This window comes from Astyanax mexicanus, chromosome 14, assembly GCF_023375975.1.
Source record: "Astyanax mexicanus isolate ESR-SI-001 chromosome 14, AstMex3_surface, whole genome shotgun sequence".
Lineage (NCBI taxonomy): Eukaryota > Metazoa > Chordata > Actinopteri > Characiformes > Acestrorhamphidae > Astyanax > Astyanax mexicanus.
In genome coordinates, this window is record NC_064421.1 from 23119051 (window position 1) to 23341246 (window position 222196).

Consider the following 222196-nt stretch of genomic DNA (forward strand, 5'->3'; position numbering starts at 1 on the left):
TACAAAAACAATATAATGTGCAAGAATATGGGTCCTCAGTGACAGAGGAATCACTGGTATATCACAATGACGTTTGTCAATGAACAATAAATACATAAATAAATAGCACTGATTTATGACCAGGCTACTAGCGGTGGTGTGTAGGTGACCCTGCTGGGCTGATGTGATGATAGCAGTGGAGCGCTAAAGTTCAGTAGCCTAGCTGCTGGTTAACTAGTTAACTTTAGGGCATTGTATGTGTACAGAAAGGGGGCAGGAGGTGCAGAAATTAATTAATATTGTCCATTCCTTAATTCCTCTGTGATGTGGAGCTGAAATTAGCTCTGATTATTTTTTATTTGATTTATTTTTTCCGTTCCGCCTTAAATGCGGTAGCGCCTGCCGTCTGTTGCACCATTTAAGGTGGAACGGGAAAGTTAGCTAGCTAGCTAGCTACCGAAACGAACTACTAGCGAACTTTTTATGCTTGTTACAAAGAATTCAGCCATAAAACATCAAAACTACACAATAAACTAAGGTAATACAGTGCTAATCGTAATTTTTAACATGGAAAATACTTTCTTTGGCCGCTTGTTCCGCCATCTTGCCAGTCATTCTCATACCCCTCGGTACGAAGTGTGGGTCTGGAAAATCTCCGTTTGAAGGGCTAACTAGCCCTACCCCTTACCCCTACCACTTCATCCTAACAGGAATCGGGACACCACTACCCCTTGACGTGCACGCGCAAAACAGAGGGGTAGGGGTAAGGGGTAGGGCCAAGGGGAGAAATGGGATTCACCCTCTCACCTTTCTCATTGGCTCCTGGAAACTTTTATTCGCATGTTTGGCATGTCCTTCCATGTGTGTGTGTGTGTGTGTGTGTGTTGTAAAATTGTTATCTGCTTGGCCTTGGTGTTGGAAACCATAAAAACAAGTTGGTAAGTTCTGTATTATGGTTCCAGCTGATCATGTCTGAGTTATTGCAAGCTTATATGATTGTCAGGAAGGCTGAGAATGGTCATATGTTTTGGCTTTAAAGGGTTGTTAGCCGAACTAAGACTAAACTAGAAATAAGTGAATTGTTAAGTTGATGAGACTTAGTATTTTAAGTTTTAATACATATAAAAAAATAATTACCTGAACTATTGCTAGTTGGCAGCTGGTGGTTGATTTCTTCAAAACTTTAAAGCTTGAATTAGCGTCAAAACTCAAAACCTAGTGCAGTGAGTTGCCTTGAAATTTTGAGGGAAATCTGAGGGAACTGTGTGAATACTAAAGACGCATGTGATGCATTATTGCAGGACACCATTAGGAACCTCTACAACTCCGTGCCGAGATACCTGGCATGTGTAGCTTAATAAATGTGACCAAGAGTTGCCCATGTCATTATTTATTTGCATAATGGGCATGTCCCTCAACCCAAACTCACCATCAGTTTGTAGTCTTGCCCAGCTGGATATTAAGTTTCATTTTTTTTTTTTTTTTTGTAATATCTGACTGTACTGACTGCCTGTTCTCAACGTTGTGGGCCATATACGGAGATCCATGTAAACACAACAGCGAGTGGAAATGGAGGAGCTACTGAACCAGTTCCTCAGTGTAGGAAAGACAAATTTATTTCCAGATAGTTGATAATAAGAGTCAGTGTCTCTTACTGACTGATATCACGTGACAATGCAATGCAATGAAAAACTGCAAAAAAACTCACTGGTCCTCTTGTTTTTTTTTATTGCAGTCCAGATGCAAGAGTTTTATCACTGAGTAGAAGTGTGAAATATTTTGCACAGACAGATGTCCTCCTGAGAAACGAATCCCGTCCAGATAGGGCTTAAGGACGAAAGTCCAAATCATGACAAAAATCATGATCAACCTGTTCTAAGATCATGTAATGATGATCATTTACCTCTATCTATGTTTTTCATTTAATACCTTCTTCTAATATCTTCTTTATTGTCATTCTCATTTCTCATCCATTCACTGTGATACATTTGATCAGTGCAGGCATCCATATCTGCATCTTTATGGACACATGCACATGATGTAGGTGAGATGGTAGCTGGTAGCGGGTTTATTAGCTTCCAGGTGTTTCTTTGGTGTGTCTGGTAGCACTGACTATTCACAAGTAAGCAGTCTCGCTTTTGATCTTCCCTTTGGTGTCGGCCTTTGAAGTCAGGGTTCCTAAATCAACATGAAGAGTACAGATTGCTATGTCAAAAGAAAAGCAAGCAATACGAATGCTAAAATAAAAGAAACAACACTAGCTCTGAAACGTAGCACGACAAAAGCACATACTGGGACTCGCAGTGTTGATTTCTGAAAGGAAGAAAATGTCTTGTGCACTTGCTCACCATCAATGTGCGGTCCTGCCAACCAGAGCTACCTTCCCTTGAGTTTCCTGTTGTTATTGCTGAATTATAAAGAGTTTTTTTTTTTTTTTTTTTTTTTTAAAAGAAAGGTCAGATAACTTGAGTCTCGTTCTACTCGGCATGCATTTCTCCAAAACATGGGTTCTGTGGTCTTGTTGAGGATGTGTCTTCAGCACCCTGGAGAGCAGCCAGTGGTTCCAAGATAACGTTTAATATGACTGGAGAGTGTAGTCCAAAATAAATCTCTCGTAAATGGAGAAATGCATTGAAGGAACTATATTCATAAGATTGATAACTAACTAGAGGTTTTATGATGTTTTCCCAACACCGGTAGATTGATTAAGTTCTGCCAGTATGATGTTTTTGTAGACCATGGATGTCTGATCTTATCAGTAAAGAATTGGTTTGTTGAATCAATTGGCCAGTCTTTAAACAACTGGACCTTTGACCATAAGCAACAATCAACAATCAACAATCTATAAAAGCTGTATTTAGGGTGTTTAATGGTGTATCGTTGGTATCACGAGGGCACAAAAAATATATATTGTGCAGCTCAAAATGCGCAAAAGGCATGAACTTAATTCTCTTAATTAATAATGGCTGTGTCTTTGGCATAATGTAAAATAAACCAATCAGTATATCACTTGCCATCCCCTTTAAGAGGCACGTGCACTCTGACTTTGGTGCATTGATATTTTAGCAGAGGAAACTGAGCTGTGTTAATTTTTATTCTATTATTCTTTATTCTGTTTATTGTTAAGGTAAAAGTCAGGTTTAAATAAAAACAGGTGAACATAGTAGCTTTGTAATAAGTCTTCCTTTTTTGGTAAAACATACACTTAAAATACTAATGGTACACTACACCACAAAAAAGCTTGCTAGAGCAATCAATATGAAACAAAAAGCCAATAGCACAGAAAAAAAATGCTTGCTCTTACAGCCTACAACACAGAGGCTTTGCAGACACACTTGAGCAGTTTACCTAAGGTAGTTTGTAAGTATTCACTGCACATTGATGGCGAAAAGAAAAGAAGCAGTTAATAGTAAAAAACTAAACTCATTTAGTCAGTTAATTCAGCTCAAATATGTACGTTTGAATGTATGTGGGCACAAACGTTCACCTACTAAACTTCAAAGTGGTTGAATTATGTGTGTAAATAGACAAGTTTACATAAAACTGACTTAATTCTTGGGGGGTTCAGAACAGTTGTGGGTTTATAGTGTGATTTATTTTTATCTTTGCTGCAAATCTCACGGGCAATGAATTCAGTAAATGCACTCAGCTGCAACCTAAACAAAACTTGACCCACAAGTTTACCTAGGGTAGTTTGTGGGTTATCACTACACACTGATGGTGAGTGTCAGAAACTGGGGGATACGCCCAGTATGCAAATATGACCAATCACCAGCATGACTAATCACCAGCATCCACCAGTCTTTAAGAGACCTCTAAACACATTTTGTAGTATAGTCTATAGCGCACTGGTCTGAAAATATGCTTTGCGTGGCTCAAAACGTCAGTGTTTCACTCGCCATTACCTTTAAGAAGCAGATATAGTCTGACTTTGGCACGTCTGTATCTTAACAGCAAGGTGCTCTGTGCATCTCTACACCGAAAAAAAACAAATCTGAGCGTTAGTAAATGTAACGTAATTAAACCTGTGTTATTAACAACAAAAAAATATGTTTCTACCTTTACATGAATATATCTAGTTTTTAATTACTCCACATTTGTTCAAAATACAAGACATTGTGTATTTTTTCCTTAATATAATTTATTAATGTAATCCCGACAAATCTTTTTAGGTACACCTGCACAACAAACTAAAGTCTTGTTATATTTACTAGGGTTTTAGTCACTACCTGTGTCAATGCTCTTTCTACAGTGTTGGTTCATGCAGCTTTCCTATAGGCTCCTGGTACCATATATTTGCATATTGGGTGTGGCCTCTCCCTTACTTACCATCTTTGTGTTGTCTGATGCCCAAAGCTACCTTATCCTGGGTGTGCAGTAATTATAATATACATGTTGATTGGTAGGTCTCAGTGTTGTAGAGCTGTAAGAGCATATTAACTTTATTCTGTGTTCCTACTGATCACAGTATGCTGACTTCACTTTTTACTGAGTTTACTCCTGTATTGCTCTGTTATTATTCTGTCAATAATAATATACAAAATATTTTGAGAATATCCATGGTTAACTTAAAATTATAAGTTATGTGAATATTACTAATATAAAGTACTATTACTGAAATAAAGATGAATTGTTAGTTTATTTGATTAATTTTTAAAAAGGACAAATTAAACACTTAAGTTGAGTTAACTCAGCTTTTTAAGTCAGCAGTCCACAAGAGAAAATTAAGTTGACAATACTTAAATTTCCCATGTAGTGTCAAAGGACTCTTTTAAGCCCTACTTGAGAAAATTAAGTAGTAAATACAATGACTACTCTTGCTTGGTCTACCTAATTATCTGATGCAAAAAGTTTTTATGTAGATCAAGCACACTATTTTTTTCAGTGTGCAGGGGATACTGATTTGCACTTTCATCCTGTGAAGGTATGCTCATTTATTTTATTTTTTTTATATAGAATACTTGCATATATGTGTGTGTCAGCTGTACTATCAAAAAAAAATCTACATTAATTAAGGGGAAAATGTGTTGCTTTAGAAGTATACCTGCTGTCTTTGAATGATGGTCAGCTAATACACTTTATTTGTTGAAGGCATTTCAGAAGGCCAGCTTTTCAAATGTGCAGTTTCTCAACCAGTAAATGTTTTTTTTTCTTTTTAGCTTATTGTCTCTTATTTGTGATGCAATGCTATAGGCATGCTTAATGCTAGCTATAGTTGGTATAGGAGTCACTATCAGTACTCAGTATCAGAAGGAAAAAAGTGTTATCAGTGTTTTGGCCATAAGTCTTATGCTGTTTTTATAGCAAAAAAACATTTACTGAAGATAAGTAGCTTTAAAAATGTGTGTGTGTGAGTATGTGTGTGGTGTGTGTAATCTAGCCAGTGAAACTCTGTAGGGCTCTTATGAGCTGAAGCACTAATGAAGACATCCATTGACAGTGACAATTAGATGGGAGATGTGACATCATTAAATAAAAATCAAGGCATCATTAGAGCCGAGCCAACACATCCCTTCCACATCCAAATTTCATCGCTTTCAGCGCTTACGTTTTATAGTGGAAATCAAAGTTCCACCATTCAGCATTTTTACTCTAAATCAAACCCTGTTTCCTGCAAACTGCGATCAGAGCAGCAGTGTGGTTTGGGAGGGCACATCTTGCACTTAGTTACTTTTTATTGCGTTCACATTTATTCCCATTATTTAATGTGTATCTCAGCCGCGATGAGAAATGTAGCTTAATAACGCAGCATTAATGGATCATGCTCTGCCCTGTGCATCAAGAGCTTTTAACACTTTTATTACAGTCATCAGATCTCTTGTATTATGAAGGCAGTTAGGATTATTTGCAAAGATTGCTTGAGTCACAGTGAGACAGTGAGACGAGTGCTCCGAGAGTGGAGCTGTCTGTAGTGTAAAATGGTAAGAAAGTACGGCAGCAGGAGAAGCTATAAGGATGATGAACTGAAACTGCTAGAGGCTCTCACATTTTCTCTTCTATCTCGGCAGCAGCGCGGGAATGTAATCCGTCTGAATTATTTTCCGATAATGACGTCTGTAAAGCACATGCATTATGTGATAACGATGTGGAATAAGTCCTCCGGCCACGCGATAGGGCAGTGTTATATTCATGAGCCCGGTCTCCAAATGTGCTGCAAGGTCAGACACACTGTTAGGAACTTAGTGCTCATTCGTTATATATGCCCCATGCCCTGTCAGTGTCCACAGCCCACACAAAACACACCAGCTACAGCCTCCTCGCTCCATACCCAGACTAGCACAACTCAGATTTAACCACTAACAGAGAGAGAGTGAAAGAGAGAGAGAGTATCAGGTGTATTAAAGAGCTTATAGCCAGCGGTTTCTTATATGCTATACCAGATACATTATTATTGAGCAGATCAGCCACTGACTGCAACATGAATGAGAGTTCTTCTCACTAATCATGAGGCCTGCCCTTCAAAAAAAGGGAAAAAAAGAGTCACTCAGCTTGCTGGTTGTGTTGTGAGGAGAGGATCAGTGTCAGTGGATCAATGTGATAATGGTGAAGCTCCTCCCCTCATTGTGGAGATCTGCGAAAGTGCAGCAGCCACACTGAAAAAAATAACTTATTCTCAGTCAAGTCAACATTTTGCTTTGAGTCAGTTCATTTGTAAATACATATAATTCTAAGTTTTTTCAACTTGACTGAGTCAAAGCAAGATGATAGCTTGATTCAGCTTAGTTTATTCAACTATATATATATATATATATATATATATATATATATATATATATAGGCATTCTTATCATATTAAGCATATTCCTAAAGAACTGCCTATGCTGCAACAGCACAAGAGTGAACACAGAATAAAGGTAACTTGCTCTTACAGCCTACAACACTAAGGCCTGACAATCAACACATTCTCTATAACGCTGCATGCTCAGGATAAGGTAGCTTTGGGCAACAGACAACACAAAGATGGTAAGTAAGGGAGAGGCCACGCCCAATATGCAAATATATGGTGCCAGGAGCATTATGGGAAAGCTGTATAAACCAACACTGCCGAAAAAATCATTGACAAGTGTAGTAAATAAAAGTTGGTTAAAATCACAATTGTCGGGTTGAAGTTCTCTCAACTTGATAATATTAGCTCTTCTGACTAAAACACAAAATCACCTTTAAATAGAGTGCATGACAACCTGAAAAATCATGTTTTTTGTGCATTGTTAAGTAAAAACTCTACAAACAATTCATTAGGGTTTTATCAATGATTTAAAATATGTTTCTAAAACAGTAATCTGACCTCTTAGTCTTTTGTCACAAAAAAATATGAAATTATGATGAAACTGACCACTCACAGAAAAGGAAGAACGTTGTTGCATGGGATAAGTTAATCAGAGTTACCAGCCTCAGAAACTGCAAGTTAACAGCAGCCCACACTCTAAAAATAAAGCTTTGGGTTTATCAAGGTAATGGTTTGCAATAGACTTTTTTGAGTTGTGTCAACTTTTTGTAGAATTATATTGATCCAAAAAATATGGTAAGTATGGCTAATTAGTTTTTTAGTTATAATAGAAAGCATTTTCAAATAGCGTGAACTTAAAAGTACAATCTGTAGGACCTGAGAGCGAACGTGTGAAATGGCTACAGCAGTCCAATTTCAAAACACCACAGAGAGCAGTCTGCCCTGCCCACCCCTCCGCTGCCACGAAACTTCCTCAGGTTGCCAAATTCAGCAGGCTGAATCTACACACTCTATACAAAGTTTAGACTAGTAGGAGAGGCAGAGAACTTAGATTACAAGCGAGAGGAGAGGAGAAATACAGCAATTCTAAACTCTTCTATCACCCGTATTTAGCGTTATATTGACTGTATTTTACACGAGGGAGCGCCGCGGTCGGCGGGACTGTGCCCCTCAGCATGTTTCCTTAACATCTGATGATACATCCTGATCATTTTATCATTTACTACTGAAAATTAGTTACATATTGGTCCTTTAATAAGTGTCACCATCAACAGATGTTTCTGCGTTAACTGCATAAAAAATATCAGTTTACATAAATCAAACTCACATAATGAGCTCCACATTTTTTGTGTTTATTTAAGTATTGGCTAAAGGCCATCAGTATTAGTTTTTAGAGTGCAGATAAGAGCCACCTAAATGCTTTACAGAGTATTTTGCTTTGGGCTGCTACTGTATATGGATACACAGTATATATACACACACAATATTATAGTGATTAAACTTCTGAACAGTTTGATTAGAGGGATGCACAAACTTCTAGCACAAAACTGTATTTTACAGGCCCCTTTGAAACAGTGAGTAAAATTTGGCTTCCTGTTAGAATGGGCCATTTTTCTGTGCATAATTTTTGCATTAGAACCCGACCATTACTGTTGATAGGCGTGGATTTGGTTAGCTAAAGGTCATTTGCTGTCACTAATGGTTGGATATGAACATGGATCTCTCTCTCTCTCTCTCTCTCTCTCTCTCTCTAATACACACATTCTAACACACATTCACAAACAGCAACACATGGATGCAGAGGTCCAGATTTCTTGCTCATCATCAGCATTAATTAGAGTGTGTGTGTGTGTGTGTGCGAGTGTGTGTCAGGGGAACTGTGTCTGGTACATAGTCGGGCTGTTGGAGCTCATGCTGAGCATGGCGAGGCGCACATGAAGGTCGGGTCACCTGGTCCTGTGGGAGCGTCCATCAGCCAGCAGCTCTGCAGCCCTGCTCTAATAATGCTCAGCACACACACACACTCACACACACTCAGCCGGCCAGCATTACCCACAGACGCAGCGGTAAGCAGGCATTAGAATGGGCGAAGTCGGCTTCTGCGCGAGGTTTGGAGCATATATTCCTGTCACTGAGGAAGACAGGCGCCTCCCTGAGCTGAGAAATATAAGCTGTGCACAGAATCTGAATTCAGGAAAGCTGCTGACATTTCACAATACTGTACCTCAAGATCCTCTTCCTCGTTCAGTGCAGCCGCCGGAAAGACTGAGGATCCTGCAGAGCGACAAAGCTTAAAATGACCAGTAACAGAAGTAAAAATATATATCAGTCTGAACACGAAGCAAATCTAATGAGCTAACTCATTTTCAACCATTAAAATAAAATAAATAGGCTGCAGTTATAACAGCTTATCATCAAAAAGCATCAATTATTTCATTTGTGGAAACCAATTGCCTTAAATGATTTAAGTTACATTAACTCAAATCAAACACTTAAAACAAACACTAGAATGTGCTCAGTGTCCTCATGCTATTAGCATAGCCGCCATTTAGCTATTTTTATTAATTTTTTGCTAATTCTATGATAAAAACTCATTCCTGTTACTTTAATTCTTGTTATTCAAAACAAAAAAAGTAACAGAAGTGAGTGCCAGTAACAGGAGTGAGTTCCAGTAACAGGATTTTTTTTGTCGTTGTTGGGAAAATCAGCACTACCCTCAACTGCTCCAGTGCGTTCCCCTTGATTCTTTTGATGGAAGCCCGAAGTAGAGTTGATAGAGAGACAGGATACTTAGATCTTCAGCAAATTAGCAATTTATTACAACAGAGCTCTGGGAACCCCTTCCACTCAGACAGAGTTTCAGTAGAAGAAGTTCAATGATCCTTACATTTGCAAGACCTTATATCCCCAAAATCCCACCCATACATACTGTGCAAAGGTCAGTTAAACGGTTCCTCAGCAACTGTTTCTAACTGATTAAGTTAAATCATTTATTGATTACTACTGTTTTCTATGTGTCCTCCGGCCTCATCTCTGCTGCTTAGGCGCTGACTTCTGCATTACATGCTACATACTGGACATTCAGTTTTAGGGTGTCAGCCTAACTGTCCTTTGCACACTCACCCACATACACAGTTCAGGTCAAATATCCAGAAACAACTCACTAGTTTCAGACACTTGAGTCAGCCCAAACAAGATCACTCACATGACACTTCATTCTCTTAATCATAATCAGGTTTTTGGATTAAATGTCATTTTGTCTGATCAGCTGAAAAATACCTTTAATATTAATATTTACTGTTTCTTAACAATCCCCCTTTTCAGGTGGGACATTTCCCACCTGAACTAAATCTGTTTTACCCTCACATTTTAATCATTGCTGTAGTTAACCTCACAATTAGAGCTCCAATATATGGCATTAGAGACATTATCAAGATCTTCCATTGCCCAAACACGTTCACCATCCAGTGTTCTAAGTGATTATCAGTGCCTGAGTGTTACTTTTATAAATGTTGGATGCCTGTCCGGGTTTGTTCAATGGATCAGAGCTGGTTAGTGAACATTTAGTGAAAAAGATAGACACTATTATATTTGAGACCATTCCTAGTACCAACCTATTGGACCATTTACCCTCGGCAAAATGGACCCATATTGTTAACCTATGGTTGATACCTAATTCCAGAGATGTTTAAATTTTGGCCATACCTGTGGAGGAAATGTTTCTCTTACCCAAATGTGCCACTAAGTTAATGGATGCTGTATGTAAGCTGGAAAAATATAAAATGTATTTCATACTTGAACATGAATTAGCAGCTAAACCATTTCTGTGTGGACCTTTTCTCAACTAAGGCTAAGTAGAACCTCTCCCAGCCCTACTGTTTTAATCCCTCCGGTCATCACACTTTTTCTGCATTGATTGACTATAAATTATAAATATCAATTAATAACTAGAAAGGGAAAAGTTTGTGAATGAACTTTAAGTTGGAGCTTATAACATTGGAAAAATGATTGCTAAGTGGTTTCTATCTGAAGAGTGTAAAGAGTTGTTGTTGCTATGCTGCCTTTCAGCTAAATGCTAAAATTCAAAAAGTTTTGCCTAAATTGATGAAATACCAATGCATTTGCAGGTGTTGTTTAGCGGTTGCTAGGTGGTTGCTAAGGTGTTGCTCTGGCATCTGGGTTGGTAGCTATGTAGTTTCTAAGTGGTTACAAGGTGGTTGCTGAAGTGTTGTTAGGTGGTAAATAAGGTGTTGCTATGTTGTCTGTGGTTGTTGCTATGGTGTCTGTGTTGGCTGCTAAGGTGTTGGAAAGGTGTTGCTAGGAGGTTGCCAAGGTGTCGTTATGGTGTCTGTCTTGGCTGCTAAGGTGTTGCTGTGGTGTGTGTGGTGTGTGTGGTGTGTTTTGGTGTGTGTGTAGTGTATGTGTGGTGTGTGTAGTGTGTGGTACATGTAGTGTGGTGTGGTGTGTTTTGGTGTGTGTGTAGTGTATGTGTGTGGTGTGGTGTGTTTTGGTGTGTGTGTAGTATATGTGTGGTGTGCGTGTGTAGTGTGTGGTACGTGTAGTGTGGTGTGTTTTGGTGTCTGTGTAGTGTGTGTGTGGTGTGTTTTGGTGTGTGTGTAGTGTATGTGTGGTGTGTGTAGTGTGTGGAACGTCTGAAATGTAAGAATCTGTTCTACGTGTTTGTCAATTTTCATGGTTCTACACTGTAAACCCATACGTTGTTTGAACTCAAATAAATTAAATCTGTTTTACTTAAAATTGGAGATTTCTAAACAATACTCAACTATTTTGCGTTAGCTGAACATTTGTGGGAACATATACACTGAGTTTTTTGAGTTGAATCAACTTATAATAACTGGGCTTAGTCTGTTGCCATTAACAACTTCTTTTCCATTGGCTTCCGTCACAATCTATTTGCATACTGGGTGTGTCCAACAGTTTCTGACACTCACCATCAGTGTTTAGTGATTCACCCGGGGCTACCTTAGGTAAACTTGTAGATCACCTATTATGATTAAATGCTTGGTCTCTGTGTTGTAGCTGTAGAACAGCATCATTTACTGAGCTGCAGTAACTCTGTGTTCTCACTGTGCTCTCAGTACTTTTCATTCTTTACTGTTTTCTTTCATCTACTTTTCTATGAGTATTTAAAAAAACAGTTGAATGAAACCAGAAAGAAGACTAAATACAAGTTCAGGGAAATATTAATTTTAAATATATGTATATGTATTTGTTAAATTCACTGTACTTAAAAATTATATTACATGAACTTAAATTTTTATTAGGTAATCGGTTACAACAAAAGTTTTGAGTTTAGTCAACTTATCGGGTTTTACAGTGTATATAAAAAACTGTAGGAGGAGTAGCGTTGAGAAATATAAACGTAGAATAATAATAATAATAATAATAATAATAAGAAGAAGAAGAAGAAGAAGAAGAAGAACAGTAAGTTGGCTTTTCCAGCTGAACGCTCTGTATTTTTGACTTTCCTGTTCTTAGGTTGAGTGGAACCCCCTTTCTACTCCTACTGATTTATTCACTTTAAGACATCGAGTTTCCACTAAAACTATTAGAATAAATACTGCCAGCCATAAAAATTATAACAATAAACCAAAAGAAAATCAAACAATACAGTTGTCCAGAACACATTTCGTCTGCTTCTTTTCTTCTTTCTTCTGTTCTTCAGAGCATGGGAGTAGACTGTCCCAGCTCTATTGCACGTAAGAGGGTTTATTCTGCCTCTGTTTATCAGTGTAGGTGAATTGTTTTGTGAGGTGAGACTATGTGAATGTGTTAGTGAGATGTGTAATGTCTCTGTGTGTGCTGGGTTTTGACGCAACAAATTACTGCTGTGTGTAGTGAGTTCTCTCACTCACTCGCTGTGAGTGAGACCCCTGTGCTGTGGGGAAAGGGTCCCCTTCTTGCTGGTGTTGCTGCTGCTGTGAGGCCCCTGCTGCGGGGGACGTCACCCCTCCCTCCTGCTGCCGGCCTTAAGATGGGTCAGACGCCTTTGCTGCTCTTGCGTCTCTCTCTGCCTCTGACTGTGATCTCTCAGGTGGTGCTGCTGATGTGGTGAACTGGCTCCACTGGTACCAGGTGGACCCTCTGCCCTTCATCCGGACTGTGTGCATTGTTTTCTCTGTCATCCGGAATGGCCAAATCCAGCGAGGCTCATTCCCTTTTCTCTTGTAGTGGCGAAATAAGACCCCCTTTGCTACTGGAATGGTCCAAGCCGTCACCTCCTCAGCTTTTTCTCCCACCTGTTGTGTAAAATCTGAAACGAGACTTATTTATATTCATTGAACACATGTTGTTGGGTGTTTCAGGGTTTCTATTCCATTTGAAAGTCTTTTATGTGGTCCTTCATGTCTCCTTCCTGCAAATTAAGTTGGTTAATGGACATTTATCATAATAGACTGGAGCTCCAATTTAACTTTCTAAGGGAAGTAGCTCTAAATTTTGTCTGTGCACAGATTTTAGCCCAATTGTTGTTTTCTTACCTCCTTCAAGTGTCCTGATTCTCAGTTTACTGTCACAGGTGCTTTCAGATTCCTAACATTTTGCTGTTTCTTTCCATTTAATTGCTACCTCTAATTATCCAAATTATCAATTATTATCCTCCTTTGGCTCACACGCCTTCCCCTGCACACAGTCCCTTTCTTCTAACTACTCCCCATGACTCCAACTAATCACATAGACAGTTATATTTTACATTTTCCTGCTTCTGTCCGCATGTCCTGTATCTTGTTCCCACTTTTTCCTCAGTGTGCTATTTACTTGTCTTATGTTATTTTGTCAGAGATTTTATGAAAACCTGATTTCCAGATCTAGTTTGTTTTATTTAGTGTTTTAAGGTTTTTTTTTCTGTGATAAATAACTACTCTTCATACTCATTTACTCTACTGACACTTACTTAAACAATTTATTAAACCCACACATTTCCTAAATTTGTAACTCTCTTTATTTCTTATTTTAAAATCAGGATTGAGCATGTCATGTACTGTTTATATTTTGTATTTAAAATTATGATTGGGTGTGTCTTAAAAGTTTAGTTAAAGTTAGTTTTTTTTTTTTTTTTTTTTTTTTTTTTTTTTACCTTTACTGAAAGCAATTGCCCATCTGCATAGTGGTGGTTTCATCAGCCAAAAAGTTTAAAAACTGATAACCTAAAATTTTTCAAAGCTGAAAAAAGCAAAAAGTTTTTGAATTGCCCAAAAAATAATGGTTAAACTAATGGTGGTAAAGGTAACAATGGATCTATTTATATTTCCCCCTTTTTCTGAAACAGAACTTCGTTCTGTTGCAGAAATTTACCACAAATTTGCTCCAATTGTCCTTTGGGCCAGGCCACCACGCCCAGACTTTCACGGAGACACACCCCTTTGCCTGCGCCTCCCTTTTCTCCCCCTGCATTGTCAACTCCTCTTCCCTTCTTGGAACACTTCAGAGATATTTCTCCGTGGTCTGTTGAATTGCATGTGGTGGTCAGATCGAGACTGTGCCTGCCTTAGGTTGTCCCTTTGTCATATGTTGGGATCTTACCCGTCTTTGGCTAACCAGCCTATCCCACTGAACCACACACAGCGTAGCAGCACAGTTTTATCAACATTTAGTGCTGTAGTGTTCCTGCAGGGCACAGTTAGGGAGCGCAAACCCAGGTACGTCGTACTGTCATAAATGCACTAGCTGGTGTTGCCCGTGAAAGCCTGTGCAAGGCCCCACGTACCCATAGTTTATTAATTATGTACATATTTTATTTATTACCATCACTATTACCTTTACTCCCATACCTCTTTTAAAGAATTTAGAAATGATTGGCTTTGATAAAACTGCTCTGGAGTGGACCCAAAACTAAAACAATGCATGTCATTGAATAATTATAAATCAGATTTAGCATCTGTATCTTAAATGTGTACCACAAGGTTAAATCTTTGGTCCGGTTTTGTTTAATATATTCCTAAATTATATTGCTGGCTCTGCTTCTACCTCAGACTGCAAAATTCACTATTATGCAGATTACACAATTGTATATTGCTCAGCTGATTCTGTTTGTGCTGCAGCAAGAAAACTATAGAGCTCATTAAATGTTTTACATGTGACATTGTATAAGCCCAATCTAGTTTTAAATGCCATGAAAACTCATGCTCATGATCTTATATTATAATATTGATTTAGAACTTTATTTTATTACCCTAGCAGTATCCCCCATTCAGAGTCTAAAAAAAAGAATATAAATAATTTGGCATATCGCTGAATGATAAACTCAGTTTACACTTAAATACAATATGCAATACAATAGGAAATGCGGACAGTAGCTGGATTTTTTATTTTTTTTATAGGCACAAGTGCTTTGTATTCTGAACTTCCATATTTTTAGCTAGAATACTAGCCTTCTCTAGTTGCTTCTGGGCCCTATCCTGTTCTGCTTTTGCCCTTCTCCACTGATCCCATATTAAGGCCAATTTAACCCCTCATGTGTCTGGTTTGTACCCTTACTCCTCCAGAATTAAGCTAATTCTTGTCCTCAATTCTGCCTCCCCCTTTTTAGTTGCTTTGTCTTGCTTACCACCCCATTTTTATTAAATTTTCTATCTGCTTGTTCATGGATCCCCACGTATAAGATTCTCCCTCCTGTTTACCTCTATCCCCCATCTTTACTGTGTATTGCCCTCTCTTTTCCTCCTGAACTGATCCTTTTTCTATTTTTATAATGTGTTTTCCTAGAATGTTAATGTACAAAAGGAAACCTTTCCCAATTCTGTGAATTGGCCCAACTTTAACCACCTACTCTGCCTTGGACTCCTCCCCTGCAGTGGGACTCGTCCGTACTTCTTATTTTCTCTCACACACCACTCTGTACATTCATCCACTCATACCTCTCACCGGAGCCCGACGGAGCTCCACACATGCTTACACACACTCTCACTGCAATATACACACTCTCACACACACTCTCATTGCAATATACACACTCTCACACACTCCATCACATGCACATGCTCACACACTCTCACTGCAATGTACACACACTCTCAAACCCTCTGTCACATGCACACGCTCACACACACTCACTGCAATATACACACACTCACACAATCCGTCACATACACACGCTCACACCCTCTTACTGCAATATTCACCTACTCTCACACACTCTGTCACATACACACTTTCTCATCCACTGTCACACACTCTCTCTGCCCCACACACAAACACACACACTGCCCCACCCAATCACTCTCTCACTCACTGCCACACACAATCACTCTCTCACTCACTGCCACACACAATCACTCTCTCACTCACTGCCACACACAATCACTCTCTCACTCACTGCCACACACAATCACTTAGCTTAATTTTACAAATTTTACAGGCACTATAATTTACAATTTTAATTTCACCCCGCAGACACAGACAACATTAAGCAAAGCACATTGCTAGAGGACTCAAACCCCTTTTCTTTTAATGCTCAAATGTACAGCAATACTCTGTGTATGACAAGATCATCCTAAACGCACTAGGACAACTCTTGTGTGTTTTCTTTTACACAACGCTAGGTACTCCTGGTCCCTGACCAGCCGGCCGAGCCGTGCTTACTTCTATCCTCAAATAGCCGTCCCTGACGGAAGCAAATACCTGTAACTGCCTCCCCAATCACACTCAAGCCCTCTCGGCTTGCACACCCATTCACACAGTTAAAACTAGTATGCAGCAACTTCACAACTACGCACCAGTGTGCACGCAGCCGATTGCGCTATACAATATTTTAAACCACATTCACACAGTTAAAACTAGTATGCAGCAACTTCACAACTACGCACCAGTGTGCACGCAGCCGATTGCGCTATACAATATTTTAAACCACATTCACACAGTTAAAACTAGTATGCAGCAACTTCACAACTACGCACCAGTGTGCACGCAGCCGATTGCGCTATACAATATTTTAAACTAAACATACAGACAGATTACTTGTCTCTGACAAAACGCCATACACAGAATCGCTCTATAACCCAGTCATAGAACTTCGGTATTTCTAGGACCACCAACCCCGAGGAACCGCCAAAACCTAGCTTTACTGGCCCGCGTCCGAATCCAGGTGGGGTTGCCACGTCCGTGGTTTCGTGGGAGTACTGCCCACTTTTCCCTAAGGACCCCCGTTCACACTTTTTAAACTACTCTTTAAATTAAACTAGACACTCATACTCTAAAAGTACTTCACCCCTTATATGGTCCCATTCATCCCTCAAGCGAGCAAGCCACAAACAAAACGATAGACCTACATACAATGCCCCAAATTTCACCCCAATTTAGATATTTACAATGTGCCCAGATCCAATCTCTCTATTGTTTTAGATGGAGGCAATCAAATGAGACCACTGTGTCCAAAATTTAGCTTAGACCAATCTGCAGATTTCGATTAAACAGGCTCTGCTTACCTGATTTTATTGCTGCAGCTGGACTAGTGGTTCACAGGATCGTCTCTGAGGTCCGAATTCACTCTAACTCCAAACCTCCATCCCAGCGGTGCCTCCAAATTGTTGGGAAAATCAGCACTACCCTCAACTGCTCCAGTGCGTTCCCCTTGATTCTTTTGATGGAAGCCCGAAGTAGAGTTGATAGAGAGACAGGATACTTAGATCTTCAGCAAATTAGCAATTTATTACAACAGAGCTCTGGGAACCCCTTCCACTCAGACAGAGTTTCAGTAGAAGAAGTTCAATGATCCTTACATTTGCAAGACCTTATATCCCCAAAATCCCACCCATACATACTGTGCAAAGGTCAGTTAAACGGTTCCTCAGCAACTGTTTCTAACTGATTAAGTTAAATCATTTATTGATTACTACTGTTTTCTATGTGTCCTCCGGCCTCATCTCTGCTGCTTAGGCGCTGACTTCTGCATTACATGCTACATACTGGACATTCAGTTTTAGGGTGTCAGCCTAACTGTCCTTTGCACACTCACCCACATACACAGTTCAGGTCAAATATCCAGAAACAACTCACTAGTTTCAGACACTTGAGTCAGCCCAAACAAGATCACTCACATGACACTTCATTCTCTTAATCATAATCAGGTTTTTGGATTAAATGTCATTTTGTCTGATCAGCTGAAAAATACCTTTAATATTAATATTTACTGTTTCTTAACATCGTAAATATCAATTATTTGAACATGCAGTCAAACATTTCTTTAAAATAAAGACTTCCTTGAGAGAAAATCAAAGGAATTAGTGGACTTGCTTTTAAACATGCTTTTAAAATGTCATATGAGTTTTGTAACATCGGATTAGAAACCTTGTAAATAAATTAAGTAAAGCTGACTGAGATTGAAAAAAAATGTATATATATATATATATATATATATATATATATATATATATATATATATATATATATATATATATATATATATATTTCCACCAGCATGGTGCCGGTGCTGGTGCCAAGTTCCCGGACAGTTCTTTGCGTTTCCACCCCAAAATCACAGGTTCTGGGCCAGAAAAGCCGGTTCAGTTCTGGCCCCACAGTCTTGCTGGTCTGGAACCAGCGAACCTGTGACGCGAGCGGCCAAAGGGCGGGGCGTTCGGGGCAAAGTTGTTTACAAACCTCACCTCCATTCAGTGCTAAGAGCAGCAGAAGCAGCTAAATGAATGAAAATGAATCAACAGTGATCCACTGAGGACAGCAGCACAAGTTTCAAGAGGAGCATTGGTTCCGCCGTGTTGTTTTCAAATCTGTCTACGCCCACATTCACATACGTAGTGAGTGACTCCTTAGAGCAGTGGAAACATGGGCCGGTTCTTAAAAGGTTCGCCGGTTCACAGGAGCCGGCACCGGCTCCGGCACTGGCACTTTGTTGGTACTAGTATATTTAAGAAAAAAATAGTAAAATCATAGTCTACTAAATCAAGTCATGCTGAAGTTTCATGATTTTTTTGAGGACTCTGAAGTAATTTTGTAATGAGGTCAGATCATATTCCCCCGCAAAGCAAAACCTGCCTCTAGTTTCCTTCTAGCTTGTGGAGAATCACTTGTGTGACAAACGGCATCGAGATGTTGTGCTGGGGACAGTCATCTAAAGGTCATTTTAAGGTCTGCTGGGGATCTTCATTAGTGTTGAATTTACGCAACACTGATTTTATCCACTACACAGCGCACACAGCACACACAGCACACACACAGCACACACACACAGCACACACAGGGCACCGGGGTCGCATGTCCAGAAGCAGCGGTTAAGAATGTAGATGTAATGTTGCATTAAAGGCGTCGTCTCTTCTGGTGCCTTATGTTCCGCACTGTTACCTCTGAGGCCTATTATCTAGGAAACAGTGTACCGAGTCTCTAGTGCTGATCCTGTAGCAGAGTCACCGCATATCACCGTCCAGCCCTGAACCATCTACAGCTCTATAGAACCAGAGCTATATCCGTCACGTCCATCCGTCACGAGAACCGGGGGGAAATCACGCTGTTTCTCGCAGCGAGATGCATTTCATTCACAGGGAGCCGTGTGAGCTGCAGCCAAAGCCGGCGTACCATTTTCAGAGAGGCTTTCAGAAAAGCAGGGAAGACAGATGGGATGGAGAGAGGAAGACGGATGAGAAATAAATGACTGTGAGCAAATGATGGCTTAAACAGGGACGCGGTGTGGGTGCGTATACGGGGGGTGCCTGCTCCAGCTGGCTAAAGGCTGCTAAAAGAATACTGATTGTGTGCCCTCCTGCCACCGCAACGTTTACTCTGCAGAGAGGTAAACGCAGAATCATACGCTCACCTGAGATAACCCGCCTGCGTCCGTTCGACAAAAGCAAATAGGAACATTGTAGGCAAATTCAGCCTGTTGACAAATGGCTTGAGATAAAAGGCTAAAACCAACAGACAAAATATAGCTACATGGTCACAATGGTCGCCATGGCAACTGGATCCGCCACAATAGATCATGAAGGTCACGGGGTCGTTCGGCACCTACATCACCTGCACATGAGTTCCTGTATGATGACGATTAGCACCTCACGCCCTAAAAACAGGAATGTTTGAGATAAACGTTTATCACAGAGTTTGTGAATTTTTTTTTTTTTTAAATAACACGCTTTAAAAGAGTTTCCTGTACATTTTACAGTAAGTTAGCAGCAAAAAAGTTGCCAATAAAGGAGTGTAAATCTACAGTAATAATCTGTAGAGAAAGATCTATTAAAAATATCCTATTACTGTATAATAAGAACAGTTTGTTCTTATTACAGCTTTGTAAGAGTAAATTTTGGCATAAATAAATACTATTATACCACAGTTACTTCTGACTCTGCAATGTGATTGGCTGAGAGGCGTTCTGTGAGTGCATTTACCAGCAGGTAATGCACTGTAACCGAAGCTCTCCATGTATTACTCCACCACATATAGGCAACAATGCAGCGAAACAGTGCAGCTACAAACAGAGCAGCAATGGAACTATTTTAACTCACAGAGTTTTTATAACCAAACAGATCGAATTTTCTTCTCCTCAAAATCTTTCAATATCCAGTAAAAACACTTGAGGTTCGTGCTATAATGTGTAATATTGGCACTGCTGTACCAATGTTATAACACTCCCTCTCGTGTATTATTGCTTAATTATAATGTGGTAATTATTGTTTATAAGCACCATATATGTACTATGAAGGTCTGGGGTCTGGCAATAAAGTACTGTAAAATAATATCTAGCCATAAACTGTAAAGTATTTCACAGCAAATGAGGAGTAAAATAATAGAGACACTGTAAAATTACTGCACTGCAGTTCTCAGCCAGCACAAAGTCCTGCTTTGTATTAAAGTAAATTGCAACTTACACTTATGGCCTACAACACTGTGGCCAGGCAGTCATTATATAACCATTATATATAATATAACTACATACCAAGGCAATGCAAGTTTATTTGAATAGCATCGTTCATACACAGAGGCAATTAAAGTGTTTTACAGAGAGATTTAGGACATTTAAAAGAATGTTATGTATGTTAAATTATGTTAAATTATAATTTGAAAAAATAAGAAGCAATGCAAACTAAGTACAAAAGAAATCTAATTACAAAATATGACATTCACAAACAATTTGAATGAACACAATTTAAATATAAAAAATAAATATAAGACATAATACAAAACAATGTTATAAGAATAAGAATGAATGCAAACTAAGTACAACATAAATCTAGTTGCAAAATGACATCTACAAAGAATTTAAATTAATAAAATGAAAATATAAGAAATAGATTTACGACATAATACAGAACAATGTTAAAAGAAAGTTACAAGACATTGTATTTAAAAAATAAAAACTAATAAAGATTAATAACAAAAAGAAACAAGAAAGAAGTAAAATAAAATAATAATCAACATGAAATTATTAACATTTGAATTAAATTAAAATAAAATAACACATTTAATACAAGAAAGAAAGTACTAAAAGGGTGAAAAGAAAGAACAGGTAAACATATAAGTTTTCAGCTTGCTATTAAAAAAGGTAATACATCTGAGCACATCTCACATTTTATCTTAAAATTGAAGGTAGCCCAAGTAAGCAAGGCTTTACACTGATGTTAAGTTAAGAAAGGGGCACACCCACTATGCAAATACAGGATGTCAGAGGCCAATAAGAAAAAAATAACTTTTGTGTAACATACTAAAAAATGTTAGATTTTATAGTGGGTCTTAGTTGTTCAATTTAGGTCATATTTACTCAAATTATGGGATGAGCTATACTTGAAATAAGTGAGAGCAAATTGTTGCTTCACATTTATTGATTAGATACTATATGTTAATTTTTACAGTCTATAATTGGGTTTTAGGAAGATTTAGGAAGCTTCTAATTATGGTAGATGTATCTGTTTTACCTGGTTTATAGTCTCAAAACATACACAGCACAACATAACACCTGTTTTTTCCCTCAAATGTTACTGTCATGTATACAGATGGCAGCTGTTTTCATATGGCATCCCAAGATGCAGTGCCTTCTACAGTTTTACAATGGAACAGTTTATTAACTGTATGAATTTACTGTACAATATATATATATATTAGGGGTGTCACGATTCTCTAAATCCTCGATTCGATTTCATTTTCGATTTGAGGGTCACGATTCGATTCTCGATTTTCTTGTTTTTTTTTTCTTGTTATTATTTTATGCCTCATAAAATTTAAATAATATATTTATTATTATTATTATTATAAATATTATAAATATTATTATTATTTATTAAGATATATATGGTAATGCCATCTAGTGACTTATTTTGGTAGCAACAGTGTGCACTATTAAAACAAGCAGTTTATCAGAGCTGTGTGTGGATGGCTGGTGAAACTGCTCATTACATGAAGCTGCAGTTCTTCATCCAACCACTAGCAGCAGCAGCACAAGCCCCGCTCTCTTCACTCAGTCACTACTTCAGTACAGCCCAGCCACGGGCTACAGAGCTCAGCCAGTCCGTTTTTACTGTTTCTGTAAACAAATAAAGGTTTTAACCCCACTAACCGGATAATACAGCTCACTACAGTTTATCTTTCAGCCCAAGCAGCTAACAGCAGCAGGTTAGAACAGCCGACACGGAGGCACTGCTCGGATTACATTATAAACAGGTCAGTTAGCGCGCTGCTAACCTCAGGATGTTTATAACTACGGAGTTTAGTGGACACACCACGGCCGCCAGGTAAGTCTTTTAAAGGCTACTGAAGACTATTAAAGGCTATTAGAGGTTATTGAAAGCATTATTGGGGGGCAGAAATCAGTACAGGCTGGTTAGATAAGTGATGTGGTGAAACTGTGACTAGCGCTGCCACAGTGATGTTTATTAACGTCATTAAAACAGATTTTGTCAGGTATTGTCTTATAAATATTTACACATAACTTATATCTCTCCTGAAAAGCTTTTATTTTAGTCAGAAACACGCTTGTGTTTACTTTATCTGAGAGAAAGATGTTTTTTTAATTCAATGGAAAGCAACAGGTGTAGTCAATTATAATTTTAAGATTTTTAATCCACCTCACTGTGATCTATAGTCAGTGTTCTCAAGTCACACTGACACACGCATTTCAGCGAGTTCACATGCTCTCACCTGCGCGCACCCACCCCTCCGTCAGATACAGATACAAAACCTGCGCGCCCAACCCCCGCCCCCCCTCCCCCGTTGGACAGATAAAAAACAGTGATCACACTCCCGCTGACACTCAAAACTTGAGAGCCCTGTCTATATTTCTATAAATCCATTTTCAGTTTCTCCTCCGTGGTTGAAAGGCAGCTGTCTCTCACACAGCAGAACTGAGGGCGGGGCTGCGCTCATGCAGCGGCTCTCTCTATTTAAATGAATAGGATGCGCTGTGTTGGTGCCGCGCCATTTGCGTAGCGCGCTGCGCTATTTGCGTAGCGCGCGCGGGAGGGATCGTCGATCCTCTTTTTGACTTCGATACTCGAGACCATGACCTCATTTCGATTCGATTTCGATATAATATCGAGATCGTGACACCCCTAATATATATATATATATACAGCAGCTGGTTACAGTGCAGATAATCAAATCTCATCTGCCATCATGTGAAGTTACAGCTCATAACAGTTCACATGTGGATTTGTTTGGTGGTCTCCACCAAGACAAAAAAAACAAATGGCAAGGGGTCATCTTCAGTCATGAGAACTACTTTTGTCTTGGTGAAGACGACCATCAAATCTTTGTGTACAAACACACTCTAGTGCACAACTTCTCAAGAGCTTACCTTGTGGATGAATTACATATTCTATGCAACAGTATACAGTATAAGGTGCATGGGATGGATTATTGTGTGACACCATTAGGAACCTCTACAATTCCATGCCGAGAAATCTGGCACGTGTTCCACACTACTTATGTCTGTGTAGCTCAGTAAAAACATCCATAACCTTTATCTTCCTCCTGAATAGCATTGCAATCCGACACTTTCTTTTTCTGCGTGCATCTCTTTTTATTTTGATGACGTGTGTTTATATGATCCTACAAACAGTTCGCTATATCCAAAACTAGTGACCCTTTCTTGTCCATTACTGCTTCTGTGCCGGGGAGAAGCTTCATTGTACTTTTCGCATGGGTCAAAAAAAAAAAAAAGTAAGCGAGAGAAAGAGAGAGATAGAGAGAGAGAGAGAGAAACTGAAAGAAGAAAGCAGTGACAAAAGCTGTTCACTGGAGCCTGGTATGAAAGCCCACAACACATTAGCAGATTATAGGTTTGAGCCTGGCTGCCATTGTTCATTAAGTGTCGGGAGAAGGATAAGCCCTTGTGATTTCTCTAATGGCGACTCATCCTCCCCTGTTCCGCCGTTCCCGAACACTGCACTTCATCCGAGCGAACGCCCTGTGCCTCAGCTTGTTTTGATCTTCTTCGCTGCAGCATAGCAGGCCTCTTACTGACCTTAACACTGCAAAACATTATATCCTGGCAATGTACTTTTCTCATTTTTATGTTGCTGAAAGTTTACTGTAAGATTAGGGTCCTTATTTTAGCAAAATATAGGTGAGTTTTAATTGCGTTTAAAGCATGATTTAGGGCATGTCAGTGTGTCTTTGCTATCGTAAAGACGGGAAAAGTACACTTTGCACGGCTTAAAAAGTGCAAAAAAGCATGTACTAATTCTATTAATTAATCATGGGTGTGCATCAATCAGCATGCCACTTGCCATTCCCTTTAAGAGATAGGTGAGCTCTGACTTTGGCGGATTGGTACTTTAACAGTGCAGTGCTTCTGCACTTCTAAGCAGAGGAAACTGTACGCTGTAAAGGTGCGTAGGCAGGTCATTTATGTGAACAGCAATGTTAGGTATTCTAAAAATTGGGTTTGTGCACTACTCTGCGTCCTTATGTGTATAATGAGTGGGGGTGTCCGTGTGTTGAGCGTGCACGGTGTACTTGTATTGCCAATAGGGCTGTCCCTAACGATTATTTTTTAAACGATTATTCTAACGATTATTTTTTTCGATTAGTCGACTAATCTATTCATTGAGAAACATATTTAAATAATTATTTTACGTTTTAAAGCAAACGATAAATTACTATATTTATATATAATAACAACAACAACAACAACAACAACAACACAAGCCTACTAAACCAAACCCCACACTTATAATCACTTACATGTACAGCACGTTGTTTAGATCTATAACGCTAAAAATGGATAAGCTCCCATACACCACAACCGTGTGTTGCACTGTTTTCTGTGACCGCTAGATTTTGTGACCACTGGCAAGTAGTTCTCAGCAGACCGGTGCACTGGCCGATTCGAAACGTGTTAGTTTCTAATGTTTACCCCGACTGGCCAAAACGGTTCAGTTTAGGGCTGAGGGTAAGGTGTAGGTATAGAAAGCTTCCGTTTTGCCAATGAACGCTCATAACCGTGAGCACTGGTCACAAAATTCCGACGGTGACAGAATACGGTGTGACACCGCAGCGCCGACGGCGCTAGCTAAAATAACTTAAGGCAGCTAGCTTAGCTAAACACCTGAACTTATGAATAATGCTACTGTTTCTGGAAACTGCGAAATGCCATGCACAAATATAAACCAAAAATGTATAATTTCTGCCTGTGGCAGGTTTAAAACCTTTGGTAGACAGCCTTAAGTCTTTATAAGGACACCCGCGGAGACCCTGATGTAAACGGTAACTTACTGTGTGACCCTGTTGACATAGTGCTCCTGGATGTTTGCGCTTCAAGTGCTCCTTTTGCACGTATGGCAGAGGACCACACTGTTGCCCTTTTGCGTGAAATGCTCCCAAACTTTAGATGCCCGCTGGCGTTTTTTTGTAGCTGGAGATTGCTCTCCGGAGTCCAAGCTCTCTAGAGCTTAGATTCTCTGCCCGAACCCGACATGACCCGAGGCCCGCCCGTAAATCCGACCCGGGCTCCAGAAAATAGTCCGAGATGTAGGCGTCTGTTTTTTAATTATATTTTTATTTAAAAAAAAAATAACGAAAACTGAAAGTGAAACTAAACTAATTTATTTATAAGCGCTGTTTTCACTACCGCAGTTCTACAGCGGGGGTGTTGTGCCGATTCTGTCCGCGAAGCGGGAGTCAGATTCAGCAGAGAGTCGGATTCGGCACAAACGCGGCGGCACCTCGCGGTCCGCGGTGTCAGTTGTAAGCGCTCGCGCTAGCCGCAAAATACGGCAGAAAACACTGAGGGAGCTGCAGAATTATGAATGGGACTAGAATATGAGCACGAGGAGATCAAAGAGAACCTTCACCTGTGAGTAGCTCTCACCAGAACACGCAAATCTCTCTCTCTCTCTCTCTCTCTCTCTGTCTCTCTCTCTCTCTCTCTGTGTCTCTCTCTCTCTCTCTCTGTGTCTCTCGCACGTGAACTCCTCCGCTTTGACTTGCAGAACTGTGTTTAGCTGTTCTTAAAAATCATTTTAATTAAATAATAGTTCTATGCTTCTATGTTACCGTGTTAATTAACATAATTCTGATCATATTTCGCTCATTAAAACAGCCCGAAAACAGCCAGTTGGAATTTTTGGGCCCGATCTAACCTCTAATGCTCTCCACAGGCGCCGCCGTGTTTACGACGTGCCGACGCACGTTATGCAAATCGATGTATTTTTGTAATCGATGACGTCGATTATGTCGACGCGTCGCCCCAGCCCTAATTGCCAAGATAGCAATGGACGCCTGACTAATAACTGTTATCTATGATTTTTTCAGTCAGTGGTGCATCTGTGTTTTCTATTGTGAAGATAGCAATACACCAGAAATCTACCTGAACACACCTCACTGACTGATTAGGCAGCAAGCTGAGACCAGTATAAAGACCCTGCTGAGGCAACACAGAAACAATAACTTTAGAGTAAAGTGACTAGTGCCACACTGGGCCATTGATGTGTTTATTTAAGTTTGTTTTGGGTGTGATGGATGGCTTTTTGCCAAATTAAGTTATCCTTTTGAGTTCGTTCACTTCATGTGTCTGTGTCTCTCTGTGCCTCAGGACTATCGGGTCATAGTGGCCATGCCCCTGTCCTCACAGTGGACATAGTGTTTAAAAACTCCAGCAGCACTGCTGTGTCTGATCCGTTCGTACACTACTCATACTGCACTACATTAGTGTCACTGCAGTGCTGGGAATGATCTGATCCACCACCCAAAAAAACACAACCAATGTCTTGTGATAGTCCTGAACATTGAGGAACAGAGCAATAAAAGAATTTTCAAGCATGCAGAGGAACAGTCTCTAATCCTCTAAAAACACAGAAAAAAAGGTTAATGTTATGGCTTACTGGTGTGCATGTATGTTCATACAGCTCTGGGACAAATTAAGAGACCACTTCAGTGTCTGAATCAGTTTCTCTGATTTTGCTATTTATAGGTATATGTTTCAGTAAAATGAACATTGTTGTTTTATTCTATAAACTACGGACAACATTTCTCCAAAAAAAAACAAATAAAAATATTGTTCTTTAGAGCATTAATTTGCAGACAATTAGAAATGGCTGAAATAATAAAAAAGATGCAGATCTTTCAGACCTCAAATAATGCAAAAAAAAACAAGTATTTGGTGGAATAACCCTGTTTTTCATGCATCTTTGCATGTTCTCCTCCATCAGTCTTACACACTGCTTTTGGATCACTTTATGCCACTTCTGGTGCAAAAATCCAAGCAGTTCAGTTTGGTTTGATGGCTTGTGATCATCCATCTTCCTCTTGATTATATTCCAGAGGTTTTCAATTTGGTAAAATCAAAGAAACTCATCATCAGTGGTCTCTTATTGTTTTCTCCAGAGCTGTATATAAGGAAGGATGATAATATTGAAAAGATGCCAAAACAGTTGCGACCAGAGAAGCAGTGATAAACAAGCATGACTAGCAAATTCTCTACGTCTCTGACTAAGAAACACCTGAAGCTAAAAACTTTGTAATGATGACTTTGCACCTGGGACCCTCGGATGAGCATGTGAGCACAGCACGAATGCCCAGACTGGGTGGAGGAGATAGCAGAAAGATAGTCTTTCTTTCTTTCTTGTTTAGTGCAGGTGTTTTTTTTGTTGTTTGGCTGCTGTGCTTGGAGGCTTCTTCTAGGCAGCTGTGTGTGGAGTACTCCAGGAGATTTGATGAAGGGAACAGAAGGAATCAAGTTCAAAAGCAGATGGAGCTTGGCTACAGCGATCACACAGACAATTCATCACACAGACAGACATTACATTTGCATAGGTGATAGCCAGCCGTTAACTCTGCCGGGCCCTTTCTCACTGCGAGGGTACGTGGGTTACCGCGGGTTCGGTGTTGTCTTGTTTTTGCAATTCAAATGCAATCGAGCAATTAATATGTTTTAAAAGGGGGCCCAGTGGTGAACCTTGAAGGACTATTGCGATTAAATGAAAGCACACTTTGCTGGATATCCTCTGCATGAGGTGAATTTGAGACGATGGGATAATGGCGAGGATGTGATTGGAATTCTATCTACGAAGGAAGTCAAATTCAATTTAATCTCCTTTTCAGACCAAGTTTGAATGAAGTCTAAGCCATGCCTATTACTGAGCAGCAAGAGCGTTAGAGCCAGAGGGTGTCAGAAAGGATCCGCACACGGGAAAATGACTTAAATTTCCAAAATGGAACGTTTTGTGTGGGTTCATCTATAGGAATGTGAGTTCATTACCATCCTAATAGAGGCTCTCTTATTGAATTTCGCATTAATAATAGATCATTTAGAGCTAATGATTATAAATGACATATAATACAGTATAATATTACATTTGCTGTTGGGCTGTGACTCTTTGGCCTGCAAGTGTGAGGCCTGTAGCACAAGGCCCGATGGGAATCGCTTTGCTAAGAGCACTTTGGATGGAAGGGTGATGTTCAGTACTACGTTCAGGCTCAGGTGAGGTTAATCCACTGCATTTACCAGAGACTGGCGGCTTATGACTACTATGAATGTCTCTTATTCAGGCTTTAATTTACCTCTACATTTAGCCTGAGCTGGACAAGCTCAGATTGACTATAAAATATCCCTTATGGTGACCTAACACTACTGCACTACTGCACTACCTTCTGTCTGTCAACCTCCTGCTTCTCCTCTAACTCTCTCTGCCTCTTGTTCTTCCATGTTCTCTCTCTCTCTCTCTCTTAGGTTTTTATTTCTTTTTCCACATATATAATGCTGTGATTGCTTTTGTTTTTTGGTCACACTTCCATTTTTCAAACCATCAAACAAACTTTAATATCAGAGAAAGATGACCTGACTAAATAGAAAAAGTTTTTTTTTTAATGATAATTTGTTTCATTGAGGGACCTGCCAGATTGTTGCGCCAAAGTCCTGGGAATCATCAAGATATTTTTTGAGAAATGTAAGATGGGCCTTTGTGTTATTTTTGGCCAGCAGTGTTTTTCCCTCCTTTTTCTTATTATTTAATCATTAACACTGACCTTAACTGAGGTGGATGAGACCTGCAGTTCTTTAAATGTTGTTCTGGGTTCTTTTGTGACCTCTTGGATGAGTTGTCCATGCCTTTTTTTGAGTAATTTCGGTAGGCCAGTCACTCCTGGGGAGGTTCACCACTTTCCATTTGAATAATAGCTCTCACTGTGAAGGCCATAACTTTAGAAATGACTTTGTTACTTTTTTCAGACTGATAAATATCAATGACAATGACTGTTTTCTCATTTGATTTTGAAGTTCTTCAGATCGAGGAAATCTTTTATCTGCTTCATGTTGTCAGACAGGTTCTATTTAAGTGATTTCTTGATTCTAAAGGTCTGGCAGTAATCAGGCCTGGTTGTGACCAATGAAATTCAACTCAACTTTCCAGAAAATGTAGTAAATCACAGTTTATTTATGAGGGGGCATTTCTTTCACACAGGGCCAGGTGTGTTTAGATAGCCTTTTTTCATTTAAAAACTGCTTTTTGCATTCACTCAGATTATCTTTGTCTGATATTACTGTAAAGTTTGTTTGATAATCTGGAAAATGTAAGTATGACAAAAAAGTGAAAACAAAAGAAATCTGCATGGGGCAAATACTTTATGACAGCACTGTTTATACACATAATATGTCTCTCTTTATCTCTGTTCTTAGTTTTTTTTTTCTTTTAGTCTTTCTTTATCTCTTTTCAGCTTTTGTCTTTATCTCTGTCTCTCTTTCTCTCTCTCTCTCTCTGTCTCTTTTTCTTTATCTCTGTTTGGCCTCTGACTTTATCTCTGCATGTCTCTCTCTCTCTCTCTCTCTCTGGGGAGTGAGAGAGAGAGAAGATTATGTTTGCTGGTCAGGCTGTATTATGCACTTCTTTATATGGAAAAAAGCCGTAATTTCCCCAAACACAGTAAAGAGAGTCCAGACTGCAGAGCCAGCCCACCCCCTCCACCCCCCTCCCCCCCCACTCCACCCCCACCCACTCCCAGTTCTCACAGGCTGGTGCTACTGGAAACACTGCTGGCGCGCCGCTCACTGGCATTCCGTGCATTCTTTCGTCATGTGCTCATGAAAAAGAACAAGCTGAAAAAAAAGAGGGCGAGAGACACAGGGAAAAAAATTACAGTTGCTGTACGTGGAAAAGAGCTCCTTCAAGTCGCTGTTGGACCTTCGGAAGAGGTGCTGCATTTAAATCCAGGTTACTAACAGAAAACACAGGAAAAACTGCCTTGTGATTTCAAGGTCAAGTATGATAAATGATGATAAAAAGATACCTGCTATAATATCTGTGTCATGCTCACATTGCCTTTCTGGCAAGTAAATCATTCCCACGTGTTTGTATGAAAGTGTATGTTTGTTTATGGCGCCGCAGAGAGATGTATAGATTATATTTGAAAAAGAATAATGATCAAAAATGTATTTGCCCTTGAGGTAGCCCTATGATAGAATAGCTTAGCAGTGCAGAGCTAAGCCCTACAGTCCCAGCTGTCCAGAATGTGTTACTAAAGGGGTTTAGGATGTAAGGTCTTGGATGGAAGCTATGAAATGGAAGCATGCAAACCCATTTTGCCTTCCCAAATGATTACTGAGGATCCTCTGCAGTCTGCACAGCACAGCATGTAGCCGTTGCGCAAGATATGAAAAAAAAAAAAAATCTGATTGCATCAAGGGTGGATAACCTTTTCATTCCAGACAGAGCCATTCCATAATATGCTGAAAAAATAGCACTTTGATTAGTTATGAAATAAATATGATTTAAAGGTGGCAAGTGTTTGCAAATAAATAAAAATAAATAAAAATAAATCAGTTTTTCATCCTGTTATATTACTCCACCGCTACAGGCCACATGCTTCTCACACTTTCTGTGCTGGTTTCTTGCCTCTTAGCTTGTAAAATGCATGTAGACCATTAGGTGGAGCTCGAAGCGTGATCTGTACTTAAGTGAAATACACTCCCTGACAATAGGGGGAGCCCAGGAGCAAACAACACAAAATTTCATGTAGTTCTGTTTTAAACTGTAGTTTTTAAGGTGACCCTGTGTATGAAAATAGAGAAACAGTATAATAACCTGATGCTGTGCTGCCCACAGACTCTCACATACAATCTTCTATTTCAATAGAGAGAAAGACACCACATGTATAATGGGTTGCGTTGCGCTGAATGCAGCCTCACGGTGCGACAAAAACACTAAGCAGAACTTTATTTTAATGAATATAGCCACCATGCTGCATCTAAGTTACCTAAAATAGGAAAGAGTACACACTTTTCAAACAAGGAAGAGAAGCTGAAAACAAGAGAATATGGATTTCCAGAAGAAGAATTAGGTTAATTCAGAGACTGTAAAAAAAAGATGGACGCCGCGTGGCCGTTCCCATTCATTCAATGAAAATGAAGCCAAAATCTTTCGCCATGTTGGCGATCCTGAAACCCGAGTCTGCTCAGTAGAGACCAGAGGAGGGAGAAAGACTGTGGAGAGACAGCCTACTCATTTGAATAACCCCGCCCCTGAGGGCTGCCTCGAGGTCACAGGCTGCAGAGCAGAGCGGAGCGGAGCTGACGGTCTGTTATTGGTCCCGCCCATAACCAGCCCTTTTACAATAACCACACCTTTTTGAATAGAGCTGAATAACGTTTTAAAAAACGAATTCTGTGGGGATATAAACATTTGACAATATAAGCAGAGGTTACACTAGCTGTTGCATTTAAATAATGCAGGTAGAATTACAGTATATTAGAAAAAAACGTGATTGAAAGTTGTCTGTTTTGCCATTGAAACCTATGGGATGGGTGGGGTTACGCAGCTTTCTGAAACCGAACAGCAGGGGGCGCCTGACCTGTGGTGGCTTCACTTTTGAGAGACGACGCTCTGTCCAGCTATACACAGTCTATGGGTTAATTAAATTATGATTGCTTTTCTGCAGGTATGTAACACTATGTTCACATGCTATGTGAACTTTTTGTTATCTGACGTCATGAACAACATTCAATCTTAAATTAATGTCTATTGACGTTTCTGTTTTTTGTTGTCTTATTTTAATTCAAAAACGTCAAATAAAAGCCCACATGGCGAGCTAAGAGAGCCAGCATGCTGGAATACATTGAAGAAAAGTGCTAGTGAACTTGTACTACTTGTACTATTGGAAAGCAGTGTAATAATAAAGATATCTGTTTAGCATTTAGCTGTGTTGTCATAAGCTGTTAGCATTTTTACCCAGTGGAAATATTAAGGCTACACTGCTAAACTCCATGGGTACATGTTTCCACACAGGAAGGTTATACATATGCTACGGTGTGGGTTTGACGCAGAAGTATAAATTGGCTTTAAGCAGCCTACTGCCCTGCTCAACAGAACAGAAAATAATGAGCTAGCCTCCCGTCGTAGAGTATGTTTTTTCTGGATGACCAGCTGGTCTCAAGTTGGATTTTTTAGCTGGGTGGTCACACAAACAGGACAGTCCAATGAGGCTGTATGGTGTCATCACCAGAATTGTTTTGAATCATTCACTGGGGTTAAAAATAAATAAGAATTAAATAAAAGGTGTGCTAGTTTGGTTAGCATTTTCTAGGGTAGCTAGCCAGTATGGTAAAAAGCTACATAATACATACTTACTACATACATATAATTTTTTAAAGTACAGTCTATGAATAAATTATTTAATGAATCCAATAACATTACAAGGTAACAGAAATAAAACAAAACGTACATTTAAAAGCAATTTAGTTTGGAGACTTGTGTGCAGAGAATTGTGAGAAACAGAGGTTCTGTAATCTGAAAACTAAAAAAGCTAGAAAAACATGCAGCCATTTTAAACCTTACAGTAATTTATCCAGCAACAATAGCTTTTTCCTGTTTTTAGGTTCTATTTTCTGCCATTTTTTTAACTAAATCTGGTTGAGATTGGATTACCTAATTAAAATCAAATTAAAATTGACCCAAAGTTACTACAGTAACAACCACTGTGAGTGCTGGTGGACAAATTAGTTCAATCAGTCAATCTGGTGAATCATGTAAACACTGTGAGCATTTGCTAAAGTATAGCATTTGGCTAAGAAGCTATTGTATCTAAGCAACTTTAGCATGTGCAGTTTAAGCTAGACTGCTGCACTATTATAAAGCAGGCATTGCAGACACTTTATTTTTTTATGATAGAATACATGTTTTTAATAGTTTTTTTAAACATGGCTAAATAGCTATGATATTCAAGCAGCATTAGCATATATGCAAGCAAATGTAGCATGTTTTCTCATTGGTATGCAGTCTGGTACAACTAAAGAGGCTTTGTTTTTGACAGGCAGGGCTGTGGAAAAGAGCTGCTGATGAAAAACCTGCCATAATTCTGACTAGAGATCTGCTTTCTGAGCCAAGTCTGACAAGGTCAGGTTCAGGACGTTTTTTTTTGTTTTTTTTTCGTACAACATTGGGCTCAGGTTTGTTTTCTAAGCAGTGTTTTATTTAAATTTCACAAACTCATGAATTCTTTCTCTCTCTTGTGCACATATTCCTCTCTTTCTCTCTCAGGGAAAGCTCTCATCTATAGTTGAATTTAGAGCAGTTTTTAGGTTTGAGGACTGGGTAAATATGAACCTCAGAGTGTTGAGTTTGTGGGAAGTTTGGAGCATTCAGGCCTGGTTGGCTCTGGTCTTAAACCAGATTGCAGATTGAGATTGCTGGATGTCAGCCTTTTTTTAATGTAGTCCCATATACAGTACATGCCAAAAGTTTGGACACACCTTCTCATTCAATGCGTTTTCTTTATTTTCATGACTATTTACATTGTAGATTCTCACTGAAGGCATCAAAACTATGAATGAACACGTGGAGTTTATGTACTTAACAAAAAATGAGCTGTCCTCCACAGTCACCGGACCTTAACCCAATTCAGATGGTTTGGGGGGTGAGCTGGAGCGCAGAGTGAAGGCAAAGGGACCAACAAGTGCTAATAAACACCTCTGGGAACTCCTTCCTTCAAGACTGCTGGAAAACCATTTCAGGTGACCACCTCTTCAAGCTCATTGAGAGAATGATGCCAAGAGTGTGCAAAGCAGTAATCAGAGCAAAGGGTGGCTATTTTGTAGAAACTAGAATATAAAACATGTTTTCAGTTATTTCACCTTTTTTGTTAAGTACATAACTCTAACTAATGTGTTCATTCATAGTTTTGATGCCTTCAGTGAGAATATACAATGTAAATAGTCATGCAAATAAATAAAATGCATTGAAAAAGAGAAGGTGTGCCCAAACTTTTGTTTAATTGTTTAAATTTGTTTGTTTAAATTTAATTTAATTTGTTTATAAGAATCCCGAATAAAACATTGTGACTGGAACGGACCATTTATTGAGATCAAAATGACACAAATCTCAGAATGATCAAAATGACCAGCTTTGTTGTTTATTTGACAGTAAACAGTACATTCACGCTGGACCCTGCAGCTGAATACATGTGCAGACTAACAAAATAATTTGACAGCCCCTCACAAAGGCTGAAAATCATTTAGAATTATGCCGGGAGGAAGATCAGAATGCGCCTGATAAGGCTTTAGAAGAAAATGAGATGTGCTGTGTGTTTTGCCGTCCAAAAAGCCTGCGCAGTTATGCTATTAATTATCATCCTCATACTACTTGCATTCCAGGACAGAAACTTCAGTGAGCTGTGGAATTGTTGAGATGTTTGGAATGCTCTGATGAGTGCGGATGAATGCTGGCTGTCAGTCGAATGAAAGCCATTAGCCCTGGCTCTGTGTGCCTCGCGGACAATAAGCCGCAAACTCAATTATGAGGTAATTGTTCTGTCAACACAAAACATTTATTCAGCGTGGATTCTTTCAACGTCAAAGAGCTCGGGTTATTCCCAGAGGATTGGCTCATGGTTCACATACTTTGGCCATGCAGAGGAGAGTCTGGAAACATCCACAGCAAGACATTAACATTAGCAGCTTGCTGCAACCAACCATATGGGGGCCTGTGCTGGCAAAGACCCCTGTCTCTAACAGTCCAATTATATTGTCAGGAAGCAAAAATGGCTCCGTGTTGGCTCTTCTAATTAAGCGACTCCTAAAATGAAGCCTGTTAAAGTGCATCAGTTAAAAGGCACATTTATAGTCAAAACAGGCGAAAGGGAACGAGGCTAGTGGCAGTATATCAGTCTGTGTACGGAGCTATAACTCAGGAACGATCAAATTGTAAAAGAGAAGTGGTGAATTGATAGCGCCAACAAAAAAGAGAGAGGTAGGGGCTTACAAAAGCCCCCCTAAAGTCCTTACTTGGTTTTCACAGCGCTCTCGGATAAACGGGTAGCTTTTTCGCCAGTGCGCATCGAGGGGGGTGATGTGCAGGCCTGCGTGGATGATTAATGGTGCAGTTAGACCACTGCCTGCAGTGCCGATGCTCCAGTCACAATGACTTTACTGGCCGTCATGAGCGCTCCACCATCTCCGCGCTCCACCACTCCTCCCTGGCCTGGCGTTTATGGTGCCCGCTCCTTCCACAGGACTGGGGAATAAAATTGCCTCATGAATCTCAGCCGCCACTCCTTGCGTGGACATTAATTATTTGCTTTTTTGTTCTTTTTTTTCGCTCCCTGGTTTTCGCTCCCCTACCTTTTGTTGAGAGTGAAGTCTATTGGCTCTGGCTTTTGTTATTTAATTTAAGATATACCATTAATCTAAGCAATTGTTTCAGAGCACCCGGGAACAAAAGAGGAGCAGCAAATGCCAAAGCAAGACTCCAGAGTGCAAAAGGAGCTGTGGAATGAAATGAATTGATACAGAACAACAATTGCCATTAGAGCTGCTGGCCTCTAATCAACCCTATAGCAGCCGGCGCATGTGTGTAAGCGCGAAGGTGCCAAACAAGGCTTAGCACAAATGGCATAATTGAGTAGACTGTGAGGGAGCGAGAGCGAGAGAATTTTGAAACAGTGCTGATGGTAATGGCAGTGGATTCAAGCACGGATCACACATACTGTACAGAAATGGTGGAATATTCACAAATCAAGCATTTGCCTCAAACACAGTCTTCTGGCTGACCTCCATGAAGTGCTGCCACTGTATTGCCGCTGCTGCAAAACAATATCAAATTGCCCTGCTTAAGTACAGCAGCGCCCACAAAAGGAGATGCCACAGAGATTAGCATCCCCATAGGGCACAATACAACCCGGGATCACCTCTCACAGATAAAAGAATACGCTGTCTAGGACATTGTCTGTTCCACAATGGCCAGCTGTCAGTCAGCGCCTGCGAAAACATGATGACACAGAAAAGTGAGGCAACAGCGCTTAATGATTACTGAAAGCCAGTGAGTAAGCGACAAGTCCACATGTAAGCGTCTGCTGGGAAGAGCTACGCATTCTTGATGTTTGGATGAAAGGAAAAAAAACAGCAGATGAGAGATGTCTGAATCACAGCAGGCGCACTTTCGCTTATTGTCGCCGAGCGATGGCACTCAGCCGCGTTTGATTTTACGGCGACAGGTCGGACTGGTAAACGTGTCAGCAGCTCCGCACCGCGCCATCACAACATAATAGGAAGGAACCAGGATGAGGGCCCTGACCGTGGAGTAGTGCACTGGGATTTGGGCTTTGCTGGCAAGGCTTAGCATAAAATCTAATCTCGCTCCTCAGCAGGGGGGCTAAAACTCTGCATGTTTGAGAGTGCGATGGCTTTAGTTTTAACAGGTTTGACCTGAACGAGATGGCTACTTTAAAGACCTAAAGACAACCTGAGGACTATTCAAAACGTCTCCTGAGACATTAGACGAAGTGTACCTCCATTAGAGCATGACGCATGAGGGCTGACGGGTAAGGCTGCCGTGATTGCACAAGAAGCTGTCAGCTGAAGAAACATTCCTCCTGTCCTTTTGGCGTTCATAATGTTTTTCTGTTTCAAGAGAGGACTTGCAGGGGTCGTATTCCTGCTGCAGTCAGATGGCTGATAAGACCTGCATCGTCAGAGCTAATCCAATAGGGTGCAGGAGCACCTGTGGCTTTCTCCCCAGTAACTATCACAACAAACACAGTGGTGCTGGAACAGTGGGTGTTCAATTAGCCAGTGCCTAACATCGTTATGCAATTAGACACATCCAAATTAAAGTGACACAGAACATCGCTCCGGTTAACTCCCATCGACAAAGTCAGGGCCTTTGCCTTTGGGAGGCCTCTGGGGAAAAAGCATGTGCCTGTATTACAGGAATGTATCTCTGAATATAATCATCATAAAGAAACAAACTTCATTGTGGGAGGTTTTTGGGGAAAAAAAACAATTGCTTTGGTTTGTAGACCTGCAGTAATCTGTAATAAAAGTAGCCACTTAACCTACTTGCACCTGTTTGTGTGTCCATATGTTTATTCCAAACTCCTAAAAATTACAAACTAAACAATTACACCGTTTTTTGCATCACGTTTGAAAGTTTTTAACATTTTTGGACAAACATATACTCTTACTGCACATCCTCCACAGCGTTTCACTATTAAATCTGTCAGTTTCTACAGGACTGGTATGGTTTTTGGTCTTGCTTTCTGGTGAACAGTTATAGGTGGTCTATCTGTTAAGGAGACAGATAACTGTGGGTGGTGGACGACTCCCAATAACAGAACCCCCCACCCCCACCCCCCCCCTTAAAAAACGAGCAACACCATTCAGGTGTACTGTACATTCTCATCACTTTACCACAACACACACTATTACATACACTATATATCAGTGTCACTGCTGTGTTGAGCCCTTTTAAGGCCTATCACCAAACAGTGTCTGGTTTGATGAGTAGTTGTTCTCTGGTGTTCTCTTCTTAGAATGCGGATGTACAAAGAGTAACAAGGAATAAATTAAAACATCATGCTGCTATTACCACTGGTTTGCACTATAATGAATAAATGAATAACATGGCACTTACTGTAAAGACTAAATACAAATCTGCTTCAGTATTAGCCCTGGTATTAGAGCTCAGACATATTTACTGGATTTCACTGTATCTAAATGCTCTAAGCTATTTGCCATCAGTGCAGGGAGGCAAAAAAAATCCTCTCCAACTTATCTGTGATGAGATCTCCAACGCCTGTCAAATAAGGAAGAAAAAAAACATGTCGAAAACGAATTTGGAGGTGGAGGCAACCAAGATTGTGCTTTATTGATCCATAGAACTGCATCTCCACATCAATCGCAATGCTCTCGTTCCTTTCGATTCTTGGGGACAAGCGTGTCCTGTGTGGACAGAATGATTATGGGTCCCAAACAATGCCGCCCTGCCAGCTATCACACGCCAACGAGCCGAGCCAAGAACAATGCCCCGGCCCCGACCACAGCAACCGAGACCGCATCTGACACTGGCACACACACACGGCCAGCTAGTTCAAAGGCCAGCGCTGTCTGGCTTCCTGCCAGGAGCAAGACACCGTGGCAGTCAGCAGAAGAGGGGAAGAAAGTACGGCGCATACAATCCAAAGGTATCTGATTTCTCCAGAGATGTCTGTGCTAATGGTTTCTTAAGGCAACAAGAGGTCTGTGTTTTTGGATCACGCCCCTGTGTATCACTCAACACCTGCAGGATTATTACATCTGATAGCGCTTCAGGGGGTAACTGAGAGGAGCCGAGTGGGGAGGAGAGATCAATGAGACCATGCACGAACCCAATATCATATGGAATCCCTTAACACCGCCTGGCCTAATGCGCTGTATTGAGTTTTGCCCGAACTCTCATGGGTAATTGTGTTTCTTTCCCCTCTTCTTCCAGGCTATAAAATATCTGAAACACTATGTCCTCATGTCAGACATTCTGTAATAGGCTTGCTGCTCAGCATGCTTCGGTCTTTGATTGAAAACCAATACATATACAGTATACATCAACTTCAGTTATTCAAGGCTCCATTCACATTTCACATGCCTCCATATATACAGTACACCAAGGCAGTAATATTAGTGGTGTAGCAATTCATAAAAGTCATCATAGACCTAGTTGTGCATCATTTTGTAGTTAGTGTTGCGCTCTTATTAGGAGCTGCAAGTCTAAGCTGGTTTGCTGTGACAGAAATGAATGGGATTTTACTGTGTTAGTTTTTCCCCCAAATGTCACTGGATTCTCTGAATTGTAAGGCTGTTAGGAGTCGAAATATGACAAATGCTACATTCGTGTTAGCATTTAGCCTCAACGTCATACTGCGAAAAAGTTAAACAGAGTTAAACTTTATGCAAATGTGTATGACTTCCAAGTTGCATCCAGCTAATCATGGAAGAGTAGGCTGGTATGTCACACACAGAACATATGCCTTCAAACAAGGAAAAGAAGAAGCTGAACCTGGCTTTAAAGAACTACATGATGTTCATTAAAAATAAAAAAATCTAAAAATTATTGAAAGCCTACTTGAATATCTCTAAGAAAAGTGCTAGTGGACTATAAGGTTATATTCACACAGCAAAAAGTAAAAGTGGTTTAAATCCTTGGTTAAAATTTTTAAAGGAATGTTGTGTTGTTATTGGTGCATCTGATACAAAGGCCTTTAAGCATGGGTAGACATTTTTTTTTATATTTTTAGAGATGTCATTTCGCAAAAAAACTTTTAGAACTTGCTCTTTTTTAAATAGAATAGGTCACTCCGAATTGCATGTGCAAGCTGCATGTGAAACTGTTCTTCTACCCCCATTCCCTGAATTAGCCAGTAAAAGAAAATAGACAGTAAATTGAGGAAAATGAATCAGGAAAAGCCCACCTTGGCTTGCAACCAGAAGCATCACAGTAATGTTAGCTAATCAGTGGTGAGACATTTGCATATCATGAATATTCATGTAAGAGCCAAAATCCTGTTCTTCCCCGCTTACTCTTTCACCGAACTAAAACAGCCTGAAACAGGATCACTGGAGCACTTTTTCACAAAGACCTGCTCACAGGGTTTTCATTCATATTAGATACCACTGCAGAATTATTGAAAAAAAAAACACGAATGAGAGCTTTAAATAAATAAAGAAGCTGTATTTTGGTACATAGTGAGTGCTGAATCATATTTTATGAGTAATCACCTTTGATTTTTGGTTGCACCTCAACAAACACAGTTAGCTAAAGCACCTTTTTCCTTGTGCAAAACAGTTTTCATCATATGTGGCACAATAGTGTTATTTGTGTGGCAGTGTGAATGAAAAAAAAAAAACATTGAATTTGACATTTTAAATTCTGATTTGGGCCATATGATACATATTTGATAAACAGCAATGTGATTCCATGGACAATTTAAATTATTTTAGATCAGTAAACATTTACAATCACTGAGGAGAAATTGACCAAATAGAAGAGAGTAGTAAAGAATAGTCCAGCTGTCAACCACTGAAGTGGCTTGATAGTTCCTCTGATGCTGAAAAAGATAAAACATTGCGCACATCATTTTAGTAGTGAATGACTGAATGAGACACTGTGAACAACCTGAAATAGCAATAAACTTCAACACTACTGTAGAAATACAATTCATGTACTTAACTAACCTTATTGAACAAAGCTTGCTGATTTATTTAGGCATGTTTTGTTGGGATTACCAGCAAGGCCATCTGTGGCTCTGAGACCATTAGAGTATTGGCTTTGTTCTCTTTGCATGGGTAGAATTGTCCGCCCTGTCTTCTCATCTCTCTGCATGATGCTAGTCAGTCTAGTCATCTGTTAGCTGATGTAACAGAATTGGCAGTAATGTTCTCCACCAAGCATGTTGAGCTGTATATTAAGTGTGTCATCAATGGTTTAAGAAGAAGCAATTGACTGGCTTCATGCTAGCCTTCATCTTCACAGGGTTAATGATTTCATGTGATGGCTGGTGTCAGAAAGAGGTTGCCAGAGTGTGTAGTGGTTTAAGCTAGTCAGATTTGCCACGGTGTGCAGTAGCAGCAATTAACAATAATTCCAGTCATTTCTATTATTCAGCTAGGAGCTTTATTATGGGCATGGCGCTGATTATAGAATGACAACATAATTTTGGTGATTGATACGATAACTTGGTATTTTGATTTATGCCTTTATCTATACAGAGAAAATAAGAGGTTCTTGAAAATATGTTGTATGTTAACATCCTTATGTGAGTATTATCCCCTTACACATATGAGAAGTGAGCTTTTTTCATCCTTGCTGTTGATTTTGACGTAAAAAGGAAGCTATTTGAACTGGCCCAATCATCATTAACATGAGTAGTAGAGCCAAACACGGGACAATAAAACATACAATACAAACGGATACAATAAAAATGGTTTATTAAATCAGATAAGAGTAGTTAAAGGCAGGCAGAGGAAAGAGCAAAATAGCAGCATAAATACACAACATACCAGAGTGATACAGGCAGGTAACAGGTAATCCAAAACAGAGCAAAAGGGCAAGGCAAAGGGATGGTCTATACACAAAAATGGGTCAGAACCGAAAGAAGCTAATAAACAGGACTAAAGACTAAGCTAATGAGTGGTCAAAAAGGCAAAAAGGGTTGGCAACAAAAGGGTCAAAACAAAAGGAGTAGGAGTGAGAATTATTTATAGTGCTGAGTCCAGGTGTGTGCAATCAGTAAGATGGCGAACCGGAAACACTGATAAGTCATGTGATCGGCATGTCTGGAGAGTTAAGTGCAGGTGTATCATGGGAAATGGAGCCTTAGAATCTGTGGTAGGCAGACAGACGGTGACAGGACTGACCCCTAATTTATTTGCTTCAGATGCTTGAATGAACTGTTTCTATTGAACTGAGAGGCTATAGTCTTGAGTGGTAGCCTGTTGTTACACTGTTATTAGATGAGTACAGAAAGCCAGTGAGTAAGCCACATTAAATTTAATTTACTTTACTAACAACATTGAGGCTCTCAGAAAGTTTTTTTTTTTTTAACTTATGCAATTATACTGTGTTGCTTTAACTTGAGAATAAGTAAATGTTTTTGGGTGGTCTTACATGTATCCTTTTGTGATCCTGATCTTAACATAGAAATCTGGATTTTTTTGTGAGTATAGCCCTATTTCGGACAGGATTAGTTTCTCAGGGGACGTCTGTGAAAAATATTTTACACTGGAGGATCAGTGAGATTTTTGGCTTTCTTGATCACGTGACACATGTTCAGTAGCTCTTCCATTTCCACTGGCGCCCAAAGTGTAATTAAGGTGCGTGGCAGTGGACAAATAGCTATTTTATTAAACGCAAGGTGACGAAACTCAGAGATGTGCATCCGGACTCGACTAAAATTACCGGAGGACCACGAAGTTCTGCAAAAACAGTAGGTAATTCAGCCTGTAATTTTTTGTAACTGAGGACGTTTGAGAAAAACACATACATGGTCGTTCCGGACGAAAATAAAATCACAGAGGACACCCCCATAAAAAAAAGAGAAAATTACCCCAGAACCCCCTGAGAAACTAATCCCATCCGATAGGACTTATGAACTCAAAGAAGAAACATGCTTTTTGTAAGTTTTATGGGGGTGCTTATAGGACAATAACGTAATTCATATTATTCATATTATTCAAGACTTTGCACCGGCAGCCACATGCCCTTATTTGTCCACAAAGTTTTTTTTCTAACTGCACAAATATGTTTTACTGTACAGAGAGCGAGAGAGAGAGAGAGAGAGAGAGAGGGGGCAAATGTGATTGTTTGGGAGCTGCGCGGGGCCCCTTCCCCTTCATTCCCCACCCGCACCGGGCTTCGACCACGCGGCGTGCTGAGCCCTCCCTTCCCGGTCCTCAGCGCGGCTAGACGCTTCCTGTGCTCCATATCTGGCCTGAACGGAGCGAAAGCAAGATGGGAGTGGCTCCGTCCTGAGGTCACGGAGAGAGAGAGAGAGAGAGAGAGCGCGAGAGAGCCTGACAGAAAGAGTGCGCGCGAGAGTGAGAGAGCGAGCCTGAGAGAGAGAGTGAGAGAGCGAGACTGAGAGAGAGACTGAGAGAAAGAGAGTGAGAGAGAGCGCGAGAGAGCCTGACAGGAAGAGAGCGCGCGAGAGTGAGAGAGCGAGCCTGAGAGAGAGAGAGTGAGAGAGCGAGACTGAGAGAGAGACTGAGAGAGAGAGAGAGAAAGAGAGAGAGAGGAGCTCGAGCTCAATCGGCAGCACGAGACACGGAGGGGAGCGGAGAGTAGCGCGCGCTGTGCTGCTGCTTGTTCGTCGTCGTCAGTCGCGCGCTGAGCTCAATGTTTACAGACCGCTCCACTCGCTCCTCGCTGTTGGAACCGTCGCGATTTTTTTCGGGTTTTTTTTTCTGTGTTAAAGCGCTTAACCGGGAGAAATAAGCTCACAGTTAGCTTTCTCTTTCTTTCTACACTTGCTGAAAACAACAACAGCGAAAGTGGGAAGAAAGCGGAGAGAGGACTCGGAGAGAGAGAGAGAGAGAGAGAGAGAGAGAGAGAGAGAGAGAGAGAGGGGGGAGAGAGAGAGAGCTGGAGGCGCATGAGGGCTCAGAGGAAAGTTTTCCTGGAGGAGCTGGTGGTGTTGGAGCAGCGCTGAGAGCAGCCCGTGGCCATGCCCGCCGCGAGCAGCGTGGGCTAGAGAGCCAGCCGCTTTGTGTCCGGAGGTCCGGAGCGCGTCTTTCTTTCGTTTAACAGAAGAAGCAGAAGCTGAAGGAAAAGTTACACGCTCGTTTAGAGCTATATTGTTGACTGCTTTTTTTGTTGGTCGCATTACGTTTTACCATTTTTTTATTGGACGTATTTTTTAAACGCAAAAGAAGAGGAGGGGACTCTTGCTGGTGCTGGTGGATTTGGATATACTGTTTGAATATTCCTTTATTTATTTTTTGGCTACTTTTCCACGTCTTTCCCCGTGTCCCCCCTTCTCCCACTTCCAGGATGCACCCCCTGGTGAACCGCGTGCTGTTCCCGCAGCTGGCCGTGCTGCTGCTGCTGGTGCTGCGCGGCGGCGCGGCGCTGCTCTGCCTGCCCTGCGACGAGTCCAAGTGCGAGGAGCCCAAGCAGTGCACGGGCGCCGTGGTGCTGGGCATCTGCGGCTGCTGCTCCGTGTGCGCCAAGCAGAAGAACGAGAGCTGCGGCGGCGTGTACGGGCTGTACGGGACGTGCGACGTGGGGCTGCGCTGCGTCATCCGCCCTCCGCTCGACGGAGCCTCGATCACCCAGTACGAGGTCGGAGTTTGCGAAGGTGCGTGGTGTGTGTGTGAATACGAAAAAAGCTTCACCTTAGGCTACATATCTCAACATTTCAACAACGTGTTTTTTGCCTCCAGTAGAACAAAACACACCCACTTAAGCTGGAGAACCTGGTTTGTTGTGATCTGGCATATATATATATATATATATATATATATATATATATATATATATATATATATATATATATATATATATATATGCAGGGCAAGATAGTTAGTTAGCCTACTAATTAGGTTTTAAGATGCAGATCTGTCAAGTGGTTGGTTGCAGGCAGATGTCTAAAACTACCTTAGCCAATTCTCTTAGTTTAGCCCTGTGTTTTTTGTTTTAACCCTGGTCTTGGAGGCCCACTGCCCTCCACTTTTAATAGTAGTATTTTCCGTAATCACAACACACCTGATCCAGCTAGCTTAGCTAGCTTCTCAGCTTATAAACAGCAGCCATTATTTGGGTTAAAGTGTATATACAGCTCTGAAAAAAATACAAATATATAAGACCACTTTAAAATGATGAGTTTCTTTGATTTTTCCAAATTGAAAACCTATGGAATATAATCAAGAGGAAGATGGATGATCACAAGCCATCAAACCAAGCTGAACTGCATGATTTTTTTGAACCAGGAGTTGCATAAAGTTATCCAAAAGCATTGTGTAAGATTGGTGGAGGAAGACATGCCGATATGCATTAAAAACTGTGATCAAAAACTAGGGTTATTCCAGCAAATATTGATTTCTAAACTCATAAAACTTTATGAATATGAGCTTGTTTTTGTGCATTATTTGAGGTGTTTTTATTTGGAATTTGGGAGAAATGTTGTCTGTAGTTCATAGACTAAAACAACAATATTCACTATTATTTACTCAAACACATACCTATAAGTAGCAAAATCAGAGAAACTGATTTAGAAAATGAAGTGGTCTCTTAATTTTTTCCAGAGCTGTATTAAAACAGGAAAGTGTGTATACTAAAACGTATTAGGTTATAACTAGAACTTTGGTGAACAGTATCCAGCGAACTTGCCAGTTCTATTTAAATCCATTTAGTGTTAAATTAAAATCAGTTCACACAGAGAGTGGATTTAACATTAGCACATTTGCTATACACGACTGAGGTAGCGTTAAGTGCCATAGCTTGTTACAACACGGCAAATCCACTATGTACACTCGTGGCAACTGTCGTAAGGTTGTAACAATGTTGTGACAATGTCACAGTTGGTTTAGTATGGGCAAATTTGCTATATATAGTCGTGGCAACTGCCTTAAGGTTGTAATGATGTGTCAATGTCACAGCTGGTTTAACGGAGGCAAATCCACTCTGTACAGTTGAGGTAACTGTCTTAGGTTGTAACAACGCTGTCTCAATGTCACAGTTGCTTTGACACTGGGAAATTTGCTATATACAGTCGTGGCAACTGCCTTAGGTTGTAACAAAGTTGTGACAATGTTGTGTATCGGTCTGGTGCCCCCAACATTTAAATGCACACTATTCTAAAGCTAAAACGTTTGATGTGTTGTTTTATTGTCAGAGAATGGCTAGTGGAACATGACTGGGATTTTGGAATGTGTCAAATGGTCTCCGGCTCATATGATCAAGAGGCAGTGTTACTTAATGATAAGGTTGTGACAACACTGTGACAATGTTATTGAGAGAATGCAAACAATGCAACCTTTGGGAAACATTGTAACAATGTTGTCAGAAAGTAGACAATGCTGTGGCAACAATGTGTGTTTGCTGGGTGAAGGGGACTCCAACTGTTTATTGTTTGTAGTGTAAAGTATTATTAGATACAAAATGTGAAATTTAGCAGGAGTTTATAAAAGTGTTTCTAAAGTCTGAACTGAAGTATAATGTTGATTTAATTTTTAGCTTGAACTTTGCTTGAATCCTTTTTAAATGTAAACACTTTTAAACACATGTTTAGACTTTTGTCAGGAGCACTATGCTAACAGCCCTTTTTGCTGAGCAGAATTACTCAAAGTTAGGGTTTTGACTTGATCTGTGGTAAACTTTACACAGCAAAGTTGTCAGTGTTGAACAAACACTGTTTGGGTTGGATTAGATTTAATATTTTTTTCAATAGTGAAAGTTCTGTATAGTACAAAACTAGGCTTATGTCCCTGTACATGAAACCAAACCTATAGTGTTAAATAAACAGTTTTGTTAGACAGTTATAGAGTAATTTTTGCTGAGTTTTAAAGGTAATTAATACAGCCTGCTTTGATTTAATACAGGGAAATCTGCTGTATACAGCTTCTGAAGGGGTTCCCAACTGTTAATTGTTTTTATTACAAATTGCCACTATATACAGAGCATTTTAAAGTGTAGCGAAGTAAAGTGATGATTTTGTTGATCCAAACTAAAATTGGCTTTGTCTTTGTGTATTAAAACTTGTGAAATGGATTTTTACCTCAGTAACAACATTTTTAGCCTGAACTTTCAAACCGTTGTTAGTGTAAACAGACTTTCAGCAGCGTCATGCTGACTGAAGTTGTTGCCCTCTTTGCTGAGGAAGGTTAGCTCTGGCTTAAGCATTTTTTGGCCTTGACGCATTTACAGTAGACTGCAGTGTGTGTGAGGGAGAGAAAGTAGGAGAGGAGGTGAGATGGAGCAAGCAGGCTAGCTAGTTAATGTGTTTGCAGCATGTCGGTTTTCCATTTCTTTGGGGTATTGCTAACGGATTCCGTGCTGTTTTTGGACGTGGTGCCAGCCCCAAGTCTTTCCACCGAGGCTTGTTGGTTTTTCTCTGGAATGTCTGCTATGCACCTCAGCTTGCGCGGCAGTCCGTACTTTTTTTTTCCCAGAAGGGACTTCAGCCTCGAGTCACAAGTGTGTCTTACCCTCGCCAGGGTGCCACTCAACACACTTCGCCTCATCCCAGTTAATGTGATCTGGCCTCGTAGGTATAAGAGCGTTCAAGAGTTCAACTCACCACCTGAAGAAGCGTCTGATGAACTTCAGGAGGAATTTATCCAGATGGCATTTCACCTGTTGAGCTATACCCCAGTTAACTCCACTCAGATCGCACAGCAGGGGGGCTGTGAACTTGAGCATGCTAAGCCACGTGGGTTAGCTTGGACTTGCTTGGAGTGGAGAACAAAAGAGACTCCTTATTTGCAGCAGCAACCCAAGAGATTTGTAATATAACTCAGATTGTTCTCAACACAGTGCCACACCTCAGAACCATGAGTAAGAGAGACTGTACTGTGAACCAAGAGAGAGGCATGTAAGAGGCAGGCTGTTTCTTTTTTTTTTTTTTTTTTTTGGCTTATTTTCACAGCCCAGTCTGAGTTTGAACAGAGGCTTGGTCAGAGAGGACGTGGCTCAGATTTCAACATGGCTGGTTATGAAAACATGCTGATGGCTTCTTAACCCTTCAGCTTGCTCAGTCTCTCAGGTGACAACGAGTGTAGTTCAGCCAAGAAACAGAGTAGCGCAAAGTGTCAAAGCCGAGCCTGTCGCAGGAATGAGCGAGATCAAAGTGAGAACCGAGTGAGAGGCGTTTTGCCAGCTTATCCCTTGCCATGTTAGCACCAATCCTATCCTCATACCTGCTGGATATCTAGTTTAAAGGCTCTAAAACCTGTGATGGACATGCTTTTATACAATGTGCCAAGTGTTCTGACTGCCTCTGGACATCTTATGAGTATTCTACACAGGGAAACCCAACTCCAGTGCTGGAGGCTCCAGTTTAGCACAGTGGGGATTCCCCTGCTCATAACACATCTTTCAAAACTAGTCAATGGCAGATCATCTCATTCTGGTTTGTTCGGCCAGGAAAACCATCAAGCTGTACTGGACTGCCCTCCAGGAACAATTAAACACCTCTCTTATCCTTTAAGACATTGAATTTGTGGAGTTCTCAAGGATTCATATTGTACACCATGATACAGTCAATGTATTTACCAAGTAGGTCCACCACTAGATCTACGTCCAAACCTGTAACTTTCAAAAGCATGAGACAGCTCTAGACAGGCTGCTGACATCCAGAAACACCCTGAGAGCACCTGGGGAGGCCTGTGTTACCCATCGTTCTTCCCTAGCAGGCACTGTCAGAACCCCCTTGGTGAGCTGTGCTTTGGGAGCTGAATGGTGATGTTCCAAGCCCTCTGTTAACAGGATCGCTCGAGGGCTCCCCCGGGACACTCACTGCCTTCACTCTAACAGAGGACTTCCATTAGTTTCTACCTCTGTGATAACCAATCACCAAAAGCCATCCAGCAGCATCACAGTCCACCGCCCAGCACACTAAAAACATGCAGCCTGTTCCGGCCCCTGCAGGCTACGCTCGCCTGAATCTTTCCCAGTCAACATATGTATTGCTGTCAATCATGATGATGCTCACTGGTCTGTGCCAAATTGAGCATTTCGCAAGAGACAGCTGTTAGGTCAGTTAATGTAATCTAAGGAGAGACGAGTATGAATCTATAATCAAGCTCTGTTTATGCAATAATTTCCCAGGTGTTTACCATGCATTTGCTCATGGCTAATGGATGCGCAGCTGCGTATAGTTAGTCTTCATGAGTTCAGTCAAAATAAATCTACACCCTGCCATAGAACCCCTTTTGGTTCCGTTAAGAACACAGTGTTTGCACGTTTAGGGAGTTTTCACCCATGCAGTTTTGTGATTCGTTTTTGCAGGTGTGAACACAGAATCTCTGGAGCAGTTTGTTTGTGGTGAGAACTTGACCTGACCTTAATCTGACCTGATATATTACCTGTGCAGCGTGGTGTCCTCTATTTTTGGCCATTTCAGTCACAGTATTGGAAATCTAAGCTTACTATTCATAAACAGTTTTTAGGAGAGAAATATGTGTAGATTAAAGTCCAGCACTCATTTGACTTTGAAAGAAAAAGTTTTTTGTAAGAATTAAAGTATTATTTACTTCGGCCCCCCCCCCCCCCCCCTAAGCGATAAGACCTGCAGAATTACAAGGGTCCCCTAATTTTGGCCACTTTAAATTCATCTTAAAATACCCTATATTAACTAAAAAATATATACACTTAAATTTAATGTTAATAATAACAGCTCTTAACCTGATATTGGTGGCTGATAATGTGTGTAATATTGCATATTTTCGAATCGCTGGGCTTATTTGTGGGACCGCGTCTTTGTCTGCGCCGCCTATAGGAGACTTTTCTGCCGTTTCTGCACTGTGTCTATAGGATCCAGTGAATCCCAGTGGTGAATAATGACATTGCGTTTATCCTGTGTGTGCATACAAGCTCTGATTACATTAGTAAAACATGATGACATCCTTGTTCACTTAGAATTAGGCTCCTTAAGTAGTGTACAACATAAAAAATCTGGAAAAATTTAGCCGTTGTGCTATAGAAAAGCGGTGCATGCTCCACACAGTTTTTTTATGCATAGAATTACAACATTGTTAGCAATACTAAAATGTTTAAAATGTTTTATGACGGGATTTTTTGTAAGAATAAAGTTTAAGTGTTTGTCTAAGGTGGGAGGTGACGTTTTTTGAATTTCTTTAATGCGATTGGTACACAGGAAAAGGAAACTATGTAATAGGTGGAACTGGCCGAAAATAGGGGGCGACCGAAAACAGGGGACAACACATTAATTACTACAGGTATGAACAAATGCCATCTCTACTGCTGCTCCATGTTAAACTGCACAGAAATAGGCACATGTCCAAATCACAAGCTGTCACATCCCTTTCCTGTATTTACTTTCTCACCCCTGTAAAGAATAGCTCTGTAGAACTCTATGAAGCAGTAAAAAAAAGTAGAGAATGTTCTTATCTAGTTTTGATGTAAAATATTTTAATGCGTTTGGAGTTTTTACACTTGAAGTTTGCAAACACATTAACTTAATCAGTATTAAGCATCATAATTATCTGTGACCTCAATGTCACCTGTCGTCAATATTCTTTGTTAATTTGATATTGGCATTGGATGGTGCGCTGACATTAAATTCTCGCTACCAGTTTTTTTTTTTTACCATATAACTATGTCTCTAGACAGTGTTGAGGCAGATGGGTCAGTGTCCTGTCTGGACACTGGGAGTGATTTGGCTCTATTTTAGGACTTAGCAGAATGATGCTTAAAGAGAATGGTGCTTTGGAGGCTTGTTCTCGTAACTGCGGAACAGATTTGACAAAGCGAGTTGGCATTTTCACTTAACCACTTAAGATGAAGGGTATGAAAGTAAGACTAAAGAATAAAGCATTTGGGAATTTAATTATTCTGCATTCAAAGTGTTCCTTTCATGTGGACAGCTCAAAGAATTACTCTGTGTGCATGAGCGTGGTTCTTTTTGTGTGTGTGTGTTTTCCCATATCGAAACGTACACTCACGAATGCGATCAAAGGGATGTTTACACAGGATCCAATCTGAAGGAATATTTTCCAGCAGTGCTGAGCAAATTTGCACACTTTCAAACATGTCTTATTATTGCAAAGAATCCGCTTGGCCCAAACAAATCAAAGATTGCATTGTGCGGTAGGAAGGCTCCAGAGAGTCGGTTCCTAGAACTGCCTGTCCCTTTAAGAGCCATTGACATTAGTCTTGTTGATCATGTGTTCCTACATATTTTAAAATAATTACAACCAGCATCAAAAAGAGACTGTCCACAGATGGCTTCGCTTGTTCCTGAGTGCAGCTGGAGGGTGCAGCGGAGGCCGGCCCAGCAGCGCAGAGCCAGGAAGGAGCAGAAAGAGTGAGCTCGCTCAAAACACATCCTCTTCCCCTTGTTTTTGCAGTTTACCAGAGGAATGTGCGCGCTCGGCCTGTAGAAGCCTATCTGAGCATTCAGCCCTCTGGCTGCGTGTCAGGCCGACTGACTGATGCCAAACAATTTAGGGCCTTAAAAACAACGTGTAATAATCCAGCCTGGAAAGCGCACATACTGTACAGAGCAGTAGCTCAGGGAAGTGTGTGTATAGTTCAAAGTCTGTAAGATATCATATTTTTATCATTATCACAATATGAGTTTTCACAACAAACACATAAAAAAGTTACAATACCATTGTGAACAACAGTGAACTCATTGCATTAAAACCTTAAAGAATCTAACACTAAATTAAAGCCTTACTTTTACCATCGATATTAGAATATGCATCAGTATTATCTTTTTTTGTTTTGTTTTATTTTTGTTGTTTAAAACAAAGAAAACAAAGAAAACTACTAATTTTCCATATGTACGTAGATCTGGCCAGTATATTTTATTTACTACAAATTCAGGTACACAGAGATCATTATTAATTTTATGAGATGGATTACGTTGGATAACTGTCCTCTAGGGAATAAATATAGTGAATAAGAATATTTATGAATAGTATAAATTTATAAATAGTGCAAGAGTGTCTAGATGTGCAGTACACTGTCCAGATGTGTGAGTAACTAAATTCAACACCATGCACCTGCATTTGAGATGCCGTGAACCTGAATGTGTTGGCACCATAAACATGAACCTGCTGGCACCATGCCTAATGCCAGGTGTGGACTAAAAAGGTACAAAGACCCCCAGCTTTAATCTGTGGAGCAGTAGAACTGTGTTCTCTGGAGCGATGATGAATGGTGCTTTATCTAATACTTTTATACTTTTTCTTTTGTTTTGTCCATATAAGGAGCTTTTAATTCATTTATGTAAACATTTAAACTGTTCTTTACACACACATACAGCTCTGAAAAAAAATTAAGAGACCACTTAAAATAATGAGTTTGTTTGATTTTACCAAACTGAAAACTTTGGAATATAATCAAGATTAAGATGGAGGATCCCAAGCCGTCCAACCAAGCTGAACTGCTTGAATGTTGGCACCAGGAGTGGCATAGAGTTATCCAAAAAGCAGTGTGTAAAACTGGTGGAGGAGAACATGCCAAGATGCATAACTGTGATTAAAATCAGGGTTAATCCACCAAATATTGATTTCTGAACCTATTTTCACTGCATTATGTGAGGTCTGAAAGATCTGCATCTTTTTTGTTTTTTCAAAAAAGATTTTTCATTTTCTGCAAATAAATGCTCTAAATGTCTATATTTGTATTTGGAATTTGGGAGAAATGTTGTTTGTAGTTTATAGAATAAAACAACAAACTTCATTGTACTCAAACATAGACTTATAAAAAGCAAACTCAGAGAAACTGATTTGGAAACTGAAGTGGTCTCTTAATTTTTTCTTGAGCTGTATATATCTCTTTTACCAAATTAATAAAAATCTTCTATGGCATTACTCAAAGAACCCTTTGTTACAGCTTGCAACATTTTTAGGAGGAACTCATCTGGAATGAGCCGAACAGAACAGAGGCTCCTCTACCAGAAGGTGCTTGTTAGCATCCTGGACCTGCTTGTATAACCTGCCTTCAACCCCCTGCACCAAATAACCCAGGTCACTGCTGCCAGTACTGCAGTGGCTTTGCGCTAAAATCATAACGTCTGTCCGGGAGAGTGATCAGTGGTCTTTATCTGTTAAATGATTTGAGCGTAGGGGAGAACGGGATGCGGATTATGTGCAATCTGTTCAGAGAGAACACCTGGAGAATGCAGGCATGTCTGTCCTCATTAATGTCATCCGCACATACACAGGCCTCTGTCTGCTAACAAAGGAGCTCCACATTGCTCTTAATCAATGTCAGGCTGGCCTTTTTTCGTATGGAATTCCTGTGCCAAAATGCTAAATGACCCATCAAAACAAGGGTTAGGTGAACACTGTAGAGCCATCATAGATAGAAGTGAACTCTATTGGAAGCAGATTACTCTGGCAGTTTCGAAAATCTCTTTTTTCGGAGCCGGCACTTTTATAACTATATATTTTTTTCCATTATCAGTCTGCTGCTGTTGGGTGTTGCTCTAGAGCTCATACTTCTATGATTTCGCTGTGATTTTAGCAGATATGACAAGTTCATGATCAGGTCATAAAAAAATCTTGCTGTGGACCAAAGCCCTTAACTTTCCTTTCTTTAAAAAAAAGTGAATGTCACTGCCAGCCACTGCGGATGTCTGCCCTTTTGCCTTTTTTTTTATTCCTCACTCTCCCATCCGCGAAAAAAGAGGACACTGAATGCCAGATTCATTTTCTTGTTTGTTGGTGAAAGCGAGTTGTCCTGTGCAGTTAGAGAAGATGAGCACAAATGCTTCTCTCCCCGTTAGTCCCTCTCTCTATCTACTCCGAGGCTCTGAAGTTCCTCTCTGCTCTCTGAAGTCGTGAGTGTCCTCATGCTGCATGGGCGACAGTGGGGGGAAAATCAGGACTTTGCAGGGGTTATCGCTCCAAAACCTGCAGGCTAGAAAAGCAAAGCTGTGACGGAAAACCTCCCTTGTTTGAATTAAGGGACAGGGATGTAGCTCCTGGGCAGAAATGCTTCTCAGCATGGCCTGAAATACCCACAGCTTCCTCAAGGCAAAAACCACAACCAAAATGGATTTTGCCCATTTTTGTTAGTAATCTGCATATTCATCCCCACATCTCCCTCACTCCTGCTGTTGTTTTTGTACGGCGTATAATAGTCTCCATGTTAAAAATCCATTCTGTTCACAAGAAATGTATTAATATCGTCCCTCAGTCTCCTCAGATGCACATGAACAAAGGCTTTGTGCTTTAGGACAGTTGATCTCCAGCCCATTAGAGATCAAGCAGGTGCACAGCAGCTAAGAGGTAGTAATAGTAGTGGGTTCTTGTAGTGATTAATAGTGGAAAAGCTGTAATATGATGCCATGCCAAGATATTGTATTGTGAAAAACCTGATACAGAAGCACTCTTTTTTTAACTTGTGCCTGAATTGCACTGATTTTCCACCCCTACAGACATATATATATATATATATAGTTTCAGCATCTTTATCGTAATGTGTACTAGGGCTGTACAGTAAATAGTATATTATTTACTGTTACTATGTTCACTCTACGATTTAATTGTATACAAACCTGTAGCTGAGTGAGCTAGTGACATTTGTTTGGAGATATTTTAGTCTATAATCAAAACATCTGAAGACTAAAGGAATTCTAGTGAATTAGCTCACATTCATGATACTCGAAGACCAACCAAATACTGGTGGGATTATTTGACTGTTGATTCATTTACAGTCCAAGTATCAGTCCACTAGCAGGTATCTGTTATAAAAAAAGTAATTGGCAATGCATTTAAATATAGGGTGTTTGTGTATATTTTTTCCTTTTCTAATAAGATGTAATATGTGCTCAGTTTTGTCCTTATGGTGTGACAATTAAGCACAACACCAACAATAAGAGTGATAATATTAATATTAAAAGTAATGATGTTAAATAAGTAAAAACAAGTCAAAATAGATTGGAATGGACAGTGATGATTGGCAATTGCTAGTTTTTTTGATTATCATTCTATTTATCTTGCGCATGGACTCGAATATGTTCTCCTGTGTGTTTTTGTGAGAAATTGTTTTTGTAGCGCAGACAGACGCATTGCAAGGAGTTCCTCCTGGTGAAAGATCTTGTAATTTGTGGCTCGTGTTGCCGATCATTTACATTGTATTCAAACCACAACCACTAAAAGATTCCTGTTTACCAGAAAAGATATTGTACTATAAAGCATACAGCAATGCTGAAAGTCAAGTACTGTGTACCTTGCATTAGGTGTTATTTATATCTTTTTTAAGGAAATGCTCAAGCTGGCTGTTTGCTTATTGGTCGATCTGTTTCAGGCCATGTATGTGAGAGCCTGCATTTTTCCTTATTATTTATCTGTCTGAGGCAAGGTAGTGGTAAACATTCCAGCCCTTGGTGGAATGCAAAAGTGTTGTTTTTTTTTAAGAGAGACGCCGTGCAGTATCTCCATGTAGAGCCTTAATAGAAGTGCAGGTTTCTTGTTTGTATGTAGGTTTAATAAAACTGTCACCTTATCCGTGAACCTGCTAATGGATCTGTCATACTTTCCGGAGCAACTCAGCAGAATGTGCTTTTCGTTAACTGGCCGTTTTGTCGGTGTGTATGTTCGTAGTGAGCTTGGCTTCAGGAGTGGTGTCAAAACAGAACCACGCTTTTAAAAGATGTTCTGTCCTTGGACTCTGGGAATGGAAATCTAATCTTAGCAGCTATATACGACTTCTTCTGGAGCCTACCGTGGCTCAGGGATTTGAAGCGGCACCCTTTATCCAAGACGTCTCTTCGCGTGGAAGCGTTGAGGAGGTGAGGGACCACAGTAAAACGTCTCTGTCAGGGAGGCTGGTTGCCAGCTCATGGCTCTGTGTGTGGCTCAGACCACCAGGGGTATGTTTATCATACGAGGCTTATGCCAGGCTACTGGCAGACATGTTTGGCCGGAACTGCACTGGCTCGAACCTCCTCACCTCGCTAAGTGACCCAGGGCCAGTCTGGAGAGCCTGGCTTAGTTACTGAAGGATCGGCTGTTGACAGCAGCTATTCGTGGCCCTCGCCCTCCCATGGTGGAGGTGAAAAAGACAAGGACGTGTCGCCTAAACATCTGCCTGCAACCTTGGACTCTCGCTCTTTCTCACACACACACACAAGCTCATGATCATTTTCCATGAGGGTGTAAATCATCTCGATTTGATTCGGATTCTGCCATTTGTCCAATCATTTTGAAGAAAAACAGGCAAAATAAAAATTGCCATAGTTACACCAACAGCAGAAAAGGGTTAAACAGGAGATCTTGAATTGTAGCAATAGTAGAACATGTTTTGGTGATATAGCAAGATATTTTTTTTCTGAGTGGTCCATTGGAATAAGGCGCTGTCACTATAACCCAAGGTTCCCCGATTCAATTTCCAGATCATGCTGCTTGCAATCAGCAGCCACAGTATGTTCTCTCTCTGGGGTGGGTATATGACGCTCTCTCCCCACATCCCTCCCCCCCCCTCAGTGTGTTTCTGGTCAGCACAGGTGTCTGTTAGCTATTATATTGGAGCTGGGTAGCTACACTACAGCGCTTATATAGAAACCCAAGGACGCTTTACAATTTACACGTTTTACACACAACCATTCATACTCCGCATTCATCCATACACTGGTGAAAAGTGGCAGCCAGTAGCACACAGTATACTCTCAACCGGAAACAACCGACCACCTGGAGGACTGCATCGGGCACTACAGCATTTACCCAGGACACAGTGCCAATCCATATCTGGGCACAGTCATACACATATTTAACACACACAAACTTACATACATACCACACACTTACACACCGAACCAATTTAGGGAATTAAATTTTTCTGGGCAATTTGGAGTATCCAATTTTACCAGATCCGTTTAGAGTAGTCAATATTTCTGTGCAATTTAGAGTATCCAATTTACCTAATCTCCATGTTTTTGGACTGTGGGAGGAAACCAGAGCCCCCAGAGGAAACCTACGCAGACACAGGAAGAACATGGAAACTCCACCCAGATCGGGACTTGAACCCAAGACCCCAGTGCTGGGAGGTGAACGTGCTAACCACTAAGCCACCGTGACTATGTTGAAAACCATGTTGGGTAAATGGTCTTCTACATTGGGGAGAAAATGGGGTAAAATAAGAAATACATTTGAAAAAGGGTTTATCTGAACAGCATATCCATCTTCAGAATCAGTGGTTCTTGCTTAAACTCACGTGGGTTTCTATAAGATACACTGTATTTAGAGGGCACTTCTTTCAGTTCGCTGCATTCAAGCCGAGCAGAAAGGGCAGAACACTAGAGGCTTCCATAGACAGGCAACATCAGTGCAGTGGCTTTTAAAATGTTTAAATTAATACCGAAATTATATTGTATCAACCAAAATGAAAAAATATATTGTGATATAAATTTTGCCTGTATAGTTCAGCACTATTTTATAGAAAGAAAAGTGTGTAAAAACATTTTCAAATATTTTATTTCAACTATTACTACATAAAACTTGAAGGACCCCTGGTTGAAGGGTGAAGCATGCTTCTTATCCCAGTGCCTCTGACATATATTCCTTCTGACTGCTGCCATATGGTAATCCGAACATTTTGTGTTTGAAAATGGCCTCAGAATTGGCCACAAAATGATGTCGCACTTTACTGAGTATTACTATAATCAATTCTAACATACAAAAATCGGTGCACTTGAATCCCATCTTTGAATTGATTTGTAACAATGCATCAGCACATTTTAACAGCCCTAACACTTGCACACCCAAAGCTGTAGCCGAGCAGCACTCCCACGTTTGGTCAGCGCTGGCGTACGATGCAGGTCCTGTATCCACAGCAGTGCACACTGTCGGCGTTGTTCTGTGCAGCTGTGATCACACCCAGCACATCTCATCCCAAAGGCTGAATCTCTGTCCTGCCTTTGGGAACCATGTGCTGCACTCCCACCAGTAGCGATACACACACCCGAACAATGGCACACCAACATCATCCAAGCAGTTTCCCACTGTGTTGTTGTTCCTTGCACAAAGCACTAACAGGGATCGGCCCAGTCCAGAGGGTGCAGGTGCTTCTGGATAAGTTCTGGACAAAGGCAGTAAGCAGTGTGTGTACCAATCAAGAATAACGATCAAGAAACTTCTTGTCTCTACACCCATTATAGTATTTTTCTCACTTTAAGGCACACTATTAATAAACTCTAAGGTGGATTTTAGGAGACACTATAAAGAACTTTGCTAATACAGACCTCTGAACCATGATAGAGCTAGGGCAATTAGTAGGTAATGCTAATGCTGCTACAGCAGTGCTTGCTGGGGTTAGCAGCAGGCTACAGAGCGATAATACACATCTCTGAACTATGAAAGAGCCAACGCGATTAGTAGGTAATGCTAATGCTGCTCCAGCAGTGCAAGCTGGGGTTAGCAGCAGGCTACAGGGCGATAATACACACCTCTGAACCATGAAAAAGCTAGCGCGATTAGTAGGTAATACTAATGCTGCTCCAGCAGTGCTTGCCGGGGTTAGCAGCAGGCTACAGGGCGATAATACTCAACTCTGAACGGAGAAATACTCATTAGCGGCTAATGCTATTGCTACTCCAGCCCTGGAGCTGGAGAACTAAACTAAAACCCATGTATAACGCTGTACTTCAGTGGAGTGGCTTTACTGCTCCTTACAACCTGACTGGTAAATTTTTTTCATAATGTTCACTTATAATTTTCAGGAAAATTTAAGGATTTTAAGTGCGCCTTACAGTACAAAAAAATACAGAATTATCAGCACTACACAACACCCCCATAATATCAGTGTCACTGCAGTGCAAACAATGACCACACATGTTATGCTCATGATTGGTGTATCTGATGTAACCATGGCTGGTCAGCTGCAAGATTAATGTTGGTTATGGTTCAATGGTTGAGAAAAATCATGAACAAGGCAATTTATTGTTCAGTCACTGAGCACTGAGATACTGTCCTGTTGCTCAGCGTGTTATATAGCTATTGTTGGGTAAGAAGAATTTCACTAGGCAACCCGATGACCTTCATGAAGCAGGAAGTGTCCATTGAAATCTATGGGCCTTTATTTACTGGAGAGCTGGCTGCATTCAGAGGCAGATTCTAGGAAAGATACACATTACCCACCAGCAGCTCTGTGCATTCACAGGCACTTAGAGAATGTTCATATACAGCTGAGTGTATTCCTCTGAACACACACGCACACACGCACACTGATAAGGTGGGCACACAGTAAGCTGAAACACCAGGTCCCGTATCAATAATGTGTGTTTGCACTGTAAATAACACTTCATAATGTTGCTGGGAGATTGCAGCTTCGCAAGGTTCAGGGTCATTTTTGTTTTTAAAATTGCTGCTCTATGTTGAAATGTCACAATACTGTATTTTACGCTGAGAAAGACATATTAGATACAGGGAGCATTATACGCTCTGAGTAATTGGATTGTACTGTATTTTCTCTTTTCTATTCCTGAGACTTCTAGGCACTGTTTGTCACTCAGAGTCGCTTATAATTGGCCTTGGAAAAAAAGTTCCTCTACCTGGTATTTTCTTCCCTCATTACCTCAGGAGCACAGCTGTAGCTTAATGTACAGTGACCTCGGTTCAGCTGGTTTCCTCCCTTTCAGCTGTGTAGAGAACTATAGGCAACGTTTCAATCCCCTGAAGTTCCATTGTACAAATCTGGCTTGGACAGGTTTCAGCGTCCTAAATATTTGTTTCTCTCTGATCCTTTCTCAGATGAAAACTGGGATGACGACCAGCTCTTGGGATTTGAGCCGTGCAATGAGAACCTGGTTACGGGCTGCAACATCATCGATGGGAAGTGTGAATGTGACAGCGTACGGACGTGCAACAACCCATTTGAGTTTGCCAGCCAGGAAGCCTGTCAGACAGCCCTGAGGAAGATCGAAGGTACACTCACTCCCTTTTTCTCTCCCTCGCTGCGTGTATAACTAACTCAGAAGCTCCTGCATGCATGGTCATGTTCTAATATAGCGTTCAGAACACGGCGTTGTGCAACGTCAAACTCCATTGATGCGTGTCAGGCTTAAACCGTTCATTTGGACACCCCCTGGCTACTCGATTCAGTGAGCTTACCCAAATAAACATTACAGAGCTGATTAATGGTCATGGAGGGAGGCTATTTTTCATCTCCTGTCTTTGCCCGAGTGCTGAGCATTTCTTTTCATGAAGCCTTCCCTCCGTTTAGAAGACTGGGCATAATACACACTTCTGCTTTGCTAAATTATGTGTGATTAACTTGGTAATTGACATGGGCGTCCTTGTTAGTTCCAAGACGATCAAGAATGAGTCAAATGAGAAATAAACTCCTGGCAGCATTTTGGGAATGATTTCAACTGTAATCTACTTGGGGGAATTAGTCTGATGGGCGGGAATCAGATTTAGGTAGATGGAAATGTCATATTCTGTAACGGTGCCTAGATTTGTTCTATTTTCTGTTTGTCATCTTGCATCCATTTGTCCTATTTGTCTCGTCTTTTCCGCTGGAATTATATTAATTTGGATCTGCTGAACTGTTTATTAACAAATTACTCTCAGTTTGTCAGCTAGTGGCACCCAAAGCACGTTTACCTGACAGTGTTTCTCTAATGCATTTTTGCTGTTGCTCAACCACTGGATAATGACTCCCTGGAAATCCCTGGGGCCAGACATTTTTTTATCTCATTTTGATAGGGCCTTTTCTTCTTCTTCTTCTTTTTTCTTTTGCCTTTGCAAGAGGCGTGGCGGGAAGAGCCAATGTTTTTCTTTCCTCTTTTTTTTCGGGTCCATGTTGTTTACATGACAAGTTTCTTCAGACGTCTGTGATTAAACTAACAAATGGCTTTATTTACCCAAAGCTGATAAGTCCCCTTTTAGGGCTATCAGAATGCAAATGTTGCGTTGAAGAATGCGCTCCCCGATGGATACACACTGCATTCCCTGCATGCACCTGTGTGTTCAGCCTGGACTGGCAGCACACTGGCAATTAAACTGAAAAATATATGCTTGTTATCGCAACGGTCCTAGCAACAGGTGATGGCCCTTGTTGTTTTATTGTGGCAGGTGTTCTTTCGTCAGCCCTGCGGCAGACTGTGTTTTTTTTCAAGGCTTTCCCTCCAGTGTTTTGTCTTAATAATAGGTAGCTGTTATGTTGTTTTGACTGATTTGGGTTTGAAGTCATTGTCGGCCACACGATTGTCACTTGTTTATTGTGATGTTGTGTCTAGGTTGGGCCTCTGTTTTGTGGGTGGGTTTGCAATGAGATCACGTGTTAAGTAGATTATGTCTGCTTCGTTTTATTGTTGGCAGCTCTGTGTTGCTGTAGCGTGCCTGCTGGCTTCTTTTCTCTTCTTTTTCTTTTCTGTAGAGAATAGAGAAAAGTTTTTATCAGTGGGATTACAGGTCCTTGTATGATGTTTTTTGTATGTTGAAGTATCTGATTTCAATGTTAGTTTTACACTGGCACTGTGCCACTCATGGTGTGCTGTCTTGCTGCACTATTAAAGCCATACTGCTCACATTCTTGCTTTTCTGTAATGAGGCATGTGAAAAGCCTACTGTCTACCTTTACCAGCGACTCCAGAACCTAATAGGCTTTTCCCTGCAGCAGAAAAGGTGTTTCTTTTTTTTGGCAGATGCGTAAAAAAAGCAAACTTGTTTTTCTTCCAATATCTTCATGCATCTGTTTGTGTTCAGTTTGGCGAGGGCTGGGGGTGGGGGCACATATTTTACGCTGTCGTAATGGTATTCGCTCTGTGGTTATCATTTACATAAGAAAAACATTACTGTCATGATGCATCAGCTTAGCCCATCATTTTGCACTTGGAGTCTGAAGACGTAGTGAGATCTTATTGATTTTGCATTAAACAATTGCTTCTGTCACACAGAACTGGAACCTTCTCCATAATGCGATTAAACTCCATCTCGCACTCCCACGTCCACTCCTCGTCGCGTTGCCGACAGCAGAAGGGGCGGAAAGAGACAGAACTGCATTTAAACGACTGCACGTGGAACCGAATGAGAATGACCTGCAAAAAAAACGGGCTCGTCCTTAAAGGTCATCTCATCGGAGGAAAGTTCCGTCCTAGCAGAGGAATGTAATGTATTTACAGGGATCCTGCATGCATAAGGGCGTGTGCCGAAGACGAGAGCGATAATATCGGCAGTGAATCAGTGCGTGCCGTGTTTTCAAGAGCTGCTCTGACCTACGGCGTCTTTGCAGCCTGTAATAATTCTAAAAGCAGAGAAGAGGAAAGACACCTGAAAGGGCAGAAGGAGACTGATAATGATGTTCCTCAGCTTTCCTCAATGCCCCCTAATGACAGCTGTTTTCCTCTGGACCATTCCTACTACAGGAAATCAATCCTCAATAAAACTGGAATAATATGTTGACCTTTGATGGCTAACAAGATTTTCTCAAGGTGTGAAAAAATGTCAGAGCAGTAAATCATAGTCAGGCTGTGGACGGTAAAGATTGACCTTAAGAGTTAAGTCTTAATTCTGGTGCGGAGCTATAGATGGAGGCCCGGCAGAGATGCTAATCAAGTTTATATATTTTCCGATTGAGCAAAGTTTTCAGAGTGCATTGAGAGCTAACATTAACCATATGCCATAATGCATCGGCATTACTCACCCAGGCATGACCGCCAACTTACTGATGAGGAAAAACAGTTTCACTATTGTGTGCACAGATTTGAATAAATGTAAGATATAAATGGTTTACTTTGTTCTTTTGTTACTTTGTGACTTTGAATATTTAACTACAATATATATTCTACCTTTTTTCTACACATCCACACTGTTAAGCCTGTAGATAAACAGTTCTAGGATCCATGGCGATGAGGTTGAGTTCTTGCTGTCACTGAGAACTGTAAGAGTACTAGGGTAAAGAGAGGGCCATGGGAAACCACTCTGGTGAGACGGTGGAAAGAGAGAGAGACAGGGTCTGTATTTGAAATTAACATGGAGGTAAATGCTAGTCTTCCAGTGACCCAGTTTAGCCCCCTGACCCGTAGGTTGGGGTAATTCTGTAAGCTACCAAGCCTACTTTTAGAAAGCGACTGCTGATAGGGGCTGATTGAGGGACTGAACACACTATTTGCTTTTTGATATTAGGTCACAGTAAGTCTCTCTGAAGGAGTTTTAGATAAAAACCCTCTAAATAGACACTGACGCAGCACATCGGTGTGTATGACTGAGTGTGTATGTGTGAATGTGAATGTGGGTGTGTGTGAGAAAGAAACTACCTTTTAAAAGGCAGACTGTGGAAAAGAGCTGCAGATAAGAAGAGAGAGAGTCTAGGGGGATTGAAATATGAGGCGAGAGTGAGAGTCCTTTTTTAGGGGAGAGCAGAGAGGCAGGAAGTTTTGTTCTCTGCTGCGCAGCGAGCGTTGGTTCCTCTGACCCAGCTAGGCCAAAGCACATTAAAGGAAATGCCTAGCATTCCTGTTGCAGAGCCGTGTCTCTGACGCTCTGGCAGGATTACAGTGGAGAATATTTGTTCTGGGGAGCGGGCCATGCTAATTGCAGGCCCTGTTGTGTGCAGGGAGAGAGCAGGCGCTCAAGCCAAAAGCAACATGTTTCTGTTCGGCTCAACAATGTCCTGTTTTCAAGGAGAGAGAATGAGTGGGGAGGAGGGGGGTTGGGCGAGCAACGGAATGTATAAAGTACTGTACTTTTCATTTCGCTTGCGTCCTGCGAAGCAGAGCACGCAGCGCATATTTGGAAAGGGCTGAACCGCGCTGATGTGGACCATTCCCAGAGACCTCCAGGCTACAGTGGGACATGAAGAAACAGTTAAAAGGTTCATTAAAGTTTAAAGATGGCCATTCCTGTTCATTGGTGTGTACATTAATTGATTATTTGCGGCGGCAGAGTGTAATTAATCTTGGTGGCTATTGAAAGCTCTGTAAACAGATCCTCAGCATTCCTGCTGTGTGTTATTTTCTCCTCCCCTGACTTTGGCGGATGAGAATGTTTGGGGACATCTGTCTATTCAGCGTGAGCGCGGTCCACCTCCTCCTCCTCACCGGGGCCAAGATTTAGAGCCACTGCGGCTCCCTGAACTTGCTCACATCAATCTGTCTGGGCAGCATGACACGCTAGACTTTTGGTAACTGGAACGCCTACGCTCAGGAAACAAGTGATAATGAGACTTGCTTCTGTCACATTTACAGGGATGGCTCGACCCCTGAAAGGCCACGGCTTCGGTAGAGATTTCTTCTGCTCTCCTGAGTTATTAAACTGACATTGATTCTACCTGCCTGGCTTGTTGAAGTCTGGGCCAAAGAGGTGTAACCTATTAGCAGAAGAAAGAAGAAAATGTACTCGGGTTCACATTCAGTCTAAAAGACAGAACAGTCTAAGGGCATTTTCACACTTGAGTCCACACCAATGAATGATCCTGGGCTTGTTTGGGTAGAGCTGCTCCATATTTCTGGGTTGCTTTTGCATTTAAGAACTTCATCCAAACCTTGGACCGATTGCACAGTTCCGTGTGTCACTTTTCTGCATGTATGTTAGCAAATGCAATTTAACCATGTATGGAGCCATTCTTATATGAGAAGATTTGTATCCAGATTTGCAGGCCAGCACAAGATGAGTGTATTTACTATGCTGTCAGTACCTGCACTCACTGTAGAGAGTTGAGCATATTACAGTAACTTTGCACTTTTATTAGGAATGTACTGATGGAAAGGGCAGGTAATGTGAAAGTCGTAACAAGTAGTCCGTGACAAAATTATCCAATCAGGGAACCCCACACTAGAACATGGGAGCAGATAGCTTCCAAACCTGCAGTGGACTGTGCCAGAGTCAGCCATATGTGAACACCATCTATTTCTGGAGGACCAGAGATGACTTTTACAGCTGACCAAACAGAACCATACTAACTTACCAAGCAAATGCTCCCGGTTCCAGAAAACTGCTAGTCTGAAGACACCCTAACAGTATGGAATGAAAAAATCCGGTAGTGGCAGAAAAAAGCAGCAATCCTTATTATTGTGAAGTCTTTATTTTCAGCAATTTGCACCGACACATCCTAATCTGAGAAGAATAGAAGCTGTCCACTTAGCTCATTTCAGTGCACTCACCAAACAGATTGCATGCCTGTTCCTTCCATTATCGGCATCATCACTGTTCTTCTACAAATTGTTACACAGTCTGATGGCAAGCCAGGAAATTTTCCATTATGTAAAACAGGACTTTCTTCCGGAATTTTACTCCAGAACTTAAGGCGGGTGATAAACAACAGAACAGAAACAAACAGAGGTTTTCCCAGTAGTGTGTGCGTGGTTTTCCTGGACGACCTAGTCAAGACTATGCTAAATCCCAGTGGCTATCTTTCTACCCTGCCTGCTTCCACACAGCAAAAAGGGGCACTGTGTCCTTTGTATATGAAGCAAAGTCAATCAAATCAAATTATCGGAAGTCTCCAATTGCAGCATGGCCGTTTGCCAATAAGTAGCATTCCCTCACACCCTCACAGCCAGACCCCGGGGGTCATTATTCTATTTGCTGTGATAATGCTATTGGCAGCTCCCCTGGAGTGGAAGTGTACAGGCCACAGGCCGACACATGCCAGCCGAGATTCTGAGACGGTCGCTTCAATCTGGAGTGCGGTAATCCAGAACAGCGATTATTCAGTACCATTCATGCAAAATATATGCTTTTGTCAGTGAGATGACAGAATGTCTGTAACATAGTGTGCCAAAATGCAATGATCAGAGGATTATTAATGAAGCATGACCTTTACTTAAGTTTAGGTACAGATTACGTTTCGGATCTTGACAGAATGTCAACAATGGTGCTTTTCCAATGCATGGTACCTATACTACTGAACTAGACTAAACACTACTTACCCTTTTTGTCTTAACATAAATTTGATATCTGGTAACTGGAATGGAAGCATGTTTTTAGTAGTTCTCGTGTTATAAACTCGAGTTGAGTTCTGTAGGTACTATGGAGTTCAACAGTGTCATAAATGATTCTGCACCAGAGTGTGCAGAGAGCTTTGAGTTATAAAAAGTTCAGAAAGGCCTGGTTGTCACAGGTGCTAAAATGACGCACAACATTGTTGTTTAGGAGTGTGACACAAAACTAAGGGGTGGTTACTTAAAATGGGGGCCTTGAAAGGTTGACATTTAGACCAGTGATTGCCCATAACGATTGCCTTCTCGGCAGAAAGTCACTTTGTCACTTCCTTTCATTTCCGTCCGTTCCCTATGATTGCTACAAAACTGCTGTGTTTGTGATAAGCTCATTTTTCCCCCCTGGTTCTACCTTCAGGCCAGAGATTACCGAGCAGAGGCGTTTGAGCAAATGGTTTCGGACACAAAATGGCAAATCTGCTGATATTCCGGGGGGCTGAGATGTTTTGTTTGTATTCCAGGCAGCTGTTGACATTCTGGGGTCCCTCGGAGAGTCCGTCAGTGATGGCTGGTTCTGAAGGTGCGGTGCGACGCACTGATAAAGATGAATCACACAGGGGAGCGTTCAAGCGTGCCACTCGTTTGTCCTTCAATTGGAAAAGAGGAGAAAGCCTTTTAGACGGAACTGTCCTCCCGACTGAACTGAAGTGTAGCCTGATCTGCAAGTTGTTTTCTAGTCTAAGACAGGGGCGTTCCCAGACCTGTGTGCGTTTTTTTTTTTTTTTTCAATTGATTTTGCTTGTGAGGAAAACTCATTGCTGTTTTGTCACTAATGATATGTAAAATCAAGGCCCTATGTTTATTAATGGCTTTTTACATCCGTTCTGTCAAGGTCCTTTGCGAGGATTGTATTTGACTTTCTTTGAGTTGTCAAGGCTGTAAAAGGCATTGTAAGGAATCTGCATCTCTGAGCAAATCGTGACACAAATAAAGCAGCTTTCGAGTTAATGAAAATGTCTTGTACGAGCGACAGCATTCATTTAGACCTTTACACACGAATGCATTCACTGTATGAATCACTCTGCAGAACAGGGCGGAGGTTTGCACATCGATTGTTGGCTATTATTGCCAGCTTACTAGTGAGGAACCAGATGCATCATCTCTCTCAAAGCCAAACAGAGATAAAAGCTCATGCAGAGAAGGCTCTGCAAATCTCTAGTGGCCTAACGTAGTTGATCCCATTTAGCTAAAACCTCCGCTGTAGGGTTGGCATTTAGCGCTTTTACCGGGGTCGACCCGCAAAGTTTTTAGGCCTTTTTTTAATGGCAACCTCTCGAGAGGCAAGGTGATGGATGGATTGCGTACTGTTAAGAGCTGCTAGCGTGCAATCTTCTGTCAACCCACAACAGCTCTGCGGAGGTCAGCCCGGCCTGTTTACTCTGTACATATGGCAGGGTGAGGCCGCAAGCCTGTTCGCGTTTGTTTTGACGAAAGCACGCGTGTGGGTTATAAGCGTCTGTGTGGGTTTGAATTGATGAGAGAAAAGCAGGAGCGTTTTTTCCCTCTCTCTCTCTCTCTCTCTCTCTCTCTCTCTTTCTCTTTCACTCAGAGAGCTCAATTCAACAGCCAAAGCACTAAGCAAGTCTAAGCATAAAGCTTATTGTTTGTTGACTGTGGAGGACCCCAGAGGGTCATGTGGTGTTTTGACTGGCAATTGCACTGCAAGAGAAAAGAAAGAGAATGAAAGAGGGGAGAAAAACACTTGTCTTGTTGCAAAAATTTGCACCGCTAGAAGAAAATGAAAGACACAAATTTATGTGCGTCTGCTCATGAATGTGCTCATTCTCGAGATGAGGAAGCAAGACGGAACACAGAGGAACACAGCGCTTCTGATTCCAAGACAGAAAAAGGAACTTTGTGTCTCAGTGACGCTACAAATAGACGACAGACCACACATTTAGAGACGATTCTGCTTAGCTGGAGACATGGAGCAGCTTCTGCAGAAATATAATCAAAATCCAGAAATCCTGTATTTGCATTAACTGTTTATATTAATGCAAAATACTGGAATATAATTAAGTGCGATAGAAAATAGTGGGATCTCAGAACCGTTCAGAGGGGCTTCAGTGTTTCTCTCCTTGGGTCCCTATACACGAGACCTGTCCTTGAGCTGGAGGACAAGAGAGCAGTCCTGCAATGACATGATGCTCGTAATTGTTTCTTGTTCCAAGTCAAGAAAGCCTTTCATCCCTGCTTTCCCAAAAACATGATCGCATCAACAGGCTAATGGTTACGTGCATTACGTAAGCGAATATTTGTCGCGGATCTCTCCAGCAGAGCGTGTTTGGGCTTATCGTCTGGAATGTATGGCATTGCAAAGCTCCTTCAGCCGAGCTCCTTTTCTCTTTCAAAGAGGGAGTTATTTATTTCTGCTTTTCACCTTTGTCCTTGTACCTTGTGTTATGTTTGCTCTTTTTTCCATCACTGTCTGCCGCCTCATTTGCGTATATATAATGTATACATATACATACAGCTCTGGAAAAAAATAAGAGACCAACTAAAAATGATGAGTTTCTTTAATTAAAAAAAATAATAAAACCTTTGGAATATAATCAAGAGGAAGATGGATGATCACAAGCCATCAAACCAAGCTGAACTGCTTGAATGTTTGCACCAGGAAAGGCATAAAGTTATCCAAAAGCAGTGTGTAAGACTGGTGGAGGAGAACATGCCAAGATACATGAAAACTGTGATTAAAAACCAGTTCATTTTATTCAAACATATACCTATAAATAGCAAAATCAGAGAAACTGATTCAGAAACTAAAGTGGTCTCTTAAATTTTTTTTCAGAGCTGTATATATAACAGGCGTGGGACAAATATGAGACAAGTATTGTCTCAATTCCAGTAAAGTATAGGCTACACATGAAACTACTTAACAACTCATGCATGGCATGGTTTGAGGCAATGTACGCTGAAATGCTATATATCATAGGATATTATGGAACAGGAACTAGTATCGGGTCCCATGACATTTGGCATGGTCCATGCAAGCTAAAGAGCGGTGTAGCTGTACTATAATGTAGTTTATGTGTGAGGGGATTCCTGCTTTGAATGTGAATGTGGGTTCTGTCAGAGTTGCTTGTCTGTTCACATGGACAATTCTAGCCAGAAGCCGCTGGTAACGATCCTTACCACCCAATACAGTGTCCACTATAGGTGCTAATAATGCCTTCTATGATGCATATGATGCCCACACTTAACCAACTGATACTAACTAAAACTGTATTTGTTTTTACTATACTTTGTATTTACACTGCATTTTGGACTGAAGTTTTTTTGTCACTTGGATTTCTGGAGCACACGTGACACTGCGAATCGAGGAATGTTAAATTCCTACAACAAAACTTCAGACGTGGAATGTCTGAATGTCAAGGCATCAATCAGATAATTAGATCATTTATGCCGGTTTGCCGTGAGTTTGCTTGGTCATGTTCAACCTCACTCACAATATAACACCTCAAAACGTATAGGAGTATAGGTTCTAGCAAGCTGTTCCCTGATCTAACACTTCAGTATCATTATGATCAATTTACATACTACTATATCATGACCTTTAGTCATTTATTTCAACAGATCAAATAGATTACCTGCTGAGACGTTCACACTGATCTTATACTACGTGTGTAGAAACAGCCTAGTTAAGCCATTAGATGGGCATCAGTGTAGGAGTTATCTTTTCCCCCAAAAATGTCAAATGTCTGGAGGAATAAAGAGACGAGCTCAATACAAAAAATCCTTCCCATTATCAATACTGTAGAGCACTCTGTTAAATTCAATATTATATGGAACAGGGAGAGCGATTGACTGGCATATTGAATTTAAGATCTCTCCAGAGTCTATAAAGGAGGCACTCATTTCTTGCAGCCCTACCGCACCACTGCACTCTCCACAGCTTCTATGCCCTGAGGGAGTGGACGCTCCCCTGTCCCTTTCCATATTTCACTGCCCCCCCTTCCTTCCCTGTGTTTTTTGGCGAATGTTGCTTTCAATATGCCGGCCATCCTAAAGGTCAACCATATTGATTCACTGAGGTTGACAGACAGACAGAAACAAATGCAGCAAATGCCAGATAGCCAGCGAAGGAGCATCCGTCTTTATAGAGCGTTCACGTTATGCACTGGATTGCAGAGAAACTCTTGAATGAACTGACATCTCATCTAATTGAAAGAGGAAAAAATATACGAGAAAAAATGAAACGACGACTCTGAGAGACTTTTATTATTCCAGCGCTGGTTTTCTTTTGATTTATGGAAAGATAAAATTCTCCTCCATCCCCCACTTAATGGTCGGCCTCCTGGGGTTAGATAAAATGGGCTACCATTTACGTTCTGTTGATTCAACTACATAAAAGAAGGAAACGCATTAAAAAAAACTCAGAGTCAGACGGTTATTGTTTTTTTTCCCATGTTATTGTGAATCTTTCCTGATGAAAAGACACAAAAGGAAAAGAAGGAAGTTAAGGGTCTCTGACGTTAGCTCACAAATATCTTTTTTAATGTACTGTGTAACCTAATTTGCTAATTGCAGGGAACTCGAGCGAGACGAGTGACTAAACAAATCGGGGTCTTCAGCTTTTAAATTCGTATTGTAACTCTTTGTCCTTAAACACAAAGCACTATTCAAATCCTACTGTGAGATGTGAGTTCACTCCAGACTAGTTCATATGTTACATTAGCCTGTATTTTGTGCATGTTCTAGTTTTATTAAAACAAAGTATATGCTTTATCCAGGTTCCAAACAGTCCAAGACTGAAGGCTGCTTAATAGTCAGAACCATAACTTGGGCTGTGGGGTCCAGAAATGCTGGAGAAGAATAACAAACTGTGAAGGAACAACAGCACAGAAATTTGAGATTCTTGCAAAAGAACAAGTGTATATAAAATTGTATAAATTGAAATAAGCAATTTTCTGAATAGCAAACATTTGAAGTGTGAGGATGGTGAGGTAGGTGGGGTATGAAGGTCCAGCAGATGGTAGGCTGATGATGTTCTGATGAGTTCTGATAAGCCTGTTGAGGTGAGATGGGGCATCTTTCTGACTTTTTAGTTTGGCCTAAACCAAAATAGCAGGTGTAAAATGGACCTAGAACCTAGAAGGTTAATTTCAATTGAGGTGTACCAAACACTTTTGGGTGGTTCGGACATTTGGACCAAGGCTACGGTCAGACATTAAACAGTAGAAGATGAGAGAGAACTGGTGTTGTGACACAAACTGACTCTCTTTCACATACATTCATTCACTGTAGATTAACCATTATTTCAAATCAGAAATAAAAGTAAATCATCCCATGTACATGATGATGACAGAACATAGCAAAACACTGCTTGCTAAACTGTAGTGTAAAATGAAACTAAACAGACAAACTGTATACACAATGTAACAAACGCATCATTTGATGCATGATTTGGTTTGAATTTTCAGGTGTAAAAAACTCCTAATCTTGGATAGGTATGCACCGCTAATGCTTTTTATTCTTTATTTAACCAAGCAAGACATTAAGTCTTTCTTGTTTACACTTTCTTGTTTACAAAGGCAGCCTGGCAATTTCTGGAGTTTCTGCTGGTCATTCCTCCCCTTCAAATACTGGTGTTACTGATTTTGCAAAAACATAACCTTCTGCTAGATTTAGCGAGAAATAAGGCATCTTCAATGGGCATCAGTAACTGATTCGCGATACCAGTATAATGTAACGCCACAGACGGGAGTCAGACGCTCGCGGTAAAAACAAAACGAGGCTTTATTATAAAGCACGTAAGCTGATAACAGGCGTGGGTCAAAGCCAGAAAAACAACCAACCAAAACATCAGAGCCGAATCACAAACCGAAAACGAAACCATAAAACAGAAGCAGAGTTCAATAAACCAGAAAATCACAAAACAAACAGAACAAAAGGGTAAGGCAGAAACGTAGTCGAAAAAGAACAAAACAAAGGTCATACACGGGTAATATAGACGGAAGAAGAACGCTCAGTATATCGCTGGAAATACAGGGAAAATACCTCGCGACACGCGAGACAAACAGACTGATATTTATACTAAAACTAAATTACAAACACCTGAACACAGTCTAAAATTCCGGTGACGTAGAACGCCCGAGTGAGCCGCGGTTGGCTGAGTCCGAGCGCGTGGTGTTGACAGGGGCATGCTGGGAGGTGTAGTTCCGGACTGGGGATTGTCCATAGACGGGAACGGCAGAGAAAGGAACTACAGAGTCTGTGGCAGGCGTGACATATAACACTAATCTTGGACATCTGGTTGGTCTTTATTCATGCATAATAGTATTCCAATGTCTGAAACAGTGATAAAATGTTGTAAACCATTTTTATTATTTTTTTTATGTTACATGAGTGTATAATTGATAAAGTATAAACATACTAGGTCCAACATACTAGGTCCAACTTAAAGAGAACACCAAAACAACTACTAATAAGCATAAATGATTTCCTGAAATGGTGGCTCCACTGGCATAGACTCTTACCCACCCTTCACCCCAAACTCACGAGAATAAATAAAGCTCCACCAGTGGAATTGCCAAAATACAAAATAAAACCACACATAATGACGCGTAACCAAAAAAAAAAAAATAAAATAATCACAACCAAAGAAAAATGACAACAGCAAAGTATGCTGGGAGTTCCCTTGTAAGCTCTAAAGTCCTCCCACACACACTGGTAAATTTACCAGTGACCACTGCCCACACAAATACAACTAACTGGTAATTATGATTTTTTTTGACTGATTCCCAACTTCTTACATTACTGAAAACCGTCTAATTTCACCCGCTACAAACATCCTGGGAAGGTGTGCACAAGTGTCCCACCTTTCCAATGAAGCCCCCTAGTGGAGGGGGGATAAAGATGTGTGATAGATAGACCTGTCGAAGTGGTGCTTATCTTCTTGTCAGCTCCAGCTCTATGCCGTGTCGCTTGCCATTGATCTATTCATGCTGTGGGGCTGCCGGGTTTGGCCAGCTGTGTCCCGGCACTGCACGCTCTCTCTCGCTCGGCCCGTGCCAAAACGCCCGCGCTCCTCATGCCCACATCCATCACTGCCCCTCCAGCCCAAAAAACCCTGGAGCAGAAAACTCTTATGCTCTTGTACGCACGCCCTCCATTTTCAGCAAGCGGCGTGGGGGTGAGGACAATTGATGTGCTGCAGTGGGAGCTGCCAGGGCTGAAGGCATATGTCCAGACTAGAGCCGGCAGTGCAGACCCAGATCAAAGCCAAACAGTTAGGCCTGGATGATGAAATTATAAGAATAATTATACCAACGTCAAGTTATCAGTGCCAGGCTTTTCAGATCAATTCATTAAAATTATTATTTCATTATTTCCTCAATCGGATATTGGCAAGGGGGAGTTGAGGTTTGAATTCTTGGATGGTGGGAGATAAGACATACATATAATGTCATTGTAATGCATGGCAAACTGGTCAGATGCTTTCAGAGAATAAAGAATAGAGTTCTCTTTCCTGTTAAACCAGATTTCATAGAACAGAGAGTAAGAGTACTAGTATCAAGGCAACCAAAACTAAAAAGGCAGAAAAAAATCTAATCAGAACTAATCAGAGCTGAATAATTAGAAGTTCAAACATCAGGCAACCAATCTTAAAAGGGCAAAACAAGCGAGACTACACAGAAAAAAAAACGACAACGAAAATATTGATAACTGGTTACGTCAGAAAAAGGAACGCTCTGTATGCAATGACAGGACTGTTGGCAATACTTTGCAAAGAACAGAACAAACTAAACAGGCCATTTGCGTATCCATTTTGCTTCCCAGCAGTGTTTCCCAGTCATGTCTCTGGAGGCACCCTGGACCACACATTTTAGTGTAAGAGAAGCAGGCAAAGCACTAAAATGTGTAGTGTAGGGTAGGGCTGAATGATTAATCGATTTTTAATTGAAATTGCGTATTGAATGAAAGCGAATGTTAAATTGCAGGAGCTGCGATTTAAATTAGCCAATAGTCTACAAGTATGTGTGTGTGAAGATGCAGCCTGATCTTCAATAGAGGCATCATGATGTCACTGCGTTTGTAGTCCATAGAGTGCTGGGGATTGTAGTCTTTAGGCTTATAGTCACTCCCATGCTCAGCGGGAATTATTATTATTATTTTTTTGTGTTCTTTGAAATTTAAAAATAAAACAGACAACTACCATCTGAGACCCATGGGAATATTTGATGTGGAAAGAAGTTTATAATTATTTTTGATATATATGTTAACCACTAATACAGGTTAAGGATTTATTGGATTAAAAATAATCAGAATTTAAATCGCAATCACAGTATTCTGTGGGAAATGCGCAATTACATGTTTTGCCCAAATCGTGCAGCCCTAGTGTAGGGTGCTTCCAGAATCAGGGCTGGGGAAGATTGGCTTATTGGATCAAATAAAATGATGAAAGTCTGTTGTTCTGAGTATATTAATGATGGATTTTGAACTGATTATTCTTCTATTCTCAAATTCAATACAGGATGCAAATGTTTACTACTAAGACAAGCATCATCATACTGAATTAAAAGGTATTTAAATTTCAGACATTTATATTTTATCAGTAGGCCTTTTATAATTATGCTGCTGAATAGTATATGATGGTCTATTGTGTACTCAGGTTGTTCTGCAGCACTTTAAATCTTTTGTGTTGGTCTGCTTATAACATGAGATATTTAAAAAAGGCCAGTATGCGCACCTCTTTGTTGTGCTGCGAAGCTCAGGAAGCTCCAGCTGAGGCTTCCTGCTGCTTTAGGTGGGCGATCCTGTCCAACAGCGCGAGGGAGGCACCGGGCAGGGCCGCTGGCAAAGCCGCGCACATCCCCTCTCATTAATACCCACTAATACCCGCCATCGTATTCGCCCTCCCGATAAGCAGCCGGCGCAGGCCGTCCCACGCCACTTCTCTCCAGGCCACACATAGCCTGCAGAAACTCCCTGCAAATTGCCTCTGCGGGATCCTCCCTGTTTATAATGCCCGCTGAGCCCAACAGATAAATTCTGTGGAAAATATTAAACACCAGCATAGAGCTGGCCCTGCCAAACAGTCTAAAGCCTCAGCCGCTCAGACCCGGGCTCTGCTGATTTGCACTGGAAGCCCGGCGCTGAGGGAACCCGTTCTTATTTGTAGTGACATCTGTCTGTCTTTATTTGAGGCTGTGTTCAATTCGGAGGGTGAATTCCTTTGAACAAGCGGAGCATCTCAGAAATATAGGACATTAAAGAAGAATGTGGCCACTGCCAGAAGCACAATGAATTCCCACTGCGCCTCGCTCTGTCGTCATGTGTGACCGATTTGCTCTTGACAGGAAGGCTTTTGACAGGAGAAAGCTGCAGCAGATTTTAATGTGGAAGATTAGAGCCCAGATGAAGCTGTGTGTCATGCTTATGGGGTGTTTTGTGTGTGCTTGTAAAGTTTAGTGAATTGGGTATTCATGGAGTGAATTTAGTAAGGTTTTACGTAAAAAAATAAAATCTGCAATCTGTTTAAACATCACAAGGAAAAATTGTATGTTGCAAATTCAAAAGAGAAAAAAAAATATAGCAAATATATAATTTTAAATATACTTGGGTACTTTATTATTCTTTGCAGTTATTTAAAAAAAATTTAGTTGGGATTTTGCCAGTCTTTGATTTTATTTGTGTTTTTTTTTTTTTGAGACTTTTGCTTCTGGAATCGCTCGTTTACTTCTGCTTCAGTGTTTTGCTTCTGTGTTTTGGCACACTTTTCACGGGTGGGCGTTCCTCTTGAATCTCCACTGGTCAGCTGGTTTTGGACTGACGGGTACCCTGAACCCGCGTCTGAGACTGACCACGCCCACCCCTCCAGTTTCAAGCGTTCTTCCGAACACGGGAAAACTGTGAAAACTGTGCCAAAACTCAGAAGCAAAAAAAATGAAGAGAAGCAAAGAAAGATTCCATAAGCAAAAGTCTTTAGCAGAAAAATCCCAAACAATCCACAGAAAATTCACAAAAATAAAAGCAATGACTGACAAAATCCAAACTAAAATATTTTTTTAAATAACTGCAAAGGATTATAAAGTAACCAACTATATTTAAAAATATATATTTGCTATATATTTTTTCTCTTTTGAATTCTTAAAGCTCACCTTCCGTCGTTTTTTCTTTCATTTTAAAATGTCTAGTTGTGGTCTCTAGTATGAATGAATGACATGTGAGCCGTTTTTGTAAAAAAAAAAAAGTGCTCAGGTGTCTCTGTATAGCTCTTTTTTAATGGACTGTTTCAGGGGTGTGTCCAAAATGACCGGATTCCAGCTTTGCTCATGAATATTCATACATGCAAACAGCATGCAAATATCTCTCCTCTGATTGGCTAGGAGCACTGCGACGCCCCTCCACACCTCTGCCGCTCACTGCCTCCCACCTCCTAACTGATGAGCGGTGATGTTGCGTCGCTTCAGCTCCGCGTCTGGGAGTTTCTCGAGCCAAGGTGGGCTGGTCTGTGAGTTTCTGCCTACGTAGGCAGAAAGATAATTCAAAATTCACCCGTTTTTCAGAGGGGGGGAGGGGGGATTTCTTTGCTTAGCTCCTGCAGACAATGGGGGCTGCAAAACAGTTTAATGTGCAGGTGTACACATTCAACTCGGAGAGACCTACTGTATTCCACAAAAAAACAAGAAAAATCGGATTTTCGCGGCAGGTGACCTTTAACATACAATTTTTCCATTTGATTGTTAAAAATTTAATTGCAGATTTTATTTTTTTGTGTAAAACTTTTGGCACATAATTCACTCTATAGGTATTGCCTATTTTTGGGGGGGGTCTGGCAGTTTTGCTCCTTTGTTTTTACCGCTCTAGAAGAACACCCTGTGGTGTCCTCTAGGCATCAATACAGTTCTCAGTTCTCAAAAAAATAACAAAACGTACTTCAAAGTCTGCAGTGTTGAACTATTTTACAGCTGAACACAAAAACCTAAAATATAATATCTGTGGTTCTGCTGCTTTGACTGTGTTTAAGCCACTTTTCCTCCTTTTTTTCTTTTTCTCCTGCCACCAAACCTTTTCAGACCAAGAACAATTTTACTTCGGATGAAAAAGAAACAGATACAGACTTCTTACGCTCTGTATCAGTTTAATAAATTTCTACCTGTCTGTTTTCACGCTGAAAAATACAATTCTAGCAGCTCAATTCTAGCAAAGCTAACTTTAGCATCGCACCTTTTGTTTCTCTGTGTAAGTTTCACTTACTGGGGCAATCTGTCTAAAATATAACTAAAAGGGCACTGCTAAAGTACATTTATGATTAGAATAGCATTACTGAAGTAAAATGCTAAAAAAGCTAAATGTGTGACTAGAATGGCCCTGTTTATAAATACTGCTGAAGTACAGTAAATGTAGCATGTCGCAATGCTTTTTGCTATCTTACACCCCGTCAGCAGTCCATTTTTCATGTCTTGCGTCTGCTCCGTTAAAATAGTGGCAGAGTTAAGGAATAAATCTACTTTGATGAGTGTGGTGGTCTGGAAGTGAGTTCCCAGGTGGCAGGGCCCTATCATTGGGTTGATAATTGCTAGTTCCCTGGTGATGCCACAGCATTTCACAGCCCAGAGAGTAAAACGTTGGGTGGTTAGACTGACCCTCCTTAACGTAAAAGAATTGGTATTCAGCAGGAATGCACCAAAATGAAACTTTTCAATCGCTACTTCAGTAGTGCTAATCTAATCACTTTAGCAGTGCCTTTTTAGTCATTTTTTAGATAGATTGCCCCAGCAGTGCTACTTGAGCCACATGTGAGTGAAACTTACACAGAGAAACAAACAGATGCGATGCTAAAGTTAGCTCAGCTCGAATTGAGCAGCTCGTATTTTTCAAGGTGAAAACAGACAGGTAGACGTTTATTAAACTCATACAGAGCGTGAGAAGTGCTGCTGAATTCTTTGTTAAGTTTGATTTATGAGAGTAGAGAGTAAAAAAAGGAACTTAGACATTCTGTTGTTAGCTGTTTGTCGGAGTCCTAATATCATTGTAAATCATTTCATAGGAACACTAACCGAATATTATTTTGAGGTCAAAGTATTTGGATAAAAATGTGAAAAAAGCACTTTCTATGCTTTTGGTGATTTTTTTTTGTTGCAAAATATTCAGTACATTCCTAGTACCTAACAATCTTCTCTAAACTATAGACCTATAGAACTGAGGAGAAAGAAATGGTGTTTTCACATGATATTTTGACACAGAGACAAAGAGTCTGATGCCATTCAAAACTGATCAAACACTCCTCCAGTATTATCACTTTTATTCAATTCAAAATCTGCAGCACTACATTCAGATCTGGTTATACTCTTTATAAGGAAACTGGCAGTTGATCAGTGTGTGCTGACAAGTGCTGACAATATCCACAGCATGCTCGGAATATGATATCTTCATACAATATTTATTACAGTAACAATCAAAGCTAGTAAAGAGTGTCAGCTTGTCCATCTCTAGCTGTGATGCTCGGAATGATGTAAAGAGATAAAGGACCAAACAGAAAAAAAGGAATTAAATATGTGTATGTTTAAATCTGGTAATGATAAATTTGTGTATTTGTGTATGTGGGTTAATTAGAAAACAAGAACTGAAGAAGAATTGTTCACATACAAATGTGCCTAAAGTCATTTGAAGAAATGGGCAAAATGATCCGCTTTTTAATATCTCTCAGGGAGTCTAGCAATAATGGAAAATTGCAGCAATTACGCATTATTGGTCACAATATTTTTCTGTCACTATAATTAAATAGGACAAAAAGACGGCAGCTGAGTGCAAGGGACGCTGGAGTGATGGACTTCACTAAAGCTGGAACTAAAAGCTAGTGTAAGGCACAAGCAAGGCAATTTCTCCTTATAAATATCCCATATTCCTTCATTACTAAATAGTTATAATCGTCCAGAACCGTCCCGAAGCTTCCAAACTGTTAAAAACTTCAGTCTCAAAATACATATTTGTGCATTTTTTTTTACCAATACTCTTGTATATATTCGTTTTTTTTTTTTTTTTGTCATAATGTCACCAGTTGTTTTTTACTATATGACTAAACCCAGCAAGCTGATTGGCTTAATGTTGAAAGAAGACCCCACTAAGCATTAGGAAAGCTCCCAGTCACATTTCAATCTGTAAGCAGTCTCCTCAAAACTGCTTGTAACTGTTTTTTACTGCACACAGAATATCCTTCCTGAAAGCATCCCAAAAGATCTTTAATCTCATTGCATTGTGACAGTGGGAGCACTGATTACACGTTCTAACCTTGATATCTGTATATGTTTTTACTGATATTCACTCAGTGTTCCAGGTGTTAGTGTACTACTGCAGCTTGATCTTTCTCTCTGGACTTCCCCCTGTGAAGCGCTGCTCAGAGCTAATGCACCGTGAAAGACCGTGGAGGCGTCGACCTGAATGGGAAAAAATTCCACCTGCAAGTTTAGAAAATAAAATGGCGTACCTCCATGAAAAGACATCTAAGCATCCTCATTCGGCGCGAGCTGCCTGATAAATGCAGACTTGGTTGAGTGCTGGAGATCACATGCGTAATCAGGGGTCAACATCCGGCGCAGCAGCGGCCAGCGCACAGAGGACTTTGAGATCATCTTGTCGTGAGGGAGGAGAGAGACGGCGCTCCTGCCGTAGGACTCGCTATCTTTTCTAAGCTAGTGGGCTGCCTGCAGGCTCTTATCTTTCCTCTATCCTTTCGGAGAAATCCTCTTCTGATCCCACGCTCAGACTCCATCGAGACAGTGATTTAGAGGCTCTTTGACACAGGCTGTCATAAAACGAGAGGTTGTGGCGAAAAAGATGAATGGAGGCTTGTAATGTGCATTTGACTACCGGAGATTAATGGTTTATGAAGATATTTACTGATTAACTCTGGCAGGAGGTATTTTTAGAGATAGCTGTAGGAGATTTTGCATGTGAAGCGTGATGAGCTTTAGAGGCGCACTGGTATGGATGCTAATACAAAGCTTGATCATTTTTACTATGAGCTATCTGGGTTTGAAGTATCTCTTACTTTTTTATTATTTTTTGTGAATAAATAAAAAATATATATAAATATATACAGAGACCACTTCAGTTTTTCTGATTTTGCTATTTATAGGTATATGTTTGAGTAAAATGAACACTGTTGTTTTATTCTATAAACTACAAACAACATTTCTCCCAATTCCAAATAAAAATATTGTCATTTAGAGCATTTATTTGCAGAAAATGAGAAATGGCTGAAATAACAAAAAAAGATGCAGAGCTTTCAGACCTCAAATAATGCAAAGAAAACAAGTTCATAATCATCAAGTTTTAAGAGTTCAGAAATCAATATTTGGTGGAATAACCCTGGTTTTTAGTCACAGTTTTCACGCATCTCGGCATGTTCTCCTCCACCAGTCTTACACACTGCTTTTGTATAACTTTAGATAGCCAGACAAGCTAAGGCGACAGCTTCCACACCATAGGATTAGATTTATTGCAGCAGTTGACACAATGTTTGATTCTTTTCACTAATCACAATTACACTGTGGGGACAAACGTATTGGGACACATCTCTTAATCATTGAATTCAGGTGTTTCATTCAGTCTCATATTCCCAGGGGTAGAGTGTGGGTAACTGTAATAAGATGCCAGTCAGTTTATAAAATTCTGCCCCTCCAAGAAGTTCACAACCAACTTTGAGTGCTTTTATTAAAAAGTGAAAGCATTTAGCAACCAAAGCAGTTCACGTGAAGTTACAGAATTGGGTCCCCGAGTGCTGAAATGCATAGTCCCTAAAAGTCATTGATACATACAATTGAGAGTTTTAAACCTGTTGTTAAAGCTGCAAAGAAGGACCAACTTCATATTAATTGGTGTATTGATGCTCAAGTGACCAACAGTGACAGCTTTATGAATCCACAACCCTGTGATCAGTAACCTAGCTACTGCTTCCCTACATAAAAGCTATTCTCCTTGAGTATCAGTCGTGCTACGACACCCGTAGAGCAGAGAAAGAGGGTTAAGTGCCTTGTGTAAGGACCCACCATTGGTTATTGAACGCACAACCATGTGATGTGATTGTGCAGTTCAAAAACATACATATGTTTGTGTGGCTATTACAAATAGGATCTCACAGAGCTTTTTACATCTTTTCTGTTCGGTCTGGAATTTCAGATATTCATTTCTGTATTAACGCACAAGTGACCAACAGTGATGGTCACTTGTGAACATGGGTATTGAACTCACAACCCTGTGGTTAATATCCTAGCTACTCTTTGACTATTGACCATGCTATGACAACCATAGAGCAGAGATAGATGGTGCCTTACTCGAAACCTCAACATTGGTTATTGAACCCACAGCTTGCACAAACCATGGTCTGTCTGGACCAAAGGACCTACATTTTGTCGTACCAAAAAAAAAGATGGTCTCGGTCCTGATCAATCCAGATTCAGAATTGGTTCAGAATTTTGGACCAATTACAGAAAGTTGAGACAGGCTATCTTTACCCAGAGAAAAAAAGGCGTGCATATGTGTCACACAGACACATGGCTACAAACGCTTATTCTGGTGCTTCCTGTATCTGCTGTAACTGTAGATTAACCCTTGTTTATAAGCAGAAAATTGGTCACACTCGTTTTTCTGTGTGAAACACATCGAATTCTGGCAGAGGTAGAATTCAGTGTGACACCTGGAAAGCCAAATTTGCAGAAATGACAATATTCTACATACTAACTAATATAAAGTATATAGAGTTGTAGCAAACCTAGATGATGAAAACATGACATAGGAGTATAAGTTCTTTAGTTTCTTCACGAAACTGCTGTGTAAAACCAAAATTAAATGTAACTAATGCACAAAATGTAACAAACACACAGGTGTGAAAACATCCTCAGTCTGTTATAGTAAAATCTGTATGCAGTGTTAGTTGTAACATTTGCACCAAATGTACACTACTTTCTCAGCAGAGGCATGACAGGAGAGATAGATGATAGATGTTTCTGTAATGTCATCGATTTTAAATCTTTATTAGATGTATTATGTATTATCATTGGCAGAAAGTGCAGCACTGGACCGATTAGACAAAAGAGACAGAGATCTGTACTGAATATTGAATTTCAGTTTGAATGTGTGTGTGTGTGTCTGTCTGTGTGTGTGTGTGCTTACCGTATATAATGTTGGACCTCTTTGAAAGGATTTCAGTTTATCATAAAGCACCTGAAGGTATGATGAGTCATCAGTGAGGACGGAATATGTAATAACTTCAGTATGAACTGACCGAAGCTCATGAAAGATTCAGATCATGAAAGACACAGTTCCCGATTACATCACATTACTGATTGAGATGTGATGTGTTAGTGGATGAGACTAAGTCATTATTAAATGATGGGTTAAGTTTTTTTTTTTTTTTTTTGGGTGCACAGTTATATTTAATAGAGTGATATTAGTCAGACAGACAGTCTATGTGAGTGCTGGTCCTATGGGGAGTGGTACAGGATCTGTGGAGATCTATTAATGCAATGTTTTATTTAACAGATTCAGGTAGAACACTGGAGAGATTAAAACGGGGGAGGCCTGCCAAAAATGAAGTGCATGCAGAGCGAGAGAAAAGAGAAAGAGAGAGAGGGAAGAAGTTTGGCGTTCTGCAGGTAGTACTTTCACTGGCAATCAACTGATCCATCTCCGTCAAACCACTTGCTGGGGTTTTATTGATATGATTAATTTACCCAGTGAGCTTGTGTGTTTTTTTCTCAGCGGCTGCTGAAGGTGAGATGTGTGTGTGTGTGTGTGTGTGTGTAAGTGTGGGAATGCAGTACTGCTGAGGAATGATTTCGAGGGATTTGTTCCATGCAGCAGCCCGCTCCCCTGTAAGTGAGGGTTGAAAAGCGACTGATAAATGGATGAACGTGGGAGCAATTCAGGCTTAACATAGATCAAACATTTGAATAAAGTCAGCCGTGTGATTCTGACAAGGCTTTTCTCCTTCCACCATCCGAATGGCCCGCAATAACTTGGTTGGGCAGTACTTAGTGTTTTCCAGCCGGCGTTCCTGACGATCCCTCATTGGGAGCTAGGTGCTGTTGACTTGTGAATGCCAGGGTGTTGCGTGTTCTCTGAGCGAATTCCACTCACGCTCTTAAACTGCTACCACAAATGTAATGCCGTGAGCAGGAAATAGGCTAACATTCTTGGCTATTCCAGGCACAGCGCAGTCACCGTGCTGATGTAACATTGTTAAGAAGGACAGCAGTGGGATTGGGTTTCGCGGGTTTATGATGTAACAGGAGATGCAGATGCTCTTGGCTGCAGTCATTGGAAAGCTAATAATCGTAATCAAAGAAATATGGGTCCTGCACAGCATGCTAACAATGGAGAACAGGATGAAACCTTACTGACCAAAAGATCTTTGTTCCCTGTGAAAAATTCCAACCATAACAAATCAAAGAGGAATTCCATTGTTGTTTTGCTAGATTTTTTGCATAATTAAATAGGTTTAAAAGGGAAAAATGGAATTAAGAGTGGTTTGGTGTGAAATTCTGTGTTCTGAAGAGGCTGACTCTGTTTTAAAGACTGGTTTAAAGGGGGGCTGTTATGGTCCAGCTGTCTGAAAAGCTCAGCTTTTAATGAAATGTGAAGAAAGATACAGTACATGAAATGGATATAAATATGCAGTTTGGCTTCCAAGACTCTTCTAATGGTGGAGAGGTACGGGTGCATCTCAAAAGAATTGAATATCATTGAAACATTACTTTATTAAAATATGAAACACATATATTATATAGCTGTATTTAACACAGAGTGCTCTATTTTAAGCTTTTAATTCTCTTTTATTGCTGATGATTATGGCTTACAGTTGATGAAAACCCCAAAACCATGTCTTAGAAAATTTGAATATTATATTAGTACTTTTGACAGTGTGAGCAGTGTGCCATGTCCTGCTGGAAAATGAAATCCGCATCTCCATAAAAGTTGTCAGCAGAGGGAAGCATGAAGTGCTTTAAGATTTTCCTGGGAAAACACTGCACTGTCTTTAGACTTGATAATAAAACACAGTGGATCAACACCAGCAGATGACATGGCTCTCCAAACCATCACTGATTGAGGAAACTTCACACTAGACCTCAAGCAGCTTGGACGGTGTGTCTCTCCACTCTTCCACCAGACTCTGGTTACTTGATTTCCAAATGAAATGCAAAAATGACTGATGGTCAGTCATCAAGCTGCTTGAGGTCTAGTGTGTCTAGTTTCCACAATCAGTGATGGTTTGGAGAGACATGTCATCTGCTGGTGTTGGTCCACTGTGGTATTTCAAGTCAGCACAGTGTTTTCTCGGAAAATCATGCTCACCTCTGCTTAAAACATTTATGGAGATGCAGATTTCATTTTCCAGCAGGACTTAGCACGCTGCCCAGTCTTTTGAAGGTTTTATCTCAAGATAAATAGAGCAGTCATAAAGTTGCTTTTGGTACAAGCAAACATAAATAGATCCTGAATAGATCATTACTCTGATTAAAGAAACCAGTAATGAGTACTAACTACGCTGAACACCACTCTAAATGAGCTCACACACTCTTAATGCTTCCAGCAATAACAGACGCCCTTGATAAAGTGCTAGAAAACACGTTCGTACACAGAGAGATCTAACTGTACACGCTGATCTTTCTTACTGTCGCCAAAATAACCACATGCACATTTTTACTCTTATCAATTGTGATGCGAAATGTAATTGAGTAAAAGGGGCCTAAAGTTATGGGGGTTAAACTGACCTGCACCTCATCTCACATTCCAACAGCTATAGATATGAAATATGAAATATGATTTAACTGCATAAAACCATACTTTAATCCACAGCTTCAGTAACAGCATCAATGTATGACTGCTCCAGTAATCACAGAGCTGTAAGTGGAGTAAATTAGTACCTAGACCTCTTTGACCTGAAAGATAGGCGGCAATATGCAGAGTCATATGGGTAAAATGTACTAGAGCTGCAGTTCTGCCATTTAGCTTCCTGTAACAGCAGTAATACTTGTGAAATGCGATAATAGCTAAGCTGTAATAATATTTTGGGTGGGTGGGCTGGTCACAAGAGGGGTGCTCTTTTCCTTCCTCAGCCTTGACTCTGTAAATATGTGCACACAGGGCCGCTCCTAAACCCATTTATCTTCTTATTGCCACATAGTGTTCAGAAAGACGGAAAAATGCAAAAAGGCAGCTGGTGAATATTGGTCACATGGATGCACACACACGCTTTCTCTCCCTCGCTTTGTGTGTGTGTGTGTTGCTTTCTTTGTGGGATGTTTCTTACAATTCCTACAATTCTTTGTATTTCTGAAGCTAAATGCTTAATGCCTGATCTTCCTACTCTACCCAAACAAAAATGGGTTTTTAAACACAGAAAAGGATGCCTTCTGGTTCTTTGACCTTCCAGTTTTCACCTTTTTCAGTGTAGAACTGACTGCTCACATGATGCCTATTATCCACCCCTTGACCGACACAACTGTAGATGAAGAGAATCATCATGTTTTTCACTTCACTTTTCACACAGCTAACAGAGAATATTATAAGAATGTTTAGCGAAGTTAGCTAGGCCAATGGTCCCGCTCATTCAGCTGCTGCTCAGCTGTATATCCACTATCACAAGTGATGTTACAACACAAGGAGGGTGAAGACTAGCACATGCCTCCTCCAACACATGTTGATTTACTGCCACTGGCTCTTTTTAATCTGCTGCTGATGCAGCATTGCTGAGTAGCATCACAGCACGTTTGTAGGAAAGCGCAGCCACTCGGTTCCGATACATCAGCTCACAGACGCCCTGTGCTGATCAGCATCACCCTAGGAGTGATGTGAGGAAAGAGCCCAATCTACTCACCCAGAAAGAGCAAGGCCAATTGTGCTCTCTCAGGGCTCAGGCAGCTGATGGCAAGGTGCATGATCAGGATTCGAAACCAGCAATCTCCCGATTCTCCAGAAATTAAAACATTGACTGAAGTGATGTTGCAGAAACATTACAGTTAACAGCTATATTTTAAATATTCTAAGAACATCCATAAAACTTTTAACTGAATTTTTAACTGTAACATTTAGAAAATGTTCTACTAACCAAACATTGTTATTGTTATGTTATGGCTGAGGATTACTGTATTGTTCGCTCTGTGTGCAAAGGCCGATCATCACTCTCTGCCACAATTATTAAGTAATTTATTTATATAGTTATATATGAGAGTTTATTAATACTCTGTGGAGTGTGGATTGTGGGTCGTGCACTGTTCTGCCTGGTTGCACATGCAGCACCGGAGGAGCGCAGGTAGCGCCACTCGAGGGCCTCAAGGACGAGCAGAAGAACGGACAGAGACATGGAGGAGAGCCTGAGGGTGAGACAGGGAGAACGAGAGAGTGAGAGAGAGAGAACAAGGACACACGCAACAACAGGACCATTGGAACAGGCAGAACATGCCGTTTGTATGAATGGAGGTAGTCTTAGCCTGCGCTGCTGCCTTCATATTTAATAATTTCGTAATTAATCAGCTATTAAAGATGGGTTGTACAAGCCGTGGTTTCTGTAGCTGCTTAGTTTAGTCTTTTTTTATCAGAGCTGAACAGTTTTTGATGTGTGAAACATTGTGCCATAGACAGCGTGTCTACTTGCATCACTGAGCCGTTTTAACCAGCGCAACTCAGCAACCCTGCTATGGTTTAAATAAAATGGTTCACTGCCCAGTTATCATGATTAATTGTTTAAAAGTTTTTACTGTCACTGGGGACTGTTAATGTGATAATTTACTCAACCATAATTGTATTATAAATACAATATTTTGGAAAATCACTAGACTGTGCTCAGTGTCCGCCATTTAGCTATTTTGCTTGTTTTTGCTAATTCTATTCTAAAAACTCATTCCTGTTATTTTCATTCATGTTACTCAAAACATAAGAAGTAACAGGAATGAGTGTTATTAACAGGACTGATCTTTTTAATCATAAATATCAATTATTTGAACATGTACTCAACCATTTCTTTAAAATAAAGACTTTCTAGAGAGGAAATCAAAGGAATTAGTGGACTTGCTTTTAAACATGCTTTTTAAAGCTCCACTAGGTAGGATTGAGATTTTGTGCTCGTTGGCTCCCCCTACCATTGTAGAGTGTAATAAATGTTTCAGGCTGATTAGTTTCTCTTTCTTGTTTTCTGGCTTTCACAGACATATTCGGTCTCTTTCTAGCTTCTGCCAGACTATCTGTATGTTAGTTTGTAAAGAATGAACCAGTAGTCCTTGTAGAACTGTTAGAACTAAAGGTCGGAAAGCAGGTCGCAGTTCTCGCGAGCGTTGGTCGCGACCGCCTCGGAAAACTTACAGCGTCTGGTTTGAGCTCAGAGGAGCTCCGGCTCAGACACGAGAGCCCCGCTATTCCTCCTATTACACCTCAATGGAGCGCTGCAGTGAGTTTCAAGCTGTAATTTTACTTCTTTAAAAATCAAGGAAATCCTACCTAGTGCTGCTTTAAATGTTACATGAGTTCTGCAACCATCTTGGGCTTAGAAACCTTGTAAAATAGCTAAAATGGCTAAAAGTAAAGCTGCCTGAGTTTGACCAGTACATGTTTTGAATAGTGTGTTAAAAGACTGAAAAAAGTTGAAAAAAGATTTAAAAAATGATTTAAGTTTAATTTGGATGATTTACAACAAGCAAATGGCAGCTATTGGATGGAATGGCCCAAATGTAAATGTGAGAAACACTGTATAAGGTTGTATAAGGTTGAATAACGCGTGTGTGTGTGTGTGTAAAGTATGTGTATGCAGTGTGTTAGGAGTGTGGACAGCAGGACCTTATCAGGCTCACGTGTTCCTGAAAGCTATGTTTCTGTGTAAGGTTGCTGAACGCAGCTCTTATCAGCATCTAATGATGTGCAGATGAGATGTCTGCCACCGCCCTTTCTCCTGTCACAGTGATAATGAACCACGCTGCGTTCGTCACGACTTCCCCCGGTCATCTCGCCCGCCGACTTTGTTCTTAGCGTCGTCCTCATCATCTGCCAAGTCATTTTTGGAATGCTTCTGGTAATGTATGGGGCGCGCTGATCCGCAGTGCGGCCGGCGAGCGGCGGGCCTGTCGGAGTGAGAACCAGGCTGACGCTCCCTCTCCGTGAAGTTAAAGCGGAGCAGTTATGCATATTGCTGTTATGAGCCTTCCTTAGGGAATTTGGGCCTTGGCTGCCTGAACATGGAGATGAGGTCATTATCCCTGAGCTTCTTTTCGTGCCCTCCACCCCCCTTTCGTCATCCCCCCACCTTTTTCATGTTAGAAACACACTAATCTCTCAAGTCATTTCTCTATACCGGGTGGCAATTTCATCTGGACTACATCCTTGTTATTTATTTCACTCGCTTGGATGAGCACTTTCATTTGCCATTCCATCTGAAGCACTCATCTTACCAGCTCATTTCAGCTGAGCCGGGCTCGGCTACAATCTGACTCACACACACACTCTGACTCACACACACACTCACACCCTCATACACTCTCTCTTTTTCTCTTTTTCTCAAGCAGTTTTTCTTCTGAAACTGCTCCTATAAGCTTACCAGGACTCAGGCAAACCAGGATGAGAGATGAGCAGGAGAGAAAGTGAGAGTGTGTAAGTGTGTGTATGTAAGTGTGTGTGTGTGTGTGTGTGTGTGTGTGTGTAAGTGTAAGTGGGTGTTAGCCTGGCCTAAATGGCCAAAATGTGGCCATTCCCACCAAGCGTGGGTGGAGCGCATAGTTGAGGACAGAGTCACTCTGAAAGCATTCCTCCTTTCCTTCCGTTCCCCCATTCCCTCCTTTTTCTATGTGGGAAGAAGGGATGCAGAGCAGAGATGTACATCCTGACTCATTTTGTTATTCAAGCATCCGAATTATAATGTTTTCGGTTTTCAGCAATGATGCTTATAAAAAGCAAAAGAATACAGTTTTTAAAGTTTAAAAATAGCAGAAGGAAATGTATAGATATTGGCTGTGTTGGAGCAGCAATATACTGTATATATAGCTCTGGACAAAAACAAGAGACCACTTAAAAATGATAAGTTTCTTTGATTTTACCAAATTAAAAACCTCTGGAATATAATCAAGAGGAAGATCACAAGCCATCAATTTGTGCACTAGGAGTGGCATAAAGTTATCCAAAAGCAGTGTGTGAGACTGGTGAAGGAGAACCAGCCATAATGCATGAAAACTGTGGTTAAAAACCAGGGTTATTCCTCCAAATATTGATTTCTGAACTGAGGTCTGAAAGCTCTGCATCTTTTTGTTTTTTAGCCGTTTCTCATTTTCTGCAAATAAATGCTCTAAATGACAATATTATTATTTGTAATTCGTAGAAATGTTGTTTGTAGTTTTTAGAATAAAACAACAATGTTTATTTTACTCAAACATATACCTGTAAATAGCAAAATCAGAGAAACTGATTCAAAAACGGAAACCCTCATTTTTAATCACAGTTTTCATGCATTTTGGCATGTTTCCTCCACCAGTCTTACACACTGCTTTCGGATAACTTTATGCCACTCCTGGAGCAGAAATTCAAGCAGTTCAGCTTGGTTTGATGGCTTGTGATCATCCATCTTCCTCTTGATTATATTCCAGAGGTTTTAAATTTGGTCAAATCAAAGAAACTCGTCATTTTTAAGTGGTCTCTTGTTTTTTTTTCCACAGTTGTATTTTAGCGTCTTTTTTTTTTTAGAACATAAAATCACTGTTTTGCTTGTGCATTTTCAGAATTTTTCAAAACATCGATTTCAGTATTCATATTCTGCCACCTCCAGTGGTGTACTGAGTTGGCTGCTTGAGTATCTTAAGTCTTAAGTGAGGTGGTGTGAAATTTGTGGAAGTATCCCAGGCCTTAGAAAGGGCATCAGAAAAGTGGTCCAGCCTCCAATTAGCATCCTTCTGCTGTTAGCAGGCTAATCCTAATCCATCTAACGACCCCACAGTGGCCCTAGCCAACCAGAACATGGAGGGGAAAACAACATGAGAGTGCACTTCCCCATTTAGTTTTCCATTGGGGTTTGTGTGCTCGTGAGAAACCCTGTGGAGAAAGAAGATGCGTTTACAGTAGAGATAACAGCGGTATAGCTTGCGTTCGGGACCAATGCGTCTGTAGGGCGGAGATTTCCATCGGCTTGTAGTTGTTGGCTGTACGAGATAGTCGACTCACTGCACTTTTGCCCGAGCTTTGCTGACCCTGAAGCTGTGATCAATGCATAGGTGCACTTTATAGGCGGGGAAAAATCCAGGGAAAATCAATGGTGTTTATTAAGACAAGCCGCGATACAGTCCGAAGGAGGCACTGCAGACAGAATGATGAAGTGCAGGGGCTTGGCTTTTGTCTTAAAATGGCTCCTCACTGCAGGGTTTTGGAGAGTGCAGGAACCAAGCCCAGCTTTCTCACCTTTTTCTTTTCTTTTCTTTTTTTCAGATGCACATAATCCTCTTAGGAATGTGTTTTTGAAACCACACTGATCTAAATATCTAGATTTGAGAAATAGGATAAAAACACCATTCAAACATTCAGACAGGACTCCAACCTTACATGCAAAACACAATCAGAAATTTGTAGATGCTGTTGGATTGTTCCAGGCTTATTTTTTCCCTCTTTTCTCTTTGAGCATCTCACAATTAGCTGTAGTTATGCTGAGGGATGTCTCTTTTAACAAAAGTGCTCTCCGCTGCACCGCGGGTCTCTGTGTTTGTGTGATGATAAATTGCGGGTGTTTTTTTTTTTTCTTTTCATTGAACAGATGAATGTTTAAAAAACAGCTTGGGGATGTAGTTTTGGCTGGTGATGAAATTGCTCGCTTTGCACCTCCAGCCTAATCCGGCACTTCGTTATAAGACACACGGCGTGCGATTTTGCAGAAGCTGGAGTTTTCTAATAAGATAGAAACTCGCTAATCCGGCTGACTCCTGATGAGCCCCACCTGTACACACTTGTATAAACACACACACAAACACACACACGTACACATTCACACACCTTCAGCAAGGTCACAATAAATAACTCAGAGGCAGTATCCTGGTGTTGAAAGTGTTGCTTGGTTGGAAGAGAACGAGAGATAGAAAAAGAGAGATAGAGAGAGAGGGAAGGAGTCAGACACAGACTCTCAGGTGTTGCTTTCACTCTTTATCGCCTTCCCAAGCCCTTAACAGTAATGCAGCCTGACAGACACGCCTGCACTTTTCTGCTCTCTGCTGAGTTTATTAAGCTATAACCCCTATAGGCCATATAGGCCATGTGACTTGCTCTATGTGACTTTCATTAAGAAGTATAAGTATAGAAAAAATGGAAAACACCATTATCTTCTTTTTTAAAAAGGGAAAATAAAAGTACACTGTACTGTTAAAACAGTGGTAAATGTTCAAAATATGCAATTCACTTTGTGGTTCATATATATGGAAACCAAGGTAAAAGGAAAACAGCCTCTTTTGAATCCATTATTTATGTGAAATAATAGTAAGGGAGTAGGCACTATTTCAGTCACAGTCAATGTGTTGCTATTTGTGACGGAGTAGGGACTATTTCAGACACAGCTAATGTGTTGGTATCTGCAACGTCACAAAAACCAACACATTGGAAATAGAACCTACTCCCTCTGTAGTAATGCACTATATAGGGAGACACATTTACTAATTTTTATTAATTTTGCCTTTGAAAAATTTGAATTATCTTGATGTAGTTTTGTCTTGCTTTTTTAAGAAAACTACAAAACTACAATTAAAAAATATGTAATTAACACTAATGTTTTTAAAATACCAGCAGACAGGCCAACAAAAAAAAACAACAACACTCCAGCCAGTAGTTTGGTAAACAAGCAAACGCTAGCTAAGGCTTGGTTACCTCAGTTAGCTCGGTTAGCTAGCTAATAGCCTAGCCCTGTACAGCTCAACATTTTTCAGCTGAAAAATAGCATGTTTTTTTGATGAGGTAGAAAATTAAGCTTTATTTCATTTCATTTATGAGAGAAGAGTTTAAAAATGATCTTAAATCTGCCGTTTATTGGCTGTTTGTCGGCTGCCTGACAGTTCCAAAAAATATAAATAAGGGTCCGTTTCTGTTACAGCCATTAACTTCAAGGCTCTACAGTGGTTTAGCTCTGCCCACTCGTGTTGAATCATCTTCCAGTCTGGACTACTTTCTGAATAGTCTGTAATACATGGCTGAACACACAGTCAGCACCAAGTTATCTACATGTATCAGGTTTAAAGGCACAGTAACATAAAACAGACCTTTTTTATTCTAGACACTAATAAGAACTCTTATTAAAATGAATACTGACTGTGTTTGGAAAACACACACACACGCACAGTGACATTTTAGTTTGCTAAGTGAATCATTTACCGAATTGCAATTGCATCACATTTCTTTAGAAATACAGAGATGTGTAAATCTCAGTATACAGCATAAATACAGCTGAGCTGAAGTTGAATATCTATCAAACCACTCTGTTATTTTACACTGACAGAGTGAGCCGCTTCAATTTCCAGCCACTTCATTACGATAGCACTGACAGTTGGCTGTGGAGTATTTAGTGGTGAGGAAGTTCTACGATTGGACTTAGGCGACCCATTCTTTCACCTATTCATTCTGAACACATTTTTTTCACAGGTTTTCATTCATTTTTACACTTTTTCACCATCATATATATATTCAGCATAGCCTACATGTATTTCATCTTGCTTTTCAAAGAAAAAACTATTAATAACAACAACTACAAACTAAAAAATATTTGTTAAAATAACCAATTTTACATACCAATACCATACCAATAAAGCACAGTATATTTAGTCTTTTCACTGAATGCTGAAAGTGCTTATTTTTTGCCCTTTTTGGGTGAATCATTTTGACTGCTGAATTGTGCATTTTGTGCATCCCATCTTATTGCATTGTGTGTGAGAGTTGGCAGCCCTGCTGTATAGATAACAGCTTGTGGCACAGAATGAACAAAATCAAAAAGCCAAAACAAGTGGGATGGAGATGAACAACTCCATACAGTTTGAGTCAGCATGTCTTAGCTAACCGATTACATATGCACTACTCTTGTAAACAGAAGTGTTTGTGGTGTAAGTATAGCACGCGTAACAGTAGCTGAGGGGTAGATCTCCTCCTTTTTTTTCCAGCTTGCTGAGTAATGTGTTAATGAGGTGCGGTGGTCTGGGTGAGAGTTCCCTGTTCCTGAGCTCGTTCTCTTCAACACGGGAATTGTTGGGACTCGTGTTTTCTCGTACGTTTCAGACATTCATCAAGAGAGCAGAGGAGTTTCTTTTGTATCTCAGCCACACACACACACCACACCGGCTCCCTGCTCCATTTATTTAATCAGCACTCCACACACACATCCACTCAGCAGTCAGGAAATTAGCATGATTTTGTGTGCCGCCGGAGCGGCCGCCGCTCAAGTAAAGCAAATAAACACACAAATAAGCGCGTGGTGTGTCTGAGCGCGCCTCAGCCAGGCTCTGTATGCAGATCCTAAACAGAACAAAGGCTGAGAACCAGGGCGCATTCTTCATGCAAAAACTCCTGCGCCCGACTGCCAGAGCCCACCGCACATTGATCCTCACCCCGCCTAGCTACGGGTCAGGAAGCTGCGCATCGCTCTCCACTCTTTTCCTCTCTTTTGCTCTTCTCTCACCTCGCTCTGTCTGTTTTTATTTCTGTACCTCTTTTTTTTTTTTGCTCTCTCTTTCACTCTTTCTCTATGTGTCTATTTTCTGCTCGGCTTTGCTTTTTACAACTCCCCTGACTTCCACCTCTCCACGCGTTTGGCTCTTTTCCCATTTTATCTTGTCTGAAGCTCTCTGTCGTTCTTACATTTTCTTTTGTTTTTTCTCACAGACTCTGCACTAGACGCACTCTGTTATAATACGCATTTTTATTTCCATTCATTTTTATAGACACAATGTCAATTAATAGCTTCCAGTTAGACCTTATTCTACCAAACAAACACATGTATTAAATAGGAGTGTGCCATAAACCATATTGTACTCAATAATATCACCAATATTGTGTTTGATATTATACGCTGAAACATTGTGCGATATCACCTACCCCTGTTTATCACATCAGGGTGCAACTTCTTTTTTTTTAGCAAAAGAAAAATTCACACTGTTCTCATTTCCACTGTTTTCCATTATACATCTACTAGAGACAGATTATATCCGCCCAGAATTAAATAATTTGACTTTTAATCCTGGATATATGGAGATATTTGGAGTGCATTATTAGTTGACCATTGACTTTTATTTTCATATCTCAGTTAGGGGTGTGCCATATTATATTGTATGCATTTTTTTTTTCTTTTCATTTTGTCATATCGCCAAGAGTATCATTACCACGAACATACCATGAAATATTGTGATATTATTTAAGGGGCATATTGCCCACCCCTACTATCAAATGTATGAAATTGCACATAGTGATGTTGATGTTGATGATGGTTTCCGCACACTCTAAAATCATGAATTCTCAGGTCCTACTGGGACCAGAAATTACACATTGATTAATTTCAATTAATAGAACTACTGTATGTTAAATAATAATAAAAAAAAAACACACAACCCCTCTTCTCTACCTCTACTAGAGCAGGTCAGTATTAAGCTCAGTACATCTGCCAACTGAATCATGTGTGCATGTCAGCTTGATTAAGGGCGTGTGAGTGTGTGTTTGATATTGTAACAACAAGAAAAACATGACTACTGACAGACCAAAAACACTATCTGTAAAATTAATAGCGGTATTCCAATAAATTCTGTATTTTATAAGGATTATATTGCATTTCATTGTGTAGTGTTTTACTGATTTGTTTTTTGGCTGCAAACATGAGGTCATTTGTCTCAGGTCTATTTCACTCATTTTCAGATTTTTGGGTTCCACTTTAAATAATACTTTTGCTCTCTTATGGAAAACTCAAACAATGTAAATCAAGTACACTTAAACTTATACTATCATACAAACAAATGTGTGAAATTACACAAACTGTCTCTAACCAGTAATGCTCAGGACCTTCTAGTTCTAAATTATAAGATCTTTCTTAGAAAGATCTATGTCTGATGTTATCCACAGACTAGTTGTGTGTGCTGTTATTGACAAATCATACAAATATTCTTATTAATTATGTATTTTACAAGGATTGTTATATATTGCATTCATTTGCTTGTTTGAGGGCCTTCCCTAGACAGGAGAGACAGGTACTCTAGCAAAAGCTCCAGCATAAACTCTTTTTTAATACCTTAAATCTTCATATAGTGTTTTTCTATATATATATCTCAAATTTACTGGCTACTAATGTTGCCATTTCTTTTTAATTTATCTTCTGATAAAGTATCATATCATGGTGCAAAAACATGTTTTTACACTCTTACTCATTCTACCTGTGCTACCCATCTCAGGTGTGTAAGACAGACAGACAGACAGACAGTGGTTCACCTGTCAGCCGGATGACAGCATTAGCCTGAGGAGATGGAGCTGTGTCTTCACCTGTGGTGGCAAGCAGATGCACCCCTCCAAATGTTCCAGAGCGCGGGCCGTCCAGCTCTGACGCTGCTGTCACTGAATCGACCGAGAGGCCTTCTTGTGAGCGTCCTCCAGTCACGCCTATTTGTACTTTTTTAAGTGAATCGGTATTCTTACCACACATTCATCCTTGACACCTGCTCCTATATTCTACAGACAGACGGAACGTGTGGAGAAAAGATTGACCCGTTCGAGATTCCAGCTGTCAGCCTGGTGCCTTTGGTGTCAAATCCAATGCACCTACACCAGTAACTGTCAGTTAGCGGCAGAGTTAGCGCTCAGTGGCGGCCTCACTGGTGCTTCTTTCTGAGGTACTGTTCTCAGAGCAGTTAGCCTGGTTAAAACATGTGTTTGTTCCTGATCTCCACATGATATCAACAGCACAGATCTTCAGCTTAAGTCCTGGAAGCCCTGTGTCAACTTAGACACAATGTCTACATGGCAGCTAGTTGAGAACAGTACTTGACTGTCTGCTTTGTGCCAAAGTTTAAAGTTTGGTGGAGGGGGGATTATGATGTGGGGTTGTTTTTCAAAAGCTGTGACAGCTACCTGCAAAGGGTGACGACATCATATGAAATATTAAACCCTATGGAATAAGAATAGGATCTCACTTCAGTTATATATTGGTGCAAAGGCAGACAAATATTTTTTATTTTTTTTGCAATATACACCACCTGGCCAAAAAAAGTCACACATTCTAATATTTTGTTGGAACGTGTTTTGTCTTTGATGATGGGAGATTTGGAGCATTGGCCAAAGTGTTCTCCAGCACATCACAAAGATTCTCAATGGGGTGGCGGCTAATCCATGTATGAAAATGAGAATTATGTCTCATTCTCCCTGAATCCTGTACTCTTTCACAATCTTAAGCCAATACATCCTGCCATTGTCATCTTGGAATATGGCTGTGCCATCAGCAAAGAAAAAATCCATCGTTGGAGTAACCTGGAGGTTCATTATGTTCAGGTAATTAGCTGACCTCTTTCTATGGGAAAATAACATTGCACAACTCCAGATCATAGCACTGCTCCCACAGGCTTGTACTGCCGGCACTAAACATGATGGTGCACTCTGATGGGTAAATCTGGACTCATCGGACCACATGACCTTCTTCCATTGCTTTAGAGTTCAATCTTTATGCTCCCTAGCAAATTGAAGCTGTTGTTGCTGGTTAGCTTCATTATTAAGCGGTTTTCTTAAGGCTAAACAGTTGTTTAGTCAGGATCCCTTGAGATTCCTTCGCATTGTGCATGTGGAAAGCTCTTACTTTCACTATTAAACATATCCCAGAGTTCTAGTGTTGTTTTTCTATGATTTGATTTCACCAATCATGATTATTTAAGTTTGGATTTTTTTTTACTGCATTCCCTCTTAAAAGACAGTGTTAGCTGATGCAGTGAGTAGCTCAGTCTTCCAATTGATTACCTATTTTTGGTTCGGCAGTGTATAAATATAAATCCAAAATCCAGCTCTGGAAAATAATGAGACGATTTAAAAATGATGAGTTTCCTTGATTTTACCAAATTGAAAACCTCTGGAATATAATCAAGAGTAAGATGGATGGTCACAAGCCATCAAACCAAGCTGAACTGCTTGAAGTTATCCAAAAGCAGTGTGTAAGACTAGTGGAGGAGAACATGCCAATATACATGAAAACTTTAAAACCCATACATTAAAAACAAGGGTTATTCCAACAAATATTGATTTCTGAACTCTTAAAACTTTATGAATATGAACTTGTTTTCTTTGCATTATTTAAGGTTTGAAAGCACTATTTTGACCATATCTGGTTTTCTGAAAATAAATGCTCTAAATGACAACATTTTTATTTGGAATTTGAGAGAAATGTTGTTTGTGGTTTATAGAATAAAACAACAATATTCATTTAGCTCAATCATATACCTATAAATAGCAAAATCATAGAAACTGATTCAGAAACTGAAGAGGTCTTTTAATTTTTTCCAGAGCTGTATATGGTGACCTCCTGATAATACAGACGTTACGTCATGCGGATTTCTTTTCCCCTTTCTCGTCAAACCGCTGTGTCTTTGCTGTCAGGCTAACAGCATCGACGGTACAGCAGAGGCCTGCGCCAGCATGGAGGCCCAGTAATGAACAAACAGAGCAGCCTTTCTGCAGCTAATAAAGCACTTCTCTACAGAGAGCGGGAGAGCAGTGCTGATGGAGCTAATGAGAAGCTGACAGTGACAGACAGACGCACTCCTGTTCAGCATGTTCCCTGCACTGGCCGCTGTGACTAGGCTGTGTCTGGGGTTGGACCTCATTTGCAGTGACATGGTGGAGAGCAGGTCTCAGAGCTGCAGAGCCGAGTGTAAGACAGTGGAGAAAGGTGATGAATGCCACTCAGGAGATGTGTTCTCCAGCTCATTCATGTGTGGACTGCTCTTTGCTTGTGCTGTCTTCTATTTTTGTTCTGGAGTGTTTGTTCACTGAAAACTGGAGTCTAGACATAAGCTATGAAGCTAAAGTAGCTAACAACTCTTTTTTTTTTTTAGATTTTTTACAGTCAGAATCCATATACACAAGTCTAGATGAGACATTTAGCAGCTGGCTTAAGAAACGTGTATGAGGAATTCAGTGTAATGCCAACACGTGGAGATGGTACAGTGTCTCATTTATATTTTTTCAGTAATGAAACTTAGTTATAGCATAGAGTAAAGCATTATATATTTATTAAAGTTGATGTCCAGAAGTGGGATTTAGGGCCCTTTCTGGTGAGAATGGGTAATTGCACAGAGCATGTGATGCAGTCATATTTCAGAGCGGATGAATCAGATTCCAGGTTATGTTAGGTTAAAGAAAGAGAGAGAGAGAGAGAACGCTTAGTCAGAAACTTCACTTCAACTACACACTTTGTTTTTACTTTGGGTGAATGAGCTACTGAGCTCTGAGTTTCGCCTTCTGAAGTCTCCATTGCTCCACCAGCCGCTCGCGTTCAGTAAAACTGAGCTGGCTCCTCTTTTAGAGGCTGTACGTGTGACGTAAGTACGTAAAGATTCGTGACGAGGCCAGAAGAACTTCCACAAAAAGTGACCCGACACCCCAGTTATTAGAATGAATGCATTTGTATTAGTATTAGGCTTAGCAGGGATGGTGGTTCCAGCACACTGGTACCATTAAACACAATATTTCGTCCCTTGTTCACTTAGAAGTGCCTCTGCTTTCAGTTTAGAAACAAAATAATACAGCCACTTGAATACAGTGAATACAAGTGTCTACATGTTCAGAGCCCAAATGTTCAGCATTATTTCCAAAGGTTGGCATCAAAAAAGAAAGGCTTGAGTGCTGCCAGCATTGCTGCAGAGGTTGAAAAAAGGTGGCGATCAGTCTGATGATGCTCAGACCACCAGCTGCTAAAAAACTTGGTCTACATCATTCCAGAGAAGCAACACACAGATTGCTTTCGCATTTATGAAAAGCTCCCTTTCTTTAGTGACCAAAAACGAATACAACTGGAGGCCACAATGCAAAATATGAGGATGTTTTGAAACGGACGAAAGCATTGGTCCGTCAGGTTTGGACTAGGTTGGATTAGGTTTGGAAATCACTGTTCTGAATAATAGCTCAGCCCACCCTATTCCTATGACCTGCTGTTCAAGGCCACTCATCTGAGCGCATGTAAAGATGGTGAGAAAGTCATCGGTGACTTACTGCTGATGCATACGTTAAATCAGCTGCAGCTCATGTAGTGGATGTGTGTTTGAATGAGCTATGAAGGGGCAGTCCATCATTGTCTAATGATTCTGTGTTCAGTACTCTCTCTCTCTCTCTCTCTCTCTCTCTGTATAGGTCTCTCTCTCTCTATGTCTCTCTCTCTCTCCTCATCTTTCTCTTTGCCCCTTTCACTAAACCGGTACTCCAGACAGTCTGGAGAAATCCAGTGGAGGACTGTTACAGGAGTTCCCCACTTCAGGGGTGAGCAGGCGCACTCCAAATTGGTTGCCAGAGAAACAAGTGATGAGGATAAAAAGGTTGCCTTAGTGACAAGAGGTCAGAACGAAAGCTCGGTAATCATGAGCTTTCTTAGAGAGCGTGGAGAGCCTTGTTCATACTCAGTGTGGCGTCCGTCACGGTGCAGGCTCATCAGTGCATTCCTCTTTGCATGTTTCAGTAATGGTAGTGTGTGGATGCACCAATCCAGGCTTTCCTTTACGATATCTAAATTCCGATATGTCACGCTTCCGTGCTTGGCCCTAACCTCCGTGTTCCACTCTAGAGACTACATCTCCCACAATCCACCTCCCTTAGTTCCGCCAGTGACATGTGTTCAGCCCCAGCCTATCAGAGACAGCTCCCATCTTCACAAGTACCTGACCCTGATCCTCCACAGCTGTTAACCCTTTAGCCTCATTAGGCCTTATTGGTGTATTTAATCCTCGGCTACGTCCAGAAACTTTTGCTACTCCTCCTCTTCTCCCTCTGTTTTAATACTGCAGGAGGAATAGAGAGAAGGAGCAGTGACTGGGAATTTGGACAGCTGATCCCTTTTCAATATGATGCTGACTGAAGATGAACTGAGCCAATCACAACTCTCGCTTTCAGCCCTCTTCTAATCCAGCAGAGCGTTATATTTTCTTTTTTTTTTTTACAGTAAAACATATTATAAAAAGTCTGGTTAGTAACCAAAGAAAAAAGTAACTTAATCCCAGCTGTCATCAGGCATAAGGCAGGATATACCCCAGCTAGGCCACCAATCCACTGCAGGGTGAATTGATTTAAAATATGGCAAAAAAAAATTGAGGATCAGAGAGGAGGATTAGAAGGAAAAAGCAGTCATTTTTAGGGTTTCTGGATGCAGCCATTGCAAAGTATTGCCTATTAGTTAGTTTACCCACTATTACCAGTATCTGTCTGTGTATTTACTCACCTGTTTATTGACTCCTGGCTTTCTGTCTGTTTGCCCTTTTAGAGTATTCGCCTCTTTTCAGACTCCCTGCTCCATTATGGTTCACATTTATATGTTTTTTTTTTATGGACACGATAAAAACATGATGGACAACAATAAACACCACAGCTAGCAGCTAATATGTATCAAAAGCGTTGTTTCTTTTTTTTATTTTATTTTTTTTTTACATTTTTTACATTTTTTTTATTTTTTACTATACATTTAATATCAAATATATTAAAGCTATAGAGGAACTCATGTAGAATTATTTTGTAAACAAAAGTGTTCTACTGTTCTACTTAGTAGCCACATTTAGCTTTGAGGACAGATCTGCCCACTATTGATATGTTAATCTCAGGGTCTTCATGAGGGATTCATGCGTCATTTAGAATAGTTTTCTTAGCGTCTTATAGGAGTTCCTGGAGGTGCTGAACAAAAGTTGCTGCTTTTCCTTCACGCTGTGAAGCTCCAGCTCATCCCACATCACCTTAAATCACATCTCAGTTGATCTAACATAATATAATGTGAAATAATATAATATACAAAGATATATGCAAAGACCATATGCTTTTATTATGTGGTTTGGTGTTGCCCCTTTGAAATGAGTTTTACAAGATTATGGTTTGAAGAGAATGGAACCATGAGACATTTGGAGGCTTTGGAGGTCTGGTTCCTATGACAACTGTTGTGATTGTGAGTTTCACTTTTCACCTTGGAATGACTTTGTTCAAATCATAAAATCTCAGTTATGCATGGTGTTTTATTGGTGAGATCTGTGGAATTCTACTTTTTAACAGGCATCAGTGCCTCTGTTCTGTTCAATCCAATACTGGAATCAGTGTTTCAATAATAAAAGTCCTTGCAGGCCTTTGGGAAATCAACGCTATAAACTCTGATTTGTTGAGTTCATTCAAGTGGTTCGTAAGAGATGATAGCCTTGAACCAGCTGAGTGGTCGTAATTTAATTTACACATAATCTCTGCTTTTTATTGCTAGTTTTCCTCAATTAAGTTAAGGCAAGTCAAGTGTATTAAGGCAGGCTTTCAGGAAGACCATAGCTGCGGTATAAAACCTGATTTGTTGAGTTCATTCCAATGTTTTATGTAAAAGGAAGGCCTTGAGGCATCTGAGTTATCTTGATTTAATGCATGTGTATACTGTACTCATTAGTGCCAGTTTTACACAATTACATAAGCAAGCCAGATGCATTAAGGCTGTCGTTTTCCATAAAGCATTAGAATGACCTCAATAAATCAGGCTGTTGTGGTGTGTATTTACACTCATTGCAGAATTGTAATTCTTGGAAAGTTCAATGAACGCCACGCTCTGGTCACAGATGCTGTCAGTGGTTTTACTATTAATGCGGCTGTAATTCGTATGTGTATATATGTTAGCTGAAAACATGTGTATGTGTGTGTATATATGTAAAAGTGTGTGTATGTATGTATGTGTTGGTGTGTATTACTGTGTGCTGTAGCGTGCGCTCGCTCTCTCTCTGACAGACTAGATTAAGCATGGCTGTTAATAAGTCAATGAAGGGCTGTATCGATGCAGGCCCATTTTAATCTCATCTCTCTCCATGGATACCCTCCACTGCCTCCATCTGCATGGCACGTCCACCGCTGGCTGAAATACGAGGCGAGGGATGGGAGAGGAGAGGCGATTCATTTCGGCAGCTTAGCGCTGCGCAGCTCTGGCGCTTTCAGACTCGTGTTTCACAGCAGCGTACCGAGCGCAAGCTGGCCACACTTCACTCGCTGTGTAGCTCATTAGTGCAAGAAATACGCAAGTGTAGCCTACTTCAAATCACACAGGTACACATGATTCCCGGAGTCCTGGAGTCTACAAGGTCATTTATAGCAGCTGCTAATTTGCAGATTCAGGTCATTCAGCCTTCGCTCGTGGTGAAATTGAATTATTGTGCGAACTTTTGTTACTCAAACAGAATTAAAAGACTATTAGTTGATTTTCGCCACCTTTATTACTTAGTCCGAATAAAATATGTAAAATGTGTACAATATCCTTATGTAATCTAGCAGTTGCTTCTTGTATTGTGCCAAGAATTCAATTGAAACTGAACTGAAATCCATTTAAAGTTTAAAAAGATGCCATTTTTGAGATATTTATTCTTCACCTTAATCAATCATGAAGAAACCCAAAGTTCCCCATATGGCCTTGTGCTCAAAAACTTCACCCCAAAAAACATGCTAAACATCCGTTAACACTAAAAGTGCATTTCCAAAATGGAGAGAACTTGCAACATTACAGGTCTGTAAATGCTGTAAAAAAAATGTGCTGATAGTAAAAAGTTTGCAAAGATCAAGTTGAGGGGAAACATATTTAACACTTTTAAAACTGAGTATAGTAAAGCTTTGGGTGAACCCCCTTCAGAGAAATACATGCAATATAATCTAATGTAATACATGCTGACCCATCTAACACAGGTAGTGACTGATCAACACTTGATTATTCTCACAGTAGCAAATAGTTATAAGCTAAATTTCAAGTGTTGCTATTACTTTCTGAAAAGGGACTATAGAGGCATCCTTTTTTTCTTGATAATGACCAAGATTTAAAGTTGTATCTAAAGGTAAAATAGTTCCAGTGTTGTTGGTGTTATGTTTTTCATGTCTCAACTGCTGGAGGTCATGTTTTCCTTAAATCCTGACTGATGCTTTTTCAACTTCTTATACTGAAGTTATTAAATGGAGATCCTTGTGCGACCTTTTGTTGGTGCGAACACGTATTAAACTGCATAGTTCAGTTTGAACTCTTCAGCTGTATAAGAAAGAATATCAGAGATACATAAGAGGAAATCTACAAAGCAGAGTCTTTCAGAGCAGCCCAAAGGATGGCGAAGAATGACAAGGGTGACTGAACTGTAATGACATTTCTGTCATTTTATCCTGTGATCTTATTGCTCCTTTCATTTCGCGGATGTATCGGTTGAATATTTAATGAATAATCGATAAATATATGATGAATAATCTCATTTGATTGTTTCCTCGTGTATTGAGGCATTGATGCCTGAGACAGAGAGAGACAGATGGCTGAGATCGCAGACCGTGTGTTGATAAATGTTTGATTGGCACATTGTAAATTAATTTTCCTGGGATAAAATAAGCCCTCTTTATGGATTCTGACTGCTGTGGGCTTTTTTCGGAATTTGAATCTGCAAATATAGAAGCCAGTTGGATGGCAGGAACAGTGTTTGTGTGTTTTTCTGGAATTATCCCATGGGGCTCTCTCTCCCTTTGTTTCTCTCGCTGTCTCTCCCTCTCTCGCTCTGTGTTTCTCTCTTTCTTTCTCTATCTGTTTCCCCAGGTAGGATTCTTGAGGCTGCACCGGCGCTGTGGAATATCAAATAATGACTTTATTGTGCCAAGCTAACCTGCCGCTCCCAGCCAGAACCCTGTCTCTATCAATGATCGCCGCTGGGATGATGCATGCGGGGACTTAGCTTTGTGAGGGTCGATTCTGCGAGCGCTGGATGGCTCAATTGGCCAACATCAAGCAACTGCTCCAGTGTTACTCTTGGCAGGCCCTGTCTACGTTACAGGGTTTAGGTGACACAAATCACATTTTTTTTTAGCCAAAATCTGATATATTTCAATCAGATTTGAACCACTTCCATATACAATTCCCAAATCAGATCCTTATGTGTTATGCAGGCAGTTGAACATAATTAGAACAGTCAGACCACAGTCAGAACATAGCTGGTACTTATTGCATCCCACTTCACTGTGTATTCACCTGTAAATTTTCAATTTTGACGATTTGAGTTCTATGTGGTTCTGTAAATCTTAACAATGTTCTGAACTGAGTGTCAGTTTCGAGGTGTTATCTTGTGAATGAAGCTGAACGCTGTCCAGCATGCTCATGGCAAGGCCATGTGAATTATTTTGCAAATAATTAGTTTTAGTGAGGTTTGATGCCAGATGGATGGGCCAGTCCTTTTTTTTTCGAAGTTGTTTAGGCACTTAACATTACTTAATCAAGCCCTCAGTGTCACATGTGTGCAGTGCACCGAAATATTTCATCGAAGGCATTACCACCCGCAGTGGACAGGGCAGCAGGTGGTAATGATTGCGACTGGTTGTGTCTGGCTAGAATTGTCCATGCAGGCAAACAGTGTCTGTCAAGACTCTCCCAGAAATCACATTCATATTTAATGCAGGTCACTTCAGTGTTCTTTAGATTTCACTGGATATGTGACAAAAATCATGGGACAGGGACTAGTCATTGTAATATACCACAATCATAAACAAAAACGATAAACAGAGCTCTGGAAAAAAATGAGAACCCACTAAAAAGTGATGAGTTTCTTTCTGATTTACCAAATTGAAAACCTCTGGAATATAATAAAGAGGAAGATGGATGATCACAAGCCATCAAACCAAGCTGAACTGCTTGAATTTTTGCACCAGGAGTGAAATAAAGTTCCATCCAAAAGCAGTGTGTAAGACTGGTGGAGGAGAACATGCCAAGAAGCATGAAAACGTTTATTAAAAAGCAGAGTTATTCCACCAAATGTTGATTTCTGAACTCTTAAAACTTTATAACTATGAATTTGTTTTCTTTGCATTATTTGAGGTCAGAAATCTCTGCATCTTTTTTTGTTATTTCAGCCATTTCTCATTTTCTGCAAATAAATGCTCTAAATTATTTTTTTTTTTGGAATTTGGGAGAAATGTTGTCTGTAGTTTATAGAATAAAACAACATCTTCATTTTACTCAAACATATACCTATAATTAGCAAAATCAGAGAAACTGATTCAGAAACTGAAGTGGTCTCTTCATTTTTTAACAGAGTTGTATATTGCCCCATTCTATGTAAAAATATCAGCTGCTCTGCAACCCTCTGCTATCTTCACATGCTTTATAAGTATTTGCATAGCTCTGTCTAATTCTAATATGAATTCCTAATATGAGCATCCGCTGTGCTTGGCATCCGTTAACACAGTACAAAAATGTCCATATAATGCAGCCAATACACCCTCTTAAACCCGTCAAACTGATACTGAACTGCACTTATACGGATGTGTAATTTCCTTAGGGATCAATAAAGCGCTTCTGTCTGTCTATCTCTCGATCTGTGCATGGATAGACAATCAGAATGGAACTGATAAAATCACGATAGCTGCTTGTGCGAGCTTAGCTCAGATATCAAACATTCCAAGTGCAGATGGAATGTCTGAAGCTTTAATGAGCAGAGGCTCAAGAGATCAAAACGCCTGCTAGAATTAAAAAACATATAAAATCAGATCAGTGCCATTGCTGGTGCATTTGTCAAAGCATGCCTGGTATAGTGTTGTGAGGAATTTCACGTTAGAGCAGCACAATATAGGTGAATATATGCTGGATTTTTGTGGTTTACTTGTTAAAGGCAGAGAGAATGCGAACAAACGAATTGGGTGCCCTTGCAAATATTTTGAGTGAGTTGAAAAAATGCAGATTCCTAGAGGGACTAATAAACCAAGCATATAGTAGATCAGATGCCAGATTTATTTTTTTAATTAAATTATACAGGCAAAACTGCCAACACTTGTGAATATTTTGTAGGGGTGTCACAATTCTCTCAATCCGCGATTGGATTTTATTTCCGATTTTAGAGTCACGATTCGATTCGATTCGTTTTTTGATTTTCTTTTTCTTTTTTTTTTTTACAGCAGAGAGGCCTATGCCAGTTTTAGATTAGTCTATGGTCAGTCATTGGTTTAATTCATCAAATTTACAATATCTTATTTCAAAAGGTGGGCTTGATATAAAGTGATACAAAGTGATACAAGTGATCTGTAATACACCACATTAGGCACTAATGGTCAAATTTAAATAATTTAATTAAGATATATATGTAGTGCCATCTAGTGTTTTTTGGTAGCAGCAGTGTGCACTATTAAAACAGCAATCTTAAGGTACCAAAACTATTAACATATTTGAGACTAGAAAAAAACAACTGTTATTTTTATATTTTCATGTTTTGATCGATTTTAATTGAATATCGAAATCGTGACACCCCTAATATTTTGAGAGCTTGTGGTGTTTGATGTGAATTTTCCATCGAAAATTCTACCGGAGAGAGAGGTTTGAGATAAGGAACTTGAGTCTGGAATTGACATGCATGTTTACGTTCGTGTTCACGTCTGTGTTCTGTTTTGTTATTGGTGATTAGAGGTAAGCTGCTCAGTGGGCTCAGCTTTAAGCCACATTGATTATGGATCTGTGAACGGAGCATTGCTATGTACTCGTGCAGGTCAGGCACTGGCCTCGGGGGCAGCTAGCTGTGTGTTGTGTGCCCGCAGTGTGCCCGCAGTGTGCCCGGTCTGTCTGGGCTTCATTACAGTGCTGTGCAGGTTTCCTCTCCTGGCCGAAGGTGAGGTGTGTCAGTGACAGGAGCCTCTGAGGGGGTGCATGGCTGCTCCTGGATTGAAGTTGCGTGTAACAAGCTGCTTCCAGGGCTGCGGCAGATGCCTGGCAACAGTGTGCATGCGATCGGTGGCGAACAGCTGTCATTATCGAAAAAAAACACCAGAGAAAAATGGCTGTGAAATGAAAAAAAAAGGCTTTCAAGCAATACCTCTCACTGCAGACGGGCTGTTAGGTGAGACGCAGTGTTATCTTCTACCGCCACTTTCTCACCGATACGCCATTAACGGCTCTAATTTACGCCCGACCACCCTGCACCAAAAATGATCCGGGCAGGGCCATTTCTGCATCATAATGGATCCATCCGTACTGGGGTTTCCATATTCCTGCTGTTCGTGGAACCCATATTTCACTTGTGAAACAAATAAACACGAGGACGATGGGGAATTAGCACTCCACAGTGCTACATAGAATCCCGCAGTAAACAGGCTCAGATAGAGACGTCGTGTATATAATACGCTGAAAGGCTCCTGGGGGTCAGTGCCTGGTCCTGCCGCTGACGTTGCTCGTACAGGAACCAAATTGGTCAAATTGATTAAAAGTCCGACCAGGGCCACACACATCAGCAAAGAAATGGAACATAAGGAGAGTGGGCATACGTCTCGTGTGCTGATGCTTCGAGTTTCAGCTTTTGCGGAGATGGGTTTTGGAAAAAGCAGTTTGAAAAAAAAAAAAAAGGCAGTAAGAGCTCTGAGCAAGATAGATTGGGGTTTTAGAAAAGACTTTTCCGGCATTAACAAGATGCTTATTTTATTCAGCAAATAAGCCACTTCAAACATACCCCCCCATTTCATCCTGCAAACACAGAGAAAGGCTTTCTGAGTGCCAAATGGTGGACGTGATTTTTCTTTCCTGCCCGGGATGATGCGCTCTCTGGCTGACGACTTGGTATCAGAGCGTTCGTACGCTTTCCTTTCAGCTGCTGCTTCATCCAAGTTCTAAAAGCTCCAAAAAGTTGTGACTCACGTTGAAGAGTGTACTGGCAAAACCCCAAAAACCTACGTGGCTTGTCCTCCAATACTTGACACTAGATGTGGGACAAAATATTAATATCACAATATATATCTTATTGTTTTTTTGTGATATATTATGGATACGTAGCTTCAAATATCAGCTTTTTTACTTAAAGAAAGGTACTTTAAACTCCCTAAGACTTACTCCTCAGTTTGACTTACTAAGGTAACTGCTTCTTTACTTTAAGGGTTGGCGCTAATCAAATGAATATGGTTAACCTGCAGTGAAGAATATTGATTAAGTGTAATGGGATGGAGTGCTACAGACTAGGAGCTCTCCAGCCCACAGGGTTTTTTGAACCCAATTGCAGGTAAACCCAAGAAAAAAAGGAATCGTCTTCAGGGTTGCTTTCCAATACACTACCACTGCCCTGGCTAGTGAATTAGGACACGGCCGAGGAAAATAAAACGCCCTCATAAGCAGATAGGGTGCCTATGAACAGGCGGAAAAATGAGGACAGGTTTAAGCGCAACAGAGAGACAGGGGAGGCATGTAAACAAAAGAGAAGCATTTTCTATATATATATATATATATTTATTATTGTTCATTATACTTCAAACAACCTCACGAGCCAGATGTTTCATGCTTGCAAGCTGCCTATTGCTGAACCCTGCAGTACATAATTCCTGGTAGTATTTTGTCCTAAAAAAGAAAAAAATTGTTTTGCAATATATTGAGAATCACAAAATCACAGTATTGTGAAATTATCATTATCGTGGGCAACCTATCATGAGATACCTTGTAATTCCTGCCCCTACTTGACACTGATTGGTTTGTAGAATGTTTCAGTTTGTCAAGTTGCCTCTGAATTCCTTATCCCTACCAAAATTAGCCTCCTTTTCTTGTGCAGGTTTCCAGATTCCCTTCGGATTGCTTTTATTTCTGTTTGGAAAAATATATGCAATAGGAGCAGGATTTTAGCACAACACTGGTTCTTTTTCTTTTTCTATTGTTAAATGGGTCTCAAGAGCCTGTCTCAACTTTTTGTAGTTGGTTCCAAAGTCCAAACAATCCAGAAAAGTATCTGAAAAGTAGTTCATTAGTTCATTAGTGGTTCAGTATCTCAGTATGTCTGGACCAAATAAGGTATGCATCAAAATCCACCTAGAGAAGTCAGCTTAGCTTGGTGCTAAAGGTTTGCAGGTTCAATCCCCTGGACCGGCAGGAAGAAGAACTTCTCCTCCCTTGTGTCCAAGGTGGTTTTGAGCAAAGCTCCTCACCCCTAGTTGTTCCCTGGGTGCTGAGATAAGTGTTCTCCAGTTCACTAGTGTAAGTGTTTATTATGTTCACTGAAACATATGGGTTAAATATAGAAATGCAATACCTTTTTTTTTCGCATTAGCTCTGCTTTGTTTCACGTCCTTGTTCGCAAGCTCATAATGAAGAGAATTTGAAATCTTCTGCCTTTCCTCCAGAGCTGGTATAGTTTTTAATGTCACCTCTGTTCACAGTTCGCTAGTCATTCCAAATGCAAGCTGCATTTACCTAAAGATGAGCGTAATGTCGCTTTCATTTTCTCCAATTCTTCGTCCAGAACAAAAGGCCCTTTAACGCACCCTTGCATAATGACACATAAACACACCATTTAAATATGAGCAGATTTTTAAATGAAGGTGTCTCTGCACCACTCTGTATTGTGTATTTGAAGGCATTATGCTCTCTTTTTTGCTCTCTCTCTCTCTCTATTTCCCTCTCTATTTCTCTATTCTCTGGCTACCCTTCATTTGAGGTAATTACCCTCTCTCCACACTGCAGCTCCACAGTGGACTCTACTCTGTCCACACATCAAAAGGGAGTAATGGTCCATATTGTCTCTGCATAAGAGATGCATTTGGTACATTAGATGGGATCTTTCTGCACATCTAATATGAAACAAACAACAGAGGCTGGATCTGTGGTTGTACAGTATCCACAGGAAGCACACTCGGTTCCCTACGAGTTGATGCTATAGACTTGAAGGAGATGGTGGGAGTAGCTGAATTTGACATTCTTTGGGATTCTATAGTACTGGCAACACTTCCAGTCATTTTAATAAAAATATTCATTCTTATCATTTTAATTATTTGTGTGAATATGCATAAAGTAATGCAGATTAACATGAAAGAGCTTGCCTCACAACAGAAAAATAACATAATAATAATTAATGACAAATTATGTCCAGAATATAACCAAAATTATTTATTTTCAAAGGACAGTGCATTTTAAGCTTATTTCTGCAATTACTGTAATTACTCTGAATTGTTGGAAGGAATACAACAGACTTTTATCATTAATTGCTTTCATTAATTGCCATCAATTATGAATGTTATTTTAGATAAAACCTGTGATAACCAAAAGAAACAGCTGAGTGTGTTGTCCTCTGATCCTCTGATGGAAAATAAAAAAATATATATTACATTTACAAAAGTTATAAGTACACAGAATGCTTAAATTATTTAAGTATGGATCTAACTTTAGAAATATTTTACATTACATTACATTACATTACATTTGGCAGACGCTTTTGTCCAAAGCGACTTACAATAGTCAAGTACAATGTTAAATAAGTTTAAAGGTAAAAACAACTTTGGATAGGGATAAAAGGAGGTCAAGGGGAATAATAGGATGGAGGAGTGAAGGAGGGGAAGAAGGAAATGAGGTTAGAAGTAGTTAGCAATTTTGCAATATACTGAAAAAAAAAGGTCTGAATCTGAATCAGTTTCTCTGATTTTGCTCTTTATAGGTGTATGTTTGAGTAAAATTAACATTGCAGTTTTATTCTATTAATTACAGACAACATTTCTCCCAAATTCAAATTAAAAATATTGTCATTAAATGGCAGAAATAATAAAAAAGATGCAGAGGTTTCAGACCTCAAATAATGCATAGAAAACTATTTTATATTCAATAAGTTGTAAAAGTTGGAATAGCCCTGTTTTTTAATCACAGTTTTTATGCATCTTAGCATGTTCTGCTCCACCAGTCTTACACACTGCTTTTAGATATGCCACTCCTGGTGCAAAAATACAGCAGTTCAGCAGCACTTGGTTTGATAGCTTGTGATCATCCATCTTCCTCTTGATTATATTTCAGAGGTAAAATTAAAGAAACTCAACATTTTTAAGTGGTGTCTTATTTTTTTCAGAGCTTTTTTGTTTGTTTGTTTTATATTTGATTAGGATTATACTGTGATCCATTATACTGTGTCAGAATCAATACTAAGATCCAGTTAAAGGAAGATCCCCAGCCTCAACTAAACTCAGATCAGGAACATTCTCATGGAACAGCATTATGCATTAAAGCTTTCTGTGATCAGACAGTTTTGTCACGTACAGTATATTATTATCGGTTAGTCCTTTATCAGTTTCAGAACTACTTTTTCTAGGATCCTGATTAAAATGGCAAGTTGGAAGTTAATCACAGCTGATAGATCCAGAATGGATTTCTGTTGTTCTGACAACAGAGCTTTTAAAAGCACCTGGGAAAATGCCAGTTTCTACTGAGCATTTAATTATGTGCTGTAGAGTGTCTATGAGGCTATCAAAGAGCTGTTTAAAAAAGTCAGAATCGGTTGTGGCTGGTATATTACACTCTCAGCAGAGTATATAGAACTATATAGAAGATAGAGTTGTATATTTTACTCAGAAAAATGGTTATTTTACTCATAACGATAATAGAACCCTACTTATATATTATGTGTACTGCCATTTCTAATTACTAAATTATCTCCTCATGAGTTGACACATAATTCACTGCCTTAAACATTCTTAACTATAAATCATATGTGACCTAATGATCTGGCATAAGTAGGCTCACTTTTACAATAAAAGGCTCAGTGTTATTGTTTGTGGTAAAATGCTAACCGCTAAGTTATCTCTGTGACTGTGTGGTTATTGTAAATCACCCTACGGCTGTTAAAGGTAATTTCAGTTTTATATTAAAACTTAGTTTGCAGTAATTTACTTTGAACAGTATATAATTGTGTAGTTATGAATTATGGTGTAATTATGTTTAGTGTAGTGTTTTACTGTTTGCGGTAGCTGTTTTAGCTCTCTTGCTAATTGCTCCTGCTAAAGAAAAGTTAGCTCCAGGCTAAGAACACAGTAGCTCTACACAGCAGGGTTTTTTGCTGTGTACAGCACTTCTTACTTGTTTTTATTGTTCAGGACTGACAAATTTGATTAAAGTTAGCAATGTTGCTAACAGGCCCAGGTGTACAGTAGTGTCCAGGCAGTAGTGAGCACAAGCTATTTAAGTTACTGTTACCTCAGGGGGTGGGTAATATTAGACATTACACATGTATATATCTGTGAATAACAATGAAGATATATACATTATAACTTACAGATAGACTAGACACAACTTTATAAATTTACAATTATAAAAAAAAGAAATATGAAAGAAATATATAAACTTGCTAAAATTCTGATTTCTTTATGAAATAATAATAATAACTTTAAACTTGAACAATTACACAGAAATACCCTTTAAAAAAATAAACAAAATCCTTTCAGACCATAATATTGCCATTTTTATTATATGGATTAATTTTATCATTTGGAAAATTATAACAGTATTATTGTGAACTGTACGATATGCCACACTCCTAGTGAGTGGTTTTGATTCATTACTATTTCTTACTATTTACTATGTATAATTTAAGTGTCCAGAGCATTTTGTGGGCAGTATTCTGCAGGTTATAGTCCAGGTCTGTGACTGTGTGGTTTTGCGAAGCTGTTTAGTCCCTGCAGGCCTGCAGTGCTGGAGCCTCTTCACCCTGTGCTCTGGCTGATCTCCAGCAAGCAGCTCGGTTCTGGCAGCGTCTCCTTCAAGGTTTAGAGAGAAGAGTCTGAGCTGCATTCAGAGCTCGTCTGCTTCTCTCAGCGCTGTGTTAGTGTGCTGCAGTGATGAGGGGTTGATGGCATATGTGTTTTCTCTCCTTTTCCTGACATTGCGACGGGCTTGTTGAGGCGGAGTGTGGTGCACTTTGACTCTAGAGGACTGTATGCTGTTTAATGTGTTGGTGTGCAGTAAAGTGTGCCCTTTGCTCTCTTTACACAAAGAAGGTCTTGACTTCACTGGATGTTCTTGTGCTCACCTATTGACCAGCTAGTGATGTCTCATGAGTGTATGTGATGTTGAAGACAGTGCAGGAATATAGATGAAAAACACAAGGGTATAAAAGCATGTTTAATGTATACAACAGTACACAACTCTGACCCAGCACCTGTGTCACACATATGTGTGGTCTGCATTCTGCCATGGCTGTGTAAAACTGTAAATATTGTATAGTCTGTAATTTGTATTTTGTAACAGTTGCTCAAATTGTATTGTATTGTGTGGTTTTGTGTTACTGCACATGCTATTCTGAGTTAAAATAGTAGTAAATAATATTGAAATGCTGTGGTGTCATTATACCATTAATACACCTCTAATATTCTGCATGGTGGTAACTTCATATAAACAAATACCATTTAACTGGCCTGTTAATCAAACAATGTAAAGTTTGCTTTAAAAATCACTATTATTCCATTCTATATGCACTATAGTGAAAGGGTAGTGAACGCCATTTGGAAGAACACTTTGAGTCAAATCCTAGAGAGAAATAAGTAATTTTTAGACATAATTAGTCAAAATCTTGTTAAAATAAATGGATTTTGACATACTGAGTCATATATCTTAAGATATATATGGTCTTTATGAAAGTTATATTTTAATAAAACCTATAATAACATTGTGAAACTGCACATTTTTTTTATATAAACAGACAAGACCTTGAAGAAATATCAGCCATTTATAGACCAGTCAAAACCATAAGTAATAATGTAAGTATGTGTTTTGGGTATAACAGTCAAAATCTTAAAATAAATATTAATTTGACATACTTATTTTAAATATTAGATAATTTTGTAGATGGGCCATTCCACCGAATGGGTGCCATTTTCTTGTTCCAAACTAAACTTTTTTCTAAATTCTTTTTTTTTTCAACTCTGAATCTAATAACATATGTATTTAACTATTCAAAACATGTACTGGTCAAACTCAAGCAGCTTTAAAAAAAAAGCAGTCCTGTTACTGGCACTCACTCCTGTTACTGGAAGTCACTCCTGTTAGTGGCACTCATTCCTGTTACCGTTTTATGTTTTGAGTAACAGGAATTAGCAAAAACATGAGAAATATCTAAATGGCAGATATGCTAATAGCATGATGCAAGTGGTAGTTGTTTTCCCAACATTTGTATTTTAACAATAAACAGATAAGATCTGTGAATTAATTTAGGTAACAGGTATGAGTGTTGACAATGACCTTCTCAGTTATAGTTACAATAATACCAAATATACAGAAAAACTAATGAGGGAACTTAATTTTCTGCAATGGTACAAAATGTATATCCCTGCTATCATTCTAATAAATATTATTTATTTTTACTGATAGTACCAGTATTTTCATTTCCATATTTTCTTTAGTGGTGGGGTTCTGAGGCCTGAAGTCTTTAAAAAAAGTGATGCAATTCCCCTCTTCATTTCTATTTCACACCTGTTAACCTGGTAATTAACAGGTGAGATGTGTTAGATGTGTTTAAGCAGAAACCTCACAAAACTGTAAAGAATTTAGTTCTTTAGGACTTCAGGAGTTCTGCACCCGGTGTACAGGGACTAGTGGTGGAACATAATTACTGGTGGCAGCTGGTGTTGTTGAACAAATGAAAAGTTATGAGGTTTTCTATTGAGAGCAACAATTTATTGTTTTATTGTTATGATATTTTGTTTGTCATTTATAAGTGAAAAGGAATGTGAGGAGCATGATGAAACTGGCTGTTAATCTTTAATGCATTTAAAGCTCCACTCGGTAGGATTGAGATTTTGTGCTCGTGGGCTCCCCCTACAGTTGTAGAGTGTAATAAATGTTTCAGGCGGATTAGTTTCTCTTTCTCGTTTTCTGGCTTTCACAGACATATTCGGTCTCTTTCCAGCTTCTGCCAGAGTGTCTGTATGTTAGTTTGTAAAGAATGAACCAGTAGTCCTTGTAATATTGTTAGAACTAAAGGTCGGAAAGCAGGTCGCAGTTCTCGCTAGCTTTGGTCGCGGCCACCTCTGAAAACTTACAGAGTCTGGTTTGAGCTCAGAGGAGCTCCGGCACAGACACGAGAGCACCGCTATTCCTCCTATTACACCTCAATGGAGCGCTGCAGTGAGTTTCAACCTGTAATTTCACTTCTTTAAAAAGATCAAAAACCAAGGAAATCCTACCTAGTGCTGCTTTAAATGTTTCATTTGTGGCTTTAGAGAGAAACCTTTCATCTTTTCATCTTAGTTCATCACAACAACATTAATACATGTTTCTCTCTCTTTCTTTCTCTACAGAGGAGAGACCGGACTGTTCTAAGGCCAGGTGTGAAGTTCAGTTTTCTCCTCGGTGTCCGGAGGACTCTGTGCTGATCGAGGGTTACGCCCCACCGGGGGAGTGCTGCCCCCTGCCCAGCCGCTGTGTGTGCAGCCCTGCGGGTTGTTTGAGAAAAGTGTGCCAGCCAGGCTACCTCAACATCCTGGTGTCCAAAAGCTCGGGCAAGCCTGGAGAGTGCTGTGACCTGTATGAGTGCAAACCAGGTAAGAATGAAATGAGAGAAACTCTGTGTTTTTCCACACTTACCTTTACACAATTATTGTATATAGAATAGTCTGAGAAATAGAGAACACTTGTTGTACTTGTAATACAGTGTAACTTTACTGTGCCCTCGAAATTACTCAACAAACAGCCATTAATGTCTAAACTGCTCGCAACAAATGTGAGTAAACGCCTAATTGAAAATGATTTTCTAGCACTGCCTTAACTCTCTTCCAATCCTCTATTTAAACATCATGGAGCTGGTCAAAAAATATATTTAAAAAAGATATATTGTAAAGTTCTGTTTATTACAGTTACAGTTTTCTTCTCTCTTTTGTGTGACTGAAAGTCTGATCTTTAAATATTTAAACACAACCCCTCAGTAATAATAAATGTGGTAATAACAAAGGAGACAATTCAATGATTTCAACAAAGGATCATAGTATAGAAATCCATAAATATATTAATTTTCATAGCAGAGCAGCTTTGTGCTTTTTCTTCTGGTGATATTTATTGCATATTAAGTGATAAGCTTCGTAACTTGACAATAAAACATTACTGTCAAAACTTTAATTACAGTACCTAAATGAAATAATGCATTTTCTGTTTAATTAGATTTTTCTTAAACATTGGAATGGTTTGTTATCACTAATTAAAATTAATTAAATTTACATTAAAGTAAATAAATATTTTTTTGATTACAGAAACAGCATGGTATTTTCGGTGTGGGTGGTTTATTAAAAATCCACTCTCAAATGTACTGCAATAATATAAGCCAATATTTTCCTATAGATCTTTGTGTGAAGGTTCAGATGGGTTTGGCTTGTTCTGCATGTCCTCTCTGATTTTGTTCCAGTGCAAACAAGTCTTTTAACTTTTAACTTGGAAGCAGAGCGCAGGGGATCTGGGGATAAATGCCAAACCTTACAAAAGAGCTGAACAGTGAGTTGGAAATAAAACAAACCTGGCGTTTATAATATATCCCCAATATGTGATGTCAAATATTGATATTTATATTAAAATATATGGGCTCTAAACTTCCTAAAAATCACTTTAATTCCCTTTAAAACCTCGTCACCATAGAACTGCCTAACACACTTTCCTAACACATTCGTTTTAGTAGGAATTAGTGATAGGTGATGGGTGACCTCAAATATATATCACAACTAATTAAATATTATACCTTGATAAATAATAACTGAACTGCTTGACTTTTTGCACCAGTAGTGGGATAAAGTTATCCAAAATCATTGTGTAAGACTGGTGGAGGAGAACATGCCAAGATGCATGAAAACTGTGATTAAAAACCAGGCTTATTCCACCAAATATTGATTTCTGAACTCTTAAAACTTGATGATTATGAACTTGTTTTCTTTGCATTATTTGAGGTCTGAAAGCTCTGCATCTTTTTTGTTATTTCAGCCATTTCTCATTTATTGCAAATAAATGCTCTAAATAACAATATTTTTATTTGGAATTTGGGAGCAACGCTGTCCGTAGTTTATAGAATAAAACAACGTTAATTTTTATTCAAACACATACATATAAAAATATAGCAAAATCAGAAAAACTGATTCAGAAATTGAAGTGGTATCTTAATTTCTTCCAGAGCTGTATATATATATATATATATATGCATATAATGTAATTGACCACTTAAATAAATACTTGCTTGTACAGAATTCTTTCACGGGGCACAGGGCAATATATTAAAACTGAATACATACACATATATACATAAGACACACTTCACTTGCAGTTTGATGTAGTGTTTATTCTGATTGTTGATTTGTTGTTTTGTGCAGTTTTCAGTGTGGACTGCAGCACAGTAGAATGTCCACCCGTCCTGCCGGTCCAGTGTCCAGCTGACAGCTACGAGACCCAGGTTAGACTGACAGCAGATGGTTGCTGCACCCTTCCTACAAGGTGAGACCCCCATCCAAAGCACAGGCGATTAAATAAAAATGATAGTAAACATTTAAAAGCAAAATATTTTAGTTCTTCAAATATAGGTAAAATAGCAAGTTTCTAAACAATAGATGTGTAGACATTAATAAAATATGTTGTCCTATTGTCCACTGGAGCCTGTTGCACAGACCAGTTAGCAGAGTGAGTTGAACTCCAAAAAAATAAAGATGCTACAAATGGTTATTTAAGGGATGACAAAAGCCCTAGTTTCTCAGGGGAACATCTGTCAAAAGTATTTCACACTTCTGCTCAGTGATAAAACTCTTGTGTCCAGAATGCAATTAAGAAAACAGGAGGACCAGTGAGTTTTTAGGCTTTCTCGGTCACATGACATTGCGTTCAGTAGCTCCTCCATTTCCACTCACTGTTGTGTTTACGTGGATCTCCGTGGAAATGCGTGCCCAAAGTGTAATTACGGTGCGTAGCAGTGGACAAATAGCTATTTTATTAAATGTGAGGAGACAAGATTTGCATCTGGACGGAAATTAACGGAGGACCCCGGAGTTCAGTGAAAAACAGTAGATAATTCAGCATGTAATTTTCTCAGAGGACGTCTGAGAAAAACACATACATGGTCGTTCTGGACGGGAATAAAACCACAGAGGATCCCCCCATAAAAGAGAAAATTACCCCAGAACCACCTGAAAAGACACCTGATAGTAAATAAGTTCTTTAACCTTCAATGCAGCATTATTCAAGAACTGGTGATCTTCTCATCCTGAACCACCCCTGTTTCTAGACAAGATGAGACATTCAGCAGATTCACAAATATAAGTAGGTTTCTGCAGTGTTGCGCAGTTCTCGTGAACATTGCCCTGCAATGTAACTTCAAGACAAGTACATACTGCTTACCGATTTAATATTTTAGTTAGATTCAGATTTAGTTCGTTTTTTTCTTGCTTTTTTGTATATTTTCTACTTTTATCTTTTTGCTGCATACTTGGCGAGGAGCAAAGAAATAATTTCATTGTACGAGGAAACTTGTTTCTTATGTGCACATGACAATAAACTCTTTGAATCTTCTTGCAGTTTGTGGTGTGCTAATCCTGGAGTAGCAATGATAGCAGCTTTTTTCTTCCTATTACAGATCAGTAGAATATGACAAAGATTTTAAAGCTGAAATTTTAAGGTCAGATTCTTCATAAATCTGCTTTAATGGCTCTTTACACACAAGATATCTTTTACAAACATCATTCTTCATGGAATAAAAAAAAAATCTTCAGTGCCAATTCTTAGAAAACCCTTCTCTATCACATTTTTAGGAAAGAATGTGTCAGTTTTCACTGTTGAAATGACTGCGAATAAAAGGGTTATAAAGAAGAACCCTCAGACGTAGAGCAGCTTGTGGCCGTAAAAATACGCAGAGCACATCTTCACATCGTCTGCAGCCTGGAATTGGTTTCAGGTTTTCCTGCATTGTAAATGCAATATGGAACAAATAGAATAAGCCTAGTCTTTTTCTTTCTTTAGACTTTAAAATACTATCCAACTATCCCGGCTTTGCATGGAGGATTATCAGTATTGAGTGTATGAAAAATACATCACGAGAACAATATTTCTTTTTTAACACAGACCTGCAGCACCTTCTCTACGCCTCCTCTACACCACTAACAGCCTAGACTCCTCATCCTCCTTTACTTCACACAGCATTCTTCATCCATCTCTTCATCTCAGCTTTAGTGCATGTCTGGTTCCAGAGCTCTGCAGTGTTTCAGTGTCTGCTTTAATGCTTTTATTTGATGAGGTTTTATAGAGCTTAGTGGAAAGCAATTCCAAATGGTGCCCTGTTCTGGGTGTAGAGCTCTATCTACTGTAATATTGTTGTATTATAGTGCAGAGAATGGATGACATAAGTGGTGGGTTATATAACCAAAGCGAATTCACAGCTAACACAGAACGAACATTTCTGTAACGTTGGATTTTGGTTTTCCATATGGTTATTTCTGGGAAACTGTAACATAACATTGTGGCAATGTTCTGTTTTTTTAAAAAACATAAATACATAGAATATCCTTTTTGATTGTATGAGAACTAACAAAAACATTAGCTAAAGGTTGCCTGAAGGAATTACCTGTGTAATTTTATACGTTATTCGACATTTAGCATTCTCTGAAGGTTTTCTCATGATCCAGTAACAGAAAAAAACATAAAAACAGCATAAAACAACAAGTAAAGCTGTGTTTCTATGCTTTAGCTACATAGCTAACATCATAAAACTGTGATTATAAGAACAATCCTTAAGAACAGTCTAAGAATGGTCAGAAAATGTCCTACATGGTGTATTTAAATCTCCATAACTACACTAAATATAACATTTGTTGAAGGATTCTAATTACTGGTGACAATTGATTAGAAAATTAGCTTTTAATAATGGGTATTTAAATGTAAATAAAAGAATAAAAAATCAGTGTTAGATTGGCAAAATTAAATAATATTTTAACTTAAAAATGTATCACTCACAGCAATATTCTGTGATAAATCATGTCTAAAATCCCGACTCATTTTAAAATGTTGGTTCCACTCTGAATTTTTGGGAGTTTTGTGGTTAAGCCTGGCACAGATCCATTTTTTACTGTATTATAATATCTCAGGGTTGATTTAATGCTTTTTAAATTACAATATTTTATTGAGAGCCTGGGTGGAGGAAATACATGAAAGTCTAGCTCCATATTCCACCTTCAACAATTTGAAAGAGGAAATGTGCCATCAGCTGTGTGTGTTTGTTTTCACACAGTTTCTGCATGAAAGAAAAGTAATCTACTATCTGAACTCGACAGCAGTGACGCATCACCAGGCTGTGTAAACCTCGTCACGTGATTCTTTTGCGTTTCAGATGAATTTTACAGATGTGTTGCATGTGGTAATGCTGACAGCACCAATGTTCTAATGTAAAGGTTAGGAGGATGTTTTTTTTATATAATTTTATTTCTCATTTTTATCCCATTTTCTCCCAATGTACACAGCCAATTACACAACCCACTTAATAAAACTGCCCTATCACTAATAATGCCTCCAACACCAGGAAGGTGAAGACTAGCACATGCCTCCTCTGATACATGTGAAGTCAGCCACTGCCTCTTATATTATATTATATTATATTAAGTAGCCTTACAGCGTACTCGGAGGAAAGTGCAGCGACTCGGTTCCAATACATCAGCTCACAGGCCAATTGTACTCTCTCAGGGCTCCGGCAGCTGATGGGAAACTACATGAACAGGATTCGAACCGGCGATCTCCTGATCATAGTGGCAGCACCTTAGTCTGCTGGACCACTCGGAGCCCCCCAGTTAGGAGGATATTAATGCTAAGTTCATTCATGTTTTCAATCTAATGTTTTACCATTTTTCTCTCTCTCTCTCTCTCTCTCTCTCTCTCTCTCTCTCTCTCTCTCAGGTGCGAGTGTTTGCCCAGCGTCTGCACCTTCCCGCAGTGTTCGGCTGGAACGTCCCCTCACTTGGTCTCCCGTGGCAACGGAACACCAGGGCGGTGCTGTGATGTGTTTGAGTGTGTTAATGGTAAGTCTGTGTTTGCTTTGTGTGTGTCTGTGTGTGTGTGTATGAGAGGCATGGAGGTGAAGTGTGCCCAGAGAATCTCAGTGACCAGAGGACAAGAGGCGGAGATCAGAGTCAGTTTACACAGTTTACACTCAGCAGACAGTGACCTGAGTGTACGAGCATATAATGCTGACCTACGTGTGTGTTTCTGTGTGTGAGTGTGTGTGTGTGTGTGTATAGGTGTGTGTGTGTGTTCTTTTAAAGCAGCGCAAATACACAGTAGCTCATTTAAACAGCTCAGAGAGGCTTACCTGGTTAGTTTTTTTAAATATAACATTTTGTTTCTGGGAAACAAAGAGCTGCTCGTTGGCATTACAGTGATTACCGTGTTGCCCTTTAGCAAAAGAAAACATTGTTGCTGTGCTTTAGGCAGTGTTTTAACACATTTGTTTTTCATTATAGTCAGACAGACAAAAAAACTCACATCTGGCTGAGCAAACATATATTATTGTGTTTAATATGCTTTAGTTTTCCCTCCAGCCATAAGGAGTGGAAACACTGAAGTGTGAACCTGTCATTTCTACATAGTTTATAGTTTTCAAATGTCTATTCATTGTGTTTACCATTAAATTTGGCATAGAAGTGCGCAAAACAGACAACATGTAGACAAAGGTATTGAGACACTTGGTACACACTTATCCTGTTTTGTTGGAGTAACAATCTCAACTTTTTTATTATTATTTCTATCCCAATTTTATCCCATTTTTTCCCTAATTTACAAGGCCAATTACCCCACCTACTCGTTAGGACTCACCAGAGAAGTGAAGACTATCACGTGCCTCCTCTGACGTAACAAACAACTGCTGCTTATGCAGCATTGCCGAGTAGCATCACAGCACGCTTGAAGGAAAGCGCAGCGACTCGGTTCCGATACATCAGCTCACAGATGCCTCGTCCTGAGAAACCCACCCAGAGAGAGAGTATATATAATCCACATTTTAAAGCAGCACTAGGTGGAATTTTCTTGATTTTTGATCTTTTTAAAGAAGTAAAATTACAGCTTGAAACTCACTGCAGAGCTGCATTGTGGTGTAATAGGAGGAATAGCGGTGCTCTTGTGTCTGTGCCGGAGCTCCTCTGAGCTAAAAACAGACAATGTAAGTTTTCCGAGGCGGCTGCGACCAGCGCTCCCGAGAACTGCGATCTGCTTTCCGACCTTTAGTTCTAACAGTTCTACAAGGACTACTGGTTCATTCTTTACAAACTAACATACAGACACTCTGGCAGAAGCTAGAAAGAGACCGAATATGTCTGTGAAAGCCAGAAAACGAGAAAGAGGAACTAATCCGCCTGAAACATTTATTACACTCTGCAACTGTAGGGGGGGCCCACGAGCACAAAATCTCAATCCTACCTAGTGGAGCTTTAACGTATATAAAAAAGTAAACAACCTTCTGAACTTCTTATCAATAGAACCACTGTGTTTACATGACTTAATACAGCTAGAAAATGCTAAAAGCATCATCAGGCTCACTAAACAGAGAAAAATACAGCTGGGACCAAATTGTAATTTTTTTTAGATAAACATTACGTAGGATCATGTGTGTGTAGGAAGCAGGGAAAACACTAAGAAGTGCAGGAAGGTGGACCTCCATGACCAGGGCTGAAAAATACTGGGGTACACCACTTCCACTGCTGTGCTACATTTAGTCTGTACGGCTGTTCCTGGAAACGCGGTAGTGGAGCCCATTACTTGGGGCATGCTGCTTCTAAACTTAGGTGACCGCTAGATGAGACATTGCATCCAGTGGTGTGTCGAGTCAGTGAGGAGACAGTATGTGTGTGTGTGTCTGTGCGTGTACGGTGTGTTGGTGGGGTGTGTTAACGGTGATAAGGGTCTGCTGAACGGATTGTTAGCACAGTGTGTGTGTCAGGACAGGAAGCTCACAGAGAGACACTCACTAAAGCAGTTGGAGGATGATTAGAGTGCTGTGCGTTCCTGCACACACACACACACACACACACATAGCCCACAAACACACACTAATAAAGCCTGGACAGCCTCAGTGATGAAGAGGGAGAAATAAAGACAGACAGAGAGATAAGAGAGAAAGTGGAAGGTGTGTGAGTGTTGGTGAGAGAAGAGCACACGTCACTAAGACAGAAAAGGACAGCGGGAAACAACCTGAAGAGAAGAATTGCTTCAAAATCTAAGCCACGTCTCCAGCATGTATTTACACTGAATATTTTTTTTGGCTATAAGGCGCACTTAAAATCCTTTTTTCCAAAAATCGTCAGTGTGCCTTATATATAAATGTACCAGTCAGGTTGTAAGGAGCTGTAAAGCCACTGAAGTACATTATACATTATACAGGAGATTTAGTAAAGTTTCTCCAGCACCGAGGCTGGAGCAGTATTAGCATTAGCTGTAAACCGTGCTAAGAGCAAGCTTTTTTGCCATTCAGAGGTGAGCATTATCAGCCTGTAGCCTGCTGCTAACCCCGGCTAGCATTGCTGGAGCAGCATTTGCATTAGTCACTAAGCACCAGCTCTTTTGCCGTTCAGAGGCGTGGAACCTTAGCTAAAATCTGGAAATCTAAGGTGACTGTAAATAAACGGAAGCGCTTTACTCACCCAAATAAACAGTTTTCAGGAGAGAAATCTGTGTAGATTAATATCTGACACCCATTTGATTTTAAAAGAAAATTTTTTTTTTTTTTAAGAATTACCACACCCAGCGGCAAGACATGCTGAATTTGGAGGGAATTAGTGGTGACACCCCTGTTTGTTACTAGTATCGCATAATGCCCTTATGTATGAAAAAAGACCAGGAAATAGAAATTTACCTCATAATCTGCCACGCCTAAAAAAATACTTTAGTAGCCAAAAAAAATTTATTCACTTAAAAATGCACATCTTAATAGTTGTTAAATTCCAGTTATTCGCAGTGTAAAACAATTACTTATTTTTTTTACCTATTGTTTTGAGTTCAGATCACTTTAGAACAATGACAAAAAAGTTATGAGCATGCTCAGTAGCAGTGCTACATATTGTATTTGTGTTTGCATACTGGGTGTGTCCTCCAGTCACTCTACTCATTTTCTTTAGGCTGCTTTCTCTTAGGTATACAGTTATGTGTTATGTAATGGTTGACTGCCTCAGTGACTAAAGCTCTATCTGGACGGGATTCGTTTCTTAAGGGGTTCTGGGGTAATTTTCTCTTTCATGAGGGGGGTCCTCTGTGATTTTATTCTCTTCCGGAATGGCCATGTACTTGTTTTTATTGAATTTTTCACTGAACTTTGTGGTCCTCTAGTAATTTTAGTCCTGTCCAGACACACACCTCTGAGTTTCTTCTCCTCACGATTAATACAATAGCTATTTTTCCACTGACACGCACCGTAATTACACTTTGGGAACTAATCCTGACATTTAAGTCAGACTGACATTAAGTACTGTATGAAGTTTACGTAAAAAAAACTCCCAGATAACCACCCTCACAGCTCAGTATTCACTATAACTATTAACAACAGATTTATGCAGCCTCTAAGGTAAGCTCAGCTAAACTAACCATTATATGGACAAGCTGTTGGGACAGCTGCTCATTCATTGTTTCTTTCATTGTTTCATCAGTTGTTGGAGTAACTGTCTCCACCTTATCCCCAACTCTGTCCGCAATTCACGAAAAAAGGAGCACCATCATTCATAAGTCCTGTTCTATTGGACGTAATTCATTACAGAGAGGAGTCCAGCTGCTTGTGTGCTCTACACAGCTGTGTCTGCAGTGGAGCACCATCATTCTGCTCTATAGAGTCCTGTTCTATTGGCAGTACTTTTTAAATGGAGTAGACAAGCTGTTGGATGTGTGTATTGCACACCAATGTCAATAGTGTAACACCAACATTTTGCAATAAAGAGTTCTGTTCTATTGGGAGTAATTCTTTAAATGGAGAACACAAGCTGTTTGTGTGCATTGCACATCAGTGTCAATGGTGTAGCACCAATATTTTTGCTCTACAGTGTTATTTTCCATTGGCAGTACTTCTTTACTAGGAATACACAAGCTGTTTGTGTGCATTGCACATCTGTGTCAGCAATTAAGCGCCAACGTTTTGCTCTAAACAGTCCTATTCAATTGGCAGTATTTCTTTACAGGGAGTAGACAAGCTGTTTGTGTGAATTGCACATCCGTGTCAACGATGTAGCACCAGCATTTTGCTCTAAAGAGTTCTGTTTTCTTGCCAGTACCTCTTTAAATGGGGTAGACAAGCTGTTTGTGTGCATTGCACATCTGTGTCAGCAATGTGTCTGCTACTTAAATGTAGCGGAATGCAATCATTGGTTGGGGTGTCCACAAACATTCTGTCACTGTCCAATAAAAAAAAACATATCTCCAAAACAAAGCAACTTTACAGGAGAGAGTACAAACTGTCTTAACTTTCAATGGAAGTCGAGTTACGAGAAACGAGTCGAGAAACGAGTTTATTTCAGTCAATTAAAAAAAAAATCTATTTGTTCATTTTTCAAGAAATTTTAAACCAATTTAGGGGACACTTGTGTTGTGTTTAAATTAGATAGTAAACTAAAAATCGACAAAAAGTGAGATATTTGTTTTTCATTAAACAGAAAAGATTCGCACCCAGAGTGTATCTGCTACTCTGCACATTTTAATAAGATGTTTAATGACAAACTGCATTTTCAGCCCCAGAAACAAAATCAAAACAAAATCATTGTCCAGATGATCAAGACAGCTTGTGTCTGAACGCCCTTTCATCTCATTTGAAGGGACACGTGTCTTTGCTTAAACCTCCTCCTTATTATACCAGCAAACAACCTGAGGAGGCTTAAAGAAATTAGCACAAAATCAAAGCAGCAGATCCAGCATGAATCCGGACATGCAGAATTAACCGTCTACCTATTTAGTAGTTATTTATTGTGCACAGGCAGCATGAGCGTTTTAATCAGTGTCTATATAATAAACAATACGTTTATAACTGTGTTTAAATGGACAGTTTGGTCAAAATAAAAAGGTACAGGTATTCATTGCTAGAACTGTTACCAAACATACCTGATCTCCTCCTACAATGGTGCCACAGTCCCAGCAGTATCTAGAATGAGATCTGGTTTATAGACTAGGTATACACACTTGTAATGTTGTATCTGAAGGTGTGAGGGACTTTTGAAAATTGCAGCTGTGTGCTTTTGAGCTGGCTGTATAATTTTTTGCTTAAATTCTGGGAGCTAAAGCAGAAGAAATCCAGATGGCAAACATGACTTTGTGTTTTTCTGTATGTTTTAGGCTTTGCAATGCATGCAAAAACATGAGTTCTGTCAGATTTATAAAGTTAGTTTTTAAGTTGCACACAAACACCTTAAATAGACTATTCATGTCAGTCATGACGCTGTCAGTCTGCCTCAACAAAGACTCCACTTCCCAGCAGGCACTTACACCTTTCTAACGTGACTTTGCTGAGCACGCTCCCCAGTTGCTGATTATTTTCACCTGGTCTGTCTAGTATAAATACCCCTCAGTTTGCTCTGTTCCCAGCGGAGTATTGAATCGAATTATCTAAATCTTCTACAACCCGTTTCCTTTGTTTATTGTCTTTTGTTACTGACTTGTTTTTGATTTCCGACTCTATGGTTTATTTACTTTTTTTTGTATTTTTTAGTACTCTTTTGCTTTAGCCCTCCCTGCGCTGGATTTGCCTGAGGTATCTGCTCATTGAACTCCCATTGAATATACACGATAGTGACTGATGGAGGAAGAATACGCTCGGGACTAGACTCTTCCTCAGTCATCAGTCATTATCTCATCTATTCAGTGGCAGTTCGATGAGCAGAATATAGCAGAGTCACACGTGGGAAATCCAGGAGTTTCACATTGCAGATTTACTCTATTCATTTGATTAGCATCACCATGTGGAGAAGTGAAGCAGAAACTTCAGTGAGTCTAATTGGCTGCTAGATGATAATGCTAATGATGATACTGTGTGTGCATTCTGTACATATCAGTGCATGTCATTTTACTATTAAATTTGATATTAAAAAAATCATTAAATATTGTTATGCTCCCAATATTACATTATAAATAGCATTGCTATAGAATGGTTACCTGTGTATTAGTATAGTAATATAGGACTGTGTTCATATTGACAATAGGTTCTACTATACAGCCTTAAATCTAACCATGACCTACAGGAGAACATGTCAAGCTGCATTTGTGTTCTGCGTGTTGGGCAAATATCATCTGTCATTACAAAAAAAGTGATGACATTTAAATTTAACGAGGAAAAAGGGTTTAATAAAGGGACTGAAGGAGACCATGGGGGGAAAATGCACAGGTGAAAAGGATTCCCGTTCCTCTGCAGGTGTTTATTTATTTCCTGTTTATCCTACAGTGCAGCCTGAGGTGCACGCTGCACATGAAAGAGGCAGAGAAAGGGCACGTAATAAGAGTGCTCTGTGTTTGATGCTCGGAGGATAAGAAAAGGACAGAGCGGCCACTCCCTTCAGCGCGCAGCGATCTGCGCTCCAGCACAAACACAACGCGCAACACAAGCAACAAGAACAAACATCTGTGTGAAATGACGAGATAGGTTGTGTGTCATCTCTGCGGCGTGCTGTGAAATCGCACCGTGTCTGGCGGCTGATTAGAGAACAAAGTGGCAGGGTCTGGATATCAGCGAGGGGAGCATCAAAGCCCCCGCAACAGAAATACACCCTGATTGAACATCTGGCTGCTGGTGACTACATCCAACTCTGAGCGCGTGTTAATATTCCGCAGCCGGAGGGGGAGGTAGAGCACACGTGAGAGAGAGAGAGAAAGAGAGAGCATGAGAGAGAGATTGATAGAGAGGATGAAATCATCTCCACGGGTGAAAACCAATACGCAGATCAATAAGCAACAGCTGGCCCACTTACATCATCACCCCTGTGCTGCAGTCAACGGAATCCCACCTGCCTACCTCAAGAAATCGCAGTCACAGTGCGTACAAATGAGCAGAACACAAGCAAACGTGAGCAACAACAAGCTACTAGGCACCATGCCGTGAGTGAGGCAGCCATTCATGAACCTCTAGGGCTGTCACAATATCAGATACTAGGGATGGTCGATATGGCAATGACATAAAATCACAATATGCAGAGTATTTAGACGATAACAATATTCTTAACGATCTGACAAAACACTGAAAATATCTTATTATTAGGTTTAAGACTATACTGCTTAAAGAAGATTACTGTTTAATATACAATTCTCATAAAGAACATTCTCAAAAATTATAGTAATATTATCTTGCACAATACTTGTCAAGGGAGCCAAACACAGGACAGACAAACACTGATAAAATAAACAGTTTGTTTATGGACTACAGGATTAAGCAAATATGAATAGTCAGGGGCAGGCAGGGTCAGCAACAAAATGGGCTAAGCAAATGGATGGTCAGAACTAGCGATAAACAAAGGGCTAGGCAAAATAGTGATCAAAAAGAACAAAATGGTATGAAACGGCAACGAAAAAACAAAGTACAAAAGAAACGCAAGGTAGAAGAGAAGAGTCGAGATGTTTGTTTTCTGTCGGTCTTGAGGGATGGTGGTTCGATCCGAGCCGTACTGGAAGCCCTAAGAGCTCTTGGTACAGATCTGGCTTTGACCATTGCCATCAAGTAAAAAGGAGCTGTTGTTTTTGTAGGCCAGCATCAGGGTTATAAATCTGCAGCAAAAGAGTCACATGACTGAATTTTGGAAGATTGAAGACCTTGCTACCATATTCTGAACTAGTTGCAGGTTTTTTTTTTTGGTGGCTCGCAGTGGAAGACCAGCCAGTAGAGAGTTGCAGTAGTCAAATCTTAGACAAGAGAGAGACTGCAAAAGCACCTGAGTGGCTTCCTAAGAGAGAAACAGTCAAATTCTTCAGATGTTATACAGGAGAAATCTGCAGAGTCAGATTTGCAACAAGGCTTGAGAATGGCCAAAAAAATGCATATCACCGTATTTCTCAAGATTCTGACGGTTTCACAGTATATCACTGTGTTTTTTTTTTTTTTTTTGTATTTTTTGCATGAATGGGCTTTAATATAGGGTTGTGAGTTACTGTACTGTTAGGAGTACATGTAATACAAAAAAACAATAAGGCTTTACATTACAGCTTTGATTACTATTGGGTTTACTTTGTTCCACAAAAAGACACAATATATGAAGAAATCAGACTTTATTATCAGAAAAATAGCTAAAGAATGTAAACAATAGACTTAAAAAAAGATACGCTAACAAATGTAACACTAGCGGTATGGCGGTATGAGAGAAACGCATAACGGTTCAAGTTCACCCTGGAGTGACCAGTGAGTTCTTAAAAGAGATGGAAAGATTGTGGTGAAGACCTGTAGTTCCTGGGATAAACAGACTATCAGTCTTGCTGGGGTCAGGTTTCAGGTGATGAGAATACGTCCACGATGAGACATCAGTGAGACATGCTGAGATGCAGGACGAAACTGAGATGGCTTTAATGAAACATCTGCACCTGCTCCATACGGTCCACATAAGTTCAGGCACAGTAAAAGAGCTAGCCGCTCTCATTCAGTCTCACTTCTGCAGCCAACTGTACCCCAACACAGCGCTGATACGATCTGCTCAGTGTAGCCTGTGTTCAGGAGGACAGCTGTTCCCGGCCTACAGCAGTTTAGCGAGTGTGTGTGTGTTTGTGTGTGTTTTTGTGTGATTAGTGTTGTAGTTATCAGACTGTGATGGTTGTATCCAGCAGGATGCAGCGAGTGTGACGAGGTGATGGAGATTGTAGGCCTCTCTGTGGTCTGTTTCAATTTCCTCCACAAAGAACAAAATAGGTTCCAAACTCCTCAAACACACACACACACACACACTCACACAGGCTGACTGGATCAACCGTGCCATCTCCAAACAAACCGCCGACTACATCATTCCGTCATCTACAGATGTTTGCTGGAGACAGAGTGCAATCTCACATGCACACACTCACAATGTACACACACACTTGCACACACAAACACACACACACTCGCACAGGCTTTGTGTTTGGGATGGTGAGAGTGTGAGCGTTCTCAGACACTGTGTTTGTTCACCAGATTTCTCTTTCAGACAGTGATGTCACCGTCCTGGAGAGCAGATAAGGGGTCTGATTAGCTTTGCCCATGTAAGAGTGGGTGTGTGAATGTGACTCTGCGTTTGTGTGTGTGTGTGTGTGTGTGTGTGTGTGCTTGTCTTGCTATACTTTATTTTAAATTGTAGGCCTAAATAAAAGGGACCAGATGTCCTTATAAGGATAGTAATATATGCTATTTGTAACATTTGTGTGGTCTTCACAATTTATGATGCTTTTTTATAAAAAAACAAATTCTTTCATTTGAAAACTAAACTAAAGTGGAATGGTTTATTTTGATCGCTGAGTTTAGAAAAAGGTAAGGGTTCGGGATAGGGTCAAGGTCAGGTTAAGGCTTATGAATAGATTTAAATGTAGTTTTATTTAGCTGCAGTAATCATTGTGTCAGTGGAAGGTTCTTACAGGTATTTCAAGACAAAGTATTATTAATATAATTTGATAATCTGTAATTGCATCGACTACACTACTACCACCTAGGGGTGGGTATTGTCACTGATTTGCCAGTTTGATTCGATTCCGATTCACAAGGTCCTGATTCAATTCAAAATCAATTCATTTAGGTAAATTTCAGTTACAATAAAAATGTTCTAGTTTAAATTAGAAATGTATGTAATTATACAAGCAACACTCAAACTTCCATTATTAAAATATTAGTGTTTATATTATATAGACTTAAAACAACAATTACATTCTTTTTTAATATCATTTAATGTAGCTTAGTTAATTGCGACACTTTGCTTCACAGCTCTGAACAGGTTTGGAAATGACCACTTTACTCAAATGTTTATGTGTGAGTAAAACATAAATTGGTTCCTGAACATTAATAAGACTTCGGAAGCCATCGTTTTCAGCAACGCTGTATGAACATATATACTCACATTTCATTTACATAAAACAAACAAAAAAACATAACATGATTCATACATTTCTTATTTATTCGCAAATAAAAGTGTAAAATTTACCCATACTCACTAGTTCAGATGTGAAATTCTCCCCCGTTATAAGAGCCTCTTCCTCTGCCGGTAATCACGTTCATCCCTGCGGACAAAATAATTAGTAACAGCGCTTCATAGAAAATGCGATCATAATTCAACTATTTACACATTAAACCACTCAGAAACAGGTTAATCTACAGTTATTCCGTCTAACAGTTGTTAACCTGTTACACTGTACCCGCCTGATGCCTGATGCTGCTGTGCACCGGCGGGAGTAGTTTAGCGCACCAGCCGTGTGTGGTACTCGGTGAAACGGCTAACCCGCTAAGCTAACGATAGCTTCAGCTGGTTAGGTTACATTAAATCAAGTACAAGTAAAAACAACACTAGAAAACAACTTAAAACAGTGGTAAATGTACTAGTTTGATAAACACAGGCAGCAGTTAAGTCTAAATACAGAAGAAAATTGCTTACACTTTCACACAGACTTCCTGCAGTGTCCTGGGCTCCGTCTTTCGTGCTCCAGCTCACCCCAGCCAGAGGGCGGTGCTCGAAAAAGGATGGTCTCGCGAGATAAAATGCGAGACGTTAAAACTGTACTTATATACAGGGAAAATGGGCTACTTTTAAAGATCGATTCGGGTTTATGCGAATTAATTGATATCGGATTATTCAAATGAAAATCTTTAAACTCACCCCTACTATCACCAATATACCTTTTTATATTGTAGTCCATTAGAAGCAACCCATGTTATTCCCAACACATTCAGTTACATTGAGATAGGGCTTTTTGAGATCAGTGGCACATTCTCCACATACCCATAGTGTTAAATCATCTTCAAGCTGTAGAAAAATGGACATCTGTTTTTTTTTTTTTTTTTTTTAAACCCTCTTTCTCAAAAACTAAAGGTTGAAGTGTTGCTTATCTGATAGGAGCAGTGTTGGTGGTCTGCCAGGGGTCTGGCAGGTCTTGTGTGGTTGTTAGTAGTCCCGGTTTTTCTAAACAGTATCATTTTTTAGCCACCACTTTTACAAAATCCTGTTTTTTTCACCCCACTTCCCTCTTTCTCTCTCTCCCTTATGCAATCATATTATCTTATATCTAATCTGTAATCTCAGAAACATCTCCTGAACTGAGCTGAGCAGCTGTTTTGACTGGAAATAAAGAAACTGCTGGAAGGTCTAGTCTTTTCACAGCATGTGCTGCATGTGTGTTTTATAAATGCGAGTGTGAATGTGTGTGTTAATCACCCCGAGCTCTCTCCAGTTTAAATGCCAGCCTTTGTGGACTACGTGTGTGTCCCTGCTGTCTGGTAATCTCTCCTGTTCGCAGGTCTCTGCTGGTGTGAATAGGCAGTGCACAGATTATTCTCTTCTCTTGCTCTGTCTTTTCCTGTTTAATAACACATCTCCTTCCATTTGTTTGCTCATAAAAAGCGCAGATTTTCACTGTTGTCAGGTTTGGCTGTCTTGACTCTTCTCACTTATCGCGGAATCGCTGCGTTTCGGAGGAAGGAAGATAATGTTATTTACAAACGGAAAAACAAACACAGGCCTGTGAATTAGAGCCCCCTCTCTCTGTTCTGTTCTGCTCTGCTGTGTTTATGTGCTGTGGATCGCGGCACGTCATTAGCCATATTTTTAGGAGCTTGATTAGCTTTGTGTGCTGACACACACATGTACACACACACACACACACACACACACACACACACACTATTCCACCTGTCAGCCTGTGTTCACCCAGCCCTGCTGTACAGAGGCCAGTCATTACACTAATGTTTGCTCAGAGTGAGGCTGTCACACTCAAGAGGATGATTGGCGGTTTATGTAAGCCACTTCCAGACGTTTGAGGAAAGAATGCAGCAGTTCTTGTTGACCTCTTGATGCTCCGCCCACAAATGCATTTTCCTTTGCTTAACTATTTGTAGAACAGCTATTGATAGAGCTGTAAAGAGCATTTAAAAAATGTAATGGAAACTAAACATAGAAAAAATAGATTGATCATGACGTGTGCTATGTACCTCAGTGGACGGCTCTTGAGAATGACCACACCTGTATAAGTTGTGAGGTGTTACCTGATTGAGGTAAGTGATCATGGAGTACGTGACCAAAGCATACGTGCATTAGCACAGAGTAAGCACAGCGAGGTCTGATAGCGTGTGTCAGATAGATAACATGAAATATTCCATTTCTGAAGGTGTGCGGGTTTTAACATTCCCCGATCCACAGTGTCACCTGTGTACCCTGTTTTTCACATTATAAGGCGCACTTAAAATCCTTTAATTTTCCCAAAAATCATCTGTGCACCTTTTAATCCTAATCCAGTGCACCTTGATGTATGATTATGTATTCATTTTACCAGTCAGTTTGTGAGGAGCAGTACAACAAGCTATGTGGAACACACCGCTAATTATTATCACCCTGGATTACAGGAACACTCAGGGTTCCTCATTATAGCGCTGTCGGGCGGCATTTACAGCACATCCCGCAAGTGCTAGCAGTTAGCCGCTAATGCTAACGCTGCTGCACCTAGCCTTAGTGGAAATCTGAAGTACATGGGCACTTATTATTATCTTACACCCTGCACAAGGCGTGTCGCGATGCTCATTGCTATCTTACACCCTGTGAATATTTTCACGCTTTCTGCACGCGTCGTTAAATAGCCAAGACGCTTATGAATATATCTACACTGACGTATGTGGTGGTCTGGAAGTGTTCGTTGCTATCTTGCCGCGTACAACCCTGCTTGTTACACACACACACACACACACACACACACAAACACACTGCAGCAGTCCACAAATCATCAACAATCAACATCAACAATAAACAGAATACAAACTAAAATAACATTGCTGTTCCTGTAAATGACCTGTAAATGATTGTGCACCTTCACAAAGGGAAGTCACAGGTCAGTTTCCTCAGCTGAGAAGCGCAGAAGCTCTGCACTGTTAAAATAAAAAAGTAAGTGTTTTAAATGAGCCAATTTCAGTAAAATACAAACAACACTGTCCTTCTGAGTATCATGACATTTTCGACTGAATGGTGTTTTACTCAGTGCTTTGTAAAGCCCTTCCAGTCTCAGTTTCTACAAAAGAATGGACAGAGCTGGGATAGGTCAGTTTCACGCTGCCAGCGTAGAATTTCCTCTTTCACTTCTCTTTGTGGAGAGAGGGCTCTTACGCAGCTCGGTGGATGCTAACTACATAGCAGTCTTCTAAGCAGTAAGCACCGGGATTAGCCCTGTAAATGCTCGCCTATTGTTCCGGCACAAGAGACATGTGGAAATCGGAGACCGAGGGGGCCCTCTTACAGAGGACGGAGCTCGGATTAAGACTCTTGTGCGTACACACACACACACACATACACACACAAGCTCACACACAAACTCACACACAAGCTCACACACAAACACACATACACATTATTCTGTAGCGAGGAGCTCAGGCAGTGGCCCAGACGTGGAATAGTTTACTAACCTTAAACCGCTGCGTTTTGCTTTTGGGCTTACGTACGCACTACAACATCGGGTATGTTTTGAGTGGCAGTATAAAGAGGTCGCGATGTGGCGGAGCGAGAAATGTGTACTCGCCAGCCACTCTTTTTTCAGAGGGAGCCGAGCGAAACCCGGCTCAATCGGAGGAGGAAGGGAATATAGCGGCAGGTAGATTACGAGTCACCGCGGGGCTAGCTGCATTACGCCTGTGCTGTGAAGCTTGCAGTGATTGACAGGATGCTGTGCCTGCTCTCCACTTCTGATAGCTCTCTTCACTCACGCATTACCAGTATGAGGACAGGACACCTCACTTTCTCCTGTTCAAATCTGAATTTTTAAGGTGTTGCTTCTTAGTTACATGGTCAAACGGTTTAGAAAACCCTCAGTATTTTTTCCATTCATTTTTTCCATTTAAGCTCTTCAGGCCCAGTGCTAAACTCGGGCTGCAGCAGAAGGAGCTAGCTAAGGAGGAGCTTACAGCTTTGTTTACTCTCTTTACAGCTCTGTTTACACAGCTCATTAGCGTTAGTTATCTTGCGTAAGTAACTATAGGTTTAAATCTTATCTCCGGTTGATTCTGCCTTTTACCGATACCTTAAATATACACTAGAGGAGCACAGTTTGACAAGGTAGCACAACTCAACAGAACGCCGGTCAAAGCGTTAAGGGTTAACTTAACCTAGCACCTAGTTTTAGAGCTGTAAATTTGACTGTAACAAAATGACACTAAATAAAATCATGATCTGTTATTACAAACATTTTAAAAAGCTTTTTTCTCTTTATGAGCAGATGAGTTTATGAACTTTTATTTGTTTGCTTTTTTTGTATCTGTTCTTTTTCCCCGGCAGTGGAGTGTCCGCTATGTTCCTTATGATAACAGATTTGAAAAACATTCCCACAAAAGCGTTTTTGTAAAGTTTGTGTTGATTTGCAGGTGTTGCGTGCAGGACGTGATTTGCATGGTCTAAGCCGAGCGAGCCTGCCAGGGCAGGGAGCACCTGCAGCTCAGTGCGCGTTATCGCATTATTTAGTCTGTTGCACAGGCAGCTGCAGCCAAAACCAGCCGGCCTGCGGGATGTGGAGGGGCTGCAGGCCGGGTGGGAGGCAGGGACCGGTGGGCCGAGCTGCCCTCCTTTCAGCCCCACGGCCTGCTGGGGCTATTAGAAGCTGGGAACAGCAGTCGCTTTAGTCTCCCGGCTTCAGGTTGTCTTTGTGATCCGAAGCCTCGCCGTGCCGGGGTTTGCTTCTTGATACGGTGTTGAGGAAATAGTATGTGGGTGTATTCTGACTGCACAGCACTGCTTGCCTTAAGTCATACTGTGTGTACATACAGCAGCTATGTCTGTGTGTGTTTGTGCGTGTCTGTACATTTTTCAGAGAGAACGTCTAGACGGAAAAAAAACAAGGGTAATCTTCAAACCACAAGGTAAAGCTTTCTTGGAGGAAGCCCAGTATTCACAGCTATCATCCAATACTTATTTATCTAATCAGTTCTTCGATAAAGCCAATCAGGTGAGCTCAGACAGAGGTCAGCAGACAAACCCGTCCTTCTAACCAACACGTCAATAACTTTACTGACAAACAACACATTGAGCTTCATTCACAGAATCTTCTTTCAAATGTTTCCTTAAGTCTAAGTCAGATTCATTACTTGTTTTTCAAAGCAATGTCCTTAAGTCTTATTCATGATCAACGTTAAGTACGTAGTCTACAAATCTACAAAAAAGTATATATTTTTTTTATGGGAAAGCAATGATAAGTCAATTTTAAGGAGTCAATTCACTGTGTAAACGTTTGATGAATAAGTCCCATTTGTGTTAATTTGACTATATTTGTATTTTATTTGGCATTTGTTCCAGTGTTATGTTCTTACAGGCAAAACACTTATAATAATAAACACAAAACAGTACTTATAATCATCTCAGTTGTAGTCACAATATTATATTTATAATAATAATAATATTTTATTTATATAGCGCCTTTCCTGAAAACTCAAAGCGCTTAACAACACAGCCATAGACAAAAGGCATAGGGAATAAAAACAAGCATGCAAGCACTTACACGTAACAGTGCAAGTATTTAAACATAAAAAACAGACAATAATAAAAAATAAATAAAATGAAGTATGCAAGTAAAAATATATTAACAGCAGTAAGCTTTCCTAAAAAGATGAGTTTTAAGTAAAGATTTAAAAGAGTTTAGGCTGTCTGCAGCACGAATATTACTGGGGAGCTGATTCCACAATCGTGGGGCAGCAGAGGAGAAAGCTCGATCACCCAAAGTTCGCAGGCTAGATTTTGGTACAGCGAGTAAACCAGAGCTCACTGACGCAGGCAGCGGGATGGGCAGTATGGGATTAAAAGTTCAGAAAGGTAAACCGGAGCAGTGTTATGTAGAGCTTTGTATGTGAGTAGTAGTACCTTATAAGTGATTCGATGTGACACAGGCAGCCAGTGTAGGTTTTTGAGTATGGGTGTGATATGTTGGTGCAGACGAGTTGAGGTTAGTAAGCGGGAATTTCATTAAGATCTGACTGTGAACAAAATATTATATACATAAACTCATTATTAGTACTCTTTAAAATGCATATCAAAGCTCTAAATTCAGTTAAAACTGCTGAAAAGTTTGATTGAAGACTGCAGATTTTTTTTGCTGAAAATTTCAATAATCGTATATTAGTTGTTATTAAGGTAAAATGTTCAACTCGTTCATACTCGTGATATTAATTTAGAGTCATATTGCCCAGCACCACTGACATCACAACTAGGGAATAAAATGCAATGAGTATGGCATTATTCTTAACAGTTTCCTTATGTCGTTTGCTGATAACTAGTCTTGAAAGTGCTATTTCCATGTTCTGCGTTAATTATGTATATACTGCAGGAGCTTGACCTGTTTTTGTATTTTGCTGTAAAAAGTTTGACATACAGCTCTGGAAAAAATAAGAGACCACTAAAAATGATGAGTTTCTTTGATTTTGCACCAGGAGTAGCATAAAGTTATCAAAAAGCAGTGTGTAAGACTGGTGGAGGAAAACATAACAAGCTGAAATGCATGAAAACTGTGATTAAAAACCAGGGTTATTCCATCAAATACTAATTTTTAAACTTTTAAAACTTTATAAATATGAACTTGTTTTCTGCATCTTTTTTGTTATTAAAATAAAATACTCTAAATTAGAATATTTTTATTTGGAATTTGGGAGAAATGTTGTCGACAGTTTATAGAATAAAACAACAATGTTCATTTTACTCAAACATATATCTATAAATAGCAAAATAAAAATAAAAAAGTTATTCAGAAACTTAAGTGGTCTCTTCATTTTTTCCAGAGCTGTATATTTAAATGTGTGTGGTTTTTTTTTTTTTATTATTAGCATGTAGTAGAGTTGAGTAACATGTCTTTACCTTTACCAATCCAATATTGGGACACCATTAGTGATACATTGGTCAGTGCACAACTGACTAAAATATAATTTACCTTTTTTTTTTTTCTTTAACTCTAATGTAAATGATCACTGAGGTCGATTGAAATACAGGCCTGACTGTGAATATTTTATATGTGGCCCCAGGACATCACCAGATATCAAAACAAATGTACTGTGTATGTGTTTGCATTTTTACTGGCTTAGTTTACAGGTTCTGGATTCAACTCCCACCCTGTACGCCTCGACCCTTCAGCTCCAATTCAGTTGCGTTTCCTCTCTGCATTAAGCTTTTAAATGAGGCTGAGCAAGATTTGCCTAAGTAAGTACATTAGGGGTAATGTTATGTAAATCTGCTCCCGTGTGGAGGGTGGCAGGTTTAGGGTGGTAATCAGTGCTACTCGGAGCTCACGCTCGCTGTGTTCTCAGCTCGGGAGCTGTGAGGTTGAGATTAGAACTGCTTTTTCAGTCTGCAGATTTCAGAAAGAGCGCGTGTTTCCTTCTGCTTCAGATACACTCTGTCTGAAGATAAGCTCAGCAGACTTGTGTTTGTGTCTGTATCTGTATCAGTGTGAGCTTGCCTCTGCCCCTGTGTGTGTGTGTGTGACATCGCTAGTGGTCGTGTAGGAAACCAGCTTAATAAGTATTGACATGTTTGACCTGTTTGCCATTTCCGTGTTCGTTATTACACCCACACACATATGCGAGAAGAGACACTGGACAGTGACACGAGGCGAAGATTCACCACAGTCAGCACATGCTTTCCTTTAGGTTGTTTGGAGACCTAGAGAGTGCTCTCTTTCAGTCGAGTATACCAGGAGAGCACTGATCTCCAGCCACTGATCTTTAGTCTTTGTGAGACTAAGGAGAAATTAAAGGAGATATAATGTAAAAATAAAAAACACTTTTGGTGTTTGTCTGAAATAGTTAAAATTCCAAATCATTCACACTAAACAATGAATTGTTTATTCAAACATATTTTAGTGTTTTTAGAACTGACAAACAACAGGTTTAAGTTCATTTTTACACCCTACTCTCACAAATAAAACCAAAATAAGACGTTCAGTATCACTTATCATACTCAGGATCCATTTATTACCCTTCTACAAACTGACTGACTGGCTGTTTTCCAGCTGTACAGGGTTACAAGCTGATACGAGTTGTACAGAGATAGTAAAGGAACATTAGCTGAGATAACTTAACATGTTTGCAAGTGTTTGTTTATGATTTCAGTCACGTGTGGCTTGGTGTAGCAATGCTGAGGTAAATTTTTGATTAAAATAGCACAATCAGGGTAATTAGATTGTGCTATATGTATTGCTTTTTCTTTGGAAAGCACAACAAAAATACAGTTAGGCTATGAAATGTATTCTGTGATGAAAAAATTGCCAAGGTGAATGAAAACCTTGGCATTTGAAAACATTGGCATTTGGGTTTCAGTTTTGGACAAAAAATGATTTTTGACCTAGTGCTCACAATATAATCACTAAAAATCACTCCAGTGCAATGATTTGAAGTGTGAATTTCAGTCTTTTGATTCTGTGTTCTGTGATTCATTAACTTGTTCATTTCACCACAGTTCACAGCTCCTGAGTGGCACAACTGTCTAAATACCTCAGCCAACTTTCTCTGAAATGATGTACTCCTACTGGTTTCATTTTGCCGCCAAACTGCAGGTTATGCAGAGCACGACATTTTACTATAAGTAACTACTAAAAAATGATTAGCCCAGTTTGAGCTATAATGAAATGCAAGTATAAAGAATACCTAGTAAAAAAAAATCGGAGTAAGAGCACACTGCTATTTTCTTTGAAGTTCTCCATATTTGATTCATGGCACACATCTTTATTACCAGCCAGTCCCAGGCTTTATCACGAAGGTCTTTGTCCACAGAGTTTGTCCAGCTGCCATGTGCTGGAGACAGGGAATGAAGCCTTCTCACAACATCTGTGTTTGTTCATTTTCTCCTCAATTATGTCGCATTATTTGCCGAAGCCAGGTGAACACCATCTCCGCATGAAGTACACTGAAGCCTTAAGTGTTGGCCTAGTCCTCAGGAGAGTGCAAGTTTGACCCCCCGGCGATGCCACAGCCATCTGTGTCTAGGAGTCATAATTAGCCATAATTGGTCCTCGTTCTCTTCCCATCACTCACTGCAGTGCCTGCCAGCCGGGGCTTCTGTTACAATTGGCAGCTAGTGCTGTTCCCCAGACATGCTGAGCTGTCCAGTGGCGTTGCATTAGCCATGGTTTATAAAGATGTAGTGATTCTTCATGTGTGTGAAAGCGGTTGTTTGCTCCCACTCTCTCAGCATCATGTGCAGTAGAGAAAAGACACAAATAGATACACCATTAATAATAAGGGTGCTTTAAAAAGTAGTGTAGTGATGCCTCAAATTTATCCCTGTTGGTTTCATTAAGAACTATTTTAATAAGAGTGTAAAGAATATTGTCATTGTGCTTTAAACAGGTTTACAAATATGCTTCTTTATGAAACTAGAATTGTTCTACAATGGCATCATTTGAAGAACATTTCAGAGAAACTTTATTCCTAAAAGTATAGTTGTTCGGTAATGGCCATGAATTAACTCGGAGTAAATTTGCTAAAATTGCCAAAGGAGGGGGCTCCGAGTGGTCCAATAGGCTAAGCGCTGCCACTTTGATCAGGAGATCGCCGAACAGGATTCGAATCCTGTTTATGTAGCTTGCCATCAGCTACCGGAGCCCTGAGAGAGCACGACTGGCTTTGCTCTCTCTGTGTAGGTAGATGGAGCTCTCTCCACACATCATTCCTAAGGGTGATGACAAAAAGCATTGTGTCCCATGACATTTGCCATGTTCGGTGGAAGCTAAAGAACTTAGCATTAACGTGTGGGATATGTGTGTCAGGCCTTCTGAGTTGGATGTAGACGTGATTTCTCTCAGAATCACTGGCCAATCACTGGTCAATTCTAGCCAGATGCAGACGGTCTCGATCGTTACCACCTACTGCGCTGTCCAATGTGGGTGGTAATAATGTTGTCTATGACATACAATGTTTCCAGAACAGATATGACACTGTGGAAATAGAATGTATCATCCATCTTGCACCCACTATCAAGCCTTGCCATGAGCACTCTGGACAGTTTTTAACCTCATTCACCTCACAAGATAACACCTCTCAACTTATACAGTTGTTTGCATTCCCAAGCATCCACTGAGGTAACACCTTATGATAAACTTGCACACTTTTATCCTATGTTGTTTGGTGTTTGTACAATCTATAGTTATTATTCTAATTACGTCTAATACTGTAGTCAGTCTAACATTTTGAAAATCTATCTGAAATCAGCAGTGCAGTTTTCATTGCAGCAAATCTTTAAAATAAAATATCTGTTTCTGTTTATTTCAGGTTGTGGTGCAGAATGTCAGGCATTAAAGAGACTGCAGCTAGACATCAAGCCCTGGCACAGTTACCTTTGGTGTGATTAATGTTCATTGTCCCTGATGTATAAAACAAGCTCCACAGCTCAGCCTGAGTTAGACTCTACGAGAGTGCACTACTTTACATTTTTTAAGGATGTTAGATGAATACACTCAGGCAGTAGTAGATTAGGCTGCTGGAGGAGTTAGTGTGAGCTATAAAGATATTGATCAACATTAAGAGGATAGAGATAGATAAGAAAGTAAAGTTTTCTGAGTGTAGAAATCGCCACCTGCAGCAAAAAAGTTAAACCCCATTTTCGTATATATGTCGTTTTTCTCAACAAACGCACACAGAGACTTAATGGAGACAAAACTGTTGAGGAACTGTTGAGACTGTATTTTTAAACTCACATGCCCCTGGCACTTGACGGTGGATCAGCACTGCCAAATGCTGCGACTGCACTGACTGGTGGAAAAGTTGATTACAAAGGTGTTTATTAAGGTGTTTTTGTGCTGAATTTCATTAAGCCAGGCCTACTCTGTAGCCAGAATTGGGTGGGTTGTTTTGGAGCCCTGCCTTCAGGCTGCATGGTGGGCTGCTTATGGGATTATGGCTGAGCGGCTCTGAGAGATTTCACAGTCAGCAACATCCATCTCACACACTCAATTGGACATATGCAGGTGCTGATGGGAAGTTAGTACGCTTGTGCTGATACATATATTTTCCATTTTAACCTACAACTCCCAGTTATCACTGCATGTACACTTACTGTTGAAGTGTCAGACTAAATGTCAAACTATATTTTCTGTATTTTTGGCTTTTATTAGGTGTTTGGTGCATTAAAACACTCAAACACTCTTTTGAAGTTTTTTTCCTTCAAATAAAAAATCTGGAAGTGGAAAAGGGAACAATTCCAAGACCGTTTTGAAACAGACTCGACTTGTTATACACCCACAAATTTAAGTAAACCCATTTAAAACAGGGAAAAACGTCACTTCTGAAAAATATGTGTTGTTGATACTGGACAGCAGCACATCACCTTCACCCAGGCCTCATGGCCCCAAATATTGCTGTGCCAAAAGGGGACCTCAAACTCAGCATTCAAAACAAACTGAAACCCCATAGGAGGCAGAGATCCACGCTAGGCTAAAAGCTTATGCTAACTTTAACATCTCTTTATTTTAAGGAAAGAATTACAGGGTTATAAATATAATTATTTTAAATGACATCTGACAGCGTTCCCACTTAAAATGTCTAAATTACAAAATTACAAAAAAAATTAAAATATATATATATTAAAAATGGTCAGATTTAAATTTAAGGAATTACATTTTTGCCAAGTCTATAAGTAAGAATCAGTCCTAAAATACCCTTGATGTCTTTTCTTTTTTGGTGGTGTGAGGAAGGAGTGTATCAAAGCATCTTTTTTTTCCCCAATCAACCCCCCCTCCACACACAAAAACTCCCCCCTCGACTCTACAGTTGTTTGATCATATTAAAACAAGTGAAGATTTTAGGACTTCACACACTCCAATTTCCATATACTGCTGTCCCATGACTTTTTGGCCTGTGAGTGTAATTACAATATATGTACAGCTCTGGAAAAAATTAAGAGACCACTTCAGTTTCTGAATTAGCTTATCTGATTTTGCTGTTTATAGTTATATGTTTAAGCAAAATGAACATGGTTGTTTTATTCTATAAACTATGAACAACATTTCTCTCAAATTCCAAAAGAAAAATATTGTCATTTAGAGCATTTATTTGCAGAAAATGAGAAATGGCTGAAATAACAAAAAAGATGCAAAGCTTTCAGCCCTCAAATAATGCAAAGAAAACAAGTTTATATTTATAAAGGTTTAAGAGTATAGAAATCAATATTTGGTGGAATAACCCTGGTTTCTAATCACAGTTTTCATGCATCTTGTCATGTTGTCCTCCACCAGTCTTACACACTGCTTTTGGATAACTTTATGCCACTCCTGGTGCAAAAAACCAAGCAGTTCAGATTATATTCCAGAGGTTTTCAATTTGGCGAAATCAAAGAAACTCGTCATTTTTAAGTGGTCTTTTATTTTTTTGCAGAGCTGTATGCCTCACAAAGTGTTTTATTTCAACAATGGCGATTGAACATTTTGGAAATGGATTGAAATGGAAAACTGATTTTTTTTTCAATTGAGGTCAATGTAAAAAGTCATTTTGTAGTGCATTTCCATCGATAAGTTCATCATTAAAAGTTGACCCAATATAAATAAAATATCTAACCAATATTTCAGATTTAACGGCCCTACACTTTTTTTAGTTCTGTTTAAATAACTCTACAGGTTACGAACCTGCTGACCCAGCGGAATAATGTCTCCACATACAATACACGAGACTGCGTTTCCCAGCACTGCTTTCACATACTTTGAATGCGTCGAGATAAGTGTGGAATGCAGGGGTGAGTTTATTTTGCGAGGCACACGCAGTCCATTTGTAACGTCCTTGACAAAGGAAATTCAGACGGCAATTCTTCCTTGGTCAGAGCCTTTACTGGATTACTGTTCTGAGGAGGTTCTGAACTGGTGGGGGGTGCGTTTATGTTTGTTCCCTTTGCATGAAGCACAGTCTGTAGTGCCAGAGGATTCCAAGGAAAAGAGTTTTACATAAAACTATGAAGCAATTTGCTTCAGTCGTATAATCCGTTGTGATGGAGGAAGTTCAGAAGCCAGGCAGCCACTTTTGTTAAAAGAACGGGCAAAAAGGCTTAGGAATCTGAGCATGACACACTTAGCATATTTATTCAGCAAGCGTCTCGCCGTGGAAATACGGATAAGCCGTAGCGTCCGGGTCCGAACTGAGCGTTTCTGCTGTGCTGCTAGGAAACTTGCGCCCTTCAGAAACAGGAATGCGGCTATGGGAAGACTGAGGCCAAACCTGCCTCCACTGTATCTCTAGTTTACTGATTTTTTTTTTTTTGTTATGCTGGAGAGGTCAGAACAAGTCGCAAGACATATGAGACGTGGCGTACTGCTGGCTAAGAAAACTCAACTCGTTAAATCCAGATCTAGGCAGAACATGTCCAGTCATTACTTTATTAATCTCAATTTCTTTCATGATTTAAAAAGTTTATTAATGTTTATTAAAAATGAATCAGTAGGAATTTAAGGTTTAATAATGTTGTGTCTAGTCATTTTGAAGCCATTCTAGGTCAACTTTTGGGATCTTTAAAAAAAGATTAGCTTTATTTGTTATTGTTCCGTTAATTCCATTTCATTGTTTGAACTCCTTAAAATGTTAAAATGTATTTTTTTTATTTAAAACTATTAAACAAAACTGAATAATTGGCTAAATTAAATAAATAAATAAATGTGTAATAGTAAAGCTGCATTGAAGGCCTTTTCACATCACCAACATTATGCCATGTTGCTTCCACTTTTCTTAATGCTAAACAGTTGGGTTTTTTTTTTATCATGTCACGCATACAACCAGTGTTTTGGTGTGTGGTGTCGACTATAGCATCTTTATGGACATTTATCTGTCTTGTTGTAAAAAAAACAAAAAAAAAAAAGCTCTGGCTCTTGTCTTTGTCCTCAGACTATCCCTGATTCATCTGATCCATTTGATTGGATCTGAACAAAAGAGTGCCTCAAAACAAAATAATTGTGGTGACATTTTATAGAATGTTGATAACTGTATTGAAGAGTCACAGGGGGCACAGGGGGAGTCCTGTTGAACAAACAGTTTATATTGAACAGGAGAGAGTGTGAATGTCTACCAGAGGAATATAGTTGGAGATACTTAACCACCCTCCAACCCAACATCAAGAGGGAATCAGTGATAATAATGAATAATGCACCATGACCTTTGATTCTTGTCTTCTTTCTTTTTGTGTCTATATAAGTGTAGGCAAGTGTTGTACAGCTCAGAAGATTCACTAATCGTTAATATTAGTCGCTTGCCTGTGTTTTTTGTAGTTTGGGCTACAACTTTCCCTGGTCACGCTAGTTCACATCACACAGGACAAAGTTGAATCAAGTTGAACCTCAGCAAGCGTGGTTATTGGAATTGGGAACGCCACACTTTCTGCACAGCTCCGCGTCAATGCCAAACTGCTCTGGCGCTGGGGAAACAATTGAACCCAATGGGGGGTCAGCATACAGAGGTGTGCCTATCGCATGCAATGTAAAAAAAAAAAAAAACCTAAAAGTCTGTTTTCCTCTTGTGAGCAAAAACAAATAGGCAAGCAGCTGCAAGAAAATGCAACTCAACCCCAGTCAAAGCGTCTGTGAGCTGATGTATCGGAACTGAGTCGCTGCACTTTCCTCCGAGGCTACTCGGCAATGCTGCCTCAGTGGCAGTTCAAAAAGAGGTGGTGGCTAACTTCACATGTATCGGAGGAGGCATGTGCTAGTCTTCACCCTCCTGCTGTTGGAGCATCACTAGTGATAGGGAAAATCCTAATGAGTTGCTTGAGTAATTGGCCTCGGGGAGAAAACGGGAAAAAAATAGAAATAAAAAAAAAAAAGCTTATGTGAAGTACTGATTAAAGATTTTAAAAAGTCAAGGTTCTTTGTCCTTTTAAAGATTCGTCATACTCATAGCTTCTTTAGAGAAATAGTTCTTTATGAAGTGAAATGACTGTGATGGACATTTACTATCCTTTACACCCAGTAAATGTGTTTTAATGTTATTTTATGACTGCAGTAAAACGTTTATTGGATTAATGACCCTGTGGCACATCTCACAGTATCAGAGTCACGCTGATTTGACTGTTAGAGAGACGTTTAATTTTTTCTTAGATTAGAGATACTGATTTTTGACTCTCAGTTGTTCCACCCTTCTGACTGGTCTCTTCTGATGAGTTTAACCCTGTTTCCAAATGCTTGACAGTAAAAACAAAGGATCAGAATTGGAATAGCAAATGCACATTCCAAAAAATAATTCAAATAATCCTGGATCTGCCTCAATCCAGATCCACAATTTGTCAGTGGCACCAAGAGGATGCTCTGCTTAAGCAATAAAAATAATGTTTGGATCTGCCCTGCAACGTATTGTCTATTAAAATACCCAAATCAATTAAATTATGCCTGCACTGGCCCTGATTCTGATCCACATGATTGGATCTGGACAAGAGAGTGTCTCAAAACTAAATAATTGTTGTTACATTTTATACAATGTTGATAATTGTATTGTAGCATCACTGGGGGGCAGAGTCCAGTTGAACAAACAGTTTATTATCTGCCAGAAGAACATAGGTGGAGTTACTTAACCACCCTCCAACACAACATCAAGAGGGAATCAATAATAATGAATAAGCACCATCTGTAAAACCGCCACAACAAAATCCAGACCATCAAAAAACACACAAAACATACAACCCTCCCCACAAGTAAACATACAGTAACCTTTTTTATTTTGTTCTGTTCCGTTTATACTGTAGACTGTCAGTTAAACTCTATACCTCTAACTTTGGCTCCATTTTGGCATCTAATCAAGCACTGAATATGGGTAATTAATAAACATGACCTCATTAACATGTCCATTTAGTTGTAGTTGGCTGTTGCTGAGATCACGCACAGTGATAAAAATAGAATCCTGGGCTGAGTACTCGCACAGTGACTTTCTGCACAGGATTTAACAACCATGTCACATATTTTGCTTTGTACTCATCGTTGCTGTTGTAAGAAAGTATTGGATTTCTGTAACAGTAATTGCATAGAAGAAACCTTCACACTGTTTATACCACAGTTTAATTCCAAGTAATGTAGGACCATTTCTGTTGGTCCATTCATCATGAAACGTTTACATGATGTAAAGGTCAGCTGGCAATTTCAAACAGTGTTAAAAAAGGTGTAAAAACATTTGTTAGGGCGGCCGATATGACGCAATGGGAATGTACCATCTGTGTTGTAAGTTGTACATGTTGTGCTGTAGATTTTTTTTATAGTCTACGGACTAACGCAGCTCCAAGCCCTGCTCCCCCAAGTGTCCTTGATGGACTAATGGTGAACCTTGGTGCTGCATGGCAGAGAACAACTGTCTCGTTTATAAATAACTGCCCCCGCGAGGCTGGGAAATCACGCAGTGAACATCTGGAAGGTTTGAGATGCCTGCATTGCCACCTTCCAGGTTCACCTCTCTAATTACCCAGCATTCCCCTGAACCGCTACCACACTCTGATTGTGCTGGACGGCTCACAAGACTGAACTCATTACATTCTTTCACTACACTGAGCAAGCGCACGGTCATTTATCCTTAAGATGAGCCATGCTGATTATTTTCACAGTAGTTAAGCTTGAGTGTGTGCTGTTCAATTCCTTTAGGGAAGTGAATCCCAACCATGGGAATCCTGTCATGAACATGAGAACATGAAAAAACGTATGTGGTAGTTAGAACGTTTTTCACACAGCGTTCCCTAATAGATGAATACCGTACTTTTCGCACTGTAAGGCGCACTATCAGTGAACGTCTATTTTCTGGTCTATTTTTATACACAAGGTGCATCGAATTATAAGGCACATTTTAAGCTGCACTTGTTAGAAACAGAGGTGTCGCCATGTTTCCCTTCTATTTCAGCAGGTCTCGGTTAGAAGCAGACTACAGGCCGATAATACTCACCTCTGAACAGCCGAATGGCTAGCTTGCTTAGCGGGTAATGCTAATACTGCTCCAGTCGTGCTAGCCGTGGTTAGAAGCAGACTACAGACCGATAATACTCACCTCTGAACAGCCGAATAGCTAACGCTTAGCAGGTAATGCTAATACTGCTCCAGCAGTGCTGGCTAGGGTTAGAAGCAAATTTCAGACCGGTAATACTCACCTCTGAAGGGCCGAATGAATAGCACTCTTAGCAGGTAATGCTAATACTGCTCCAGCAGTGCTAGCCGGGGTTAGCAGTAGACTACAGACCGATAATACTCACCTCTGAACAGCCGAATGGCTAGCTTGCTTAGCGGGTAATGCTAATACTGCTCCAGTTGTGCTAGCCGTAGTTAGAAGCAGAGTACAGACCGATAATTCTCACCTCTTAACGGCCGAATGGCTAGCCTGCTTGGTGGGTAATGCTAATACTGCTCCAGCAGTGCTAGCTGGGGTTAGCAACAGACTACAGGCCGATAATACTCACCTCTAAACGGCCAAATGGCTAACGCACTTAGCAGGTAATGCTAATACTTCTCCAGCAGTGCTAACCAGGGTTAGAAGCAGACTACAGGCCGATAATACTCACCTTGAGTAATGCTAATACTGCTGGAGTACTAAACTGAATCTACTGTATAATGCTGCACTTCAGCAGAGAGGCTTTACTGCTTCTTACCACTTCACGGTAAAATTCATACATAAGGTGCACCAGATTGTTTATATACAGGTGCATAGATGATATTTGGAAAAATTAAAGTGAAAATTTTAAGTGTAATTTAAGTGTGAAATTGTATGGAAATGTTGATAATAATGTTCCTATAACTATAAATGTAAACATTGTCACCAAGGATTATATATTTAAAAAACATTCAATTAAAATGTTGAAAGAACACCCAGAAAATTTGACAGATTGAAAATTCCAAGTATGTTTATTGTAACATTCAGAAAATGTTCTGCTAACCAAAAAAATGTTATCTGGGTCCTTACAGGTTTTATAATTGACGTCGATGAGTATTATTGTTGAGTATGATGAGTATGTATTATTTTGTTTTGCAATGGGATGGAATTATGTGCTTCTTAGAGCCAATTTTAATTTTACGTTGAGAAAGGATTAAACCAATTAAATAAATGTATTTCAGCATTGGGGCTGCATGATATTGGAAATATATATATCACGATATTAAACAATGCAGGGCCCATGACAGCGCTGAGCACTCAAAACCCCAGGAAAACAGCTAAACTCCCCTTTAATCAGGCAGTTAAAAGTTAAAAGGTAAATAAGAGTGTTTTTCTTGTATTAAAAAAATTAAAAAAAGAAAATGTGAAAAAATCACAGATCCTTTTTATTCCAGCAATGAAAATGTGACAGAGCTTTTGGTTGATAAAGTGTTAACATCTCTTTTAGTAACAATAAAAATAGCAAAAACAGCATTTTTGTGACAAGAAATAAAATAAATATATTTAATGTAGTGCTCAACTGCATGAAATATGATATAGTCATAATAATTGAATGCGTGTTGCTTTGACTTAATGCTGCTCTGTGTATAAATTCACCCGCAATTCACGTTATTGTAAACAGCTTCTGGTGATCACTTCATAATAGATTGTTTTTCTTCATCCAGGCTGCTTTATTGACACACATCAGTGTGTGTGTGAGTCTGTCACATACTACATTACAAAGTGTAAACACTTTGATTAAACCTGCGACAACATCAGCCTGACTAATGTTAGCACTGTCAGAGTCTTTGTATCATTACTGCACATTCATTCGTCATTATGAAGGCCCACAGCAGACCCTGGTCAATACGTAGCACTTCTCACAATATTGAGTGCCTCCAGTATTGAGTCTGCAAGCTATCCTTTATTTTATTTTGATGTGAAAAAATGATAGCCTGTTCTGTTCTTGTGAACAGCGAGCAATGACAAGAGCATTCCGGACTGTTTTCATTCATAGCACTCATCAACGGGATGTGAAGAGAAAGAGAGAGAGATAGAGAGAGGGAGGGAGGGAGAGAGGGATAGAGTGGTAAACAGATGGGAGATAGATAGATTTGATAACAAAATTCGGCAAATCCGTACAGCCACCGTTTCTGGCTGGCTGGTGTGACAGCCGTGCAGACTCAGCTTAGAACATTCTGTAATTCACTGAACCTTTACTAATCGACAAAACACGCTTCCAGAAACTGGGATTAAAGAACTGATGGTGCAGCATCAACAGCCAAGGTGCTGAAACTGGTTCCTTTACAGAATCAAATAAGTTATTTATTTATTTATTTTTTTACAGCTCTGGAAAAAAAAAATAGACCACTTAAAAATGATGAGTTTCTTTGATTTTACCAAATTGAAAACCTCTGGAATATAATCAAGAGGAAGATGGATGATCACAATCCACCAATCCAAGCTGAACTGCTTGAATTTTTGCACCAGGAAAAGCAGTGTGTAAGACTGGTGGAGGAGAACATGGCAAGATACATGAAACCTGTGATTAAAAACCAGGGTTATTCCACTAAATACTGATTTCTGTACTCTTAAAACTTTATGAATACATAACTGTGTGACAATATTCAAGATGCATGGAATGGATTATCTCAGATTATCTCAGTATAACATTAGGAACCTCTACAACCATATGTTGAGACTAATCATAGCATCCTCCAAATAGCATTCAAATCTCATTGAAGATTAGTGTGTATTTTTTTCTAGCATTAAGGGATTTTTGGGGTTTTCGTGAATCTCTCCTGCAACCACTTGCTTTAAAAATGGTGAAAAGATGATCCGAATGCAGGCCAGCCTTGCGACTGCATAGACGGTGCAGAGGATTCCTGATTCAGAGCGTGTTTTCAAGGGCAACTACAGCATCATCCATCACTAACGTAAGAGAGAACAGAGAGGAGCGAGCTGATAGCATTTATTCCATGTCATTTGTTTGCAAACCATGATCCATTTCCAAGAACTGAGCTGGAGTTGTGACGCTACCTTTTTTACACCGTAACGATGCTTATATTGTTTGGGTGTAACATGAAAGGAGACAATGGCTTTTGGAGCAGGAACGTGCATCTCTCTGCTTCAGTACAACTGCAGGCAGCCGAACACGGCGACTGAAAGGTGAATTTTTGCACCTAGTGTTGCCATAGTGACTGGCATCGGCTGTCTGGAAAGTTGCTGGCTGGTTGATGAAAGCTCTTAGACAGAGGGTCCACAATGGAGAGGGCCCCTGTGCACCCCCCTCACCGTCTGCCTCCCTTAATCTTTCTCTCTCTCTTTCTCTCTCTTTATTTCTATCTCTTTCTGCAGAGACCAAGCCAGCCTGTACCTTCAACGGTGTGGAGTACCATGATGGAGACATGTTCAGGATGGACACCTGCCGCTTCTGCCGCTGCCAGGGCGGAGTGTCTGTGTGCTTCACAGCGCAGTGCGGGGTCCTCCACTGCGACCGCTACTACGTACCTGAGGGGGAGTGCTGCCCTGTCTGTGAAGGTAAACACATGCACACAATACAAAAGCTAGCTGATGTAGTGATTAAAATAATGCTTCATAATATCATCATAATTTATTTTATTAAATTCCAATGCTTAGTTAGTAGGTAGGTAAAGTTACCAGGACCAATTTGAATGGATATTGATTGAGCTACACATAAAAAAGAAGTGTGTATCTCATGTATAATGCAGTATGCCAGCCGTCTCTGCATGGATTGGTTGTTGGTGTTCTTAATGCATAAGAATAATAATTGGCATCAATCGACACAACAATATTACAATACTAGTTTTTATAGAGGATATTTAAATAGAAATAAAAAAATGAATGTAGGAAATGTAAAATACGATTATATTTATATTAGTGGTGTCAATTAAAATACTAGTATTAACTTAAATTGGATAGAGGAAACTTTGTAAGGATTTCTGAATTAGAACTTAATTTGCATAGTGTAAAAAGGTGTTTTCACACCTGTAGTTGGTTTCTGTTGTCGGAATTAGTTTGGTTTAGTTTCACACAGGCATAAACCTAAACTCATTGCCTTATTGCTGTTTTATGTTTAATGTTTTGCACTAAGGCTATATGTTTAAAATAAACAATGTTTTTGTTCGGAAAGTGTTTTATGTTCTTAAACATTGTTAACTATATTATAGTTATATATAGACAAAAGTAATTGTAAATTATCTTATTGTTCTTGGTCTATATTGGTTTACTGAGTGTGCAGTGCATAGCCATATTGCTGTTTAAAGTGTTTTGCTATTGGCTATATGTTAAAAAATATATATATTTTATATTCTTAAACCTTGTTAATTATATTAGAGTAGAAGGGAAGATCGGTTCTTAATAAACATTATTCTTAAATAATAGGTGTCAGGGTGCGTGAAGGAGGGACGAGGAGAGCGGATGCAAATGCGAGTGTATTTATTATACAGATAACAAAAGACAAAAATAAACAAATAAACGGAAACTAAACTGAAAACAAGAAACATGAGACACAGAGACGCAACCACAACAGGCTAACAAAGCACAAGAACCGACACGAGGGAAAGGGAGCACGGACTATAAATAGTGTAACACACACGGGAAACAGAGAAAACCTGGGGCTAAGGGGCGGAGTTACAAATGATACACAGGTGAGGGCAAGAAACACTGAGGAGCACGGATCACGTGGGAGACACACTCACAGGCACAAGCAGAGACAGGCACAGAAAAAGGTAAATAAACACAGAAACACGAGAACAGACAGGGACCACGTGACAATAGGTCTATGCTTCTTCAGTGTTGCAATGTTAATTAATATCATTCTAAACAGATTTCTCTCATTTAAACAGCCCAAAAATGATTTTAAAAAGCTCAGTTACTAAAAAATGTCTTATTTTTTGGGCCCGATCGAAGCTCTAGGCACAAGGTTGTGTCACTGGTTGCAGGACCTTACTGTGTTAACGTAAGCTCAGGTGTCAATTTGCCTGTAATCAAAACCAAACAGTGAGCAACAGCCATGCCCTGCATACAGAGATCCTCTATCTATATGATTGTTATTGTTGTTTTGGTCATTCACGCTTAGCTCCCTGAGTTGGTTCTCACACTCTGATTGGCTGCTGCTCTTCCTGGTTTCAGCTGTTTACCGTAGAGGTGCTCACACTCAGCAGTGAAGACGATCAAATTGATGCTAAATGTATGGAATGATGTTTTTATCAAAAACTCCCGGGTCAAAAACAACACAATCTTCATGAGCTGACCCAACTTATCAACAGCACAAACACAGCTACAGTCACAGGAATCATAATGAACAGAGCTGCCCCAGGGCTTTTTGCGACTCCTTTTTATTGTGTGGCTTAAATTGATTTGGATTTTGCGAGCAAGAATGCTAATAAACACTTCCACCACCAGAACAAGCTGCCGGAGCAATTAAACGGCAGCAGGAATTTTTCAAAAAACAAAGTGCGTTAGGAAATGTTTTAAAAATGAAGCCTGAGTGAGGACCCCGACGACTGAAGCTGGCAGCGGCGCGTGATGAATTCTTCGCATACTTTTTATTCTCCCAATTAAACCAGCGTCCCGGGTTAATTAGTTCAGGGAACCGCTTGTTGTTTTACTTTGTAGACATCCCATAATAGTCTGCCTGGGAGCATGTAATTTCGATTGCTTGGCGCCTCTCCTGGGTAGACGATTCTTCTCGCCATATTACTGTTTTCTATTAGCTCGCTACCTTTGCCTGCTGATATTAGAGTTATCAGATTGTGTTCATGTGGAGATGAGTTTTCCTAATGATTCCGCTGCACTCGGCCTGCTTAATTAAGATGAAGTTACCATTACATCCTCCTCCCCCCTAATATTTGCTCAGTGAATTTCACTGCAGTAGATTTTATAACCATCGTTACATTTTTACACTTGGAATGAGCAGTGGAAGGTCTAACAAAGCGGATAAATCCATAAGCAGTGCTTTTTATAATTGTATTGTTAGATTCACGTTAATCTTTTTGTCTTGAGTTAGTTTGTTGTTTAGCATCACTAGGGTTGAAGCTGTTGTATTAAAATTGATGGTTGTCAAGAGGGGCAATTTGGCAGTAATGTAATATCATGATACTTCAGGGTGTTTTCGCAGATATTCTTGAAATGAAAAAAAATATTTTATAATGGCTTTTCAAGTACCAACTAATGCTGCAAAATAAATGTTAAAATTATGTATAATGTAAGTATGAAGTTTTTCAAACTTCGAACCTCCATTTTCTATATAACAGTAACAGTTAAAATAATAATAATAATAATAATAATAATAATGTGTGCTGCCACTATGATCAGGAAATCGCTGGTTTGAATCCTGTTCATGCAGCTTGTCATCAGTGGCAGATGCTGGTCTTTCAAAGAGGGGAAGCTCAATTTTGGCCTACATCTTAACATATGTAGTTTTATTTATACGTAAATTCTACTCTCCCTGAGATTTTTTTTTTGTAAACAAAAGGCATTATTTTCAAGTTTTCACTACACAAGGTACCCATTCTTTACATTGAACAATTACATAAAAAAGACGCTATGACATGAATAAACATAAAATGAACAGTAAAAAAAAAACATTACGCAAAATCTTTAAAGTTGGTAAAGGAAAAATGCAGGTAAATTTAGTTCCTTTTTGGACAGTTTTAATTTCCTTAAATAATCCCTTTATTAATTTAAATTATTTTAATTATTTTAATAATAACACAATACTTACTACTGGCCCCTGTTCATTTATGTCCTGAGATAGTTTCATCAAGAGGAATGGCCATCAGTACATTTTATTTGTTACAGCACTTCCAGTCAGCCAGCTCACTTTATCACACCAGGACAGCTGAAAATACCTGTTACTTTTCCCCACCTTTTACACCAAATTAATCTGAGCAGTTGATCTGCCCTGCTGTTTAACTCTAAGTTTTTCTTCGTAAGGAAGACTATCAAATGGATTTTTACACTAAAAGATAGCTGATTCGCTCATTTCGCTGGCAATCAAAAAGGGACTCCGCCTCAGACAGATCATCCAATCATCATGCAGAAGCTGAGTGTCCGGGCCGGCCGAGGCCAGCCCACTGCCCCATAGAGCCCCAGAGACGCTGAGCGTCCGATGGGCGGGACAAAGCCCAGCATTTATCCAATGACTCGTCTCGTTTCGCCGCGCGCTTTGCTCCGCTATTGAAGTCTGTGGACGCTCAGCGTCCGCACTGTTTAAAGCAGCGCTGTGAAGCTGCGGGAATCAGTGAGAGGAAAGCCGCGGCGTTACCAGTGATAAGAAGCTGATTCTGAACTAAGTTCAGCGGGTTGTAGCGCATATTTAATCAGTGATATGTACACACAACAGTATATATTTAATCACTTATTTTTTTTTTTACATTTTAGGGGAAGCTGAGCTTCCCTTGCAGTCTTAGAGCAATCGCTATTGATATATATATATATATATATATATATATATATACACACACAGTAGCTCTTTGTATGACCAATGCCATGTCGAACTCATAAATGGACAGAGCAGTGCCATGGATCAGAGACTCTTTGAGAATGATAAGTCAGACTGTTGGAGAGTCTTCGCTGCACCTGGTCTGACCTGCTGCAGATTCACTGGGTTTACTGTCAGTACTGCAGCTGAGAGGTGAATACAGGATGTAATGCAGTGTGGAGCACTTTTTTTACTGGATGCTTTTACTGATGCTGTTTACATGTCCCATCATATCAGCCTTCACTGTGTTGAATGCTCTTTTCACACAGCTATTCTCTCTCTCTCTCTCTCTCTACAGATCCCATCTTTCCAGCTCTGAACTTTGCAGGCTGCTATGTGAACGGTCAGATCCTGGCTCACGGTGACCACTGGCGTGAGGATGACTGCACGTTCTGCCAGTGTGTGAGCGGGGAGTCTCGTTGCGTGGCGGCTGCCTGCGGCCATAGCTGCCTCAACCCCGTCACGGTGCCCGGAGAATGCTGCCCTGTGTGTGAGGGTAAGGCCAGGTTGTGCGTGTGTGTGTCTGTGTGTGTTAGTGTTAAAATGATGTGATGTGTTGAAAGTTCAGGGCTTTTGCAACAAGAAACAATTCCATTCCTTCCATACTTGTGATTCTTTGTAAAGTGCCTTCCTGCAGGCCCTCTAGTGGTGGAGACTGCAGTATCTGTAGAACTGAATTATCACATTTAACCTGGGTAATGGTTTAATAATGACATTGTTACAAACCGACAACAACATCCACACCTGCATATGACCACTGTCATGCAAAAACCTTATACAGCTCTGGAAAAAAATAAGAGACCACTTAAAATGATGAGTTTCTTTGATATTACCAAATTAAAAACCTCCGGAATATAATCAAGCGGAAGATAGATGATCACAAGCCATCAAACCTTTAAGCTGAACTGCCTGAATGTTTGCACCAGGAGTGGCATAAAGTTATCCAAAAGCAGTGTGTAAGACTCGTGGAGTAGAATATGCCAAGATGCATAAAAAACTGTGATTCAAAACCAGGGTTATTCCACCAAATATTGATTTTTGAAACTTTATGAATATGAACTTGTTTTCTTTGCATTAAGGTCTGAAAGCTCTGCTTCTTTTTTGTTGTTTCAGCCATTTCTCATTTTCTGCAAATAAAAGCTCTAAATTACAATATTTTTATTTGGAATTTGGGAGAAATGTTGTCTGTAGTTTATAGAATAAAACAACAATATTCATTTTACTCAAACATATACCTATAAATAGCAAAATCAGAGAAACAAATTCAGAAACTGAGGTGGTCTCTTATTTTTTTCCAGAGCTTTATTTGCATTTGTTTTTACTTTTTGATGTAATTCAAAACTAAGTGTCTTTAAATTAGAGCTTAGATTAGACCCAAAAAATCCAGTCCTACACTACAGTACATGTTCTGACCGAGCCCCACTCGGCCTGCACCATTAACTGTCATTATAAGCCCAAGCCTAATTTAAATCCACATTATTTTAGTAAGCAGAGCGTTAAAACAGATTTTTTTTAACTACAATTCCAATTCAATTCCAATCTGATTTCTGCCCCTAAAAGTTTTCAAGTGTGCACTGCACAGGCCAGCACTGCATGATTATAGTCTTGTAATTTTTTTACTGTCACATTATGATTTGTTACCTACTATATTCTGATTATTATGCCATAGCTTTATATCAAATAAAAAAAGCTTAAAAAAAACTAGGCCTACATTACAAAACATTTTTTTAAGCTCGACCCAACACTGCCCAAAAAAGTGGTAAGAAATCTTGGGACCTTTTCGGGCACCCTGTAAAAGGCGCGCGGTGACGCCTTGTGCACACTTTGTTAAAATAGCGTTAGAGTTTAATCTCGGGCAGACAATCCATGTCAAAATGTCCTCATAGATGGACTTATAGAATGCTCAAAATTTATTAGGGATATTTTTTTTCATTGACCACTAATGGAAAGTAAGATGTTTATTTACCTTCACCTGCAATATTTACATTTTGGATTTTTTTTTTTCCATTAGGGTGAATGACCAGCCAGACACTAAACAACAGAAATGTTTATTAACCTAAAAAATGACTATTATTTTTGTGACTAAATTGTGAATAGACAATTGCATAGCTAAAACATAGTAAAGATGCAGGTGAAGATTTCTGATGTGTCTCTAAAAACATACAGCTTAGAGCTAGTAGAACTGTAGAGTCTATACTTAATGCCACTTTATTTAGTCTGGTTTGGCTGTAGAGCATTGTGGTACTGCACTTGGTATTTACGCCTAAGTCAAAATTGTGGTATTATGACAGCGATAGTGTGTGTATGTGTGTTTGTTACATCATCATACATCATTTAGCATGTCCTACTGCTCTTCCCTACTATGTGTTCATTGTTCCAAACTCACTTTGGCATTGTTTGTAGGTCAGTGTGTGTGTGTGTGTGTGTGCATGTACAGTATGTGGGTCATTTGTTACTAGGTCACACCAAGTGCACAGTGTGTGTTTGTTTTTTCTGTGGAAGATTTTTGGTTTGTTAACCCCTGCACTGCACGATACACTGCATTATACTTATATGTCACAGCTATATATCAATTACTTACATTATTTACTGCAGAAACTATCAAATATAAATATTTGTTTGAAAGCACAGTTAAAGTTTTGATCCGCTTGTGGATAATCTGCAGATTAATGGGTTTAATATTGAGCCAGAAACATATATTAATACCATTTAACTGTAAGTACTAGTATATACTCTATACTCTATAATAGATCATAGGTCAGGATGTTTTGCAGTAGTGTCACTGATCTAATGTGTTTATTACTGTGATATAGATATACCTGTCTTGTACGTAAATGCTTTGTATGACAGATCTAATATGCAGGGCTCCTTCTGTTGCCGCAGTTTGTCAGGCATCCTCTACCCATCCATCAGTGAAATGTGATCACCATAGAACCACACTGACCATGAATTACTGGGGTGATGGACCATCCTCAACACAACAGTGACACGACATGCCTGACAAACTGAGCATGAGTCATTCTATGGAATAGGTGCAATATGCAAGGCGCAGATTAGCCACAGTTCTTTGTTGGGTCAAATTCCCCAGCTATGTCAGTCCTGTCACTGACTGTCCTGGACTCTAGCTCTCGCTCTAAAGACTGCACTTCCCAGAATGCACTAGTCTCTAACCTCCTGAACATGCCGGATTACGTGGCGCTCCAGCGTTTCAGCTCACCTGACTGTTCCAATTGTCATTTCCTGTCTCCCTTTGTATAAATACCCCCCTGTTTCTGTTTCCCATCTCATCTGGCCCGCATGACAAGCTAACACATCAGTTTTTTTTGTTTGTTTTTTTTTTTACAAAAAAGCACATAAAAACAGGTTACCTTTATCTATTTTGTGTGACGTGTTGGACTAAAAAAAAACTTTTTTAACGATAAGTTTATTGAGATTTCAATGTCAAATGCTTGCAGTTAGAATAGAATTGCACTAGTAGTTTACATAAAATAATCATACAAGAATCCAAAAGCCAAAAAAGGCAAAGTAATGAAAAATCAATCCAAAAAGAACATATGTGTTACATTATATCTTTGGGTCAACTAAGCTAAAAAAGTCCTCCTTAACATACATATAGACTTTACACAGTTTAACACAGCTTCAATCCAGAGGGCATGTGAAGGATGTGCAAGAGATTTCCATTTAACCCCTTAACACTGACATTTTTCTCACTTTTCTGCCTGATATTACAAACCTATATCTTGAGCATTTGTATTGAAACATTACTTTAGGTTTCAAGTGTAATAAGAAACATTACTGAAAATCATAATTGTAATAAATATATATATATATATTTTTAATTGGAGGAAAATAAGCAGCTCAAAATAAAATGAACAAAAATCATAAAATTGTCACTTTTTGAACTTTTCATGAAAATTTAAAAATCAATATTTTCCTCAACAAGTCAAAACAGAATGTTTCATTTTTCTACGTGTCCTGTGGGAGAGTTTTTAAAGCCCTCAATGTTTTCAGAATGTAAATAAATGATTTTACAGCAGAGGAAATTAGTTCTGTATCACCTACACTTCTAGCCTGTATATGAGCCAAGGCCTGTTAAGGGGTTAAACAAAGTTAATCTGGTTTAAGTAACATATTATTTATTAGAAAAACACCTCCCTGGTGAGAGTGTGGTTGCACATTTGTAAGAGTACTTTTAATGCAGGTTAATACACTGTCTGACCAACAAAAAAGATCACACACTCTAATATTCCATTGAACCAACTTTAGCTTTGATTGCAGCTTGCATTCGCTCTGGCATTGTTTCAATAAGCTTCTGCAATGTCACAAGATTTACAGTATTTCAATCCAGTGTTGCATTAATTTTTTACCAGTAATTTTATACAGTCATTAATGCACCTGTATGGTAGATGTGATAAAATGTCAGCAAGGTCCACGTATGCTGGTCACAGACACACATCCACAGGAGTACACACACACAAGGAAGGAAAAGCATGTTAGAAGTGAGTGGCATTTATGTGGAATGATGAATGTCCACTGGGATTGGCTAAATGCAGAGAAATGGAGGCTTGTTTTCTCTGCTCAGGCTGGAGGATATATATTTGATTATGTATGCCATGTGGATTCTCAGCTGCCTCAGTTGCTTTGCCGGATCCTCTTAAAGAAAGGAATGTGTTGTGAACCGTTTAGTCAGCTCACCTTTGCTACTACTGCTATTTGGTCTCCTCAACAAGAATACACAGTGTCACTGATGTGAAGCACCACTGGTGCTTTGGGTGCCTGTGATCATCTCAGTAACGGGATTACTCTTTTGGGATGCTTTAGGAATGGAGAATTTGCAAAGAGTATAACTGTTTATACACAGTTTTTGAGTTTATCTTTGGGTTAAAATATGACTTTGAGCTTTACTTTTGCTTCGCACAGTGTCTGTGTACAAATTAAATCGTTTGTTTGCACATAGAGCCAGTCAGCTTGCTGGTAATGGTGCAAGAGTAGGGGACTTAATGTGGCACTAGTGCCGAAAGGTGCTAAAGAAGATAATTGTGGTTAATGGATCGCCAAATCTGTCAATTGTGGAGCTTCAAAAGTGGCAACAGTAAGCAGACAAAGGGTGCCACTCGCTGGGTAATGTCAGAATGGCACTTTTTAGAATGAGCAGATTGAGATTAAGTTTGCAATTCTCATATCTCCATGTTCGCAGTAGTTCTTCTATCAGCAGCATAAGCAGCAGCTCCATAGTTGTTTAGGTAATCTGCAAAAGCTTTTATAGCCTGAAAAGGGTATCTACCAGGTACTTACCGTATTTTTGCGCGCGTAAGAGGCGCACCGGATTATAAGGCACACTATCAATAAATGTCTATTCTCTGGCCTATTTTTATATATATTTTTTTATATATACACCGTATTATAACGTTTTATAGCGTTTTATGTGACTCAAGTGAAGAACAGGGGTGTTGCCATGTTTTCATTTTAATTGAGCAGGTCTTATCTGGTTTTCTCTCCAGAAAACAGTTTATTTGGGTGAGTAACGCACTTTTGTTTTAGCATTAGCGGCTAACTGCTAGCGGGTAATGCTAATGCTGGCTACAGGCTGATAATACTCACCTGTGAACAGTCAAAGAGCTAGCATTTAGCTGGTTAATGCGAATGCTGCCTCAGCAGTGTTTGCTGGGGTTAGCAGCAGGCTTCAGACTGATAATACTCACACTTGAACAGCCAAAGAGCTAGCACTTAGCGCGGTTAGCAGCTAACGCTAATGCTGCTCCAGCAATTCTATCCACAGTTAGCAGCAGGCCACAGGCCAATAATACTCACCACTGAACGGCCAAGGAGCTAGCGCTTAGTGCGGTTAGCGGCTACTGCTAATACTGCTGGAGAACTAATGGTGAAGAATGTGGTATTCTCTTGTTTTTAGAATAAATATATGAAGCGTATAATATTTTGCCCCCTCACCGCTCAGTTACACAGTGCTTTCCATAAAAAAATCTTATGGACTGCTGCTTTAAATATGTTTTTATTGGACGATCTAATAATATGAAGAGTTGGAAAGATGTGGAGATGGTGCTAGTGGTAGTGGAGTGTAAACATCCTCTGCTGCTGTGTTGAGTGTGATTATACAGTGTTAGTGCTGTATAAATGTGTGTGAGCAGGTGTAATGGGGTTGGTGTCTGGTGTGTGCTGCGGCCTCTGTTCCTCCATCCTGCTTCCAATTAAACATCCAGTCCAGCTCAGCACGCCCCTCTCTACAGATCAATACATCAGAGAGAGGAGAAAACGCTGGAAAATGAATATTACACTGCGTGGAACACCTTGCTCCAGTTCCTGTCCGCTCATAACTTTCCATTATAATCAGGATGCAAAGGGTCCAATTACAGCGGCGCGTGGCCTGGGGTCATCTGACTGGGGCAGCTTTGCTGAGAATTTTTGCCTGAAAGAAGGGATGGAGAGGGAAGAGAGGAAAGCAGGATGAATGACGGAAGGCAGCAGCATGCCCGCAGGCCTTCTTTCTTATATACGCGGGCAGTACTGCCTCTCTCTCTCTCTCTCTCTCTCCCTTTCACATGAATTAATTTTTAATGCGGCTGTCTGCCTGTAAAGCAATTAGAGGTGTGGGTCTGACGGACTGTGGAGATTATAAGCACATGTACTGTATGTATGCACACACACCTCTACACACACACACACACACACCTGTACACACACACCTCTACACTAACAGTACTTTACAGTTTTTCCCAAATGTTTAAACGCATTTCTAAAAACTTGGCTCAGTTTCTCAAAACTCTAAACACAAACTGAAAATGATTAACTCCTTTGTTGAAACTCTTCAAATCTCCAGCAAAACTGATTCCTTCCACCAAAACAACACACACAACTATTTTATGCTTATCTCTGACAGAGCATCAAATAAACACTGACAAGATAAATTCAAAGCACTTTTATCAGAAGTATTTGGTTTTGTTTTTGACTTCATGAGGCCGCTGTACAAATTCAAATGCATACAAGTCCATGGAAATATGTTGTCTTTCTGTTGTTTTTATTTATTTGGTGTGGTGTAGGACCCCCCATTTACAGTACTACACAAATGTAAGCTATATTTACTGTATGCAATATGTTGCAAAACTGTAATTTTCACCTATTTTCACAATGATAAGGAAAATTCACATACAAAGAGGACACAAAAATGTATTTATTGCAAAATGCAAAGAAACAGATCACTGTTCTTCAGACCCCTGATCTCGGTCAGGCAAGAAGACCTCATCCACATCAGCTGCAATATTCTCTGTGGGAAAAACGCCTTGCATGGCAAATCCGTCTTTGGCAATCATCTGCGTGGATGTCATCACATGCCTCCCCCATTACATGAAGTAGAGCCACACACTCGTGGGGTCTGCGTTTGTACACTTTCCATGCAGAAAAGAATTCCTCTATTGGATTGAGAGATGGGGAATATGGTGGAAGGTGCAGCACAAACAAACTGTGGATTTAGAGAACCAATCATTGACCAGAGCTGGCCAGTGGAAACTTACATTATCCCAGATCACAACATAGTATGGCTGTATCAGTCACTTGAGGCGTCTTTTATACTCTGACAAATGATTGAAACGTTCTTCTAATGAAGTTTACATAGCTGCAACTTGTGTGAGACTACTTGGTAATTAGAGTTTTGTATTTGAAGGTCAGTGATTCTTAGGTGACCAAGGTTTTCTTTGTGTTTAGCGATTTGCAAAGCTGTGATTTAGAATGATATTTGAGTGAGAACATATAAAATTGTGTTTAGAGTTTAGCAGTTTGGAGTCACAATGTCGACACATGAGCTTCATGTTTTTGGATTTGTGTGCATAGTTCCACATTTTTTGTGTATACATTTGGGAAAAACTGTAAAACCAGACTGGTGGGCAGCTGGAGCTCCATAGAACATTCCAAACATAGACCACTACAACTGCAGTCTAGCCCAGTCCTTCATACACCACTCTCTCTCTCTCTCTCTCTCTCTCTATCTTTGTGTCTCTGGTTCTCTCACTTTCTGTGTATCTGTTTCTGTGTCTCTCCTCTCTCTCTCTCGCTCTCTCATCCATCACTCTGTAACTCATACTTTGCCTCTCATTCATTCATACACTCTTTCTTTCTTTCTTTCTTTCTCTTGCTATTTTCCTCCATCTCTTTCTCCCTCCCTCACTCATACCCAATCTCTCTGTCTCATTCTCATTTATACTCTCTCTATCACACTCTTTCTCTCATTGTCATTCTTCATATGTCTCTCTCACTCTCTCATATACTCTTTTACTCTGTCTTTCTTTTTTGCACATGGAAACTCTCTCTTATTCTCTTCACCATAGTCCATTTCATTCTTTCTTTCTCTCCTTCTCTTAGCCCTTTTCTCACTTTCTCTTTGCCTTTCTTTCTCTCTTATTGACTATTCTACCTTTTTTCTTTACTACTTCAGTCAGTCTTTCCAAATTTTCTTGCTCTTTTCTTCTTCTCTCCATCTCCTTCTCTATCTCTCTCTCTAACTCATACTCTGCCTATCTCTCTCTCTCTTTCTCCATCTCTTTCTCACTCCCTCAATCATACGTCACCTCTCTCTTTTTTCTTTCATACTCCCCCTCTCATTTGTACTCTATCTTTCTCTTTTTCTGTCTCTCATTGCTATTATTCATCTATCTATCTATCTATCTATCTATCTATCTATCTATCTATCTACCTATCTATCTATCTATCTATCTCTTTCTTTCTTTCTTTTTTCCTTATAATTTCTCTTTTTCCTCTTATTTCTCTCACTTTCTCACACTGTTCCACTATTACTCCTCTTTCTTTACACGTCACCTCTTATTTTCTCTTTTTGTCTTTCTTAATCTCTCTCAAATTCCTGTTTTTACCTGCTCTTTCTTTCTTTTTTTCTCTTTCTTTCTCTCTTGTTCTGTACTCCCTCCTCTGCAGCTGGTTGATGTGCAGTGTCTGGTTGGGATCAAAGGGAATTGTGTCTGGCTGCTGCTCATCACAGTGGCGTGTGGAAGATTAGGGAAATCCAGTGTGCGTTTACAGTTTAGAGTCGTGCGATGGCACGGGCCACTCTGGAGCCTCCCCGGCTGGGTAATTGATGTGAAGCAGCCTATATTTCAGCGTAAGACAGCGTGTATTTGGGTATCTCTCTTCAGCGTGGCTCTGTGCTAAAGACAGCTGTTTAAATAATAATAACCCTCTCTGTGTTTAAAGCGTGTATTCTCTGCTCCAGGCTCTCTCAGCTCTGCGCTCTCTGCTTTCTGGGAAGGCCTTCTCATATAGAGAGGGTGTATTGATTGGCGGGGCGTCTGCTGTATTATGTTACCTGTGTATTGAATGCATCGTGCTACACTGTGCCCTTCTGACCTTGCTGTTCTTTTTTCTTTTTTTTTTCTGGCCTGTGCGATGGCTGCCTCTGCTCATTCATTGTGATTCCAGAGCAGCGAGTGGAGGATAGAGGAGGCGAAGAGAGAGACGGCTCGGCGTCCGCTGCCGTCCGCTTAAGCCCCTACTCATGCAGGCCTGCCATTTGCGGCCCCATAATAGCGCGAAGCGGGACCCTAACGATGCCCGCTCTCCCCCAGACAGATGTCTTTTTAAAAATAGCCATACCTATTGGCAAGGACTGCAGAACTCTTTGTCCATTCCTCCTTGCTCATTTACATAAGGCATGGGCACATGTGTGTGTGTGTGTGTGTGTGTGTGTATCGTGTGTGCATGTGTCTGTCACACCTTGGAAGCAGTCAGTTACTGCACGGCTGCCAACACTGTACATTAGCCGGTGCCCAGGGAGCAGGTGAGAGAGGCCAGTATGAGGGAAATGTTAGGTTGCTGAAAATTGCATCCCTGCAGCCTCTCGAGAGTGTAAGGAAAGGTGTGTTTGGATGTGTTTTCTTTGCGTCTTCGTGTATTTGTGTGTCTGTGACCAGGTCGGCCTCACAGAGGAGAGCTTTTGACATCAGCACGAAATCTGAAAGCGTTCCTTTCCAGCCGCACACTAGAAGCACTTACGCAAGAAGGAGAATTACAGAGTGTGTGCATTCAAAAAGTCCCCAACGTTTTTGAAACCACACACCATTATTGTTCATATTGTAGTTTTAGTGCTTTGAAGTCCTGGTCCTAACACGTGTAATGCTGTCTCTGCAACACTCTATAGCTATAGTGGAATGTCAGATATGTCCATATAAGACCACAGAAAAGCATTTATTGAGTATTTATTACGTTTTTATTTGCAATAAAGTGAGTATGTGACTTTAGTTTGTGGCAAAAATGGCAGTTTTATGCTTGGCTTACACTTCAGGATTTATGTTATTAACCCCACCTCACACTACACCATCTACCCTGAATGAAACACGACACACTTTAAGATTATACACGCACAGCCAGTGCATCCCATCCTCAAAAAAATTCTCAGTTTCTCACTGACTGCACGTAAACAATTCGCAAACTATTGCTAATTAGCAAACTATTTTCCGCCCGTTCTTGGACTCCCTATCTCCTTATAATGTTGTTTTTTTCCCGGCCGTGTCCCATTTCACTTGCTGGGGCAGCAGCAGTGTATTGGTCTGCGACCCTGACGAAACAGATTCCATTCTGTGTGAGAACTGGTGTTCTTATTTTTTTTTTTCCTTTCTTCTTGGGTTTACCTGCTCTGAATTCAACTGTTCTGCAATTAGGTTCAACAACTCTCTGGGCTTAAGAGTTTCTAGTCTGTAGTACTCCATCCCATTACACTTCAATTTTCAAAACAGATTATTTTTTTATGGCCCCCCACATAATGGCTTGGAAAGGGTTAAAGTAAAATGAATGATACTGGACAGATAAAATCTGACTCTAGTAGATATATAATAGGAAATGAGAACAGTGTTTTTTTTTTCTTTTGCTAAAAACAACAACAAATAGTACCCTGATGTGAATTTTTGCAACAGGAGTAAAAAAAAATGATCCAAAAGCAGTGTGTAAGATTGGTGGAGGGGAACATGCCAAGATGCATGAAAACTGTAATTAAAACCAGGGTTATTCCACCAAATATTGATGAATATGAACTTGTTTTCTTTGCATTATTCGAGGTCTGAAAGCTCTGCATCTTTTTGTTATTTCAGACATTTCTCATTTTCTGCAAATAAATGCTCTAAATGACAATATTTTTATTTGGAATTTGGGGGAAATGTTGTCCGTAGTTTCTAGAATATATTTTTTTTTTCAGGGCTGTGTGTTAAGTATATCTCTTGCATTACTGGATAGTGTTGCTCAGGTTGTTTTCTCACTGTTTCCTCTCAGCATAATCTATTGTAACCTGAAGAGATTTTAGCCAGGTTAGCTTTTAGTCTTTCCCTGACTCACTCCCTTTTTTCTCCAGTTTGGTCAGCTAAGGTACTCCAGTTTATTTTTGAGGGAGCGGATGTTGAACCCAGTTCATTTTTAACCCAGAAAAAAGAGTCACAAGGTCTCTTTTCCTTAGCAACCCCTATCTATTCCCATATCTATTAACATGTCGTTTGTGTCTGGATCTTATCTGGAAGTGTTTGGCAAGAATTCATTTGCACTCTTCTCTATAATTTGTCCCTCTGTGATCAGTGATGTGATGAGGTCCTGACTTTTTTCTCACCAGATTTCTCACCTGTAATTACCAGTGTATTATGCACTGTCAGAAATCAGGAGAACTGATGTATAAAAAACAAGCAGTAAATCATCCTTTTTGCAGAGAGGGCTTTAATGCAGCTGCTGTGGTTCCTGCAGTGTCACTGCTGTTCAAATCACACATAAGAGAGAGAGGTCAATACTGGTAGGGAGAAGCTGTTAGTAGATTAACTCTCCTGTTCACTTTTTTTCTGTCATTCTACTGTATTAATCAACAAACTATTGTATGTTAATATAAATTCTGTTTTGAATGTGGTCAAAATCACATACAGATTGAGTGAACTGATTGATTATTATGTGTGGCCCTGGGTGTGTTTATGTAATTCAGTCATTAGAAGGGTGTCGACAGAAGATCACAGCAGAAAACTGCAGATTTATAAATAATTTTATAGTGATAAGTGATACATGATAATATAATAAATATGATGCTATACTCTTTTAAAGTAAAAAAAGCAACTTTAGTTCAATTAGTAAGCATATTAAAGCATTGGAATTGGAATATTGTATGACCTGATTCTGCATCATGCTGCTTGTGATGAGCAGCTGCAGTTCAAGAGAGCACATTTGGCCTTGCTAGCAAAAGAGCAAGTAAAATAAAATTAACCATACATTTTGTCTCAAACCTGTAGTTTACAAAGATGTTGTCTAGGGCTGCACGATTTATCGTTTAAGCATCATCATAAAAATAAGCTGTGCACCTCAGTTCTGCACAGTTTTGCATAGATATTTTCAGTTACAGCCGGAATCACAATTTTAATCCCCCCCCCAAAAAAACGCTCTTATTTACCTTTTAAAGGTCCATTTAAGTGCCTGATTATTGTTGTTTTGAGTTTTTGAGTGCTTGGCTCACTCTAAAGCACTCTCTCAGCTCTTGATCGGTCTGGATCTCTGTCGTGAGACAGCTCGCTGGTGGAGGCAGGGTTGGTGATGTCACGGGTCCTGCATTGTGTAATATCACAATATATTGCACCGAAGACAATGCTATGGCAAATTTTTACAATATCGTGCTTCATAGACTGGGAAGGCTGAACCGTCGTTTGCTCTTCTGCTAGCTTCACTGTAGTGAAACAGTTGAAACCACTGAAAACAAATAAATAGGCTATCAAAAATAAGAAAAAATAAAAAAAAAACCCAATCATGAGTCAAAAAACTAAAATTACAAAGACAAAAGGGGAATCCACATATCTACAGTAATTAAAACAACAGGGTCAATAACAGAAGAAACCAAAATTAGCGGAAAAGCTTGTTAAGCAAATTAAAAAGTTGGCAATACTTCGCAATGTGAAGGACAAACAGACAGCTTTAGACAGTCTATAAGAGAAATGAATAACGAAAATTAAAAATCTCTGTTTTTAAACTAAGTCTACATACTGGCTCTTTCACATTAATAGGCTCTGCTCGCTAAGTAAGCATAATGGGCAATATCAAGGTCGGCAAAACTGATTGCGGTCACGTCTGTACATCGCACGACGATACGTTGATAACGTAATTATTATAACAGGCCTAGTCAGCAGCTTCGCAGCGATTGGCTCATTTGCGTGAGAATAAAACACTTTTTAAAAACTCTCTGGGCTACAATGCAGTGTGTAGTAGCCATTACGCAGCTTATGGGCAGCCCTGGGAAAAGCTTTTACAGCTTTCTGCTTGGTCATCCAGTCAGTCACTTCACCTACGCCCCCGGTGGACCTGACTCTGCTCTGTATGGCTCTGGCCTGGTCTTCAGCTCCTCCCCGGTCACTCTGCGCTCATGCATTTTTATTCCCTGAATGTTATTTGTTGGGAGACCTCATTTTGCTCAAGGTGACACCCCCCTCTCGCTGTCCGAGGGGAGCTTTCGCGCCAGACGCCGGGTGTGTAATTAAGCGCCGTCGGACTGCGATGAGCTGTTATGAGCTCACACCTCGCTTAGTGAAGTCCACAGACACAGAGGGATCCACACCTGAGTTACACTTTACGCTGTGTGTGTGTGTGTGTGTGTGTGGCAGGCTCTATTTCTGCACTTGGACAAGTATATCTTTATCTGTGCTTTAATTTATTTATGTATGTTTTTTTTTTTTTGCTCAAGGCTCTCTCTCTCAACACACACACACACACACACACTTACTCAGGCTTTACCAAGAAAAGGGCATTCAGCATTCCTCACGTCTTAATGAAAAGCAGCTCTTTTAAAGCAACTTTGCCTCGGGAGCATCAGAAAGAGAAAGCAAGAGTGAGCTAATTTTTAATTTATAGTAACCACATATGTTTAAAAAAAAAAAAAAAAAAGTAAGGAGACAAACTAACTCTGGGCAAAGGCAGCTAAAGAAAGAAAAAAACCATAATTCTTTGAAGAATGCAGTTTACAAAGACTTAGGGCCCTATTTTGCTGACCTTCAGGCGTCAAACATGCATCGAGCTACTCAACTCTCCCTGCGATCTCCAGTCTCCGGACTACAATGCCCAGAATGCACCTCACCTCGGCATTACTCCTTCACGCAATCAAGTGACCTTGCACACGGCACTTCCAGGAATAATCAGTTACCTGCATATTGATTTCACCTGTTCACCACCCTAAAATGCTCCACCTCTTCGCGCACTCCTCTTTACAAAGCATTTCTTTTTGCCTGTGTTTGCCCTTTGGATATCGGCTTTGTTCTGTTTCCGGACTCTGATTTCTGCCTGACCCTCGTATGAACCCTGGACTGTTTTCACGTTTATGGTATGGTTGTCCTCTGAGGTTGCTGTTTCCCATTATTGACCTTGCATATTCTGACTACCCTCTGTCTTGTCTCCTTTATTTAATAAAACCGGAGCATGACACAGGGCATGTCTTTGCTATCATAATGACAGGAAAAGTACACCTTGCATGGCTTGAAATGTGCAATAGGCATGTACTAGTTAATTTCATTAACTTTGCTGCTTAAATAAAGCAGGCAGAAAGCGTGACTGTTGGTGGGGTGTAAGATAGTAATGAGCATCGTGACGCACCTTGCCCAGAGTATAAGGTAGGGCCCATAGTCTTTGAAGGCTGTGTAGACTAGGCAGGTTTAATTACCATTTGCTTATATGGTAACTTGTTGGCGAAGGATCCACCTGTTGGATCTTTTGTTGTCATGAAAAAACATGGACGCATTTCTCAGCTGCGTGTGAAAAAGTTTTTGCAATGAGAGTAAAAATAACATTCAAACATGAGGAAACAAACAAAAGAAAAAACAACAAATCCACAGTAATCAAAACAACAGGGTCGTTAACATAACAAACAAAATCCGGAGAAAAAGCTTGCTATGCAACTTTGGGAAAGTTGGCAATACTTCACAAAGTGTGGGACAAACAGACATTTTCAAATAAGTAAAGTCCAATTAAAAAACCTCAAGCCCTTATTTGAATTTAGTTGAAATTCTGTTGACAAGGATCTCTGATTGGTAGACAGGTGACCTGTTACTGTGATGTCAGAAAGCAGAGGATTTTATAATTTGTAATGCTTGTAGTGATTAAAAACAGCTCTTTTAATGCAGCTTTGTCTCATTTATATTACAACGAGAATCTGAGAGATTATTATTTTTCATTCATATTAACCAATTACAGTATGCAAAAAATAAATGATGGAGACAAAAAACACTGAGCAGAGGCAGATAAAGAAAAAGACAGAAAAATTAATAAAAAAAATAGCGTTGTCACATTCCACCTCTATATAATTATACTTCATGTCATGGAAATAATACCATTTCCTGTGCCTTCAGCCTCCCTCCTCATTTCTGCAAAACAGCCTGTTGGAATTATCCACAAGATGACCTCTGACCCCCGGACCACATAGCCAGCATGCTCTTGCTGCCTCTCTGAGCGGTAGCCAGCGCTTAACATCAGTACTTTGTCATCCCCGGACACACCGCTACGGATGACCACCCCACGCTCCTGCCTCGTTTATTTTAGAATTGTTCTGTTTTAAGGTTGAGTTCACATTGCGCCTTATTGCTCACTTCTGATTTCGTTTCATATCTAATGTTTCTGTCTTTGGTGATTCACGGTAATTTTTTGTGGAGAACGTTCAATTTGTTAAAAGTAATGGCAGTTCACTTTATTACACCTATTTCTAGTTTGTTTCTAACTGTATATCTAATCTTCCGGTCATTGTAATTTGCTCTCTTGCTTATAACACACTGGACAGAGATTGTTTTTTTTTATTTCAGTAAAATTAAAGGCAAAAATAAATGAACTCTGATTAGATCACTCTTATTACAGCCACAAAAAAGTGGACCAGCTCTGATTTCAAATAATCCAATTGTTGTGTTTACATTTGGGTAAAAAAAACAGATTTGGTTCTAAAACTTCTTGCTTAAGAAGTTCCTATTATTGTTTAAAACACCTTTAACTTAACATTTGACAGACAAACGAGTTAGCAAGTTTATTTGAAAGGCTGCATTCCATGACCTAATCAATAATTATAGAATTGCACAAGTTGTAGAATCTACATAATAGATTTTCTGAATGTCCAGTGGTCAGTTTTCTGATGGATACATGATTTTAACCTAAGAAACACAGCGAGAGAGCAAATTTCTACGAAATTATTGTATCATAGCTAGCAATATAGCATCACAAGTGGAGCATCACAATACATTTACTGTATTTTGTTTTATAGTAGTTTTTGTTTGTTTTGCTGTATTTTTTATGGAATAAAATGAAGGGAGTTATTTTTTGGAATTTCGTTCTGCCAAAGGTTAATTGTGGGTACCTTGTCATCAAGCCATTTAATTAGGATACATTTACATGCAATGAACAATAACTTATTAGCGAGATACATTTGACATGGTGCAAGATTGGGCTTGTCTTCACCTTCACCTTTAGCAACCACAGGTCCCACTCTATGGTGCAGTGGAATATTAGTTTTTAGTTTTTAGTCCATTTTATTTAAAATATATGGTGTGCAGTGTAAACGGTGCAGAAACTGTTTCTAATGTTTTATTAAAGGTCTCATTCTATCGTTTTTTTTATTCATTTTAAAATGTCTATAATATGAATGAATGCCATGTGAAAAAAGCGCTCAGGTGTTTCTATTAAGCCCTGCTTATATCACTAAATTAGTGGTCTCTGAAGAAAGACAGGATTTGGCTCCCTACTCTGGCTTCAGTGCGGTCTGTGGGCGGTCCTGAGCCTTTCCTGATCAACTCGTATTTCTGAGGATTTTCTTTTACTAGCTACTGCAGACAAGGGAGGCTGAGAAACAGTTTCAGATGCAGCATGCATATAAAACTCAGAGAGACCTATAGTATATCACAAAGAACAAGAAAAAGTGGGTTTTTAGCAAAAAGAGACCTTTAATACATTTCCCATTTTATTTAAAATATATGGCACCTCTTCTGATACCTGTGGTTTACCCAATGGTTCTTGTTTTTTTAACTTTTTTTTTTAAACTTTGGCTGTTCTAAGTGTTTGGTATTATAACGTTACTCTACAGTGACATTGAAAAATTTACGTTTTAGGTATTTTGTGTGTAATTTACTAGTTTAGCTTATATTGTTGTAAAACAATTCTGAGGTCTAAGGGTCATGAGCTTGAACATCTCCTTCTGGATCATCAGACATACATTTTTTTATTTTTTATTTCATGTTCAGCACCATATATATAATATAATTCATGAAGTATTAATGCTGTATTATTTACAGTATTTGCTGTGGTGCAGTACAAGTCTGTGGGACGTCAGTATCTGCAGATTACGTAGTAGTGGTCGTGCACTAGAATGTAAGGCTGGGTGTTGTTTCATACCTTGTTTGCGTCCCTTGTGGTGAAAGCTACACGTGTCGGCAGTAGGTGTGTGTTCAGTAAAGCGTTTCACGGATAGTGACCTTGACAGCTCGTCTCTCTTCTTCTGGTTGCTCCTGTCTGTTTGTTGTGGTGTCGGTGGGCCGGCCGCTCGGGCTCGGTGGCGGTGCCGGGCCGAGAGCGCGGCGTGATTTAGAGTGGCGATGACAGCCACGGCGCTGCGGCCTGTCAGAACTGTCATAACCTAAAGCGCGGGCCGGGGTCACGTGCCACTGATATACAGCACGCCCGCTCGCTCGCCCATATTAAAAACCTCCCATAATCTTTTAATGGATTTGAACAAATAAATTATAAGCGGCAGGAATCCCTATTAGAATGAGATGTCAGTATGTGAAGCACGAAAGGAACGTGGAGAAGAGATAAAGGCCTTTCAGCATATGTTGTTTTTCTCTCTTGTGCGTGTGCGCGTGTGTGTGTGTGTGTGCACTCTCTCTCGCGCTCTCTCTCTCTCTCTTTTTTTCTCCTGTCTCTCATTGTTGTGCTCTCTGTCATCTTGCTCTCAGCCATTAACAGAAGCTAAGAAGAGGGGTGTGTGGAAAATTGCTTTCAACTCCCATGACTCATAAGCCTCGTCCTGTATGAGTCTCCACATTCCCTCACAGCTCCCGCTTTCTCTTTCCTTCTGTCTCCTCTCTCTCTCTTCCTCTCTCTCGCGCGCGTACACACGCACACACACATATACATACGCGAGAGAGCGCAAACACACATACACTCACTTTGACTTACTCAGCCTGACTCACCTCCACTGGGGGAATTTTTGTGTGTTTGACTTTTTTATCCTTCTTTTTCCAGAGCCCACCTACATCACCATGGCGCCCCCTGCCTGTGGCCCGCTGGAGAACTGCACGCTGACGGTCCAGGACTGCATGTACGGTTTCCGGCTCGACCAGGACGGCTGCCGCACCTGCAGCTGCAAAACAAGTGAGCCTAAATTGCACAACTCTAAAGTAATTGCTGTAATGTGATTGACAGTTCATTAGAGATATACATCTCTGGAAAAAAATCAAGAGAGCACTTCAGTTTCTGAATCAGTTTATCTGAATGTGCTATTTATAGGTATATGTTTAAGTAAAATGAACATTGTTGTTTTATTCTATAAACTAGAAACAACATTTCTCCCAACCTCCCCGAATAAAAATATAGAGCTTTTAGACCCCAAATAATGCAAAGAAAACAAGTTCATATTATAAAGTTTTAAGGGTTTGGAAATCAATATCTGGGGGAATCACAGTTTTCATGCATCTTGGCATGTTCTCCTCCATCAGTCTTACACACTGCTTTTGGATAACTTTATGCCACTACTGCTGCAAAAATTCAAGCAGTTCAGCTTGGTTTGTTGGCTTGTGATCATCCATCTTACTTATGATTATATTTAAAAGGATTTTAATTTGGTAAAATCAAAGAAACACATCTTTTTTATTTATTTTTTTATTTTTATCCAGAGCTGTATAGAATGAGAGAGAAAGAAAAATAGAAAGAGTAGGACACGCTTTTTAAAAAGTATTTGAGCAAGTCATTTTTGTCTGCTACAAATGGAATCATACACATTTTTAAAGCACTAATTGCTTATGAGCAATCCAGCAACCAGCATAAAGTGAGACGTGTGTAAATGTTACATCTTAACTGATAAACAACTAATGGTGTTACGGCTAGTTGTAACAGTCCCTAGCTAAACGGAAGATAAATTGATACAATCAATTCAAAACAACTCTTGTTGCTGGATGTTGGTTGAAATAAACGTGCTTTCCAGCCTAAATGCATTAAATTTACCTGCACCCTATTTCTTTTTCGCAGTAAAAGGCACATTTATAATCCTTTAATTTTCCCAAAAATCATCAGGGTGCCTGATAATCCAGTATGCCTTATGTATGAATTTTACCAGTCATGTTGTAAGAGCAGTAAATCCACTGAAGTACAGTGTTATACAGGAGTTTCTGTTTAGTTCTTCAGCAGTATTAGCATTTGCCGCTAACCGTACTAAATGCTTGCTCTTCGGCCGTTACAGGTAAGTATTATTGGCCTGTAGCCTGCTGCTAACCCTGGCTAACACTGCTGGAGCAGCATTAGCATTACCCGCTAGAGGTTATGCAGTTTTCAGGAGAGAAATCAGTGTGCAATTGACTTGTAGTAAAACATGATAAAGAGTACTAAAGATCCAGTAATTTTGTTCCATTTGTCCAAACACCCTTAAGACATGGTTATACGGGGCATATTCTTGCTCCTGCAGATACATCACTTGTTACACATTTATCCAGGCTTAAAGAAGCTCCACACCTCATTGGTAGAATCCAAAGAACCCTGACATTTAAAGCAAGACATTGCCTTGTTCCATATACAGGCTTCAGGTGTAGGTGATACAAAACCCTTTTTTTCTGCAGTAAAATATCTTTATTTTAAAATGAAGTTCAGGAAAGAGGCAATTTTATATATTTTTTTTTATTATATTTTGACATTAGAAGATTTGCTTAAATATTTTGTATACTTTCAATTGCAATTACAGTTATGCTTTTCAGTAATGTTCCTTATTAAACATAAAAGCTTTTTATGTAATGCCTGAATAGAAGTCCTCAAGATTTAGCAGTGTAATATCAAGCAGAAAATTGACAAAAATCATGACCTGTTAAGGAGTTAAAATTCTAAAAGGGGTTGAAAGTGTACAAGTGCAGGTTTACAACCTGTAGTGTTAGCTACATCTCCAGGCGCCGCCATCTTAAAGTAAAGTCAGGATCAGTAGAGTCACAAACACATAATGCTGCAGCATAAATCTGCACAAATGTAGTACAGTTTTATTCATTATGATTCAGAATAAAATAATACAGAGTGAGTTATTCTCACATCAGTCAAAACACTATTGATAAAGATAGTACCTTCTACAAAATTAGCCTTCAGGGAGAATATTCAGTAACATCTGTCCAATTACTGTCAGTGTTCACAGATGATGTTGCTATGGGAATTGGGCTTACAAAAATAAGCTTACTGCGGTTCTTCATAGATGTTAGACAATATATGTAAAATCAGTCCTGATGCATGCATTCTCCTTACACAGTACTACACTATTTAATTTAATTATTATTATATATTTGATTTTAATTACAGGTTTGTATGAATGTAAATAGTATATAATTATATAAAATCACTGAGCACTTTATTAATAAGACTCAGTGCTACTAGTACTACTTTCTTTTGCTCTCAAATCAGCCTCAGTTTTTCATAACATTGTGGATTCCACAAGATGTGAAAAGATTCCTCTGAGATTCTGCCCCATGATGACATGATTGCATCACACAGTTCGTGCAGGTTTTTCATGCTGTGACTCTCCAGTTCTCCCACAGCCCAAAGGTGTTCTGTTGAATCCAGATCCAGTAACCCTGAAGAAGAGCACCGAAAAAGTCTGTTCTCACAGGAACTCGTTATCGCGTTCATAAAATCAGTTTCAGACTACTTTTGCTTTGTAACATAGTGAAATATTATTATTCTGAAAGTGCCCATTTGAATAGAGGTCAAGAACAGAATTGTAATGACGATTAATTGATATTAACAGACTCAATGTGTGCCAAGCTTTGTGCATATGCAGAAATCAAGGTTCACTAGTTCAGGCTTTGTTTTTTTAATTAGTCTTTAACTGTCCAATTTTGGTAAACCTGTACCTGCTGCAGCCTCAGCTTTCTGTTCTTGGCTGACATAATTGGAACCCAATGTGTTTTTTTGCTGTTGTAGCTCATTCACCTCAGTGTTCAATGTTTTCTTTTCATCAGCTCGAACCAGTCGTGCCATATCTAAACAGCCTTTTCTTATTACATTTCTTAAGTCAGGGGTCGGCAATTTAGTTTGGCCACGGGCTATATATTTTCTAAGCCATTACATGTAAAATGAAGTGTAATGGGATGAAGTGCTACAGACTAGTAGCTCTCCAGCCCAAAGGGTTGTTGAACCCGATTGCAGAGATGTTGATCTTAAAGCAGGTAAACGGAAAAGAAGAAAGGAAAAAATAAATAAATAAACACAACGCTCATCACAAGGAATTGAGCCTGTGTCATCAGGGTCGCGGTTCAATACACTACCGCTGCCCCGGCTTGTAAATTGGGACACATCTGGGGAAAAAACGCCCTTATAAGGAGAAAGAGAGCACAAGAACATGCAGAAAAATGAGAACGGGCAGAAACTAAATGGGAGGAATGTAAAAAAAAGCTCACCAGAGAAGCATTTTATTATTATTATTATTATTTTAGTATCATTTATTATAGGTCAGACAACCTCACGGGCCAGTTTTATGCCTATTGCCAACCTCTGTTTTAAGTGTTTCCTTGGGCAGATCTGACACTGGAAATGACTCACTCAAAATCTATAAGATCACATTTTCCGCATGCTGGTGGTTAATGAGAACTATACCCAAAGCCTCTGACTTGTATAAGTGCACAATCTGATGTATTACACTGTACTGCTGATTGGTTGATTAGATAATTGAAGGAATAAGTAGGTGATAACTAGGGGTGTAACGGTATGCAAAAATCACGGTTCGGTACGTACCTCGGTTTTGGGGTCACGGTTCGGTACATTTTCGGTACAGTATAGGAACAAAATGCAGAACCATTTTCTTCCACAGCATGTTGTTTATTTAACCAAAAAATTGGCAATATACAAACTGAAACAGTAAATAAATATAAAGTGCTGCTTGGTACCATTAAGTTACCAGCCTTAAGCTATATACCATATTTGCACTACTGATATATACTATTTATACTGTCATTCCATCTCAATCACCATCAATATTGCACTATTGTCTTACGTATGTTTATTGTGTCTTGTTGTTTTGTACATATAGTGTCTCCCACTCTATTATATTATATATCTTTTTCTTTTTTTTACTTATATTTATATATCTATTTCTCCCCACACTACTGCACCTTGTTTTTGTCTAATGTATGTCTATTGTGTCCCTGCTGTATTGTACACATAGTGTCTCCCATTCTCTTTTATTATATCTATTATCTGTACTTGCTGTTAAATTGGGAAGGAGAGTAACGTAATTTCAATTCTCTGTATGTCCTGTACATATGCAGTATTGACAACTACTTGACTTGACTTAAATGAAATATTCTCAAATGATTAACCAATGTTAAAAATTAAACAAAATAAAATTAAAAATAATAAATTGAATTCCCTTTAAACAGTAAACAAAACTTTCCACATGTAAAGTGCAGCACTCAGTTCCAGAATTCTAGTGTTACAGTATTCATTTTTACTCAATCTTCATATGTTTTGCCAAGAAAATCAGTTTGTCCACATTGTCAGCAGTGAGGGCAGATCTGCTGGCAGTTATAACGTCCCCAGCGCTTGAAAATACCCTCTATATACCCTCGATGCTATAAAAGCCCCAATGGATGCTGTAATGGCTTTAGCCCGATCTGAATTGTGATTGTAATGATGCCTGAACGCAGATATCAGTGGCGTTTGCACAACAGGGATCTTCTTTTTTGTCGCGGTAATTTTAGCACTTGGGTGGCTCTGTCTCAGATGACTTAGCATGTTTGAAGTGTTGCCCGAAACATAGCCGACCTCAGCAAAACAATAACGACATACCGCTTTCGTTTTATCCACTTGTCTTTTTCCGTCGCAGGTTTTCACTGGGAAACCGCAGTGCTCCCAAACGGGAGATTTTAAAGACAGGGGAGGATTTTCTATCTCCGTTTGGTCGCTAGCTTCTGCCATAATGTCAAAATAGTCTCCACCATTCTCTGATACAGCAGACGCGTGCACCTCGCAAATGTGTTTTGAAGAGTGGTTAGGAAAGGCTCGACTGATTGGTTCGCCGTGCGACGTCGCCCCCACATGGTCACAAGAGCACGAATCACGAAAGAGTTGCTTTAAACATATCAAAGAACCTCCCCTTTACTACTCCAATCAGGTACTGGCATCTAATGAATATTAAATAGCAACATGTCGCGACAGGCACAGACCTAGGGTAGAACAGGCGCTGTGTAGAACATATAAACTGACTGTATTCGTTCGGTACAGCACTGTACCGTACCGAAGGTCTGTTCGGTACGGTTCGGTACGAATACATTATACCGTTACAGGCCTAGTGATAACGCATAAAGGGCTGAGTGAGTGTACATTCATTATGTATAATCTCTCTGCTGCATATATTTATAAGACGTTCATAATTCATAGTTAAATGCGTAATGAATTCAATTTACATTTGATTTACATTCGGGTTCAACAGCTTTGTTTGTACTTTCAACTTCTTCAACTTCTTCAGCTTCTTCAGCTGTGCACGCCATTGTTGTTTAGTGTTCTCCTGGGTCCTGTGGACTTATGAACATTAAGTGAGAGAGGCCTTCAGTTGCTTAGAAGTTGCCCTGGGGTCCTTTGTGGCCTCGCAAACTGTTTATTAATAAATCCACTGAACAGTTACGCACATATTTATTCTCAGATTTATCACACGGTGGATTCTATTGTACACAGTTTGAAATGAGGGGAATAGCAAACAATTGAAGATCAACATTGCGGTTACAAAATATAAGAATAATAATGAAGACGTTTCTAATCACTGTGGAATCCTAGAAGAGTTAACCAGATCAGTTGTGAAATCTAGTTTACCAAACAATTAAGGTCAAAAGGTTTGGTGCTGTATGTAAATGTTTTTTTTTTTACCTTATTAGTGCCTAATTAGCCATTGTTCTAAATGTACTGTTTTCTCTTCGTGCTGAAATTATAAGGAGTGTTTTAACCTAGACATCTTTTTGAATCAGCCACAAAACAGACTATTTACATATAGTATACCAACCGAGCTAAAAAATCATCCTGTTTAATTCTGAGGGATAAAGAACCTTTTAACAACTCAACAAATCAATAAATGAAATCATTTATTTGGATAAATACAGCTCGGGAAAAAAAGAGACTACTTAAAAATTATAGTTTTCTTTGATTTTATCAAATTGAAAACCTCTGGAATATAATCAAGAGGAAGATGGATGATCACAAGCCATCAAACCAAGAATTTTTGCACCAGGAGTGTCATAAAGTTATCCAAAAGCAGTGTGTAAGACTGGTGGAGGAGAACATGCCAAGATGCATGAAAACTTTTATTAAAAAACAGAGTTATTCCACCAAATATTGATTTCTGAACTCTTAAAACTTTATGAATATGAACTTGTTTTCTTTGCATTATTTAAGGTCTAAAAGCTCTGCATCTTTTTTTGTTATTTCAGCCATTTCTCATTTTCTGCAAATAAATGCTCTAAATGACAATATATATAAATAGTAAAATCAGAGAAACTGATTCTGAAACTTAAGTGGTTTCTTATTTTTTTCCAGAGGTGTATATATTTGAACTGCTAATGAATTTGTCTCAGAATGCTCTTCGTCTCAGAAATACTGTGGGCGTCTGTAAGAGTTAACAGGCTCACCCTGAATTTGACCTCTAAAGAAAGGTGGGCTTTCTGTAAGGTCCTCCTTCAGAGGAGGCAGGAGAGCCAGCTGTCACTGAGTGTTTAGCTGCTGACTCTCCAGGCAGGAGTGGATTCAGGAGAGCAGCTTAGAGGTGCTCGCGGTGAAGGCCGCTGGATTAGCTCATTGTTTAGTATGCTGAGAGAGGGAGAGTGAGTGTGTGAGGCTGACACATATCAAAGGCAAGAGGAGGGTAGTGCTGAATTAGCCGATGGAGGACAGAGCTGATAAACCAGCTGTGTGGCTGAGAACAATGTTTGTTTGATGTTCTTCAGCCACATCAAGAGCTCGCAATTCTTACAGTGCGCTTCTGTTGAAAGGAAAAGCAGGACTAGCAGGTGTTTATTTTCAGTTCTGTGCACTTTATCTATCACATTTCCAGTGTTTCACAAGGCTTTCTGGAACTGAACACTGGGATTTACTGTTTATGTCCCACCTAAATCAATAAACTCAATAAAAAAGAGAAATGTTTTGTTGTCCTAAAGCCCTATCCAGATGGGATTAGTTTTCTCTTTTATAGGGGGTCCTTTGTGATTTTATTTTATTTTTTTTTATCATTTTATTTCAATTTTTTCCCATTTTTACCCCAATTTACACAGCCAATTACCCAGCCCACTCATTAGGACTCCCCCTTTCACTAGTGATGCCCCAACACACCAGGAGGGTGAAGACTAACACATGCCTCCTCCGATACATGTGAAGTCAGCCACCGCTTCTTTTCGAGCTGCTGCTGATGCAGCATTGCCGAGCAGCCAGCGCGCTTAGAGGAAAGCACAGCGACTGGGTAGCGGTACATCAGCTCACAGACGCCCTGCGCTGTGGACATCACCCTAGGAGTGATGTGGGGAGAGAGCGACATCTACCCACCCGGAGGGAGCAGGGCCAATTTTGCTCCCTCTGAGTGCCGGCAGCTTGATGAGAACGCTGCATGAGCGGGGGTTCGAACCTACTACCTCCCGCTCATAGTGGCAGCGCTTTAGACCACTGGACCACTCGACGCCCCTTTGTGATTTTATAGACGACCTCTGAGAAAATGACAGGCTGAATTACCTGCTGTTTTTCGCTGAACTTCGTGGTCCTCCAATATTTTTTGTTTCGTCCGGACGCACATCTCTGAGTTTCGTCACTTTGCGTTTAATAAAATAGCTCTTTGTTCACTGCCACACACCATAATTACACTTTGGGCGTGCGTTTCCATGGAGATCCACGTAAACACAACAGTAAGTGGAAATAGAGAAGCTACTGAACGTGATGTCATGTGACCTAGAAAGCCAAAAAACTCACTGGTCCTCCTGTTTTTTAAATTGCAGACCGAATGCAAGAGTTTTATAGTAGTAGTGATAAGTTTTTTACAGACATCACCCTGAGAAACGAATCCCATCCTGATAGGGCTTACGTTTGCCTTTTGCTTGTGCTGTAAGGCTAATATAGATAATAAATCCTGGAAGCTTACATAAAAGAAGTTAGCAAGTTGTGTAGCTTAGTAAAAAAAATAAATCACGTCCATATTCTGTTAAAGTAACTGTTGCATTGAGCAAAATCACTTTATCTAACCATACCAAGTAAATACGTCTTGACATTCTAGGACCCCACTTTAAATGCTCAGTAACAAAAACATTTTTATTCTAAATGGCTTTTCTTACAGCAAGTGATATTTGCATGATCCCTGCACATTTTCTGTCTATGGGATGTGGGTGGAGTGGCAGGTGGTACAACAAGCAAGCTTGACCCGTGAAACCAGCACACGCATGCCTGAGGCTAACATGCGTCTGCTCGCCTACAAATTAAAACGTTTTCAGCTTCGGTGGATACAACGTGAGGGTCGTGATGTCATCTGCCAACAGAAATGTTGGGTTTACTTAGAGGACAAACGTGCCTATGTGCCTTTTATTCATATTTTTTGTGTTTTTTTATTTTTTTAAGTTCTGGGCTAGGTGGGTGCTAGCGTTGCTAACTTTGCTAAGCAGTCACCGAGGTCACCGCTCGATAGACGCAAATGGTTTGCTGGTTTTCCGCCCCCAGTATGAAAAACTGTGCTGAGTTGTAACCTTTAATACACAAAATGGAGAGATGCGTGCGGAGCAAATTGTCGCTTGCTGTATGAAAAGCCATTAAGGGATAAAGACAGGTTGGAACATGGTGATCTTGAAGAACAAGTGGCGACTGTTTTTGGTGTGTTAAACCCTTCAAAAATGATAGGTCTTTAAAAAATAAACTGGAAGAAAAATATAGAATATGGCCTTTTAACAACTCAGCCTGGCGAGAGAGCAGTGATTTAGGTGTGGTGAGCACAGTGCTAATTTGCTAACCTTTAGAGTGAGGGAAAATTCAGTGCATTACATTTTTTTCTCCAGAGCTGATGAAATCTTCTGCGTAAACTCTTATCATTTCTGTCAGGCTGAAAGCTTCTCTCAGTGCGTAAGTATGTTATTTGTCAGTCAGTCAATAACCTGATATCCTGCCTGTTCTCGTCTACAGGAGAGGAGCTGTGCAGAGGCCTGATCTCCGGCTGCACGCTGAAGTGCCCGTTTGGTTTTCAGACGGATGCTCATGGCTGCACCGTGTGCCAGTGCCGACAGCGACACAAGAAGTGCAAGCCGGTGGCCTGTGCCAAGGACTGTCCATTTGGCTTTGTGTAAGTTTGCTTGACTTTAAAATTAGCCTCCTCCTTACCTTCAACAACTTTTACTAGTGATGCACTGAAATTAACTTTTTGGCCGTAGCTAAAACTGAATCACAAATACTTAACATATAGAGTTGTGATGCTTAGAGCTCAGATTCTCAGAATGAAACACAATATTTATATTTTTTATGGCTTTTTTATGACTCTGCTTTTACACTGATTTACGTCACTAAGGCAGGCCACAATCAAAAACAGTGAGGAAAATAAGTATTTGAACACCCTGCGACTTTGCAAGTTCTCCTATTTAGAAATCATGGAGGGGTCTAAAATGTTCATCTCTTTTAATTATTTATTTGTGTGTTACTGCTGCAAAGAAGTATTGAACACCTGCCAAACAGCAAAAATTCTGGCCCCTCAAAGACCTGTTAGTCTGCCTTTAAAAAGTCCACCTCCACTCCACTTATTATTTTAAATTAGAAGCACCTGTTTGAGGTTGTTAGCTGCATAAAGACATCTGTCCATCCCACACAATCAGTAAGACCCCAACCTCTAACATGGCTAAGACCAAAGAGCTGTCCAAAGACACCAGAGACAAAATTGTAGACCTTCTCAAGGCTGGAAAGAGCTACGGGGGAATCACCAAGCAGCTAGGTAAAAAAAAAAAGATCAACTGTGGGAGCAATTATTTGAATATGGAAGAAGCTTGATTTTCACAGGTTTTCTCACAAAAACACAAAAATAAATTATTTAAAAAATCATACATTGTGTTTTTTTTTTTTTTTTAGATTATGTCTCTCACAGTGGATATGCACCTAAGATGAAAATTTCAGTCCCCTCCATGATTTCTAAGTGGGAGAACTTGCAACCCGGTCTTTAGAATAAGCATCCTTCTTACCTACCCTTTTGGCCGTAGCTGAAACTAAGTCCTCAATACTCAGAGGAGGGGGCTGGGGTGGTTTTGTGTAACCTGCTGCCACTACTGTAAAAATTCTAAAGTTAGTGGAAAAACTGGAGAAACAATTTGGCTAAAAATCACTTTTTTAGTGTTTTAGTTTTTATTCAAATATTTTTTAGGTTGCCAAATATTCAGTGCATCCCTTCCCTTTTTTCCCCTTTTCCCCTCTCTACGCTATATCTTATCTCTTTCCTGCACTGTCTTTAACTCTAAGCTTCATCCTAAGACATTTCAATCTGTTACACACCTTCATTTTGTCATGTCACCTCTTGTAAAGCAGAACTGCAGATCTGTCACCAGCAGACTAAACCTCTCCCTTGTGTTTCGTCTGCACGCTCGGCTTGATTTTTGAATGGCCGGTGCAGGCGGCGCGTTTCGGGCCGGGCTACTGCGGGTATGTACATTTCTGACAGGTAATTAGACCCGGGCTCAGATTAGCAGCAGCGATTGGCCCAGGTAAAGGATGGCCTGCAGTAGTGGAACTGAAGGCCTAATCTTCACAACAGCATGTTCTTACGCCACTGCAAATAAAGCCAGAGGCAGTCTGCTGTGAGCATGTACGCTCATATCAATTACAGCCAGGCGTTTTGGAGAAACTTTTGCAGAGTCGTTCAGTCGACAGGTTAATGGGGGTCTGTACAGGCACGTGCACACTCACTCACGGCGAGGCGAGGCGAGGCAAGGCTCACACACTCACAGCTGAGGGAGTGTGGGAGGATGACTGTTAAAATCTGTCAGATGAGACTAAAAATGCCACAAACACGATGAAAATGTTCCTTCTGCTGCAGATCATCTCACTACGCCTTCCCGTTTGATCCTTCCAAAATGTTGCTTGATACCGGCGTCTGAATGAAGCCTTGAAACGTCTTCAAAAGAGCCTCGCTGGAATTCCGCCTCCTCAGTCATCCCTGCCCTGCTGCACCGTTACGGGTTCAATTCCTCAATTGCTCTGTTAGTGGAGATGGTGCTTTCATTACACAAGTGAGAATGCTGCTATTTGTAACCCTGGTGTGCAGAAGTTAGGCACCTGGAGAAGGACACACTCAGTCCACTTTTAGCTGTGATTTGTTCAAACTAAGGGTGCAGAAGAAACCCCAGACATCTGTTGTAGGGGTGGGAGTCACAGGACTTTTCCAAAACTTGGTTCTGCACTGCGTTCATCAATCTTCTTCTACCTCATGAATGCTTCTTTCATAGCTGACATATCTTACATAGCTTACATACCGTGCATGCTCCAAGGATCTGCATGCACCAAGCCATGGGCGGGTCAGAAAGATTGATGCAATGTGAATGCTGTTTGTACGAGGAACAGCACCGTTAGAAACTAGTTACCTCTAATCACCACTCTTGAAAGGAATGTTTTCTCTCACTGTAGCACTCAAAAACAATAATAGAAAAAAAGTATTTATATTTTATTACACATTATCTAGGAAGCTGCTTCAAATAAAATTAGGCCTCTCTGGCTCTCTAGCAATTCTCTTTATGACTCAGGTGATCAGCATCACTACTCTCCGATTACACTGCTCCACTGATCAGTTCTAATATACACAGTTATATCCACAGAACATAATCATGCGGAGGAGGAGGAATCCGACTCTGCCTTAGCTTACGTCTAGATGACTGATAAATTGAATCTTCACAGCCAAGCAGTGTAACGACTCCTGTGATGTTTTAGAAATATAAATTAGTCAGTCTTACAAGCAGAGTCAACATTTCTGAATCAATTTCTCTGATATTGCTATTTATATGTATATTTTTGTGTGCAATGATCGTTGTTGTTTTTTTTTATAAACTACGGACAACATTTATCCAAAATTCCCAATAAAAATATTGTCATTTAGAGCATTTTTTTGCAGAAAATGAGAAATGTCTGTAATAACAAAAAAGATGCAGAGCTTTCAGAGCTTAAATAATGCAAAGAAAACATCTTCTACCTCCTGAAAGCTTCTTTTCCATAGCTCACATATCTTACATAGTTTACATACCATGTGCTCTCCATATATCTGTCTCAATTCTGTAAGCCACGAGATCCAAACTGAGGCAGTTCAGTTCAAATATTCAAACATGACATTGCTGGACTGGGTTATTAACTGAAATAAATTGAAACCAACATTCTGAACCTATAACCAAAAAAGTGTGTAAGATAATAATATCACAATACTGTATTCAATAAAAAAAACAGTTAGTTATCGATTTTCTTTTATTAGTTTACATATATATATATTCATTTTATGTTCTGTTCAATCCTAAACCCCTAGATAACAGTATTGTTATTATTGGATTTTTTTTTTTTTTTGTCAGATTTTATGAACATGAATTAGGGGAGTTAAAATTCTTAAAATTTGATTAACATTTACAGTATATGGTGATATATTGTACTGTTACCACTGTATTGTGATGTTTATTGCACACCAAGTACTACTAACTATAATAGCAAAGGTAATCTAGACGATTTTGATTATCGTATTTTCGACACTATAAGGGGCTATAAGGGGCGTTATGTATCAATTTTACCAGTCAGGTTATAAGGAGCATTAAAGCCACTCTGCTGCAGTACAGCATTATAAAGGAGTTTTAGTGAAGTTTCTCCAGCTCCGAGGTTGGAGCAGTATTAGCATTAGCTGCTAATGTCTAAGCACTAGCTCTTACTGTTTAGAGCACTGCTGGAGCTGCTAAGCACTAGCTCTTTCTTTGTTCAGAGGTGAGTATATCGGACTGTAGTCTGCTTTTACCATGTTAAAATAAGCTTAATGGGACAAACCGCTCTAGCTAATATCTCCCTGGTTTACCAGAACACTCAAGGTTCCTCGGGGTAGTGCTGCCGGGTGGGATTAGCCAATAACCACTAGTGCTAGTGCTTAGCAGCTAATGCTAATGGTCCAGCCTTAGTGCTGAAGAAATCTAGGAATCTAGGGTTACTGTAAATATACAAATAAACGGAAGCACTTTGCTCACCCAAATAAACAGTTTTCAGAAGCGAAACCTGTTCAGATTAAAATACAGCGCTCTTTTGACTTTGAAAGCATCACAGTTACATTTACTTAGCTTAGCTTTACTTAACTTATTTAACCTACCCCCCACCTCCACCACCCAGCGGCCAGACCTGCTGAATTGGGAGGGAAATATGCCAATACCCCTGTTCCTTACTAGTGTCGCATAATGCCCTTATAATCTGGTACGCCTTATGTATAAAATTGACTAGAAAATAGATTAATTGATACTGCGCCATATAATCCGGTGCGCCTTATAGTGCAAATCGAAAAATATTTCTTTAAAAAATGTATTATTTAAAACACTTGCCTTCTACATGGAGGAGCACACTAAGCAGCTTGCACAAAAGAAAAAAAATGCTATTTTTTATTATTAAAATAATCATTCACTAACTGTAACACTGTAATTAAGGTGAAATATTTTATAACATTAATCACAATATTGGTTAATCTTAAGTTCTCCCTGCACTGCCACCAAAGCTAAACATATATATTTTTAATATGATCAATATGATTCTGAAATCATTGTTATGATATCAAAGAATTCTAGTTTGCCAGATCAAAGCTATCACACGGTGAGTTTTGTTTAGGTATCACAGTGTAAAAATATGACTTCCTCTGTCTTTGTCATCAGTGTGTCGTCATCAGCATCTCTGCTCCCCCTGTCAATTCCGCCGACGTGTGTGAGCGCCGGCATCTAAGATTCTAATTTTAGATATCTATTTATGCTCCCTCAAAGTGATGGCCATTGTTCAAGCCTGCACAGCGGCAGTGCGTGAATAATGCATGAAGAGACGTGCCGTCTACCTATTCCTGCAAAGTCTATTGATATTCCCCGGCAGTGAAATCACACCTGATAGCCCCTTATCACCAAACGGAATGCACATTGCACATGGCTGCTTCTCACAGCTATTATTCATGAGATAAGAGGAAGGATGGGCAGGGTGTGTGTGTGTTTGTGTGGAGTGCAGCAGTGGATCCAGCTTGTGGACTGCAGGCCGGAGAAAGGTGCCCGGGTGGAGCGAGCGTTTGATACGTCTCTTTAGTTATAGTCATTTTTAATGTGCCATCTGCTGACATGCCTACATATAAGGTCATCAAAGACAGCGAGTTTCATCCTCCACGCCCTCTCCCTCCTCTTCTCTTTCACTCTCTTTCTCTCGCTTTCCCTTTTTCTGTCTTGTGTTAACTGATGACATTGGGCTGTGTCTTCAGCACCTGCTGTGTTACGCAGGCACAATATAAATGCATCAATATAATGTATACATACATAAGCAATGACAAAGACAAAGAGGTTAAAGCAGTTTAGTAGAAAGTCGCATGTGATTTAGAACTTGACCACATCCTGACTCATTAAGCAGATAAAAAAAAACAATCTTAATTTTAATGCACCGACTCACTGTTATTTTACACATTTTTAAATGATAGAAAAATATAAAATAGTGAAATATCATACTGTAGATGGAATTACACAGTTGCAAAAAAAGTTTCTTCAGACCAGCTGGACTTTTAAAAGCAGATTTGAATGATCTAGGCATTCCCTTATTCCTGAGGCACACCATTATGCTACATTGGGTGGTTATATATACAGCTCTGGAAAAAAATTAAGGAACCAGTTCAGTTTCTAAATCATTTTCTCTGAATGTGCTATTTATAGGTACATGTTTGAGTAAAATGAACATTGTGGTTTTATTCTATAAACTACGGAGAGCATTTCTCCCAAATTCCAAATAAAAACATTGTAATTTAGAGCATTTATTTGCAGAAAATGTGAAATGGCTGAAATACCTAAAAAGATACAGAGCTTTAAGACCTCAAACCCTGTTTTTAATTAGAGTTTTCATGCATCTTGGCATGTTCTCCTCCACCAGTCTTACACACTGCTTTTGGATAACGTTATGCCACTCCTGGTGCAAAAATTCCAGCAGTTCAGCTTGGTTTGATGGCTTGTGATCATCCATCTTCCTCTTGATTATATTCCAGAGGTTTTCAATTTGGTAAAATCAAAGAAACTCATCATTTTTAAATAGTCTCTTATTTTTTTCTAGAGCTGTATATGAATATAAAATAACAAGTATTGAAAGATTGAAGCTGTGAAAGTTCAAGTTCAGACATTTAACAGTCCTCAAGCCAGAGTGTCACATGTATACATTATACATCAAGGAATACATCATAGAAGACACTACCACCCACAGTAGACAGTGCAGTGGTGCAATGATTGTGACTGGCACCATCTAGCTAGAATTGTCTACACGAACAGAAAAGCAACTCTGGCAGAAACACAGAAGACCCCGCAAACATACCCCGCTGGTCAGAGCAGTGTTCTTTAGCTTCCATAGGACATGGAAAAAGTCATGGGACTCAATAAATTCTTGTACAGAGACATAATCCACCTAACTGCTCAGATAAATCATTTCAAAGCACTCTAATGCTCCCTCATTTCTTTCCTCTGCCAGCAAAAACAAGCACGGCTGTGACACCTGTCGCTGTAAGAAGTGCCCCGAGCTGCCATGTGACAAGCCGTGTCCAATGGGCTTCCAGCAGGACGAGCTGGGCTGCCTGATATGCCAGTGTCGAGGTAAGCTTGCATGCTTTTGTTGGTGCTCACTTTTGGAACTGAAACTAAACCTGTTGAATGTTAATTATTCCAGCACTTCATTTAAATGCTTGCAATTACAGGTTCACACAGCTCAGTGAATTCTACAATTCACGTCTGAGAATATGCAAATTCTCATAAACAATAAACAAATGCCCATTTACTTTTTGGCTGCATAGGTAGACACACATTCTCATAGCTTAGAGGGCTTTTCTGTAGAAAATGTTTTGAAGTAAAAAAAAATAAAAGTGTTTTTCTGAAAGGTGCCGAGAACAGGTCTACTCCAGTTTAATTACAGCCCGGCTCTTGTAAAAGCAACTTGAGGACGGCTTGAGCCAGCCCATATTAATGGAAGACGGTTGTTCTTTGTGCTGCGCTGTATGACGCAAGTCGCAAACACAAATAACGACTCGGGCTCGGCTTCCAAATCAGTCCTGCGAGATTTATGTAAGCTTGTAAGAATCCAATAAAATGAGCATTACGAGAACCTTGTAATGTCCAATTTTCATTGTCCAGAGGATAGTAGCGGCCTTGTGCAGGCCCAGCGCTCTTTTATTGAGATGTCATGGCTGCATAGCTTTGATCGGAGGCGGATGCTGCAGATGCTGCAGTGAGTATCACTGAGTAAACTGTTTATTGTTTGGAGAGCTGAAATCAAAGAAAGATCAGGTTTTATACTATCTTAGTCTGGTCATATATATATATTTATATTTCTCTCTCTCTCTCTTTCTCTCTCTCCAAATCCTCCTGTTGCGCGCAGAGGCCAGCTTCATCCTCTCTTGTGTTATCATGTACCTTGTGTTCTCATTTGATTTGCCCTAAATAATGGATTTCCGCAAGTGAAATATTCATGAGGAGCGCCGAGCCAGGATCTGATTAACGAAAAGCAAAGAATATCTTTTTTCCTTTTTCCGCCTCTTTTTTTTGGAAGTCTAACCCTCTTTGAATTTCTGAAACAGTGCATATCTCGCAGGCAGGATTTTAATCAAGGTGAGTTCTCTCAGCAGTATTGATCTGGGCTTGGCTGGCCGCTGGCGCTGTTATGAAGAAGCACTGAGAGGAGAGGCTGTTGGCAGAAACAGTGAGATTAGAGGGAGTGAGGCGGGACGGGGAATTGTGGGTGTAAGGCGTTTATTACGCATTGTGTTTATTACACACTGTTGGCAGTAGCGCCTCACTGATGAGGTCAAGTAGCAGGAATTTAAATATGAATACAGCTGGCAGAAGCAGCTTGCAGTTGCGGTTGTTGAGAAGTGAAGGAGTTGGTCAGTAAAAGCTCCATTTCAATTAGAACGAATGACTTTAGTGTTGAACAAAGACATTCAGAGATGTTTGAACTGTGCCCTATTTGAAGTACTCTCATTAGTGACTCATAAAACATTGTTTGCTCAACGAGCTCTCTTTCTATGTGTGTGTGTGTGTGTGTGTGTGTGTGTGTGTGTGGTTTTGTGCTTTTAGACCAGAGCTCCTCTTCTGTGGGCCCTTCGGTTAAGCTGGGATCGTGCCTCTCTATGGATGGACGCAGACATGAGAATGGTCAGAGTTGGCACGACGGCTGCAGGGAGTGTTTTTGTCATGCCGGTCGAGAGATGTGTGCACTTATATCCTGCCCAGTGCCTTCCTGTGACAACCCCAGCATCCGCGCCGGCCAGTGCTGCCCCACCTGTCCAGGTTCTACAACTTGTTTTCACTTTCATTTATAGCTTGTTCTGTTTTCTGATTCTACATATCAAAAAAAAAAATTTAAAATTTAAATTTAAATCATTTTAGAGCATTTCTATTGGTCCATTCGTCATGAAATTCTGGTAGCTACACATATATATATTAAAAAGTGAAAAACAACACAGATGTGATCTGTTAACTACTCAGCTAGCTAGATAGATAACTACCATTACTTCGCTTGCATAAGTGAACTTGCTTCATAAGTGAAGTTCAGGGCAGGTATGTACAGTATATTTACTTTATATAAATAGCCTATTGTTTGGCACAGATTTGGTTTGAATTTGTTTGTGGGGTGCGTTATTTTTTGGGCTACTTTTAAAAATTACCGCAACCGCCAAAAAAATGTACCCATAAAATTGATTTTCCTCGATTACAACAATAAGCCCCAAGAGAAGAGGAGATAAAGAGAGAGAGAGAGAGAGAGAGAGAGAGAGAGAGAGAGAGAGAGAGAGAGAGAGAGAGAGAGAGAGAGGGAGATAAATCACAATGTGACCAGAAATCACAAAGGGATGAAAAAAGATATTAAAGAGGAGAAAAGAGAGTTTAGGAGGGGCAAGAAGAGAAAGGAGGAAATAAAAGTATTTTTTTTTTTGCTAATTATGTAACTATTAAATGTTCTTGACTGGGATATAAAACTGTTTTAGAAGAACTAATAAAACACGTTAAAACAATAAAACATAACAATATTATTAATGACTTTAAGCTAAATACCAATGCTGATAATAAATCCCTTCTAAACAAAACACTCTTAGTTGTTTTGCCATTTGCTTTAAACGTGTGACTGACATACAGTATATTTTTGGCTAGTTTAAGCTTCTGAAGGGCGGGTTTTAGACTGACTTTGGGCTGGATAGTTTTGTTGGACCTGGCAACCCTGCTGTAAGCTAAATGGTGTGCGTGACAGCAGCAGTGTACTATTCTCTCACGTACAACAGTGGAACAATGTACATTGTGTGCTTGTAGTCATATGGAATGCTGTAAAACTCTAAAATGCTCATCTCTCTCTCTTGTCCAGACGAGTCCAGCTCTCACAAGCCGGAGCTGAGTGAAGCGTCTGTGTGCTTGGCACCGGGTGGGGAGTATTTTGTGGAGGGCGAGACGTGGAACATCGACTCCTGCACGCAGTGCACCTGCCACGTCGGCCGCGTGCTCTGCGAGACCGAGGTGTGTCCGCCTCTGCTCTGCCAGAGCCCTATCAGAACGCAGGACTCCTGCTGCCCACACTGCCCAGGTGAGATGATCTGTTACTCCTGGCTCCTCTCCAGCCACGTACTGTATGTATTATTAAAAGCACAGCTGTTTCATATTCTAGTGCTATTTTGGTTATTTTTAGAGGGCAGCCGGAGAGAATACTGCTTCCGCCCTAGGCATGGCTGCGAGGCTTCCCTGCTCCACCGTAAGGCTTTTTAGAAGCTTGTTAGATGGGCACCAAGACCAGAGCAAGGTCAGGGAAGTTCTAATAGCCAGATTTAGTCACAGTTACCAGTGAAAAGGGCAAAAGCACAGAGGCTCAGTGCAGCTTGTTGACAGCCGGCAGCGTGGTTGTTTTGTTCGGACACATTTGGCATGAAGAAAACTTTGCAGGAAGACTTGTGAGACATTTGTGCATAATGCATAAGAGCAGTGGGGCTACTTATGAATAGTGCATGGAGGAAGGAGGTACGGAAGTACACGGTACGCCCACAGAGTGTCAGAGACTGTACAGTACTATAGGAGGGCAAGAATCCTGCGTTACGTTTCAACAGAGCCAGAGAACGCGAGAACCGACTCATTTACACCGAGCGAGCCGCCACTGGTGGACACGTCCTCTCTCACGCTGAGATAAGCCCGCAGTCTCCAGCTGGAGTGGGAGAATGGAGACACCTGGGGAGGTTGATGTGCTTTGTTGGAGGGGCCCATGAATATTGATGTGCCTGAGTCAGGGCCGTGCAGCCAGGTGGAGCGTGAGGAAGCAGCCTTGTGGAAGCTGAAGGAGGAAGGGTCACGACTTTGTTTCAGAAAATACACTCGCGCTCACTCCAGCGCTAACGGCTTCTACAGCCGCTGTTTCTGTGTTTGCACTGTCATTTGGGTGGCAAACTGAGAGGCAGAACTGTGGGTGGTTTGTCATTGTGTGAAAGGCTGACTGCTGAACTGGAAACACTGTTCAGGTTTAATTCCAAACCATTGGGCCTCATTTATGAAGAGTTTTAGAGTAGAGTAAAAGTTTATCTAAGATTACCTTTCATCAGCTGCCTGATAGAATTTAGTAAACTTTAACTGATCCTAGATTAGCATTCTTACTATGAGAAGTCTTTAGTATTTTTTGCCTTGTAGGTTAATATTAAATCATTCAGTCTATTAAGAAAACATATAAAATTATTTAGTAAACAAAAAAAGTGTTAAACGAAGCAGAATTTGTTTTATATTTTAGATTCTTCAAAGTAGCACCTCTTGCCTAGATACAGACAGCTTTGCACATATTGGCTGGATTTTCTCAGTCAGTTTTATGAGGTAGAGTCTTCTGAAAAGCCTTTCAGTTAACAGCTGTGCTGAACTTGTCAAGAGTTAATTGCTTAAATTTCTTGCCTCTTAATGTGTTTGAGAGCATCAGTTGTGAAGTTGTGAAGAGGTAGAGTTGGTATACAGTGAATAGCCCTATTTAAGTTATGTTATAATTCATATTATGACGAGAAAAACTCAACTAAGTAAAGAAAAAAAAATACTTAAGGAATGAAGATCAGTCAATCTGAAAACTTTCAAGAACTTTGAAAGTATCCACAAGTGCAATCGCAAAGACCATCAAAAATGTTATGATGAAACTGGCTCTCATCAGGACCGCCTTATGAAAGGAAGACCAAGATTCAGTTACCAGCCTCACGTGTCTACACGTTTGACTGGTACGGTATACAGTTCTAAAATGAACCTAAAATCTGTGAAAAAAGTGGCCCAATGGACGCATTTTTTTGTTTTGATGCCAATAGCAGTTTCAACCATTTATTCTTATATGTTAAAGATATAAGGAATGTTGTTACTGCTGGGATTCTAAATGTATAGACATTAATAAGGAGTTTGCAGTTTTTACAGTAGGTAAGCAGAGAGTCCACAACTTTTATGCACTGTATGACTCTGTGCAAAATTTTGCAATCTGCCTTTACAAACATTAGTGACATTAGTGAAAGAATGGGAGATTGTAGAGAGCTCACTGAATTCTAGTGGGGTGGTATAAAAGGATGCCGCTGTTGCAACAGGTCAACGGTTCAATTCCTTTCCTTTTAGATATTCCACAATCAGCTGTAGGGGGTATTTTTTGAAAGCGTAAGTGTTTATGGAGTCAGATACCTCGTGGCTGAGTTGCTGTGGATCCTAAACACTTAACGCTTTTCAATAATACCCCCCACAGCAAATACAACAGTAGCATTATATGACTGTACCACATCTTCAGCTAGAATTCAGAGAGCTCCTCAGAATCACCCATTCTTTCACTGATGCTTTTAAAGACAAACTGCAGAATGTCTCTGTGCTTGATTTTATACATCTTTGCCCACCTGTGGGACTGATTAAAACACCTCAATTCAAGGTAATTTTGTAAAGTACAGCTCTGGAAAAAAAATAAGAGACCACTTAAAAATGATGAGTTTCTTTGATTTTACCAAATTGAAAACCTCTATATAATCAAGAGGAAGATGGATGATCACAAGCCATCAAACCAAACTTAACTGCTTGAATTTTTGCACCAGGAGTTGCATAAAGTTATCCAAAAGCAGTGTGCAAGACTGGTGGAGCAGAACATGCCAAGATGCATGAAACATGTGATTAAAAGAACTCTTAAAACTTTTTTTTTAGATAGATAGATAGATAGATAGATAGATAGATAGATAGATAGATAGATAGATAGATAGATAGATAGATAGATAGATAGATAGATAGATAGATAGATAGATAGATAGATAGATAGATAGATAGATAGATAGATAGATAGATAGATAGATAGATAGATAGATAGATAGATAGATAGATAGATAGATAGATAGATAGATAGATAGATAGATAGATAGATAGATAGATAGATAGATAGATAGATAGATAGATAGATAGATAGATAGATAGATAGATAGATAGATAGATAGATAGATAGATAGATAGATAGATAGATAGATAGATAGATAGATAGATAGATAGATAGATAGATAGATAGATAGATAGATAGATAGATAGATAGATAGATAGATAGATAGATAGATAGATAGATAGATAGATAGATAGATAGATAGATAGATAGATAGATAGATAGATAGATAGATAGATAGATAGATAGATAGATAGATAGATAGATAGATAGATAGATAGATAGATAGATAGATAGATAGATAGATAGATAGATAGATAGATAGATAGATAGATAGATAGATAGATAGATAGATAGATAGATAGATAGATAGATAGATAGATAGATAGATAGATAGATAGATAGATAGATAGATAGATAGATAGATAGATAGATAGATAGATAGATAGATAGATAGATAGATAGATAGATAGATAGATAGATAGATAGATAGATAGATAGATAGATAGATAGATAGATAGATAGATAGATAGATAGATAGATAGATAGATAGATAGATAGATAGATAGATAGATAGATAGATAGATAGATAGATAGATAGATAGATAGATAGATAGATAGATAGATAGATAGATAGATAGATAGATAGATAGATAGATAGATAGATAGATAGATAGATAGATAGATAGATAGATAGATAGATAGATAGATAGATAGATAGATAGATAGATAGATAGATAGATAGATAGATAGATAGATAGATAGATAGATAGATAGATAGATAGATACTTTATTGATCCCCGGGGGGAAATTCTTTTATTTGAGGTCTGAAAGCTCTGCATCTTTTTGTTATTTCAGCCATTTTTTTAAATGCTCTAAATGATTGTCCATAGGTTATAGAATAAAACAATAATGTTTAATTCAAACATATATCTATAAACTGATTCAGAAACTGAAGTGCTCTCTTCACCAAACCATCTTTGGTGTTCCTTTCAGTTTTTCTGAATCTTTTACACTATTCATGTCAATATTAGAATTATAACACATCAAGCTAATTTAAGAAATATATTCTGAGACATTTTGGTCATACTGTCCAGTCCTACTCTCTACATTTTCTCTTTGACAGCCTTTCTCCACACCCACTGTTAAGTTTTCTTTTTCTCCCCTCTCCTCTTTCTGTCAATTTTACTTTGCATCCTATTGGGAGTGACCTTGAGGGTGAGGACGGTGTTTTGTCAGTTAGGAATTATTATTGGTAGTTCTAGACCAGCCGTAAATCTTTGAAGGTTAACAGCACCCATTTCTGGCACGAATCAGCTGCATTTTAAAGGCCACTCAGTGCATGCAGCCAGTGGGTTCCACGGGATTGAACCTTCTAATGTGATTGCGCCAAACTGCTTTACTTTGTATTACAGATATTTGGAAGCAATCTTTACTTTCCAGTGAAATATAAACAATAAGAAAAGTTTTAAAGTAAAAACTTTAAAATGTGTGCACAGCCCTCTTCTTACTTTTGGAGAAGCCATTACTTTGCTGATTTAGATGTATGCTTTGAGAAGTTGTTGTGATAAAAAGTGAAATTCCTCTTCGTCTTCAGCTTTCTAGCAGGCAACTGCAGAATGTTTTGCCCCAAACCATTTTTTCATAACTCATTCTGCTTAATTAAATCCCCAGTTTAACAACTAAAGCTTTAGTGAAGGACAAATGACCAAAACATGATCCTACCACCACCATGCTTCACTGAAATGTTGTGTCCTGTGGGTACAATACAATATTATTTCTGCATCAACCATACCTTTTGAAATTTTGGACAAAATTAGTTTTGCCAGAAAGTAACACGTTTTCACATGGTTTTAGGAAGCTTCATGTACCTTTTAGATTTTTTTTTACGTTTACATTTGGCCTCAAACATTGTGTAGCTCCTTCAATTTTGTTATAGGTCATTTTTGACAATTTTTTGTCTTCTCTCATTTTTAAATGCATTATCTGTTCTTGGTAAGGACATGATTGTTACAAATTTTGTTGCTAGTAGTTGCCAGTATGTTCCATCTTATATCTAATGCTTTGAGAATTTATTTGTATCCTAATATACAGTGTAACATTACAGATAGAAAAATACTATGGTGTATATTTGGCTTATTATTAAGGGAAAACTAAAAATATGATACAAAACTTTCATATTAGGCCTTGTGCCTATGACCGCAGCACAGCAGTGCCGATATTACACGGTATAGCACTGCGCATTTATTTGCAAGATTTTGACTTAAAAAGGACGAGAAAATAGGATCTGTATGGTTATAAAAACTCCACGATTTAAAATAGTTCCGTTGTTGCTCTGTTTGTGGTTGTGTTGTTTGGCTTGTAAGTGCTGCATCATTGCTAGGTTACCTGTATATGGTAGAGTAATACATGGAGAACTTTGGTTACAGTGCATTACCGGCTGATAGCGGCACTCATAGAACGTCTCTCAGCCAATCACATGCAGGGTCGGAACTAACTGTGGTAAAATACACAGTATATTACTTTCCTAAAATCAATAATCCTTTCCATGTTTAGCTTGTTTATGACATTGCATAGGCTGTTTTTCTTACGGATATATAAAACATGCTAAATTTTTCTTCACTTTATGAGAGCATTTAAAATTATTTAAAAAAATACATTTTCTGTCAGTGTTTTTTAAAGTTGAAACAATGTGGCAGCTGAGGAATAGGCCACTTACTGTATATAATTTGTTGGACTCCTCTGCCCATCCTAACTGAGTCTATCTTGTCTTTCAGATGAGCCGGTCACCCCTCCGGCCCCCAGCAACGTCAGCATGCCCAGCTACTGCCGCAACGAGGAGGGCGACATCTTCCTGGTGGCCGAGTCCTGGAAGCCCAACGTCTGCTCCAGCTGTGTGTGTTTGGACGGAGTAATCAGCTGCTTCTCTGAATCCTGCCCTCCGGTCAACTGCGCCCGGCCTGTCCTCCGGAAGGGCCAGTGCTGCCCCTACTGCTTAGGTACACTTTACCATTCCAGCCATGCGGCGGCATCACCGAGCATTACAGCATGTTCTGTCACCATTCAGCAATATTACAGTACTACCATCTGTATGTCAAACTATAAACATTAAGCTAGAGGCGTAACAAAGAGGGAGATGGAGCTGTTATTGCTTGGCTAAGTCGTGTTCAGCCGGCTTCGGCCGGGTTGTACGTGGGCGTCCTGTGTGCCAACACTTAACATCTGTTTCTCCTACCGTCCTTCTCCCGGCTAGATGCCACGCCAAGGGCCGTGTGCCACTTCAACGGCAAGACCTACGTGGACGAGGAGCGCTGGGACATCGACAGCTGCACGCACTGCTACTGCCTGCAGGGTCAGACGCTCTGCTCCACCGTCAGCTGCCCTGCCCTGCCCTGCAGCCAACCCATCACAGTGGAGGGCAGCTGCTGCTCCATGTGCCCAGGTCAGCTTCCATTCACACCACACTGCAGGGTTCATCTGGAAACCTGTGACTCTTGGGTTCTACACTATAGGCCAAATGTCTGTAAGCAGCCAGGGCAGCCCTAATTAGTAAAGTGAAATACACTGACATGCCACGTGCCATGGAACAGAAACTAGTTTGTTCTATTTTACCCTGTCTATTTTTTTTTTTATATATAACTTTATTTCTATTTTTTTTCCATTTTCACCCCAATTTACAAGGCCAATTACCTACTACAACCCACTCATTAGGACTCCCCCTATCACTAGTGATGCCTCCTCCGATACATGTGAGGTCAGACACTGCCTCTTTTTGAACTGCTGCCGGTGTAGCATCACAGAGCGCTCGGAAGAAAACGCAGCGACTCGGTTCCGAATACATCAGCTCACAGACGCCTTGTGCTGATCGACATCACCCTTTGTAGTGATATGGGGAGAGAGTGCCATCTACCCACCCCCAGAGAGAGCAAGGCCAACTGTGCTCTCTCAGGGCTCCGGCAGCCGATGGCAAACTACATGATTTGAACCGGCTACCTCCTGATCAAAGTACCCTGTCTTTTTTAACCTGAATTTTTTTATTGGCCTTTGAGACCTTATCTAGATCTCTAATGTTCCTGTTAACTGCAATTTCTTCATTATATTTCAAACTGAGGAAATGGCAACCTAAAAAAGTATATTTTGCTATCTTCTTATAGCAAATATATCTACATATATGTTTATACGATATATAAATACTATATTTTCATTTCCAGGCTGCTAGGCAGCTGCTTAAAAGAACCCATGGCTGTTTTTATGGCAGTGTTACAAAAGTCTGGGTATGCAAATTTATATCACCTATTTATATTTATATCACGACTTTTCCTAACAATGACTGTGATCAAGCCAAAACCCAAACAGGCTGATTAACTTCTGAGACCTTGATCATAGATCTGAGTGCTCAGATCTCCTAGGTTTTCCACATTTTTTCAAGGAGCTCCTTTCCTTATTTTTTTTTTACTGTAAATCATACAAAACCAAAATAATACACTAATATTGGATGTTACAAAAAATGATGAAATAATAACTAAAAAGTGTGTTTCATCTTTAACTTTGTGCCTTTTGAAGATCAGTTGGGTACCAGTTTCAAATAGAACTCTTTAATAAAGTATTTATAAATCGTTTATAAAAGAGTTTATGATATGTTATGTTATTGATATAAACCATTTATAAGCAGTTGCAAACCATAAATAGTGATTATTTATTTATACTTTAAAACCTCAACTGATTATAAATGTTTCTTAAAGTACTTATAATCTAATGAATAACCATTAATAATCTCCTTTATAAAGCCTTTATAAACTAGTCTTATTTTAAAGTGGTACCATAATTTGCTTAACAGCTTACATTAACAGTATTTTTAAACAGAAGTGCCCGTGCCACTGTATATCAGAAATATCTATATATTTGAAGTTATTTTATAAAAAATAAATAATTAAATAAATGCCCTATAGTTATACCTCACACGTTGCTCAGGTTACCATCTTTGTGCGATTTAAATCCCAAAAAATTGTGCATTTTCCTTTTTTGTGGAAATAATTTGGTTTCCTATTATATATATAGAATATCACCATATCTCCTAATTTTATAAAGATCTTATAAAGAGAGAGTTTTTTACTCATATCACCCAGTGCTAATCTTTATTTTAGGGCATCTCGAGTCAATCTTTTCAGATTTTCTTAAGAAACCTAAACCTTTGAGTGCTGAAGCACTGATGCTTTAGGTAGGCTTAGAGCAGATCACACATTGTGCTTCACACTGAGAGAGGTGGTGTGGGTCGCCCTGGCTCAATCAATGCCCTGCAGCTGCACTCTTTTCAGTCAGTTCTTTGAGTCACTCATTTCTCTCTCTCTCTCTCTATCTCTCTCTCTCTTTTTCTCTCTCTCTCTTGCTCTGTCGTTCATTCTTTCACCCTCTCATAAAGTAGTGTTTACTCTAATTGAGTGGGGCTTTACAGAACGTGAGCTCATTAAGATGAATCATTTAAAGGGATTCAGATGTGTCTGGACGGGGGGCCTAAATTAGCTCCCTGTGCGTTTGGGAGATAAAACCATTGATCATGGCCCTCTTTATTGCAATGTCACTAGCAGCCAGATCAATGGGGAGCTGAAGAGAGGCGCTGCATGCTCCCAGAGTGTGCCCTGCTTGGTGTGTGGACACACACACACAGGCACACACACACACACACACACACACACTTGGTGGCTTTCTCGCTTCTCTTTGAAACTGGCACTGTGCTTTTAATATGCGGCCCTGCTTTCTTCCAGGCTTTAAGCTTGCAATCTACTCCAAACCAATTAATGAAATGAAGGGAAGGAACATGAGACATGAGTCTTTTGCAGCTCTTTTGTACTGATATTGTGTTAGGCTTGTTTTCACCTACTGTACCTGTGGTGCTCATAAAAGTCCTTTTTCTTTTATGTGCCCCTAACCTAACAAACACAGTTAGCAGCTAGTGCCAACACAAGAAAGCCTTACCTGGAGAAAAAGCCAGGTTCATTTAAACAGGGAATGATACTGTAAGATAAAAAAGGAAAGAGAGTCCTCTGAAAGAGATTTGAGATTGATTTACACCAGGATTACAAAATTGACACGAGTGGCGCTGCCATTATTATCAGGAGATCGCCAGTTCGAATCCTGTTCATGAAGCCTGCCATCAGCTGCCGGAGCCCTGAGAGAGCACAATTGGACTTGCTTTTTGGATGGGTAGATGGCGCTCTCCCTCACATCATTCCAAAGGGTGATGTCACTGCGCACAAGGCATCTGTGAGCTGGTGTATCGGAACCAAGTCACTGCAATTTCCTCCGAGCGCACTGTGATGCTACTCGGCTGGCTTTACATGTACTGGAGGAGGCATGTGCTAGTCTTAACCCTCCTGGTGTTTGAGCATTTTTAGTAATAGGGCGAGTCCTAATGAGTGGGTTGGGCAATTGGCCTTGTAAATTGGAGAGAAAATGGGATAAAAATTAGAAATAAAAAATTTCCAAGATTTTTTTGAGGTAAAGTTAACATGAGCTCCATAAAAGCCAATTAATACTTCTGCATCATACCTACACTGCAGCCTACCCATACCCTACACATAGCCACGCACCCAGATGAAACTAATAAAATAAGCTAATTTTATTTATTTTAGTTGGTCAATAAAGTTTCTGGAAATTAGAAGTAAAATCATGCTTCTTTTTTTTTTGTTTAACAGAGATCGCCCCCACTAATGTTCCCATAGAGAAGACAGACCAACATGGAGACAGACTGAGGCATCGGCCGGCCTGGCCTACACACAGCGAGAATGACATAATGCCCCAGTTCAGAGGTCAGAGCTCAGCACACCTCTTATAACTTCTGTTATCCTGGAGCCGAAGAGATGTGCCATTACTTTAGCTTAAGATTAATATGCCAATATTTAACAAAGATTATTTCTATTATTTATTTCTGCTGCTCAACATTACTACTGCATGATTGTGTATTTATCAGATTTTGTTCATAGATAAATGTGTGTAGATTTATTTACAAGAGCACTAATTTCATCAGACTACTTAACATTTTCTGGCATGTTCTGCTTAGAAATGTCTCATAAAAACCGACAAGATAATGTTTTTTTTAACACAGCTGTAAGCATGCTAATCGATGTGTGATCGCTGCAGGTGATTTCGGCAGCCTGCAGATGCCATATCTGGATGGGAAGACACCATTGCCCAGTGAGGATCCCAGTCTTCACTGGGCCTGGGTGGCTCTGCCCATCCTCATGATGGTGCTCACTATCGCCACCCTGCTGCTGATCAATCAGAGAAAGCAGTGGATCCCAGTGCCTTGCTATCACACTCCCACTAAGGTAGGTTTATGATACATTAAATATACACTGATTGGCTCTGATTACTAATTTTGATAACTAATTTTGCTAATTAATTTAGATTAAATCAGTTCATCCAGTTCATCCTGTTAAATCCAATAAGTTGACTAAACTCAAAACCTTTGTTGTAACCGATTACCTAATACATTTTAAATTAATGTAATATAATTTTTAAGTACAGTGAACTTAAAAAATACATATACACATATATAATTAAAATTAAGATTTTCCTGAACTTATATATTTTATTTACTCTACTGTATACTACATTGGTTTTAGTTAGAATTACATAATTAATATAATTTCCACAACTTAACCAGAATACAAAATGTATGATAGTATATACATTTTTAATTATTTATATCAGTTAATAATAATTCTACTTGAATGTGATGGTCAGGTAAATAGAAACTGTAGATTTGTACTTTTTTATTTTTTATTTTATTCTTTTGTTTAATACTCATAGAACAGTAGCTGAAGTAAGAAAACAGTAAAGAATGAACAGTATTGAAAGCACAGCCAACACAGATCCAACTCAAAGATCTCAGTTTGAATGTATTTGTGCCCACAAATGTTCAGCTAACTCAAAATTGTTGAGTAATGTTTAGAAATATTTTTTTTTTGTAAAACAGACTTAATTTATTTGAGTTCAAACAACTTCTGGGTTTACAGTGTAAGCTTTGATCACAAAGTAACTTTGTATATCTGTGTATTTATATGTGTGTGTCTCTGTTTGAAACAGCCCACGTGTCTGAATAACCAGCTGGTGTATGTGGACTGCCAGAAGGGCACAAAAGTTCAGGTGAACAGCTCTCAGCGCATGCTCCGCATCGCAGACCCCGACTCGCGCTACAGCGGCTACTACAGCATGCCCAAACACAACAACCTGCAAGCGGACAACTTCTACCAGACTGCGTGAGCGAGCGGGACCCAGAGCGAGTGTAAGAGGAAGAGAGAGAGAAAGAGAGAGAGAGAACGAGAGAAAGAATGACACCAGGGCCTGCTGCCAAAATCAAGAGAGCACATAAATCCAACTGCTACAGACTACAGACAGTGATGGACACGGACAAGAGGACATAGTGGAGGCCCTGGTAAAGAAAGAAGAACAATCATAACAATATCCATGTTAACAGAACGTCACTCCGAAACGTGCGCAGGTAAACTGACGGTCTCCTCCGGGACGGGATAACCACACCATGCCGGAATCTGCGGGGAGTGTATTTATTTGAACCGGAGAAGCTGAACGCTTCCCCAGAAATATTTTTGTGCATTAGAGAATGTGTGTTTGTGTGTTTGCGTACGTATGTGTGAGAGAGTGAGAGAGCGTGTGAGATCGGAGGTTTATGAGATCAAAAAATGTACGTATTTGGGAATAGGACAGACTGGGTTGTTGTTTTTTTGTTTGTTTGTTTGTTAGTTTTTTTTTCCAAAAGTGATATTTTTTGTGCATTCCTGCTTTATTTCTTTTTTTATTTTATTTTTTTGGAAAAGTCAAAAAAACTTTTTGATGAAAAGATAGAGAGAGAGACACTAGAAACTCTTGATTTAAGTGTGAACGCTGAACCAAAGCTTCTCTGGTGGGAGAGCCCCCCGGGGTTGGATGGAGGTCGAAAAGGGCAGAAGAAAAGAAAAGAAAAGCAAAGAGTCGAGGCCTGACGAGTTCTGACCCTGTCCTCCTGTTCTGCCCCGTCCCCGCGTTCCGGTTTGGCTGTTATATTTGCCCCTGCGGAAGACGAACTGCGGTCACTCTGTTTGTAGTACTTCTGCTTAGATGTATGAGCATTTTGCCCCTTTTCACATAACAATCATCAGCTTCTTCTTTTGTTTTTGCGAGGGAGTGCAGACGGACTCTTTCTCACGCTCCGAGCAACGGTATATTTTGCGACAAAAGGGTTGTTGCGTGGTATAAAAAAGATTAAGATATAAAAGGTAGTTATACTGGGTTTTAATGAATCTATGCTACACAAGTGCTGCTTTTTTGTTGCTTTGATTCTCTTAAGCCTTGTTTTCTAGGGGTTGAACTATAATATGAGTATTAATTCCATCCTCTAGATAACAATGATGCAAGGAAATGTAGAATCAGAGAAGATGATCAAACGACTTTTGCTAAGGGGTTTTGAGATGCAAAACACTCTTTAATGATTTTTTTTTCTCTCTTGTTTTTACTGATTATGAACCTGCCTCTTCCTCTGGAAGCTTCGGAATGTTATTGAAGCACCTTTGTTCTCTGTTTTTCCTCGCTTGGAAAAAAGAAAAAAAGCAGTCTACTTCAACAATTGGCTTCACACAAAACCTACACACACACACACACACACATTATAGGAACATTTATGTACATAATAATGCTACGACAAAAAAGACCTGAACTGTTGTGTGAGTATATACGTATGTGTGTATGTTTGTGTTAGCATGTATGTACGTGTGTGCACACAAACGCACATGCATGCACACATTTACTTTGCTTCACCTGTAAAGTTCTCTGTTTCATTTTCCTATTGAATGTATTTATGATTGAGATAAAAAAAAAAAAAGATTTTTATGGAAAATCGATGATGATGATGATGACAGGCATTCCATTGCCTTGCTTGTTTGAAAGTAAGTCAAGAGAAAGACAGGCAGAAAGAAAAAGACGAACATCTCATTCTATAGTTATTTGTTTTATTTCGGTAAAATATTTTTGTTGGTTCATTTTGACTTTTCTCTGGCCCTTGGCTGGAAGGTCTGCTCTTCAGCTGAGTTTCGTATCTTCTGATTCTGGTGTGTGGCTCTCTGTTGTTGTCTGACAGTTTCCCTGCGTTTCAGTTCTGTTTTTACCTGCTCTCTCTATCTGTTGGTCTTGGTGCTGAGTAAAGAGGAGGATAGCTACTATATTATTAGGGATGCACCAGGTAGGGGATTGTATCCTTAAGTCAATACCTGCAGTTTTTTATGATGCATATCTGCAGATGTTGATACATAAACATTAATACAAATATAAACTGGGACTTACATGCACACCAGAATTACACCAAAAAAATCTATTTATGTTTTTTTATTAAGCAAATAAAAAGCAGATTTCTTCAGCAAATTTAAAAGTTATCTTCTAGACACACTGCTCTATCATATTGTCTTAAGTATTTGTCAAATCATTAAAAGACTGTGAGCTTATTCCTAGCCAGTGCCAATGCTTAATGAAATATACAGCTCTGAAAAAAAATAAGAAACCACCTAAAATTATGAGTTTCTTTCATTTTACCAAATTGAAAAACTTTGTAATATTATTAAGAGGAAGATGGATGATCCAAAGTCATCATACCAAGCTGAACTGCTTGTATTTTTGCATCAGGAATGGCATAAATTATCAACAAAATATAACAAATATAACAAAAGCAGTGTGTAAGACTGGTGGGGGAGAACATGCCAAGATGCATGAAAACTGTGATTAAAAACCAGGGTTATTCCACCAAATATTGATTTCTGAACTCTTAAATCCTTATGAATATGAACTTGTTTTCTTTGCATTGTTTGAGATCTGAAGTCTCTGCATCTTTTTTGTTATTTCAGCCATTTCTCACAAACAACTATGTTCATTTTACTCAAACATACACCTATAAATGGCAAAATCAGAGAAACTGATTCAGAAACTGAAGTGGTTTCTTAGTTTTTTCAAGAGCTGTGTGATATATTGCTTTTAAATATCAGACAAATCTGATCATTGCCCAATCAAGCTATATAAACTTGAATCTCAGTTTTTCAATTTCACATTTTGACATACCATATATATTGTATAAGTCTAAGGTGTTGATTTAAGGTTTTTCCATCTCTAGTTAAATTCCTGTTTTATAGGTTTGTGCTTTTCAAAAATATTTATGTATTACAAAATTTGCATAGCTCACCGATTACCTCACAAAAATACCTTATATAACTCCCAGTTTACACAGTTGTCAATATTAGTACACAAGTTGCCAAGTTGGAAAAATCATCTAATATGAATAACATTTTTAGACAAAACAAAATCTTTCTTCTCTTAGCCCTCATTCATGAAACACAAGCAGAACCAACTAAATTGCATGTCAGTTACTTGTATAACATTTTGTTAATTAATGCCCACATTCAAAAAAATGTGAATAAATGAAAGAAATGATAATAAATAATACTCACATCAAATAAGGTTACACCCATCAACCAAAGAAAGCTTTTTCTCCTATTTAAACTGAATTTAACCGGAGGTCAGTCTGGTTTCATGAATGAGGCTGCTTGTGTGCACTTCATAGTTGTAAGGGGAAGCAGAAGAGGGTGTGGTAATAGTAGGACTGAAACGCAGGCTAGTTGCTGGTAGTTGCTCCGTTGTTCTCGGTCACGGGTCCCTGGCAGGCTTCTGAACTACTGGAACCTCGGCAGACATAAGCTGTTGAAGAGAGGGGGGGTGGGGAGGGGAGGGGCTGTACACTAGTGATAGTTTGTCTTGGTTGTACCTTAAATCTCTTGTCTGATAATGTTTGTAGAATTATACATTTTGGCACTTTTATATAGAGAAATACGTAACCTTTGTGTTTGTCTTTCTTTTTCTTTACTTCTCTTTTGTTTTCTAAAAAAAAAATCCTTTTCATAGAAAAAGTTGCCCTTTTTGTTTTTCCTAAGAACCTTGTGGGACCCTGTGCAGAGCAGTGGCTGTTCACCTGTTCCAAACCTAATTCAGGATGGTAGAGTTATAAAAGCATGACTATAAAGTTTATTTCCTCTTTACGATTAGATCAGATCCCCAGCAGGTGTGAGCAAGGTGTTGTTGTTGTTTTGTCTAGGTGGCCAGATGTGCAAAAAGTGAACATTTCACTATTATTGAGACTCAAAGAGCAATCAGTGCTTCAGTTTTGTGAGTAAGTAACTCTGCACCATGCAGAAAGGCCAACAAGGCCAACAGAGAAGTTGACTCGCAGTCACGGCAGGTCGCAAAGTATTACTGAGAGACGCAGTAAACAAACAGCGTAATGGAACGCTGGGAAGGATTGTTTTGTAGAATAAACTGCCTCTACAAAGCAGCTACGACAGACTTTAGTGAGTTTAGTGCATGCATAATTAATGGGGAGCACGTCTAATGGATGAGCGACTCCCTTTCAAGTTGGAATGTACCATCATCGCGCATGACAAAGCAACGTCCTCCCCTGTTCAGCTCTTCTGAGCAGGTTTTAGCTTTTATCTGTTGATGTTAAAGTGAGGAAAGCCACTGATTGCCTCCGCTTAAGGCGGATCTGCACATCCGAAAGGGTCTCGCAGGGTGAACGCTCTTATTTTTTAGTGCATTCTCCAAGTATTGTTGTAAATACTTGAGTGTCACTTGCCAAAACAGAATTAAAAAAAAGACAAAAAAGGTTGGAAAGAGAAAAAAATGAAAAGATTTAATTTATTGTTTTTAATTACCTTAATAATTTATTGATGAGCAAAGCAATTGAGTGTATAGGAGTTTCAAACAAAGACAGCTGAAATCATGCAGCACGTTTTGTTGTTTTGGTCTCTTCACAACGGTTCAGAGATGCAGTCCATGCTTGTCTCATCCACACGTCGGCTGTTCTTTTCCTCCCCTACTTTTTTGTTCCGGAACATTGCTGTTTCCATGTTGGGAATAAGCTAGGGGGCGTGTCCTGCGTTCCGGTGAGTAACACTTAATGAACTCTGAGAACTTTTCTCCTAACCTCCCTTTCTTCTCCTCACTCAGTCTATCAACAGGAAATGAAAAAGAAAAATCATAGAACCCATCTGAGTTTGTGTACTACTGGTGTTTTTATGCTTGTGTAAAAAAAGCAAGAGTTGTGGATATTGGTGGTGATGTTGCAGATTTCTAACGAGGGTAGATGAAGATTTGACTCAGAATTCCCGTAGCACAGCAGATCTTTTTTTCAATTTTCATGTATTATTTTGTTTGTTTCTTTGCAGCACAATAAATACTTTTTAAACAGTTCATTCTCTGTTGCTGGTTTGTTCATTTGGATTTACACTCACTGTTATCTTCCTCCTTTTCCTCTTCTCAGGGGGCTTTCACACATTTCATGTTTGGTACATCCTTTCAGAATTTTCAGTTTGGGTCCGAACTAAAGTAGCAAGTGTTAAAAGGGCTGCAAACCTTCGTACAGAACTAAAGACCAAAATTTGCTCAGGCTAAAAGAGGTGGTCTAGGTCTGGATCAACTGAATGAGGGTCTGGTTTGTCTGCAGGATGGTTGTCGCTGCCATTAAATCTAAGGGTAGCATTTCCCCTTTGCATCTCATGATTATTTGTCTGAATGCAAGCCCTGTGAAATTTCCTGTTAAAGGAAAGTCTAAATTCAATTTTTATATGTAAATTACAATTCATACTATATATATATATTTTTTATTCACTAATTCCTGTTGAGATACTTTTATAATTCAGTTGGCTGTCTGTTGAAACCCTAAGTAGTGGACAGGGCTAGAAGCTGTTGGGAGCAGAAAGAGAGAGAGAGATGCTTTCAATATTGCTTTATAGAAACTGTATATCAAATTAAAATGCTTTATACAAGCCAAAAATATCATAGAACATCAATCAAACTGTTTGTAGCTGCGCTGTTTGGCTTGTAAGCGCTGCATCATTGGAAGCTGGTTACAGTGCATTACCTGCTGATAATGGCACTCATAGAACGCCTCTTAGCCTCTCATCACATTGCAGGGTCAGAAATAACTGTGGTATAATTTATCATAATTCAGGTTCCTGTCATTAATATATCGTTTTTACAGTCATTTTAGAATATTTTACAGCTCTCTGTTCATTCTAGATATTTTTCACTTCTCTAAAACACACTTTATACATATTTTAATATTATCTATTTATATTCTGGTCCCAAATGGCATTTACTTTACTGAAAACACACATCCACACACTGTTAAAAGGTAGACACATTGGATGGGTGTACACCTACCCAAGTATGACCAATTAAAATTCTTGACTCGTGTTGTAAACCTGACTCGGTCACACAGATTTCTCCTTTGAAACTTGTGAAGAATGTGACCCGTTCTCTCTGGGGAAGCTAAACAGGTGCTTGTTCAGTCCCTCGTCATCTCAAGTCTTGACTACTGCAATTCCCTGCTGGCTGATCTTCCTTTGTGTGCCATCAGGCCTCTGTAACTAATCCAAAATATAGTCTTCAGTCTTTCCAGGTTCATCCCTATCATCCTTTACTGCATTGTCTTCACTGGCTTCCTCTATCTGTCTACAACATATTCAAACACAGACTCAGATTTAACCTCTCAAGACCCGAACTCTTGCATGGCATGCATTTTTTTTATTTCTCTTTGCTATTTGGGCTACTTGGCACCTGATTAGTGTAAAAAAAAGGATTATCTTTTTACATGATGTAGTTTCTGAGAAAAATTATGTTCACATATGAGGACTTTAGTTTTATATTCTGACACACGATAAAGTTGCAATTAGTTATGATGTGTAAAATATTTATTTTGTCCCTGGCAGCATTTTTTTTTGCCTGACTGCAAAACACAATAGCAATATGGCTCATTTGAAGTGCTGCTTCAACACAAAGACATAAAATAAAATCAAACATGTACTGTATTTACTGTTCATTTAAATTTCTGATTAGTATCAAAACTGTAACATGTTAAATTCTTCTGCCACCTCTATAAGAGGACACCGGGCCCTTGTTAAATTTAGTATTGTGGTCTAGACTAGCCAAAATGTGATGTCCACACATGTGGACGCCAGGTCCTCGGAGATTAAAAAACAGAACAGCCCCTGTGAACCTGCTGCCCTAGTGAAAAAAAGTAGATTAAAGTATAGTAAAGTATAGTGCACTAAAGTGTTCTTGTTGCCACATTATTTATCAGGATACTTTTTTTTGTACTTATTAAACTTTAATTGTACAAAAATAAGACAAATGTCTTACTTAAATTGTTCTAAGTAAACTATTTTAAATATACTTAAAAAACATTTAAACATACTACTTCATGTATGTAACCCCATATTTTAAATATGCTTACAGTAAAATTTGAATATGTTTAATGGATATTACAACTGTATCACTATTATACATCGGGTATATTAGAAATGTACTGAGAATTGATGTTAAATATATTTAAATTAGAGTACAAATATGCTTCTTGTTCCTGTCTTTTGTTAGTAGCACACTTCTAATATACTCCATTAGGTATAAAAATATATTTGAATATTCTCTACTAAAATCTTTAGCATGCTACAAATTTACTTTTAATTTTTTGAACTATTAGTAAAATAAAAATAAGTATTCTAGAAGTGTATTGAATTACATTAAATTAAAAGTGTACTTTATAGTAATCTATTTTTTTAAATACACTATATTGTACTTTTTGAAAAGTATATTTGATGAAAGCATAATATTACTGTACTGTTAATATATTTTAAGTAAGTACATAAGTCTGTTAGTATATTTACAGCATACTTAGACATTTCACAATATGTTTTAAGGACAATTCAGTATATTTCTGTTCACCAGGCTGATAATGGTCAAAACCAGATATGCGCCAAGAATGTATTGAGCTTCAAGTACAACTCAGAGTGCTAGAATAGGCCTGTCCTGAGTCACTCAAGGTCTATAAACATCAACTGAAGACCCCATACAGAATAATGTAGACATCCTGCTTTTAAGTAAAGTATGCAGTATATTAGTATGCAGTATCCAATTGGGCCTTTTTGATTTAACATACAAATGCTGGTTAAACTGGAAATAAATGGCAATACAATCATATAACCACTGATTTTGTACAATCAGTCATGATCAGTCATTGTTTAGCTGTTTATTGACTGGACCACAAAGAGAACACTTTATAACACCATGTAAAAATCAGGACTGTTTCAGTCTGTAAATCAAATAAAGCATGGTGACCATGACTCAAATGAAGCACAGGGGGGAGACAAAGAGCTGTGAAAAAAGCTGTTTACAGAGTAAAGGAGCAGCTTCTGAATCTCACCCCAAACATCTGCATATTCTTCTAACAGCCATGTGACTTTTAAAACTGTATATTTGCTTCTACATCACTGTTTCAACCATTTAAATCATTTAACTCTTTAACTCTTTTGGGACTTTGGGGCAATACAACTGGAGAAATATAAGTGAAATTAAGAAATATCGCCCTCAGACGAGCTGAGCAAGGATTCCAGAGACTCTTATTTGGAATTAACACATATTTTCTGGTCTATATTCATACAAAAGGCACACCAAATTATAAGGCACATTATGCGACACTAGTAATGGACAGAGGTGTCGCCATGTTTCCCTTCTAATTCAGCAGGTCTAGCAGCTGAGTGGTGGTGACTAAGTTTAGTAAAGCTAAGCTTAGTAAACAAAACTGTAATTCTTAAAAAAAAGCATTTTCTTTTAAAGGTAAACAAGCACTGGATATTAATCTACACAGATTTCTCTCCTGAAAACCGTTTATTTGGGTGAGTAAAGCACTTCTGTTTATTTACAGTAAGCTTAGATTTCCAGCTTTTTTCACTAAGAGATGGTGCAGCAACATTAGCATTAGCGGTTAACCGCAGTGCTAGCGGGACATAAATGCCGCCCAACAGCTTCATACTGGGGAACCCTGTATGTGTTCTGGTAAGCCAGGGAAATATAGGCTAGTGGTTCGTCCTAAGTAGCTTGTTCTAACATGGTAAACACACAGACTAACTTACAGTCCAACATAGTCACCTCTGAATGCCAAAAGAACTAGCACTTAGCACAGTTAGCATCTAATACTGCTCCAGCAGTGCTAGCCGGGGTTAGCAGCAGGCTACAGACCGATAGTACTAATAAGGTGCACTGGATTAAAAGGTGCACTGGTGATTTTTGGGAAAATTAAAGGTTTTTTAATGCACCTTATAGTGCGAAAAATACTCTACCATCTGTTAACAACATTGACAAATACAACCTGATTACAGCAAGCTGAAACACTATTTCTGCTGCATCCTGCCCTATCTAGATTATCCTATCTAATTTATAGCACAAGTTTTAGCTGAAGCTCCAAAAACTGTCCAAATGTCACTAAACTAAAGGTTAGCTGCTGTAATCAATAAAATTTGTGTTTAGCGCTGTATAATTTGCTGTTTTTAAAATACCTGAAAAAAAACTTTGTCATTGGGACTATTATTATTATTATTATTTTTACAAATGGGAAGAACGATCGGCTCTATAACGGTATCAGCTGATATTTCTCTGATTTAGCCAATGTGATTTAAGAGTTAAAGCAGCACTGTGTGTAAATCACTGTTGAAGCTGCTTGGGTACTGAAAGCTGCACTTAAAAAAAAAAACTAAACATAAAACTGTTCTCTTTAATGTGATTTTTTAAGTCAGTTGAACAAGAAATATTGAAATGCACCGTAAACTATAGTAAACTAATGACCTCAATTAACATTATTAAATTTCTTGTTAAAAGTTGGTTGAACTAAATCATTTGTTTTTGTAAAATTTACAAATTGAAGAACTCTATTTGAGGCCAAGCCAACTACTACACTACTGCACATGCTCAGTTTTACTCTTTAGTTGAACAGGGTCTATTGAGCAATAGTCTCAGTTGGTAACAAAAATTAACAAAAATTATAGTGGTGTGCTCTTTATCTAAGTATGATTTATGTAAAACCTGGTTGACACAAGTTAATTGTTTTAGTTGATCTCAAAGGAATCTACATGAGGCCAACTAACAAAACAGTGAATTTCTAAGTTGCTGAGACTTAATAATAATTTTTTTATGCGTATAAAAAATTAATTATCTGAACTAAAGACTTGTAGTTGGCACAACTGTCTATTTTTTTCTTTCAAAAAAGTTTAAGTTGGCCTCAAAACTCAAAATGTAATAAGTTGCTGTTAACCAGCGAGCCAGCAAAGCATTCTTCACTCTTTCATCAGCAGCCAGCCAGTCAGACATTGGAAATTTGTCTGCAACAGTGAAATCACTTGAAAATCATTTGGTGTAAGGTCAGCATTAGGGTCACTGATGGTGTTAAATTGGCTTCTGTAAGATACTGTGTGCACAGTTCATTTCTGCCATAGCACAAAAAGAAAAATATTATTTTCCTGCAAGACAATGCACCATATCATGCTGCAAAAAAAAAAAAACACCACAGGCTCCTTTGTTGCTTTGGACGTCAAAGGAGAAAAAACATTATGGTTTGTCCACCGTCTTTTTTTGACCTCAATCCTATTGGGAACCTGTGGGGCATCCTTAAAAAGAAAATCTATGAGGGTGGGTGCCAGTATACCGTACTTTAGAACAGCAGCTCTGGGAGGTAATTCTGACATCATCAAATAAAATACAAGCAGAAACTACACAGGGACTTGCTGTATTTTGATTAGAGAGTTATTGAAGGTATCTTATAGAGGGGCTCATGTAGCAATGTGCAACTTGACCTGTAAATATCATTTCTGATATTATTTGTGTTGATCTTTTTTTATTATCCATCCATTCAGCAAATAACTGTTTAATTTCTGTTTAAAATTAAAAATAAATGTCGTTATGACTAATTCGATGCTTTAAAAAATGGATTCTGCATAACAATTTGGAACAGCATTTTTGTGTTCTTTTTAAATATTAATTAACCAGTTAACAGTATTGTACTGTAGTTTATGATGATAACTGGTTGGGTATCAGCTTTAATTATGTGATAGCTACACTTCAAACATCAGATACCAACGCTTCTATCTAAGGTAAAGAGGATTTGTTGTTGCTGTTGTTGTTGTTGAACTGTTCCTGTAGGTCTCGGTTTCAGCCAAGAGATGAGGAACAGGAACCATACACAGTGCAACTGAATGTCTGTGACCTATCCCACTGTTTCTCCATTTTCCACCCCGTTTGCTTTTAGCAGTATAAGGATGACTGGAAGAAAGGAAAATATGCTTTCTAGGGTGACAGTGGCATTTAGAGGAGCTGCGGTGCAGGGAGAATTGAAACCACATGAGACGCACCGGTATATATGCTTTGGCTATAAGGTCACGCTATAGACAACTTAATTGAGTTGAGTTTAATGCTGTACGATATCGAGCAGCGTACTGATCCATAGAGAGCTGTGCCTGTGGGTAATTGAGGTCTTCTGTGATAATAGACGAGGTGTGTAGTGTGGTTGGGTGAGGCTGGGCTGTGCAGACATGCGGTGTTCTGCTGGTCGTCTGTTAGACTCATGTGTTTCAGGGTTAGTTAGACTCTGTTTCACGCTCCATTTCTCTCTGTCATACAGCGCTAAGGTAGAAATATAGGCCAAGGTACGCAGAAAAATAGTGCTTTTATTTGCTGGGAGAACTCTGGCGTGACCACAAGGAAAAAAATACATTGGTGCAGATGATGCTCCCTCCAGTGCGTGTAATACATTTTTCAAGGCTATGGAAAATGTTTTTGTTGTTCAGAAGTTCAGTTTCCACACAGGAGTGTGGAAATATATAGTTATTCAAAAAAACATCTTTCAGTTTTGCTTTAATAACTCCTATACTCACCTTTGTGTATTTATGCAGCGTAGTTTAAAGATTTATTCTCAATTGTAATCCAGTTCCAGTTCCCTTCTGCTACAGACAGATCTCTTCCCCACATATAATGCGTCAAATCTGGAAGGAAGAAAGTAGGACTGACCTTGGCCACACTCTAAAAAGTGATTTTGTGTTTTATTCAGAAGAACTAATATTATCAAGTTGAGTAAATTGAGTTGAGAAAACTTCAACCTGAAAACTTGTTGAACCAATAAAAAATATGACAAGCACAAACTAATAGGTGGGATAGGGGAACAGATTGCAAAATTAATTCTACACTCTAAAAGGTGATTTTGTGTTTTAGTCAGAAGACCTAACATTATCAAGTTGAGTGAAATTAACAGTCAGTACAACTCAATAAAATGAGTTCAGAGAACTTCAACCTAAAAAAAAACTTTAAAATGCTTATTGAGCCAATGAAAAAATGTGATTTCAAACAACTTTTAGTTATACGACACTGCTCTGTCAATGCTCTTTCTATAGTGTTGGTTTATTTAGCTTTCCCATGATGCTCCTGGCACCATATATTTGCATATTGGGTGAGGCCCCTCTCTTACTTACCATCTTTGTGTTGTCTGTTGCCCAAAGCTTCCTTATCCTAGGCGTGCATTAGTGCAAGATGTGTTGATTGCCAGGCCTCAGTGTTTTAAGCTGTAAAAGCAAGTTATCTATGTTTTGTGTTCCGAGTTGAATAAACTTAACTGGTTCAGCTTATCACCTAGTGTTGCATCAAGATTGGTTTAGTAAACTTAAAATTGTATATATGTACAACTTAACTAAGTCAAAGCAAAATAATGACTGAGTTAAGTTAAGCCATTTTTTTTTCATCAGTGCATGCAAAGAAATGGCTATTTTACGCTAACAAGCTCAACTAGTTGATAGACTAAAAAAAATATTTATTGGCTCAGCTTAACTCAGTCAAGTTATCATTTAGATTTGACTCAGTTAAGTTGTAAATATAAACAATTTTAAGTTTTTTTTTCAACTTGACTGAGTCAAAGCTAGATGATAACTTGAATCAGTTAAATTTATTCAACTTAACTGAGTTTTGTTCATACCACAACAGTTTAAAACGTAACACATTTTTTTAAGTATTGCAGACATAAGAAATTATCCTAATTAATGCCTAGGATAAGGTAGCCTTCGGCAACAGACAACACAAAGATGGTAAGTAAAGGAGACAAGTACGTCTCGCTGCAGCCACAGCCACTATGCAAATATATGTTGCCGGGAGCATTATGATAAAGCTGAATGAACCAACACTATAAAAAGAGCATTGACATGTAGTTTACTAAAAGTTGGTTGAAATCACATTTTTTTATTGCGTCAATAAGCATTTTTAAGTTTTCAGGTTGAAGTTCTCTGAACTCATTTTATTGAGTTGTACTGACTGTTAATTTCCCTCAACTTGATAATGTTAGTTCTTCTGACTAAAACACAAAATCACCTTTTAGAGTGTAGAATTAATTTTGCAATCTGTTCCCCTATCCCCCCTATTAATTTGTGCTTGTCAGTCAACATATTGTGACTTCATTACAACATGGTGGCATCCAGAGAATTAAAAGTGCTGTATTTCATAATGCTGGAGGTGAACAGAGATGAGCTATTCAACGAAAGTTCAAACTCATTATCATGTTACCCATGTTCAGTTCACACTGGATTTCTCCTTTAAAGAGTTCCACCGCTCAATAGGCAGTCATATCAATTAAATCAATTGAGAATCAAATCTTTGAGAAATAAGTAGCTGTGACCTTTTAGTAAGGTCATATATTCAATAAAAGAAGGAGCAATAATATTATTAATAATAATAATAATATTATTATTATTCGCTAGACGTGATTAGACCTAATTATCTAGATCTCTCAGTGAGAAGTATGAGCAGGGGAGCAGTGGCAGTACAGGGGGTTTATCCAGGGCTCCAACATCCTGACCTCATTAATGCAAGGTTTTTCATGCGGTAAAGTGAAATCTAAACATGATGCGATCACTAAAAGCGCATGTTAATGCCAGGTGTAAACAGGCCTGTAGTTACCTTGATGTGAAATGGAAGACATGATGTGCATGGGAAGAAATCTAGGGAGTAATAGTTTAGTTAATTTCTATGAATTGTTGCAAGTTGCAGAAGTTTACTTTGTTAAGCAACAGTGAAATTAAAAATCAGGATAATCCACACAATCCACGGTCAAATAACAACACCACCTACAATCTTCCTCCGTATGTGCCCAATTTTTTCCCCATACTGAACTACAATAACCTGTGTGTGTGTGTGTGTGTGTGTGTCTGAGAGAGCAGGCCTATCGGTGCATCTGCGTGCTTGCATGTGTATTTGTATGGCAGGAGTAGATTTTGCGACACAGAGAGTATGCCAGCCTTGACCCTTTTGACCATTTTCATTTTCATAATTGACCAGGCATGCCAGAAATGTCCATCAGCTAATCCTCTTACTTTGTCCCTAATGCCGGCTCTGTCACAGAAGCTCCATGTTAATGTAACAAGCGGCTCAGCAGCGCCGGCTGAAGCGAGGCCGAGCCAAGGCCTGACGCTCCCTGCTGGCAGACATCGAGCCTATAGCAGCACAGTACCCCCAACGAGAGCTGCTCGCCACATTACATCCCATTCAATTAGCCAGACCTTTAAAATTTAATCATCACATTCCATTATTGATAATTACTCGCACCGTTTGAAGCTGGTAAGGCCGTCACACGGGAGTATGTGTTGCTGTTGTGTGCTGGGCTGTGCTGGGTGGGGTGGTGAGGGGTGCAGTGTAGTGGGGTTTTTACGGAACTAACTGGTTTAGATTGCTTTGCATTTGAGGCCACAGGAAGCACAGGAGCGGCACTGTTTCATTTTGTCTGTTGCTTTTGCCATAAATAACATTAGTTACAGTATGGGCTGAAGAATGGGCCTTTAGTTTGTTGATGCAAGTGAATGTGTGTGTGTGTGTGTGTGTGTGTCTGTGTATCTGTGTGAAGGGAAACTAAAAGGCTGAGGCCACTGGACCGTAAATGATGGTTTATAAATGGTTATGTTTTTTCACATTAGCCATAAAATTAGCCATTTTATCCACCTGTTCTTCAGGAACCTCAGTTGAACTACTGTTTTTTTTTTACTTGTATAACATTGCTTGAATATACAGTACACTAAATAAAATACACTAAATAAAATACTTAGCTAAATATGAACTACATAGAAGAGTGATCAAGTCGACTTAAAAAAAAAGAATAAGAAGCATCTTCACAGTGATGGTGACTAAGGGAGTAAATGCCTAGTATGCAGATCAGTTATTTAATAACAGCAGAAAAATAATTGTATTTTGTGAGTATTATTTTAACTAGAATTTACTTTAAGTTAAAAGCAGTTATTACAGTTTGTTTTACACCAGCATTTTGCATCACGTGTTGTCCCAGACAAGTCCTAAAATAACTTATTAAGTGTGCTCCATTCTAGTGAATGCTGAAATTACATAAATTTACCTTTACCTTCTGAAAATTCTGAATATAAGAAACACAAAATATTGGGCTGTACTCACCTTCTCAATTAAATAAGCAAGCATTACTTGATTTGATAATTGTTTTTAAGAGTGTAAGACCAGTGTACCAGAGCAGTAAGATCATTACTGTCTATATACAGCTCTGGAAAAAAAAAATTAAGAGACCACTTCAGTTTCTGAATCAGTTTCTCTGATTTTGCTATTTATAGGTAAATGTTTGAGTAAAATGAACATTGTTGCTTTATTCTTTAAACTAATGAAATACTGAAATAACAACACAGATGCAGAAATCAGTTCAGAAATCAATATTTAGTGGAATTACCCTGGTTTTTAATCACAGTTTTTATGCATCTGATATGTTCTTCCACCAGTCTTACACTCTGCTTTTGGATAACTTCATGCCACTCCTGGTGCAAAAATTCAAGCGTTCAGCTTGGTTTGATGGTTTCTGATCATCCATCTTCCTCTTGATTATATTCCAGAGGTTTTTTATTTGGTACAATCAAAGAAACTCATAATTTTAAGTGGTCTCTTATTTTTTCTCTCATGTTTTTCTGTTTGTATATACCAAATTAAACCTCACGCTCAAAGTGCGGGTCCAGCCGTGCTGCCCTTCCCCTGCAAGAAAGAGGGTGAAGGGCCTTGCTTTGGTTGGGGCCTAACAGTGGCAGCTCGGTGGAACTGTGTATGAAGCCCACTTTGTGATCAGTAATCCAATGTAATGAAATTTACCCATCATGAAGTGGTAAAATCAGTAATGACATGGATTCATATCAGTACAGTACACACTCACATCAGTTCAGATTCTAACACACGTAATTACACCAGCAGTTATTTATCCGGTTAAACAAGTGACTGTACTGGTCTGCTGGACTTACTGAACTTGTGGTCTAATCTCCGCTGTTATTAAGCAGGGCATGCTAATTTCCCTCACATGTCTCATTACAGCAGTGGAATGTAACTGTATTAAAATGATTCCAGTGCTTGAGTGATTAGCCCTTTCTAATCTAAAAAAAAAAAAAAAAAAAAAAACACGCACAAACGCACTACCACAATGACCCCTCCCCTCTCCCCTACAGTGTTTAGGTGCTCAGCTGACCATCTCGCCTGGTGCCTCACGCCCCAAATCCCCGTCAGCTGACCCTGCCCACTGAGATTGACTCAAAGAGTTTCCACTGCCTTTCTTACACACACACTCTCACACACTCCAGGAGAATTCAGACTATTCACATGATCCCGGGCAGGCGGTCGGCCGGTCAGCAGGCCTCGCTGAGCTGCTGGCTGGAAACACACTTTCCCACAGTAGAGCAGTGGAACACCAGACTGTCGGCACCCTAGCAATGATCAAACACACACTGTAATATATTTCTCATCATTAACCTAGCAGAACGTTTTTCCTGGTCAGTAGAAACAGTTACTCCACCTAAATCAAGATAAACTCTTCTAAATTTCTTTATTTTAAAAGCTTAATTATTATCAGGTGACTATATACTTTTCAAATCCATTTAGGGCGTGTCCATCTCCTTGACTTTACTAGGTGTTGTAATGGGGTTTTTGAGTTCACTAGTACTTTTTTTTAAATAACCAAGTTGTTGATTGGTCCGTTTCAGAATTTTTTGCGATCACACTGATGCCTGTTTTTTCAGCCACCTGTGCAACAAGTCTTGAAATTTTCTCAATAAAGAATATTCCAGTCAACTGTCAATGGTATTATAACAAAATGGAATCTATTGGGATTGAAAGCAACTGACCTCCAAACTTCATGTGAACTAGCTTAAAGCAGAACAGCGGTGTAAAATGGACTTTTTGTGTAGTAAAACGTGATAAAAAGTACTTACCTTTCATGAATAGCACACTTCCGTTCTCCCACAGCATTTTAAGATCCAGAAATTTTAACAGTTTGTCCAAACACCCTTCAGACTGGGTAACATGGAGCTTCAGCTCCGGGTGCCACCATTACTGAACTGAAAATAACATAGACATATATATATATATATATATATGTATATATATATATATATATATATATATATATATATATATATATATATATACATATATATATATATATATATATATATACATATACTCTGCATAGCGTAGCAGCCGGTGCCAGGAGGCAGGCTATGCAGAGTCTATGTGTATATATATGTCTATGTTATTTTCAGTTCAGTATTGGCGGCGCAGCTCGGAGCTGAAGCTTGCATCATAAAATGTAAACACTGTTTTTAATAAGCTTCTTGTGCACTTTTTAAGTTATTAATGCCTCGTTTTAAATGTCAGGGCTCTTTGGATTCTAGCAAGGAGGTGTGGAGCTATTTTGAGCCTGGATAACGCTGGAAAAAATGATTTATCAGGGCAAATTATGCCCTGTGTCACCCAGCCTGAAGGGTGTTTGAACAAACTGTTGAAATTTCTGGATCTCGGAACGCTGTAGGAGAACGGAGGTCTGCTGTTCATCAAAGGTAAGTACTTTTTGTCACGTTTTACTACACCAAAAATCCATTTTACACTGGAGTTCTCCTTTAAGAAGTGTGTAGAGAGCTTCATGGAATGGGTTTCCATGGCCGAGAACCTGCATCTAAGCCTCAAATCACCAACTGTAATGCAAAGCGTTGGATAAGGCACAACACTAATAGAGCAGTGGAGACTTTTGACCAGTGGAGACCAGTCTGGGTTTGGCAGGAGTCAATAGAATGCTATTATATAGTGTAAAGTTTGTTAGAGAATGGTTAAAAATCCTATAAACGCACTTCTAAACCTTGTGGAAAGCCTTTCCAGAAAAGATGAAGCTGTTATACGTGCAAAGGGTGTGCTAACATCATATTAAACCCTATGGATTAAGGAGGGGATGTCACTGAGGATCGTATGCATGTGAAGACAGACAAGCAAATACTTTTGGCAATATAGTGTATCTCATCCAAACAAAATTGTTTTATAACTCAGTCCAACTCTAGAATACAGCTCAAAACACAATCAACATTCTAGTCTGCCTATACGATCAATACTGGGGTGGAGAATATTACAAGAGTGTCTTGTTGAGAACATTGCTTGTCTTACTCTTTTCATCCGTAACTGAACACATCAACAACACACTTGATGTGTGTAATGGGCCTCTAGGCTGGTCTATGAAGCAGTGAATGTTTTGCTTTTATGATCACAGAGGGTTTGAGAGGGAAGGACATTCACTTTAACACCATATAACTGTCAGACTGAACCACCTTGATAGTTACATATTATCAGGGCGGGTGTAGTTCAAGGCTGCTGTCGACTTCTAAAGTGATCTCACCTTGAACATCAACATCTACTGCAGTTCTGACAATTGCTAAATGTAAATTAACCCTCTGTGTAATGTGTAGCGTGCTTGATCATCTTTGTAATATAAGACTGTGGCAGTGCTGCACTCTTTTATGGAGATTCTGTGATGTTTTATGTGTTTTAATAAGAGGTGATGTGTTGTGCCAATCAATGTGTGTCATATCAAGCTGCCATGTTGTTGGCCAAACTACTAGTACTAGGAATTACTACCAAATATGTCACCAAAGTCATTGTAGAAATGTGGATTTCATTTTCCAGCAGGACTTTGCACACTGCTCACACTGCCAAAAGTACCAATTGGTCTTATAAAACATTATATAACTTATATAAGATTTTCGGAGACACTGATTTTTTTTATAACCATCAACAATTATAGAAATAAACGCTTAAAATAGATCACTCATTTCTACGATGGTACACATTTGTGTACACATGATTAACGCGGTGTGTACGTAAAGTTATCCTTGCACTGCACACATACAAATATACTCAAATATGCTCAGCATTATTATAAAACCTTATGTAGAAACCTGGTCAATGTTCTCTAGTCTGCCGTCTAGTGGAAGTCTCCAGTAACAAACATAGCACGTACAGTATATGAGTGTGTTAACAGTTTTTTTTTGTCTATGTAAACATATGGCCAAACAGATTAGATCCAGTAAAACTCCAGTAGAAAAAATGTGTCCACTGAGTCCAACAGTCTATCAGCGGGTACCCCACACACACATCCATTCGTTCACACACACACACACACCCTGGGGGGCAATTTAGCATAGCCTAAACTCACCTTCCATTACCGTATTAAAATTTAGTATAGTTAATGAAAACAATTTATGGAAGCCCATTACCGCCACATAAAATGTATTTTTTGTCTTATTATTAAGTAAACTGCTATCTTATTATTTTGAGATACTAAGCAATTATTTAGAGATG

The 222196-nt window shown here is 39.5% G+C and overlaps 1 protein-coding gene and 1 long non-coding RNA gene across 2 annotated transcripts; one reads left to right on the forward strand and one right to left on the reverse strand.

Annotated features, from left to right (window-relative positions):
- Positions 1-15381: 15381 nt before the first annotated feature.
- LOC125781062 (uncharacterized) lies at positions 15382-17868 on the reverse strand. The gene is made up of 2 exons (XR_007424169.1): positions 16592-17868; positions 15382-16500 (listed from the first exon to the last, which is right to left on the reverse strand). It is a non-coding gene; the product is annotated as an uncharacterized LOC125781062 (long non-coding RNA).
- Positions 17869-43695: 25827 nt separating this feature from the next.
- On the forward strand, positions 43696-207916 carry crim1 (cysteine rich transmembrane BMP regulator 1 (chordin-like)). The gene is made up of 17 exons (XM_022662672.2): positions 43696-44191; positions 59277-59450; positions 114653-114895; positions 116699-116819; positions 120255-120376; positions 150670-150852; positions 155118-155315; positions 173048-173176; positions 182183-182339; positions 188729-188850; positions 190327-190539; positions 191606-191821; positions 197416-197637; positions 197892-198080; positions 201331-201444; positions 201776-201963; positions 202724-207916. The coding sequence occupies exons 1-17, from the start codon at positions 43885-43887 to the stop codon at positions 202898-202900; spliced, it is 3075 nt and encodes a 1024-aa protein (XP_022518393.2). The 5' UTR covers positions 43696-43884; the 3' UTR covers positions 202901-207916.
- Positions 207917-222196: the final 14280 nt, after the last annotated feature.

What these genes read in the sequence shown, in the direction of transcription:
- crim1 (XM_022662672.2), top strand. Translation starts at nt 43,885, where the DNA reads ATGCACCCCCTGGTGAACCGCGTGCTGTTCCCGCAGCTGGCCGTGCTG. An exon ending in GTGCTGCCCTGTCTGTGAAG is followed by an intron (nt 150,853 to 155,117) that starts GTAAACACATGC and finishes CTCTCTCTACAG; the next exon opens with ATCCCATCTTTCCAGCTCTG. An exon ending in GACTGTCCATTTGGCTTTGT is followed by an intron (nt 182,340 to 188,728) that starts GTAAGTTTGCTT and finishes TTCCTCTGCCAG; the next exon opens with CAAAAACAAGCACGGCTGTG.